Source organism: Passer montanus, unplaced genomic scaffold (genome assembly GCF_014805655.1).
Source record: "Passer montanus isolate IOZ18808 unplaced genomic scaffold, ASM1480565v1 scaffold54, whole genome shotgun sequence".
NCBI lineage: Eukaryota > Metazoa > Chordata > Aves > Passeriformes > Passeridae > Passer > Passer montanus.
The window spans coordinates 2,459,477-2,747,834 of record NW_024370374.1 but is presented as its reverse complement, the minus strand read 5'-3'; the positions used below and the strand labels follow the sequence as shown (position 1 = coordinate 2,747,834).

Below are 288,358 nucleotides of genomic sequence, written 5' to 3'. Positions count from 1 at the left end.
ATATTGTGGACTAAAATTCACCAGGAGAGTGCTGCAGCTGGGTGTCTCATCCACAGCCCTCCATCTAATGCCATTTCCTGTCTCAAAGTGCTGATTTCCATTGCAGGACACTTAAATTCAGGCATGGCAGCATTGGATGGAGCAGTACTGAAGCGCTTTTGAGGATTCTGGCATAAATCTCATCTGAGAAGGAGAATTAGGATTATATTTTCAAGGATCTAGAAGTGTCCAGTGATTAAGATAGGCAGCTAATAGTATTTCCAAAGAAGTATAAGCAGCCTATATTGTTTTTATATAATATGCAGATTTCACTCATTTCTAGGTCCCTCTCCTCATTTTCTGCTTGTCTGTAAAGTCCCACAATTTTGTAAGAGGCAAAATATTTGGGTGATGAGCAAGTGGAAGGGAAACTGATCTAATTATCTACTTATGTACCACAGGGGCTTTGGGCTACTTCATTAGGTGTTCATTAGTTCATGTTACAGTTGATACCCAGTTAATCCTATTAGAATTTAGCATGTTACACAGCTTTGGAAGTGATAATGTGGGAGGCTTCTGAAGGAATAGTTTGTAGCCCTAGATAGCTGTGAAAGATTTCTTATTATCTTCATTTCAAACTGGGAGAAGGAAACCATGTTGTCCTAGGGATCATAAGGAGATCACATTATTACAGAAAATAGCAGTATTTTTGTTAGAAGCACACATACTACCACAAAATAGAAATGTATTGAAGTAAATTTCCCAGATAAGGTAAAGGCAATGTCCTAGATTCTCTTTGGTTTAGTTTTTGCTCTGCTTGAGCAGGGAGATTGGACCAGATGCCCCACAGTGTTTCCTTCCAGCCTTACCCATCCTGTGATTCCTAAGTACATATTTATTTTTCCAAGGACAGCATAATCCAAGAAATTAATTCCCAGATGCAGTAAACCTAACCTTCTCTTCTTCTAATTTTTAAGAGAGAATTGCATTGAACTTCTCTTAAGCAATTTAGTTGAGATTTCTGTTTAATCTGGACAAAATAATCATAGAAATTGATTTTGTTTAATTACTAATATGGCAAAGCAAAATTTGATGCATTTAATTTGCAGGTATATAACTACTATATGTCATTGATTTCTGATAACTTGTAATTGTGAAAAGGCCTAGAGAAAAATTAATTTGAAATTTAAACGTGCAGGTAAGTACTGGATGAAGAGTTAGTATGAAAAGTAGAAATTAAGGAAACCACTGCAATAAAAATGGTGGGATAAAGGCTGTCTATAAACGTTCCCAGGTGTTTAATCACTAACAAATGCAGTCTGTTAATAGTCTGCAAAGATTTAATTGTATTCTGAGAGTATGCAAAACTGCATTAGAAAGTGTTTGGGTATACATTTAGCATATTGAAAGAAACATTCCAGAAAGAATATTTGGGATTCAAAACAGAATTTGTAGACAATGTGATAACAGTAAGAAGGATGCCTTGTGAAATGGACCTTTATTAAGCTTGATCACCAGAAAATAAAGATCCAATTAAGGCATTGAAAAGATGAAGAAAGACCATCTGTGAGGGAATTTGCCACAGATCTAATGATAAGCTAATTTTTCAGATAAGGCGAGTACTGTGCTTTCCAGGGGGTGGAGTAAAGAAGTTAGAAATCATTTTAGATTGCCTTTTTGCCAGGAACATGAGCAAACTGGATAAAAGCAGCAGAAGCAATGCTTGTGGGTCAGTTAAACAGAAGTTATAAACACATTCTTTCTTTCTAGACAGTGACATTGCATTGCTCCTCGTTTCTGCCAGCACCTGAAAGGATGATGTGGGAAATGTCTTATTTTACCTGATTCCTAACAGCCAGAAGGGAGCACATGCACCAAACCACTTTGTCCCAGAGATTATATTAGTGTGCATGGCATCAGGTTTTGTTTCTGCCAGCGCCTGAAAGGATGATGTGGGAAATGTCTTTGTTATTTTACCTGATTTCTAACAGCCAGAAGGGAGCACATGCACCAAACCACTTTGTCCCAGAGATTATATTAGTGTGCATGGCATCAGGTTTTGTGTGGTGGAGCACAGGTACCTCTGGCAGTGCTTCACTGGACACTGAAAAGCCTCTGGGTTAATTTTGCACTAGCAGAGGAAGACACAGTTTATTTCATTAATTTTTTTTTTTTTTTAGAGGGAGGTTTTCAGATTCTTGTTAAAAATTCCTTAACTAAGAAAAGAAGGTTGTGTGTGTGTATGACTTCAGAGAGAACTAATTAGGAACAAGGTTGAGTGGTGATTAGGGGGCTTCAGATGGCCTGGTCGAGGTCAGCATCACAGGATATCCTCGTGGCCCACCCTGTTTCTGACAAATGAGGCTGCTGACAAAACCAAAGGCATTTGCTCAGAACTCAGCCCAGCTTAGGTGAAGATAACAATTTGTTGTTGTAGTGCTTTCTTAACTGCTGAGCTTTGCCTGTGCAGGTTGGTAAGTCATGTAAGGAACTGCTTGATTTTTAGATGAAAAGGTTCCAAAATTGCCCCATTAGTAAAGGTGTGAGATTTTCTCATCACAGAAATCTTTTGCATGAGCAGCTGTGCCCAGCGTGATCAGGACCAGTGACTCTCCTGAATGTTATTTAGTTCTTGTCTGTCTGAAGCTGATGAGGAAAATTAAAGGTATTAGGACTATGTGTGTCACTGAAAAATTTTAAATCCCACCTCTTGCCTTATATCTCCTTCTCTTCAGTGGGCTTTACTGAAGAACTTTAACTGCTTTAACACATTAAAATTGTGTATTTCTGGAGCAAAGACCTTGCTGTGTGGTTCTATATTCTGTAATCAAGACAAAAGGACTTCAAAAGCACAAGTAGAATAACCCTGCTATGGGATAAAGGATGAAAAAACATATTCTACAAAGAACTTATGTTTAATAATAAATTTATATATATATATATAATTTAGATATTTAATATCTGTATATAAAATTAATACCTTTCTGATAAAATTATTGTAATTTTTAATAATGTAAAGCCTGCATATATCCCAATTTTTTTAACTTCTATAGTTAAAGGTGGCTCTAAATATGTCCCAGCCTTTGTAATTGACTTTTTAATTTTATCTAAGTTTTTCAGGTATAGTTAAATATGTTTTCTATGCTGTAGGTGCCACCTGCCATGGCAGGACTCATAACTAATCCAGTATTTGCTCATCAAGTGAAAAAGTTTAGTATTACTGTAAAGTAAGCTGCTTAAACACTTTGTTTCATCCATCTGCTCTTCTTTTTTTTCTTTTCTTTTCGATATGCAGGCACATCCAGATCACAGCTATTTTTGACCCTGTCAGCTGCTGAACCACATTTAACAGAGAGAGAGGTATGTTCATGAATAATTCCTGACCCTTGATTTCCTTGCCCAAAGTGAATCTCTTTGTTTTAGTATGTCTTGTTTTGCCCAAAGTGAATCTCTTTGTTTCAGTATGTTTTGTTTTGCTTTCCTGTTACCTTCTTGATGTCACGGGAGTATCTTTAGGACAACCTATAGCTGAGTGTCCCTGCTCCAGCTGGTGAAACCAAGAGGCAGTGCAGGACCCACTCATTCAGATAAAGCTTGTAGAACCTGTCTCTGAAACTTCCCACCCCCCAAAATGTTTTGCTTGCAGCTGTTTTTAGGTGTAAAGCCTCAGTTCTGACCTTTGTGAGGAAGCAATGAAGGGTAGACAGTTAGAGGCCAAATGCCAACTATATTTGTTACCTTTTGCAATTGTGCTTAAGTAAATTAAGGTCGTGAGTGCCCTAAACCAATACTTAATCCAGAGGTGGCTGTGGACAGAAATTGCACCATCTCTCATAGCAATTTTGGTTTATGGCTGGCCAATCTGTGAGCCACAGTGGTCAAACTGAGCCCAGAAATGTTGCTGTGGGTTGGGTTAATGTCACTAAGGGCAGAGGCTGGACCTGAAGTGTGCCTGTGCATGAGTCTGTTATAGGTCCTTTACATGTTTTCTATATAAAAACTGTGCTAATGTGTTCCCCTAATTTCTGCCTTTTCCAGTCCTCATGATAACAGCCATGCAGCATCTGTTATTGGTCCTTTACGTGTTTTCTATATAAAAATCTGTCCTAATGTGTTCCCCTAATTTCTGCCTTTTCCAGTCCTCATGATAACAGCCATGCAGCCCTAAAATCACACTATGCAATACACACATTGTTTGTTCTGTGCTGAACAAACCTGGTTGATTTTTACCAACATATTGACCTCTAGCTACCAAAGCACTTACAGCACTCTGTAACACAAAAACAGTGGACACCTTGCTGGCCTTTAATTGGTGTCAGTATTGGATCTATGGAAAATCAAACCTGCAGAAAAACCCTCATATTTTGTGCTGTGCCCACATAGTTTTGATAGTCAAATAAATAAGTCATATAAATTGCCTTAGACACAAGAGATCAAATGAGATCTATTTTCCAGTTTGGACACGAGTCCTTAGTCATTGAAGAGAAAATGGAAAGGGTTTTTTTGTTGATAAATGATCCTATCAAAAGACAACTCAAAACAGAGGAAATATGTTTCTGCTCTAGTAGAAGCTGATACGAGGTCTGGTTTGGTTTATTATAGAAGCCACTGAGGCTTTTTGTGCTGCTCTCCAAGATGCCCAACTCAAAATTTGCTGTCAGTAAAGCTACTGGCATTTTACAAGCAAAGATGATCCCTACCAATTTCAGATAATGCGCTTAAACCTATAGACCCAAAGAAAGACTTGCTTTTTAATGGTAGTAATCCTTTAATTGACTGGGTGTGGAAACACCACAGGGCCTCTTCTGAGTTCTCTGGTGAGAGGCTTTCTGTATAATCTGCTTTATTCTTTTTTTAAAAGCCCTGTTATAAAGCTCAGTAAGTTTTTTAATCTATTCTTTGAGTATTTGTAAGGCTACTCTGCTCAACACATGTAATGATACAAATGCACTTTATGCAGTGGATATTAAGAGCAGGTATTGGGCAAAATAAGAGTCAAGCAGAAGCCAGCAGAAAAGTTTGTCCATTGAGAGAAAAAAGTGTTTTAGAACGCTTTTATATATGTTTATAACACTTTTATATGTTTATAATGCTTTTCTATTTTATATAAAGAAAATATAAGGGGGGAAGAGAAGATAAGGGTATAGATGTCTTCATTTCTATCAACATTTGTCAGCTAAGGAGAAGTTTAAGAAAGTGTAAAGAAGTTTAAGAAAGTGTAAAGCTCCAAAGATTTTGTGTCTTCTAACCCCAATAGCTTGTCCCTTTATTGGGCTCCAAGGTAATTCCAAGTGTCTGCAAACAAGTGTGACATATTTGTAATATTAAAATACTTGCTATGATACTGTTTGCTATCCTGCCTTTCTGAGCACCTGAGGGCTGAATTAGACTGGGAATAACCATTTTGTGACACACAAGAGGTTGAACCAACAGAATAATGAAATTATCCTGGCCATCAGGAGCTGGAAACATTGCATTAACTTAGGAAATCTTATGCCATATCTGCCAAATGTGTGATCATATTGAAACACATAAAAGTGCATTGAATTGTACCTTATTTAAAATAAAGTACATTTATACCTTCCTTGACATTTTTTTTTTTTTGCAATGTAAGGTATTTACAGGTAATGAAAGAGTTCTTTCTTCATACTCCTGACATTTTAAAGCTAATTTCACTTAATTGTTTATTTCAACTGGAACTTCTACAACAAGTTTGTAGTAGGAGGGGGAGGATCTAATTTTAAAATGGAAAAGAAATACTTTAAACACAGAAATGATTCTTGGTAAAATAGTAAAAAAAAGGTAAAACATTTAAGAAAAGCTACCAACATTTTAATTTTGGCTACTTTTTTAAAGAAAATTTCTGTGGTTTTAGCTAATTACTGCACTATAGAGAACTTAAGGAAATGTGTTGGTATCTCTCTTTCTGTTGATGTTTTGAAATATATTTTAATTAAATAAAATGTGGTAACTTCTCCCAATGAAAATCAAGATAGACTATATGTATGCAAAAGTACCAAATTTTTGATGCACTTTACCTCTTCTCTCTTTATTGATTTTCACTCAGACATGTTTTTTTCTTGGCCTCATAATTCTGGATATAAATTTATTTTTTATTCTAGTTTTTTCATTTGTCCCATTGGGAAGATTTTTCATTAATATCTGTTAACAACTGTAATCTTTAACAGGAAGAAAAAATTTAAACTTATTTTCCTTTTTTACTGTTATTTTAAGTTCTTTTTGTCAAATGCATATGCAATTTTGTTCTAGCACTTTTTCTGGAATTAGAGATTAATTCGCTGTTTACCATTTTATATCTGTTCAAGTTACCTCTGCCAAGGTGAGGTATTTGAAGAGAAATGAGAATATAATCTGATCCTCTTTTAATCATGTAGGAAGAGACATCCTGGTCTTCTGCACTGTTGTAATCAAAATGACAAATATACAAATAGTAAATGAGCCTGGATTATTTGGTAATTTAGGTAAAAGCCCATGAGAAATACACACAGACATGGAAAAGAAAAGTATTAAGTCCAAGGTTTGTTCTACCATAAGTTGTGGGGGAAAAAATTAGATTTGATGTAGTCACTAGCCATTCCCCTTCTGTGTAATGATATCAGAAGTGTAAGTGAACAGGAACTACTACTTTGGATGTTTTTCATTCCTATTGACTAATTTGGGGGAAATCCCTTAAGAATCATCATTTTAATTACATTTTTAAGGTAAATCTTTCTAATAGAAGCATAGTTGATTTAATGTAGATATATATCTTGCATGTATTCTCAGATTAATCATAAATTTGTGTTCTGAAAGTTGGAATTCTGCATGTTGAAACACAAACTTTTTGCATTCCAGAAAGGTGAATTTTTGAACAGTGCTGTTGTTTGTAGAGAAGCACAGAAACTATGTAGACACGTGCCTGTTTATGAATGTACACATTGCTTGGAGGAAATGCCTCAATTTGTATTCATTTGAAATTGTTTGTGAAACACGCCTGCAACTGGTGCTGTTGTCCTACCCTTAAGTACTAAATTGTGGCCATCTTTTGTGATTCAGTACTGGAACCTGCAATAATTAGCAATGTTTCCTCTGTCTCTGTGTCCGTCTGTCTTCCCATCATCAGGAACATATTCTTGCTGCTGGCTCCTCATCCACTGCCCACCAATCTCCCTCACTTCTTCCCCAAATCCATAATTTCTGGTCACTGTGCCATACCCAGCTGCCTCCTTTCTTTCCTTGTTTCACTGACCACACTGATTTATGCTTCATCTTAAATTACTGAGTTGGAAGTTGAGAAATTTTAAGCCAATATGAAACATGGTATTTGATGACAATAAGTCATCTGCTGTTGTGCACAGGAGCAGCTGCGTGTTGTGTTTTACTCCAAAAACACTTCTCAGCTCTCTCTTAGACACAGGAAAGCAAGAGAGATCTCATTTGCAGTCCCACTTCTTTCAGAAGGACACATCTGCTCTGGTGTTTAATAACTTCCAACTGTCATATAGTTTACAGTCTGTAAATGTTTTCCAAGACATGAATCAATTATCTTTTCAAGGAGATATGAATGGATTACAGGATAGGTGTTGCTGTGCATTCTTGACATTCTGAAAAGCATGTGCCATCAGTAAAGCTGCTGTGTGCACCTCTAAATCTTAAGGCAAAATTTATAATTCTGGTCATAAGTTTACATTCTGTTTGAAATACTCCAGAAGAAATAGCAAATAAAGGAGTTCCATGAACATCTGCAAAAAAAAAACAAACCCTCAATCTGTGCCCTTGGGTGTAATTATTTTTATGTGCCCATGCAGTAGAAGCAGCAGGCAGCTGATATGTTGTGGCTTACTTGTCACATAAACCTTTTCCAGTATTTCTGGGACCCATGGTCTCGTTCCTGGAGAAGTTCCCACTGAACCATTCCTTTCCACTTTGAATATGTGTGGTAGGCTAGATTGCATTTTAGAAAAGTGACAATTTTTTTTTTTAAAGGCCCTCTGTCAATGCAGGGTGTTGCTTTCAGATTACAATTTTCACATAAAAACTCTTTATCTGCCAGCTCTGGAAACTTGTTCTGGTTATTTGGAGTCAAGGCTGGGTGACCTTCAGTGGTAAAGAGACATCAGGCAGGATGTAGGTTCCATTCACAAATATTGCTTCGCACTGCTTGCAGACCTGGGACACTAATTAACAGCTCTGTTAATGATCCATGAGACAAAGCAGCCAGGTAAATAGATGAGACCAAATGCACAGAGAGCAGAAGTTTATGGTAGGAATGTTCTACTTCCATGGAAACACTTCTCTGACTGCATTTCCATTTTAGTCTCATTAGTTTAATTAGGAATGACAATTTTTCCATTTTAAAATCTACCTGAGAGAAAACAAGTCGGGGTGGGAAGGGGCTCCCAGGAGAGGGCAGGACAAAGGCAGAGCAAGGTAGTGGATGGATTTTTGTACACACAGCATCAGTCAAAGCCATCAGGGGCCTTAAGTCCCTAAGGGTGTGGGCAGCAGCAAGCAAGGAGACAATTTGCTGTTGAAGAAGATGGAAAATCTGCTGGGTTTTACTCAGAGCCACATGAAAAGGGGAAGAGCCAGCACCTTCATGTTACTTGTCACTGTCCAAGCACGTTATCCTCTGTTTGTCCTAAACCATTTGTTTTCCATGTGTCATGGCTCTGCAGCATGGGAAACAACATAAAAACTGGCATTACAGTCTTAATGTATGAGGAGACAGCTTTTTCTGTCAGAGGGATCAGTCCATGGGCTGAAAGCAATCGGAAAAACAGGATCACAGTTTATTTTTCTCACAGGTTTGTAATAGGTGCTGGAGCCTATCTGCTGGTACATTCGATCAGGGTGCTTTGGCAGCAGCTTTTGTGTCTTACAAAGGCTGTGCCATATGGGATCCCAGTTACCCTGGCTTTGGAAAATGCCCCCAAGACCAACACAGCAACAGACTGTTGACACATTGCATTTTATACCTGCCAGTGTGCTCGGAAATCAGGTCTGTTTTCCCAAACATTTATGGGCTGTTGAAGAAGTATAATGCCTGTTTGAAGCAACAGTGAAGATGTTTCAAATAGACCTACTGTTTGCATCACAGCTGGTAAGAGAAGGATCCCTCTACATCTGCCATCTGCCAAAGAGGATAATGTGTTTTGTAACTGGCATTTCTCATTAATATTGTAGGCAGCAAACCTTGAAGATAGGGCAGGAAACAGAAATGGGGCTCATGGTCTGATCCTGACTGCTCCTGGTGTTTTGTGCAGCCATGGGAAATTGGCTTAAGCTGTCTGGCCTACTGACTTTTTGCATTGTGTAATCAGAGTAATTTTGTACTGTTTTGTCATCTTCTGTGGAGAAAAAAAAGCTGTATATCTGTGTAAAGCATGCTGTGATGAGAAGCTGCCTATGAACCTATTAATATAAATAATTATTGCCCTTGTAGAAAAATTCAGTTGCACCTTCGAAACTTGAAACTAAAGTGAGCCTCACTTATAAGGGAAAGGGAGTCTTGAGGATATTCCTGCTTGTCCTTTAGCTCCTACCATCATTATCAGCAAAGCTGGCTGATCTCTGCCTGCTTTTGTGGTCAGCCATTATTGCTGAGCTCTGTGCTGGAAGAGAGTGAAATAAAGCTCACTGCCTTCAGTGTGGGCTCTCCAGAAATCATTTTTAACAGGCCCTTCCCTCAAACAGCACTGCTTTCCCACAGGAACCTGCTGGGAGCAGAGAACTGCTTTACAGCAGCTGCTGTTCACACTGCAGTTCTTTGGGGTTCTTCACCTGGCACTGAAGGTGTCTCCTTGTAGCTCGAGCTCCACAACCCAAATGAAAGGTGCCAGAGGAGCTGCCAGTGAAGCAAACACCCACCTTGCTTCTTGCTGTGGTGTTGTGCTGCTCTTGAAGCCATGTGGGTGACCATGTATTTGGCAGTGAGAAAACCCCTCAGTGGGGATAGCAGACAAGGGGCTTTTTGGTGACAACTCATGTCCCCCTTCTTTTTGCAGCTCTCTGTCTGTTGGTGAATTTTAAAGAAGCCCTTGAGGATTTAGCACAGGATAAAAGCAATGTTCTGGCTTCCCTATCCCTTCACCTTCCTGCACACCCAAATCTGGGTTGTGGTGCCTGTTCTTCTCTCAGCTGGACCACAGAAGGAGCTCTCACCTGGCACAGTGAGCTGGAAATTGTTAGCATTCTGTGAGTAGCTTTTTCCTGACATCCTGATAAAGATATTTCTGTAACATTCTCTCCAAGCATTACAGATAATTAAATTTCATCACTGGGCACACAAGCAGCTAAAGTGGTTCTCCAGTATTGTAGTACCTCATGCAGGCTGATGATCAGAAGCCATCAGCTTCTGCTGATAGACTTTGACATACCCGTGAGGAGCAGGATGCAAGCTGCATTTAGCACTGATTTCATTCTAAGCATTGCTGAGACTCTCTTGTCAAACTTACAATGTTCTGCCTCTTTTCCATGTTTTGTGTTTAATAAGTAATCTGTACAAGGGGGTACAGTTATTTGAAAGTAACTGTCATTTGATTTATATTATTTACTCATTTGAAAAATATTTGCAAATTATTTACTCATTTGAAAATATTTGCATCTATTTTTGCCCTAAGTTTTGATATAGCAAAATATGTTTTTTTCAGTATAAAATCCTGCCAGTACCTACAACCTGCCTTATCTACTTTTCAACTACCAATCATTTTACTGCCACTAATTATGAACATTTTTTATTAGAAAACTTGGTGTAAGAGATATTCACTAACCATTTAACAGCCACAGAAGATTTAGAGCAACTTTAGTTTTGGCAGTGCTGCCAATCCATTTTTGTGGTTCTGTCATGCATTAAAGCTTTGACAGCTGCCTTTGATAATTCTGACATAGTCTATTGGTAGAGAAGGACAAGGACACCTGGAGCAGGGAGGATGCACAGGAAGTGGAATTCCTGCCTAGAACAGGCACCTCACCCTGTGCAAGCTTTAACACTGCTCTTACCAAAGGCTCTTCAGTGCAAGCAATAACCAGAGAACTCAACAGCTCCATTTCCACTGTTCTGCCCAGCCCTGGGCCCTTCTGAGTCCCCAGCAGAGGTCAGGTAAAACCCCTTTCTTGTTCTTACAGCTGGGCCCAAGAGTTACAACTGCTGCACCATGGACAGGTGGGAGCCAGAGGGAACTCATCCTTCAGCCAGGTGGGAATTGGGGCTAGCATCTGTCTCTGCAGTGGCCACACAGTGTTAGCTGTGTCAGAAATACAGATTTGTATTGGACCTAGCAAAGACAGCATCAGAGCAGAGCTCTTTAGTTTGTGCTCTTGCCCTTTTGTACAGTTAGTCCTTCAAGAAGAGAGCTAGAAATAATTAAAAGCAGTAGGATTTTTCCTTTTTATGGGTATGAATTGCTAAGCAGATACTTTTGTTGTGTTTAATACATTTATTCAATCCCTGAGGTCTGTTTAATCTTGTCAGTGCTGCCTGCCCTGGAGAAGACCTGAAGGTGTTTGAGATCTCTGGGGGTGCTGGGGTGTTTCAGAGCCAGCCCTTAGTGACTGTGCTGGTGCATTTCCCTTTGCTCCATGGAGATGGCCTTCCCAGAGCTACAGGCTGGGGTAGCTCAGGTGCAAGCACAGACCTGTTCCTGTGTGAAGTGTTAATGGATGGATAGCTACTCTTTGGAATAATTGCTTGCACTACATTAAACAAGGAATGGGCCACAGAGTTAAACAGCTTGTGAGAAACCACCAGTTGATCTGCAGTAGAGCTGTGATTGTTCAGGTACATTCTAGAGTAACTTCTGGGCCATAAACAGTACAAAACAAACTCTAAAATCTGTTGTGCAGGAAATAGTAGTGCTAAAAATTTTAGTGGGGTAATAAGCCCTGACTTTGTGTTGGAGAATTCTCCAGTGTTTGTCCATGAGTCACCGCAGAATAAATTTCTGAGTGCTTTATCTGCCCAGATTGTTATACCCTTTCAACCTCCTCAGCTTTCCATGTGTGTGATAACTCAGCATTTTTGATGTTTCTCTCTGCAGTGGCAGCTCCAGCCTGGGGACATCTCTGTGCTGGAGCCACAGCTTTGCTCTATAACCTGTGACCTCCCTGCCTGGCTTTGTGCTCTCCTGCCTCCTGCAGGGATCCTTCCCTTGTACCCCAAACAGATAAAGCTCTCTGCTTGACTTTATTTGCATCCTTTGGATCCAGAGACCTACTTACAACTGGGAAGGCCTGACTTGCTGGTTTGCTGATCTCACTCTGATGAGCAGGGATGCGCCTGGGGATCAAGGGAAGGCTCTGGGATCTATAATTGGCATCCAGGGGAAAGGTTCAGGCTCCCAGGGCTGTCTGCGTTTGTCTCCATCTGATTGGAACAATGAATGTATTTTGGTTTGCTATTACTCCTCGAGAAATATTGTGTCCCCAAACTTACTTCAAGCACAGAAAGATTCTCCAGTATGACCAGGCTCTGGAAATTTCTTTTCTGGGAATGTTTGGTACCAGTGGTGGATTCATCAGTTACCAATCCTCTACTAATCCTCTTGGAACATGACAATTATCACTTCTAACATCGCACAAATGTTGAGTTATGTTCACAAACGTTTGTCACCTCTCCCTGGTTTGAGCTGGGGAGAACAAAGCAAATTCCACTACTCTTGAGGAGGAAGAAGGTGGAATTCCTGCTTTTGCAGCAGCTGCTGGTAGCAAGAAGTGAAAAAAAAAAATGTTGATGGCTCTGGGGCTGGGCTGCTGCTGCTGCTTAGGGAAGCAAAGCTTTGAGTGTTTCATGGGGACACACAAATACCACTTTACCCACTCCTCCGTGTCAATTGAAACTGGAGAAATCCACAGAGCACCTCAAATCATGACATTAAAAAAACAGAGGGTGCTAAGCCCATTTTCCTTGAAACTCCATTCATGATGGTGTCATGTTTTGTTGTGTGTGGCTTTGTTAGTGGGTTTTTTTAAAGGGGCAGTAAAGCTATAAAATTTTTCTCCTACTTCTCATTTTTGTTGTGATAGGATTTAACACGAAATTCTGGTTTGTTTCACCCTTTGATAGCCCTTCCGAGTGTTTTACAGAAACTTTTACAGAGGCACCACCATCTCTGGTGCTTTGTTAGGAAGCCAAATCCCCCCAGGTGGCTTAGCCAGATGCTCACACCTCGGCTACGCCCTAGTTTGTATACTGCTCTAATAGTTACTAATTACCTATTCAATGTCATTACCACGTTTCTGGTTTTGGCACAGAATTACAGAGCAAGTTACAACAGTCACACAGAAACATCACTGTGCATTCTGCCAGCACCAGAAAATAAGGATTGTTAGGGTGCTTGCAAGGTATGTTGCGCAGTGTGTGTACTTAGCTCTTAGAATGTGTGTTTGTTTTGGGCTTTCTGCATTCTTTGTGATTTGGAATTGAAGAACCTGAGTGCTCACTTCTTTCTGAGAGCTGGAGAGCAGATCTGCTTTGGGGAAACTGCATATTTTTTTACAGTCCAAGATCACTCTGGGAACAAAGTGAAATCTCCTTGATGTCCTTGGGCATTGTTCAGAAATCTGTGAATTTTCAGAAGGTGTATGCTGAATATTATTCCAAGTCAAAGTTACTAGGAAATAAAGCAGAAAAGAAAACCCCACCCCAAAACACAAATAACTCAGTTGCTTATATTGTTAGACAATATTTATTATGAAGGGAAGTAATTTTTAAGAAAATAAGAGTTTTTTCCTTTTCATTTATTCCCCTGATCCTTCTGTGTGTGTCAGACCCATTTAATATCAGGGCTTTAAACCCTCTTGATCTCCTTGCTCCTGCTCCTTTCTGAAAAGGGGTTTGTGGCGAGTGTCCCATAGAGGGAGGTGATTCCAGCAGGGCCAAATATCTGGGACAGAGCTCCCTGTTAGGGCAGATTCTCCTGGGTTTGGTGCTGAACAGCCCCAGGCTGCTCTGCACAGGGTAACCACACATTAAATACTCCTTCTCACAGGCTGGGTAGAGCTCCTGCTCTGATTAATTGTACGTCTGCAGCAGGAAGTTTTCCTGGCATAAGATGATTAGTGGTGTAATTTGTCTCAGGAGCATTGCTATGCTGATAACAAGACTGGTTTATTTTTATAAAAAGCAGCAGTGTTGAACACTTAAGAGAGTTTGGCTGGCTTTGTTAAACAGGAAAAAGATTATAGTAAGAAGTCAACCAGTCCCCCTCTAGTAAGATCTTATCTAGAGTGGAATACTTAATTTTTACATTTAAATTGCTGTTTAGTTTTCACTTCCACATGAAAGATGCAATTAATAATTACCAAAGCTATTGTCTGGACTGTCTTTGAGGCAAAATCCTTGTGTTTGAATTTATCTACTCATAGAAAACTCACATTTTGAAATGTCTCTTGTGTCTGTGCCATCTAGTGACTCTGATTCTTTGTCTTTCTTGGTTTACAAATAATCCCTGGAAGAATAAGAGTTGTGCTCAGTGTGAATAAGAGTAAAGGAATCAAGCCCATCGTCTATGAAAGAAAGTACAAATTGTAGATCACAGGACTTGAACCCAGCCCTTTCCCTTCACTGCTGCCAGTAGGGAGCAATGTGTCTCAGCCAGGGCAGCCCAATCCTATGTCTTAATCATCATATTACAGAGATTTATTTGACTTATTGCATCTTCAGTGGTGATCCTCTGTGTGCCATCAGTGCTTCTGGAAATATAACTCTTTTTTTTTGCACAGAAAAAAAAAATTCAAACCTACCTTATGTTGTTTGGCACACTGACCTCTGGGGAAAGTTTGTCTCCTTGTGAGTTCATTGGGGAAACTTTGTGAGAAGTCAAGTAACAACAATGTTCAGAGTTAGGATTTTAGTACTTTTAAATATGAGACAAGTAAATTTTTTATTTGTGGGTGAGAAAGGACAGCAGCTAAATTGGACCCTGAGGTAACTCTGAAGTGAGCGTCCTCAGGGTCAGCACTGCCAAGAACACTGGACACACTCTTCTCTGTTGTGCTTCTTTTTGGACAATCTCCTCTGATTTATTGACTAATATTCACTCAAGGGCTAAGTCAGAATAGAAAATTAAATTATTATGAAATGGGAATACACGACATTCAACTTGCAGGCTAAAAAGCAATGTGTACCGACTTTGTTTTTAAAACCTAGAAAAATCTTTTTGCTCCCTTTTAGAATAAAGCTGTTAGCTTAAATTTTAATTTTAAAGTATTGCAGTTTTGTAATTCCTGCCCATTTCTTGGCTAGGTTAGGAGCATGCAGATGCAGAATGCCCCATGGCTTTAATGGAAGCAGGAACTTGCAGCATTTGGAGCCAGTGTTTGTAGTTACCCAGTCAAGGAAGCTGGCAGATGATGTTACAAATTTTGGGAGAATTGTGGTTTTGCAGACAATGGAGGCAGCAGTTAGAGCACACAATGTGGAGATAGCACTGCTGAGAACATAATTACCATCGGGTTTCCGCTGCCTAGCTGATAAGTGATATTAAAACCTCAAATAAATCACAGTTGTAGGGCCATAAAACAAACTGCCCTGAAGTCTGACATTTGCAAGATCAAAAAGGCCATGTGAGATCTTGCATTTTTTTTAAATTTAAAGCAACAGTTCCATGACACAGGAGCTGTAGGCACTGAACCATCCAGGCAAACAAACCCTACAAAGACACTCTGGTTTCGAAGCAACAGTTTGCAATACAAGCTCTGACAATCCAACAGAGATGAGAATTTGCTTAAAATGTTGGCATTTGGAAATTGTTCATTTCTATGATAATATTATTGACTTTTATTTTTTAAAGTGTGCTCTTTTTTTTTAAGTTATATTTACATCATCCAGAAGCCTTTCAATAATTCTGTGTGCTGGCTTGGATGTTTTCAATACACATGATATATTTAAATGTTTTTAAAATTATATAGAGCAACAAGCTTTTGTCTTAGAATGTTCCTTTCTAGTATATTTACTCATATAGGGCTAATTGCAATTTTTCTTGTACAAGATTTTCTTTCTATTCTTGTACTTGGAAGTTGGAAGTGTTCTGAGAATTAAAGTAAGATTCTCACTGGAGAATTAGATACCCTCAGAACTTTTGTGTTACTTTGGTTATTGTAGAAAAGAGTGAAAGATGGGAAAATGGTGAAAAGAGCTCTTGTGTGTCTTCATCTCAGCCAGCTTGAGAACTGCACATGTTCTCTTGTGGCACCTGGTATAAAAAATCCTTTACACCTTTTATACCTCTGCTTGAGAGCAGAGGGATGCCCACAATGCCTCCAGAAAATTCAAATTATAGCAAGGATATCTGATTTTCTGAACAGTTACTGCTTTGGTGGGAAAAAGTGATTTGTTCCTACTGCCTTCTCTGTGATTAGAATGGAACAGCCAAGCTCAGCTCTTTTGAAATGTTCTGATTTAATTTGTAGCTCTTCTTCGTTTGCTTTGTGAACATTTGCATTGCTGCCCGCCCTTGAAATTAAATTACAATGCTCTAATACCAAACAGGGATCAGTTTCATAGTGCTGGCCAGGAGCCAGGAGGTGAGACAGTACCTGTGGTAGGAAGGCAGAGAAAACACACCTGACTACAAGGGAAGGAAAGGCTATAAAAACATAATTTCTGAGTTTCTGGTAATTTTAAGGGAGTGATTTTGCAATTGCAACACGGTGAGAGTGCTAATTCTTGGCAGAAGCACCTTGTAATACTCTTTAGTCAAGCACCCTGCTGTCCACCTTCAGCTGGAGTTTACCTGGGATGACTTTTGAGAGAGAGAAAATGTAAGATTAAATACCTAAAAATGCAAAATAACTGCTTGAGACCCAGAGACACAAACTGACAAAAGTTTTCATGAACTGGGCAAATGGGGCATCTTGAGATATTAAGCCTGAGTATTCCCATAAGTATCATAAAACTACTTCAGAAATTGAAATTTTGAGTTCTTCTATGGTGGAATAATATTGATTCAAAGTAAGATGGGTAATGTTAAATATCTTGAGTTCATTCAGTGTTTCAACAAGTTTCAATGTGATTATTTCCTAGATTTTACACGTGTTCTATGTGTTACCAAGGCTTCTTTCCATCTAAAATCCCAAGTTTGCATGCACATAAACCTAATTTCACATTTCCTTTGAAGCAGTGTGCCTCCCAGCACATGTGAAAACCTTTCCTTGTCCCACCAGCAATACCTACATGAGGTGTACAAACAGAATGAAAGCAGCAGGGAAAACTGGCATTTAGTAGGGAAAGGGTTAATTCATGACAGGAATGCCTTTTTCATTTCAAGGGATAAATAAAGGAAACTGTTGGGGTCTAACAGCTGGCCAAGTATGTTCAGAAAGACTTGCAAGCTCCCACAGCAATCAATCCAGCTCAGGAGGGGATGAATTTGAAGTTTAAAACATCCTCTGTGCCCAAGGAGGGACCAGAGAAGTGCTCATGAGCTGCTTTGTAAGAGTGGGGGTTAAGTCATGGATGTGAAATCTGATTTTTGAATTTTCAGGCTGGACTTTTACATCTTCATCTTCTGTAGTAGATCAGTAGCCTGAGTAAATATGGAGTGAAAAATATCCTAGATCATCTTAGGTTAGTATAGACCATAAGAAATGTAAATTACTTGACTTTCTTTTTTATTGGCCAGATGCAGAAGTTTGAGTTCTTCTATCTGTGGTAATCAAGATTTCTTAAGAAGACCAACAGCTTGAAGAATTTTAACTCTTTTGGTATTCTTTTACCATTTCACTCTATTTTAGGTCAGAAAATAGGTTAATTGGTTTTGAAAGGAAATCTTGGGGGTTGGGGAAACATTTATAATGAGCAGAATATATTGTTCACTGTAGAGCAAATCTTGGAAATTTACCTGCAGGTGTGCTGGTAAAATTGTTGCAAATTTACAAAGATTTTTTTTTCAAGAAATACAACTGCAATAAGACTATTAAAACCAAAAATGTTAGTTGAGATAATAATGTGTATTACAATATCAACCATAGTAAATGACCAACCATATGGGAAAGATATCTATTTTTTATTTGACTGATCCAAACCCAAAAAATTATAGTGAGATTTTCACATTCAAGCAGGAAATTTCCTCCAGTCCTCCTGTTGTGGTTTTACATTTTGATGGGAATATTCTCTTCTGAACTTTTGCCACTCTTTGCCTTTCCTATGATGATTTTTTGTCTTACAACAATGAAATGCCTGCTGGCTCTTCATCCTTTTCACATCTTCCCTCCTCCCCTCAAAAGCCCAAAGTGAAGCTCCTTAGCAGAGGGAACTGAATCCTCTGACAGATTCCCCCTGCAGATCAAGAACAGCTCAATTTTTGCCTTCCACACAAAATTCTGGCGTCTTTTTTCACCTGGTGTATCCTCTTGTAAAAGTCTCGTGCACCTTGATGAAATTTTACCTGCTTCTCTGTTAATATTATTCATGCAAAAATATGAAGTTTTGCATACTTGTCTGTGAGGCCAAGAGCCTCTAATGACAACAGAAAATTGAGGAGATGTGGTTGGGAGCAAACACCTGAGTTCAAACACTTGAGTTCATCTTGCACAAAAGGACAGAGAAAAATCCTCTGAAAAATCCTCAGGGATGGAGCCACACAGCTGAGAGACTGGGCTGACCAAGATCCTGGGGGAAAAGAAATTTTACTGGATAGTACAAGCTAGAATTGCTTTTTCTTCTTTCATTTCCCTTTCTGCAGCTTAAGATTTTGCTGTGGTAGACTCAGACTTGCGTTTTCTTGTATGAACATCTCACAAGGTATGATCTTGGGTGAAGTTAGCAGGATTTTTCCTACTGTTGCCTGAATCTAGACTAGCCATTAGCAGAATACATTGTTCACTGTAGAGCAAATATTGGAGATTTACCTGCAGGTGTACTGGTGAAACTGTTGCAAACTTCTGAAGATTAATTTGCTTTTCAAGAAATAAAACTGCAATAAGATTATTAAAACCAAAAAAGTTAATTCAGATAATAATGTGTATTATCATATCAACCACAGTAATTGACCAGCCATATGGGAAAGATTTTTTTTTTTTTAAATTTGGTCTATGCCATAACATGCTCCAGAATCCCCTAAGGCAAGGTCTTCTGAGCAGGATTTTCAGAGTTGTCCTGCTGGCCTGGGGAGCAGGGAGGGGATTTACTCAGGAGGCGGCTGTAAATCAGTTTTGGGCTAGAAAAGAATATTTGGGCTAGAAAAGAATATTTGTGCTCCCCCAGTCTGGGATAAAACTTTCAGGAATAAAACTGCCTTGGAGTTTTTCCCAGTCCAGAGAGCTGCTGGTGCAGACTGGATTTCAGGGCTGATGTTGCTGAGAAAGATCAGAAATCTCCTGTGTGGGAATGCCCTGCAGTAGGAAAAGGAGTAACCTCTTCACGCTTCTGGCAACATCCAAACTCACACAGTTGTTATTGTTTCCCATTTTAAATACATTTTCTTTTCTAATCTGCAAGATGAGTTAAATAGAAGATTTTATGCAACTATAACATTTTCTTTATGTCAACTCTGTGCTGAGTGATTTATCTTTATTACCCACTAAAGCCTGAAAATTTGCACTTACTTTTCATGTTATTTATTTTGGAAAATACACTAAATTGTTCTTCTATCACTAGTTTAAATAAAAGAGAACAATTTGGCATCTGTAATACTCAAACTGACTGACTTAGGGTGGAACAGCAATTCCTTCAGCACAAGCCTAAACCAGAGGATTCCAGAAAAGTCAGCATCACCATGAACTGAGAGAAGCCACACCAGTTCAGGAATGCAAATATTTTAAAAGAAATATTGGCCTGTATTGTGTATTAGCCCCTGGCTGGCTTAATTTATCTGGCACATACTCAACTCTGACACTAGCTGATTATACTAGTCAAAACTAAAAAATAAAAGAAGGAGGAAGTAGATAATGTCTGCACTGTTGTTTTTATATTCATACCCCTTCTGTGTCATGGAAGGAGATGCTGACAGTGGTATTTAGTCACCTGTTATGTCTGTTGATTATATGCTTTGATCTAAAATTTATTTTGCTCTTCTTGGCAGCTGAGCTGCTCCTTAATCCATTGATAAAACCTGCTTAATAAGCACTTGCAAAGACACTGACATCACCACAAACACACTGTGCTGGTGGAATCATGACGTGATGCCCATAAACCCAGAGAAGCCTTGGGTTCAAGGCTTCAAGGCTTGAATCAAGCCTTGGATTCAAGGTTTCTCATAATGCTTTTTTGAGAAGCAAGTAACAAGCAGTTTTATTCTTGCCTGGGGTAGTTTAAGTCTGATGTTTCCTTGTATTTGTCTGAAATGTATCAGTAAGGAAAGGACGGTTCATATAGCTGCTTTCCTGTGAAGAATTTGTATCTTGCCATGCATTTTTGTGTACTGAGACTATCAGAAACCTTGTTTCCTCTTCCTTAATTATGTGTGTAAATACAATTTTCTTGTCATGGAACAGTTTTGAGAAGAGGGCCATTACCTTGTCCTGAGGTGACTCAGTGCCCAAAAAGAGCTGACAGCTTGCCATGAGAACATAGGGACATAAAATGTGCTGTTTGGAGGTTTTTTACCTCTTTTGGGGGGTTTTGTTTGGTTTTGTTGGGGTTTTCTACGAAAGGTAAAGCTTTCTGTGTTTTTAGCTTGAGGATCCTGTCACTCATTAAATTAGTGAGTAATTAGAACCAGTCAAAGTAATCTTAATATATAAACCTTGGCAGGGGGGGAGTTCTAAATTTCCCGTATCTTGAAGACTTTATTGCATTAGCATTTTAGCACAATCAGGCTTTTCCTCCCAAGCTGCTCGGCCATCTCTGGCCAGCTCTTGCTGCCACCAAGCTGCCCTGAGAGGGTCCCAAGGTCCCCTGCCATCAGGTGCCTGGCAGCTCCCCTCATTCCATTACCAGGCCACATTTTGCCAGCATGGACTGCCAGCTCTGGGAGCTTTCCAGTCCTGGAGACTTGCAGGGCTCCAGGGTAGGAAAAGTGGCTTCTTTTTTTAGCATTCTCTTTGTCTGACAGCTTGCTTGGTGTCCTGTGGAGGAGTCTAGGTAATTAATTTGAGCTGGGTGGGTAAAACTAAGGGACACAGCACCATAAGGGACTGGCTCCTCTTCAGTGGTCCATCCTCTGACAAAATAGTGACGTTTCCACATGAAAGATGTTAAACTCCCACAGAGGGAAATAATGGGTTTTTTTTTAAATGCAAGAAATATGAATCAATGGAGATTATAATTGTGGACAGAGTTCTGGGGTATCTAATTCTGAGTCTGGCTATAACAACAGATGGAGTTGCTGCTCAGATTCTATCGAGTTCAGAATAGCTCTTCTGTCTTCTAGGCTGGCCTGACAAGGAAGTTAGAATGTCTTTTTCTTTACTGACCCTGTGACTGTTCACTTGAAAATAGGAACAAAGTATTTTTATAAATTTTGTCCTATACAATTATGTGAGGGACAACTTTATAAGCATCTTTGTTCCTAAAATATTTTCTTTTATTTTGATAAAGCTAAATCTAATAAAATTCCTGAGCAGGTATTAAAAACTAGTTGAAATTTTACAATTTAAAAAAAATTAATTTATAATTTATTTTTTTTTTTGGCAGAGGAAAGGCTGATTTAAGAATATAGGCTACAGGACTGCTGGTTAAACTGTAAATTACAGAAAAGCATGTTAAGGCATGACATTGTTGCACAGCTAACGATCATTCTTTTTTGGCTTGCTGCCTCTAGAGGCATACGAAAAAGGGGAGGAGAGGGGGTGAAGCAAGCAAAGCAAGCAATTTAGAGCTTATATTAAATAAACACTGATGGGTTTGAAAAAGAAAAACAAACAAAAAAAACCCCAAACACAAAAGCCAAGAAACACAGCCCTCCAGAGACTCCCCAGCCCCTGGAAATCCAGGAGAGAAATACTCCCAGAGCACAAAATGCTGCTCCCCATCAGCCAGCTGTGCCTGCCAGGCCTGGGGACACCTGGGGTGCCAGAGACACCGTCTGTCACACAGCCCTGTGGCCAGGGCACTGCCAGGAGTGTCTGCACAGCTCTGAGAGGGGACAGCAGGGGCTGCAGGAGTGCTGGCAGGGAATAATGCTCACCTGAAAGCTGCTGCTTCTGAGGGAAGGAAAAGGAATTTTCATGCATGTGTTAGGGGAGAAGGTAATGTGTTTTATCTCAGGAAGTTCTCAACTGAAGAAAGAGTTTTTGTAAGTTTTTTCTTGTTTTCTTCTTGGGAAGGCTTTGGGCTTCCATGTGAGATGATGTGATAAACATGAGGGAAAAAATCCCCACAATTCAAACATACACTTCATGTATTTTTAACAATCAGTTGCAATAAATGTTCATCCTCATTACTGTAAATGTCCATTACTATGAATTAATCTTAACTTCTGGATGAAGAATATAAACCTGTAAGTGGTATAAGAGAGTTAATTAATTGGGGAAGCACTTAATAGTTTCAGAGTTGTGTTTTATCTCCTTGCTTTAGTTATGATAGTATCCCACGAAAGAGTAAGCTAGAGGAAGAGATATTTTCTCCCCTCCGTCTACCACTTTGGCACCAACCTCCCAGCTCTTCTTTCTGACTCCTTTCTGTGAGGAGCCCTTGCTGCTGCCCCCCAGCTGCCCTCCCCACCCACACAGACTTGGATCTGCAGTCACGTCCGTCCTTGCTCTCGTGCCCATGAAGTGTCCAGCTGCTGCTTCTCTCTTTCCCACAGATCTCCAGAAGCCCCACGAGGTTTCTTTCCCTCTCTGCTTCACAGCACCTCTCCCTTCACCCTGTGACACTGCTCTGCTTGCTGCTGCTGCCAGGGCAGCACTGAATTCTGCCAAGTCTAGTTGAGGTGGAAAAATCTAAATTTATCTATGTTTGCACGAGTCAGCTCCAGGTGGAGCTGAAAGGACCTCAGCTCCCCTTTGGTACCGATGCAATTCAGTGCCCACAAAGTTAACATCTTTATTTTAAAGCTGCAGTGGAAAGACACCCCAGAGAGCCAGTCCCCAGTTTACAGGGAAGGAATTACAGATTTTAAGGGCTTTGGATGAGGCCCACTATGTAGTTTCATATGAAGGATCTTAATGAGAAGATGAAATGGTAAATAAGCAATTGATGCTGTAATTCTGCATCATCTAAATTTGTTTTTTTCCTTGATGATGTTCCCACACGTAGGGAGATTTAAAAGTTTTAACTTTAACATTTTTTTTAAATAAGAAGTTGTCATGATTGATGTTTTAGCATCTAAAAAAAGATGGAAAAAATTGAGATAATGGTAAACGCGAGATTCTTAGCTAAACGTTGTTGTGAGCAATTTTACACTTTGACACTGAAGTTCTCATCTTGGATTGCACCACTGGCAGTCCTCTCAAATGACTGAGCCAATTCAGTTTCCCAGAGTGTCTTAAAAATAGAATATCTTGTCTACCACCATCTTCTGATTAGAAAGTATTGTTTTACAGCTGTAAAGAAAAAAAAAAAGGAAATGTTTCAAACTCAGATTGAAAACACATGTTCAGCTGGAGAGAATGCAAAGATAAATCCAACAGCTGTGGATTTGCCATGTATCTAGGGCTATACCATGAAAACTTGAAGTAATGTTTTTGAGTTTTGTTGATGGTGTTTGTTTCTGTCTTATTCCTTTTACATAAGCAGATCTTAATAAAAACTTCTGAGTTTTTTTCCTCTCCTTACAACATCAATGATGAATGTGATACAGTTACAGGCAAACTGGTTGCAATGCACGTGCTGAAGAAGGAGCCTCAGCCAGGAGTCAAACATTCCACATCAGCCTGCAAGATTAAAATGTTTGTAGTTTAGCATTTTACAGTTTTCATTGGACTCTATCCAGATATTTGCATGCAAAGAATTATTGCTCAATGACAAATTGTGTTGATACAATCTCGTATGTCGGGAAATTTCCACTCTACATGGTCGTGTGCCAAGTATGATACCTCTTGGGAATGATACAATAAATGATACATTTTGGTCTTGAAAGATCACTGGACAGCAAAAGCAATTTTCTATAATTTGGAAGAATCACAGTTTCTGTACCACTAATCAGAGGTGATTGTCATTTTTGCAAGTTTGTGCTAAGATTTTAATACAAAAAGGTGAAACCCTGGATCCTCTTACAGGGTTGGTAGAGTACTCCTATCCTTAGGAAGAAGGGTCTGTGCAAACAGCATTACTTGGGTTATCTGTGCTCCACGGTGTCATTCTGTAAATGTGGTGCTAAATAGCATCTTCTTCCTAGAAAGATCAGATAGATACCACTGAGGAATTTTCTATTTAACAATTCCCTTTAAAACCCGATCTTCTCCCCTTTATCTATGTATCCTACCTGAAACCAGCACAATTTTCTTCTCTGTACATGCTATTGTGGAGTTTGTTAGTGGACACGTGTTTCTCAGCCTCCCTCACCCCCCAGAGCTCTGCTTCTCATCATGACAAAGCTCCTGCAACCTTTGGGTGACAATCACCTACTCTTAAAGTAAGTGCAACACCCCTGGTAGCACAGAGAGGTTATTCCATAAACTTTAGCCTAAACCTTGGGGAAGCTGCAATACTTGTGAGGAAAAATCTGTGCTGAAGTGCCTCCATATGAACACTCTGCTGGAGTTTACTGGGATGAGGTGTATTTGATGAAAATTATTTGAAGGAATGTCGATCTGGCTGTTGAGGATTTTAGCACCAGCTACTGAAAATAAGTGATCAGTCAAGAAACTTTGGTATTAAGTACTTAAGAGCTCCTCAGTGAAGCAGACTTAGAGCTAGTACTGATAGGTTTCCTACAGTTTTCCTTTCTCCTCTTTCCTTTGCAGCAGAATCTCCATGGAGGAAATCAAGCCTTAAAGAGAGATGTGAAAATTAAGTGTATTTGCTGCATATAACAGTAGCATTCTTCTGCCTTTTTGAGAAAGAAAACATGTAAATGACATAAAATGCTAGTTTTTAAGCTGGCTGGCTACAAAAGAAGGAGTCTCACACTTTTCAAATCAAGTTTTGAGGCTGAAAATTAATTTTTCTTAACTGGACAGGTGATATCTGGAATTTCAGCACCAACTACAGTGGGAATCTTTCAGATTATTTAATTCACATGTACTCTTTGCAAAGGTTTTTTATTTGGCAGTAAACCAACTGTAGGAACAAGGATTACACTGTGTGTTTTGTGATGAGATTAAACTTAACATTTATGGCATTTCATGTTTCTGTTGGAATATCACTGACATCATGAAGTATGTTAAAAAGGCTTAACTTTTAAAATGACAGCTGAAGTCTTAACACCAAAATCTCTCTGATGATTAGATGAAATGTTCTGTGTTGAGAAAGAGCGATATGGGAAAGGAGAAAGGTGCTAGGGGGATTTAGGTCTCTGTCAACATTTTAATTGCACAGCTCAGGGGTTTTAGTCACTCTCCCTAATCTTGCTTTGTGCACAGCTTCTCTTTGCTTCCGTTACATCCTCGTGTGGCTGCTGCCTGCTGATCTCTGGGCAAGGCACACTAAGGCAGCAAAAAACAGGGCTAGTACTACTTTAAAAAGAGCTGGGGCTTGTTTTGCTCTTGGTTTGGTGTTTTTTGGGGGATTTATTCTTTTTTAGGCCCAGGGAAAGGAAAAGTTATCAAAGTAACCTAGTAGCTGGCAGGCAGAAGATTATAAATGTTTTGTCAAGTCCTCTGTAAAGTCCCACTTGTTGGACTGTTGCTGTGTGTTGAATTTTATTTTGTGGACCAGTCTGGATGGTGAGAGTTCTTTTCTGGTGTGTCCCATGGCTGCATTTGTTGCTTAAAATACTATTCCTCAGGATGAAAAGAAGTGTCTTTGGTTTCAAGGGCTAGTTTTGTTTGTACAGAGACAGTGATAACACACTTACCCTGTCCAATACCTTCTTCAAAAAAACTTGCCAGCCTACAGGCAGACTCTCTGCCTGTCTTGAAGCACTTTGGCTGTGGTAAGAACACAGAAACAGCTAATAAATCTGTCAGGCTCTCAGGACACTGTTTTTAAGCAGGGATAATAAATATAAGCATAAATATGCACAAACCTGTGTCCCTTGTCTTGCAGCCCTAAAGGCTGGAAATACCCACATTTAAACTCAGTAAATACACCACATGTATAAGTGGAAATACAGTTTTAGCGGCTCTCCAAGAGTTCAATGTAGTTTATTCACACACTGTACTCCACAAAGACTTTCATCTATTCATAAAGAGGATGGAAAGATGCCACTGCAGAAATCTCTCTGAGAGTGATGGAAACTGGTTAAAACAGAAGAAAATTAGAATAGTGGTAGTTTACTGTGTTTCATAGCTTCGAGTCAATCTCATCATTGAGATGATGTGAGCATATACAGCTTGTATTTTCACAGACTAGGCTGAGCTTTCTTGTAACACATGTATTTTTTCATTTGTGTTGTCCTTTGAAATGTGAATTTTTTCTTAATTTGTATTGCTTTTTTACTCTGTTATCTTAATTTTTGATGTCTTCCCCCAAAATCCTTCTGCTCCATTCTTTTCCTCACAACTCTTGACATTCCTCTGTGTCTACTGAGAAGATTTTGCTGTGTGCTGGCTCAGAGGTTCCTGTGAAATGAGTTCCTGACTTTTCTGCTTCCTCCAAGGCAGTGGTCACTTCCCAGCTGGCATCAACTGTGTAAATAAAATAGCTGGGAGCTCTAGGAACAGAGGGAGGAAGCAGGAAAACTCCATGAGCCTGTGGTTCAGCCCAGGGCAATGCAGCCAGTGGGTGGGAACAGGGCTTTTTTTGTCTTTCCCTCTGCTTCAGGAGTTGGGGTGAGCAGCCTCTTGCCTTGCTCTCCAGAGCATGCAGGCAGTGAAAAAATCCAACATTGAACCTCCTTGGTCTGTAGATGGCATCATAAAGTGCTGGCACCACCAGGGATATCTCCACGTGGTATTATTTCATAGACTTTGCTGCAGGATATTTCAATAAGAGGGATAATAACTGGTTTGGGATGACTGGTTTAATATCTGTTTTTGTTATGGACTGAATGACCAGCTACAATTTTCTGTAATTGCCTGTAGTTTTCCTTGGACTCATGCAAGCTCTTTTCAATTAGCCTGTTTTCTGAAGACTTTTCAGGAAACAAATCTCTTTATGTGCAAGAAGAACAAGAAGTCAGATCTATGAGGAACTGAGAAACAAAAACCAGCAATAAGCCAGCAATAATCCAACATTCTGTGTCATGCAAAACACTGCTGCTGCCATTTTGCTGAATATCATGGAAGGATGTGGCAGGAATACAAAAATCAAAGTTGCTTATTTTTCAATAGTAGATCTCACAGTATTTTTCTTGGAGATTGCATTTCTCCTTCTCTTACAGATAATTTTTTTTAGGCAAATGCCTTTGGTGCTTCAGCATACAATTTCTTCTTTAGTGGGCTCTCCTAACATGACCTAGCATTTCTTGCTGCAGAAGTTGGTAACACTATCAAAACTTTCCTCAGTTACTCACCCTTATGAAAAATTGTTGCTCTGTTTTTTTCTTCCTGCTGTGGGGTTTTTCAGTGATTCATTTCTCTTTGGAAGTATTATTGGGCTTGATCTCATCCTTAATTTGCTCTGCATTTCTCATAGGCTCACAGCCTGTTTCTTCCAGAAAGGTGCCAGTGTTCATTTTTCATTTGAATTGGTTGCTGTTTACAAGCCAAATGCTGACAGATGTGGTTATGAGAGCCTTGCTGTTTTCCTTCTGCAAAGAATGTTGATTTTTTTTGGTGGTGATTATGGATATATCGATACCAGGCCTGTTGGTGTGCACTGCAGAACTTTCACAAGGCAGGCAGGACAAGACCTCCAAGGAGTTCCAAGACCTTTTGAGGAAGCTTCCAGCTCCTTGACGAAGGCCTTGACGAAGTTGCTTACTGGTAAAACTTCCACAAGTGGAAACTTGTTGGAAGGAAGGCAGATCCAGGTGGCTATTGTGTAAATGTGGGGAGACCTTGTCTGAAAGGTTGTTAAACAGAGAGAAAATTAGAAGAGGGTAAGAAGATGTTTTAGCTTGTCCTCAGTTCCAGGCTGTTTGTACATAGGGAGAGTTGTCTGTGAGAAATTGGATCTGGAGATAATTTTGCACTTGTGACTTAATAAATTTAATTAAAGTGATTTATTCCTCCTTCACCCACAAACCTTTAGTATCTTTATGTGTCTGTTAGAGGGTCACTAGAGTAGAGGCATATGATTTATTCCCCCTTTCTCTTTTACTAGAATTAATAAAAATGCCAGATTTCAGATGTGCTCCAAAACACTGGGGCCATAGGAGTGACCACTGATGGGGAAATGGCTTCCACTTGTAACTGGCTGTTGGATAGAGCAGTTTTTCAGTCCATTTTGATCAGAGATATTTTAAAGAATTTTTTCTTATTACTGCAATTTTTTAGGATCAGTTGGGGACATCATACTCTTTGTAGATTTTTTTTTATTTTAAGAACTACTCAACTTCATCCCTCAGTGAGATTCTTTTCCACCTGGGTGGTTGTAGTTTCATTTTGTGCAAAATATGGGTTTTTACTTTGGTCTGTTTGAGGAAGTGTCACCTCACATACAAATACCAACATCAGCCTTAAGACAAAATATCACTTTGCTTTCCAGAATCTCAGAGTCAGAAGATGACACTCCTCCAGCCCCAGCCACAAAGCTGTAAGGATTTCAGGATTTTCCTATCATCTGTGTTGTTGACAATTATTTTCCTTCCTACAGCATGGAGAATTTGGATATAAGAAGTCTTCATCCCTAAAAGAAATGTTGGTGAATTTTGTGTTCATTTGATTTTGAGGGAATAAAAATTCAGGAGTAAATGAAAAATGCACCTGAAATATTATAATAGATTTCTGAGTATATTCAAAAGTATTAACAAGTTGACTTAACTTTGGCTTCAGACCATGAACTGATAGTGAGAGAATGTCTGAATGTTGACCTTGTTCATTTTTTAAGCATTCTGATAGCCGAGTTCAGTCCATGACATTTAGCAGCAAAGTAGCTTTGCCTTTTCTACATGTCTTTTTGGATCGTGGAGTAGACTTTCTGTGACATTACCTTCAGAGAGCTGTGGACTGCAAATGCCAGGTTACCACTCTCTGGTCTGAGTTTATCAACACAGCTTCACTTTTTGCTCCTGTTTATCTTGCAGGAGGGTGGGAAGAGGAGGAACAGCTCGAGGTGGGCTCAGTACCTGCAGAATTAAAAGGAGGAACAGCTCGAGGTGGGCTCAGTACCTGCAGAATTAAAAGGAGGAACAGCTCCAGGTGGGCTCAGTACCTGCAGAATTAAAAGGAGGAACAGCTCGAGGTGGGCTCAGTACCTGCACAATTAAAAGGAGGAACAGGTCAAGGTGGGCTCAGTACCTGCAGAATTAACAGAAACCCCCCCATCACTGAGATGAGTACAGCAAAGCACCCAGCCCTGCTCAGGTTTCCCCTGGGCTGGGGTGAGCTGTGCAGTGTGTGGCTGCCTGAGCAGCAGCTGTGCCATGCCCTGAGAGCCCAGTTTCAGGTCAATAACCCTGTTTCTGTGCAGCACACAGGAATTCCAGTGCATGCCATCCCATCAGCCCTGGGTGAGCTGAAATCAATATGGGCTCTGGCACTTTTGAGCAATATACTGAATAAGGAATCATGCAAGGCAATCTCCCGAGGGGGTTGTGTTTGGTTATCACTCAAACTCTTTGTAACAAAAACCACAGGGGAAACCCCAGCTTTTCAAAGAGCATATTCACTGCACTCCTCGGTGGGTTTCAGCATTGCCTTCAAGGACAGGGTGAAAATAATCTTAAAAGCAGATGGGGAAGAGGAGGCACACAGAAGCATGATTGTACCCAGTCACCTGAGACAAATGTCAACAGCTCCACGCTACGTGAGCCTGGTATTTCTGTTGTGATTCTTGTATTAGTGAAAAATAAGTGTTTTCTTTCAGGATGGTGTGTACAAGGTATAGAAAGATTAAATCGCTGGCTGCAATTGCTATTAAAAAATAAATACAAGTGCAGCAAGACAAAGCACTACTGCATTATCTTACTGTTCACATCCCACAGACAAAAGTACTTCTATCTGTTGATGCCAAAGGTTGGGCTCGCTGATCCTGGAGGTCTTTTCCAACCTAAATGTTTCAAAAGTTCTGTGTTAAAAGGGATTGTGTAATTTGATTTATAGCAATAAAGTGAATTTAAACAAAAAACATCTGCTGTTTATCAAATGCTCCCAAAACTTGTGTTTTGTGGAGGTACAGAGCAGTTAACAGCAAGTACAAAAGAGTGGTCTTCCATCTAATAATTCTATTTGAGCCTTGTACTAGCAAATTTGGACACTCTTACTTGATCAGAGATGCAGAATGCAGATTTTTATAGCTCTGAAAGGGTGTTTTACTATGACAGTAACTACTGCAACATAAAATTTGTATTTCTTTTTATGAGGGTGATTTTGAATCCATTTTGTTTGTTGTATTTCCCGCTGTACTTGTGCTCTACCCTTCAGATAGCTATTCCCCAACAAACACATAGCTTGCATATCTGAATAAACTGAATTTTTGGCAACAAAGCTGCTCTCTTGTATCAGGAGAATGAGTTATATTCAAACAAATTCCATTCAGACAAATGGCTTGGCCTTAGACATAGGTGTGTGGCTGTAAATTCCCATTTCTGGCTAACTGGTGACTTCCCCCTGGACATGAGGTGTGGAATTGTGGGACACTGTCTCCATTTGTTACTCTCCTGAGAAAATGCTTTTGCAGAGCTGATGTATTGGATCAAATCTGAAATGGGCAACACATTTTCTTCCAGTTAGTAAAAAGCCACCTGATATTTCAAAACTTGTTCGGGGGATTTGGGGAATAAGAAAAAATTTCATTTGAATGTACAGATTTTCTTTTGTGAAATATGGGAAGGCCATGTGTGGAAGCTGGTATTGCTCTCATTGGAAGAGCCCTGTGACTTTGGCTTGTTTCCCAAAATATTTTTCTATTTCTCATATATGGAAATATTTTAATCTGTTCTTTAATATCTTTTTTTAAATTATGTTGGTTCACCATTGTCTTTTTCCCTGGAGGTCACATATTTTAGCTCTTCTCAGATAGTAAATTTTATCTGTAGAGGCATTCAGATCATGCTTTCTAGTGTTCATCATTTTATGGGAAAATGTGGGGTCCATAATTTGATAACTGAGAAAATTTACCACGGGTTTGATTTTGCAAAGTGGAGAACTAATTACTTCATTTCTCTTGTGAAAGTTCTCAGTTTTGTGGTGTAAATGCCTTCCCTAAGTTTTTCATACTTCTTTGAGAAGAAGGATAAATTAAGGACTGGAAAGATTGGGGCTACAGTGACAGAAGCACCTTCCATCAGCAAAAATAAACTGCTAATAAGATAACCAAAGTGACAACCAAATGCAATTAATTGCAAAAGAAATTATTCATAAAATACAACCTTAAGTAAAATGACTTCTATTCAGGTTGATGAATAGCTTATAAAAATACAGAAGGCTTTTTGATATTAGGTTGTTTCAGTTGTGAAAGTGAGATGAGTGGGTCTTTAGGAGAGAGAAATTTTTTTATGATAATGCAAATATCAGTGGTTTGAAAGGAACCAAGAACGTGTTCCTCACATGATGCTCTTCCTCTGTGTATGTTTTTGGGGTTAGATTTTCTCACTATTTCCTCTGTTTAGTATTTCCAGATATTAAGTGTTCTTCAGAAATTGACTGCTGTAATGCAATTGGAAATATGTATTATATTGTTGGTGTTATTGGAATAATAGAAAACTGGAATAACATAAAATGACATAAATATGCTTTGCAAGTGCCTTGAAATGAAGTTCCCTCTTTCATTCTGCTCAGCAAACACCGGAATGGTTTTTCCCTACAGTCTTGAACACGAATCTATAAAATCATTAATTCTCATAGGCATTTACTGTTAATAATCTTCAATACAGCTATATGAGTGTGGGGGGAAAAAAGCCCTATTAGGTGATAACAGCAGAAAATAACCTAATGGGTTCAAAATCAGCTGAAGTGTATTTAAATATAGGTTAATTTTTAGGAAAAAAAGATACATTTTGGTGAGGATGGAAAATTAAAGGCAATGTGTGTGCATGGTGCATCTTTTGGGGTTTGTTTGGCTTTTTTTCTCTCATTCATCACAGTCTCTGGATCTCAGCATTAGTTATGTTTATCCTTTAATCCTACTGTCTGGGCTTGTTTATGTAAGATTTATTATATAGCCAGGATTGGTAGTTAAATGAAAAACCAAACCTGACTCTCAGTCAGTGCAAGAATACCTACAGATTACTTTGCTTTGCACAGAGAAGTTAAATTTATTCTCAAACCATTATGTAAGAGTTGGGCTCCACATTTCCTGAGCCACCAAGAGACTAAAATGGCATCTGTCTTTTTGCACTTCATCCTCCAAAACAAAGAGAAAAAGAAGCTGGGTGCATTTTCTACAAGTATTTCCTTGAGACAGAGCCTCACTTCATGGTCGTGTTTCATTGTGCAGTTAAGTAAACACTATCATAATTGAACGTGCTTGCTGCTGGCTGTGTACAAATCTTACCCAGCAGGAGTTTTTTGGTCCCTGGTAAACTTTGCAGAAAATAATCACTAGATACCAGTAGCACAGGACTTGGGTGAATGAATTTAAAAGTCACCACATTGTGAGTGCTCCCACATTTTTTGGACAGAAACCCACTTTCAGTAGGTATAAATACATTCAGCCCCTAATATAATTTATGTTAAAATACTTGTTGATGTTACAGCTTGTTCTGCTAGGGCACTGTGGTTGGAGGATGGCTTCCTGGTGCTTTCCATTGTTTTTCCCCTTTATTTGATGAATGTGCTGAAGCAGACTGGAAATAACTAGATTCCCTTGTTGTCTGGACAGTGCCTGAATTAATAGTTGTGGGAATCACAGATGTTTTCACTCCCTGCATGTTGTATTCTGTACTCCTAGGGCAAGTATAGAAAAACTGTAGTGAGCTTGTCCTGATGTGCTGCTGGGAATTGCAGATTAAATTCATCCTGGTTTAAAAGACCTACATGAGGTTTATTAATCTTTAAAATCCCACTTAAATCCTGTTTTACTGTCTTAAGTAGGATTTAAATGATGTCTAGTACAGCCCTTTGAAAGAACAGGAAAGAAGTGACCCTGCAGGTTACTAGACACATAATATTTTGCAATTTCATCAAGTCATATTTAACAGGATTCCAGGGCCATCGATGGACTGACCTTCTGTGAAATCCAAACTGCATATTTTATGAGGAAATACATAATTTCTACCTCAGCAAAAAACCTAAAGGAATTCCAGTGATTAAATGACCAAGCTTAGGCTCTTAAACTGTTCTTATTGCCAGCTCCAGATACTTGGCTACTCCCTGTGGCTCCCTGAATATTTATTTAATTTTAAAATGTTTCAGTTTGGTTTAAAATAATGCTTTGGGAAGTTTCTTGTTCTTGGGAATTTTTTATTGCTGCTTGTGAAACATTTCTGCGAGCAAAAGACAAACTGTGTCTTTGATTGATTCCATCATTTCTCCTGCAGTTTTGGGTTTTTTTTTTTAAAGCTGTGTGAAGTGTAAAAGAACAAACTGAGGAATTCTCCTTTCCCACAGCTCACTTGCTTTCATGCCTCTGTCATTGACTATTCATATAGTTCATGGAAAATCTAGGTGGAAATGCCAGTTTTCAGTCGTGGGATACAAAGAGGTTAAAAATTCCAGAGAACACTAAGTCTGACAGCAAATATTCAGTTATGCAGCTGGGGTTGGCTGCACAGGAGAGATGCAGCAAAAGCTTTGCTGGAAATACATTTTCAGTGCAGTCCTGTGCTGTTTTGTGGGTGATGTGAGTCCTGGTCCTGTGGGCAGCACGGGCACAGCAGGAGCTCTGACTCTGCTCCAGCTCTGCCATTAACTCTGGGCAACCACAAATCCTCTGCTGCTCATCCAAACTGGATCACATTCTGGCTGCAGAAAGGTCCAATGGCCTCACTGAGCAGACATTTGGTATGCTTGAGATGTTCACAGATGAGATGCTATGGAAATTTAAAAAATACACATAATTATCCACCTAGGCTGTAAAATTTTCTGATATGCACAGCAATGCAGTGAGGCACACTGAATTTTCTTGCTGTATCAAGAGTAGGTAGTTTTGGCTTTCAAAAGCCAGAGTAGTGTTTGATTTGCAGTTCTGAGAAATTAAATACTAAATCCCCCATCTTTGCAGGGTATTATTATTATTACAAAAAATATTTAGGTTAATATTGAGTACTTTTTGTCAGCTCATGGTTCATTACAAAGTAGGTCTAATTAATTGCTTTCACACTCTTTAAGGTGTGGATGAGTGCAAGTTTAATTAATTTCCCCCCACAGGCAAAATATTTTTACCTAATTTTGTGTAATTTTCTACGTTTTTTGCTCATCATCTTGTACTAACAAACAAATCAGGACATATGTTTGTCAGAAGGAGCATGAACTGACAGAAGAATGACAAATCAGTGGGGGTGGGGGTGTGGAGAATGAGTTTTTTTGAGGCTTTTTTGGCAGATAGATTTGAATTCCAAGACTTTACTTTCTGTACGTGAAACCATTCCCAAAGTAATGAATCAATTTTGAGGCATAATTTAAGGGAGGAGGGTTTTAACACAATGTAACAGGCCTGCTAGGAAAACTAGGATTTGGGGGGTCTCCAAAATAAAAAGTATATCAGAGCAGGTGGGATTTTTTTTTCTCCATTAATTATTCTGCTGAAGTGGAAAAAATATACCTTTAACCAAATGGTCACTAAAGTGTTACTTTGGTCAAGGCAGAAAATAAGAAGATGAAGTTATTACATCAGCTGAGAGTGATTAAATTTGTTTGTTCATTGCTAAATGCAGATTTTTTTGGGGGGTGGGGGGAATGTTGCTGATAGAGATTATTGAAACAGGTGTGGCAGCAGCTCTCTGGCCACAGAGAGCAGGCACAGAGTTTCCCAGAAAAATCCTGGGAAGCTATGGGAAACTTAGAGGAAAAGAACTCAAACAATTATTGTCTCTCTTTCTGTAACCATTGTTTATAGATATGGTTCTCCAGAGTGTGCTATTGATGGCCACCAACAATGTGAGAGAGGTTTTCACTTTGAGACCAGTCAGGTCTTAGGTCCACCATGGTTTCTATAAGAAATGTAGATCTCTAATAATAAAGTGTATTTTCATGCCTTCTGGGTTATGCAGTCAATGCTAATTATTACCTGCCTGGGGGCCTGCTACCACAAACAGGATGGTAAAATAAGTTTTCTCCACAACTGCCTCGGTTTGCTAATTAGTTAGAAAAATGTGTTGCTGATTGTCTTATGAAATTGGGCTGTAAATCACTAAAGTTTCAGATTGCCAGGAAGTTCTAGATGCGGGCTGTCATTGGCGAAGTCTCTGTTTGTGCCCTGTGCAGCAGCCAAAAGCAGTTTGGATTTAGGAGGCAACAGGAACCTGCAGCTTCAATCAGTGCCCAAGCCACTGCGGGAGGCACAGAGCATTACTGGGAGCAGCCACAGTGTAAAGTGCCCTGCCTCTGCCTCGAGGAGCCTGGCACTGGAAATGGACTGCCAGACCACGGGCAAGACAGCAGAGTGCTGCAGGCAGGGATGCAGATGTGCTTGCAAGAATAAAATTGTTCTGTTTTCTGGGTTTTTATAGTTTCTCAAGGGCAGTCATGCTGTCTACACTCATGAGTTCCTGACCAGGATGAGAAGAGGAAAATGAGAATGGGGATGTCAGGAAACACAGATTTTGAGAAGGGAAAGCATTTAGTGACCTCTGATGGAACTGATGTCCTGACCTGGATGGCAGAGTCCTTTGCATGGCATGGTTAGACCAACATCAGTTCCACAAAAGATCTGAAAGCAGTATCAGGGTAAGAAGGAGATCTTTGATTATCCAGCAGATATTAATAATTTGAAATCCAAACTAATAATTGGAAACCAGCTTGACATTCTCTGGGAAAATGTAGGGGTGGCATGGATAGCAGAGCTCCCCTCAGTACCAGGGAAGGTTTCTTTACTCTGTCTTGCATCCTTATCAGGCACCATCCCATTTGTTCCCTGGACTTGCTGAGGTGATTCTGAAATGCACATCCTGGTTGGCTGGCAAAGCACGTTCAAGAATTTGCTGTCAGTGATCCTTTGCCAAGTGAGAAAGCTGTTTTCATGGCATTTCTGCAGGATTCCCCTTTGGGTTCTTGTACAATTCCATACTTTCCTTGGTGATACGGATGGTAGCATAAAAAGGATGTGTATTAAATTGATAGGTGACACTAGGCTACAAGCAATGGAAAAAATAGGAACAGCTTGGAAAACTATGTAGTAAAACAACAGAAAAGTAAAAGAAAAGAAAATTGTTAAGAAAAATGTCAGATTATGCCCTTAGGCCCAGCTAGATGTTTATTTTGAAGAAAAGTGTTAAGAATTGCTAGGGTTTCTGCATTGAGATGCAAAAAGTGTTTAACATATTTTTTGTAAAAATTACAAATAGGGAATTTTAAGTAGATGTCTCAGTTGCAGCAGATGTAAGGTAATCTTCCCCTCCATTTAGTGCTCTTACAGTTTCACCTGTGCTACTGTTTCCTGATGTTAGCCTCAAGTTGCTGAGACAGGAGAAGGTTAAACAAGAGGAGAGGTTTTTGTTAGTGCTAGGAGCAGTGTGCTGCTGGATGGTTGCCAGGCTGTGGAGCTTCCACTGGAGAACTCCAGAACTTGCTGGATTTTCTCTAGCCAGGTGTGAGTTTTCTGCACCTGAAAAGAAAGGGTGGGAGCAGCCCAACTGCAAATTGAAACCTCCTTCATCCCTGTCTTCTGTGATTCTAGAGATCATTCATACACAGCTATGAAAACCCTGTGTGGAGTGAGTTCTCTTATTATCCATTGTGTGTGCTTAGCCCGTTGATCTGTGATTTTAGCAGGAGGCAAAGTGGGAATCCTGCCTGCATTGCCAGAAGGCACTGCTATTTTGGCACTTCCATTCAGTAACATTGCCTGGGAACATTGTTGAGGAATAAAAGGCCTACACACCTTGGATTGCATATATATATATATATGTATATATTTACTGACTCTGCATTGTACAAGCTGGGTGTATTTAGTTCGTGGCTCAGTTCATCATGGTACACCAAGTTCTTTTAGAGGTTCTGTGAATTCTGTGAACGTCCTAAGGGGATCCTTCATGGCTCCACCAACAATCACATTTTTCCTGGGGTGTGATGTTTGTTTGGGGAAAGTTGGAAGTAAAACAAAATCAGGTCTGATGTTGGGATTTTCTTAACACAGTGAAACATATTCCAGGCAAATAAGATGTACTACACTCTGAGGAGGGTGTGACTCTGTGTCTAATTCCTGTGGGAAGGGAAAGGAAATGTTCTTATATTTTTGCTATCTCAAGTGTAAATTTTTAGGTATTTCAGCAGAGCAGCACTGAAGTTGTGTCACAGGAGGTTTGGATACCAGGAAAAGGTTCTTCCCCCAGAGGGTGGTCGGGCAGTGGAAGAGGCTCCACAGGGCAGTGGTCACAGCACCCAGCCTGACAGAGCTCAGGGGAGGTTTGGACAATGCTCCCAGGCACAGGGTGTGACTCTTGTGGTGACCTGAGAACATTGTTGAGGAATGAAAGGCCTACCTTGGATTGCATATATATATATATATATATATTTACTGACTCTGCATTGTACAAGCTGGGTGTATTTAGTTCGTGGCTCAGTTCATCATGGTACACCAAGTTCTTTTAGAGGTTCTGTGAATTCTGTGAACGTCCTAAGGGGATCCTTCATGGCTCCACCAACAATCACATTTTTCCTGGGGTGTGATGTTTGTTTGGGGAAAGTTGGAAGTAAAACAAAATCAGGTCTGATGTTGGGATTTTCTTAACACAGTGAAACATATTCCAGGCAAATAAGATGTACTACACTCTGAGGAGGGTGTGACTCTGTGTCTAATTCCTGTGGGAAGGGAAAGGAAATGTTCTTATATTTTTGCTATCTCAAGTGTAAATTTTTAGGTATTTCAGCAGAGCAGCACTGAAGTTGTGTCACAGGAGGTTTGGATACCAGGAAAAGGTTCTTCCCCCAGAGGGTGGTCGGGCAGTGGAAGAGGCTCCACAGGGCAGTGGTCACAGCACCCAGCCTGACAGAGCTCAGGGGAGGTTTGGACAATGCTCCCAGGCACAGGGTGTGACTCTTGTGGTGACCTGTGCAGGACCAAGGGTTGGACTTTGATGGTCCTTGGGGATCCCTTCCAGCTCAGGCTATTCTGTGACTGAAGGTCTCTTCCAGCATCGACAATTCTGCGAAACACCATCAAATAAGTTGTAGCTTTAAACTGTCATTTCATGCCTCCTAGATAATGCAGGGAAAAATGGCATTTCAAAGAGCTAATTAAAGTGAGGACCTTCCGAGATGTTTTCACATCATATCTCTATTATCAACCAAGAAACTCAAGCAAAGATCCTTGTAAAGAAAGAATGCAAGGAAGGGCAAGATGTGAAAATCTGGTTGGATGGTAGCTGACATGTCAGAGCTGTCTCTAGAGCTCTGACTTGTGCCAGGGAAGGGTAACTGCTAAGAAATTGTATTTAACAAGGTTTAACACAATTGTGTTTAACAAAGTTTAACAAAAACTCTTCCCCTAGCTGTGTGTCAGGTTTTTAGGTGGAGTTGCACGAACTCTTTTGTGTCTTTGTGTCCCTATTGCATTCTCCCAACCTTCTCCATAATCCAGACCATGAATTATAGATTATTTTATAGACATTGTTTCAAAGAACTCCTTATCCCCTAATAATTACCTGCAGACATGCTGATACATATTGAGTTCTAAAATCCAAAAATAACAACCCATGGATATGACCTGAAGAAAGCAGACCTTTGGACTGCTTTCATTCAGGTTACATGAGGTAATATTTTGCTGCATTATGTCAGTTGTTAGGAAGTTTAGGATGACACAATTTCCTAGGGTTTAAATTATTAATTAGAAGCCTGGGTTGAGATGTAAAATTAAATACTTGTACCAGTACAATCAGCTTTACTTTTTGTGTACTGGAACTGTAATGAACTGCTTTGTAAAGCCAGACATTTCCTCTAGCAAAAGTGGAAATTCAGCTGGTATGCAGTACTTTGGCAAGAGATTAAACAAAACCTAATTGCTTAAGTTATAGTTGAAAAATAATTCTAAACCACAGGACTGTTTCCCTTTTCATTTTTGCTACAAAATTTAAAGGTCTTTTGAATGGGTTTTTTGTTCCTCTCATCCCTGTACTTTTATAATGTCTGATACATATTTAAAATGTCAAATTTCATCATCTTTATCACCATTGAGGTGGCCTTGATTTCCAGTATGGAAAGCCAAAGGAAAGCAAACTGGGGAAAATTAATGAAGAAATTTCTCACAGTTTATTGAGGCTTATGGTTAATTTCTAATGGGAAAAACCCAATGGGAGCTGACAGTCATGGGATTTGAGTTTTTGTTTCTTTCTTTTATGTCATTTATTCAGAAAAAAAACTTCTAGATCAAGAAGTGTAACTTTCAAAGCAAGTATTTTGCTTATCTAATTTTTTAAGTTTTGGGGTTTTTTTAATGTACACAGTGTGATGGTGTTGGTCATGGGTTTTAGAGGTGGCCTATCCAAGCAAAACCTTGGACAAGTGAAGAAGCACACTTTCATGAATATGTCCATGGAGACCAGCAGTGAGGAGCTGGATTAAAAGAGGCAGTTTTGAGAATAAGCAAGTCTGAAGCCACAGAAGTTCTTGCTGCTCTGGTGGAGTAACAGCTTAACCCCTGAGGACACTGAGAGAGGACTGTGTGCTGCTCGTGACTGCTGGAAGAGGAGCATCCTTTGTGAGAGGTGGGGCCTGGCAGAGCTCTGAGGCAGAGCCTGTGCTGTTGGGACCTCTGCTGCACCCCTTGCTCTGCATTTCTGGTGGGGTTTTCTCTGCCAGCTCAGAGCCCTGGCGCTGAGGGTGTGATTCAGATGTCCTGAGAGCCTCATGCTCCTGATGGCTGGAGCACTGGGATGTGGTTGGTCCCTACAAAAGTGGGTGCTGCTGGTGGTGGGAATGTCCCAAACAGTTTTCTAGGACACAAACAGGGCTCCTTTTCCCTGCCCAGTGTTTTAAGTGGAACACAGCACTAGATGGGGGCAGACAGGTATTCTTGTCGTGCTGAGGGAGGGCAGCATGGCAAAACCAAAACCCATCATGGTTTAGTCTCTTCCCAACATCCTCCCAGCAGTAAAGGAACCTAGACAAAGGGGTTTTTTTACAATTACTAGCTTTTTTCAGTGCTAAAAGTTACCTTGAGATTCCAGGCAAGTCTCGTTCAGATGCAATTTTAAACCACACTAGAATGTCTGTTCCAGTCTAAAGAACCACAGAGGTAGCACACCAGAAGGTCTACACTGCAGAAATGGTGATTTTTGTGAACAAGTAGTAGTTAATTTGGATGAATAGTTTTTACCAAATTGCCCCAAAGAAATTAGTACTAACAATTAAATATACTTCATGCTAGTGAATACATTTTCAAATATCAAAATGTTACTTAGTATCAGTTATGCTTAATTTAGTGGTTCTTGATGAATTCATCAGCTAAATTAAGCTTCATTAACTGATTCTTGCAGTATCATTCAGAAATGTTATAATTATTTCTCTTTTAAATTGAGGGAAACCAAGGTGGACAATTCAGGTGGTTTGCTGATGGCCCATGTTCAGAATTTACTCTATAAACAAAGTTGAAGGTTAGGTTCCCATGGCTTCTCCTGTGGTATTAAAATAACCAGCCCTGATTTGATACCTATTTTAAAAAAAATAAAACAAACCAACAACAAAGAAAAACCCCACTGCTAAAACACACCACAAAAAACAGACAAAACCCAAACACACTCCACAGAAAAACCCCAACCAAACCAACCAACCTTCAATGTTGCTTTATAAAATCATCAATTTCTGTACTGGCTACTCTAACAATATCTGAAAATTATTACAATTAAATATATTTTAGAAAAGTCTTTGAAACCAATAGAAATTAAACCAAGAAGCTTTTGGTTTTCAGATCTATTTTTATTAGTTCGTGTTTTCCCATTTGTTGACCCTATAGTGTTAGGCATGTTTTACACCTGGTTTTTAGGCTGGAAATGTAACACCTTTTCTGTCAGGAATATTTCTGTGAAGTATGCATTTTAGCCTTTCCCAAGTCATCATAGTAGTGAATCCAAATTATTTCCAGATTTTAAAACATCCCTGTGGCTGGATAAAAACTCCCACCACAGAACTCACCTCCACCTCAGTGGAATGACCTGCAGAACTGGTAGTACTGAAGAGATGAGAAACAGCCTCCTAAATTTGATTTCCCCTACCAACCCTTTCAGATTTCCAGCTTGCTGTAAAAAGACAACAGGACTGAACTTGTGCAGGCAGGCTGATGTCTCTGAGTGGGGCAGAGAAGCACGGGGGAAAAGAAAGATGAATAGAATTTCTCTGGTTCTTGCGTAAGCGCATCCTGACCTCCTGGGATGTGCTTCCCCCATCCCTGGCAAACCCAGCCAGGGGAGCAAGGCTGGAATGCTCCCCATGCTCAGCCAGCAGTGCCAGGATTGCCTTCTGCTCCTGACTCTCTCTTCCACATGAGGAAATCCACTCCTTGCTGAGGTCATACTGAGAAGCAGAATTTAAACCACAAATCAAGGCTGATTCTGTCCTTATTTAGTGATTAATATTGCTGTTTTCTAGAGCAGGGGGAGGCAGCAGCCTTTCAAAGCTGAGTTATTTGACCCCAAACTCAAATAAAAGTGAATGGGAATCAGACACTCTCATCTAGTTATGTCTTGGAGGACACCACAACTGCAAGTTGTTGGTGGTTTCATTGCTGCTGCTGAGCTGGATTATGTGAAGTTGCTGTGAGTACAGAGAACCAACCAATGTAACAAACTATTATAGGTACAATTCATATTTTATAAGACAGATGTGGAATACTGCATAGAAAATAATAACCCTTTCTTCTCCTGACCAGTGCTGCCAGTTGAATACTCCCCATGTTGCCTGAAGCTGTTCTTGCTCCAGCTGTTTACATGTAAATAATTTATAAGCTTTGTTATTAGTGGAGTTGCAGAGGGGGGAGGGGACAGGCAAGGCAGACACAAAACTTGTTTTCTTCTAAGTGGGAAGGAATTTTACTGTTCTTGGAGCCCTGGGGTTTGATACTTTACAGTGTTGACGTCTCCAGGTTTCGACACTGCCCTTCTTATCAGGATGTTTTGTTTCAACACTGATCAGGGCAAAATATCTGGAAAAGTCTACCACTTTGGAAAGAGCCATCTGAAAGAAAATTAAATATTTAAAGTCTTTGTACGTAGATTGGCAAAGCACACCTGCCATGGTTCTAGTACATGTGCTTCTCACTCCAACATACCATTGTCAGTGCTTGTTTCCAAAGAAGGGAAGGAACACTTAAGTACCTCAGAAAAGCACATAAATAATAATACTAATATCCTTTTGTGTGGAGTTATTCCAGAGGTAATGCTTATATATTAATATGGTCTCCTTAAGCCTTCTAAAACGGCACTTAGTAGACCTCAGATCCTCTGACTTGTACAGCTAAGCATGAAAAATGAGAACACCAAGGAGCTGAAGTGCTTCCTCACACCTGATATCATGACTAGAGACTTTCTAATTGTTACTAGTGACATTGTAATCATTACTGCAGCCAAGATGGATGCAGCATTCCTAATCAAAAGGAGCTGAATGTTTGCAGACACGGGTGGCGAGGTTTACATTTCCTTAAGTGTTCTGGAATAATGTTTTATGTGTTAGGAGTCATGATGTGCACTTAGAAATTCTGCAGACTTCAGCAAAGAGCTATCTGGACCAAGGCAGAAGTATTGAAATCTATAAGGGATGTCAATGTTCTGGGAAAAAAAAAATTAAAAAAGCAAAGTGCTCTTGTTCAGCCCCACTGCTGCTTCAGCTGTCTGATATTCTGAAGCAACCTGAAAAATTGCAGGTTACTAATTGTCTGTGGTTTTGTTCACTGTGTTTCCACAGACACTTGATCTTCAAAGGCTCTGGATGTCAGGTGCTCTGGTGCTGGGTGAAATCACACTGCTTCCCTCTCCTGTTGCTTCCACCATATGCAGGGATCCCTCCTGCATGGCTGTATGGCTGAAATGCTTCAGCTAGAGGCTGTGGAAGATGTTTCCTAAGCTTCAAGAAGAGGGTGCTTTCCCTCCAAGGAACAAAATAGTTTGCTGCCCTTTCCTTGTTATCAGAAATGCTAGAAGGTTAAAATGATGTTTCCTTCACATCCTTACCCCGAGTCACTGAGGTACCTAATAGATGATGTTGAGCTCAATTGCTGTGAATAAATAAGCTGCTGTAGGACTGGGGACAAAACTTGGCAGAGATCCTAGTCTCTTTCTATTCTCTTTCTATTTTAGAAGGAATTAAGCAGCTGGTGTTTTCCATCTGACTGGAACTAGGCTTTTACACATGTTTTTACAGTGCAATTTTGACTTTATGAAAAAAAATAAATTATTGTTGTCATGATTCTAGTTTCTGCTGCTAAAGCCAGGCTTGCAGTACCAAATCAAAACAACTTTTCTTTTAAGTAGCTGCTTGAAAACCCAGATATGAAAGGGTATGTGGTATTAAGTGTCCCAGAAACACCTGGAGATATTGCAAGAACTGGTTCAGGTGTCCTTAAATCTGACAAGTTGAATTTGCTCTGTTGAAGGCCATAAAGAGCTGTCAATCCTTTAAGTCTTACTGAATTGACTTGGAAGGCTGTGAAGATCACTCTTAAAAGGCAAATAAACAAAAGTATATTGTTGTTGAACTCTAGGGATGAATGTCTTCAACAGATCCAGTTAAAAATGCAGGTTCCTTCCACCTGCATCATTTCTGAAGATCAGAGGTCTCAGCAGTTGGAGGCCAAAAGCAAAGCCTGTATTTTAATTCTGAATGGCTGAGGGCATTTCTTTAAATGGCTCATGTATTACAGCCAAGCTGTATTTCTTAACAATTCAAGAATAAGTTTGGAGGATGCCACTTGCAGGGGAACTGTAATTTACCCAGCCATCATAAATGTCTATGGACAGGAATCCTTTCAATGCTTTGATTACTGCAGAGTAGTTAGGATGAGAGAATAAATTACGTTTGCTTAAAGTTTCCTTTTGCTTGAATGTTTATTGAAAGGAGTGAGCTGCAGGGGGATTATCAGGCACTCTATTGATTTTAAAGCCTGTGAGAGCAGGCGTGTGGCAGGCAGAGCGGGAGGGCTTTGCAGCTGCCTCACAGTGGGGTGCTGCTCTGGGTCTCTATTTAAGCTCCTTATGTGGCCACTTACAAAATAATGTCACTGGCCTTCTGCCCCCACCAGCACCCGGGCTTTGTCCCCTCCTTTCTGGGCTTTTAGGGCAACAAAAGGCAAAGGAAGGCGTGGAAGCTCCTGGGTGCAGCCCTAGTGACCTGGTGGAGCTTTTCCCCTTTACCTTTGTGCCTGGGCTCCCTCAGGAAACCCTGGCTGGCCACCCTGGAGGAGTCCCAGCAGCGAGAGGATGGAGAGGCAAAACCAGGAATGTCAGCCTGGAAAAACACTCTCTCTGCTCTCATCTCTGCTGATGGGCGTGTGCACACCGGAGTGTTGGACCCTGCCTGCTGTAAGCCAGCCTTTAGCACCATTGAATCCCTTTAATTGTCCATGAATATCAAAAAAACTCCTCAAGAATAAAATAGGATCTCAAATAAAATGAGTAATGAAAATGCTGCTATGAATCAAAGCTCGTTTGTGGATTTGGGATGGAGTGTGTTAATTTATTATTTGCCCTCATAGTGCTAGTAGTGTTTTTCATAAGATTTTAGTGAAGGCAGAAAAGTTTTGGTGCCTGTAAAATATCTCTCAAAAGCTGTAAAATATCAAAAGCTCAAGGCACTTGGTGTCCTTGGTCTGAGAGGTGGGAACAGGAAAAGGAAAACACTTGTCTTGTTGTCTTAACCGAATAAAGTATGAAAATAATGAATGAGCATGGGAAATGGGGGAGTTTTTTCAGCATTTTAATTTTAATAAGCCCTTGCTAGTAGTATTAGAAAATATTATTATACTACAAAGATTCTGTCACTGAATATTTTGTTCAGAGCAAGAAGACTTGGAACAAAATTTTCATCTCCTTGCTTTCTTCTGTGTCTTGGAAAAAAAAAAAAAGCCATTAATTTTAGGGAAGAATTACCAACTTCAGTTTGTTCTTTCTCACATAAAAATAAATGTAGTGATTGTTCTGTGGAAAATATGTCTCTGGCCAGATGCTGTGTTTCCAGTTCAAGATGTTGTAGGCAGTCTTGCCAGCATAAGGACTGGAGAATGTTGATTGGTGTTTAAAGCATGGCTATATATGTATATATATATATATATATATATATATACACATAAATTGTCCTGCTTGCATGCAAAGCTTATGATTGATTTGCTGCCTGTGCTCCAAGTAATTCATCTGTTTCAATATCTTTCCAGAAATTGAGCTCTCTGATATTTAATATATTGTTCATTACACTTCTCCAAGAGCAAATGTTTCATTTACATAACTCATGTAAAAAGATAGAAAATAAGTGGTGATTCTTCTGATCAAGTGTTTTGAGTTAATTCTAGTGAAGATAAAATCATAACAACATAATTCTGGAGTGTTTTAAATTAAGATAGGAAAACCAGACCCTGGCCTTAATTTTAAAGAGAAATAAACATGAGCACAAACTATGGAGTGTCTATGAGAACTCCATCTCTTTATATCAAGAAATCCTCTCTGTCCACAGCATTCCCATTCTCCCTAATTAAATCAAGTACTCAAATCGTTTTGCTGTGAGTTTTATCTGATTAGAGGTCTGATGTGTGACCTCTGGCACCACTTCAGTTATTTTCCAAATCATAGTAGAGAAAACACAATGCGACCCGAAAAACTGTGTGAATTAGGCAGTCCTTCTCTGTTTCGGTCAGATGAGTTAAATTAATATGTAAATTAATATATGCCCCACATTCTAAGGGATGAGTCAATTTTTAAATAGTTCTTGTTCATTTAGATGTTGGCTATTACTGTAGTTTCAAGAGTGGTCTTTTTAGCAGTGTTGAACTTGGGTTGTTGTTTCCTGCCTGAGTGCAAAGGAGCATCAAGAAGGATCAGCAGGAACTGGAGCAGCTGTGGCACCCCAGGCAGCCCAGCAAACAGATGTGCCTGCAATTCCTGTTTCTCCTTCAGAGAAAGGTGCAGGGCTCGTTGCCTGGGAGGTGTTCACTGCACCAGGAGTGTCAGACACAGGCTCTGCAGATCTCAGAAGCAATCTGGAGTGGGTTGTTGGTTCATCACCACCGTGGCATCCCTGTACTGATAGAGTGATAAAAGCTCAACCCATCCCCACTCCCACGTGCTGCCTGCAGAGGGTTTTGTTTTGCAGATCCTTGGAGGTTATTGTAAGAGGATGCATCTGGGGGAGGGCTCACCAAAGAAAACCCATCTTGGGCATTTTCTGGTTCTCAGCTGGGTCTCAGGCAGCTGCTGTCTCTGCAGGTGGGGTCTGTCCCTTCTGGGGCAGCTGTGGCAATGGCAGCCTGAGGTACTGGGCAAAGAGTGATCCTGGGCACCTCTGTGTGCCACTCTGCCCGTGACAGAGAGGAGAGGAGGAATCTGGCAGAATGTGCTGGGATGTGCTGCGGGGAGCTGAGAACAATTGGTGCTGCTTTTACTGCAGTTCTGCCCCCACAAGCAAGCACAGGCAGTGGTGGTGGGACTGACTTCACAGGTTAGCAATGTTGGACAGAGGCAGGTTTCAAGTAGAAACACTAGAAAACAATACAGATCTGCTCTTCTCCATTAGAAAATTCTGCTCTTAAGTTCATTCTCCTAGCTCTTCCTCAGTGGCAGGGCATTGTACAGCTGCTGTTTGCAGTGCTACCAAGAAAACACTCTAAAACATGAAAGACTGGAAAGAGCTGCATGAAATGTCATCAGTTTATCATCATTCTGTCATTCAAAATGCCTGGGTTTGACACTGGTCTCCTCCACAAAAGAGGAATCCTGTGAGACCTACTGCTTTATCTTAGTATTAGTTCATCATTTTTGCCTGATTTTGAAGTATTTGTGGCAGATATTTTCCTTCCTATCTCTTCCAATCCCTGCTGCTAAGTGATGGAGGCTACTGACAGTGATCTCAGGTTACAATGGGCAGAATTTCTGTGCCAGTTCACTGCTGATCTGCATGCAAAGATGTGACTCCCTTCAGCACTAGATTGCCTAAATTACACAACGTGAAACCCACAGAGTTGAAGAGAATATACTGTTCTGCTAGGGAAGTGTTGACTGGAGTCTGAAGTATGTTTTCAGACTAATCTTTACTTGTGGGTGATCAACTGTGACAAAGCAGTGGCCTTCCTGAGGTAGCCAACAATCAGCTCATACTGCTCTTTATTAAATCCTCATGACAACAAACATGACATTCCTTCCCTTTGGTTAGTCGTGGTTCTCCTGACAGTGGAGGGCTTTCACTCCTCTCTGACTGGCCATCCCTTCTCTACAGCTGCTAAAAAATGGGGCACCAACTGCAAGAAATTATCTATAGACTCAGTCACCACAGCTCCACCAATTTTAGCAAATACTACAATTAAAATGGCATTCAATGTGCTAATGAGCTCTTAACCTGCTAGTGGAGTTGCTGCAAACACCATTCTTATATTGAGCTTCTCTTACAGGCATTAAAGAAGGTTCTGCAGTGTGTAAAAATTATGCATAAATTATACAGTCAATGTTGTGTCTATAATTCAAAATTTCCTGTCTCATGCTGAGCTTTTGTTACGTCTTTGTGTTCATGTGTGCCATTTAATGTTCTGTTGAGCAATATTAAAATGCCAGAACCATCCAACAATACAAGTCATTCAGCAGAGGCAGCCAAAGTCTGTTCACATTTCACTGAAACCAAACATTTCCCAACTTGCTCATTACCAGTTGTTTGTGGTGCTTTCAACTTCTGTACTGCACCTATTGCTATTTCTATTTGAACTATATACAAGAGAACACCAAAATTAGTAAATGTAGATGAAAAATTTCAGACCAAAGTAGAACAGACTCTTTGCATTCTCTTCTGTTCTTGAGGTGTTTACACAAGTTTTTTGGTGCTCTTGCTTATTGCCCCTTTCTGTGTTCCCCCAGATTCACAGGCTTTGTTTCACACAGAATCAACAAGATTAAAATATCAAAATCAGCCACTATTCCTGTTCTGTCATTATTTTTCAGGAGCTGATCAATAAACAGAAGAAAGCTTGTCAATCTTTACAGATGTTGAAACCCAAAGACTATTTTTATTTATAGAAAATATTAATTCCTTCAGGGTTTAAGCAAAATGCTTGGCACCAGTCTGTGAAAACATCTCACGACAACTGAAATTAATGAATTGATTTCCTACTTCACTTCACACTGCCATGAGCCCCACAACATCCCTGACTGTGACATCCCCATTGCTATTTCCATTTAACCCCGGACAAGGCTTTGGCACAATGTGGCAGCAGAAGCAGACTCTCTCTACGTGATGCTTGCCACCATCAAGGCCACCAGTGCCACGTTCCCCTCCTTGGTGTGAAGTGCATCCTTTGTAACAGCCAGGGCAGCAGAAAAACAATGTACATACTGTGGCCTGACAAAGACCTCTTTCATCAGACTGTAATGTGGTGCACTTCACTGTGCTGAAAGGGTTAAAAGGAGCTGTTTTCTGCTGTAAAAAATAAATCAGAAATTTCTTGCTCAAAATTATTCAAAATTTCTTTTAAAAAAATCCCCTCCAAAAAACCCTTCCCACTTTGCCAAGCTGGGATTCTTTTTTTGTTTTGTTTTGTATTTCAAATGGAATATTTTTGTCAGAATTGGCAAAATTAGCAGAATTAATATTTCAGAATTTGCTGTTGTGTTCTGCATATAACAAGACTTTTATTTATTTTGCATGTTATTTGGCATTCTCATTTGTTCATCCCTTTTGTTTTTTTCCCAGTTTCTTTCATTACAGGTACAGCCATTTGTCACCTACTTATTTCCAGAATCTGCAGAAATTCCAGGCCAAAATGTTATCAATTGCTTTTTTCCTAACATCAGTGTACAAGAAGCTATTCCAATATATCAATTCTTTCTTACACTCAAGGTGAAAAGGAGATTTTTGCTGTCTGCTGGATGCTGCAGCATCAAAGACCTGAGCAGCACAGAATGAATTCATCTTGGGAGGTTTTAGGGGTCTTGTCCTGAAATCTGGGCCTGCTCTTGGAGAAGGTTTTCCTGGATTTCCTGGATGCTGACCAGCTTTTCTTTTTTCCTTTTTTGGGGGGCTGGTACATGACACACCTGAAGAGTGTCACTTTCTTTCTCTGAGACTGTACCATGCATCTGATATTTTTATTTCAATTTTGAAACTCCCTACTACAGCATGCTTTAATTTAACATTGGTTTTATTTACCTGCTAGTGCTGCAGATGAAAACACTCACAAGAAAGGTGTTTTGGTTTTTTTTTTAAAAAAAAAGGCTTGGAAATGATTTTGTGGGAAGAAATCCAGTTCCAGGCTGTGAAGGGGTTCATTCAGTGCAAAGAATTAATTTCTGTTGTTGTATTTTTTAATAGCCATACAAAGAGTGGGTAATGAGGGAAAACATAACAATCCAGTAAGGAATCTGGGACACTGCTCTTAAATTATCTCAGCAGCCACTTATCTCTGCTCTTGATTTTGTTTTTCCTGGTATTCTATTTGACAATGCCTTGCTCATTCAAGGAACTCTGTTATGATTGCATTGCTTCAGCTTCTTGTATCTAGTACTTCTCTTTACCAGGTTTGTCTTGTCCACGCAAGCATCTTAAATAGATGAAAAATAAGACTGCATGGTTTGAAATGATCTGATACAAATGGATTTAAAATACTGCACATCAGTGTATTGTGTCAGTGACTTTCGTAGCATAGCAAACAACCATTTTGTGACAATTATATAAATCCAAATAAATTCATCCTCCAGGTTCATCAGAGAGAAGGCTTTAGTTTTAACTTGGACTGATTGGGAAGATTTCTCCTTTATTTTGGAAACCCTCACGTAGAATTTGTTCTGATCTGGAAAAGCAGGTACATGAAATCTGGATGTGTAATAACTAAAATGCTTTGTAATTAATACTCAATGATATAATCAAACAAAGCAGTCTGAAAGCAAGATAAAATCAGGCACAGCGTGGCAAAACAATGATCTCTGGATGAGAGTTATTTCAAGCTCAGTTTTAAAAGGTTTTAAACTGGATTTGGGGGAGGGAATAAATTGTCAACGCTTAGGATCTCTTCTGGAGGTAATTTTTTCAAGCAGGGCTCTACTACTCTGCGAATTCTCAGTGCTGGAAGCTGATCTTCATTACCCTGCTGCTTTATCGTCCAGATTGTTCTGGGATGTGAATGTCAGCTCAGTGTCCTGTGCAGGACCTGTACCTGCCTCATTGTGGCTGCTGAAAGGATGGTTGTCTGTTTAAAATCCTTTCCCTTGCTCCTCTATTCAGAACCATCTTGTCCTTCTGCCATGTCAGATGGTAAGATTTCAGTTCCTGGCCATTACCAAATGAAAGGTATTCAGACAAGTTGTGGACAGTTACCAGCAGAGGAACAATGAAATATCTGTTCTCTGGGTGGGAGTGAAGGGATTCATCCTCTTCCCTTTGTCAGCTGGAGAAACACACTAAGCTCTTGCAATTAGAATTTCATGTTTCTCCTTTGTCACTAATCTTTTAAGTATAGCAAGAAAGAAGCTTGCTAGAGAGTTCATCTACATGACTGTGTCATTCAGACTGAGTAATAAATCTTTTGAGCCTGTTAGCATATTTGTTTATGGGCATTAATAAAAGAGTACTACAAAGGAATAAAACCCTCCTTTTGATTTCCAATATACAAATCCTTGAGAGGAAAAGTACTGAACCTACTGCAAGAGATTGGGTTATATTGAGATTTAAACATATCTTATTCAAAATGTCTTTTTTTTTTTTTTTTGGAGGTTTTTTCTATATTCGTGTGGGCCCAAACCTGTACTCAGTAACAATTTTGCTATTGACTTTGGTGGGAAGAGATTAGTACCAGTAACTAGTAGATTTGGTGGTGTTACTAAACTAGGAGAAGTTCAGTGAGTGAAATATATTCCTGAAGTTTTCAAAAGATTAAAAAAATGGAAAGTAATATCTCATAATACCTATATTTTATTATGGTCTTATTTATTATTATTTTATTATGCTAAGCAGAGCTAAAGGGTAAGCACTTAGTCCATTAGTGGTATTTAACCCTTAACCAGAGTTTTTCAAAATAAGTTGGAGAAAAGAAATGCAATATATCCAAAAGGAAGCTCTTCTATAGTGAGCAGAAAATTTTCTTGTCCCAAACATTTTGTGGGCTTCCTCGTTGCAGTCATATCACTTAAATAGATTATGGCTAATGTAAACTGAACTTATACTAATTAGCTGTCTTAATTTTGCATTCAGCAAAGCATATTGGCTCAGAGAATAACCAGCCTGTGCAATTCAATGCCCTCAGAGGTGCTCCCAGCAACCTGCTGGTAACCTGAGAGCTGCTTTTCTTCCCCCCCACCCATAAGACATGATGCAATTAACTCTGGGCTGGGATCTCTCCAAGGATGGCAGCTCCAAGGTTCTCCTTAGCCTGTGGCAGATCTCTTCTGGCCCCTCTGCTCAGAGCCAGGCTGCTTTGGAGGTGCCATGTCAGGCACTCCTGTTTCTGGCAATCCACCAGCCCTGTGAACATGGTGTGAACATGGTCTGTTTCCAGGCTCTGACAGCCTTTAAGGTATTTTCTCTTCAGAAAACCTTGCTGGTTCAGGGAAGGCCATTTCCTTTTATTGGAAGGGTGAGCTGCAGAATCCAGGGGTCTGGAGAAGGGTGTGAGGGCACCTGGGGGCAGTGATCATCCCCCTGCAATCCCTCGGGAAGAGCCATCAGGAAGCCCTGCATGAGGGGCGTGGGTAAAACCACACCTCAGGGCGTGTGAGTGGGAGAGCAGGAGCAGTCCCAGCTTTGAAGTCTCATCCAGAAAGCAGGTTACCCAGGTTTAGGGCCCTCCTGTGCCTGAGGGGATCCAAACCCACTGCTCCCACCTCCTTTTGGAGCTCCTTAATCTCTGTGCTCTGGGCTGCTCCTGGGTGGCAGTCACCTCCACCCTTCCTGCTGAAGCTGTGCCCACACCAGGTCCTGCACCCTGACCTTTCCCTCTCCCAGACCTCCCAGAAGCTGCCCTGTGCTTGTGCTCCTTGTGGCAGGCTGGCCTTATCCCAGAGTCCTGGAGGAGGTGGTTGGATCTGGCCCAACCAAGCAGGATGCCAGCCTGGGCATGGACAAATTGGGAAAAAAAGAAAATTAATTACTGTCAGCACAGGATGAAATGCTTCAAGCATCCTTTTTTTGCATTGAAAAAAGATGTGAAACAAACAGAACTTCTCCCCTTCCCAAGGTCTCAGAATAATGAACATTTCTTGTAAAGCATCTATGCAAACAAAGCTTTTGACTTTTTGGCCTATTTTATCCACACAGAGATGTGGATTTGAGTGTCTTGTTGTTCAAGTGGAACCCTACAATCCCAGGCTTGTAATGCCAGGATGGGAAAGGAAATGCATCCAGGACTTTGCTCTGAGCATGGAGTTAATGTAGGTGTCAATACTGAATGCTTTGGATGGGGCACAGTGTGAAAACTTATGCCAGTAAAATTGGCTAAAGCATGACATTGAACTCATGGTACAGCTGTTGTATATTCTAGATATTCTGCACCTATTAGGCTTTTCATGTGAAGACCTAAGAGTGCTGTACAAACAGTAATTTGTTTGAACTTTCCTATGGCCTGAAAAATTTCAAATTGAAGCCTTTTAAGAAATAAAAGCAGTAAGGTATATATTTCTCTAACAAGTAGTTAAAATATATAACCTTAATTACACCATAGCAAGGTTCTATTTTTGTTCTTATTGAAAAGAAGTACATAGTGAGGGAAAGAGATTTTTTTTTCCCTTCACACCCATCCTCCTAAAATCAGAAGTTAGGAGTTAACTGTGGAACATTCTGTCTGATTTCTATTGGCAAGAGTCACATATTTATTGTACAAGTAGCATCTAATTCACTACTGGGCCTCTGAACAGGTACCCAGCCTTTTCTCCAGGTGGGAGAGGAGAGTAACACAATAAATTCCTTAATAAAAGGAGTTGTTGTTCCTCCTTGAGCTTTTCTTGCTGTTACTTCTCTCAAGTCCTGGAAACTCCTGTATAATCCTCGGGGATGTTTTGCATAGTCCCGTAAGCACAGCCCTTTTGCATGGCTAGAGCTCATCTGTGCAGGGCAGGGATGCAAATGCTCAAAATGAGAGCGTGTTTTGATCGTAACATCAAAGTGTGTCTGGGGCAGGGCCACCGAAGCAGCTGGCGTGCACAGCCACTGTCACCAAGGTCTCACCCCATGGCCAAGCACTGATTCCCTGCCCATGCTCAGGGAGGGGAAAAGCTTTTACAGCAAGCTAAGGAGAGGCTGCTTCTTCCTTTTTCTCCGTGGAGTCGAGTTTATTGATGGTCTCTAGTGGGAACAAACTTCTTGGCATTAATTGATATAAATATATTTATCTAGACTACTGTGAAAAGCCAACATGACTGGCTTGTCCATCCCTTTTCAACTCTGCTTTTGGGGTGTGCAAAATAGCACACCCCAAAAAAACCAATCCAAGCTGTGTCAGGGGAGGGAGGGAGGGAGGGAAGGGAGGGAAGGGAGAGAAGGGAGGAAGGGAGGAAGGGAGGAAGGGAGGAAGGGAGGAAGGGAGGAAGGGAGGAAGGGAGGAAGGGAGGAAGGGAGGAAGGGAGGAAGGGAGGAAGGGAGGAAGGGAGGAAGGGAGGAAGGGAGGAAGGGAGGAAGGGAGGAAGGGAGGAAGGGAGGAAGGGAGGAAGGGAGGAAGGGAGGAAGGGAGGAAGGGAGGAAGGGAGGAAGGGAGGAAGGGAGGAAGGGAGGAAGGGAGGAAGGGAGGAAGGGAGGAAGGGAGGAAGGGAGGAAGGGAGGAAGGGAGGAAGGGAGGAAGGGAGGAAGGGAGGAAGGGAGGAAGGGAGGAAGGGAGGAAGGGAGGAAGGGAGGAAGGGAGGAAGGGAGGAAGGGAGGAAGGGAGGAAGGGAGGAAGGGAGGAAGGGAGGAAGGGAGGAAGGGAGGAAGGGAGGAAGGGAGGAAGGGAGGAAGGGAGGAAGGGAGGAAGGGAGGAAGGGAGGAAGGGAGGAAGGGAGGGACTACCAGAGTCCAGGATATTTGCAGACACTAGCCACTTTCAATTAAGCTACATAAATATTTAAGCTACAGTGCTGAAATCAAACCAAGTTAGAATTATGGATTGGTTTCATGGACCATAAATTCCACCTCAGCTATATCCTTGAGATTGACTGGGAATAGTGCCAGTAACAGCACTTTGCTACTGAGTTCCTTTATTTAGGTGAATCTTTGTGATTGGTTTAAGAGCTGCCACCTTTGTATTATGTTATAGTTAGCAGCCATAGTTCATCCCATGAAAGAAGGGATCATAACTTTTTGGTGCAGAACAGAAAAAAAAAAAGGAATTTTGGCTAAAACCATAAGCTGAATCATTAGAAGATTCAATAATACTCCTAAGGCTTGCTTTTCCTAAGCTGGTGTATTTGAAAAATGCTCACCAAGACACATTATATCATCTTTCTAGTTTCCTGTGGTTTCTCTCTCAACCCTTGCAGGAATGAAGTCGTGAGACTGAGCTGCAGACAGCACTGCTTCAGGTCTGGAGCTCAATTAAATGCCTGGTAAATTGCTCAGTTATGTGGTTCTGTTCCTGCTTTAACAGCAACAAAGTGGAGCTAAAAAGCATCTGAATGAATAATTAACATGCTCCCATAAAAGTGGAATCTCCTAGGGAGCGAGTATCTATTCAGAAAAAGAAATAGAGCTATGGCACTTGCATGCTGTTCCGAGGCCTTGAATCTCTGAAGAAACCCAGTTGTCACAGTCATATTTTCTCAAAAATCGCTTTCCCAGGATTTTCTCCTGGGAAGCTGAGAAGCCTCTGAGAAAAATGAAAACAAATTCTTATCTCATTGCTTCTCCTCTGTTTTGCTCACCTGTAATGTGTTTGGAGATTGTTTATCCAACAGGTGACTGTTTCATTGGTTTCATGTGAGTTGTTTTCACTCAATGGCCAATTATGGCCAAGCTGTGTCAGGATTCTGGAGAGAGTCACAAGTTTCATTGTTATCTTTTTAGCCTTTTGTAAGTATCCTTTCTGCATTCTTTAGTATAGTATAGTTCAGTATTCTTTAATATAATATAGTATCATAAAATAATAAATTAGCCTTCTGAGAACATGGAGTCTGATTCATCATTCCTGCCTTCATCTGGGCACCCCGCTAATACAATACCCAGTATTCTGGTGGAAGGATTTCCCTCTCCTACTGCTCAGCTCCCCACTGGTTTCCTGCCTCTTTCTCCCTGCTCCCAGTGTCCCCCGAGGTCACTGGCACCCACAGATGTGCTGAGGGAACTGGAGCCTGCAGCTGGAGAAGGCCTGGAAAAGAAGGGGCCAAAGGGAAAAAGGGAATAAATGTAGCAGGGAGAGACCACTCAGAGGAATGCAAGTGCAAGGAGAAGATACAGCCATGTGAAGACAGCAAATGTTGTCCCTGCTGGCAGGGTACTGGATGAACACATTCCATTGCTCAGTGGAGATTATATCTTGTAGGAAACCATCACAACTCCTAAAACCATGTCAAAGTTACCCGCACCACAGCGGATGTTTTACCTAAAAGTTAATATGGGTTTGTTTGCCTAATAAGGGCCTTTGCCAAGATGCTGCAGCTCCTTTATGTCTTGCCTTGGCTTCCCTGCTGAAAGGAGAAGAGGAGGAGGGCAGCTGTCAGTGTACCACACTCATGATGAAACAGTTGGCCTGCTGGCTGCTCCGTGCTGGGAAGGAGGAGGGAAACCTTGGGCATGCTGCGTTGGATGCTGCTTATAGCAGCTCGCTTTTGTCAGGAAAGCCAGGACTTTTCCAGGCACTGGAACAATTAGCTGATGAGATTCCTAATAAGGAAAAAATAGTTTGGAACACATTAGAGCTGCTGCTGCAAATCCTACTCTGTACTGCTCAGTCTCCACATTTCTTTCCTTGGATGCTGTTGTGCTGTTGCACAGGGAGAGAGCAGCAAGGGCTGCTGTTCCTGTTGGCTACTTTTTGCTTTGCTGCTATGAAGACCCATTTCTTCCCTTGTGGCTTTTCTTAGGGCAGTGCATCTTCTGCAGGCTCCCCAAACTTTCTGCACTCAGCCTCAGTTCTCCTGTCAGCCCAAGGGGATGGAGCACAGCCTGGATTTTGGCATGTTTGCAGTGCAGTTTCACCTGGAGTTGTTTGCTGTTTAGAAAGCCAGGCTGGACACTCCCTGAATGTTTGTTTTCAGGCTATAAATGTTTGCTGCTCATGCTGAAGCTGTGGAGTTACGAGTTGTCAGTATAGATAAAATTTACTGTTTTTTTATAGATGAATTAGTGGTGATATGGTCTTGCCTCTTTTAACTTGCTGACATAAACTTTTGTCAAGTTTTTTCTTCTATGACATTTGTTCTGAACTAAGGGATTTTTTTAAATGTTTCTAGCAAGCAGTTTTGGCTAGAAGTCCACCCAGCACTAACGACTAAGATTCTCCTCTTCCTTTTGTCAAATGATAGAGGAAAAAGAAAAAAAATAGGAGATTGATATCAATGCCTTACATCTGAGTGCAAGTCAATTTCTTCTCTCTAGCATAATTTACCAGCATAAGATTAATGTCAAGGCTTACTATAAACATCTGTTTTCATGCAGTTTAACACCATAAGCATCTCAAAACTATTGATGCTCATCTTAGAGATCTCTCTGTGCATTTCTACTCCCAGATTTTATACAGTGTAGTAAAGGACAAAAATGATGACAAAGATAAAAGTGGCACACTACATAGCATGATTTTACAAAGCCAGGTTGCTCTGGCAGTAATGTGTGGCTGCTGTGGGGATCCATTCCTGATCTCACTCCATCAAGGAGGATGGATTTTCCTACACCACAGAAGCAATTCTGTAATCAGCACCAGCACTGAGTGATGCTAATTGCAGCAGGTTCAAACCATAGCAAGCCTGAATGCAAGATTGCAGAGCTGAGGTTTCTTCCTTGATCAAGGGCAGTGATAGGTTTCCAAAGCTGGGGAAGCAGCAACTGAGGGTTCCTGTGCTGTGCTGCTGCCTCCAGCCACCTTTGGGGATGTCTCATGTTCATCCTGGTGGAGTATTAGAGATGTCCTTAGTTAGTCTTGGCAGCTCTTTACTTGGGTTTTATTCTGTGGAAGTAAATTGGATGCAAAAGCACTTCCTAGACAGAGGTCAGGAGCTGTGACAATAGTTGGGGTTTTTTTTCTTCTTGCAAATTTCACATCAGCTGAGCATCAGCTAGATCAGGTAGCTAGGTTTGTGGGAATTTAGGTTTTCACAATGTCTTTAAGACGGTCTTGCTCAGTTACTCAGTGGAGCAGCTCAGATCTGGCATGAGATGTGGATGCTCAGCCAGGAGAATGCTTCAGTGTCATGAATGTGAGCATTGAACAAATAGTTCATGGGACAGTGCTGGGTTAATTCACTTTCTACCCATGTATTACTATGACCTAGAAAAGTTGGGCCTAAGGAAAGAGCCTTTATTTGACTGCAAGAAAGCCACCAGTGGTAACTCTGGGCAGGTTTCAGTGCATGAAATTGCAAAAAGTTTTGTCCTGATCTAAACCCATACGCTTCCCTTCTTACTAGTTTACAGCTTTAAGTAACAAAGGCATAACATTTGAACTCTGTAGCAGGGCTACAATTTTCAAGAAGAGTCTAAGTGATTTTTGGCCTGTGTCCATGTGTGATTTTCAAAAGCAGCAGCCTTTTGGGGGACAGTTCTGACTGGAAGTCACAGACCCTTAGACCTGTGCCTCTTCTGCAAGCGGGACTCGGGCTCCCAAAGGCGAGGCGGCTTTGGGTGCCTTACCCACACCCTCTCTCCCCTCAGCAAATCCTGCAAAGGAAGCCCCTGCGGGCACGTTCTGGGGTGGAGGAGATGTTTGATGTGAAGGCAACGTCTGTCAGTCCTGCCAGACTGGTTGGCTTGCTGTTTCAGAAGCAGGGCCAGGCTGAGGCACGATCCCACCAGTGAGGGTGTTTGCTCAGCGCCACGGACCGCGCTGAACGCGCTCTCCCGGGACTGCTGTGCTGTCATCCCTGGGAATGAGTAACTGCCCCCGACTGGGGGGTACAGAGGATCATGCTGCTTGCTGAAAAGAAAATTGGGCATGGGTGTGCCCAAGTGACAAGTGAGCAACGGGCTCCTCAAACAGCCCCGGAGAATGCCTCGTTGCGGGCTTGTGCTTGTTTATGGATACGCTGTGCCCTAATGCATGACACTCATGAATGTCATCAGCATTTTAAGGTTTGTACCTTGGGCTTGAATTCGACCCTCGTTACACCTAGGGAAACATGCAGTGGGTTGTTCAGCTGTGTTTCATGCCTGTAGGGGTTTTTAAAAATATAAAACAACTCCCCCAAAAATCTCCCCCAGGAAAAAAAATATTTTTGGCCAATGTTATTGTACTAAAAGTTCTTTGCATTTGAATGCTGACTGGAGCTTTTTTTTTTCTTTTAGCTTTTGCACTTGTACGTGTTTAGGCTCGATTTCCCAGTGCACATAATAATAGATTATTTAATTAAGAGTCATTTAAACTGAAGACTGATTACACACTGCTTACAAACATTCCACTCTGAAATTAAGTTAATTTTGCTCCTTAGTAATTTGAATTTTTGTTTGTCCTTCATTGGCATACTTTTTATCTGCTGATGTCTAAATGATATTCATACTTTAATTATGACATCAGGAAGAAAAATCAAATTAACCTTACCTGAGTAGATTATGAACATGTGTTCTGATTTTTTGCAAACATTACACTGTTGAAAGGATTTCTTGAGAATTGTGAGGTGCTTTTGAAGCCTCTTTCTGCAATTTGAAGTGCATGTTCACATGCAAAGAAATTCTTTACTTCTAAAGAAGTCTTTAACTACCTGTCAAATTTAAAGCAAAGGATAAAAATAGGATCTTCTTTTCATTGCATCTCATCTTATGATTGAGCATGATTTTAGTTATTTTGCTTGATAATTGACTATATTATGATTAATATGAATAATTATATTAATGATCATGTGCAGTTAATCAAGATTCAGATACATTTCTCATATTTGAGGCTAATTGGTAATAAAGATTTTGCAAGGCTCTAATCTGTTTTAGGCAGTGCTTCTGACTGACTGCTGTAAGAGGAGACACAGAGCAGTAGGAAAAGGGCATATGCATGTCATGTGCTAAATATTTAAAAAGCCATGTGAAATGTTGAAAGCAAGTTCCAATTGCACCATTTTCCCATGGCTTCCCTTATTTCTGCTTTTCCATCCTCTCAGTAACTATTCAGGGCCTGCTCTTATTAAAGCTCATAATTCAATATCTAAAATACTTTCAGACTTAGACACCAGGTTTGGTATTTTCCATTCTTGTGTCTGATATTATTTTGTTCGTTAGCAACTTGAATGAAATGTAAATTTCTCACGTTAATTACATACTTAGTATCACAGCTAACTTCCCACGTACAAGCTTTTAATGAGGGACCAAACTTTTTGGAACTTGTGGAGCACTAATCACAGCAGGATTCTAGAGAACAGAACCAGGCCTAATGTTCACTTGTGCTCCATAATGGTTAGGGCTTTCATCTAGGCAGATCAAAACGTGCATGATAAAATGTTTTTGGAGCTGCTCCTTTTGAGCCCTAATGAAAGATACATTCTTTCTCAGCATCGAATATTTGTGTAATAAAGGCTTTTGTGGCAATACAGATCTCCACAGCACTGCCCTTCAGTAATCTAAAACACTCTGTTTATATGGATTTTTTTGAAGTAAAGATGAAAACCTCAGGACTGAGCTCAGTTCAAAACGCTCTACTGGCAATAGACTGCCTGAAGGAAATAATCTAAAGAGCCCTAGACCTCCTCACCTGAAATTGCCAGGTATGGCATATGGAAAAGGAGAATCTTTTCATGTTGGCAGTGTCCCAGGCAGACAGCAATGGCTGGAGAGCTCACCTGTGAGGAAGCCAGGCAGGTTTTGGAGCAGTACCTGCCCACCTGGTGAAGCAATTTTGTCAGAGCCACTCTTCACAAAGTGTTTCTCTTTGGTCAAATAGGAAAATTAAAATACACCTAAAAATATTAGGGAAAAAATTGTTGGAAAATTTTGCTTGTGGACAGATCTTTATTGTATGTGTGGCTTTCTTTACTGCAGAAAGAAATGCAAATGTCCAGGAAATGGAGAATTAAACCTGTTTATAGATATAGCAGTGATTGATGCCACTAGCATGTAAAAGAATCAAAAATCTTCCAGAAATCATAAATTCTCAGGCTATAAAATTATGGACTTGAGACTATCAAGAAATGTGGCTGTGAAGTGCAGTAGTCTAGTGCAATGCTTTCCTTATCCTCCTTGACCTCCTGTATTCTTCAAATGCTTGAAGAAAAATCTGCACACCTTACAGGGGTAGAGCTCCTGTGGCAGTCAGGGGTGGAGACAGATTTATGCCTCCCCCTCCATTGCCTGTGCCACACCATAGGCAGCTCTAGCAGGGAGGAAAATGGGCTGGGAACTGGGAAAATTGGCTTCTGTTCACACTTTTGTTGCTAACCCCCTGCAGACACAAGCCAAGCTGCTGCAGCTCCTGTCACCACCCCAACTGATGTCTGCCTTGTCTGCCCCCGCTGTGATCTCATCAGAGCAAGGGCTGCCTTGCCCTGTGTCTCCTGAAAATACTTAGCATAAGTTTCTGCCTTGTGTGTTCGCATTGCTGTACCAATGCTAATTAAAATATTAATTAGCTGTAGCTGAATATGTACAAGTCACTGGGTTAGCTGGGCACAACTTCAGGATTTCCAATTTGCCTCCTTTTACAAATAGGCTCTGATATCCTGGGCAAAAGAGTGGAGCTTGTGCCCTTTTGCATAAGCTGGTTGTCTCACCCAGTTCATCTCTGAACTAGGAAAACACCCATTCTTTCCATTCTTAATTTTAGAAGTAAAAGAAATACCAGAATACTGGTGTGGCATCTTAGATTGAACAACAGTGACTGAGCAGTTGTAAGCCTTGAGTTGAAAGTGTGTGGCAGATGATTTCTGAACAGGCAATGGCTCTCACCCTTGTTAATTGCAAAGATGAAGCCAAATTGCTGATGACTGGAGGAGAAGAGAAAGGCTTGGAAGGTCTGTGGGGAAAGGTATTGGAGGGAGGGGAAATGAAAGAGAAGTTAATACTGAATATATGTTCTATAAAAGTAAACTGTTCCTTTAGGCATCCTAAAGCTACAGGAGTTGCTAATTATGGAGGTGGTTATTTAGGTAAAATACAGAAAGGACTATAAATAGATGTCCAATTAATATTGTCAAAAATGGTAATTGTATTAATTAACTAGATTAAGCGATCTACATGTGAATCACGCTGGTGACACATGATGAGAGACTTTAAACAACTGAAATTTCAGTCTCACTCAGCTGGCTTGTTTTACACAAACTAGTTTACAAAACACACTTGCAAAACCATGTGCAATGGTGTCTAATCTGGTTTGTGTAAACTGGAGTAATGGGTCTGGATTTGCTTTTTCCTTAACCTTGCCTATTAAGTTAAGCTAAAATGACCCATTTTCTTTGTACAAAATCTTTCTGTGTACAGATTTTTGGCAAATCATGTAGGGAAGCAGAGCAACACAACATCCCAGGTTATAAAAGCAGCAGCTCTAGGAAAGCAGTGTATTACAGAGAAACTGATGATATAAACTATGTATTGTCTAGGGAAACATTCCTCCATATTTACCAACTATAACTTGAAAGAAAAAAAAATTGAGAATGACATCCTCAAATTCTCAGCACAATTGTGTGTTGCAAATTCTGTAGCCCCTGGCCTTTACAACTGGGTGAAGAGAACCTGAGGAAAGCACAGGAGTTTCACTGGTGCCTCTTTCCCCCCGTTCCCCCGGCTGCAGTGTTCATTATTTTGTTGGTATGTTATGCTGTGAAGATGCTGTGGCTGGATCTCCTGTCCCTCCCAGGTAGGTGGTGACAGTGGAACAGCTTGACACACCACAAGGCAGGGAGGCTATGACAGACTCTTTGCTGCTGTGTAGGAGCTCATTCCTGCTCCCTGCTGCTTTCCTATTGCCCAGGCTTCTTGTGGGCTTTTTGTCCTTTCTTGTTGGTTCCCTTCAGGAAACTCCTCTCCGGCTGGTGAGACCTGGGCTCAGTTCACTTCTCTTCTGACACAGCTTCACTCTCCACACTCTTGCCCCTGTCCCTCCCCTCTTCACTTCGGCAGTGCAGAGGCAGGAAAGCTTTCATTCCCCACCAGAAGAGAAAGCAGCGAGGCCCATGCTCATTACTGCACTGACTGGTTCACAAATCCCTCTAAGACAGAATGCCATTTTCTTTTCTAACTGTACACCTGACTGCTATGGAGCAGGAGATGCTGTTATTAAAAATCCACACCCTGAAATCAGAGACTCTGTCAAAATTAATTCAAAATATTCAGATTTGGAATGGCCTGCTGAAGAGCCTTAGCCACCCCTGCTGGGGCCAAGAATGAGCAATTTACAATACAGTGACTTCAAACCTGTCTTTTGCTGTATGAGCTGAGGAAAGGCATTTCTGGTCAGCTCATTCCTGTGGATGGTCACAGCTGGAACATTCTGTGTGTGACAGGACACCTGAAGCTCTCTGTGCTCCATCTTCCTGTGAAGGATGGCAAAATTTGAGTGCCTGACTCTATTTCCTGGCCAGGGTAATACTTTTTTGAAATGAAGGACAGAAAGTAGGGGACACAGAAAATGTGCAGGAACAGAGTTATGGAAAAAGAAAAAACCTGGCTTTAAACTTTTAACCTGCTGGTTAAAAGTGATTGCTGTCATCGGTCACTCCAAAAAGGAAATCAGTAATAGAATTACAAAGAAACCCTTCAGTGTGAAAGAAAGGGAAACAGAAATACTAGATGTCTGCAGTTAAAAGCAAATAATTTCCTTCTATGCTTGTGGTAGGGAAAAACAAGCACCAATGTTTTCAGAAGGTAATCCATGTCTCTCTTAATTTCCAAAGTTACTTTTCATCTGTTCTTAAGATACGTCAGTCAAGGGGAGATCCAGTGGAAGGCAGAAAATAACCATATAAGGCTACACTGATAATTAAATGCATAAACTAATAGCCTGATTACATGTAAAAAACTACACTGTAAGAGATTAAAACAAGGGGATTACATTAAATTGAAACAAGGATTAAATATTTTTCCTAGAGGCTTTTAACACATTATCCAAAGACCTGCTCATAAGCACAATTTGACTGATGAAAATAAGTTCTTTTGGAGATAATAGACTAAATAATCACATAATTAAGCCATGTGAAGTGCAGCACTAGTAAGCTGATGATAGTACGTTTCAGACACGTAAGTGCTCCTTGCATGAGTCACAGATAGTTTTTTTTAGGGTTTTTTTTTGTTGTTTTGTTTCTTTTTCCCCAGTCAACTCTATAAAATCCCGAGACTGCCTTAGCAGGATGGTGCTCTGAGATCACTCTGCAGTGCTTCCACTGAGCTAATAAATGGGAAAGGCTGTTTGTAAGCACTGAGAAAAGGGGAGAGCACACACTGCAGTGCTTGGGAGCTGAGGCACAGAAGACTGACTTTGTTCAGTGTTTTCATTGCAGCAGCAGCCAGGAGGCCTTGAGCAGATGAGGCCTCCTTCTGCCAGGTGCTGCACGATCACACAGGAAATACCTGCATCAAGAGCTTGCTCTGCCGGGGAAATCAGACACCACTCCCTGCTCAACTTATTCTTCAATAGAAACTGTATCTTCCCAGCCCAGTGCTCCCCAGCAATGTCACCCCAGAATGTCACCTGAGGAGATGTGCTCCCTTCCTGTGCCGGAAGTGCTCGCCTCCAAGCAGGAGAAGGGGAAAATTCCAAAAGTAGTTTGGAAACATCTTAAAAGGAGATTTTTAAAAAGTGGGGGGAGAGGGGACAAGAAAGTTGAGCAAGACTAGCACCAAAGAGCTGGTGGGAGCGTGTCCTTAGTCCATATGGCAACTACGAAAACACTGCTGAGCTTACCAGGTACTACAGAAATACAGAGTTTTTGCCAAGACACAGAAAACCCACCCTTCCTTCCTTCCTTCCTTCCTTCCTTCCTTCCTTCCTTCCTTCCTTCCTTCCTTCCTTCCTGCTATTCCTGAAATTCAGAGCAGGTGCTGATGAATAGGAGAGGAGCACATTGGCAGGAAGGAGGAAAGAAGTTATTGGGAGTGGAAACTGTTTTTTAATGGAACATCAATCAATGACTTTCTGGAACATTTTTGAAACTGAGGTAAGAGCATTGTAATAAAACTTCCCAAATGAAGCTTGAAGTGTAAACAAGCTGATATGAAGGGAGTGTGTGAAGCCTGCAGAAGTTGTATTTGGGGGTGCACTGTAATGCCCCAGCAGAATTAGTGCTGTTACACTCTTAGGAATCAGTGGCCAGCTCTGTGTGTCATTCAGCATGTGACAGTGTGTGACAATCCACTCTGCACGGAATGATTATGGGGGCAGTGTTTCTCAAAATACCGTTTGACAATTCTGCTTGAAGATAGTTGGCTAATTTGCACACAGAACCAAGATTTGCTTTGAGTTTATTAATTTTTCCTTTTCTGTTAAGCTTCCAAATTGATTTAGCAATGAGAGTTTATAGAAAAGGAGTGACATCCAAGTAGGCTCCCTCCCTGAACTTTGCCATGCTCATTTCTCTAAACTTTGTGTGCCTGCTCTGGAGCAATAATATCAAGTGACTTCAAAGGACAACTGCTCCCAACAATCCACAATGGCTTGTATTTCAACTCGTTAACCAGCACAGCTCACCAGACTTGTTATTTCAAGGCCTCTGCTGCTCTTTTCATGTATTAAGCTACATTCCCAGCTCAGTGAAAATTAAAGAGGGGAGGAAAAAATCCTGAATTTGTGTAGAACTTGAGAGGGAGGTCGATTTTTGCACATGTGTCTCCAGACACAGGAACACAGGTTATTTTTAAAGTAAACCTGGAACATATGTTTCATGCAAGGAGTTAATAATAAAGCTTATTGACATGTTTTCCTTTCCTCCCACCCACCTACCTGCTTCCCTCTTTTGAGTGTATCTTGTCTGAAACCTGGACAATAGGTTCCTTGGAAAAGGATCTGTCACCATAAAACAACCAGATTGTGATTTGGCTGCCTTCATGCTGGTTTGGAATCTATGGCAATAATTAATAGGTCATTCATTTTGCATGTCAGTGGTGTTCATTACAGTAAATGTATTTTCCTCCCGTCTTGAGGGCATCAAATGATATTCCCACAAAGTGCTTATTCAAACTGGCAGATCTCTTACACAGACTAAGAACTAGAAATATATCAATTTTGACACTGAGTTTTCATTCTGATAATATTGCTTGATAGTGGGTTTTTGAAACAAGGTCAAGGCTAAGAGCTGCACTGTTTGGCTTATTTTGGGTTTAATATAGGTGAGTGTAATTGATGTCAAATAAGTTTCAGCTCCAGCCTCAGTTTTCCGCTTTCCAAACCTTCACTTATTCTGTGAGTGGGGCATATTTACAGCCTGAAGGAAGCTTTTGCCAGTGTGCGAGTCAGCATAAAACAGTGCCCATTGCTGAAAGGATCAGTTCCACCTTTCCAAGGGCCTTCAATTTCTCATTTTTACCACCATACCTTGTCGTTGCCAAAAACATTTGTGTGACTGTGCATTGAGCCCCATCAGGACCTCACCTAAATTAAAGTTCATCTTTTTTTTTTGCTACCTGGTCCCATGAACTCCTGTATAGGCACAACAGAAGGTGCCATGTAGGGTCAGAAAAAACGTGGCCAAGGGCAGCAAACACACAGGACCTACCTGTGCAGGAGTGCTTTGTACTGCTTGCTTAATGGATGCCTGAAACTAAGGCCTGATGCTACTGTGATTTCTATTTCCTGGACAAAAGCTTTGATTTCTGGAGCTATTTTCTGAGAAAAGCCTGGTGGCCTCAGTCCATGATGATTCCTTTGAGAAGCAGGCTGCTGAACAGATAGAGCAACCTGATAGCATACACGATTTACATAAATTGTAGTGCTGTTAGGTTTTTATTTAATTCATGGCTGTCTGTCTCTGTCTTAGGAAGAGAGAAAGATTAGGCTGGAATTGACTCTGAAAGATAGAAGAGAATGGTATTAAAATATCCCCAAAGTTTGTTGGATCTTTCATCTCTCTCTTGGTGGTGCCGGAAGGTAGATTTCCACCATGGTGTTGGTCAGCATTTTTTTCTGCTGCTATCTCCCTCTCCCATTCTGTCTGAACTGCAAAGGAGATAAAAATTCTGCCCTTCTACCTGTGATTCTGAATCAGCTCTCCTAACCCTTGGCTATGTGCCCAGCAAAACCCCAGAGCCAAATTCCCTGACAAGCATCCTGTGGCTTGTGTCTATTATCTGAGTGAGGATATACAAGCCCAGAAGAAGGGAAGGGAGAAGTGCCTGGTCCAATGAAAACAGTGATTTCCTCTTCTATACTAATGTTTTAATAATGGTTTGAGAGAGATAAGGATTTGTGAGGATGCTGGAGTTCAGTCTGTGAGCCTCTTGCACTTGTAACTGTTTAAACATCAAATAAATTTACCAGGTTTCACCTGCACGATATAAGAACACACTCCAATAGGTGTTCCTAAGAATTCACCCTAGCTCCCACCAAACCCTTGAGACTGCAGTGCCACCTGCAGCGTTCTCAGCCCTGTCCTCACGGGGCAGGGGCCAGCAGCTCTGCAGGGCCATGGTCTTGTTTGGGCCAAGGAGAAGCCAGGAGCAAGCACCACAAGGTGCCCACAAGCATGGCCCTCAGCAGCCTGGAGCAAAGACTTGATGGATTTCCCTGGGTGAGGATGAGTAGGCAGACTCTGCTTTACAAGTGCGAATTCCCTGGTGCTGCACAGGCTGCCTGATGCCTCTGTCAGTGCTCAGCCTCTTGCAGCTCGTTTCTACCACTGCTCACTTCTTATTTGCTTTGGTGGTGGAGAGCTTGCGCAAAGCCAGCTCAGGTTTATTGCTCACATCAGTGCCTGGGGAAGCTGTGAGCAGGTCCTTGCACCACCCACCCTTCACATCCATCCACCCACCCCTTACAGCAGTGGGGCTCCTCCGCCCCAATTGTTCTTCGGCTCTGCTTCCACAAAAATCCAAATTCCTCACTCTGGACGTGTGCTGATGCTTCTGAATGGCACTGCACTGCCACTGCAGTGGCCAGAGCTGAGGACAGTGCACTGCGGCTTGTACCTGAGGGAGCCTGTCGTGCCATCAGAAAGTGAAGGGACGAGGCCATCATCCCTTGGTGTATCTTTCTACTTGTTTTGCAGACAAGGTAACACCACAGAATCTCAGTCCTGGCACGATTTTTAAATCACACTCAATTGGGAACACTAGTTTAGCTTTATTAAGAGTTTTATTAGCTCTAAAAATAGGTTCTTAAATATTTTCCAAGGTTGACTAAATATGAAAAACAATTATATAGTCAGTGTTTAAAATCAACCACAGTTTGTTACAACTGAGACCCATTCAGTGGAATAACATTTATCAAGAGTCATAGCATATAGAAAATTGTACAGCCTCTCCAAATCCACAGACAGTCTTTCTCTGCTTGCTTTCAAACTGAGCAGCTCCTGAACCTAATTTTCTGATGTCCATCAGAATTCTTACCAACAAGAACACTGCAAGCATGGAATGCACTCACCTTTGGGTGAGAAGGCTGTGAGATTTTTAATGAAAATAAAGAATTGGTCTGTTGGCATACCCCTTTGATTTCTTATTGTTAAATGAAAAGTTTTATAAATAGTCTTACATAAATAATAATCTCAGAAGTTTTAAAAAGTTCACACCACACCATCGGACCTGACTCAACAATCTCTGGTCTCTCACTGCTTTCTGCAATTATTCCGGAATACAAGAATCCTGAATGTCTCTTACTGCAAGAGCAGACCATTTATTTTGGGCAAGAGTTAAGCTGCAGAGGAAGATTTGGCAGTTAAGTGAAATGCATGTTACAGCTGATGGCTGCTTTTCTGTTTTATTGGAATAACTGAAAAGATTAAGCTGTAGTGCAGGTAGGGCTTGAGTCATGCTTTTATCGTTGCATCTCTTGGCCTGATATGAACTATGTTATTAAAAACGGTGCTCAGCCTGATTCTGTACTTTGTTTATCTACAACCAAGCTCAGCCAAAGATCAGCTAGCCTAGTGAAAAAATGTAGTTGAAGGCTGTGTACATACAGGTACTGCTAATTGCCTTCCATGACTGTCAAACGACTACAGATACTAACAGATTTCTTAGTATGCCTTTAAACAAAGCACTCTTATCTATGCATAAGGAAAAGCACTACGCAGAGCAGAGTTAATACATGTTAACCTACATCTTGATTTAGTTTGTTGTTCAGAAAAAGAAAAAAGGGAAGTGATTTATCATCCCTTTTCGTTGCCAAAAGGAACTGCAGTACCGTCCAAAAGCTGGCGCCCTGGGAGATCCCAGTGTCAGTAGGACTGACGCCTCTTCTCCTCCGTAGTGTTTAAATGATCAGCAGCTTTGCTGTAGCTTTTACTTTTTGCCTGTAAAGGAGCCGGGTGTATTTGTGACGGCCAGTAGAGCCCAGTATAACCCACCACAAGCCACCACCTGACTCTGCAATGCCGAGAACCTGTTCGGGAGATGCTGATCCCCGCTCAGGAGCGCGTCCTGGCCCTTTGCTCGTGAAGAGCTTGCCCGGAGCAGCCCCGGACTACAGAGGGGACATCGTGGGCAGCCGGAGCACTGAAAAGCCCGGCAAGAGAAGCTTCGGAGGGAAGCAAGCGGCAGGATTTAAGGAGCGAGCAACCCCAGACGTGAATGAAACACAAACACGCTGTGGGTTTTCTCTTCCTTAGATAAAAGCACCGGCGAGCCAGCCTAAACGCTGCCCGCGGATGACTAGTCAGAACAAGTTCCAACTCCAGAGCTCAAATTAAAATGTTTCCTCTGCGTGACTGCCTCCTGCGCCGGGAGGTTCCTCGCCTGCCCCACAGCTGCCCGCAGTCCTCGGCCGCCCTGTGCCCCGGCACCCCGCTCCGCCCGCCCCGCGCCCGGGCTGCCTGCGGCGGGCCGGCCGGGCGCTACACGAGCGACTCGCAGACGGGCAGCGAGTCCGAGTCCTGGCTGTGCATGGAGCTCAGCCCCGTGTCCGAGTCCTCGTCGTTGTCGGCGCGGTCCTTGCGCAGCGCCCGCGCCTGCTCCAGCCAGCTGCCGCCCGCCGGCCGCCCCCCGCCCGCCGCCCCGCGCGGCTCCGCCGGCGCCTCCGCCACGTCCAGCGTGCCCAGCGTCTCCAGCAGGCGCTGCAGCTCCCGCTCCTTGTCCTCCCACGCCCGCTGCGTGCAGTCCAGGTCGCTCTTGACGGCCTCCAGGTCCGTGCTCAGCTTGAGGCCGATGTAGAGGCTGGTGCTCAGCTGGGTCTTGACCCGCTCGTGCTCCAGGTGCAGCTCGCCCTCGCCGCCGCTCAGCTCCGTGGTGTCGCAGTCCGTGTCGGCCAGCCCGGGCCCCGCCGCCAGCTCCAGCTCCTCCCGCCGCCGCTTCATCCAGCGCTCGTTGAGCTCCTCCTGGATCTCGGCGGCCAGGTGCTCCAGCAGCTCCTCCTGCTGCGCCCGCTGCTCCTGCAGCTGCAGCACCTCCTCGCACTTCCTGGCGTAGTCCTCCTCGGGGCGGCCGGCGGCGGGCTGGCCCGGCTCCCGGCCCGGCTCGGGCTCGCCGCCGCCCGTGCCCACCAGGTAGGTGTCCTGCACGTAGTTGACGCCGTGCCTCTTCATGCGGTCCAGGTGGATCTTCGCCTCGTACCTGTCGATCTCGCGGTCCAGCTCGCGCAGCCGCTGGATCTGCTGCCGGATGGTGTGGTCCTGCGAGAGCACCAGGTGCACCAGCGTCTCCATCCTCTCCGCCGACGAGGCCTCCCGGGCCAGCGGCTGCTGCCGCTTCTTGTTGATCTTGGCCAGTTTGCGGAAGGCTTTCCGCACCACCCGCCGCTGCCGCTCCTGCGTGAGCGCCAGGCTGGCTCGGGCCGCCCCCAGGCCGCGGCCGGGGCGCTCCTTGCTCAGCACCACCCGCGCCTCGGCGCTGCGCGGCCCGGCGTTGGGCAGCGAAGCCTCGCTGCGCACCAGCACGAAGCGCACGTTCTCCTGCTCGTCCCCCCACGCCACCCAGAGCCGCAGGATCTTCGTCTTGTTGGGCAGGATCCTCTCGAAGCCGCGCCACTTCTCCACGATGCAGTAGGAGTGCGGCGGCCCCGACAGCATCCCGCCGGCGGGCTCGGGCGGCGCCGGGCGCTGCCGCCGGTGGTGGCTGTCCTCCAGCAGCACCCGCACCACGTCCGAGCAGGTGGTCCGCCGGGAGAGCCCGGAGATCAGCTTCTCCTCCTGGCAGATCCACACCGAGATCTTCCGCTCCTCGGGCTCCATGGGGGGCGGCGGCGGGCGGGCGGCCGGGGCCGCGGGCTCAGCGCTGGCCGGGCAGCCGCTCCATGGGGAGCGCTCGGCCGTGCGCTCCGCCGGCCGCTCCACCCCTTCCTGCCCGGTGCGGCGGGGCCGGCCCGGTGCCCCCCCGGGACCCGCTGTCCCCGCGTGGGGCTCACGCCCCGCGGCCCGTGCAGAGATCCGCCGGCGCGGACACTTCGGGGCAGGTCGGCGTCGCCTCCGCGTCCTCCGTGTCCGTGCCGTGAAGGAGCGAGCGAGCGAGCGGCGTCGGGGACCTTCCGAAGTGCCGAGGGACAAGAGAGAATCCTGGAGCTTCAAAGGGAAAGCCAGAAGTAGTGAGGAATTTCCAGTTTTAGTAAATCATCCGCCTGTAATTAGGAAATTCATGTTTGTGAAGCACTTCGCAGATGAAATATGCAAAGGACGGGAATGTCTAAGTGTTATTAAAATACTAGCTGAGCCAGATTTTAATGGGAGCTTGCTGTGTACTTTGATGGGAACGGGATCGGTCTCGGAGTGTGGATTAAAATTAGAAGATGGGAAAAATAGTAATAAAACGCAGGGTTATGGCACTGATTTTCACTGATTGCATCACAGGGTTCACGGACCTAGGCTTTTCTAAGTGATTAAAAAAGTACTATAATGGGCAAAGAAAGAATGCTGTCTCGAACCTGAAGGCTGAGCTGTACCTTCCGAGCGAGTTTTAGAGCCAATAAAATCGGTGTGCCGTGTGGAGGGGGCTTTTGCCTGGAAAAGGTTTGTGCTCCAGTCAGTGGAACAGAACGGAGTCATGGCGTTGCAGCCTAGGTCTCTGCTAGAAACAGCGGAGCTGGGGCACACCAAACAGCGAGGGAGCAATTATGTAGCCTAATGTCCTCTTTTCCTCTAGAGTAACAGGCTCGGTGTGGGCAGTGCCTGTGAGAGCTTCTCCTGTATTGCCACGGAAGGACCAGTCCTGGGGAAGAAGTCCTGCCCCTGCTGTGGGTGCGTGATTCAGCTAATTGCGGTGGCGGTGTGTGACGTGCAGCCTCTGTCCCGCGAGGAAGTGGGCTGAGGGACCACCGACTGCCAGCATTCCTGCAGCTCGAGATCACAGGGATCATGCTCCTGCTGCCAGCGTGCCTTTCCTGCATTGCTGCAGGTCAAGGGATTCCAAACCGAGCTGGCCACTGCGTGTTGCAATAAGGGCACGTGAGATAGGGGTGATGGTAAGAGGCTGCATTTGCTTCCTGACCACAGCCACCTCGCCTTAAAGCTGCGTATTCCTGTCCAACGGCAAAGCCTGGCACTGCCCGTTCCGAGGGCAAGGTGTTCTGCTCTCAGGATGTGTCAGAAGTGCTGGATCGCTGTGCTTTGTGTTTGCTGAAGGCAGGGTATTCCCAAGGTGTGCAGGTTTTGTGTTCAGTGGGTTGGTTATGCCTAAAAGCATCATCCCCTCTGGGTCAGAGGAAGGTGGGTCCAGCAGTGGCAGTCCTGTAGGAGAACACAATGACCTTAACAAAGGGGGTGCTCAGGACACCCCTGACAGCTCACACTGCCCCAGAATAATAGGGTGTTGAGCAGGAAGGGGATGTGAAACAGGACACCGTGATTCAGCTTTGACTCTGGGAGGTTCAAAATTTTAAAAAAACCCTTCAAGAGAGTAGGAGAAGAAGCCTTGCTGCTTTCATCAGACTGGTAGAAAGTTGGAAGAACAGACCATTCCTTGTTGGGATTAATGAGGTAGTGAGAAAGTGTCCAACTCCTTTACCGGTGGTTCCTTGCCTTTCCCATTTCGTTTTGATCTTGTTTTAAATGTGTTTCCTACGAGAATGTCTTTGTACCTATTTTCTTTTTGGCAAAGAACAGTACAGGAAGAGCAGGTTGTGATGTGAAGAGGCATCATATGCTCCCCACAGGTCAAGCTGCTCCAACTTGTCTGGCTGCCTGTATCTATCCGGTATCCAAGCCTGGCTTTGTGCAATGAAATTGCAAGATGATCGTTCCATCTTTCCATGACCACATCTCTGTGGATGGAAAGCTGGCTCTGCCTCCCCAGTGAAGCCCCCAAGGCAGCATTGCCAGGGAGAGGATGAAGATGTTGGCAGTTTGGTTGGAAGCAGTACGGTACAATTAAGATTAAGAAGGCAAACACTTGATTTTGGTAGGGTACACCTATTGGATGTGTGTGTGTATATGGTCCATGGTTAAAAAGATGGCATTCAAAATTCATGTTGCTGCATCTGCTGCTGAGTTTAACCCTCAGGAATTTGGGTTTAGTCTGTCTGCAAACTCAGGAAACTGCTGGCAAAGCTTCAAAAGTTTGTAGTGCTGTATCTAAAGCAAAGTTTGTGTCCTGTTGTGCTGAATCCCAAAAGGCAACTGAAGGCAGGCAACCTTTTGCCTTTTCTCCCAGGATCTTAAAGCATCCTGCAGAGGAAGGTGGTGCTCTTATCTAATTTTAAATATGAGAATGCTCTGGCATAAAGGAATCGGATGCCTTGCCTAAGGTTGTGCAGCAAGGCAGTGGCAGTGTCATGAAGCAAATCAGGTTCCTTCACTCCAGCACCATTAGGCACTGAACTCCATCCTCTCCTCCTCTCCTTCTTTTAATTATTCCGTAAGAAAGGGAGGTGAGGAGGAATATATCAGTTCAACAGCTACAGATGGCGACAGAACCAGAGTGCAAGCTCAGCAGACAGTATTTCCCTCTGGTGAAGCAATGGGAGAAGGTGGCACACGGGCTCCTTCAAACGTCTCCTCCCTGGTGGAGGCAAATCTCCTCCAGCTGACTGTGCCTGCAAACCAGCAGCACCCAACAGCACCACTGGAATATCAAATGGGAGAGAAGGACAGCTGCTCCTCTCTCCACTCCCTTCCCCACAGAGCAGTGATGCATGAGGTCTTGTAGAGCTTCTGCAACAAGCACATCACATAACGAAAATTTAAAATGTAGTAACTGTGGTCTCCTGTAATGCAGAGGCTGTTTGTGTACTGCCTTATCACTGCACAGCTGACAGCACGCTCTTTTTCGGAAGCACAGTCTTCCTTGATGTCAGAACCCAGGACATCCTTCTGGGTGCCCTGGATGGCTCAAGATCCTGGCAGGGGCTCGGAGACCCTGCCAGGAAGTCAAAGACACTTGGGAATTCGATCTCAACCCATGGAGCAAATTACCAACTTTATATGAAGAATTAAAGGTCACAAAAGTTTAAGTAGCATAACAGTAGTTGACACAGGGTGAAAGGTGGAATTTTGAAGAATTGTACTATGGGGGTCTAGGGGACAAGATGGAGGAATTTGGGCGTTGTCCTGTCCTTCTTATTTCTTCTTCCTAGCCTCCATCTTCTTGGTGATGGTAGCACTAGGATTGGTGTAAAGTAGAAAGTCACTGTCTAACATAGGTGATAGGTATTGGAACATAACTGTAAATAAAGCACACGTAGTTTTTAGTGTAAAAGATAGCATCACCTCAGGGCAGTGCAGTGTGCCTCGGACTGACCTGCTGAACAGACCTCGGCAGGCCAGACAGAAAATTTTAGGCAAGAAATAATAAACAGCCTTGAGAACAACAGCCAAAGACTCCTGATCAGTTCTTCAACAGCTGGGTTGGGGAAAAGAGACTTTTAATACATCTCAGGGTCAGCTTGACCAGAGGAGATCCCAAGAATCTGGAACTCCCTTCATGGCCTGTATTTTTTGGTTTGTTTTATAAATTGCAAAAATTCAAAGTTGTTGATAATCTTAAGAGCTGCCTGAGCCCCAAAAAAAGGAAATTTTTGAGCTTAATATTTTAGGCTGTATTGAAAAGTTCAAGTCCAGGTATAGACTAGTTTATTTTTATGAACTACAGGAGAATTACAAGGCCAAGTGATGAGAAATCAGATCTATTTTGGCATTTCACATGAAGTTCTTTCTGTGATTTCCTTTTCATTGAGGTGTGCAAATAACTCACCAAGTATTTTATGATAAGAACAGCATTCCTATTAGGGGGTTGGATGCTGAGGTATCCGTTTCTGGGGTTTTGGGGTTTTTTTGTTTTTGTTTTTGTTTTTTGTTTTCAGAGGATTGAGCTGAACTATCAGAACTATTGCAGCCCTGATATTTTTAATAAACAAAATTGTACAAGACCTTATCTTTAATTCTTTGAAACTAAACCGAATAAATACAAATTATTTTCTGCTTAATATAGCAGGAATGAGGAGGTCTTAGAACCCTCTATTTGAGACACAGAATTAATTTATTTTAAATGCATTTAAATGGAGCAAGTGTATGGATTCGCATTCAGGGTATTTTTCTTTTTTTCTACAGTGAAGTTGCTTTTACTTTTTAGATCACTCTCAGGACAATTTACTTATTTTTCCTGAGGTTACAGTTCAAAAGAATACAGCCTAGGTGGATGAGCAGAGGCAGGCTGGAACTGGTAATCTTTTGAGCCATCACTGTCTGGAGAAGCTGCTCTTTGTTGTGATGCTGAGCAGCAACACTGCGTTCCCAGCTCCTCTTCCTCTGTTCCTGTTCATCTCATTTTGTGAGGTTTAGCTCTCAGTCCCTTTTATTTGTTGCTTTCTAACCTTTTGACCCAACAAACATGGATGAAGCCCTGGGACAGAATCTGGGAGTGTTACAAGCTTCTGCAATGGCTGCTGACCTTTACAGATTGATGAACAGGGAAGGGGCTGCTTGAACTTGCAGGTCACTCTCTCATGGGTGCTTTTCTCTTTTGTACCCAGTTTTTCCTGATGTTATAAAGCTGAATAACCAAATCATGCTGTGAATAACCAAATCATCCCTAGTTAGCATGCACAGAATGAAACACTTGAAAAACTACCCCTGTGTTAGCAGCAGTATGCAGACTCCAGTCAAAACAGTTTGTAGTCTTAGATTTTGACTTGGAAGAAAGTTGTTCAGTTTGTATCTGAGCAGCTTCAGACAGGAGAGTGCTTTTCACTTTCAGGTGTTCTGCTGAAGACAATGAAGGAACTGGCACTTCTGTTAAAGATGACTTGTAAGAAGTGTAATGGACTGCTGAAGAGCTTCTGTAAGCAATAAGCTCTGTGGCCTCTTGACCCGTTTCCTTCAGTTCCTGGCAGCTGATGGGCGCTGTCCTGCTTCTGAACGCCACCTGTGCAACCAGCACAGGTGACATATCTGGAAATCTGGAGTCATTCCTTGCCTCACATGGCTGGTGGTACCTCCATCCTTGTGAGATCCTTTTGGGAAGACTGTGGTGTGGCCCATTTGCATAATGGCAGCCCATACTGGGTTATATTGCTTTGACTGCTTCGTCCAGTGTCTTCTTTTTTCATGTGCACACACCCAGAGTACAAACAGGTATGTCAGAAGGAAACTATCTCCAGTGAAATCAGTGGGGGCTGCATAGGTAAATCCCTCTGCAGTGCCTTCAAAGGGCAGGTACATCTATAGACTGCCATTAGAGAAAATTGTCAAGACATATATTTATATTAAAGTGCAGCCCGGCAGTCTTGATGGGCTAGATGTGATGTAAATGCATGGGAGGAGACTATCCCTGCCTTGAAGGCTCAGCCAGTGTCATGCAGCAGGGTGGGGGCACAGCAGAGCTCAGTGCTAAGAATCCAGATTTCCAGCTTCTTATCTTTGAACAGAATCTTTAGCAATCTGGGGTTGTTTCTTTGTTAGATGTACTCTTGGGACAGAAAAGAATCCTTCTCCCTTCACACCTTCTGTTTCGGATTTTGTTTTGATATAAATGAAGAGGGCAGAAATAGTTGAACGGAGCAGAAAACTTTTTCCTTCTCATGTGCATAATAGCTACACAAAGCTTTGATTCTAAGTCAGCAGAGTTAGACCAGTAAGCTTTAGGGGAAAATACAAGAAAGATCAGACTCAAATGACGGCTATAACTTTCCTTTTCCAAAAAGTATTAGGTGCATTTGAAAATATTTTACTATTACTCTAATAGATTGGTCTTGGTTTGGATACTGCAGCCTTGGCTGCAGATGTCATGAAATGGTGGGAGGCAGCAAGGAGGATGTGCAACAAGTTCAAAATCCTGGACTGCAGGAGAGTAAAATTTGGCCTCTTCAGAGTTCTTCTTTGTAAAGTCCCATGGGATAAAGCCCTGAAGGCAAGATGGGCCCAAAAAGGCTGGTTAATATTTAAGGATTGCCTCCTCAAATCTCAGGTGAAATATATCCCAACAAATTAACAGTCAGGCAGAAATACCAGGACACCTGCTTGGATGAACAAGGAGCTCCTGGACAAACTCAAGTGCCAAAAGGGCACTACAGAGGGCAGAAACAAGGATGAGTTGTCTGTGAGGAATGCAGAGAGACTGTCCAAGCATCCAGGGATCAGGTTAGGAAAGCCAAAGCCCTGATAGAATTGAAGATGACCAGGGACATCAAGGATGACAAGAGAACTTCTACAGGTACATTGGTGATAAAAGGAAGACTGGGGATATGTGGGTGGTCTCCATAAGTAAAAGGGCACCTGGTTACCTGGGACATGGGGAAGGCTGAGATATCCAGTGGCACTTCTGCCTTGATTTTCAGCAGCAAGGGCTCCAGCCACACCCCCTGAGTTGCAGGGGGCAAAGGGACTGGGATAATGCAGAACCTCCCACTGCAGGAGACCAGGTCCAAGACCATCTAAGGAGGTTGGAGGTGGACAAGTCACAGGACCTGATGAGTGCAGACACAGGTCCCAAGGGAACTGGCAGATGAAGTTGTGAATCCGCTATCTGTCAGATTTGAGAAGTCATGGCTAGTGCAGTGAAGCTGCCACTGACAGAAAACAGGGAAGTGTAACCCACGTACTTTGCCACTGAGGGCAAATCATGCCAGAAGAGTGACAGACATCATCTACCTGGGCTTGTGCAAAGCATCTGACCTTGTCTCACACGACACCCTTGTGGCCTTCCTCAGGGTCAGGACAGCTGTCATTTCACATCTTCCCTGGCAGCATGGGCAGGGGGACCCAGTGCACTCTCTGCAGGTTTGCCCACAGCACCAAGATGTGTGGTGGAGTCAACATGCTGCAGGGAAGGGATTTCATCCAAAGGGACCTTGGCAGCTTGAGGGGTGGGCTCAGGCAAACCTCATGAAGTTCAGCAAGGCCAAGTACCAGGTCCTGCAGGGCAATCCCAGGGAAAAATAAAGGCTGGGAGGAGAGCAGCCCTGATGTGGGGATGCTGGTGGATGAGAAGCTCACCATGAGCCAGTCATGTGCACTTGCAGCCCAGAAAGCCAAACAATCTGGGTTGCAGCCTGGCCAGCAGGTGGAGGGAGGGGATCCTGCCCCTCTGTTCTGCTGAGATCCCGGCTGGAACACTGCACCCAGCTCGGGGCTCTCCAACATAAGGACATGGACCTGTTGGAGCAAGTCCAGAGGAGGGTGATGAAGATGCTTAGAGGGCTGGAGCACCTCTGCTGTGGGAACAGGCTGGGAGAGCCGAGGCTCCAGCCTGGAGAAGAGAAGACTCCAGGGAGGCCTTATAGCACCTTCCAGAACTACAAGAGAGCTGGAGAGGGACTTTTTGCAAGGTCATGCAGGGCATGGGGTAATGGCTTTAAACAGAAAGAGAGTAGATTTAAATGAACGGAAGAGGTTCTGCACCACGACAATGGTGCAGCACTGGCACAGGTTGCCCAGAGAAGCTGTGGCTGCATCATTCCTGGAAGCGTTCCAGGCCAGGTTGGGTGAAGTTTTGAACAACCTGTTCTAGAGGAAGGTGTCCTACTCATGGCAGAAGTATTGGAATTAGATGGTCTATAAGATCCTTTCCCACCCAAAACAGTCTACAGTTCTGAAATACTCAGTGTAGATATGGTAATTTTAATTATTTAGCACTTGTAACTTCTTTGCTTTTACATTAAATGGCTCTCTAATCCCTTGAGAACACGTTCAAGTGTCTCACTTCTCGAGTGCTTCTTTCTTTAGTTTTGACCATGAAGCTCAAAAGAGATGAACTAGGTCATTCATTACCTTCTCAAGATTTATCATTAACACTTTTAACTACTCCAAATACTCTTGTGGATTCTCCCCAAGCCAATTTGTGAATATTCTTTGGAATCCACCTTGTCTTTTGAATAAGGAAACTCTGTGTTCCCAGCAGCACAGAGGATACAGAGTTTCACATAGAAATACTCAGATGAACACTTTTTCAGGTCACTTTTACATTTGTGGAAGGGACTGGAGCTTTCTGACCTTAATGGGGGTGATGGTTAGTGAAGAGTTCTCCTGCTGGTTTTTCCGTAGGGGCTGGGGAGAGGAGCTGCTCTCTGTCTGCTGGGATCAATGACAAAGCTCTTCACTTTGGGCTTCAGACTCTGCTGGGAGCTGGCCCTGGAGTGCTGAGGCTTGGAACCACCAGTTAGGCATGACCAAACATCTGTTCCCATGCTGGCAGTGTGAGTAATGTGGTTCCTCAGCATCCCTGCCACGGAGGAAGAGATCAGCCTTGGCATTCAGTCTTGGCAGACGTGTCCAGCTCACGTGTGCTCACAGGCAGGCTCTGTGCACTGCATCCTGTGAGGCAATTCCTGCAGGTACAAAGAAAGGGTTTGGGTTTAATTATATATTATTTGAGCTGGAGAACAGTCAGTGACGTGTGTTCCTGTCTGTGGCTATGAAATGGGAATGCTCATCCTACCACCACACAAACACATTCACCTGGAAATCTGTAAGAATCAGAAGCTCTGTGTGCAAGTGGGGCCCTATTTCTATATCAGGTGGGGACCTCTCTTGTGTTGTGGTTAGTGACATCCTTTTCTCCAGAGAAATATCTCACTATAATATATTTTTAGAAATATTTTCTAAAAGCTCAGAACCTCCCTGAAGTGAGTTATGGTACAAGCAGGATGCATTATTGCAGTAGGATGTTTTGGCAGATTGGAATGAGGGCAAATGAATTCTCAGTGCTTGAATGAACAGAACTTCAGTATTGCCAGTATTACCATGAAATTGTTTGAACTCTGTCCTATAAATGTACTGAGCAGGCAATCTGTTTTACCTGTTCTGTTTTTTGATCAGTAGTGGATTTTAGCTTTTACAACACAGAGCTGTATTCAGGTAAGGTTTAAATACACAGCTATGAATCCACAGGTAAGAGGTGGAATTTACCCTTCAGTTATAATGAAATCCTTACTGATAATAATACTGAATATGTTATTATCTTCTCCAGCCTCATTCTCTCCAGTTGTGATCTTCTAATTCTTTGCAGAAAATATTCCCAAAGCCTTTCTTCTGAACTTTTGTATTATTTCTTCAAGACTTTTGTATCTTTGACCCATTTCTAAACACTTTTCTTTTGTATTCTTGGTAGATCATCATACTGCCCTTCAATCAAGCCTTTATGAGGAGTTTGAATGAATAAAAAAAAATTTATAGGTTAATAAATACATATGCTTTTAAAATTATTTCAACGAAACATAATGCAAAAGGATTTTAAAACAGTATGAACTGGATATAGACAGTGTATATTCACTGGCCCCATTCTGACACTGACAGTGGCAACAGAATTAGGTCCAGGGGCCAGAAGTCTCTTTAGAAAGCAAGATTTCTATGATGCCTTTCTTTCCCTTGAGCAAATACGTCCTGAATGACAGAAAATAAAATGAGGGGCAGCTCAAGCTGGTGAAAAAACATGAGTGGTAATATGTAATGTGAGAAAGGAACCTAAGTCAAAGTCATACGGGAAAAGCCCTGGAGTTGGGAGCATGCAGCAGGGAAAATGAGATGTGTTGTTCTTTGGAGCCTGGCTTTCCTGAGAGCCCTAAGAGGATGGTGAGATCTCAGGAAATTATGGGTTTCCCTCAGGATGGCCCAGCACAGGTCTGAACAGGAACATTGTAGGAGACACCTGAATTGATAGAACCTGTTGCATTGCTATTTATACTAAAAATTATTTTGCTTTATCCTTTTCCTTCAGCTTAGTAGGACAGTGTGAACCCCAGCTAAGGTGTATGTATGAAATTACAATGGAAGTGAGGGAGAAATTATATCAAATGCAATGTGAGGAAAATAAGAGAAATTCAGGGGATGTCAAGAAAATCATTTGCTCTGACACTTTCTAGAGCATTGTTTTAAAGAAAGTGACAGCAACATTGACAGGAAAAAGAATTGACACAGCCCTGTAGAATATAGTGAATGATCTTGGCAGAAATGGGGACCAGATCGAGAGGCTGAGTGTCTGCAATGGCAAATCCTCACAAAACCATGTGGGTATTACATGCAACAAGTGAAGAAGAGGCTGATTATCACTGTGCCTGCCTTTCTGTGTAATGCTGGGCTTTTTGCATGAGGGTCTTTTCATCTGAGCCTACGAATTGACTGGTATTAGAAACAAGGTTGTGTCTACCTCATTCACTTGTCACTGGGGAAAGAATGATGCTCCATCCATCAGCAACTCCTTGAGCTGCAGTGGTCCCTGCATTGTCATTCCTGTTATTGTGACGAGCCTCCAGCCTCAGCCTTTGCTTTACAAACAATTCCCAGGGAGTCCCTGGGGCTGCTGAGGTGGGTGTGGGTTCTGCTGGCAGCTGATTGCTCTGGATGCCTTGCATGCATTTCTCCTCAGTGCTTACAAAGTCAGTTGTCAAAAGCTGACTCTTCAGTGGGAAAAATAGCACCAGAAGGCCAAATTCATAGTGTTTCCTAGCCATTAATGACTGAAGAGCAGTATTTTTTTAATGATTTAATATGTGCCATCTGCAAAGGCTGCTGTTGTAATGGCCCATATATATATTTTACATCCAGTGTGGACTTGAGACTTATGTGTCACTAATGAGCACATGAAATACTAAATAAAGTTAATTTGGGTGTGTTTTATATGCAGAAAACAAATGAGTCTGCTACTTCTACTGGGAATATTCATCATAAATCAGTTTTTTAGTAGCTTAAAGTCAATTAACTTCTTCAAGCTCTGATGGCTTACATCAGCCTAAGCTTTGGTTCAGGCATCTTTTTGAAGCTGTACTGTCTACAGTTTTTTGTTGTAATTCATGGCAATTCTTGAATCCCATATACTTTGTTTTAGCAAGAAAAAATAATTTTAACATGAGAAAATGCAATTTTCACTCCAAAACTTGGTCAGCTTGTTGTTTTTAAGTAAGGGTCACTGTCTAAACTGAGACTAAAAAATTCTGGACCTCAAAACGTAAATCCCTCATTGTTATGACAAGTCTTCTATTCTTTTCAGCCTTTCATTCCTGCATTTCATTTCTATCCTCCTAGTGCCAACATCAGTCATTGGATTTGGCAGTGTTTCTTAACCTTTGAGAAGGAAAATTAAATTATTTTTCTCCATCTTAGAGTTTTAGCGCTCTTGACAGCTCAAGGCCTGTTTTTCCTAAGGAACTTGTCAGTGTTCAATGTTCTGCTCAGAGGCACAACCTCAGCCTTGTCAAGTTGTTTATGGCTTCAGAGCTCTGTGCTTTGGGTGTCCAGTCTCAGAACATGCTGTTCAGCCACTGCTGTGCATGATTCAGCTCCACCAAAACTCTCCTCCTGGGGACTGGGGAAGGTGCTATACAAAATCAACAAAGAAAACCAATCAATTTAAAAAAAAAATTAAAAAAAGGGAAACTAAAGCCTTCACTGTGGGGTTTGGGTTTTTTGAAAGGAAAAGGAGGATAAAAGGAGAGAAGCCACACATACTTGGCAGAAACTCTGACATTAGTAGCATAGAAGAAGTGTCAGGAGTGAAAAATAAACCTTATTGAAAATCCTGGGAGAATTACCCTCTGAATAAGTGAAGACTTGATCCTGGGTTGCTGCCACAGGCTTCAAAGAAAGCTGGAGGTGCTCAGAGCTGTAGGGCACAATCCTGCAATCTTCATAGCCCAGGACAGTTCCAGTCTCATCTTTCCCTTGTTAGAATACCTGCTTACTCATCCTGCAGCCCCAGTCAGTGATATGGAGCCTTTTGGCTGGAAGCTGCAAGGAAGCTGAAATCCTAGATCAGCATATTTCACAGGGAGGGCCTCAAAATACATCAGACTAAATCCTGGGAAGTGGAGCAGCTGGTTGGTGTGGTAGAAATATCTGCATCTCCGCAAAGCTCCCACCATCTTTAATTAGAGTGGATTTGGATGAAAACTCTTATCCGAGGATTGAAATGAAACCTGAGTGCAGGATTTGCTTGATTCTTAAACTTTCTGTTAGATTTCGTTTTCTTTATTCACTAATAGGGCTAATTATTGTTTCCAAACGGGGGGTTGGAGGTCTTCAGGTAAGCAGAGCTCTGGGGAGGTCACGGCCAGGGCTGGGGTCCTGTCAGGCTGTGTAGGTAGAAAATTGACTTGAATTCTCTCTAGCATTATTTGGCTCCCACCTCCCTTCTCCTTTTCAATCAGTACAGTAGAAAGTTTGTTTGAAGGGAGATAATTTTACAAAGTACTGAGTTCAGTGTTCCAGAGCCTCTGGCATTCAGCAGGAGACCTGCATGCTTTTAATCTGTCTCCTGTGTTCCTATATTAAAGGAAATGTTTTCAAAGTGATTTGAGCAAGTTACCTGTGTGAAACCTGCTAACAAATAATAGGATATATGCGTGTAACAGTTACTTCACTTTCAAAGTTTGCCCTTAGGAGCAGAAAAGAAGTATTTCTCATGGCTAGAAATACTTCTCTTTTCTTAAAAAAAAAAAAAAAAAAGAAAAAAAAAAAAGAAAAAGAAAGAGAAGAAAAGAAAGGCTCTTGTATGTGATTTTTCATTGCTGTCTCTCTTCTGGCTTTAATCATGCAAGCCTCCCACCAAGGTCAAGGGGAGTTCTGGCTGATTTACGGGCTACAGGAACTGGGAACTGATGCAGATTTAGTGACTGTTTCCATAGGACCAAAGGAAACAGTGGAGGCAAGAAGCAAATCCCAAACCCAGGAACCTCCCCAGTCATTTCCTTTTCACCAATGTGAAAAGGAAATGACTGAGGGGATCTTGAGACAGAAGATCCCCACTGATTTGAAGGTTGAGTTCTTTGGGAGATCCTGCCCATGATTGCAGCATTATCCTCTCAAAGAGCAGATCCTGCAATCCTGTGTTTGGGCTGGTGGATACTCCCATTTCCCAGTGGCTTGGAGATTGCTGAAGAGATTCAGGCAGTTGCAGCTCTGAGCTTAGACTCTGCTGACCCTCAGCACTTAGCAGGATCTCATTTATTCTGTACAGTGCAAACCTGCAGAGCTGTGGCCAGTCTTAGAGCACTGTGATTCTGAGTGCCCTGTAATTTCCTTAAGCTGGTGGAATCCTCTCTAGGGATTCAGCAGCATGGAACAACGGTGGGGCACAGAGCTGTTTGCTGTGCAGCCTCCCTTGTGTTCCCAGGAGCTGCCTCTGCTGCCCCTGCCTGCCTGTGCTCGGCACTGGGCTCTGCTCTGGGCTTGTCTCACGCTCCAGCAGGAAGGCTGAGGTCAGTTCTGGCTCTGTGAAAAGCAACGTGCCAGAGCCTAGGAGAGTTTTGTGCGTGAAAGAAATGGCCATCCAGGGAATGAGCAGTCTGTCCAGCACAGTGTGACCCTGTCTCTGAGATTTTGTAAGAGATAATCCTAAGATTATTTGATGTTTTGTAAGAGATAATCATAAGAGAAAAGTGAGGAGTCCACAGAGAAAATGAAAAAATGGGAGAGAAAGAGATATTGCTGCTTGGGAATTTGGATGAGGATCTTCTCCTGAGTGAGAGATGCACTGTTGGTTAACTATTTTTGCATGAGTTATTTGATCTTTCCAGTTAGTTTGGCTCAAGTGTATTTGTAGTGACAAAACATGGCAATGTAACTCATCAGTCCTTCCTCCTGGAAAGCTGATTTCCTTATTCCAATTCTCCATCAGTACCCCTGCTACCACTGTTTCATGGCAAAGTAATTTTTCAGCAAGTCTCTTCCATCATTAGAGCTCCTTCTAATTTGAACAGCTGCTTGCAGTGGTTGGGCTAAGATTTAGGCCCACAGAAATAGGATGTCCTTCCAAACAGGTACTGGGGGAGGATCTCCCCCATCTTCCCTTCCACTCTGTTTGACCTTGTACCTTCATCCCACCTTGCTCTGCTCTGTAGTGTTTAGCTCTTTCTTCAACCTACCATTGCAGCTGCTGTTGTTTTAAAGATTGTTTTTAAAGTTTTTTTCACATTGGCTTAGTGTGAGTTAAAAACAGGCACAATCTATTCCATTTCAGGTGTCAGAACAAGTGGAGGGAATGGTGTCACTCCATGGCTCCCAGAGGGCAGTGACCTCTCACCAAGCCTACTCCAAAGCCCAGTGTGGTCACTGCAAGTCTGGTGATGCTTGGATCCACAGTCCTCCTGTCACTGTGGAATTAATACATCAGTTGTGATGTTTGTGTTTCAAAGTGTATGAAATGCTTGTAATTGTATGTTACAAACCACACGGGGATGACTGCAGTGTACCTCACTCCCACTAATTTTCCAGTTGTGTCCCAGCCAGGCGTAGGGCACCACACCAGTGCGGGTGGCGCTGGCATGTCTCCCTCCCAGGAGCAGCTCTGGCTGCTGCTGCTCTCCAGCCCCTTCTGACACCACCAGCCAGCAGCTTCCCCTGACCCTCTGCTCAGAGGCATTGTTGCCAATTTGGTGAAATACATTCCATACAGGTTGTGTGGGGGCTGCCTTCCCAGGAGTGGTGCCCCACAAAGCTTTAACTCGGCCAGCGTCCTTTGGATCCTGCTGGATCACTGCGCCGCCGATTTCAGATTCCTGAGGGAGTTTGTGTCCTGCCTGCAGCTCCTGTACAGACACCAACCCTGTGCACGTGTAATTCCTCACAGTCACTGCTGTCCTCAGAGGGTTAGATTCGCTTTTGGGCGGAAATTCTTTGCTCAGAGAGTGGCGAGGCGCCGGCACAGGGCGTCAGTGAGAGGGCGGCTGTGCCTGCCCCTGGCAGCGCCCAAGGCCGGGCTGGCCGGGCTCTGGGCAGCCTGGATAGCAGGGGCTGTCCCTGTCCTTGGCAGAGGGACACGGGTGATGTCCCTTCCAGCCCGGCTGTGCCATGGCCCTGCTGCTGCGGGGCCAGCCCCGATGCAGGCCTCCAGCGCCCGCCTGTCGCGACCCCGCCGCCGCCGGGCCCTGCGGTCTGTGTCGGCCCCTGCCGGGCACTGCGGGCGCCGCTGCCTTCTGCTTTTGCCTCTCCGCTTCCAGGCGAGGGTAGAAGCCGGGTTCACGGCGGCTTTTCCTGCACACCCGAGCCCCCTGCCCGGCCGGCGCTGCTCTGCTTCAGTCTGAGCCTTTACAGCGCTCGCGGCCTGGACAAAAGCAACAGGAAAAGTCCTGTCCTGACGCCACAGGAACAGTTTCTCCTAGCAGAGTCCCCAGAGTTCAGAATGCCGGTTCCTTGATGTCTTTTTCAAGGCTAGAAAGGCAGAGGATCAGCCGATAGCCAAGGGAAGAGGTGACTTGGCAGGAACAGCTCCTGCTTGTGCTCCAAACTCAGCCTCATCGCAGGACTCCAAAAGGGTTCATGTTGGCTTGGGAGGCTCTCTGTCGTGGTAGAGTTTTCCCCAGTAACCCAGCCTGGAGAAAGCTATAGAAGTTGAAAGCTGTGTTTTGTCTTCAGTGTATCTTCACCTTACTGAAAATAAACCTTGAGCGTGAGCCATATCATCCTCTGGCATCAGGTAGCAGCTGTGAGTGCCACAAGGGTTAAATACCAGCCTTGGTATTTAAGATCAATACATTTTGATCCAGATTCTTGCCTCTCCACCAAAGAAGTTTATTCTGAGACCTTGCAAGGATGGGTAACGGGCTGCAGGTGACAAGGGAAGGTCAGGACAGTCATTAGGGCACCGGAGCCCAGCTCTGCCAGATCCCAGAACCTGGATCCAGCCACATGCAGCAAATCAGCTGCAGGCTCCCACAGCTCCATCAGGCACACACTGGCAGCAGGGAGATTTGCATAAATTGCACTGGTAACAAAGTGAAATGAAATAGAATGTATAAACAGGAAAAGAAATTAAGGGTGGCAAATATGATTGCAAGAAATAATTTATTCACAAAAGTAGAGAAGTGAAGCAAATCCATTTCTCATTTAGTTTTCCTTGTGTTTTGCTCTGAGGGTGGTCAGCTCAGTTGTAGATTGCTTTGACAGTAAGCTGATTCTTACTTTACAATGTGTCACCTGTAAATCAAAGCAGGCTTTTGAAATTTGTGAATTGCATATTTAAAGTTAAGGATTTGGTTAAATGTTTTGACAGGAAGCCAGTTTTATGGTTTTCTGTTCAGCATCTGTGAGTGTTTTCTATGTGTTGAAGTGAACTCTGTGCTTCTTGGAGCTCGTGATGGTCAAAGGAAGTGATTTTACTCTCCTAATCACACCTCTTACTCATTCTTCTTAGCCTCTCTGACCTCTACCATAAGGACAATAATTTTTATGTAGCTCCCAGCTTTGTGTCCCTAGGGAGTCCTGTATAATAAGAGTCAAAAGAATTTTGAGTATTTCTCCCTCATACAGTGTCTCTGTGTAAAAGCTGGGTATAGCAAAGTGATGACAGTTTCTTCAAACTGTTAAATGAAGAAGCATCAGAAAAATCTTTATTTTGTTACAGAACATGTGAGGTTTCCTACCATTTCCTATTCCGTCTTCAAATCAAATACAACTTTCTAAGAAATTCTGTTAGGATCTTAACTAGGAAAAGGACAAGAATTGATGCCTGCAAAGATGTATCAAATGACTTTCTGTCTGCAGTTAAAGATTTATACTCTGGTACCTCTCCCAAATAGTGGGATTTTTCTCTCACAGTCATTATCTATGGTGTAGATAATTTCCTTTGTGCACACAGACTTTCATCTGCTTCCAAATCCATCTTATTTTGTGGCAGTGAGTAACACTTGACAGTGGACTCATTGTCACACAGAATTAACCTCTCCTGTTCCATGTGTTGTTGTGGAGAAGCACAGAACTGAGCAACTTTTGTGGTAACTATTTAGATGTAGTACTCCACGTGGCCAGGGAGTGCTCCTTCCTTTAGCTGTCCCTTTCCCTTCTTTGTACCTCTATTAATTTTATTTAGATTTTCTAACTGAGACAGGCGCTAGCAGTCCCTGCTGGGCTGCATTAGACTCTCACCTCCTCTAACACTTCCCTGCTGATCATTATCCTTTGTTTAAAGAGCTTCTGCCAGTTTTCCATCCTCTGACTGCTTGTGTCTGAGGCAGATTGAACCGAGTACAAGGGGCAACTGCTGCAGGAAATGCCTCAGTAAAACCCCAGCTCACGAGCCTCTCGTTTTCTCTGCACCCACTGATTTTGCAGCCCAGTAGAACTGAAGTTTGTGCAACCAGAATTCTCCACAAGTGCACACCGTTCATTGCTCAGAGCAGTCTCTGCTGGAGGATTTGTGAATTTTGGCTCTCGGCATTGCTGATGTTTTGCAGCTGTCTGAAGTAACTCTGGGGGCTGCTGGTGCTGCCCTAACCTTGTCCCTCTGTGGCTCATACTGCAGTGCAGGGAATTTCTGCAGTGAGGTTCCAGTGAGACTTACAGTGATGCACTTCAAGGCTAATGGAGTTTTTAGGAACTGACATTAGTGTGAGGTCAGAATTCAATCCTCTGGTGCACAAGTGTTTATTTCCTGTGAATTTTACAGTGTCTTGGACCTGAAACTGATTTGGACATAGGCAGAGCTGCCACACTTGTGCCTACAGCCTTATCAGCAGCTCTTATTCACTGCTTTTGTTGGTTACTCTGCTCAGTGGTTTTTCATCACAAGTAGTTTAAACATCTCACAAGTTTATCTCACAAGAAGTCAGACACAAGCAAAACAAGCTTAGTAGTCAGACACATAGACAACAAAAATCCTTGCCTTATTGCATGATCTGTCCCACTTCTAGAGTTTCAATTATTTGATACTATTTAGGCTTATGTACTTCTTCTCATCTGAAAGCACTTAATAAACATTATTAATTCCTATTGCTGGTGACCAATCCAATATTTTTCCATTTCCAGCCCCTTCTTCTCTCCACCCACCAAGACATGGGGATCAGTTTCTAGCCACTTCACTAGAATAGGAGCTGCTGTGACTAAGCAGTCAAAATATTTGCATGACAGGTTTACCAATCTGCTCTGCCAAAAAAACACCCACCCTTTTCTTGGTGTTCAAGGCACAAAGGTGACAAAACTGAGTGTAAGTTGCTTTGGTTTGGTGTCACCAGAGAAAAGTCTAATAAACACACACTTTGAGGGCTGGCTCATAATTACCATGGAAGCAAATTACCTTAAGGCAGATACAATTTCCTTGTGGCTGTTACTGCTGCACACTCATATAAAACCCCTTTTCTCTTTTGTTTGCTGGGGGGGTTTGAAGCAGAAATGGGCATTGCTAAATTAAACTTATGTAAAAATACCTCTACTTTCTTTTTTTAAAAAAAAATTGTCATAAAAGACCAAAATATCCTAAAGGAAAGAATACTTCCTATGTGTTTGTTCTGACGCTGTGCCTCTCCAGAGCTGGAGCTGGGGGTTGCTGCTTGCTGCTCTCCCTGTCTGCTGACATCCACAGCAGGATGTCATAGCTAGGGATGCCTGTGAGGCAGCTGTTCCTGTCCTGGACACCTGGACAGGGCAGGTTGGGAAGACAGTGGGACCCCCACTGCTAGGAGACTTAAAAAGATTATCAGAGCCCAGTTTTTTTGGTGTTTTGTTTTTTTTTTTTTTATTTTTCTTTTTACTACAGCGTCTCTGTTAGAAAATGGGACCTATTTTTAATTTATCATTTGTAACAAGGTTAAGTCATAAATGCTGGTATGCTTTTCCAAAGGTTTATATTTCTTAAGAAAGCTGTAATGTATTTCTAGTGTGGAAGAAATATGTAACAGCCTGTATTTAGCTAATTACCCATCACAGCCCAAGTGATTTTCAATTTCACTGCCTCTTGAGATGAAGTCTACTGTGTGTAACACTCGGACTCAACCAGTAAAACTCCTGGGTGGTACAACCATGTGCCAACACCTCATGTTAAGTTAGATTTAACTATGAGCCAAACTCTTCTCTGTAATACCTCAGGCGTGCTGACTGTAAAGTTTTTGGGAGCTCTAGGTACAAGACCTCTGCAGTGTCATGGCTCATGAGCAGAGCTGTGCAGAGGAGCCAAAAGCCCAAGACAGATGCACCTGAGCAGTTTGTGCTGTGTCCCTGCAGCTGTGAGCTTGCAGAGGCCACTCTGCCAGGCGCCTGGCACACCAGGAAAGTGAGCATCAAGATCAGCAAGCAATTGCTGTGAAAAAAGAAGAATAATGCATGCCGTTTGACATTTCAGGTCAGATTTAGGATTTCAGGTCAGAGTCAGAGAAGGCAATGCCATGTGAGATGTCTGACAATCCACACTGTCACTTGGAAGTGAGGGCTCAGAGTGCAGGAGTGTGCATGTCGTGCTCATTGCTTCGTGCTACTGTCACCACCCCCTCAGAGGAAAGCTGCACTGCAGCACAGTCATTAGGCCAGGGCTCCTGACGTGGTTTTCCCATTAATTCCCAGAACGCAGCAATGACTGGCTATAGATTCTTTCAACGCCCACACTCGACAAGCAGGAGTGATTTCCCTCCTGGAAACAAAGGCACTGAGGGAGATAGGCAGGCTCCAGCATGTCAAGAGGATGCTGCCCACTGGAAACCTGCAGCATCTCAGGGCTAGGAACCAGGGATGTCCTTTCAACCCTTCTCTGTGTGCTCACCCAGACAGTTTGCAGGAGGGACAGGGTACTTTAGCAAGAGGCCCGAAGCTGAGGATTGAATTGCTCCTAAGCAGGCACCTGGAATGAAGAGGCTGAATGTGCTGCTGGAAGGTCTGAGGGGGGAGAGGTGGGAGCAGCCTGGGAGTCACACAGGACTGGACTCAGCATTCTGCAGGGCTTCCATGGTATTTTATGTTTGTGTTCCCAGCTTGATTGATTTCTGTGTGCATAAACAGTGGGAGGACAGACAGACCTCAGGCATTTGGAGAGTTCAGTACAGTAAATTCTTCGTTTTGGGGGGTTTTTTTGAATTTTTGAACATTAGGCATATCTGTGTGTGGGTGTTGGGAGCTTTTCATGGCTTCCTGACTCCATTGAAGTCTGCTGTGTTGGTACATTTTGGTCAGCTCAGAGAACTTCCCATCTTTCAGCGCAGAGAAAAAGGTGGAAAACCTTTCTCTGGAAAAACATGAAAACACCATCCTTGATGGTTCCTTCACCAATCAATAAAGCAACCACTTGGGCTTACTCCAGCCCCCCTCACTGTCCTCCTCTGCATGGTTCAGGGCTCTTCGCAGCCTCAGCTGTATCAGAAAAGTTGCTGGGGGTGGGAAGGGAGAACTCCCAGTTCCAGCACTTCGACTGAAGAGCCTCCAAAGGGTTTGGAGAGGATGACAGCTAAGAGGCCAAACTTGGAACCCAAATGCAGACGTTTACCATACGGCTCCTGCTGAGGACAGACTCTGGAATTTGGCACTGCTGCCTCGGGCTCTCCAGGATTTCAACAGATGTAGTGCATTGATTTAATGTTTAAAAGGGAGCCCTGCTGTGGCTTCCACAGCTTGTTTCATCGCTTTAGAAATCAAGCAGTAACATGCAAACAATACAAGCAATTTTCTGTTATAAACAACATCCAATGTTTAGGGAATTAGGATTAAAATAAAACGTCTTCAAGACTTTTGGCATTCCCCTATCCTCCATCTGGAGATCATTTTCTTTTTTCCAGACTCTTCCCACTTTTGTCTCTTTCTGAATTTTCAGTATTTTGCTTGCAGCTTGGAAATACCCCCAGTTTGCACTTTTTTAAGCCACACAACAACCTTGGTAGGGCTTGTTGTTTGCTCCAAGTAATTCAGAGCTAATAAAAGCTCTGACTTCACACGTCTGAGAGAGCAGGGCTTGTGCAATGTGCACTCCACAGTGCTCCTGCATTGTACAGTGTTCATAAGCCACAAGGCAGCCCATAATAAGACCATTTCTGGGTTGACATCCATGCTCTTGTTTGTATATTCTGGGACCTGATGCTTATCCTAGGCTCTCACTTTGTATGTGGGATGGGGAGGAGGTCACTGTGCTTCTGAAAACACTTCCAGAAACATAAAAGTGTGGTGATTTACTAAATCTTCTACTATTTGGTTTCAAGGAATTGCTTTTCAGAAGCATTTGAAGGAATATGAGGAAATAAATTGAGCTTCCATTACTGCTGTGTTATTGACATGATTACACCTCCAAAGAAAGATTGTAGAGCTAGAAAAGATACAAGCAGATAGAGTAGTAAAAGATACACTCCCCTTTCTGTGTTGACCATTACATGAAGTTTTTACCTTAGGAAAAAACGAGCTGAGGGGGCATGAGATAAAATAGTACAAAAATCATGAATGGAGCAGAGAATGTGGTTAGAAAAAACATGATTTACGATTTCTCGTATTTCAAGAAATACGTGGCAAACCTGAATGAAATTCAGACATGCTTTTTCAAAAGGAGCATAGGTACACTTGAGAGCATTCCTGCCAGAGGGTGTTGTCAATGCCAAAAGTTTACATGGATTCAGACTACACCTGTTTACAGAAGCAAACTCCACCAAGAGCTGTGAAATACACTTGTTACCATCTCTGGTTCTGAGGTTATTACCATGTGTATCTTAAACCAGAAAGAGTTTGTCAGGGAAAAGTGTATAAACTTCTGTTTTCTTACTCTTCCATCAGTCATTCAGCCCTGCTGAGACAGGATACTGGGCTGTACCCCCCTGTAAAGTCCAGAAATTCTTATGTTTCTAGTCTAAAACTTCACTTCCTTCAAGTCAGCTTCTTTTCTCTCTGGCTTATGCTTTTTCTCTCACTCTCTTTGGTTTTTCCACCCATCAGGCTGTGTTCTCTGCCATCCTGCCTACCTCTACTATTTGCTACTTCCTTTAGGTCCTCTTCAGAGATTAAATTTTTGGCCTACAGTAAATCCTTCCTGTGAGACCTAGAAAAGACCTAGAAAAGATTTTTTTTCGGCTTTACACCCTTCTACATTTTCTAGTTACCAGTGATTTGGGGGTTAAGAATGAAGCACCTCAAAGAGCAGTTGAAGCATTCTTTCCCTGACAAAGTAGGTTTGTTTAAGGAGTTTCCAACCATTTGCTAAGTGCTGTTACTAATAATGGTAATATGCAAGAATTTTGTTGCTGCCACTATTTCACTTGTTCAAGTGCTTGTTACATTTTATGCCTTTGGCTGAGTGGTGATTTTTTTAAAAAGCGAGGTGTTGTGACTGCAATATTGGGCACAGTGGGGACCATGAAAAATGCCAGATGGAACAAAATTATTCTGATTTTTGATCCACAAAGAGCGTAACTGTCAGTCATGCTGGGCATCCAGCAGCTCCCATTGAAATCAGTGGCCCCAGGCCAGTCCTGCAAGAAGTGCTTGGTTTAGTTCACAGGATTGGCAGTGCTGCAGAACCTGCCTCACACCACAGCTGAGCTTTAAGAACACAGAAGGAGATGATAGTGTCAATAAAATCAGGACATGCAAAGAAGCCCTGGGGAAAGGCAAGAGATTGATGCCCTACCGTTCACTCCTTTCTCTTTTAAAGCTTTTTTTGCATTTTTCATTCAAGTGCTGAATATCTTCTCTGTTAACCACAGTTCCACTCTGTTAGCTCTATTTTGATTTAGTAGGTCCTGGCAGGAAACTAATTTGGAAATATAAATTTATAACTTGGGTCTCAGTCTGAAATCATACTTGCAGAATCTTTTCTCTATTTTGTAGCGCATTCTCATGGGGGAAAAAATCCTTGTGATCATTCTTACTTGTACACTGAAGAGCATGGCTACAACCAATGGAGCAGTTCCTAAAAATACACTTTGGATTCACTTGTGAAGTTTATTCAGAGGATTGTTTAGTCTTCTGGTTTGGCTTAAAGTGTCTTTCAGCCAGCAGTTCATTTTATTCTGAAGCACATCAAAATTCAAATCAAAACACCTGAAATTAAAATTGCAAAACTTAAACTCAAAAGTGAGATTATTTGGATGTTTGTGTCCATGTCTGGATTTAACCGGCTCTTGAGAACAGCAGACCTGTGATTTGCATTTGCCTTAAGCCCAAACCTAATGATTTTATTTGAATCTCTCTGTGTATTAAGACAGTAAACCAGTTACTGATATGTTTAGAAGAATAAGTGTACATTCTCTGTTGAAGGTGGTCTGCTGCTTTCTTTGCATGAAAGTAAATTGTTTGCAGAACAGGAAAATCTCTTCAGAAGATTCACAAGCAACAGACGATAGATAAGCTTCAAAGAATGAGGCTAGAATAATATAGAAGGAAAAAATGAAAATGGCCAGAAATCTGAAAACTTTGGTCACTGCAGCTTCTGGGTGTAATTCTCTTTCACAGATGCACTCCAGAGTATTGATAGGTTCAGATCCTTGTTAACAGAAATGTAATCCTGTGCTCCCCTGCGAGCAGGGAAGGACATAAATCTACAACTCAGTGAACAGAATGCTTTCTTTTAGTACAAGCTGGTTTGAATTCTGCAATCCACAAGATAAGACCCTTCCCTGAGATGATGCCATCATTCCACGGAACTCCTACAAAAGTGTTAAAGTGGTTGATCAATTTTCCACTACATTCGAGTTTTAATTGCTTACAAACTTACACGTTTAAGCTTCTGCCTTTCAGTCTGGACCACAATGCACTCAGGTTTGTGGTGCAAGTGTCTCCTGCTTTTTGTGGCTTGGTGGAGCTGTCTGGAGGGTGACAAGGGTGCTGCCAGCCCAGGAGTGTGCTCTGTGTGTGCTGGAGGTCAGGCCACCATGGCAGGAGGAGGCTGCCACCCAAGCCAGCAGATGGGATTGTCCCCAGAGCAAAGCAAGCCCCAAATCCAGGTGGCTGAGAATTCCCAGCTGGCCAGGGATGGCCTGGCTGGAGGAGCCAAACCTGCTGCTTTATCCCAACGATTTTTGGAGGCTCACATGCAGCTCCACAAAAGGGAAGACAAGTGGGAATTAGCATGATAGCAGGTTTGTATTTTGCCAGGCTGTTTGCTTTATTTTTTGATGTCATAGAGCATTATGAACAATTTCTCTAGGTGGTCAAGCCTCCTTCCAACTGTCCTTTGAAGGTGTGCTGTAGGAAAATGGGATCTTCTGGCAAGTAGTTGGCACATAGGAAGCCTATACTGGAATCTTCTAAATATCTATTTGCAGTTTTCAGCTGCCAAGCTCGGACAGGACACTTTGGGTGTGCTGGTGCCAATTTACAGCTTGATGTCAAAACTCAGCTTGTTCTTCAGCCTTCTTCCAGCCCTGCTCTCACCTGGAAAAGGTGGTCTGTGCAAACTGCTGTTGTCACAGTGTTGCTAATAAGTGGGAGGCACTGAAAGGGCCTGGCTTTTTTCACCTGGCTTTAATAAGTGTGTCTACAGATGAAACACAGATGCGAGGTGTGATGGCTAAAGCCAATTTACAATACTGATAGTTGGCAGCAGATAAAGAGGTGATGTGTTCAGAACTAGGCTTTGTATTATACCAGTTTGGATTTTATTTTTCTACAGCAAATAGGAAATTTATGCTACCAGGCAGGCTTTTTTTTCCTTTTGTGAGGACATGATGCAGCCTTTTCACTTTGTGGGCTGCTGTGTCTGGGGCCCCATGTGTGGAGACACGAGCTCTGACTCCATGTTTCAGAAGGTTGGTTTATTATATTATGATATATATATTATATTAAAATACTATATTAAAACTATACTAAAAGAATAGAGAGAAAGGATCATCAGAAGGCTCGAAAGAACAAGAACAGAATGCATAACAAAATCCTGTGACTGCTCACAGCCTCGGCACAGTTGGCTGTGATTGGTCACTAATTGAAAACAATCCACATGGACCAATGGAAGATGCACCTGTTGCATTCCACAGCAGCAGATAGTTATTGTTTACATTTCTCTCCTGAGGCCCTCAGCTCCTCAGGAGGGAGAAATCCTAGCAAAGGATTTTTCATAAAATATCATAACTACAGTGGGCAGTGTTTTGAACCTTCAGAACTGTTACTCAGGTTTTCTTCTCACTCTTAGCTAGCTAAAAGTGTCTATGATAATAACTATCCATCCACCCAGCTGCCAGGAGTGGCTGTTGAAATATCCAGACACAAATCCTGAAGAGAGCAAACAGAGAAAAACATGCTCTTATTTCAGGAATAGATGAGCCCTGAACTCTTCATGCAGACAAGTAAATGCGGCATCTCCTAAGTGCTGTAGCTTGCACTAACACATTGACTATTGCTCTGGGCTGATGGTTTTTCAGGCTCTCAGCACTGAGTCTAGAGCTTAGAAGAGGCACTCACCAATGAACTGGCTGCTGCCCAGTAAAGAAAGGGGGTTATTTGTGTCTGCCTGCATGGGGTTATTTGTCTCCATAAATGCACACTCTGTTCAGTTTTATGATATGGCTCAATATTTAGCTCTGGCCTAAAAGCCAGGCCTGGGATGCTGTGTGGGATGTGTAGAACTCATATGGGTATAAAAGTTAAATGGGATGGTTTCCATTATGGGGTACAGTGGCTTGGAAGCACCAAAAGGTAACAGCAAAGTTTTCCTTGACATTTTTCTTTTGAAAAATTCTACCGAATGTTTTTTTTTTGGGTGCATGAGATAATTTGTGGCAGGCTGAAGTTGACAAAACTTCACTCATCTGTTTGCAGTGACACTGAGCTGCAGGCAGAGCCTCCTTGGCAGAGCTGCAGCTCTGAGCTCCGCTGTGCTTGGAGCACAGATCCAGCAGCACAGGGCTCCTCCGTGGCGCTCTGGGCTCGCTGGCTTGGTAAGTGGCTTGCACTGGCCCCATCCCACGGCAGCTGCAGCTTCTGCTCAGCACAAACCAGTCACTGCATGTGGCGGCTTTGGGGGCAGAAGGGACACGGGAGAAGTGTCCTGCCTGCTGGCCTGGCGGAGGAAGCGCTGCCACACACCACACACGGGGGGAATTTGCCAACTCCTCTCCTCACCCTGCGGTTCGTGCCAGGTGCATGGACAGAGCAGGGTGGCCAGCGGGCACGCGGTGCTGTGTAACAAAGAGAGTGAGCACCCCAAAACAGGGCTGTGGCTGCGCAGAGAGGGTTTCACTCTCGGAAAGGAAAGGCAGGAGCTGTTAACCTGCCAGCTGGTTCACAGCTCTAAGCCCTGTAGCATCCTCGGCCATAATCTGATTTCCCGTATAATATAAACTGTGGAGTCTCCATGGTTTAACTCCCTTGATGCCAGAGAGAACACGCCTGTGAGTGATGTGTCCGGTGGCAATCTCCACACTTCCAGCCGTGGCGGCTCCCCCGTGGATCTCGTCAGTCGCGGGCAGCGCAGGGGTGCGGGACTGTCCCCGCGCGGTGTCGCTGCGGGGCCGCGGAGCTGCGGGAGATGCGGGACATGGGGGAGCTGCGGGAGATGCAGGACATGAGGGACATGGGGGAGCTGAGGGAGATGCGGGACATGCAGGACATGCAGGGCATAAGGGACATGGGGGACATGGGGGAGCTGCGGGAGATGAGGGAGGTGCAGGAGATGGGGGAGATGCGGGACGTGCGGGAGATGCCGGAGATGCAGGAGATGGGGGAGAGGAGGGACATGCAGGAGATGCGGGAGATGCTGGAGACGCAAGAGATGCGGGAGATGCGGGAGCTGCGGAACACGCGGGACATGCGGGACACGCGGGACATGCGGGACATGCTCTCGGCCGCGCTCCGCTCTGCCCTTCCCGCTCTGGAGAAGCGCCCAGCGGGAAGGTTTTGAAGAACTGGGAAAACAAAACTGTATGGGGTTTGCACGGTCCGTTTGTTAGAGCCATGCTCTGCTCTCCGTCATTCCAGGAAACCCACAAATTGCTGCTTTTTTACCACCTGGTCAGGAGATTTTGGTGTGACATTTTTTCCAGTGACGTGACTTTAACTTGAAAGCCCGTCTGCTTTTTCACTGGGGTGGTTTATCCATCATCCCTGTGATACTGTAAAGCATAAGACGAGCTAATGACCTGATGGGGAGCACGGATTTCCCATGCTTAGCCCATTCGTTCCCAGAAGGTTTCCCGGCTGTGAGTAGCAGTGAAACAAATGTCTGAAAAGACGTGCCACGTTCGGGATGCTGGCGATCCGGCTGCAGAGGGAGCCAGTCTCCAGGTAAAGCTCTTCCTCCGCACACCCCTTCCCTGTCAGGCTGTTCTCGATGTCACAGAGACTACTACAAATCTAGTTTTCCCCAATGTATCTTGTCTTTTCCCCCACACAACTGTCTTGCAGGCCGAGTTTGAGGACTGAGGCTGTTTGTCTGGGACTTTGCTGGGAAGGAGGGGGTGACACAGCAGCTTTGACTGATGAGCCAGTCAGCCAGACGCATTGGCTGAGCTCTGCAAATGTGAGCACCAGCACACAGAGCAGGTCCAGAGGGCCTGGAGCAGCTTTGGCTGAGTTGGACAGTTGCTGCACAGATGGCTGGAGCTTGCCCAGCACCACGGAGTCAGAGCTACTCAGACCTCCCACATGTGCTCGACCTTCCTCAGGCAAAGGCAGCAACTCGGAGACCCACCGAGGGGATCTGATTAGTTTGGGGATCCCAAGTCAGCACAGCTCAGCCTTCTGGGCAGCCTCATGGTTCTTCTTCCTTCTGCAACATGGTGGTACCAATTTGCTTTGTGTCCCCTGACTTAGAGCCTGGCTACAGCACAAGCCCAGTTTGGAGCAATGTGTTTGCTTCACTAGCTCTTAAAAAGCAAAAGGAGCAAAAAACAGAGAAAGCTGCTCTCAGCTGGGCTGCTCTCAAGCTGCTCTCTTAGGGGTGGTGGTGGCTGCCAGCTCCATGTCCCAGTTCTGCATCTTGGGCTCTGCTGAAGCAGAAATCTGTGGAGGGCAAGAGTCTGTATCAGGTCCCAACACACAGCATGAGGCAGCGCTTTGTTTTCCTCTGCCTTTGCTTGCTTGGTCCCTGAGTGTGTGTCTGTGTGCAAAGTGTTTTCAGTCTATGTGGGCTTGGATTCCTCTTCACCATGGAAACACAAAAAGATGACAAGTGAGCAAAGACTGATAGTGCCAGCAATAGGGAATAAAATGCAAAGATTTTGTCCTCGGCTTGGAAGACGCTGCTCCTGTTTGCTGAGGCTCCTGTGGCCCACGTGGAAGGAGTCAGTGCTGTAAGGTCACGGTCTGCCCCACAGCCAGCGGGCCTTTGCAAACTGTGCACTGGGAGGAGTGTCATGTCTTTATTTCTTGTTGGGCTGAAAGGATTTCTGTGGCCACACAGGTGGCCAGTGGCAGAGATAAGAGCAGATCTCTGTATCTCAGCCCCAGCCCGGTGCTGTAATTCCCAGTGTGTGCACAGGTGAGCACAGCTGTGACCCATGCTGGGATTTCAAAACCTTCCCTCATGTTTTTCCTGCACAAGCAAGCTGATAGAGCCTCCTTTCCATTTGGTCTCAGTCCCACAGCCAGAAAACCATCATTCTGTTTTGCTCTTTCTAATGTCAGCTTAAACTTATGCTTAAAAGAGTTGAAAAAATAATATACATGTCACTATTTATCACTTATACATGTCACTATTTATCACTTATACATGTCACTATTTATCACTATCCAGCTTTCTGTTTACATCATTAATAGCAAGAAACTATTGACAACAAAGCCTTGAATGGAAAAGTAAACAGTTTTAGGAGTAGTTTGTTTCAAGCTGTAGTATTTTATATATATGTGAATAGAAAGCCAAATGCAAAGGAACTGAAGCAGGAGTGCACCTCGGGCTCTTTGCTAAATGAAACCCAATTCTCAGCGTGGGCAGAGCTTGGGGAGCCCGAAACCCGCTGAGCACGGCCCGCAGCAGCTCCCGCAGCCGGGCAGGGAGCGCTGCTGGACCGGACAAAGCCCCTGGGCACCTGCTCCGGGAAGCCACCAGTTGCCATCTGTCCCCTGCTCCGCATGTGCCGGGAGCCGGCGCTCCGTGCCCGCTGTCCCGCACAAAGGCTCCGCAATCTGCCGGCCGCACGAGCCCGGCACGGCACGGCACGGCACGGCTCTGCACTAAGTCCCTCGGGGGGCCGGCCCCCCACAAGCCGCTAACCCTGCCGTGGCCCTGGGGACCCTGGCTGGGCTCGCTCCGTGCATCGCCAGCGCGGCTCACTGGGGCTTCCAGCACGGGAAGAAACGGGGAATTTCCTTAAGTCACGCGAAGCGCATCCCAAGCGAACAGCTGGTGTAGGGGAGGTGAAGGGTGGTGGAATATTTTGCCCGAAAATAGGGCTCGCTGCAAGAGTTCCTTCAGAAACCCTCCAGTTCATGCCTTGGAGGCATTAAAATTGTCTGCACTGCCAGCTTCTCTCCAGCAAGCCTTGGAGTGGCACGGCCTTGCTGGGGATTGCAGGCTGAGCTGCTGCTCAGGAGCCCCAGGAGAATAAACACCTGCTCCTGAGGGATCCACATCCCACAGGACGTGGCCTTCTCCAGGATACAGCCAATGGTACCAGGGCCACCTGCTGAGCAGTGGGGATGTGATAAAGCACTGAAGTTCTGTGCCTTCAGGCATACCACCAACCCCACTAGCATTCACTGGGAGACTGCAGAATAGTGTGTGTGTGTGTGTGTACATGGAACTGAAATTAAGTCAGGGTAGAGAGTTTTATTTTAGCATTTATTTTAATCTTTATTTATATTTTTATTCTTTATTTATATTTATATAATTTTTAAAACTGGGTGCTCATTTCACAGGCTGTAATTCCTTATGCTAACTTCTCTCAATGCAAACCACTTGGCCCTCTGGGCTGAAGTGTCTTTTGACATACAACTTGTACAAAGCCATAAAAAACCCTGATGTAGCAGCATAATTTTATAACATTCACACATCTGTTTCCACTGACGGCTTTGAAGCCCAGTAAAATGGCTAAGTTAGAAAAGAACAAGAGGGGGAAAAAAAACCACCACCGTTTGTAGAAATGTGACTAATGCCCAGACCTGCCTGTACTTGTTCAAATGTGCTAGAATGACAATGTTAACAGCTTGGCCAAACATCAGAAAATCACTGCTTCATCTGATGCTATTAGATGAGTTATTCAATAAAGGCAGGGCTGGAAAAATAGTGATGCTTCCCTGAGCCTCAGGGTGGAGTGGCAGAGATCTGCCACTCGTGACTGAGAGATGTGGGAAGAGCCTGACCCCTGTACGGGCTGCCCATGCTGCTGCCACCCTGCTGTGGGTGGCCCGGAAGGCTTTCTGCATCTCTCAGGCAGGAATTTGGAAGGTGTGCACATGAGGGGCCCTTTCTGGATGGCACCCCAAAAAGAGCCAAAATGACACTTTACATTTTGCTTGTGAGGCCGTCTTCAGGCTGCACAAGGTATGCCCAGTGTGAGTCACCAGCCACTGAAAATGAGCTGCATGCCTGAGAGTCCCCCACTTCCCTGGGGGTGGGATTGTTTTCATAAGTCCCCATAAGCTTCTGTGGTTTAACTTGGACAGTTTTCTTTCTGCAGCATTGACACCAACAGTGGGATCTGTCTCTTTGGTGTTTATCTTTGCACATCTCCGGGAGGCGAAGGAATTGATCTTTGGATTTGTGTCTCACAGTGTCCTAAAATGCCGTGCTCTGCCTTCAGGTGACAAGGTCTGGCATGCCTGTCTTCCAGTGAGACACAGCTCCCACTGCCTGGCTGAGAGAGGGGACACCCACCAGGTTGTGTTCGTGCTAAATCCTGTCCACCCAAGTGTCATCTCCTGAACAAAAAGTGTCACAGCAGAGGGGATCTGTGATTAAACCAGAGGTGCTCTGCACTGCAGCTTCACCTTCCCTGGAAATGGCTCCAGGAATAAAGGACAGGGCTCCAAACAGCCCTTGCCGTAGGCATGGAATTCATTATGCTCTTCATGCAAGGACACATTGAAATTCAGTTCAAAGAGAAAGTAAAACCCTTCTGCACAAAGCAGAGATCAGATTATTTGGTAAGCACAAAAACCTTTTGAGTAATAACTTTTCTGTGGAGAGTCAGATGGTTTCTCTATGCTTAGCAGTCCTGGTTTCCCTAGAACTGTGTAATTCAGTTGAGATGCCTCACTCAGGTTTAAACCATCTCATGCACAGCTGTATTCCCAGACTGGCAAAGCCACTGGAGCATCTCTTCCAGGGCCAGTATCTGTGGCATTTGGCCTTGATCTTGGAGGGGTACAAGGGCAGTCTGACTCAAACTGAGGTCAGCCTCCTCCAGTGACCTACCTTCACCAGTAGCTGGGAGTAAAGCTGGAGGTAAACTGGCACTTTAAATTTCTTTTTATTCATAGAGGTCTCCAGGAGAGGCAGAGCCAGGTTTTTATGCGCACAGGGTATCACACAGGCCAGGTGACAGAGGATTCAGAGAGTACATGGCTGACTGTACTGGCAGTGAAGAAATACAGAGAGATAAGCAACTGACCTGCAATAGAATTAGCAGAAGTCAAGATGTTACAGTCACTGGTAGAGTTTTTCCTCTTTTCAGCAGAGCTGAATGCTTAATTGATTTAGCAACTGAAAGTGACAGAGATGATGCTGATGGTGCAGAGAAGAGCTTTGCAAGAGAATGGGAAAGACAATGTATTGCATTTACTTGTATTGGTAGCTTCCTAAAAATATATATAGGCTGAGGTAGCAGATAGAAGATGTTCCCAAGTACCAAACTGTGTTTCTGAGCCAGATGACAGCAAGAAAGAGGAGTACAAACAGGCATTTTTGTATTTTTTGTTCAGGTGAATCAAATAATTCCAATCTTGGAGCCTAATTTATGTTGGATGGATGAATTTCTACTTTATGTATTCAGACTGTGTACCAGAGAAGACTGAGAAGTTCAAAAATCTTATGAAAAATCTTAGCAAATCCTTTTTGTTGAGAGTCCTGCTTGATATTCTCTAAATTAGGGAGGAAGGAGCAAGTCCCTCTCCAAAGGACACTCAGAAGCAGCTGCTGTGCATAGTTATTCATGATGAATGCTGCAGCTCTTCTTTCTGAGCACAGATCCAGAGAGGAGGAGGGAGACAAGCTTCCAGGTTTACAGCAGATCAAAGGAAGGTCAGTGGCTGGCAGGAATATGGGAGGGGGGAAGAAAGGTGAGAACGTAAGAATCTCTTAAAAATCAGTGACCGCCTCTGCCTACAGGTCACGAGCTTCTCTAAATTGGTAGTTCTTTTCTCTTCTGCTAATTAGTAGCGGCTACAGTGGAAGTGCATATTCTGTCAGCCTGAATTTAGTTAGCTGAGAAGGTAGACTGTGCCTTTTAGGTATTCTTTTTAGGGTGAACTCTTCTTATTGGGCATGCTTTATTGTCTTGGGATCCATCCTTCAATGACTTGATATTGTGGCAAGTTTCCTGTATCCCAGCTGGGATCACAAGTATGACCAGAAAAGCCTATTGCTTTCCAGGATATCCTAGCATTGAGGGCACACTGAACAGATGGGTCATGATTTGTTTGTACCATCTATATGTCCTATATATCTCTAGGCTTCCTTATATGTATTTATCTTTATATATATTTATTAATTCAAAGACAATTTACAATGATTCCCTTTATTTAAACCTCCTCTGGATTCTATCTGCTTGTTTGTGCCTCCAGGAAAATCAATCTGTGTGGGGTAGTGAGCACAGCTGCAATAAGGGAGAAGGAGATAAAGCAGACAGTGAAATACGACATGTTCTCTCCAGAAGGGAAAGTAGAAGCCTCAAGCCAAAGTCCAAAGGTTACACATGGTGGTAATGCTCTAAACTAACCTGGTTATACCTGGTGCTTGCAGGTAAATGGATTGAGCCATTCTGCAGTCATGAAATGAGCACAGCAGGGCCTGATGAGCCTCGCTGCCACGCCGTGCCCCACCTGACATTGCAGTGCAGCAGCACACAGCAGAATCCTTAGGGATTAGCTGCTCTCTGGGGCCACATCCTTTCCTTGGCATCCCCAAATATCTGGGCCTCTTCAGTGGAAGGGCTGAGAAGAAAATGTGGAGCCTTCTGGGCTCTTGGTGAGAGGCTGTTGTCAGAAGTTCGGATCACAAGCTGGTACTTCATAAAAGCACAAACCTTGACTTGGCTATCATATGGAGAAATAAGTGCAGTTTTTACAATGATTGATACAGCCTTGAAATAGAAGGATGGATATTTCTTTTAAAGGCATTTTAGCTGGTTTCTTGGTCTGACTTTCAAGCTTTTTCATTCACTTGCTGGCAGAGAAGTTTCTACTCCTTTGGCTCTTGCCAAGGCCTCTCTATGCCTAGTGTTTCCTATACTATATTTTCCTACATATTTCCCATATTTTCCCTTGTGTGGGGCTGTGCACTCTCTCAACACCAGGGCTGTTTCCTAGTTTTCAGCAGAGCTGAGCAGCACATGCTCAGAGTCCAGAGTTCCAGCTTCTCCTTGGGTACTTTTCTAACGGCTGAACAGCATCTTCATATTTCACCTGTGAACAAAAATGCCTAAATATTATACAGAATTCCTCTGTTTCTATTTGTTAAAGAAACTGGGCACATAATCCTCCCCTACTGCCTGGTTGCATGCCTGTCATTTGGGCACTGTGAGGGTGACAAAAACCCAGAGATGCCCTCTGTGATCATGACCATCTCTTGTGCAGAAATACTCATGTGTCTCCTGCCAACGGGCAGCTGAGCACGAGCTCCAGGTGAGGTCTTGTTCCCTCAGCCCTCAGTGTGTGTCTGGAGGGCTGTCAGTGCCCTGCTCCCTGTTCTGCAGGCAGGAGCAGCCACCACACTCTCCCAGTCAGGAGGAGCTGGTGGCTGGAGCTAACAGACACTTCACAGGTCCAAACTGAGCAGAGCTATCTGCAAAGTTTTTATTTACACCCTCCCATCCATCTCCACTCACAGGAAACCTGTGGGCAGCCCTGATCTTGAATTCTCCACCCCCAACCAGATCTTTCTTATCTGTCCATCTGTCTGCTGCTGCATCCACAGCTTTCCCAGGAAAGGCACACCCACGAAAGCCTAATTTGTGCAGAGACTTCTGACGTTGGCAGTGGTCACTTGCAGTGATCCACCTGCTCAAACACAGAGAGCTCTGCACCTGCTCTCTCAGTATTTCAGGTTTTATCTGATGTTCTCCTCCCCTTCCACCACTCAGTGGTTCCCTAACAGCTCATTGGCCATATACATATTAATTCATAATAACGAGCACCCTGTACTCTTTCCTCAGGCAGGTCCTCTGGGTTCATTCCTCGTTCTCAGATACATTTCCAGCTGCCTCCAGCTGACCAGCACTGACTTTGGCTCTGTCTTTTTATGCATCTGACCAGAAGTGGTGGAAAACACTTCTCTCCTCTGCAGCTCTCTGGAACAGCCTTTACCCTATCTCCTGCTTCATCAGCTTCATCTTCAGACCATGGCTAATCCCTATGGCTAATTCTTCCTTCCCATTACTACTCCAGTACCTTCAAGTTAATTTCCTCCATTGTGCTTGTACTTATTCCCTGGGTGCTACAGGTTGCAGGGGTAGAGGGTTCTCCTTCCACCTCCTCCCCAGCTGAGAAACCCCCTGGCCCGGAGCAGGACACATGGAAAGCCTTCTTGGCCACCTGTGAGGGTGCTCTCAGTGGCTCCTGAGCCCTTAGCCTTGCTCTCTTGGAGTTCCTGTTACTTTTGTGTCGCTTCCAGCACCAATGTTTTTAATGGGAAGTTGTTTTGTTTGCATGGGATAAAAAAATGCAAAGCTTATGCCATAGCTCTGTCTGAGTGCTCTGCAAGCACTGCAGTGAAGAGGAATTGTGGAGCCTGGTGATCAAGGAATAGCCTTTCAGAGAAGGGCCCAGTTGCAGAGAAAGAGTCTGCAAAAATGAGGTGGGGCTGTCTAAGGTCTCAAGATGCCCCTTTCATGTAATTCCTCACAGGACACTGTCCTTTGTCATCTGGGAAATGTGTGAAAGCATGCCAGGAAAACAAGAGTTTGGAGGAAGTTTGGTGTTTGTTCCTGCCCCGCATCTTCCCCCGTTCCTTCACTCACCCAGAGCCTGTCCCTGGCGAGTCTCGGGCACCTCCCAGGTATTACTCACCACCTCCTCCCTCCAAACAGGAGATCACTGCAGGAGATAGGCAGTGTGGGCCCTGCTGAGGCTGCTCTTCTGTCTCCCAAGTTACTGCTGGTATCTCTGGAGGTGAGCTGCACCATCGAGTTTCCATCCATCGTGGCGTTCTGGTGATAAAGCTTAGCTTAAACCCTTTTGATATTAATCAAAAATGTCATATCATAGTCAATCATAGTCAAACCAATACAGATATTTCACAAAGAAGCCATCAGGTTCTCTGTGCTGTGGAATGCTGTGATGTGTGTGCAGTGTGGTTGAATCCAGTCCTTCAATGCCTGAGTTTTTAATGTGGATTCATATTAAACCTAATGGAAGGGCCAATCAATAAGAAGATCCCATTCCCCCCTTCACCTCCTCCAACCAACATAAAACTGTGTCAAAAAGGAAGTGGTTATAACCTGGATGCTGTTCTTGTCCATTTTGCCAAGTAGGAACATTTGCATACTAAGAAGTTCAACATCACAGGTGAAAGGATAAGAAAAGACAAGTGTCTTGGAAAAAAAATTAAATATCTGATAACACTGCAGAGAATATATGATTTAAGCTGAAAGGAATTTTTAGAAGTCTGGAAAAAAATGTCTTATTCTTTCGTCTGTGCTAACAGAAAAAAAAAAAATTGGAGAAGTACCTTTAAATATGGCTAATAAATGTACCTGCTTAGGGCAGGAAAAGAAATCAGTTTGCAGTTTGTCAACCCCTGGCAAAGTCAGCTGCTCATGCAGCTCAGTGCTCTGTTCAAACACAGGGTCAGTTTGAAAGCTGCTGCCAGACCCTGCCTGCTGGAGGTGCAGAAGGCAGAGCACTGAGGGGCATTGAAAGGACTAATCCTCTCATTGACCTGTACAAGTAAGAGGAATCAAAAGGGCCTCAGACATATTAGTCACAGATCCTGCACCTTTTTCTTTGATGGCCCCAACCACCATCCATAGTGGGACACTGCCTTTAACAGAGCTAGGAGACAGCTGTGATGCCAAGGGCTCCAAACTGTGTGTGTGGACATCTCTTAAAGCTGATGAAGAGGTTTAAAAGCAGTTTTATGAAAAAAATATTTGTTTTCTGGATTTCTGCTTCCATTTGATAACAACAAAGTTACGCATTTACGCTCCTAGCTCTAGGATAGTGAGGGGCATGGAAATCAGTATTTTTGAAATTCGTCAACCTAAATCTATAATGGGCTCTGTGCATGCACCCAAACCCACACATCTGTGGAAAGAAGGTGGCTTGAGAAATCCCCAGTGATGGGTAAATTGGGAGCAGTCACTTGCACTCAAGTGTCTTTTCTCACCTGGTTGTTTCAGATACTCTTCTGGCCGTTGCACACTTTGCTCTTTCTCTCTCCCCAGAATGGAGCTGACAGCTCTTTACCTGTCAGGGAGGCTACAGGGCGCCTTGCTGAGCTTCTTTGGGCTTTGTTGGGTTTCTCCAGTGAAGCACACAAGAATGGAGTCTCCAACAGCCCCTTCCCTTAAACCTAAAGAGGATATGTCCCAAACGAGAAAGGGCTAATAATAAAAAGTAACACAGGGGGGGGAAAAAACCCACAAAAACCAAACCAAAACCCAGCAAATTATTTTTATCTAGGTGAATGATAGTCTGTTTTGTTGTAGCTTTTATTTTACTCTGATTCTCCTGCCTTCTTCTGATGGACAGTGTTTTGATGGTGGTGGTCTTTAAATGGTCCTTTTAAGGACCTTTAATGGTGGTCCTTTTCCTCCCTTTTTCCTATTTTGTCCTGTCCAGCTTTGCATTTTCTTTGAAAAGCAATGCCCTGCTATTCATTTTCTCACAGTCACTTGCACTCTGGGTTTGTACAACTTTCCTTTTCCTTTTCACTGCCAGTACAATGTCTCTACCCACTCCCTCCTGCCCTTACCACCTTCCAGTGTCCCCAGCAGAGCTCTAGCTCCGAGGGGACATCAGCAATCACAGAACAATAACTCACAGTGAAGTGTCACACCTCCCTCCAAGGCAGGTAATTATTTATGAACATTTTGCCTCTGTTTGGGGTAACAGATTGTTCAGCTGTTCCTGCTCAAGGGGCCCCCCACAACAATAGAGAGGCTGCAAAAGGTCAGGGTTGGGATGAACAGCTAGAGCTGGGTGTGGGGACTGCAGACATCTGCCAACACATTGCTGAGCTCTGAGCCCTCCTTTCACTCGTGGGTTTGTCAGCATGAAATGTCTCCAGGGTCTGTAGGGCCAAATAGGCTGTGTCTTAAAGAAAAATTAAAATCCACAGGAAAGTCCATGGAGGACACGTGGATTCTGTGCTCCATAAAAAGGCACGGGGTAACTGGTCTGGCTTCTTTGTTCCCTGCCCATGCAATCCAGCCCAACCCCACGGTCCACCAGGGAGGGGCCGTGGCTCCCACTGAAACCAGCTCTTCAGTAAACTGATGGTGACATGCATGGGGACACCCAGCCCGAAATGCCACGTGACATCTTCCCAAAGGTGGAAGATTTATGGGTTCAACCTAAATTAATTAAGAAACAGAACCTTAATTAAGAAGCAGGTTGCTTCTGAAAGAGCTAGCACACTTCAAAGGGCTGAAGCCACATACTTAATGGGAACAAAGAAGAGAAAACAGGGTCAAAACAGACCATATCTGTGCCTTGTTCTCTCCCCATTCATCTTGCACATGGGGGGTGCTCTGCTGACAATTTAAAAAGAGCAGTGGAACATCTGCCACCCAAAAGAGAATTGGGGAGTGTGGGATGGGCATGTGGTTTATTCAAAAAATAAATTCTGCTCCCCCACAGAAGCAGAAGATGAGCCAGATGTACTTTTTTTCCCCCTCTACCAAGTCCTGGTCTTTTTCCCATTGATTTTATTTGATCGAGGATATTCCTCTTATTCCTTTTTTTTTTTTTTTTTCCCTAGCTAGGTGGTTTCACTTTGTGAATGCAGGAGGCAAATGGATCCTGTTTCATCCTCTCATCACACCAGGTACAGCTGTCAGCTGAGGGGCAGGTGGCTTAAGAAAAACAAGAAGTGAGTCTCTTGTAAACATGGCACATTTTGAGGACCTCAGTTCCCCCAGAGCTCAGTGTCCTGGAAGAAACAACCTCAGGCAACTCCCATGCTCCTCAGTTCTAGTGGCTCAGTTAGTGATGTATTTGTACCATTTATTCCGTAGCATTTTGCACAGGTCATTCCTGCTTCTGGAATTCAGAGAGATGGGTGGCTTTTCCCATTGTCATGGTGTGGTTTAAAGGGTGTTTCACGAAAATCCACCACTGCTTCTTTAGGAAGACACACAGGCAAGAATTAGGATGATGGACTGTTCATGGAACACAGCTTCCAGATGTGCCAGCCCTCCAGGCTTCTGTGGATCCTGCTGGATCTGCCTTGCACCTTGAGAAGGTACACAGGCATCTCTGCAAGTCTGGCCTTGTGCTATTTTGGAAAAGGGTTTTGAAAGCTACACCCAACACTAAGAAGAGATTGAGGTAAGAGATTACGACAAATGCACAAAACACTTTCATTTTCTTTATTTTCAATTGATACTGTATGAATACAAAGTCTCTAGAAAGCTACAAAAATTCTACCACTTTATCAAGAAGGCATCAAAATGTGTCACTTTGCAAAGACATGAAAACACCTGCAGTAACCGACACAAAAATAGCATTTTTAGAGTGATGAAATAATTGCACTTAACTGTCATGGATATTAAAGTTATCACACATATGTACCGCGAAAGCTAGAATACATTTTTTTGTTTTTTACAAAGCACTTTATAAAAAAATTCTCTGCACACAAAACCTATAATTTTCATATTACTATCATACTAAAGATAAATTCACTTTAAAGCCAACACTTAAAACATTTTAAACAAAAAAAAAAAGGTACCAGTACCTACACACAGACAATAACAAATACAAGAATACTGTACTGCCAAGAGGTTTGACTGAAACTCCTTTTGAAAGCTTCTGCAAATATGTTAAGAAAACATTGGAGAACATTCAGTTTTTTCCAAGAGCCTTCCCTCACTGTCTAACCTAGAGGTACTTTATCATCAAAAGGCAAGTTCTACATCAAAAGTTACCAGCAGCAGTACAATATTAAAGTAACCACTGACCATATATGAATATGCTTAAGTCACAAACCCATTTTATACACATTACACAAATAAACATAAAGTGAGAATTCCATTAAGTCATTTACAAATGTGAACAAATGCACATGGCAAAAAAACCCCAAAACAAAACAAAAACCCAACCTGTTTTACATAAAATGTACTGAAGAATTAAAGGCTATTCAGGTTTTCAATGTTATAAAATTCTTTTGTCTTTTTTTTTTTCAGGCACATATTGTATTTTTTGTCTGCAGTCATGAGCCTGAATCAGAGGCCCATAAAACAAAACAAAACAAAAACAAAAACACATATTCTGTAAGGAGGTAACAGGGATCCATCTCCTTTTAGTCAACTGAGTGCATTTAAGATTTAATTTACACACTAAAACTAATTACATGACCTCAGCAAGAATGACCTGAAAAGTTAAAAGATGAAGATGTCCAGAGTGTTTCTTGTACTTTGACTTATCCAGCCTCAATCTTTCTTGGGGGGCTAAACATCTGGTTATGAAAGATAAGAGGGGGAAAGGAGATCATCCTGAGCAAAGGACAAAGCCGGGCTCTACTCCTCACATCCGTCTGTGCCCGGGCACATGTATCCTCACGGGAAAAGGAAAGGGGGGACAACACCAGGGCTCTCAGTGTGACTGACTGAGGGCTCCAGGAAACTCCCAGGGCCGCTGCTTCAGGCAGCAGGCACGCCCTGGGATTCTCAGTGGAAAAATAAATAGATATGGATTAGCACATCAAATGTCGTATCTGCCTTGGACTGGCCAGTTACTTACATTCAACATTAATGTACACCCTTCATTATTCCCAACAGCCCATCCCGTGGGGGCTCCACGGGACAAGCCACTGCCAGCTGAGCTGTAGCTGTGGTGGAGAGGGAAAGAGAGAAACAGGCATTGGATCTGCGATTCCTTCAAAATAGTGGTGCAGTACCTAAACAAAATCAGTTTGGAATTCAAGTAAGTAAAACTACGTTTGTTAGTAGTAATTTTTAACAGCCCCAAATGGTACCATTATGCTTGTTTGAATGAGACAGAGGTGTAGTTTATCACAAACATTGACTAGTGCAGCCAAAATGCTTGGCAATAACTAGAAAAATATGTTCTGCTTGTGGGCCAAAAGTGTCTTTGCCCTACCTCAGTCTCATTGAGTTCAACAGGATTACTTGATGTATAGAGGTAAGTGAGATTTAGACCTTGAAGGAATAACAAAAATAATATTTTAGAGAAAGGGAATTTGAATTATCACAATATTTACCACACAGTGTCACAATATTTCTCTATATAAAAAGTTAATCTTAGTTTTCATCAAATACTTTAAAAATCAAGTTAAGAATGTATTCACAACTATATAATCCCTCTGACAGCTTTTGGTTTTGCTGATATTTGTTCTTTCTAAAATGTTGCTCCTCTTCCCATTGATTTCAGTTGTGGTGGAGAGTGTGGCCCCCGTTCACAGAAGGTATCAAAAACAGACACATTATTAAGAGGAGCTACATTATTTTTTTTTTCCCCCAATACATCAACTGGGAGGAAAACAAAACAACCCTGTGTTTTGAGTCGTGCTGGGCAGAGTTTCCCCAGCAGCACCTTCATCCACAATGCTCACCCTCAACATTTCAATGCTTAAACCCACACGGTTGCATTTACCCTCACTATGCTCAGTTCTCCAAGCTCCTCTTGTTCTATGCATCTGACCTTCAGCATGCACAACTTTGTAAACAAAATCTTCTGTCTAAGCAAAGAATCTCCACAGATACCAAAATATTATTAGAGATTGATGAAGCCATGCTTGTCCACTGAAATTCTGTAGGATATGGATCTCTTGTTATGCAGATGTGTGACTGGATGAAGAGAATATAAATGGGAATATTTTCATTTTTATATCACAGACGAATCAGTTGCTGGTTTGCAATGCTGTCAGAAATGGCAAACAGTAGGTTTTTCTTCAGCAGGCTGATCATTAGCAAAATCCCTTTGCTACAAATGGTGCTCTTTTGTGAATGGAGGCCTGTAGATTCAACTTATTCCAATAAACCAAAGGCATTACGGTGATAACTAAATATTTTTGGTCTCTCTACAAATTGTCATTATTATGGCAGCACTTTTCTAAGCTGGAATTTCAAACCAAAGGCACTTTCATGCTAGAGTGCAGAAGAGTCACAATTAATTATTTGGTCATGAAATTTAAAAAGGCAGCATTCATTAATACAATTCACTTTTCATGGAGAACTAGGGATCTGTAACCTTTCCTTTTGGTATAGGCATCTCACTGCAATGGGACTGACTTGTACAGACAGCTGGTTCAGACCAAGCAGTCAAAGAGCGTTTCTGCAGGGAAAAATACGGATATTTTAAAAATGGAACCAATTAAGAAAACAATGTATAAAATTTAATGTTAAGAGGCTAAAAGGTACTTCTAATATAATGCTAAGGCACTGCATATTGTAATGCTTTGGCAGCTCTCAATTAAAAGGTTCCTACAAAAAAGTAACAGTAACAAGATAAGTACTTCCAGCTTACAAAAGAGCTCACAGTTTACAGGCAGCCTGTTGGACTACACACCCCACACTCAACAGTTGAAGGATTAAGGCTTTTAAGAATGAACATATACAGGGTATGGATCATTTACAGAATTGTAAAGAAAAGACGATGGAAGTAGTTTCCCTAACGTTACATATGTGAACACCAATAAACATTGTGACTGTTTATACCCTATAGTTATGGCATATGTAGTGTGCCAGATCCTACTTAAAAAACCCCAAAACTGTACCTGGTTTTGCAAATTGACTTACATACTTTATATGCCTTAAAGAGTTTGCTTGTTATTAAAAAAAATAAAAAATCACCAAACCCACAATTCAAACCCTAAATAAAAGACAACTTTAGAACAAAAACCAAAAAGTAGTTTTTGACTTGTAACACCAAGTGCTTAGAATAAAGGGCTACCGTTAGGCTGTTACAATGCAGTGCTTTTCCTGATGTGATTGTTAGTGTTAAAAATGAGCGTTAAAAGAGACCTTGCCATGGACACGTTTCTCTGTTCACTTCGCAGAGTATCAACTGAAAGATCATCAGCCCTAATATCCACAAGCAGGTAACAGCTAGACATCACAGCAACCATCCAAACCATCCTCCTGGTGCAGTCAGATCAGGCTGAGGGATTGGAGCAGTCTCCCTTCCCCTGGTGATGTTTGCATCCTCCTCGAACCCCAGACCTCACCAGCATTAGGGATGGTCCTGGTCTGACCCACTGCCCTGCCTAGGCTCTAGCCTACTCCAGACATTTCAGCAGTGGGCAATTCTAACAGAAAGGACTATGCAGGAATACAATTTAAAGAAAAGGATTAGAGCTGCTTGTTTGAAGACTACAGCACTGGGTCTGGGAGTAAATTCAACGCTTACACTGTGCATGGGAACTGTGCTGTTTGCAGGAACAAATCACAGGGGTAGGGAGGGGCCTGCTAAGCGTGACCTTTGAGTCAGGACTGCAGAAGACTCTCCTAAGAACCCTCTTTGCTGACAACTCATCACTGATCCCTAAGGTGGCTTGTGCTTGGTCAGGCAGCCCTCAGCCTTTCAGATGAAAGTTTCGCTGGAAAAACCTCTGCTGGCCCAGCACCTGCCCCAACAACTTCTGCTTGGGCAACGAGGGGCAGCAGGAGGAGAGGGGCTGAGCAACACCCCCTCTCCTGAGCAGGAGGGGTGAGGCTGCTGCTCTCACGTGTGCAGACCCCAGACAACTGCTCACAGCCATGGCCGTGGCGTGAAGCCTTACAGTATTAAAATATCTCCAGCTGTGCTTCGCTTTCTGGAGTCTTCCCTGAATTGATCAGAAGGATGAACACTACCACTTGGATGAACACTTCCCAAGAGGACAGCAGACCCCACGTGGTAGGTGTGTGTTTGTTTCAGATAAGGTCTTTGCCAGACCTGGAGAGACAACTGGGAGAGGTGTAAGAGCACCATGATTAAGAGGAAAAGGAGAAAAAAAAATAAAATTCTCCACTTTCCAATCTTCTTTGCCTGATGCTGGTTGTGATTTTCTAGCGTCTCACAGATATTAAAGCTGCTGATCCTTTCAGAGGTGTACACACTCTTCTTTCAAACACATCAGTGTTTTGCTCTCTGTTTTGAATGACTCGATGCTGTTGCAATGTCAGTTGTTTCCGTTCATCTCTTGATTTCAGAGTTGCAAGTTGTTTGCTCAACTTATTAGAAAACATAGTTGTCCATATAAAATATAACCGCACACACAAGACTACACATAATGCAAGTCTAAATCTTCAGTATTTACCTACTTATTGCAAAATGAGCCATCTTTTTCATTAAATAATCAAATTTTCATATTAGTACAATACAACTTTATACTCTTTTAAAATACACTAGATATGTTAGGGGTAAGGGGTGATGTTTTCTTTCTCTGCAATACCTGTTTGAAAATTTAATGGATTAGAAGATTAGTTTTAGCGTTGAGAAAAAAATACAAAATTTGCCTAATTTTAGGACCTGTCTGTTTCTATCAGGCATTTCTTAAGGCTATATTTTTCATTTGGTTTCAAACAGAAAAATGTTTCATTTTAAAAAATAATTTAGTGAATTACATTCGTCCATATCTTCCACCCTAATTAGTTACAAAGATAATTCTATAAAGATTATTAACTTTGTGTACTCATTTACAGTTATAGCTAAAGATTCATTTCAATTTCACTTGCATTGTAAAACAAGTATTTCATGTTGGAAAAAAACCCAAAATAAATTCTTATAAATGCTGTCAGTTTTTCCCCATGGCAAATGCTCTGTCATACATTTTTCTATCAGAATTAAAAATAGGCCTCCACAGACAGAGGCGTTAGGTTCTTAAATACAGTCTTCCCAAAGAACTGTGGTTTACAAATTTGAAGAACACTTAGTTTTAGAAATAATTTTTACAACTGTACCAGAATTTCACAGCTACAATTATATATGAACACATTAAAAATGACTTCACTAAAACAGGATTTAGAAAAATGTGGGTGAAAGTTGGGCCAGAGGCACTGCCACTTAGTGTTGAGGTTTACAGTCTGTGTTTTGATAAAGAAGTGAAATGAAGTGTATATATAAATAACTGCTCAGTCCTTTACAAGCCTGTAGATGTGATGCTGTGCTCCATGTTCGCTGTTCGACACTTCGAATACACAAGCCATGCAGAGCAGGGTTTCTTGTGTATCCCTGTTTGTTACCACCTGCGTGGGGAAAGGAAGAGGCAGACAGAACATCACACACCTGGAACAGCAGAGCTGAAGCAAGAAGTGGCCTGTGTCACCTCGGTCCTGCCCAAATCCCCTGGCAGCAGCAGCACGTGGCTCTGAGAGCTTGGCTGGGGTGACACCACAGAGCAACAGGGAAAGCAAGCTGGGTCACTGGATGAAACTGGCTCAAAGGCCACCACATGGCCCATCCTCTGTGCTTTAGGTCACCTGCTGGGCGTTTGCTGCCTGTTTTCCCTGCCCCAGAACTAATTAATGCCACTAACACCCACAGCACTGTAACCAAGCCCAGGTAAGGACACATCAGGTGAACACAATGGTTCAAAGTTACTGCCTCGGGCTCTCTACAAACCCCAGACTCGAATGGAAAAAATGGAGAAGTAAGCTGAAATTTGTGGACAGTAACAAAGATGTTTGTTCACACCAACAGCCAGCTGAGCCTTTTCATCCTGAGCGTCTACAGCGCCCAGTTCCAGGAGAATTATTCTGGAGACAGTGGGATGGTTTGTTTGGCAAGCAACAATGACTAAGGGATTTGGAAACTGGTTCCCAACACTGCAAGCTGAGCAAGCCATACAAAGCCTGAAAGTATCTTAGAAGTGGAAAGATAAAAAAGCCAGTCCATACCAATAAAATTGTGAAGTTTTCCAAGACGCTGTTCATCATGTATTTCTCTGGTAAATGCTTCAGCTTGTGTATGAAGTTGATCATGTATTCACACATCGGGGAGCGGTTTATCCTGTACACAAACCGGCCGTTCTCAAACCTTGCATACTCAGTCTAAAAAAATAAAAACCATTTAGAATGTGATCATTCGGAGACAGAAAGAAAGTGACTGGTAAATCAGTTTTTCTCTTTTTTTTGTGTAGACAGGAAAAAGAGAAAGTGGCTCAGACACACTCACAAGCCTGCTTGCTGACACCCTGCCTTACCTCTTCTACGCCTTGCTAGAAATGCAAGGGATTTTAATTATCAATAATTATAATATCATTACTTGTTCTCTAACCTGCAAATTAACAAACAGAATAGATGAGGATTATAAAGTCCCAAACTGAGTAGAAACTAATTAAGCCAAAAACTGTGATAAGATAATTCTACAGGAATTTTGAGGCACCTGTCTGCAAAGGGAGCAGCAAAAATAAGCTTATATATTTACACTTAAGTGTGCACATACAAACACAGATATATTATTGCATGACTTAATAGGCAATTTATGAACTACAGAAAGATGTAGGACTACAGCTGGAAGAAAAGCAGACTGACTTGGATTTCTGAGGGAGGGTAAGGCTGTGACTCTTGCACTTCTGCTGTCCAGCTACCAATTGCTCAGATGGTGGTTTCTGAGGATTTTTGGCTTAGTTCCCAGCTGCAATATCACTGTGCAGCAAACCAACCAGAGACCTGACCCCACCCCACAGGTCTGTGTGCAGGAAAGGTAAGAAATGACTAGAGGCACATATCCCATCACAACACCCACCTCTACTTTTTCTACTACTTGCTTTCCAAAGGAGCAGACTTTGGTGGAACAGGTGATTGTCATGTTTTCCGAGCTCTCGTACTGACTGGTGACTCCGTAAAATGCTCCTGTATCATCCTGGATGTTGCAGTTTAAGTCAGCCTGTGGGGAAAAAGGTGAAAATTAGATTTTTTTATTTGACACTGAACAGCACAAGCTGTCACTAGCTCACCATTCTTTTCAGAAATAACGGGGGGAGTTTAATGGTGACGACAGTGACAGTGAAAAAAGTCCGTCAGGGAAGTAGCTACCTAACTGTTGCAGTAAAAACCTTAGGAAATCAGCAATTTATTCAAATTTTAGAAACTAAAAGATGTCCCAGCATTTCTGGGGGCTACAGGTGACATTCTTGTCTGGCAGATAGCTGATGAAATCCTTGGAGGAAAGGAATGATCACCTGCAAGGAGCCTGGCTCCAGAGCCAGCCTCTCGGAAGTGAACCTGCCTTCAGACTCAAATTCAGCCAAGCCACCCCACTCTGGAGAGGCCACAGCTCACTTTCTCCTTTTCTTGTTTTAAAGCAATGAAATCCTCATGGCAGAGGGAGACAGCTGGGAAGCACAGGATTGCTCTCTGATAAGGCTCTGCCGGGCCATATGGCACTGATTGAGCAGAACACTGCACTCCACGGAGCAGTGTGACACAAGCCCCAGGCTTCCCGTGTGCACAGAGCCGTGCCCAGCACCAGCAAACACTGCTGCAAGGAGCTGCTGGCTCCCAGCATTTCCCTGCAGCCTCAGTAACCATCCAGCTGCCTTTGATAGGTAGCATCAGACACCAAGACTCGCAGGATCAAGTGAGGAGCAGCTCTACCTTCAATTATTCATTATCCAAGCCCTGTGCACAGCAGGATTAATTTGGCTACAAAGCAACCACACAGGTCACCTGCTGAATCCAGCCTCCCTGGGACCACAGCAGTGCTGGAGCCGTTCTGCCACTCTGCTCTTTGACATCACGGACCCATTTCTGTTCATTTCAAAAGCCCTCCATTTAAAAGCACGCTGATATGGATACAGGCAGACTCCAGGGATGTACACAGCTGGATTTGTTGATTCAGGCATTAGCTCTACTGACATCTTTGGTGCCCAGGGAGAGAGTGGGCAGGGTTTTCCTTTCATGTGGAAATAGCTGATCAGCTACTGCAGCATGACAGCAAAGAATCACCTAACTCGAAAGTTAGGCCGAGGTGAGCATTTTAGCAGGGAAATGCACTTCTGCAGCTGCTTCACTTGCAAGTCCCACTTTGCTTGGTTCTGTTCCTAATGTAGAAATGGAATACATAACACTTGACAGGTACCTTCATGTTTACCCTCAGACTTTTAAAAAACCTTATTTACAGGTATGCTTACCTATGCCCCATCCCTGGGAGTGTTCAAGGCCAGAGTGCACGGGGCTTTGAGTAACCAGGTCAAATGGAAGGTGCTGGATTTGGGTGATCTCTAAGGTTCCTTAGGAACAAACCATTCTACAATTCTGGTGTGGAGCACCCACCACAGGTCATTTGTAACTGCTACTTAATTTTTAATTTGGCAACAACTCATTAATCCTCCTTACTGTCTGCAATCCTTATTTGTGGTATGGCCTTGTGAGGCAATATTCTGATAACTGCACACACTGAGCTAGTCTGTGGTACGGAGAAGACATGGGTCTAAGATTACTTGGAGCTGGCTTTGCAAATTAATCAGTGGAGCAGCCTCCTGAGGTTTGCACACAGTGACACAAACAGCCCCACAGTCCTGTATTTTGCATAAGAGGAAGAAATCCTATCGCTGTCCCACCTTGCTCCTTGCACCAGGTCAGCAGTTAATGTTTAATGTGCATCTGAAGCAGGGCTGTCACAGGGAGCTGTGAGGAATTGGTCAGAGCTGATAGCAAATAAGCAATTTGCCATCACAGCTGGCCTGCAATCAAAGCATGGCAAACATCTACAGGTGGAGAACTGCAGCAGCCACTGGCCATGCCACCGCTGCTCCGCCGGAATTTCTGAAGGACAGGGATTTCTCCTAAAACCACTGCACTGCTGCAATTAATGATAATAATAACAGAAGTAATCTCTTAGAATGCAATTATTCCTGCTGCTAACACAATTGCAGTTTTACTGGCAAAGCATTTTCTTTCCTTTCAAATATGAGCAAAATACTTAAGAAATCATAACTAAACCACCCCTCACAATTTCACGTTGTCAGAAATCAACTGCATAGACCTTGCATTTCAAGCTGCAGTCGCAAAAGTTTAAGAGTTAAAAAACGATAACTTTTTATCTGCTGCCTTCTGATTTGAAGCCTGCTGAAAAAAATACCTAATTGTTCTATTTACATGCTGACATTTAACCTGGAAAAGCAACACATGTGGCCATCTGTCACCCTGTTGTTCACTGCCACAGACCTTCCAGTTCTTGCTGAAATCGCCAGGAGTTCTGTGTACACAACACATCCAGGCTGGGGCCTGATGTTGCAGTGAGGAACACTTGAAACTATCACTCAATTGTCATGATTTACCCTTATGCAATCACAACATAGTTGCAAAAGTCCCATGATGATCATATGGATGAGAATTATCTTTATTTACTTGTTTACTCTTCATTTTTTTGTTTTGAGTCTAGCACACAGTAAAGATGTTTTCAAAGAAGGACAGAATTCTCTTTGTAAACATTTTTCATATTAATCTAATTGCTGAGATTGCTGAGAGCTGAATACTCTTCAAAACAGTCTAACACCAGCATTAAAAAATCATAGGAGTTGGCAAGCAAATGCTCTTAAATGAAGGCTTCACCAAAGCCTTTTTTAGTACGATAACAATTTTGTCTTAAGGACTTAAGAACATTATTATGGCTTAAATAACAAGGGATTTGTCTAAACATATACATCTGAAAGCTAAATTGTTTTTTTTCAAACTGATGAAATTAAAATAAATTTTCTGCTGGTTTTTTTTCCTTCTCCAAAAGGTTGTGAGTACCCATGTAGCTGTGAGAGTTGTAGATGTGGGAATAAGGTGATGTGTTATAAATGAATGCCCTGGTATTCAGCTTTAGCTCCTTACTACAGCATTGATTCCAGGGCTTGTGTCTACATTTCAGAAGGGATGTTGGAAAATTGGAAAGTGTTCAGCAAAGAGCTACAGGAGTGATTTCAGGTCTGGAAAACATCCTTTGTAGTGAATGACTAATGAAACTCCATCTACTTACTTTTTCCAAGGGAAGTTTTTCCACAACCTTGTCATAGCCTACAAGTTGCTACATGGGGAAGAGCTTTCTCCTAGATTAAATCTTGCAGAAAAAGGCATTAAAAGGCAGAAAGCTAAAGCTAAGCAAAAGCAAAATGAGAAACAAGGCAGGGGCTGGTAACCCTGATGGCCATGGAATGCTGGCATAATTCTCAGATGAGGGAAAATCACCTTGGGGTCTTTTTTAACCAAATGAGCATCTGACAGGGATGCTCTGGTTCAAGTAGGCTTGGTAGTGTCCAAAGGCAAACATTACTTAGTGAGGTTCACTCCCTGAGCTAACTATGGCAGGTAGGGCTACATAAATGTAATAACAAAAAAATTGAAATCCAGAAATTTATCTTATTAGTCTTCTCCTTATAATTTCCTGTTTCAATGATCCTTGTGAAACAGGTGACAACAGCCAAGCCTCTGGAGTGCTGTCACCAGCTCTGGTGCATTATTTCCATGGTGCTCTGTCTCCAGCAGTTCTCTTGCATTTCAGACACAGGTTGCAAGCCTTCCTGGGCTGTAAAACAGCCTTCCCTCCTCTACAGCTTCTCAGGCAGCTGTGCTCTGGGCTCCAGGCACTGGGCTTGGGGAGCACTCTTGCTGCCTATACAGATAAATACCTGCTTGAATGGTGACTTCAAATATATTGGTGTGAGTTCAAATAGTATGGCATTTCAAACATTATGGGATGATCACATGTAATGAGCAGGAGTCCATTTATTCATTGAGTTTTAGAGATCAATACAATTTAGAGGGGAAAAAACCCCAAACCACAAATAGAATTTTTTTTTTTTTTTTAATTTTTAAGAGTAAAACTCTAATTTAGATTTATTTCTGGGCACTGAGTTTTATATTAATGCACTTGGAGGCGGAAGAGGCACTTGGATTTCTGGCACCCTATCTCCAGTGCAAGAGCATGATTAATTCATCAATAAAGCACAGTTTGTCAATGGGTTGCACTGGAAATATTGCATATTAAGAGCACCAAGTGTTCCACACACTGAGTGGAGAAGTCTCTGCCAGTGTGCTGGAGCTTGCACCTAAAGAGATGGCTGCAACCAAAGTAAAAATAAATTAAAAAACTATCTTCCCATTCCTTTCCCCAGAGCTCTCGGGCTCTGTGCTACGGGCAAGGCAGAGGGTAGAGTGCTTGTGTAATAATAACAGCTTTGGCTAACAAAAAAGCAACTCCAGCAAAAATTGCTGAGAAGAGCCTAAATGCATCCTGCTGAGTAGAAGGAAAACAGCACCCACTGGAAACAGCGGGATGTGGGGAGGGCCAGAGCAGTTTGCACTGGCACTCAGCAGCTGACATGAAGCACATAAGGTCACTTGCTAACAACATCCAGGGCTGAGCAGCTGCTCAGAGCGGCTGTGGGGAGGTGGGTTACTCACTGTGCCTGCCCTCCTCCTCTCCAGAGCTCCACCACAGAGCAGGGATTCCAAACTGTGAAGCAATTTTTTCCAAAGGGAGCATCTGGGCCGTTGGCACGCTGCTGCGCAGCTCAGGAATTGTGTGCAGGGCTGCCACATGGTTGGGCTGGTGATGGACGGGCCGAGCTGCTCCAGCCACTCTGCCCCTTCTGCTGGGCACCAGCGTGCTCAGGGTCCTGCTCTCTGGGCCAGGGATGCCATGGGGAAAAGCAAATGCATGGCTGCTTTCTTGCATATCTCATTTGTTTTGCATACATTTGCATGCTGGCCTTGGAGGCATTCATGTTGCAGGCCCCAGTTGTGAGCTGCAGATCATTTGGCAGTGACGCTGTGTGTGTGTGTGTGGAGGGAACTCCAAGATTCTGGATTATACAATGAAGAAGAAAGAGAAAGAAAGAGAGAAAGAGAGAGAGAAAGAGAGGAGAGAGAGAAAGAGAGAGAGAGAAAGAGAGAAAGAAAGAGAGAAAGAGAGAAAGAGAGAAAGAAAGAAAGAAAGAAAGAAAGAAAGAAAGAAAGAAAGAAAGAAAGAAAGAAAGAAAGAAAGAAAGAAAGAAAGAAAGAAAGAAAGAAAGAAAGAAAGAAAGAAAGAAAGAAAGAAAGAAAGAAAGAAAGAAAGAAAGAAAGAAAGAAAGAAAGAAAGAAAGAAAGAAAGAAAGAAAGAAAGAAAGAAAGAAAGAAAGAAAGGCAGTAGCCACAATTGTGTGTGTGTGAATGAAAGGCACAAAGAATCTCTGCACCTTTTAAGACGGCTGGAGGCACATGGGGATAAATTCAGGAGGGGGTGGGAGGAGACCACAGGCACAAGCCATTTCTGAACACTGATTACATGGGTAAATTGTTTGTTCCAGTGTATCACAAAGAGAAGGAGCATTATTTTTCATGCCACAGCTGTTTTGAATAAGAATAGGAATAAACTTAACTATCCTCCTCATGTTACTTACCACTAATTATGGCATATATTTACATCTATAAAACAGTGAAATTTTGGGAGACATAATTTAATGCCCCTTTATTGTGTAGATTCCTTTATTTCCATCCCACATTTGAATTTCAAAAATGTTTAGGACTTCAAAGCATCTTTAAAAGCTTGCCCTAATTATAATATGCATTACTTTCTAAAACTCCTAGTTTGCATTGCAGATTCCTGCAAATAGAGGCATTCATTTTAAACATCAATTAATATCATCCACGCATCTTCAGATAAGTTTGGATCTTGGTTTCAGAGTTGCAGTGAGCTCTGGCTAAGCTTTCCTCAGTTGGAAGAATAGTTCAAGCTACTGCAAACACAAAATTAAGTCAGTGGATCAGATCCATAGAAAGCCTGACAGGCCAACATTAATTTATATCAGTTGTTTTTTCCTATGTGACCAATGAGAGAACATCCATCCTCCTTTCAGACATATTTGGTCCCCAAACCTGTCCCTGTAGCTGCAGAAATCAGAGTTCAGGCTGGCACAGAGCATTTGGCACTGTGAGAGACACAAAATCCCAGCATGTTATTGCAAGGTGTGCTTACACCAGCATTAAGGATCCCAGTGGAGGCAGAACCCACTGCACACTGCTGTAGGTTACATGGAAAAGTCATGCAAAATTTCACTCAAAATTTGCACTTGGGGTTGAGGCAAAACCTGAGAGAGAAATAACAAAGTTACAGCAGCAGGATTTAGTCTAGGAGGCCTAAGTGTATAATTTAGGATTAGAGAATTTAGGAATAGTAGTGAGCAATCAGTGGGGCTAGCACTAGATATGAACATGGATAGAATCAATAAAAGAAACCAGCACAGGCAGACTGTGTTGACTTGGCTTTTAGACAGGCTAACTGGAACTTCAAAGAGCAGAAAACTTTGGGGCTATTCCCAAGTCACAAAAGCAGTTTAAATACAAACTAACCAACAGGAACATTGACCATACTCAGATTAAGGTTAGATGGCACAAATTATTCCTGGTTGTTTTGCATAGATTGGGTTTAGTCCCATAAGGTGAGAGAAGCAGGATTGTGCAATTAACCTGCACTCAGGGTAAGGTTTCCTCTGCAGATGCTCTTCAGCCTTCCCTGAATTCTGCATCAGTGTTCTAGGATAGCTTTTACATTTGTTTAGCAACCTTTATTTTTGTTTTAATTCTGTAACTCAGTAATCTCCAGTCTCATATCCCTGTCACACAAACCTCCTGTGCCACACCATCAGTACGTTGTTCCTTATTTACAACACACCAAGTAAAACTCCCTCTATTAGTGTAAAAGTCTGTCTCTATGGCAATTTCCCTGGACTCTGTGGTTCCCAGTGACTACCTGGGATAAAGCAGAGGAACAGAGTCATTGCATTCCAGGTGCAAAACAAGGGCCAGGGCATTGCATTGCAGGGCGTGGGGCTGGTTGTTTGAGGTGGTGCAGGAGGAGGAGTCTCTTCCTTTTGTACCTCCTGCACTTCTAGGTAGGAAGAGACCCAAAAGTGTGAAGTCCAGGTGTGTCACCAGGACCAGGGCCAGAAGCTCATCCATTCCCAGCATCAGGTTGTGTTTCCCATGAGATACAATCTGCATAAACCAATAAAGCTCTGCAAAGCAAAGCAAACTTTGCTTTGTACTCCATCCCGGTGCTGCCTTGCTAAGTCAACTCCACAACTGGCAAATGTCTTCTTGCAAGATCTCAGACCTTTCCCTCCCACTTTTTTTGTAGTCAAACCTTATTAATGAAACCAGGACACCAGGGCAAACTGTGCTGGTGAGCAGCCTGAAGCAGAACTAAATGGGAAAGAGCCAGAGGAATATTCTTTCCAGCTCCCAGAGCTCAGCTGCTTTCTGCCTTAGTCATTGTCAGCACAAGTACTCATCTGTGGTCTTCCTGTTTCCCATATACCCATTCCACAGCTCGATTAGTGTCTTAACAAAACACCCTTTGTGCTGCCTCCAGTGACATGCTGACTTCCCTTAAATCCATTTGCAGGGTCATCATCCCAAATCCTCACCTTCACTTTCAAGCTTCTCACATCATGACACTCTCCAGCTTCCCTTCTCTAGTTTGCCTTGACTTCTTTCACTCAGACCCTGCCTTTTCTTCACTGATTCACCTCAGAGTGCTTTCACACCTGTAATTATCTGCCCAACCAAAATTCACTTTCCTCTTTTGCCCACCAAAACAAGGACCCCCACGATCACTTGGGATGCAGTAGCTTACAGTGCTGAGCAAATGACTGATGGCTACATGTAAGGAAGGAGGAAGACAACACAAAGGATGGGAAGGGGGAAATAAATGGTGAGACAGAGTATTGGGACTAAGCAATGCACAGAAGCAGGGAGGAGGTGAACTTACAGAGGAGGAGGAGGAGGTAGCAGATGATGAGAGAGTAGGTACTTATTCAGAACCAGATACTTCATTCGGCCAAAATGAATCTCTTTTCATATTAATAAATTTGAGGTTACTTATATGGTCAAAAGCACTGTCAGCAACCTGTGCCAGCTTTTTTCTGGTGATATTATGACTGTTTAAAACAGTGTTTTAACACTCCCCATAAAAAAAGGGAATGGCATCCTTTTTTTTTCTGAAGAAATGCCCAATTGGGGTGACAGAAATAAAGGACAGTGAGCTGACGGTTTAGGATCTAATTCTTATGACTAGCTATCTTCTGGTTTTCCTGTACATATTCCTACATCCATTTAGGACTGGGGCCACTGGTGTGAAGGTTTTCCTAGAAGAACATTCATCGTGACTCTTGCAACACTCAAACACCACCCCAGGCACCTTCTCTCTGCCTCTCCCACTTGATGAGAGAGAAAATCCACTGGTTTATTTTAAGATCACAGCTCAGGAAAGTCTTCTCACCACATTTTTAATGTATAACTCAGAAGGATGTTAGCACTGTATGTTTTTTAATCTCTAAGTTAATACAGCACGAAATTGTATTAAAAGGCCATTATGTTGGAAGGCACAGTGAGGTTAGGAAATGTTGGATTGAAGTTGCCTGCACATCCTGACTGCTGAACTGTATCATGTCACACGCTTTAGCTACACAGCTGCACACTCACCCTCTGAACATCTACACAAGGTTTCTTTGTCTCTGCTGTTCACTGTGCTGTTTCCTGAACGCTGCTCAGAACCTGTGCTGAACACAGAAGTTTACATTTCACACAGGCTTTTTTCACGGCATCACCCTGAGCCCTTAGAGCAGCCATGAGTCTGATTTGTCAGTGAGCACTTGAGGAGAAGGGGTGGTGTCACCCCCACGCCACAGATGTGGGACTGGGACAAGAGTGCTAAAGGTGAGCACTGCTGGTAGCAGACAAAGCAGAGGAGGCTGGCACTCGGATTTTCAAAGGCAGGAGCACACCACAGACCTCAATGATCCAAAGAAGGTCTCTAATGGCTTTAGGTATACCTTTGAGCATTCAGTATGCCTGAAAATCAATTTCCACATGGAGAAAAAGCAGAACATACAATACATCAATTACCATATCATAAATCTCTGCTGCATCCACGTCTAGTATAGAGTCTGAGGCTTATCATCCTCTGTGGGAAATGAGAACAGGCATGTGAAGTGACATTCATTTTTGCCAGTGTGCTTTGCAAATATTTATTACACAGAGTGGATTGGTGAGATGATGGCCTCAGCTCAAGCCAAATTTCACAAGGAAATGTATTTAGTGGTCACAGACCCTTAACTCCAAGCTCTGCCCCACTTCAGCCAGATTTCTCCTGCTGTTATGTCTGTCCTGTTCTCACCTCCCAGAAACCTTCTTTGCTGTACTTCATTCCTGTGTTTCCCTGCAGGCTCCTTATCCCAAATGCTCCCTCTTCCCACTGCCTCCCTCTTTTGGACCCCACATTCTCACATGCCTGTTCCAGGCCACTGGTGCCCACTGTGTTTCAGCTCCCACTGCTCTGCTGTCTGCTCTTTCTGGCCTCTTTGCTTAGCCAGCCCTCAAACACTTGGTCTACAGCTCACAGGCCCAGTTTTAAGCCCTGTGAATTTCTCAGTGGGTTTCTTCTGCAGTCTAGCAAAGCTTCTGCTCAGTGGCTTAGTCCTTCCACATCCAGATTTGAGAAAAAAAGAGTTTCCCTCATTCCAGTTTCCATTCCTAAATCTGGTGTCACAGAAGATCTTGAAAAGATATGAAGTCTGGGGCATTTATAAGGTGTAGAGTTTTTTCAAATCCAATAGATAAACTCAAGGAAATCTGATCATAAGCAGTGGTTCCAGATCAACCTCTTCTGGTCTCAGCCTTAACCTGTCCACCCTGTAACTAAACCCTGAATATGGCCCTTTTAGTGAAGTTTTAAAAGAAAAAATTTAAATGCTTAGATGATAACTGCTGTTATGAAAGGGAGTATACCACAAAAAAGTACCACAAAAATGTTAGTGAGTATAAAAAGCTTTAGTATAAGCATGAGGCTTAGCCTGCAGATTTTCTGATCCTTTTGGGTGAAGCTTTTAGTAGTTTAGTGGATGGACTTGGATGATGGTTGGACTCAATGATCTTAGAGACCTTTTCCAACCTAAATGATTTTATTACTTTATGATTATGTCACTGACATGAGGTTTTGCAAATACAGTAAGATAAACCTGGTTTATCAATGAAATTCATAATGACTAGATCAATAAGCAGCATCCCAGCTCTCCATTCAAATTATTTTTTTCACCCTTGCTCTGAACATGATAAGTTATGGAGCTGAGTCCTACAGCTGACTAACAAAAAGCCAAGGAGAAAGCAGATGTGCTTCAAGAAACAAAGCCCTGTGAGCCTCCCAGGCTCACAGCTGGCTCAGCTCCCCTCCTGCTTGGTCCTCTCTGCACAAGCACGGGCTGATGGCAGCACTGATCCTCGCCCCACTTGCACTGGGCAGCAGCTGCACCTCGGAAATACCCAAAAGCAGGCTCAATTCCCTGCCTTCCCTGCTTTTCCCTGGACCACTAGATGGCAGTTCCCCATCTCCAAACGGGGCTCCCGGTACCTGTTGGCTGCTGCCCAGCAGCTGCAGAGCCAGGCAGAGCTGAGGCACATCTGCCCTGGCTCCTGGGGGGCTGCAGCTCTGTCCCAGCTGCAGGGCAAACAGCTCTGCACCCCAGCATGATGACAGAGGCAATTTCCATGGGCACCCCCAGGCTGCTGAACACCTCCCCCAGCCCTGTGGGCAGGCGAGCCCTCCCCAGCATGCCTTACTCACCCAGAATTTGACGAGGAAGAAAGCGTTCTGAGGCCCCTTCCCAAAGAGCTCCTTCAGGCCGCCCTTCTTCTCGGGAAATTTGTCATAAATCTGACGAATGTCCACCGACTCGAGCAAGGGGTCGCTGTAAGAATGGTTGGCGTGTCCAATGTGCACGAAGAGGTGTTTATTGTACTGCGAGGGAGAAAGAGGAAAATCAGCGCTGTGGGAGAGGAGCAGAGAGTTGGTACAGCAGGGGGCTGTGCTCTGATGGACTGAATGGCTCACACGCCGTTCCTGGGATTTTCTGCAGTATGGTTTCCAGGAAAAACTTCACTGATTGTGTCACAGACCCTTGCGAACAAGGGTCAACATAAAAAAACCCCTGTGTCCCCACTGCAAACCCCAAAGCATGGGCCTCTGCAAGGGGGTAATTTACACTGCAAGACCCAGTGGCAGCACGGTGATAAAGAGCCTGTCAGTGAGCATAAAAAGATGAGTGTGCTCTGGAGGAAAGCCTATTTTTGCTCCTTTAAACAGTGAGTTTCCATGTTCTGTGTCCTCAGAGCCTGAATTTCTGCTCGTGCCGCAGAGCCCACTCATGCACGCTGCAAAATCTATCTGCAGCACATCTCAGCTAAAAGAGATAAAGGGCATTTCCTTTTAAATGCAGGATGACAAGAAGGCCAGTTACTCTGCACTGCTGCTCCTACAGACATTGTCCTCCTGTATTTTGACCCATGTGATATTCAAGAGCCCAACTTTTCCTCCTTCCCTCGGGAGCCAGCTCTGTAGATGAACATCTCTGCCAAAACTCATTCAGCTTCAATTTCCTATTTCTTAACTTCATCCCATCACACCTCATTATAATCACAGCAATCCCCTCAGCAGTGCCTCTCCTGCCTGGGGGAAATCCTTGGCCCAGTGAAGTCCACTCCAAAGGAGTCCAACATGATCTTTTAGGGGCTGCCATTGCTCCAGGAGAACCTTTCAGCACCCGAAACAAAACTGGAAGGATGAACACAAAAGACCCTCCACCAGACAATCAGCACATCCCAGGGTCACGAGAGCAGAGTGGAGGAGCTCCAGAGTGGCAGGATTAAACACTGGGGGTTTTCACCACGCAGATCACAAAACATTTTGCTAGCTCAGTTAAGGGAAAGCTGCTATGCAGTCAATGAACACCAGAGAACCCTGTCATATTGAACAGATGCTGTACATAAGGGGCAATTCCCAAAAGCTAGGCACAAATAAAATATTTAAAACCCCAAAGCAAACCTCATTTAAGCTATTTTGTTTACAATGTACCTGCTGAATGAACAAATTGAAGTGACAAATCTAAATGAATTGGGCAAGCACTCAGAGCCTTCCTTCAGTGTGAGCAGAGTCTTCCCTAGCAGATGTCCAAAACTCTAGGGAAAAGGAAATGGACTGGCTGGATTTCTGCACTTAGGAAATGAAATTGAAATCTATTAAAAAATCATCTAGCACAGCGAAATCTGAATTTAGAACCAGAGAACACTCATCTGGGTATGGGGCCAAAAATGAGATAGAGCCTGTGTTTTTTTGCAGGGCTGTATTTCTTTCTAAATTTTGTGGAAGGAAAAAGGAAAACATAACATCCCATTAAGGCATTTCCACAAGCAAAAAAATTTGGGGATTGTTTCCTCTCAGTCTTCTCTGCTGGAGTTGTTCCAGGTTTTGTATAAATAACCACATTTTTATGGAAACAGAACTGAGGGCTCAGATTCTCCTGTAAATTGTCCTCCTCCCCAAAAGGGTGTCTCTCTCTCAGCCCAAAGATGGCTGGGGAGGGAAGGGGGAAGGGAGAGCTCCCTGTATTTTACAGTTTGGCCACTGCGAACTCCCAAGACAATTCACACACTGTACCTTATTCTGCAAGCCAGGCAAATATACAAATTGCTCAAGATCCAAATTTCAGTAAAAGCAAACACATTTAAAGGGGCATGGAGCATGAAGTCTTAATACTCTTTAAATATAAAAGCAGAGTTGGAGGCAGCTGCAAAGCTGCCACAGTTGTCTGCAGAGCTCGCCAAAGCACCAGATGCTGCTGCAGCAAAATTTCTGAGCGGGTACAGTAGGACAGATGGTATGACATCACCTGACAACATTCTTAGGACAAAAATGTTTATTTTGATATTGCAATGTGTGATTATTTTCTCCTTATGTTGCTGCAATTCCTATGCTAAGTACAATCATTACTAAGCTAATTAGACATGGCATATTTCTACAAACTAACAAATGATAATGCAGTACTGGAGCAGGGTAAATGGATACTGAAATGATCCTTATCGTTTTTAGACAAACACGCTCCACGACAGCAACTGATGCACAGATAAAGGCAAAGGAGCAAAGTTTTTCTGCCTATATTTTTGAGCCCATTAGTGTCTGAAAAGCTTAGAAACTTCCTCATTATATTGAGAATTCACTGTTGATTTAGACAGAGTATTCCAGAGTCATTGAAGTACATTAGTTGCTGAGGAATTTACTCACGCTGAAGCATTTAAAGGATTTGCATCTGCCATGGGGGCAATAATGTGCTTTAGATGCCATAAACCATCACAAGTCAAATCCTGTATTTTCTAAGTACACAAGTACACAAGAATAGGAAGAACATTTTCAGCCCTGTCTCCTGTGTCTGCATTACACGACATGCCCTGGAGATGGCCACCTCTTAAAGCTGAGCTCCTTCCCTTACAAAAATTCTAACTATCCAAAGAATGCAGTAAAGCCATGAAATATGACTGTTGTCAAATAATACCACGAGAAAAATTATAATCCACTTAGGAATTTAAGAGAACCAAGACAAATTGCCAGTGGCAGGGGATGCAAGCATTTAAGCTGGTGCAGAACAAAGACAAACCACCTACATCTGCTTTATCAGCCAGCAGACATATTTGTAAAAGCTCCTCACCAGTTTTGCACTTATGTTCTGACACAACCATACAGATCAGCATATGGGTGAATGGTTCCCCATCCACAGGGTGATGTGGATGCTAAACAAGGTGGAAGGCAGGTGGCAGCTGTTTCTGTGGGAATGACCTTGCTCATGGGCACAGCACCCCGAGTGCAAGAATGCTGCACCCAGGGGCACAGCTGTGATTTAACCCTCCCAAATCCCACTGGCACTGGTGCATCAGCAGTCTGAGTGCAGCTCTAACCCAAACCCTGCCCAGCCTCAGCTCTGCTGCCTCGCCGTATCTCATAAATCTGAAACTCTTTAATTTCCTGCTGATGTAAGAAAACCACTTGGTCTGCCAACAAGTTTTCTTATTTCTACCAAAACACTAGTAACTGAATATTTAATTCCTGCTGCTGTTGTCCTCCACTGAAGCAGATTGGGAGTTATAAACATGACATTTTAATGCTATAACTGGAGTCTGTACCAAGTCCTGTTGTTAAGGTTTTTAACACATTCCTGTGAAACGCTAACTGAACTTTCTGTGATGTATGCTACCATACAGCTGCATGGGCAATCTGGTTTTTCATGGACCTCCCTGCATTCAGTCTCCTGCCTGGATCTGCTCAGGGACTGAATCAGAAATGTGAAGTAAAAGGGGGTTTTGGGTGACTTTACGGCTGCAGAAGTGGAGAGGTAGGTGATGAGGGAAGCAGTTCCCTGACACCGCAATGTTGCCCAGCACTTCCCAGCTACTGCCACAGCAGTCCCAGCGTGAAACTGGGACTCGCTGGTTGGGCAAGGTGCTTACACAATGTTTCCATCAGCTTTTCTGCAACAGTGAAAATGCATCTTTCAGTTCTGGCCTGTCTCATTTAAGACCCTGCAGTCCCAGTTCCAGAAGCGCTGAGTGCTCAGATGGGAAAATTGTGCCTGACTATAGGAAGCTCTCAATAATGTTAAGTATGCTGCAAAATCAAGCTCATGACAAATCAAAGGGGACCCTCAAAATCAGTGGCCATTCATTCTTTTGCACCTGAACTTCTTGGTTTTTCAATTGTGAGTAATAATGCTCCTTCATCCAAAAAGACTGCACTAGCACATCTGTGAAATGCAAATGGAGGGAATTATTAATTCCATTTGGAAGGGAGGTTAGACAGTGCACAGCGAGCAGGGCACGGGGCCACGCATTTCAACAGCAGAAGAAAACAAACTACTGAATAGTTGCTTATCAAAGAAGGGCCATCTACATCTCCACTGAATGCAGCAGAGGAACAAATGAACACGTGAGCATGTCATTATCTGCTCTCTGCAGAGCAGAGCAGGGGATATTTCCCAACTTCTGAGAGCCTGGCTCTGCAGCCGGGTTTTGGGGCGGGTGTAGGGGTGGGGGAAGCTGTAGGACGAGCTGGGGAGATGCAGGGCAGGGGCACAGCCAGCTGCAAAGCCCTTGGGGCGAGCCAGGACAGGTGCTGGGGGCAGGCAGAGAGGGGAATCCACAGCCACAGCCCACCCCACCCCAGTGCCAACCCAACACACGTGTCCCCTGCACTTCCAGTTTCGCTGGGAGATTTCCCTGGCAGCGGATTTGAGGGAAGGAAGAGAGGTCCATGAAGGCAGCAGTGAGAGCACAGCCAGGTCCCAGCAGGCTTTCCAGCTGTGGGCTGACTTTGGGGGATAAATGGTGCTGGGCTCCCAACACACCTGACCCTGCTCTGGCCCCAGGACCCTCCCTGTCCCTCTGCAGCTGGGCTGGGGAAGCTGGCCTGGCATCCCCATCATGCAGCCATGGGGTGCCCCAGGAATCCTGCAGGATGGGAAATCTGCTGCCATGCCACAGTTTCACAGCTGGAGCCTGTGTCAATACTGGACCTCTTTAAAATGCTTTCTTGGGACTTCTAACTATGGACACTCGAAAATTAACATTTCACAGAGATGAGCATTTCCATCCCAGGGCAAACAAGCAGCTCTCCAGCATGGCAAAACAAATGAGCCTTGTATTTAGCGAAACTTTTTCTGATTCCAGATTAAAATGACCTCAGATCCTGAGTCTGCAGCTCTGAGACATTCATCCTAATGTGAGTTTGCTTTCTTGTCCTTGCACATCACAAAGACACTAAACCAAGGACTTCCTTGTGAGTGAAATGCTGGACTGCTTTTTATACTGTTTACAGGGAGTACAGAAAGGATAAACAATCCTTGCAACAATGGATATTGTTCAAGGATGGAGGGCTTCTTTTGAAAAGATCTCATTTATTTTTCATCACTTAGGTGGTTTGATTAACTTTGGTGAATTTTACTGCATTTGGCTAATGATGGCAGGCTGTTTTTATGGCCCTTGAGCAATTGCTTTCCCTTTCTGGTTCTCAGGCACAATTCTCCCCGGGCTCACAAAGTCTTTTTACAACAACAATAAAACCTGAATTAAAACATAAAGAATGTTTTATTTCTTCACCACTTTTTAAAATACATTTTGAAATTTGGACCTAACACAATCTGACAGTTTGGATGGATGGACTAATACTGAAAATGTCCATCAGCCATGTTCTTTATAGCCCTATATAGATATTTTAAATGTAAAGCTGTCTGAAGTGCTCACAATTTAAATAAATGTGACAGCAAGAACCTCAAAAAATAAAAGAAATGGCTTTTTTTAATGGGTGGTGATAGGGCTTTTTTCTGCTTGAAAATCAAGCTTGAGTGTATGTGTATATACACATATAAAGATTTTGAATTATTTTAATTTCAGTTATAGTCTTTGACTTTTATATCTACTTGTGTAGCAGTCAGTTGCTTAGATCCTTTCTAACCTGCCTGCATGCTCAGTTTATATTTGTTAGGGAACATGGGATTGCTTGGTTTAAGCATTTCTTCTGAACTTTCACAGAACCACAATAAAAATGGAAAGCCCCCATTAAGGAAAACCTGTCTTGGAAGCAACAGATGGGCACAAAAACTGCTCCATCTGCTGAGAACAGAGTTATACAGGGCAGGGAATAATCAAAGGTAACTGAAATGCTGCTGCTTGGGCCTGCAAGGGAAACTTCTATGCACCATTTAGGAATTGTACTCAAGCACAAAATGCCACAAAAAGAAAATACAGCTTGACATTTGTAAACTGAATTGATTTTTATCTAAAAGGTGGAGCAATTTTACCCATCCTCAGCTGCAGAGTCAGTGTTCCAATATTTTGCAACTGTGCCATCCTGTGTTCCCCAGACTATCTTCTGCCATGCAGAGTTACAGTGAGAGCTGCTTATTGTTTCCTTTCTATATTTTTCTCTTTTGTAAATGGAACAAATTTGTGTCTAAACAAGGAAAAAGATCAACAGCTGTCCACAAGTGAGAGGACTCTATGGAGCTGATTTCCAACCCTCCAGAATGCCCACTCTAAACTAAGCTATTAAACTGCCTGGCATTGAGCTTTTTGCTTCTTTTTTTTTTTTTTTTTTAACTTTTAAACACCATTTGTCATTGGAAGAGCCACAGAAATGCTGAAGGCCCCACTCTTACCAAGAGTTCCCTGTGGGTGGACCTTTGTGCCCATGCACAGCCCCACTGTGGGAGTCTCCACTGCTGACAAACCTAAATTTCTAATTTCTGCACAGGAATAGGGACTGCAAGGGGTCTGCCAGGATCAAGTCCTTGCCCCAGATTCCATGCCAAATACACAGTTTTCAATAAACTTCCAGGTTACATTTTAAGGTGGAATTGGTCTGCTTGCCTCTACTGCTATGAGGCTTTCTGGCCTGATTTTGTGTTGGGAGACAGAGGGAGGAAGGGTCACCTTTTTTTAATGAAATGTTGGAAGCACATTTGATGAAGATACCAATTTACGTAATTTTCTGTGAAAAGTCAGCAATGTAATGAGTCTATAGCTGTCCTTTTTCAGAAGAAAGAGGAGAACTCCTACACGGCTCCTGTAGCAGCACATAAATACATTCATTTCTGAGGTCAGCAGAGGCACAAAGGAGGTGCTGCAATCACAGCACGTGCCTCCACGACCTCAGGTGCACATTGTAGAAACACACTCAGGTCACCTGCCTCGCTGATTTCATGTGAAAAGCAATAAAACCCCATTCTTCCTCTGCAGTGCAAACCACACCTGCAACACAACAGCCACACAAAGAAAGGTGTGCAAAGCTGCAGGCAGAATTCCCATTTCTCCTGGCACTACAGGAGGCTGGGGGTTTGCTCTCACCTCCAAGGAGAGCTTGTGGTGCTTGTTGGAGAGGTCTGAGCATTGGAGACAGGGCAGGCTGGCAGGAGGCACAGAGCTGCCCCTGCACACCAGTGCCTCCAGCAAACACCCTTCTCCCTTTGCCTTGGGAACTGGCCACACTGCCCTGGGGGCTTTTTCCAATGCCCTCTCAATGCCAAATAATCAAATTTACTTAATTCAATGTAAGCAACCTTCTCCTGCTCCTGACTCCCCTTTCCCAGGCAGTGATGCTCACTCAGTACCACAGGGGCAGTCCTTTGGGTCCCTGGCACCTGTCTGGAGGCTGTCCCCATGCAGAGCACTGCCCCACCTGCATGCAAGAATGAACTAAATTGGGAATTGAGTATTCCCAGGGTCTCATTTTTGCGGTGTTACAGTGCACAACTGCTTTTTTTAAAACAAGTCTGGGTAGTTTGATTCTCTTGCTTGTCCTGTAAACCCTCCTGCATAAATGCATTTGAAAGGTGGGTTTCTCAGCAGTCTTCTTGCAAGCTGGGACAAGACCCAGTGGGCCTCTGAACCCTCAGGAATTTCAAATAATCTTAGTTTACTCCAAGGAGAGCTTTACAGTACTTGTGGGGCCATCCTGGGTACCCATGCTTCGATGCACACCTCCACTCTCTCTCTGCAATGCCAAAGCTGCTCAGCTGCTCCCTTCTACATAAGAACCCAGATACAGAGGCACTCCACCATATTAGCCCAGGGGTTTTGTATATGGATTTATGTTATAAAAACCTCTGGAAAAGGGACAATTAGGTGGCAAAAGAGCCAATGAGACTGCACAGAAGTAAGATTGCCTTCACACACAGACAGCAAGGCTGAGCATCACACGGCCACATCCTGGTTTACCAATAACCTGGAGCACACACACACAACCTGGTGTGGGGCAGGCTGGGGATGGCAGAGCCCATAAATCAGCAGGACTTCTTCCATGGGGTCAGCAAGGGCTGGGAAATCTGTGCCTGGATAAGGGTGACTGACGGGGAAACCTGGATGTTGTACCCCAGCAGCAGAAATCCAAACTGGTGCCTGGAGGGACACAGGGCTGGGGGTGCAGATGTTCCAGAGTGGTCTGGAGGACTCTAAGGTGAAGCCCACCAGAGGGAGGATTGCCATGGGAAGGCAGAGGGATTCCAGGGGAACCAGGAATGCCCAGCAGTCAGGTAAGCACTGAGAGAACTGTACCTGCTGCCAAACATTTGCTGCACCTCAAAGCTCACTGAGCCTGCAAAGCTGACATTTAGCAAAGCAGCACGCTGCCACGTGCTTGGTGTATGAACAGCTGAGATGTGGTGTATTTTCACGGGGATGTGTCCCTGCCAGGAGCATTCCTCTGTTGGAAGGTTTCTGGGCTATGTCTCCAATCCCCACTGTGCAGGGTAAATACTCCTTGGATAACACCCTGGCCAGAGCCCATAAATGCTATGGTTTCCAGTGCTGGATTATAAAAAGAAAATGATAGCTTCTCTCTTCTCCAGGCTACTGTATTTTGCCAGGAATCTGAACAAGAATGGCCTGTCCATATCACCCATTCAGGAGAGTATTTGCTTTTCAAAAATTATAAAAAAAAATTTCTCAGGTTTGAGCTGAAAGAAGTTCTTTCAATTTATTTGCGATGCAGCAGAATCAGTGCTAGGCTACCTAGCACTTGGTAAATATATGGTGATTAATGTCAAGGTTCAAGGCTTACTGGAGTAATAAAACATTACAGCCAACTTCAGAAACTACCCTTGCAGGTATAGTATACAGACTAAAAATTAAAAGAAAATAAAAAACTTCATGGAAAAAAAATCCAATACGGAATATGCACGCTTTCTGGGCAAGTCCTTAATTTTGCTTTGGTTAGGAAACAGATTAGGCTTTAACTTAAGAGTTCAAGCACTGAATTCTTGCCAAGAACACAATGCAATTTGGTACACCTGCTAAACTAGGTCAGCAGCGAGACAGGCGCCAGAGCAAACCCTGCCTGCTTTCACAGAGGCCTCTGGCTGCTGCAAATGGGGAAAAAGAGGGCAAGAAAGGAAAATACAGTCCTAGGGTGAAAGGAATACTGCACAGAGCAGCAGTGAACACAGAGACACCAGTTGTATTCCATCACACATGAAAGAAGGCATGCCCAGAGGGTGGGGAGCAAAGGAGAAAAGAGGAAGATCAGAAGTAACGGAGCAAAGCTGAGGATCAGTGGACACAAGGACAATAAATACTTACTGATTCAGGATCCCTCTGCTGCTCAAGGAAGGCTGAAAACTCCACCAGCCTGAGCTTGGTCGTACCAATCGATCGGCCCTGCCACGCAGGGACGGAGGGAGCTGGAGCTGATGTGGGCTCAAAGCCTGAAACAGAGGAAACGTCTTCATGAGGAAGCTGACACTTCCTCAGTTTATATTTTCTCAATTAAAAATAATTGGGAATTATGCATGTAGCCCTTGGATATTTATATTAATTCTAGTAAGTAATTAATTCAGGATGAGTTAAAATTGGAAAAACTCAGGACAATATGTAGAAAAAGAGGTGGCAGCCCAGCAATCTAATAATGGCAGAAAGAAAAGATCTACTACTTTGTTTCCTTGAGGCTGTAACTCACTGTAGAATTTTTGTTTAAATTATATACTAGATTACAGAGATTTACAGAGACTTCACCTAGACCTACAGCTGCACCCTTCCTTGGAAACTGGCATCAAGGCTCACAGGAGACATTACTGCCTTGGGAGCCAAGAGAACTGACTCATTTCTGGCTCCTAATGTGCCATACTTTACAGGTAAATCACCCCTCTTTTTGCCTGTTTCTGCTGCCACTCTCAATTCCCCTCTCCTATTTAGAGTACCAGCTTTCCAAGGCAGGAACTGTCTCTTACTACGTATTTGCACATTGGGTCTTGACTTCTTTTGGAGCTTTTAGGCATCATTATGATACAGCTAATAATAAATAATTACTATAGAGAGCTGAATCATACCCTAAAAAGAAAAAAAAAAAGGTTTCAAATTGATAATAAAGAGAGAATGACATGATCTAGATAGAGAAGGGATGTTAACCACCCTCTCTAATTCACCTCAAGAGAAGGAATAAATGCTCTCTCTTGGTTCTCATTGTAGAAAATTGGACAAGAAGGAAAGAAAACTGTAAAGGAAAAGGAAAAGGCAGCAGCTCACAGGAAAAACTCTTGGGAGAGACACGGGCACAAGAAAGGCAGGGCAGAGTTACCAAAAGTACGAGAATAAAGATTATTCTGAACTAGGCCGAGAAGCAGGGAGAGGTCAGAGGCAATGTGTGAACATATCCCATAATGGGAATGTGGTACCTGACCCCAACCCTCAAATTTAGGCAATGAAGGTGTGAGGCTTGTGCAAAACAGGGAATTACAAATGTCACTAGCTAGATATGAACAGGAGTTCTAATGAAGCAAAAACTCATGCATGAGTTTTGTCAGATTTAGAAATACTGATGTTCCTATTCTGAGAGAGAAAACACTGAAGGATAAAAGAATACAGGAGAAAATACCTATCTCAGAAAATAATGTTATAAATTAGGGATGTCAAGAAAAAGGCATTTTCATGAATGCAGAAAATAGCTTTAGTTCAAAGCATTAAATAGCAGCAAGTTAGAAAATCATAAAGAATTGGGTAAGAGTCAAAAACTTGCTGCACAAACAGAGTCAGAAGCATTGGGGTCATTTGGCAAGGGAGAAATAACATGAGAAATCATCTGCAAAGAAATTATGAGCTTTCAGAAATCAGGCATGGAAGGAACCTGGGAAAAGTAGCAGGGAAGCAGCCATGGGAAGGGCTTGATCAATTTGAGCAATGGAATTCAGAATAAAATTAGGTACTTATCAAAGTGGTACCAGGCAAAGCAGGACCTCCAGGAGAGGATGAGTTATAAACAACCTGATACACAGAGAAGTTTTATACTTAAGGCTAAACATATATGATGTTGGAAGGGGTCTGAGGTTCAGTTTAAAATAAATTAAGGTGTATTCTTGTTACGTAGATATTCTAAAGGAAACACCCTATTACTCATTTTTTACAGTAATTCCTACAATATGGAGTGCTGACTGGAAATCACACATCACAACTCCTTGCATATGCATTACTGCTTCCTATCTAAAAAAAACCTCAAACACAATGATTTTCCCTAAGATACAATATAGGACACTATATATATATATATGTAATAATAGGACACTGGGATTGATGTTTCCTTTGGCTGGAGGACACATGAGAGCCTGAGCAGTGGCTCTGCCAAAGGCAGAAGTGAATAAATCACATTCAGTACAAAATTCAAGTATTTCTAAGGCAGAGGATAAATGGGAGGATTACCTGAAATGGGAGCTGTGACTGATGGCTGTATAGGATAGGCCTGCTGAACGAATGGCTTGACGCTGCAATAAAGAGGTACACACAAAAATCACACACTGTGCCATCCACAGGAAATTCCAGCAGAGTCACACAGCATAGGAAAATAGGTGGCTGATGACCTTTACCCACAAACACATCTCTTCATTGCAGGGCACATTTAACAGACAGGCAGCACAGGGAATAGAGAGGATGAGAATTACACCCAGGGGTGGGCACTGCTGGGACTCCCAGAGGACACTGAACTATGGGGACACAAAGGAGGGTGCCCATCTGGTATTCAACCTCAGTTTTGAGGTTTGGGATGCCTTAAAACTTTTTGAATGTGAATTCACATCACTATAAAGGCTCTTTCTTTCCCTAAAACTATCTTTACCGCCTTTTTGGAAAAATCTGCAAGTTCTTGCTTCCCTGATCTCACAGAGTGCACAAGCCACCCTTCACACTGCATAGAGAAACATATTTGAATTTTCAAACTTACTCTTGTGAGGATCCAGGCTGCCCCGTTTGAATCATGCCCGGCCAAAACTGAAAGAGGAAAAACAAACAAACAGGCCCACAGTTGTTCTCTTTGTTGGAAGAACTTTGGGTATTTTTGAACAAGCACGATTCCTTTGGCAAACTCAAGTCAAAGCATTAATCCACTCATTCCATCTTAGTTTTCTACTGAACATTGTTAGGGAATACAGGGATTTTTTTGGGACTTGGCTAATGACTTACCCCAGGTGCCCCAGGAAATGTAGGACGGGGAATTCCTGGCAGGCCCAGCTTGTTGTGAATAGCAGTAGCTGAGACTATCTGAGCTGATGACATTGCTGCCATGTGCTGGAGTGCTTTGTCCTTTGCTGTCTGATCCTTTAATATGACAATTACACGGAGTCTTAAAACATTTGGCACAACAAACGACATTAAATAACTGCAGCTACAAGCACATAACTAAAAACTTAAAAAGCCACACAGAAAATGCAAAAATAGCAAACCATGCAGGGGAAAAAAATACAGCACAGAGGCTAACACTCAAACTACCTCAAGGCAAAACCTCCTCTCAGACATGCATGGTAGACCTGAATTCTCACAGTCTGCTCTGCCAACACACAGGAAGCTCTGGGAGAGCAAACTACTGCCCAGTTGTTTATCTGGGCAAATTCTGATTTTAAATCAGGCTGGGCTAAACAGGGCGTGCTCCTGAGGCTCAGCTCTGCCTGCAGGATAGGGAGCACTGAGATTTGAGCTCTATCATTTCCATCTAAGAGAAGTCTGCCTTTCGTATTGCACTGTAAAATGAGAACACAGAACTGCGGTTGACTCGCAAACAGGGACAGTTTTCTTCATGCTTAGAGACACTTTGGATTCAGCTTTACGACAAGCATTCCGAAAGTTAGGTCACAAATGTGTAAATGACATCTTAAATTTTCAATTGTGGCATTTTACTGATTTACAGTGTTCCCACAGAAAGCTACCAGCCATAAAATTCCTGCTTTTCTCAGGCACACAGGAAGGAGTTTAGGAAAAGGTGGGTTGTTATCAGTTACTTGTGTTAGAGCAGCACGTGGAGTCCCAGCCACTGCCAGTCAGGTATGGCCACAGGACAGAAAGGGAAGGCCTCTTAATGCAACAGAGTTAACCAGGGGGATGTCTTAGGTCAGGGAAAATGAGTAAACAACAGACTGTTACATGCTGGTACAGCAGGGCTCCTTATTCAGAAGTACTGGATTAATAACTGCCAATATTTACATGTGTCACTTAGAATGAAGGAACACAAGCAGTATTAGGCAAGGATGTTTTGGGGTTTTTTTTTCCCTGCTTTTATTTTACAAGCAAAGTAGCAAGCATGCTGGCAAGAGGTGCATGCTCTTATGTATGATATATGACTTTGCACATATGCTCCCTCCAAAGCTTGTATGTAGTAGTACTATAGGTGAGCAGTTTCTTCTTTTGAATAGCTCCTTTAGAAACAGCACAGGCTGAAAGTACAGGAAAAGCTAGCCAAAAAATTCTGCCAAGCACAGCTAAGGTACATAATACTTGGTTTAGTCAAAATACTTACCATGCTTGTTACCTGGATACAACAACAAACAGTTTATTAAAATGCTTGTGTAGAATAGCAGACTCTTAGCAAAATATGAACAAAATAGTAAGAGACAAAGGAAGAGCAGTTTGCTCAACATTAAATATCAGCTTTAAACAAATGCATTATTTTCACCAGGGTCTGATTCATTAAAAGCGGGAGGGAAAAAAAGGTTAAAAAGAAAAAAACAAACAACAAAGCCCAGGGGAGAAACAACCCCCAGCTCCCTGTGTGAAAGCTGTAGATACTGAAAAGAGAGGGATTGTTGCTGAGTGTGTTTCCCTGAGCTGTGCAAGGAGCCCCTGTGGGACACAGCCTGGAGAGCAGCAGGTGGAGCAGGGCAGGAGCTGCTCAGCACCATTCCCTGAGCAGCCTGCAGGGTGTGAGGCTGGAGGACAGCCCTGTGCTCAGCACCATTCCCTGTGAGGCTGGAGGACAGCCCTGTGCTCAGCACCATTCCCTGCAGGGTGTGAGGCTGGAGAACAGCCTTGTGCCCAGCTGCCTGAGCAGCTCTAACACCCTGGGCTCACCTGTGTTTAGGTGACACATCCTTAAGTGCAGGGACCAGCTCAGTCCCTTCTCAAAACTTGCAGCTTTCCAACATCACCACAACCAGCTCTCCGGTTAAGAGCTGGAGGTCAGCCCTGGCTCTCAGCCCTGCCTGCCCAGGGTGGGAGGGTGTGCCCAGGAGGTTTGTGCATGGCATGTTTTACTGGCTGCCTTTGGAAGTCTGCAGGCTAAAAAGATGTTTTGCTGGGTGCTAAGAAGTGGCAGAATCCTGAGTTCATGCAGCTCCCCAGCCCCCTCTACACTCTTGCACAGCAAGAAGGACCCTCCACCATGAAAAGATGAAAATGAGGTGTCCTGAAGCAATATGGAGATCTAGCCCTACCAGATTTCTCTGTTCCACCTTTTTTTTTGTAAGCAGAACTGGCCTGCTGAATTCTACCAAAACCCAGCATTCAGGGGATCTGTGTCCTGTGTGTAAAATAAATGATACAGGACACATGTGCCTTTGGGTCCCAGTAATATCCAAAACCGTGTGAGTGCTGCTTTTTGAGTACCTTGCTGTTCTCCAGACGTGCTGGGTACTACAGGCTCCTCTCCTGCACTGCCTCCTGCCTGCCCCCAGCCATGTCTGTGCCACCACATCAAGATGCAGCCTGTGCCTGTGCCTCTGCCAAGGGGCCAGACTCTTCTGGATCCACTATTAGATGGATCTAAACTAAAGGAGAATTTAAGAGTAAAAGTTTTGTCACTTTGTCAGGGCTCCATTCCTGGGAGTTGAGGTAGGTTATGTCTATGAAATTGTTCATCTTGCTGTGCTTTAACCTTCTAAAGTCTCTGCAAATTCCCTGCTGGTGTTAGTGCAGCTCCAGGAGAAGCTGTTCTTATTTCTGCCTTGTAAGGCACTGAAACCAACTGAAGTGCATTACTTTCTGCAATGTTATTGGCATCCAAGGACTAGAATAGGAGCCTGGACACCCAGCAACAGTTACAGCAGGTAATCCCACCCTAACTGATGAACTAAGAAAATTTTTTGAAGATTTACACTTCCTTCAAAATCTTCTGGGGACCTCTTAGTCACCATTACAATGAATGTGATGACCTTGAATTTTAGAGACAGTGACAGGAATTTTTGGAGGGGGAAAATGTTTTTTTCTTTTGTGACACTAAATGGTATGTGCCTACCTTCTTACCAATTGCTGCTTTTCACCCTAGAATGATCTGTGTTTTGTGGGGCCATTCCTCTCATCCTCTGTGACTGATTACATTTTCAGAAGGGTGGAGAGAAAGGGAAAAACCTTTAGAATGACAGCTCAGAAAGGCAATCCTTGCAACAGAGCTAGTTTTGAGGTGTTTCAACAACCCCCAGAGAGCTTCCCACTGGGGACAAATCTGATCTGGTACATCAGGCCAGTACACTCCAATGGGAAGTTTCACCTTTTGTAGGCTTAGGAATCTTTGCACAATGGAAAGATCAGCTTTTCTCAAAGCAACTTTACTTTCAAAATGACAGAAATCAAATTCAAAGTCAAATACAGACACTTCTGAGGTCCTGAGTTGCATTGGCAAAAAAGCACCTTCAGCTCCAGGTTCTCTTGGAGAGCTGCAAGCTGCCTGATCTTGTACAATCAAGCAGACTTTGTGGTCTTCAAAAATAAATGGGATAGCCACATTTTAAAGCTGATTATTTAGATTGCAATATCAGCTTGTCTGCCACTTAAAAACAAGTGTATGTTGGGGTTTTTCATGCTGTAATAGAGAGCACTCATAACCAGGAGGGAATGAGGCTCTCTACCTATCACTGTGAGGCAGCCGCCTCTGGGATGAAACCTGGTAACTGGTTAATAACACACAATGGTATTACATCACAGTTTAGGCAGCAAGAGAAGTAATATATCCAATTAAAACGGCAGGGGTAATTTACACAGGCAGATTACAGTAATTACCCAGGTTGGAATTTGGCCAGGACAAATGGGTTAACACCCCTACTCTAAAACAGGAACGTTGTGGGATTTTTAATGACTGCAAATAGTTAAGATTTTGATTTCCTATCTTGTCCAAGACAGAAGGGTTTGGTTTTGCTCTCACTTGTGTTGGTTTGTAAAGCTGGAATAATTTCTTTCAGCTCCATGTGGTTTACACTGATGTAGTAAAATAAAAGTTTGGCCCAGCAAGCTGCAGTCCCGTGCTGAGATTCAGCAGAGGCTTGGGGGGGACAGCATCTCCTACTGGATCATTAAATCCTGCTGGAGCTTAAGGTATTCCTTGGATAGGTCCCATCTGGCCCTGACCTGCTTTGACCCTACTTAATTGATGAGCTCAGATGGGATTGCTGCTGCCCAGGAATGACACTGGAGTGAGCAACAGGCTGCACCCACACCCCTGCCTTGCCCTCCACTTACAAAAGTCTTTTGCACTGGGGTACGTGATTAGCAATGAATGTTACCAGGGTGGATTTAGAGTACAGTCGGTGGAAAACTGGTCTAGTTCCACTAAATCCCTAAAATGTCATCTCTGTAGGGGGGATCAAGATGTGCCTCGTGTTTTAGCTGACCGCTTCTGGCTGCAGTTGCACACACTTTGTTTTTGGAAGATGTAAGCTCTAAGCATCTCATGCAAGAAGACTACAACTTTTAATGAATCAGGCCCTTGAGGTTTGCTTTTCACAATTCATTTTGGAATGCAAAATACATAGTTAAATTAGATAATAATAAGTCCCCAGTACCATTCAATTATAAATCTTAATATCTATAAAAGCCCTGCATGAAATAAGAGTTTTACATGACAAGCACAAAAGGATTTGTACTTGACTTTCTTTTAATCCAACATAAACAGAAGAATAATTAAATCAATCAGTTCAAACAAGTTCTAAAGCAAAAAATAAAAACTGTTATCTTAGAATGATAAATGGAGCTTTGAATACCATATTATCTATGACTTTGGGAGTAAAAAAAAAATTTAAGACAGTATGAGGAAAGGTAAGCACAACAGAGCAGTATTAATTCAAGAAGCCCTAAAACCTGTACCAGTATTTAAAATGCAAAACTTTTCATGTAAGAAAAAAAAAAAGACATAAGAATCACCAATTTGTTCACAAAATGGATGTTACAGTAACACTAGCATAAAATAGCTTCCTAATAAGCAATTTTGCAGATGTTATTTCTGCTCAGATCTCATATTGATTCAAATAACCTTTACAATAATTAGCTGTAGCTCAAAAAAGATAAACAAATCATGACAATATACAATTGTTCTTGACAAAAGATAGAGAGCACTTCAGTGTTTCTAGCCCTGATCTCCAATTTGCTTATTATTAGAGAAGACAGGAGTAAATACAAAAGCTGGCTATTTCAGCCAGGCAGTAGCTAATGCCAAGAAGAGAATGCGCATTCAAAGCTGTCCCAACTTGCTGCCTAATGAGTAGCAATTAATCCATCTTATTGTATTTCAAAATGCTGAAGACTCCATTCACATCAAAGGGAATTTTTCAAGGCTTTTATCATTGTTCATTTAAAAAAGTATAGAGCTATCTTTAGCATTTTATAATTGACAACAATATTTTCTTTCTATCCCTAAATGCGGAATGTAGAATAATAGATTTGAAAACATGCAATAGATGTGAACTGTAGGCATTTTAATGTGTAATTTTAATTTTTTTGTCTCCGTCTAATTAATTTTGCACTATGAAGAAAATCTGATATGAAAGCCTAAGACAGATGTACATCCTGCTGTGAACACCTTTACTCTCTGTTTATGTACAACTTCCAATCCATCTTTTGTCCTCAATGGACAGAGGTGACTTTGGCTCCCTGTCAGTGCAAAGGTGGGAATGCTGTGACCTGACACTGTGGACTAGTGTATTTGACACAGAAACACAGCACTGGAGTGTAAAACCTCTGCTTTGCCTCCTCCAGCCTCTGTGTGAGAGGAAATGCCATGAAGAGGAGCCGCCTTCCAGTCAGATCTCCAAGGACAACTTTATCTCAGCCTCTCTTCCCGTTTTCATGAGATTAAGTTTCTCTAACTTCAGGAAGATTCTAATGACCTCAGTATATTAAGATTAAAATATCTAAAATAGGTGTTTTTTCCTGCTGCAAAGGGAATTAAAATGTATGACATCCCTGGAAGGGCTGGAGGGACATTCTTTACTGGTGGTCTTGAAAGGCAGCAATAGCATTTGTGGGTGAAACTTCACTTCCTTGGAGGCTAAGGATCCATCCTTCCATCCATCCTCAGTGACTGCAGGCACTTCTCATTGAAGAAAAGGGATTTTGCTGGACCAAGCAGACTTTATGGCATGCAGCAAGACTGCTGCCTCCTAAGAAAGCTTCCAGTGCTGTGTGTGCAGATAGCTCTGAGATCCTTCCATCCTTGTGGACTTTTGCAGAAGATTAACACAAGAAGATTTGCCCGAGTCCTCTCCTCTCCAAAAGCAGGTTTCAGACCAAAGCAGGACAGTAAGTTCTTTTGGTACCAAATAAACTCACCAGCTACTTGGGGGAAAAGGGTTATTTGTATAACCACTGTGAAACTAAGAGCACAGGAGTGGGGGCCAATGGCACAGATTGGATCAGACACATCTCAAAAGAAAGTTGACACCAGATGCATATGGGATTTTTTTTTAAGTAGTACCTGCTTCCCTGGATGCCACCGATTATAGGTTTTACAAGTGGCAGCTCACTGTTAAAAGGGTGAGTTGGCCTGGGTGGGAAGCACAGAATCATAGAATGGTTTGGGTTGGAAGGAACCTGAAAAATCATCTAGTTCCAAGCCCAGTGCCAGTGGGACTTTATAAAAAGGTCACTGCCAGGGCTGAGGCACCCACAGCTTCTCTGGGCAACCTCTTCCAGAGCCTCACCACTCTCACAGTAATTTTTTTTCTCCTAATATCTAATCTAAACCTGTTCTCTTTCAGTTTGGAGCTGTTCCTCCTTGTCCTGTCAGTACATGCTTGTGTAAAAAAATCACGGGTGTAAAAAACTGTGCATTTAATCTTCTCCTTGGTCGCCCCTTCACCAGGGAATGCAGACAGCACCCACTCCAGGACAGCAAGAGCCCATTATCTTTCCAAGGATATTGTTGTGGCTGTTCAGGCTGCTGCCAAAACTGGTCCCTGTTGAAACAAGGAGCACTCAAAGATGCTGGAATGTATCCCTTTGTCTTCCTTTTGCACCAGTGATGTCCTTCTCAGGCAGCTTTTGAAGTCCTCTGCAAACTGCTTTGGACTAAATTATCTCCAGAGGTGCCTTTCAATCCTAGTTATTCCATGATTCCAGGTGATTCTGGGTGACAGTGGGCCATACAGATGGCTCAATAAAGGAATAATAAGAAAAAAGGGGCAGTAGCACTAACAAAATGTCTGGAGAAGCAAAGTTCCATGTCAAGTTCCAAACCAGCAGCTTCTGCCACCTCCAGGGAGCAACTGCAGCAGGCAAGAGGAATGGGAGCTCTCTCCTTCCCAAGGCAGCTCCCTTACGGCACCTTCCTGCATCAAACCTTCAGCAGTTCCGTGTGGGAGGACAAGGCCTGTGGGAGGCTGTCCCTTCTCCAGGAGGGACCGTGCAAGGGGGCAGGTTCCATGCCATGGCTCCTGGTTCACTGAGACCAACACTCCCAAGGTGGAGAAGCGGGATGTGGGGAGGGCCTGGCTCCTTCCCGAGCACTCCTGAGGCTGGGGCAGTGCAGGAGTAACGGGATGGCGTCCGGGCTCCTGAGGGAGCTCATCCCACGGGCAGCATGGCGCTCCGCAGCAGGGCAGGACAGGCAGCTCAGGATCCATGGGGGAGGCCTGGAGTAGCGTTTGTCAGCAAGGATAGGGGCCAGCAAAGCTCTGTCACCTGCGTGTGTTCTGTCCCCACCATGGTGTGGCAGGGAGGTGAAGCAAATGGCCCTGCAGAGTGTCAGGGCCTGCAGCTTGGCATCTTCCTGAGGCCATCAGTTCCTAGCCGTAAAATGGCAGCAAAGTATGAAGCCCTTTCGAAATATTTTGTTGTCCAAACAGACCTTCCCTTCTTCAGGCGACTCCTTCAAATGAAAATTCCTTCAAATGTCACCTAGACTAGATGAAATATTCTTAAGAGTTGGCTACCTCTCTATCCTTTGGAAAGCTTCAATAAAAGTACAGCAGGTGCACTACTTTAAAATGTTTTTTAATGCTATGTAAGTGTCTTCACATTTTAAGGTATTTTGGGCATTCAGAAAAGGAAATATTTTAGTAAATCCAATATTTGTGTTCAACTCCTAGGCCTGTATTTGGTACCTCTGTGAGCTTCCTAATTTTTGCAGCCCCGGGCTCTCACCAGTCCTCTAAAACTCCAGGAGCTGCTGGTGCTGAGCACCTCTGAAAGTAAGGCCACCTACTTACATACTTAATTTTAGGCATCAAGGCTTGACAATTTGAGCTTAAAATGCTACATATCTCTGTATTATTGCACCCTGGGTTAAAAAGCAGTACGTTTAAGTTGTCTTAGTTGTTCTTTACGAACCCCAACTGCTCAGCCAGTGCAGCTAAAAAGCCAGCCACCAACAGCCAGACAAGCTTGCCAGCATGCTGCCCATGAAAAACCCAGTGCTTCTGTCAGGGAGGCCTGTTACAAAGGCAGGCTGTTATTCCTACACTGCAGTTCCAGGATGGGGGGGAGCATCCGCAGTGCTCACCGCTCAGGACCGGGAAAGCACTGCCCGAAAGGTTTTGCTTTCCAGCCAGAACAAAAATGTAATTTGTTCTCATATCTGGGTGAAGAAAAAGAAAAAAAAAATCCACTCACATTAAAAGAAAAAAAAAAAAAAAAAAAAGGAGGGAAGTAGATTTACAAGTTCCTTTGCTTTTTATTAAAAAAAAATTCAACAGCAAAAACTGCAAAACTCCCTCTTCCACTTTTAAACGGTGTGGGGAAAAAAACCCCAAAAATTTCAGGATCTCTGCTGGGAAACTTGAAAAAACAAGCAATCCAAGAAACCCCTATTAAGCATTTCCAAGAGGTTCTTTTCAGCCTTAGAATATATTTTATGGAAGGCAGAGAAAACGGGGACATGTACAATTCATCATGTCAGATTAAGCAAACATACTTAATATTCCCTGAACAGGACTCTGACTGAGGCTTTCCAAAGATTAAATGTCAAGAATTTACTTTTTAAAAAAAATTAAATTTCAGGGAATCTTGTAAATAGTGCGTAACTTGAGGTGATGTTAGTTTGGAGTCTAGAAACACCATAGAGCAATCTGGATAAGCTGTGCTCTCTGGCACTTGGAATAAATTATCTGGTTTAAGTATTCTTGATATCAGTTCAGAAGCATGGACAAAAAACATTTGGGAATGGAAAACAATTACCCCAATTACTCCTCTGGAAAAAGAAAAAAAAAAAAGATAAAAAGCATCTACACCACTATGCAAAACCCCTGTGTACTTAAATACACTGCTAGGACTCGACTATTAAAAAGTAAAACAAAAAAATGGACTAAGGGGTTAAATATGAGGTTTAGGTGCTGAGCTGTTACAAAGAGGAGTTCACTTGGCATTCGGACAGTGTTAAAAAAACGTTTTTAATGTGGATGCTAGTGCAGAACCCGGGGATTAAACACAAAGAGATGCAGACAGCTCCCACATGCAGGAAAAGGAGGTTACAGGCACAGCAGCCCCGAGCAGCGCTCGCCCATCACCGCGGGGAGGAGGAAGGGACAGGCATAGCAACCACAAGCCCAAAAGCAGAAAAGCGCATACCTTCAGCTTGGAATGAAAATCACGAGATTTCCTTCTGGCAAGAACCTGAATGTGACTAGACACCTGCAGGGTAGGGGAAGGGAGGAAACAAAGGAAAAGCCTGTAACCATGGAGATGAAAAGCCCCCTACAACTGGGCAAGCCAAACGTACCTTAATGGCGGCTTGAATTTCTCGAACTTTCTTTCTTGCTAAGACCTGTATGTGACTAGACACCTACATTGTTCAGGTTTATAGGGGGGGAAAAAAAACAACAAACAAAAGAAAAACAAAAAGCAAATCAAATTTTAAATGTCTATTTTTTTTCCTTAAAAAAAAAAAAAAAAGAAAAAAAAAGGAAACTTTTCTGAGGGGAGGAAGTTATTTGCATCTTCAATAAGCTCTGCTGTTAAAGATACCACATTCCCAGCCAGATACCAAGCTCTTAGCACCAAGGCTTAACAATACAGGTCAAGTCACTGCAGTGACTTGATGAAGGAAATAAAAAAAAAGAGAAAGGAAAAAAAAAGTGTAACCCACCAGGTTGTGCATTCAGCTACAAGATAGAAGACACAGTTCACAGCTGGACACAGCCCACGTGCTTTGGTACTGAATCCCATCCATGCCCAGGCCCTGAGCTCTCATGTGGGGAGCCCAAAGGATTTCACTCCATCTGCTGGGGATGCAGATGCCCACTCTGAGCATTTGCCAGTAGGCTTGAGATGTAACTTGGCACCAAGAAATTTTATCCATTATTTATTGTGCTCTGCAGCTCTATTGAGGAGATTCAAGCTGCATTTTGAGTCCACTGAAATGCTTTAAATTCTGGCACAAATGATAAAATACTGGCATAACACAGGTCCCTGAACCCCTTCTGGTTTCCTTGGTAATCTCAGCATCAGGTCTGCCCACAAAACATTTGTGTAACTGGTGACCAGCAACTTGACATCAGCTTGAGTGATGCCCAGGTCAGGCCCACGGCTGTGTTGCTCAGAAATTTGTGCAAACCCAGTCCTACACTACACCAGTTACTGGTCAGATGTTGCTGCCTGTGCTGTGAAGGGTCTGGGCCCAAATTCACATTCCTGTTTGCACAGGGACATACTCGAATCCATACTGTTGCTGATGAGGGTTTAATAATGCTGCCCAGCATCACTTGGTAGCACTCAGCATCATTCAGCCTTCTGTGTGAAGGTGTAAAACCTGAAGTGATGGCAAAAATCACTAAAGGGAAATCTCTGATTCTCGTTTGACCCCGGACATACCATATCAGGTGGTGCACATTTTTCCTACATTAGTTACAATTCCTGTCTGGGAAAGAACAAAGCAAAAGAAAAGGAGAAACAGTGATTTCCTCCTCTGTAAGACTATTCTTTGACAATAGTACCAAAAAGCCTGTTTTTTAGTAGGGAAGCAAACCATGATGCACAGTTCCTGAAGGCCACCTTCAAGAAGCAGCTCAGGAACCAGTTTACAGCAATTCAGAGTTATACTGCTGCTTACTGAGTGATTTTGCAGTCAAACACCTAGACAGAGTTTTCACACATGTTCATTTGTTTTGCTTTCAGTGGAATATTAGTGGTGTTAAAGGTTATACAAGAAGAACAATCCTAACATTTAATCGCTCGGTTAGAACTCCAGAGCAGCCACGAACCAACTTTTGTAAGCACTCAGTTTAAAGTGATTTATGCATCACTACAGAGGGATGTACAAGTATGGAGGCAGACACTGCCACACATCACAGCCCTCCTGCTTTCTTGGAACATGCTGGCCAAGGATCTAAACCCAAGCTCTGCATTTTGACTCCTGAGGCAACTTCATGATCCCAGCATAACTTCCAACTCCTGGAGCTCTCACAGGGAAGGCAGGGCAGAACTGGGGACACTGCCTTTAGTTTGTGATTTCTTTGCCAGTCTTTGGTTTGCTCCTTTTCCACGTGCTGCAGTTCTCCTCCTTTCTGATGCTTTTTTCATCCCTTGCACACATGCTTTCTTCCTGACTGACAAGAGACACCACGCAGGACAAAACAGCACCCAAAGTGCTTCAAATCCAAGTGCTGGCAGCTTTGTGTGACCCAGTGGCACCTTTCTCTGCAGTGCAGGAGATGCACAGCGTGCCCATGGGCAAGCCTCTGCATGCCCTTTGGCACACACGTGCAGGGCCAGAAGGGGAATCTCACACCTGACGTTAAAGCAAGGGACCTCTGCCATTGGCGGGGTGTTTTAAACAGTTTTAAACAGTTTTAAACTGTTTTAAACAGTGCAGCAACCACTGCATAAACTACACACAAACTGTGCTTTCTGCAAGGCTGGTGATTGCTGTGAATATTATGAATTAAAGGATTTAGTAATATGAGATAAATTAATGGTTATGTGGTAATCATCTAAAAAAAACTTAAGGTGGTTTAAAAGGTTTATTCAGACTCTTACATGAATGAAATCTTAACATGGTCAAAGACCAGGAGCCTGAAGGCTCTTAGGGAAATTTTAAAATTATTTTTATGTCCTGTAGCAACTACAGGCCATAAGCTGAGAGCATGATTATGATTACTTCATTTTTATATATTTACCTCTCATATCCAAGAATCATAATCTCTATTATACAGCCAAATTCTCTTAACTTTTAAGAAGTTCCATTATTTACCATCTCAAAACAATAATTATATTATAATATTACATAGAGAAATAAGGCACAATGCTTTATGGTTTTGCTTCAACTTCTGAATTTTTTTATGAAATGTGGGGAGATAATAGCTTCATTTACAGACAGATTAATAAAAAATGAATCCTCACACCACCACAACATAAACCCCAGAGTTTTAAATATTCTGTAACCGCATGTATTTAATCTGAATAGTGAAGTCAATACATCATCCCATCAGAGATAAAGCACAGCCACTGCAGCCAAAATGCCAGGTTTTGTCATTCATTGACATGCATACTTCCCCACTGGGTTATTTTACCTGCTTCCTGGTCCGTGTCTTCCCTGTCCTAAGTTTGATGTATCTGGCTATCAATTCATTCCTACCTGAAACAAAGAGAAATTCATGGTAAGGGACAAGCAGCATCACAGCCAGAAACACCATCAACATACCACATTTGAACACACGAGCTCCACGCATATCAGGTTTGTTTTCTCACACGTACTCCACTTTGCTTTGCAAACAATTTGCCAGTATTTCTCATGATTCACCAGTATTTCTCTTCCATCTCCTTCTCCTTCCATCTCCTTTCTCTGCCTTACATTTGCCAGTATTTCTCATTGTTCACCAGTATTTCTCTTCCATCTCCTCTTCCCTCTTTCCATGTCCCACAGGAATGTGCAGAGCAGCACGAGTTCAGTGTCTGCCCACCCAAGTCCTGCAGCCCTTCACGGGCAGAGAGGCAACTCCTTGGCCAGCAGCCGTGCCCAGTATGATCTCTCAGTGGAGAACCTCCCATCCTGGGGCTGACACAAGGTCTGGGCTCCTCTGGTTTTGCTTCCAACTGCTCTGGGTGTTTTTTGTCTTCATGGACCCCTGTGGGGAGGAGTGGCTGCTCTTGAGAAGGTGGTGTGCTACCTGAGCCTAAGTGCCAATCACCCAGATGTGCCAGCTTCTCTCCGAGTGTTAATTCTGCAAGGAGGACAGCAAAACCTGTCCTTCCTGCCAGAAAGCCTCCTCCAGAGATGGGAATCACTGTCCCAGTCCAGCAGGTTATCAGTCAATCACACCCTTACCTCTAACTCGCAAGAGCGGCCGCCCTGCAGTGCTGATGTTCCTGTAGGAGCAGGGCCCATGAACACGGTGGTTTGTTATTCAGAGCTCTCTCTTGGAAATATCAAATACTTCCAAGTCTCCAAAATGGTTATTTGACTCCTCTTCAGTCACACATTATGCTACCTAATGCAAACTAACATTTTCTATCCAAATAATTTCCTTCCCAAGTATTACTGACATGGAAGATAACACAAGTTTTATGTGGTGTCCTGTTTATTTTCGCTGTATATTATGTTTCTTCTCTATGGGTTGTAATAACTTAAATATACTTGTTCAACAAGTTCTAAGTTACAGAGCTATTTGCATTCAGCACAGGGGAAAAGCAGCCCGTGTGTAGAAAATGAGAAAACTGATTTAGCAGTGAGCTGAAAATGGGGAGGTTAAGAAAATAACTTGTCACCCACCAAGCTATTTCGAAGTGGATGAGTACATAGCTGGGGAATGCAGAAAATTATTTTATCAGCCAGGGCTTCAAACCCTTACAGCTTTAACATTGTGGGGGAGAGACAGGGAAGTTTTGAAGTAGCCTGCATATGTTTGAAGTGTATATTGTTGACTGAAAGATTGAACACATTTAGTCAAACTAGACTTTTTCTTCTGTCTCCCCCTGTGAGCCTTATTTTGTGCCTTTTGTATCAAATGCCTCACGGTTCCTTTCATGTTTGCTAAATGGGTACCAGAACATGAAACATCAACGTACTTCAGAGCAGAGCTGCGTTTTTGTTTTGGTCTGGACTGTGTACCACGTTTCCTACAACATGCCACTGGTTTGTGGCTCTCCAGCAGGTCTCTTCAGGACAAACTTCAAGAGGTAAATTTTGCGTGAGCAAACAGTTACACAAACCAGCCACATTTCTGCACACAAATGAGGGATTTCCGTATGCAAGCAGAGGAGCAGGTAGTTACCCAATTTCATGCAAAGGCCTTGTCTTCTAGGCTGAACACAAGTTCTGCAGCCTGTTGTGCTCACAAAATACTTGCCATTTGAAGTGAACATGTGCCTTTGTGTTCGTGGGGTGAAACCAGGGCATGCTCCACCTCTGTACCTCCCTGGTCTCGTGCTCTTTCTCATAACCCAAACAGAAGCCAGCAAGGGCAGCCCTCTGCAGCCTGATGAGATGCAGAGATCACCACACTGCTGCAATCACCAGTGTGATAGGTGATATGGACATTTTCCTATTTCTAAATGCACATTTTGGTTTAACTGGGAGATGTCCCCCTCCAGAAAGTACCTGCTTTGCATATGTTTAAGCATGTGCACACATTAATACCCAGAATGGGTTTTTTGCTGCAACAATGTTGTCGGGTTGCTCTGATCAGCAGCTGGTGACTGTGCAAGGCCAGTGATGCTATAAAGTGATGGAAAGGATGTGATGCCATCTCTTGTCCCTCCGTCTGTGCTGCAGATGTTTCAAATACCCGGGCACAGCACAGGTCACTCCAGCCACCCCTTGCCCATTAAGGCAGCCCTATGCAATCCCTGGCCAAAGCTGAGGTTTCACAGCTCTCCTCCCAGACAAGAGAGCTAAAAAGCTATTTTTAAAGGAAAGCTCAGGTTCCCAGGCAGCCATTTGACAGGAAAAGCATCTTTATTAAAAACACCAAGCAGCAAAAGTCTAGACTGTATTATTTGAGTGCTGTCTCTGGTTGAGCACCAGTCCACCCATTAAATACTCTGGCTTTCCTCAGAGGGGGTTTCTGTAGCCCTTATCTAGCTGGCCAGGGTATAACTAACATGATTGCAGTTTTGGCAAGTGACTGCTTCCCTTAAGCTGAAAGTTACCCAGAGCTTAACTCCAGAAGAGTCAACAGGGTGGAATAATTTGCCTTAATAATTTGCAGGGAGGAGGAACTCCACAAGGAGCCATAAAAAGTGGCAGAGGTAAAAACCCTAACACATGTTTTCCTTACCATCATGTTTTCAACACAGCAAAGACACATGCATCAGGTTTAACCAGAGCAGGAGATACTGAAGGCTCACTAAATACCTTCTCCCTGGCCACAGCAATCTGAAAAGACATAAATTCTTTCTTGGGCTACCAAAAGCCATAAACACAAACAGAAGCACTGCCTGACATAAACAAGATAGATGCCCCCAACTAAAAGTTTACAGCCTTAATGTTATCTACCAAACACTGGTGCTCTTCTTTACCAGCTCTGGCAGATAGGGACAGAAATGATCTTATCTCCAGATCAACTGAAGTCCAAAGAGAATTTTAAAGAAAGGAAAGCTTATTAATCCTAAAAAACACCCTTTCCTGTTCTGGGGAATGAGAAGAGTCTGAAACAAAAGGAGGCTCATGGAACTTTAACTGGCCATTAGAAACTTTAGGGTGAAAAATGCTCATTAATAAATAGATTTGTTTTCTCTAGAAGAGCTCAGCTGTGGAAATACTTTCCATACACACCCTCCCTCTGTCTCCTTGTCATATATATCTGGGAAATTGCCTGGCAGAAGAGAAGAGGTCAGATTTATGAACTGCAAATTTTCAGCTCTTTTTTCCTGTCATTTGCTGTGACAGTTCCTACTTTGAATGTTTTGGTTCAGGTATCAAAGAGAGGCATGGGGAGGTGCCTGGTTAGATAAAACATCTTCACAGCAAAGGAATCTTTTCCAAGGATCTTGAAAAGATCAAGACAGGACCACAACAAATATTTTACATAGGCTGCTTCTTGGAGTTTGCTTTTTTCCCTGTTAATTCAAGCTTTATCTGTCATGTCCCTCTGTGTTGTCAGTGCAATTGCAAACTATAATTCTCCCTGGACTGATGCTGAGGAAGAGGCATTTTGTGCAAAGGAACACACCTTTTTTAATCATGGCACGGAGCAAAAAGAGAGTTCAGCTAAAAAACAGTGCAGATGCTAAAAACCTGTGAGGCTTTGTGGGCAGCCAAAGCTCTCAAAGCTCTGCTGTAGCACCTCCAAGGGCACAGCCGAGTCCCCAGGGCAGCCCTGCTCCAGCCAAGCCTTGGCACACAGGCTCCCTCCACCTTCCCAATGCACTGCCCCATCCCTGAGCACCATCACCCTCAGCAGGGGAGTGTGGTGATCCTAGACCCCTCAGGGAGCAGAGAGCTGACACTTCTGCTCCTCTTGCTCTCAACGAGCAGGAGCAGCTGCAAAGCAGGGCAGCTCCCACCGCCCCTGCCCGGGGAGGCAGTTGTTGCTCTGACAGAGGGCCCTTGTGCAGGGAGCCTCCCCCACCAACGCTGCTTCCAAGAACAGCCCACAGCAGCCAGGCATCAGCCCCACAAAGGTCTGGGTGAGGCTCCTGGCCTAGCCCTTGGTGCTAAGGGTGTGTTTGTCCCCACTCACCCAGCGCCAGCAAGGCCCTAAAGGTGAAACTCCACCCCTGACTGAGGAAGGTGAAACTGGCAACCCCTTCATGGGCCAGAAATGGCACCAGCACCACTGCAGGGGAGCCACCAGAGCACCACAGGCAGCTCTACCAGCACCTGCACCGCTGTGGACATGCTCTTGGCCACACTGTGTCCCTCTCCTGTGTCCTGGACACGAGCATCAAACCCAGGCAACAGGGCAAGGAGCGGATGCATCACATCCCTGAGCAACCATGAGGCTGGCGGGTGTCTTTATTTAGAACATTAATGACACAAATTAAACCTCTGCCCTCCCAGCTCCCAGTAATAGGCACTGTCCAAACGGGATAAAAATAGGCAAGTGTGGGAAATAAAGCCAGCTAGCAACCTGAAAATGAACAGCTAATTTTAAAAAGTTTTCATACTCAGCCACATAATTCAAGTTACAACCAAGTAGAAAAACCTATTTTTTTCAGATAATGAAACAGTATAAATCTCTTCAAATTCTACAAGACTGTGGCTCTGAACAGGTATTTCCCATTCTGACTGAGACGTATGGGGACAGACCTGCACAATTTCATCTCACAAATCATTCTCACAGCCATGTTTACACCGTAGCAAAGGTTTGTTCAGCCAGTTTTGGTAAACTCCACTTCTGCTTGGCTTGTTGAATGCACAGTGCTGTCCATGTGCCTGGGGGACAAATGTGGAGAGCTGGAGGGACTTTTGCTCCATGAGGAAGCAGCTGTGAGTGCTCTCCTGGGACAGACCCCGTGAGCAGCACCCAGCTCTTTGTCTGGATACCGAGCGCGAGCTGGATGCAGATCCCAGGCGAGGCATGGACATTGTCAGTGGGGATGTGCTGTTTTAAACCCTTTCTCCATCAGAAAGTGGCCATGGGGCCCTTGGGCAGCAGAGCTCACAGTCTGTAGGGGAAAAGCTGCTCTTCACGGTGCTCAGCCCCAGCACTTTCCCGCTCTGTTTTGCCAGCGGAATATCCGGCTTTGGGAGACCTCGCCTCAAATTCGGCAGTGCCGCTTTCCAAAGGCTCCTCATAGCTAAACTGGCTAACAAAAAGCCTCTTGTAGATAAAAGAGTTCTGCGAGTCAACAACTGGCTAAGCAGTTTAAACCTCTAAGTAAGGCATCCTCTATTTAAACGTTATAGGCAAATCTAATTTAAGCTTTTAAAATATTATGGGCAGGTGTTTAAGTGGCGGGCACGCTGGGCTGGGCTGGGAGGGGGCTGGGCGCCGCTTCCCAGGCGGGCAGCATTTTGTTCAGGCAGGCTTTCTGCAGAAGGGCCACGTGACAGAGGCCAAATAAACAGCATCTGGGGATTTTCAATTACAGACCTTCACCCAGCATGCCTGCACTGTAATCTCTACCAGATGAGGCTCAGGCCTCACTATTTTCAATAATTCACACACTGTGTACACATAACATGACAATAAGGGCATTCATGCAACCGCCTGATTCGCACATCAAAGCTCCCAAATGGCCAGCTGTAAGCATGCTTACTGCTGAATAATTCATTCTTTTCACAGGCTTGAAAAAACGCTCAGCGGGAGTTGGCAAGCTTGTGTTCTTTCCTGTGTGGTATGCTAAACTCAAATTTTGAAAGAGGTACAGCCCCACTAAAAAGAGTCAGAGATACAACTATTTAAATGTGCATATGCGAGCTTTTGGATGGCTGCTCACAGAAAAAAAAAAAAGGGAAGAAAAAGCAGCTCCACATTTCCAAGTGGACAGTGAAGATAAGAGGAAATAACCTACACGTCCTCTGAGGCAGGTGGTTAATAGAAATAAAATTATAAAGATGTTTTCTGGCTGGTAAAATATTTTTACATATATTATTCCTGGCTAAAATCTTGGATATACCAGGCACATAATAGTCAACAAGTTCAACAGACTTGAAATTTTCTCATACTTAGCATAAATTTTCTAGTAGATGGCAAAGAGCAGTTTTGTTAAGACTAACACATGTGGAAAAGGCAAATACAAGAACACCAGAGCTAATTCTGTAACTTCTATTTACTGTTCTCACCAATATGGGTTGAATACTAATTCCTACAAGATATTTTAACAACTTCAAACTTGCAGCTGTGTCTGAACATTTAGCTTGCAACAAGTGAGAGTGTTCCAGATTTTGTAATACTTTGACTTAACACAACAGAACCATCAATTCTTTAGGAGATTAAAAAAAAAAAAGGGAGAAAACAGAAGGGTCTGCTTCATAATATCAAGTTTTCTTGACTGTCAATCAGTGCCTGAACCAGCAGGATCAACTAGTCATGACCTCTCCTTATAGCAAACACATGCTGCTTACCAGCTGTGGGCTGTGTTTTTTACATCCTTTTCTCTATCATTCAGAATGGCTTCCTCCTAATCACAATAATCCCAAAAGTGCTAAAACATATCAATCGTCCTCTAAGCCCTGCCTACAAAAGGCCAGCCGTCCGACCTTTATGGGCTTGTCCAACAGCAGCTGATACTTCATTCAACTACAAATCCAATTTAGCAGTTACAAGAGGTTTAGCATCACTGGAAAAATATTGGTGTTGATCCTGCACTCTTAAGTCAGCAAATATTCCTTCGCCATATTGTTTAGCTTTTTCTGCCATATTTACACTTCTGCTGGATTTCCCTGAGTGACTTTAACAACAGCGTTTAACCTCTGAACTGGTAATATTTATAGTTGATCAAACAGCGATTTTTAAAATATGTTTACCATAATTACAGAAGCATAAGCCTATTTGAATTCCAACTGTTATAATTCTGAAAAAATCCCCAGCCAACAACTCTAAAACCAAACACAGTCATTTTACTCAAAACCATTGAGCACTCTTTATGTACCGGTTATGCAGGATGTTATTTATTACAACCCTTTGGGCAAGTTCATGGCAATTCTCTCACTTCTGTATTTTTAATTGCCAAGTGAGCCAAGGCAAACACTCCCTTGATCCCACCCTACACCTTTGCTTTTTCTTTTATTTCCCCCCCTATTTTTCTGGGGGTTTTTTGGTTGTCTTTTTCCTCTTTCCCCTCTTTAAGCAGCAGTATGTGTCAGAGAGCTGGGGCCCAGGACACAGGCAGGTCTCACAGTCCCCAGGGAATGGGATGGGAGCAAAAAAAATTAACTGTGTCTTCGACTTGTTGGTGCTCTGAATCCTTTGGGAACCAAGGGCCTGGCTCAGAATTTGGGTAAGGACCATGTACAGAAGTGGTCACACAAGGACAGGCCCAGGAGGGGACAAAGACCTCAGGGTTCCTAAAATGGGTTTTAGGGGCTGCCCCAGCAGGCTGTGTGTATGCACACACACACAAAAATATAATAACCCACTTAAATATTATTAATATTTAATTAACTAATTAACTGCTTGCAAGGCACACCCTAACTGGGCTGTCCAGGATGAGAGGGGAAAGAAAAGATCCCAGAAACAAAATAACTGAAATAATCCCTTCAGATGCTAATGAGCGAACAATTACAATGACTCACTTAAGTTATATCATAATGATACTTCCAAAGAAAAGAACTTTTTGTGTATTGTATTAAAACCAACAACAATAAAATGATCCCAGATTGAATCAAGACCACAATTTAATTTACACAGCAAAAGGGAAATGACCTAATAGTAGCACAGAAAGATATTCTCCTCATGTCAAGTCTTAATCTTTGGGTTTTATCCCAGCTTCAGAGAAAACAATGAAAAAGACCCATAGACACATCTGGTTCAAAAGTGTTCATTGACATTAATGCAATGCATTAGATTCTGTTTGGCAGGTCTTCATACTGGGAAATATTCCACATAAGCAATGTTTGTTAATTTTCTTCTGATTTTTTAAAAACAGAGGCAGAACATATTTCAAAAAGAGAGGAGTGATCCAAAGAGCTCTCTGAATATTCATTAATTAATATTTTGTCAGTGTCAGTTGTCTCAACAAAAGAAGGTTTTACAATTTACTCTAAGACTCATTTAATTAAAATTTAAATGCTACAAAAATACATGGCTTTTTTTTTGACCCTAATAATAATTTTCTACTTACAGTACACCATATTTTACTGCAACCAAAAATGCATTTCAAAACAAATAGCAATTTTTAGGCTTCAGAATATACAAAGAAATCCCCACAGGAGGGAAAAAAAAAATCCCCAAATTTGACCTTTGCCATATCTCTGGATCAGCTACAGATGTTTAGCAGATTATACAAAAACCTAGATGTCCTTAATCTGACATTGTGGGTTTTTTTCTCCTGCTCTGATAGGAATTGGCAGTAACCTCTCTGCAAAATTGTGAATTCCATGTGCAATTCTCAGGCTGTTTTCCGAGGTGGCTGCAGTTTCTCAGGGACAGGAGCAGCTCAAGAAAGGAGCAGACTCTTGCCCAGTGCTGCTGACAGAAAGTCTGATTTGGACAGGAATCCTTCAAACACACAGACAATGGGCTGGCTGACCTGTCATGCATGATGGATGACTTAAGGGGATTAAAACCACTATTTGCATTCGAATAGATAAAAATTAGCAAAATAGAATTTCTCAGTAGGTGGCTTCAGTTCTGTTTGTTCTCATAGGCAAAATGAAGTTCATTTTTAAAGGAATTACGACTGTTTAAGTAACGCTTATTTGCAGAGAAGAAATTCTGGGTGCTGGTTTGCTTCCTATTGTTTATTCTTTAAGAAAGACAGTTTTAACTATCACAAAAGTATCCTTTTCTCTCCACATTTATTATTAGAGCATTACATAACCACAGTGCTCTAACCACTTTAAATTCTATGTATTCCTTAATGCTTACATGTTTCTAAGCTGCATATACCCCCAAAAAATGGTTTGAGTTCAGGGAGAGATAATCAAAAAGACCAAAAAATTACATGAAATTGTGTATCGATGCTCCAGTGAGGTCCTGAGTACAAGGCTGTGACTCAGGAACTGCAAAAGGCAGATGCTTGAATCACTGCATCACAAAAATTCCTTTTGACCCGATTCATATTGCACACAGTGATGGTACTTAAAAGACTCAGAGATGGCTGCACAAAGTGGCCGAATGAAAGGCTGGCCTGACAGAACAGCACTGAATTGTTTATACAACATATCCACGAGAGAAATCCATATGGACAAACGGGCGCACACAGGCAGGCAAGCGGATGTAGGAACTGCAGAAACATCCACGGACCATCTGAGAGCAACCAAGATCTGTCTGTCTGTCTGTCAGACCAGAGCTGTGGAGGTCCTGCTCCTTGCAAGGCTCCCGGAGCCAGGAGCCCCCAGAAAATCCAGCACTTTCTAAAACACACATCTGTGTACCGCCAAATACGTTGCTGAACTCTGCCTGTCGTACCAGTGAGCTGCAGCCAGAGCAGTGACATATTCCACAGTGCCTGCAGCAGCACCAACAGACAGCAAAGCTGAGGCACCAAGGAGGCACATTTCTTCCAGAGGTGGCAGTAACCAACAGGAAAAGCTGTGACACGATTTCTCAGCTCAGCATTTGCTATAAGGAGATTTTAAGAGAGCAGGTCACTTCTCTCACTCAGTGGTGGGGTTCTGGCCACATCCAGAGATTGTCTAACACAGGGCAGTGCCAGAGCCTGCAGCCACATAGCTCCATGCATCCACAGGCAAGAGAACACCTGGTGAGCTGCCTTCACTTTCTGCTCTGTGCTGGGATTTCATGCAACTCTTTGCAAAAACTGTTTGTTTAGCTTACGACTTACTTGGTGTCTGTGTCTCACGCAGTTAAGATGCTTTATTTTCACAGCAGGTGCAAAGAGGTATTTAAATTTTCATTATGTCCAGGGTATTTGGCCTTGGTTTGTGTTAGATGACAGCTTCTGACACCAGATGGGCCAAGTGGAGAAACGGCATATGAAAGAGCTTGGGATACATCCAACACCAACCTTGGTTTCCAAGTTATTTCACAGGCACAAAGTAGCATTTTGTGGAGATTTTATAGCTAACAGTGTCATTCTAGCTACAGTACAATAAACATTTTGCACCGATTATGAACCCACAAGAGAAACCTACAACATACTTGAGTTACAGGGTAAGTAATTTCTTTCAAACTCAGTCTCAAAACATGTTTAAAATTGAGACTCCTTTAACTCTCTTTTTCAGCCTAAAGAAAGAACTGTCCATAGTTCCTTTCCATTGGATCAGCTGCCCATTCCTGCCTTCCTGCAGAAACCAACTGGGTCACTGATGTTCAAGCCAAAGTGGAGGAGAAGAACACTGCTGCATTCTGAAAGATTCCCAAGACACCAGTCCGAGGGGAGAAAAAGAAACCTTAATGTCATCATAAACCCAGGTATCAGAACACCACAAGCTGTTAAAGAACAGAAGACATCACTGCTTATTTTGACTTTCAGCTAAGAGATACAATAATGAAAAGCTGACTAATCAAACAATACTGCACCATAATGCATTTTGTTGAAATTTGGAAGTGTTCCTCATAACCTGCCCATTTGTCAGAGATAAAAATGCCTGCCTGGCTCTCCCTGCCCCTCTGCTCCAGGCTCCAGGATCCCAGTGTACATCCCAAGCAGGGTAAATACCATGCTGCTGATTTCATTATCACTGAAAATCCCCACTGATGCCTTTCAAAATCTGCAGGGTTATCTTGGAGAATCATAAGAAAATTTTGCTTTGTGTAGCCACCAAATGTTTTAGAACCCTAATGTTTGTAATCTTTGTTACATTTATTTTCAGTTAAAGTGGTTGCTTTCATTAATGGGAGGACTCTTTAAAGAAAAATAATTTAAGGGGTAGGACATGCCTGAGAACAGAAAGAAAATCACAGTTATTTATAATCTTTTTACCATTTATTTGTTTCTATGGTAAATCATTGCTTTCTTTTGCTTCTCAGCTCATGGCTTTACTTTACATAACATTTATTCAAAACATGTACATTTGGAAACCTTTTCTTTGTTTGTTTTGGATAAATGAGTAATGAAGCCCAAACACAGTTCCACACGAAATTCTTAATCCCACTTTCTTTAGGCCTGATGCAGTAGGAGAGAAACTTTACAGGTTGTTTTGTGCCTGAGTACCATGGACACAGGGCTGGAAGAGGGGACTGGGCTTCCAGCTGCAGCTCTGCTGAGTCCCTGTGCTCCCCTCACAGTTTTGCCTGTTACAGATGTTGCAGATGTTAGTTCTCTACACATCATGGTGGAAAAGATCCATGAGAGATGCCTGCCCTCCACCCACACCGTGGTTATCCTATGGAGCCACCCCCGACACCAGTGGTTTCTAATCCTGACAGCAACCACGGACATTTCACAAAGAGCAGAAGGGCTCTGCTTCCCAGTTCCATCACAGACTCACAGATTCATAAAGGCTGGAAAAGACCTCTGAGACCCCTGAGTCCATGAACCCAGTGCTGCCAGGCTCACCACCAAACTTTGTCCCCAAGTGCCACATCCACGTGCCTTCTGAACACTTCCAGGAGCTCAGGGCTGAGGGCTGGCATTAGGACCAGATGTCCCAGCACAGCCCCACTGCTGGCATCACCAGACACACTGGCAGGAGCCACGAGCAGGGCAGCTTCACGCAGCAGAGGAGCAATGTTTAAATACACACACACACATCTGGAACTGCAGTCAACATTTATTAATATAGCTTAGAGATTTCTGCCCCTACCAAGCTCCCAGTTTGCTCATCAGACTTTATCATCTGTTTAGTCTAACCTGCTGATGTGGTAATCAGTGATCTCTGGTGCATAAAATTATTTCATTTTTCTTCTAATTGTTGGCACTTTATGCACTCTTCTCCCCCTTTTTAAATGTACTGTCTCCCCTACTATCTCCCTCCCTCCTTCTCCTCCCCTGGCCCTTCTTCAACAGTAAGGACAAGTAACAGCAGTCCTTCCCCTTTCCTGGCTCTTTCCAGGATAACCTCCATTCCATATGGATTCATCTTGGAAGAGCACTTCCCTTCTGCGTGGCCCATGGTGTGCAGTCTCCCCACCACAGCAAGTGCTAGGGGCTGGCTGGATGCATCTTGACACATGGAGAAGAGTTTCATGTGAGGAAAAAGGCCTGAGCTTCATTTCAGCTGAGACCAACAAGCGAAAAAGGGTTTTAAAGTGTTAAATACTCTATCTTTGGGTTCAGCCAAATATTGCCAAAACACCAGCAGTGTACAGACTGCTACACTGTACCCAAACTTCTGCCAACTCCACAGGGCACTAAATTTCTTAGTTTTACAAACTTTGAAGCTCTGCACTGTATTTTAAACTTTATATGTTTTGGTTGTAAAGGCATTTTCCCTGAGGCAGCTGGCAAATCCATTCCAAACCTGGCTGTGACACCAGTATCAACATTTTAGTGCACATGAGGTTCTTGCTACTAAAAGACAAAGAAATGGGCATTGGGTCAGCCAAAGGAACTGCATCTGACATCAGGCTTAGCTACAACATGTGCACAAAGAGAATAAATTAATGCTGCAGAGACTTATCAAGAGTGCTGGCAAGAGTGACATCCCTGTCATCTTTGTGAGATGCATATGAATATGTCAGGACTCACCACTCCAGACATTAAATTGAGCTATAGTCTGATTTTCCATAAGGATTGGTGGACATGGCAGTGTTAGGTTAACAGCTGGACTCAATGACCTTAGGGATCTTTTCTAACCTAATTGATTTGGTGAGTCTATGACATAAGAACAAGAAGTAAAAATATACTTACTTACCTCAGAGGCTCACAAATGTTTATATGAAGCTATTAAAAAGCTGAGATTTAAAACAACACATCCATTTAAAAGAAAATGAAAGGTTGTTTCTGGTACAGCTGATGCAGTTATATGTTTTCTGCTGGGGGAAATTTACAGCCACATTATTGCTGTCAAGGAGGGTAGTGAGCCACAAGGATTTCCAGATGCCATGTGTGAAGTTTCTCATTTCCCCTACCATACTAAAGTACATTATCACCCAAACGCAAACAAGCTTTAAAAAGTGTCTGTCACTAAAACATGTGTGGCCCCCTTTCCTGGACTTCAGAGATTTGGGTTTTTTCTTCTCCTTTGCTTTCTTTTTCAGCCAGATGGGAGAGGGCAGTGCAGCACTGCTGGGGCCCAGCGCTGATCACACTGATGCTGACAGCAACACTTTGGGCTGCACCCAGAGCGAGAGGCACTCTGTCAGAGAGAAACCTGGCTCTGCCAAGCAGCAACATTTCACTTGCTGAAAGTCAGGCAAAGGAGGGGAAGAAATGCTGCCACAACATGGCTCAGAGCAGCTCTGAACATGGAAACATCTAGGAGGAGCACAGAAGTGCACTGGGCTCGTGTGGCCAGGCTTTGGCAGCGTGGGGGCTACAGGGGTGGCTGCTGTGAGGAGCTGCCAGCAGGTTCCTCGTGTCCAGCAGTGCCAGAGCCAGCCAGCTGTGAGATGGACACTCCTCTGGCCAAGGATGGGCCAAGCAAAAATGGTGGCAACGCCTCTGTGGTAACAGATTTAAGAAGGAAAGAAAGAAAGTTGTTGCACTGATGTAAGTGCATTCAGACAAGACAGAGTGAGGATGTGTGAGGGGAGCAGCCCTGCAGACAGCCAGGCCAGGGCAGGAGGGGCAGGAGGTGCCCAGGCGCTGGGGCTGAGACTCCCCTGCAGGCCTGGGGCAGCCCTGGGGAGACAGGTGAGCCCCTGCAGCCCACATTGGATCATTTTGGGGAGAACTGTTGGCTGTGAGATGCACTTACCCTGGAGAAGTTCCTGGAGAACTGTCTCCTGTGAGAAGGATCCCGTGCTGGAGCAGGGGAAGAACTCTTCTCCCTGAGCAGCTGCAGAAACACCATATGATGAGATGACCACAACTCCATTCCCTGTCTCCCTGCCCCTCTGGGGGAGAAGGTAGAGCTGGGAAGGAGGCAGGGGTGTGGGGTGTTTAGATCATATTTTACTTCTCAGTATTCTGCTCTGGTTTTGTTACCAATAAATTCAAGTAGTACCTCTAATCAGAGCCTGTTTTGTCCATGACAGAAATTGGTGAGCAATCCCTCCCAGCCCATATGTCAACTCATTAACCCTTTATTATATTTTCTCTCCCCTGTCTAGCTGCAGAGGTGGGTGATACACTTTGGTGGGTGGCTGGAATCCAGCCAGGCTCAACCCACTACAAGAAGATAAAAGGAAAAACATGTTCAAGTTTCTCCTGTACCTAACCAACTTTCTCCTGTACCTATAAACCAAACTTGTCACACCAGCAGGCAGCTGAGGGACCTGTCCCATTGTAAGGACACCAGTGAGCAGCTGGGACAGCTGCCTGCACAGGAGACCACCCTCACACCTACAGAGAAGGGAATCCCATGCCAAAAGGACTTTCAAAGGCTTCTGCAAGCCTGGACAGAATGATCTCTCTCAGGGCTGTGTGGGACTGCTGCACACAAGCGTGAGGCTTTCAAGGGGGAATAGGTGCAAACACATGCCTTGCAATCAATCACCTTTCCAGCTCTTACTAGCAGAATGGTAGGAGAATTAAAGCTAGAAAATCTTGTCAGTGACGTTTTGCTGCCAACTGGAATTGTTTTTAAAAAAGGAATCACAGGATTTATGCAAAGGTCCAGCACGATGGTGCTGAAAAGAGGACAGAGGGGGAAATATCAGAAGGCTGATGCCATATAGTCCCCACTGAATTTTTCCTCAAAGCAAGTGTTTTGTTACCTGATGTTAACTTGAATCTTTTGCTGAAAATGAAAACTAAACAGGAGATATTGAATTCAAAGCAGAGCTGACCCTTCTGGGACACAGCAGCAACAAGAGGGGAGCACAGTTTTGAACGGTTTTTCTCAAAACAATGAACGAAAAAAGTTAGAAAGAATCCTGTGTGCTACAGAATGAAACAAAGGAAAGAGGACATGCTGGAATCCCTGACTCCAGCTGGAGAACTTCCCCTCTTCCACAGGGCCACGGGCACCAAGTGGCATGTGTTTCTGACATTGGCATGCCAATGCCAACTAACAGACTGGAAGTCTGTCTTATGACACAGCCTTTTGTCCATCACTACTAGGAACATCTCCCGTGCCTTCCCAGCCCTTTCTTATGGTGCCCCCAAAGAGGGTATTCACAACATAAGTCTCAGCTATCAAAAGGACACTCTTAGAAACAGTAAACAAGTCCCTGAAGCCACACTGATCACATCAGATGCTTGGCTTGAAGTTATAACATAGCATTTTCTGAAAGAAGTATAGATCTGAGTAACAAAAACAGAGTTCCCTCAGGAGCTCTCACACTCCACATTAATACTGCAGAAAAACTGAATTTCTGCAACAGCAACTGCTGCAAATAGCTGAAAGCTCCAGTGCAGAATGTGCATGTTTGATGGAACAGAAACAGCCAACACAATTATTTCCAGAAACTTAGGACAATCCAATATGGACAAATGCCTTTTCAAACCTACACAGGGTGAATTATTGCCTTGCTGATCTGCCTGAGACTTCATAGCACTCACTCACAGAAAAAGAAACTCAACCAGAGTGTCTTCTGCACCTGTCAGTGCTTGATACTACGACCTTGTTAAAAAAACGAGTTCACAGATTGAAAACAAAAGTGTATTACAGTGCTTTTGAAACAATCACCCTGGCTTCTGCTTCATCTTTTCATTTCCACTAGATTAATAAAAGACTTCAATTAAAATGTAAACCAATTTATAAAAGATTTTAAAATTCAGTAACTCAGATCTAGCATTTATTTTCTATTGTAACATCTGCCATTCCAGCAGGCTTTTGTTTGCATCTTGTCCCATTCTTACCTGGACAAAAGGCTCTTTTTTATTCTCCAGATTAAAAAAAAATAAGTGAAGATGACAGACATTTCCATGTGCATAAGTAAGCTCATTCAAGAGTGAACATGAGCTAAATAAACTGAGCAGCTATAAAATTAGACCACAAACTTTTATGCCTGAATCATTTGCTGATTCTCTGAGCACTGGAAGTACTTTGACTTGTGCACCTGAGAAAGTGAGTCTCCACAGAAATCAGATCTCAGTCAGTTTTCTTTCTGTATATCCTGAAGCAAGACCCCCAAAAGAAGACCTCTGGGTCAACAACTTGTTGGGTTTCTCCCCCATCTGCCTGCCTGTTTTCAAGAAGTCTCTAAAGGTCTTTCCTAAAGAACATCACCTCTCCAGTTAATGTTTAATAAGGGATTTGCAGAAGTGACTGGGGGGAACAGGCAGGCAGGCACTTGTGGACCACTTTGGAGCTGTAGGGAAAAGAAAAACCTAAGCAAGGGAGTCTTGTTTCACTGTTGCATTCAAATTTGAATCTGAAGCCCAGCTGCTCACGGCATTTGAACGTGAATGCAAACAGTGGGCTCAGAAAATTAATCTCAGCCCTCTAGATCCTCTATCCCTGTGGTAAGCAGTAAGATCACAGGAAAAGAACGACAGGCACCAAAGTGGATCAAGAAGTTTCCCTCTTCTAAGCTTGTAGTTTCATGGCTGTGCTTGAACAGAGGAGATAACAGAAACCTGCAATAAAGCTCTTTATGCTGAAGGCATTAGTGGGCAAAAATAAAAAATGCAGTCCCACTTCCCACCCCTGTTATTTTATATAGTTGATGGTTCGTACTCAATCTATACATTTTACTAAATTTGGGGTTAAAATAGTTCAGGATTAAGAAGAAATTATTAATATTTTACCATGTCAAAATCTTTATGGGGTAAAAGATTTGAATTGGTAAAATTGTTGACTTTTGAGGTTAAATAAATATTTAACCAGCTTTAAGAATTAGTAAATTGCATTAAGTTACATTAACTATTATAATTTATTCTAATTTGAGAAGCTTGAAACCAGTGCAAATTATATAAATTAGGGAAACTTAATCTCTGTTCTTAAGCCTCCTTAAAGTCAATTGCATTCCTTAATATTTGAAAAGCTAAATTGAAATTGTCATCAGTGACATCTCAAGGTGTACGTAAAATAAAAACCTTGATTTTAGATGTAGGTTAATTTTCACTGCTGTCATAAAATAAAGTACACTTTTTTAAAAGATATTTTTTAAAAGACAAGACATAAATGTCTTGTCTTTTTCCTAAAATGTGAGAAATAAAACCAGCTAGCATTCAATACTGGGCTCAGTAGAAATCATTGGCCTGAAAGTTCAGCATTGCTTTCTACAACATAAAATCCAATACCTCCAATAGCAGATCACATTAAATTTGACCTAACCTGTGGGCAGGGTTCTTTACCCAGAAATAACATCCCTTTGCACAAAATCAGCGTTTTGAAGGATCAAAATCTTATTGTGACCTGTGGGAAATACAACACCTCCTGTCTGCCAGAGAAGATTTCACTTCCAGAGGATGATCCAACAAGGCAGATACACCCACTGAGCCATGCAGGACTGCTCTCATGTATAAACACCCAAGGGTTTTTTCAGGAACAAAGAAACTACGCCACTTCATCTAGGAACAGCCTCATCTGAATGTAACTCAGTCTGTAAAAATGGAGAAATGGACCCATTTCACAAGAAAAAGGATGGATTCCCAGAAGACTTTCTTCAGTCAAGATTTTCTCATTTTTCCTGTATCAACCCACTCAACCTGCAACACAAATGCAGGTATCAATTCCAAAAAAAGAAAAAAAAAACGAAACACCATACCAGCATGCTGAAGGCATCTGGGAGAGCAGTAAATTACTAGCAGATTGGAAAGATTGATTTGTGAAGAAGTTACAAGGAAGTGGAGACATTGCAATCAGCATGTACATGGTGTAAAGGCTGAGTTTCCCAGCAATCCCTGAATGCCCTCAATTCCCACTAGAAGGCTGAAATCAGTGGGAGCTCAGGACATTCAACAATTCATAAAAATTAAAGCAGGGCAACGACTGGTTTTATTGTTTGCTCTTGGCAGTACCCACCAAGAGCGCGACGCCGAAGGAATGCGTGATCGATGTTGTGACAACTTTGCAATTTGGAAAGATTTAAGCAAAAGGGATAGGGCAGTGAAAAGGGGTGTAGCAGTGAATGAAGTGATCCAAGCTGATGGTAGCTGGCATTCTTTACTAACACAGCAATCTCTGCATCTCAGGGAGAGACTATTCCCGGAGCAGCTCAGCCTACCTGTTTTGGACATCCTCATTCCCTACACATCCCCAGAGAAGTGCCTCTCCCGTGCTTCAGCGAGCTGTAATCCAGAGGGGGATGTGGGGAGGTTTGTGGGGCAGCTCTGGCATGGCACTGCACTCACGTACCCACTGCAGGTGGTAGGAAAGGGGCTGGTAAATGGGGTGGGAGAGCAGCACAGGGGGCCAGGGGCTGCCTCGTGGGCACAGGGAAAAGTGCTGCAGTCTGCAGGGGCAGGGAAGACATCTGAGTTGCATAAAGACAGGAGAGGAACCGATTTTTAATTTTTTTTTGTGCGATTATACACAGAGGAATGATCTTAACAAAACAAAGTTTAAACTTTAAGCAAGAAAATACCTTCCAGATTCTAAAAAAGCTCCAAAGAATGTCCCATGTTAAGGCACTAAAAACTAAATTGGCAATATACTCATAGAAATAGAAAATATACTGATAGGAGGAACTTTGACCAATTCTTTTTTTCCCCCCTACTAGATGTATGTTTGATATTTTCTTTCTGTATTACCTACAAACCTGTAAACAGAGCCCCAGGTGATAGGTACACCATGAACTGTGTGACAGGCCTGCAAGACAAATATCCCTGAACCAGTCCAAACAGAACCCCCCACAACACCAGGACTGTTCTTTGCTTCAGCTCATGTGGCTCAGTTTTGGGTCATCCTGTGATGAGCAGGGAGTTTGACTCCATGATCCCTACGGGTTCCTTTAGACTCAAAACATTCCCTGACTCTGTGTCCCTTTCCAGTTACATTCCTCTAAACCTGAGCCACGCCCAGCAGACCCTCCTTGCTTATATTCATGGTTTTCTTACACAAAACAGAGACTTAGTAAAGTAGGTGATAAATCACTGTATGATTACTCTTCAAGAAGAGCTGTGGCTACCTAGTATTGTTTTGATGTCACTTTTCTTGTTTATCTCACTTTTTCTAACAAATTACACTTTTTATTTGAGCACAGGCTTTGCATTTCTTGGACAGCTGGAATATGTAAAAATAATCCCACAAATTACCTCCTTTTCTGGGAGAGAAAAATAAAATAAAATAAGAGCTCTCTGTAAATGCAACCTTTAACTTCCTTCGAACACTTAACACCAGGCTTAAAATTTTACCATATCAGCACAGAGAAGCTGAAATACCACAAGCAGCCCTTCCACCTCCTTTGCTTTACACATTAAACCACGACTCAAGCAGAGTCCATTAAGGCATCTAAATGTGACTTACCACATGTGTTAATTGGGTGGGGAGGAAAAAAAAAGAAAACACAAGCCTCGAATGTGGACATTTATGTATTCTCATTATTCAGACCCTCCTGATGCCACAATCTCCCACTTCTATAGTTTATAAATGTTTGATTTAAAATATAGCCTTTTTATCATTTGTACCACATTTACCTCATCTTACCACTGTTCTGACTGGATGAGAAGCTAATGTAGCCTACACTGTCTGGTCAATTATTGCATGGACACCAGGGACCAATTAATGCCATCCATAAAAGCCTGAATCATTCTGTCAATTAACTAGAACTAACTATGTCATCAGATATATTACTGGTGAGCAAGTCTATTTGGTTGCAATATGTCTTGAAGGAGAGCAGTATCAAATGAATCACAATTGACTTGGACAACTGCTAGCATAATTTCAGAAGATGAAAAGACAAATGTGGTAGTTATTAGTGGTCCCCTGAGGAATTACGGCCAAGCAATTGTAATGTGCTAAGACTGTACTAGCAGGTGCCCACAGCACAAACCAGGCAGAGGGTTAAATCAATATTTTCAATTTCTTGGGATCAATTCAGTGTTTGAACAAGATGGAAACTTGTTAGCAATTGGCAGAATGTGTAAATGAAAAGCCAAACTTCTTATTATTTGTTAAAAAGGAATCAGTGCTCTGCATCATGCCCTTGGCACAAGGTAATGCTTTCATGATCCAGTTGCTTGGGCATTCACTAAAAATCTAGCAGTTCTTAAATTTTAATAGAGTGCAAAAGGTTACTTTAATACATGCTGAACATTCAGGATCTTTAAAAATGATTGAAGTGTCAATAGGAAAGTTTTTGAGCTGTGACAACAGCATAGCTATTAACGATTAGTGCAAGAAGCAGAAGAAACCTTGATTGCTTTAGAAAAGTCTCACCAGGAATGCAGCTTGACACCCTTGGTACAACTCCACATTTATTCTGTTTCACGCAGGAGAGCATTTGGATCATCAAGTGATCCTTTACCAATTAAAGAAAAAGAAAAAGCCACCTTACACAAATTGATTTCATTTATCACTGCTGGGTTTAAGGATGCCTGTAGCAGGACCTAAAGCACTGGCATCATATTCTTTACTTTTAACACAAAGGTGTAAAAATGAACTGTTTCATCTTAGTACTGGTTTACAAAAAGGCACCTCCAGCCACACTGACAATCAGGGTTTGAAAAATACACTTTCTTTTGAGTGAGGGAGGCACACCCTCAAAACGACACCTTAGACAGGGCAGAGTAAAATCTCTGGGATCTGGAAGCAGAAAACTGGCAAGTAATGATATTGTATCTGGGGAAAAACCACATGATCTCAGGGAAAGATATTTCCAAGGTGCTCACCCAGTGCTTTACGTTAATTATTCCAAGCAGATCAAAAACATGAACCATTTTTCATGCTACAAAACTACAGCAATATTTATCAGGGAAAAAAAAAAAAAAAAGAAAGAAAAGAAAGCCCTGATGGTTAATTAGAAAAAGGAAACTTAACAAAACACTTCTGAAAAATGCCTGAAGAAGGCACCTATGCTTCAAACATGAATACATTTCTCTCTGTGTTGGACTGGCATAGGAATACTTTGAATTGTCTTCAGTGTTTAGACTTCCCCTCATAGACACAGACAAGTGAAGAGGTAGGTGAAGCTCCTCTTTCACAATTGCTTGGCACAGAGACATTCCTTTTAATATACTTTGTTCTTTAATTGTGAAGATAACAATATTTACAACATTGGAAAAATGGTTCATCTGTCTGAAGCATCTTCATCCAAAAGACCTCAAGGCACTCCAAACACAAAGCAGGGAAATGACCCCTTGCCCAGCATATGGTCAGCCTGGGAATTCACTGTGACAGAAAGTTATTAACCAGCAACTCTCTAGCTGCTGTTTTTAAGTAAAGTAGCAGCCTTGACTGATACAAGCCAAAATAAAGAGCACTTGAACTTCAAGAAACTGCAAACCCTCTTAAATCTTTACATTAGGTGCTGCAGATGAAGCAGGAGATGTTTCTCATTTCTCAGCTTTTTCACAGGAAAAGAATGGTGCCAAGTCAAATGAAATAATGAAAAAAAAAAAAATCAAAATGGCATTCCCTGTTTCAGGGTTGGCCCAGATAATCTATTGTCAGTGTCTAACTCACTGCAGCTTTGTGTGATTTGTGCAATACATTTGCCAAGAAGACCTTTCTCTTGAAATACATTTAGCACAACATGGGGGATGTGCTCCACACCACAGGAGAGCAGGTCCAGAGCAGGCAGACACATCATCAGTGTCAGAGCAGAAAACAGAGGGAACACAAAACATCCTACTGAATTGGCCCACATTAATTGCAAAAATAAATAAGAGAAAGAACTCATTAGAGTAATGTTACAGTGAATTTTCTGAAGAACAACCCAGGGAAAATAAACCTTTCAATCCAAGACACACAGCCAATAGATCTTCCCTTGCCCAGCCCCTCTACCTATGCTGTGTGTCAGTAACAAGATGTTTCTGGTTCCCTGTACACTCCCTTGGGTGAAGCCATTCCCAGGCTTTGTGGAGGACACAGAGAACAGGTATTTCCTCGGGCAGGCTGGGGAGCAGAACCTGTGCCTTTAAGAAGCACAGAGAACCGGTGCAATCATTTGAAACCCAGCTTCAGCAAATAGGAGACAATGAAATATGGAGTAACTTGAAACCAGCCCACGAGCTGCCCAAGAGAAACCTCCAGCTTGTCTGGCTCTCAGACACACCCTTGCAGCTCTTCTGGAAAGCTGGGCCCTGTTTGGAACACAAGGAACTAATTGATAGCATCATCCTCTGTGTGTGCATGTGCAAACTGAAGTGCAGAGGACAGAGGGACACACAGCCCCGCTGACTGTGCTGACAGACTCTGCTGTCTGACAGCAAGGACAAACTGAAGTGCAGGGAGGACAGAGGGACACACAGCCCCGCTGACTGTGCTGACAGACTCTGCTGTCTGACAGCAAGGACAAACTGAAGTGCAGGGAGGACAGAGGGACACACAGCCCCGCTGACTGTGCTGACAGACTCTGCTGTCTGACAGCAAGGACAAACTGAAGTGCAGAGGACAGAGGGACACACAGCCCCGCAGACTCTGCTGTCTGACAGCGTGCAGGGCGCGGAACAAGCGCTGCGATTGTTCCCGCCAGACACCACGGGACCCACGATGCATAATTCCAGTGCCTGCATGTCCAACTGCAGCATACACTGGCAGCAGGACAGCAAACTGGATTTCAGTCTTGTTAACATTTCTGTCTGCCATCCGTGGAGCTGCTGAGACATTGCAGAAGCAGGGCTGGTTCATCCTCTGCCACCAGCTCGTACACCTGCTGGAACATCTCCCCTCCCTGCACACTGAAACAGATTTTCCTCTTCATAAAGTGTTTTGGTTTTTTTTTTTTTTTATTCCCCATCTAGGAATTATCTTCATTACCTTCCTGAGTTGTGGTTTCCACAGAGCTGGAGTAAACAAAGTCAATCTTTGCAGACTGAAACTGATACGCCGCTCAGTACGTCCATTTGATTTCTTTTACAGCGTGATTTATCCCAGAGTCTTTCTGGTTCTGACTCAGTAAATCTCACCAGGCTGCAGGGAATTCTGACACTGGGTCTGTATGAAAGCTCGTGGCGAGTCATGTGCCAGAGGAACACAAGGAGAACACCTCTGCAGTGCTCATCCCAAGGTGATGGATGCTTTCCCATTTCATCTCTTCTGAACCATGTGCTTAAAAGCAAAATGGCATGACATGCACTTCAAGCAGAGCAAGAAACGTGCTGTCTTTGTATCCATGTGGCAATCTTTCTGCTAAGCAAAGACATCCATCAATTCCACTAATGATAAAAGGGAGAAATTTTATCTCAAAGCCCACTCTGCAAACACAGAATTCAAACACTGCTCTTGGATCTCAAACATAACAGAACTCACTGTTAATTAAGAATAAGCTATATAAAGCTATGTACTAAATAAGCCTAAAAATACAAGGCTCATTATATCTTTGAAATGTTTTTTTTCTCCAGAAATAATAATACAAAAAAATGTAGTGTGTATTTATTTTGTGTATGAAAAACCATATTTAAAATTCTGAAAATCTAAGGAAAAAAAATACAGCAGGAAAATAATTCCAAGCCATTTCACACACACTCATTGAGCTTCTCATACAAGTTTGTCTGGTTTAAATATGGAGCAATTTCACCAAACACTGTAACAAAGTCATATTGATGTAAAACTGCAGTCTTTCTGTATTTATCAGACCTCACAGTATTTACAGATTTCACAGATTTTAGATACATAATTTATAAACCCCATGAATACAATTCAGTGGGGAACCAGCAGTTCTCTAGCAGATAAATAGGAGCTATGGTATCGGTCAAGCTAGAATTGAATTTTCAGGTCTTGGTTGGATAAACTGAGCAAATCCTAAAGACAATAGTAGCCTATGAATGTCACACCCAGCAAGAAGCAATATCTGGCCAGAAGTCCCCATGGGCTTTGTGAGAACATTTTATCTCTGGCTCTCACTTATCCCTGCCCCAGAAATTAGTGACTTCTCAAGTCACCAGCAATGTAACAATCTGATTCACTGATGTTCTTGCGTACAGTTAAAATCAGACAAATTCTGCAATAAAGGCAGGGTTTGAGGATCACATCACAGGTAGAAATATTTACATGTTGCACCTGATTTCATATTGGTTTGAGTTTGATGAATTCAAAGGATATAGTGACATTTTGATCACAAAATAGGGAACCTGTGTTTTTCCTTCCCTTGAAGGAAAAACTTGCTCAAGCCCCAGGCCCTACAGTAACAAACAGCTCCCCTCATAACAACAGCTAGCAAGTAGGTCTTCACATTCACACCCAAAAGAACATCTGCAAAGAAAATAAAGGCAAGATCCTCAAGCTTGCTGCTACACATAATCTATTATTTCTCATACTTACTATTATTATTACTATGGTTTTCATTGTGTTACCAATATATTTCTGCCATGTAAAGAAATACAGTCAAGTAAAAGGATTTCAGTATTTTGTTTCTAACATATCTTGTTTGAAAAGCAGAATCCCAACTCTGTACACTCATCTTCAACTAGAATTTCCCTCTCATAAAGCTTTAAAGCAGAAACTGACATTTTACCATGATCTCTTAATTCTTCTTGGATGTGGTGGTGCTGCTGTTAGCTAAAATGAAGCACCTCAGTAATCCTGATCATCACTCACAAAAGACACCAGAACCAGGAAAAGCATTGCAGCTACATAACAATAAAAAAAACTAAACACAACCATCTTGTGATCAATTTTATCTCTAACATTTAATTAGAGTAGTCACAAAAAGGTATCTGATTATTTACACTTAGAAGCTAGCATGCAAGGTAAAAGTGGAACCTACTGTGTCCAAAATGCTGTAGGTTTGAAATCAGTTGGGAAGTTACTCATGCTCCTACATAACTGATCCTGAACCCTCTATACTTTAGATCATGCACTCAGGATACAAATGCTGGTTAATTCTTATTTTATTCACAAGGCAGTGCCAGATTTAAACAAATGAGTTGCAAATGATGTTGATGAGGATGTTGAATTGCTGCATGGTGTTTATGATGTACTGCAAGACAGTTGTGTATAGTCTGAGTGATTTAGGCTAAGCATAATAAATATTATATTCTTATGTTAGATAGGAGTACATCAATGAAATCTATGCTAATTCTGTCTAAGGCAATGAACTCATCTGCCTGGGTTATTCATGGAAATATGAGTGCAGCCACTTTTGGACTCATGCAGATTTTATGCTTATGCAGAAGAGGTGACTTCCATAATCCATAATTATAGGAGCAATACCATTCCATGAGCAATACGGCTTCTCAAATTTAATTATAAACCCCAAACATACTTAGCTAATCGGATCAATTGCAAGTCACAGCAAAGCACATTCTCATTTTCAAGACAGATGAAATTTTGCCACCTCTCAGCTGCTGTGAGAGCCAATGTCAGGTGAAAAGTAAGAGAAAACAGACAAGCATGTTTTCCAAGAACCATTACAGCAAATTTTATGACTGTGTTTGCAGACATGTTCCCTGCAGATCTTTGATTTGCTAAGGCAGCTTTTATCTTGCTGAGCCTCTGCTGAGCAGCAACCACCATTTCGAGGAGGCAACAATGCCTTTTTTGACAGGTCCCATTATCCTTTCTTGCCACACAAATGTAACAGGCCAGCCCTCAAAAGCTTCTTTATGAATTTATGGGGACGAAATGAAACTTCTACAGAGAGAAACATAGGTTCAATCCCAAAATAGCCCCTGAAAGGCCCTGCTCCAGCTACAATTGCTGCTGTTACTCTCACAGACCTGCAGCAGAGACTGGAGTCAGGGACTTGCTCTGGCACCCTGACTTTGCCCCTGTTCTGCCCATGGTGCTGAGCTGAGGCTGTGCTGCCAGCCCAGCTCCGTGGGATCTCTGCTGGCTTCACATGTTGTGACTCTGGATCATCCAACCCTTCTGGCTTCCCTTTTTTTTCTGTCATACAAACCCTCTCTCTTTTCTGCAGCAGTGAGTTCTTTCAATGAGCACCATCTCCCTGTGATGTGCAGCGATCAGTATGATCAGTATAATTGAAAATAGAGCTTAGACTACTACAAGACACATTTTCAGTGCTTCAGCTACCTAAGGAGCCACCAGAACATGGGATACACCACCACTCTTCAGAGGCCTGAGGTAATTCTGCTTTGATTGCACATACTATCATTCATGTGAATGGTCTTGAGGGTATTCCGAGCAAAAAAGGCAAAACTCAGCCCAAAGCAACAGGTTTGGAAAGTGTACTGCAGTCAGTACACTGTAAACAGAAGGCATAAATTAGTATATACAATAATCACCAGCTTGTTCCAGGGTTGTGTTTCCTTTTGCTGTAAACATAATCACAAAAGCTCCTGATGACACAGCAGCTGCAAAATGAACTGCTCGGATCACAGCCACTGCACATTCTCAGGCTGACCCTTATAAGGAATTAAGCATCATATTATAATTGCGTGGCTATAATATTATTTATTATTTGCAACATTTGCAGTTACTTTGAAGTGTCAGTTCCATGGTACAGGCTGTTTAAAAACAGTTTCTCAAACAGCTTGCTTAGCACAGAAAATCAGAGACTACAGGTAGGTGTAATGGGCTGGTGAAAGGCACAGCAGAGAGGTAAGAGCAGCCCAGCAGCTGTGCCACATAAAGTAACTAGTATTTCCCTCTCTTCAAATACATTTTGGCACACGTAGGGGCAGGCAAATCAAAGCAATTCAAACACTGCCAGAGCCCTATTGACATCTATAGAGTGTGCTGCTTCTCTGTGAAAAAACCGAATTTCCTCTAAAACACTCCACAGCCTCCAAGGACAGGGAACGTGCCCTGCCACCACCGTCCCTCATCTCTAACAAAAAGAGGATGTATGGGCTGGGAGAAAGGAACTAAGAAAGAGAGGATCCTGAGGGAAGACAAACAGGTGGATGATCAGGAGCAGAACAGCAAGGAGACCCCTGATGTACAAGAGCACTGAAGAGCAAAATGGTCCCAGAGGGAGATGAGGGGCCAGGCCTGAGCAAAACCCAGTGAGGGCAGCATCTCACCCTGCACCAAAGAGGGTAAATGCAGGGACAGCTCAAGAAAGGTCTCCTGAATTCAAATAAGTTGCAGCTCAACTGTGTCCTGAGTCAGAAGCCTCTGGATATAACAGGGAATTTTTGTTTTCTGACCCTACATAAATATACAACTTCCACTGTATCTTTCAAAGGGATTCACAGCTGCACCAGAGCTTGCCCCCAGAGCTCGTGACTTTTGTTTGCTTTGAGCCTCTCACCTAAACCTTAAACTTGCTGCAGAAGAAGCAGTGAGCAGCTGCTCCTCATTCACCTTCTGTCTGCAACTCAGTTCCACAGATTTCAGCCCTGTCTGCCCTGAGTCACCACTGCTGGACAAAGAGCTGCAGTCCACTGAGTCACTGCTTGTGCTGAAGCTGTTCTCAGGAAAGTTCTTTGATCCTCCTTGTTACACTCTTTGAATCTTATCCAGGTCTGCTGCTCTCCTTTTTGAGTGAAGGAATTGAAGGGCTGCTCTGGCTCCCACACACCGCCAACCCTCACTCCTGCAGCACCAAGGAAAAGCCAGGCTTCTGACAAAAAATTCTGCAGTGCTGCCACAAAGATTCTAATTCCTATCACCTAATAAAACTTAGGCTAAAAATCAAATAATCGCTTGCCACTTTTATTTCTTCACTTTTTTTTTTTTTTGTTTCTTCATTTACTTGCAAGTATGGGAACATTAGCATGGACTGGAGTGTTTCAGGTTTTGAAATGTGAAGTCCTCTCACAACATCTTTTGAAGTTTTATGGACTGCCAGACATGCACAGACCACATGCTGAGTAACACTGCTGTTCAGTGCTTCAGCAAACAGCCAAATGGGAGTGGAGGGGACAAAACAAGTTTGACTCAAAGTGCCCTCCTCAGTACGAGTAAGTGCTCAGGAATTCCCTGCCTATATCCAAAACCACTTGCACACAATGCTCATTTCCCATGCTAGAGCTCACACGTGTGTGCCCAAGAGGGGTTCAGTGTTTTAGACCTTGCAGAGGATGGGAGGCAAACCCCAGAGCCACAGGGTTTGTGGCTGAACTGGCCCTGACCCCCCAGACACAGCGTGAAGGACGTGGCCAAGCCCCTGAGAGACACTGTGCCTGGGCTTTCAGGGCAAATACCAACAAACATCTACTATTTTCTCACAGTAGCTGACCTATGTGCAATATTTTATGACTCATGGAAAACTTGGAACAGCTGTAAGGAACAGTCAGTAAATTTAAGCAAGACCAGAGTGGGTCAGCAATTGTACTGAAACAAAAAGCTACAAACCTGGGTGATAAATTGCATGACATGCCCATAATGGAAGGCTTGAGGCTGCTGCTGCAAAGGATCACCCATGAAGACAGAACCACTGGACAAGAGATAAAGCCAATATATTCCTATGGATTTAACCATTTTACTGCTTCTAACTAGTCCTGCCTAACTTTCTGTTTCATAAACTGCATCAGTTGCATTTTCTTTATGATTGAAAGAGTGAAGATTGAACATTTGCTTGAATTTATTACTAACTGACATCACAATCTCAACAATTCATAAATTTCCACCCTGGTCACCAAACTGTGACCCACAGAGAAAATGTTATGCTGACCTCACTGCAACAGCAATGCTAAAACTAAGAACACACAGAGTTATCAGTATTTTAGCAAAGGCTTTCAGGTGGATTCTACTAGTTGAAAAGCTAGTATTATACTCATAAGTAAATGCTGGGGTTATGGAAAATAAAAAAATTAAGATTGAGTGTCTACATTGTGGACAAATACATAGGATACCAGCTCCTTGGGACAAAGGCTGCAGAGAATAAATAAGACACAATCTACATATCTAGAGTTTATAAATATTCATTTTACATTATTTAGACTGTTTATAGATCTAAGGAAGCAGCAGAAAATAAATTTATACTGAGAGAAAGTTGGGTGAAAGAAAACAATCCAAACAAAATCCCTAAACTCTACGATGGAGGAACATGGTAAGACTTTTAGCATTTGAAGTACCTTGAAATTTTAAGAACTGCTATTCTGCCTCAGTTGACAGCTCCCCATGTTTAATGCCCTGTTTTTGTTAGTTATGAGTCAGTTTTACTGCAGGGAGAGGGAAGGAGATCTCAAGGCTTCCCAACCACTGCAGGCACTTTATTCCGAGTGCACCAACACTCACCCAGGTCTAACTAGGGGTGAGAACACAGATGCACCCCGTAACAAAGCAGCCATCCCAAATGGCAAATAATTAAGTTGTCTCTGGGGACTGGGGGACGGAGCCATCCTCATGAGCTCCTGGATGTGTGCAGAGGGGGGTGGGAAGGGAGCTGTCCCACCGGCCAAACCCTGGCAATGCAGGGACAGGGAGCACCCAGCTGCAGCCCAGCACTGCTGGGAGGCTCCAGTGGCACCCCTGTCCCCAGGGCTGAGCACCCCACTCCCTCTCAGAAAGGTTTGTACCCATTTAATTACAGGCACGTGCCAGGGGGAGAGCTCAGCACTGTTTTCCCCTTTCTTGCCTTGTTTTATTTTGCAATACTTAACGTTCCATAACTGATTAGATGCAATTTGTCCCAGCTGTAGCTGCAAGGTTCTGCAGGTCCACTTTGGGCGAAGAGGCAGTGAAATCAGAAGTGCTCAGACCACCAGAGCAATTCAGTGAACACGTCTGCCAAGAAGGAACCAAAGAATTAATGCACTGGAGACTAACCTTTCAGGAACAGGGCAGGTTTACTCTGAGCATTAATTCTGAAAGTAATGAGGTTGTGGTTTTTGGTTCAGTCTTTAATAGTCTTCACCATAAAAGCACTACAGTTAATATCCCATAATCAGTGCTTTCTGATCAGGAGAGTCCAATAAGCAATTTTCCATCACATACTGGAACTCAGCTACTGCTGCAATCTGAACAAAACAAACAAAACAATGCTCCAGTCCACATCTAGCAACAGGAAACACAATCAAAGCAATTTTAATATTTCGGCTGAGGAGCCATTTGAGGGTCTAGCCACATCTTCCATTAAATTCAGCAGCCAAAAACTCCAGTTCTGCTTGGGAGTCTTCCTCATTTGGAGTTTTCTTAGTGTGTACAAACATTATCTTTTATTGTTGCTTAGCAGTGGTGACTCCCTCGCTACCACTTTTGGTTCAGAAAAGTAAAAGTATTCCAATTTAACGCAAATTAGTTTTTTATCTGTTTTCCTGGAAAAACCATTGGAAAAAACCCAGTTTGAATTAAAATCAGTTCAGCAGGAAAGTTCAATTTTATATCCCCTGCTTAAAATTAGTGTATATGGTTATTATTAATTTCTGAATCACACCATGTGCTCCTTCCTACAGTAATTGCTAACTGAAGTCAACATCAGTACTGTCATCCATTTTAATGGGCTGGGATCACGCCACAAGACACAAAATAAAGACACTTCTTGTTTCAAAATGCTCAGGATCAAAACAAGAAAAACACAAGAGACACGCTGGGAAACCCAAAGGGATGAATTACTAGGAATTTAATTTCTCATTTATTGCTAATATTATTGTTGACTCGCTTGTTAATGTAATGTAGCACTTACATTAAGGGATCTGTGTCAGAGTGACCCACTAATGATGATTTGTATCTGCTGCCAGGGTAGGCAGACATAGAATTCGGTGGTGTTCAGGGGCTATTTGCCTGTCATTTAGGGGATTTAAGGCTCTTAAGCAGTTACAGGCTTGTTTATTTTTTAATAATTAGAGCTGGTTGAATTGTAAGTCAAAGAAGACAGGCAGGATAAGGGGCCTCTGCTCTCTATAGTGCAATTGCTGCACAAAAGAGGAGGCAGGAGGTACAGGGCTGGTTCTCCTCCCCTCCTCACCAGCTGGGGAGGCTGGAAGAACTTCCCAAGTCCTTTGCACAATGCCCCAGCCGGCACTGCTCCATCCCTCTGCAGGTACAGCACCCCTCACCACCAAAGCACAATGAAACCCGGGATTTCCTGAGCCTCAGCTCTCTCAGAGTGTGTGGGACTGGTATTTAGTCCTCACCCAGGAGCCACCAGACCTCCCTGCTGCACGTTTCCTGCGCTGCTGTGTCAGGCTCTGTCACCAGCGGTGCTCTTGGCCTCGTGCTCACAGAGCTGCTGGAACTGGGCTGCCACAGGAGCACACCCCGGAGCAAGGAGCTCCCTGCTTGCAGATTTTGTACTTTTTGTGCCATGCTGACACATCCTCCAGCTTCCAGGTTAGCTTGGCCAGCCACTGGGAAGCCCTGGCAGTGGATCAAGGGCAATGGAGGAAAGGACCATGGGGGCAGAGGGAGAAACCTCAACTTTACATAACTGAACTAAAATGGGATCTAATGAAGCCACAAACACTGGCAAAAAGGGAATTTATAAAAAAAATCCCTACAGCAGGTGTATCTTTCCTGAAGTACAAGCATCAGGTACAAGCAAATGCCCTCTTCTGCCAGAACAACCTGCATTCCCTGTGGAGGGCTTACCAGCACAGCTGTCCCTGCAGACCTCTCCTGGGGAGCATGGACTGGGAGAGTCACGGGGATACACCTCCAGCCAGGCTGTTCAACACCTCTTCTACCACATTTATTCTGTGTTAGGGGTCAGTGGTCCTGACTGCACAACAAAGAGCACACATTTAGAAACATCAGTTTGTAAGAGAGGCAAACCAGATGCTTGTGATGGCAGGCATGGCTGGATGCACGGCAAAGACAGTCCTAATTCCAGTTTGGATTGGTTTTGTCGGGTTGCTTTTCCAAACAGTGTCCACCTAGGAAACTGGTATGGCTTCCTGATGGCATCTGTACCCTTTACTACACCCAGCATCCATGGACACCAGCCTCCAAGCAGAGCAGGCTGATCAAAATAGGCACAACCAAAAATATCTGAGTTGCAAATAAACAACTGCTGCTTTTAATCATGGGTGATGTTTCTATCTGTGCAAGTGGGAGTAAAATTCTTCTCTTATTAAGGCAAAGCAGTGAGGAACCAAGGCTGTGGCTCACTCACGTTATCCTGTCTCCCATCCCTGGCCTCCGCTGTGTCTGTGAGAGCCAAGACCAACACATCAATAACTCTCTACCCCTCACATCTGGGTGTTTGTTTGTTTGTTTCCCAGTCAGGATCATACAGAAGCCCTCACATATCTACAGCAAACACTGGAAGGAGAACTGGGCAAGAGATATTATCCAGGCCCTTGCAGGGCAGATGCAAACCCACAGCATTTCTTGCTGTTCTCTCCTCAGCTGGGCTGGGGCTTTATCCTCTCCATCTCTGACTATTTAGACTGCAGGGCCAGGGACCACCTACTGTGTGCATGTTTCTGCAGTCTCCGGAACAAGACTTCCATTTTTGCTGGTTCTCCCTAGGCTAGACCATAATAAATATGATTACTTTAACAATAACACACATTAATAATCGTTAATGCACTGCTTGAATTTTCCTTTGAAATGCAATCTGTGCTCTCCTCCCTCTCAGCAGTCTAATCGCTGGCTGAACTTTCTGAGCTAACTGAAAATGCCATAGGTAAGATTTTTTTCCCCACTATCAGCACTTTCAATCTTTGTGTAATTTAAAGCAAATACATCTTTCTTTGTGAATGCAAATGAGCCCAACTGTTGGGGGTTTTCTTCGTGGCTTTTCTGTTTTTGTTTTGGGGTTTGTTCTTTTTTTTTTACTTTTCTGAACTTTTAAGTTGTTCTCTAACATCAACCTGGCCTGGCAGCAGTAAGGCAGACATGACATAATGCTGGCTGCTAATGGCTTCCTAACCCTGGCTGTCAGCTCTCCCAGTCAGTGAGTGTTCTCAGAGCCTCTCGTGCCTCCCAAACTCACTGTGCTGTGCCTCAGTCCCAGCTCTGTATAGGAATCAGAACAGTTTAGACTGGAGAGGATCTTTAAGGCCCATCTAGTCAAACCCCTCTGCAATAAGGGATGCCTTAAACTAGATTAGACTGCTCAGAGCCCTGCCCAACCCGGCCTTAAATGTTTGCAGGGATGGGGCATCTACAGCCTCTCTAGGCAATCTGTTCCAGAGTTTTGCCGCCTCATTTTAATAACTTTACAGTGTTAACCCAAATCAACCCTTCTTCAGTTTAAAGCCATCACCCTTTTCCAGCCAGCTCCTTCTAAAGCCTGTGTGCTCCTGGGCTCAGGGAGGGGGCTCTGCCTTGTTTCAGAGCTCCAGGCTGGCTGCTCTTTCCTCGGCATCTTGCAGTTCCTGGGGCTGTGGGAGGCCACAGCACCCTCAGCTTCCAGCTCCATGCCGGGGTGTCGGGGGCACGGGGGAGCAGCTGCCTGCCCAGAGTGACCACCTTTTGGGGCAGCCACAAAATCTGCCTTGTTCCCAGCCTGGCTGCCGTGCTGGGAGGAGGAGGAGAGTCATCCAAAGCCTCCCTGGCCCTGGAAATGGCTCTGCTCCTGGTGCTGCTGCCCGTGCCCTCCGGGCTGCCGGCCCGCTGGACACCAGCAGGGAAAACAGCCCCTCCAGCAGGAAAAAACCCAGCCTTTGAGCTGCCTGTCTGGGCTTCAGAAATTATCTACCTCACACAAAGAATTCCCCTCACCTTACTTCACATCACCATGATTATGTCTCAGATGGGATGGAGAGGAGGGAGCAGAGCCCCGCTGTGCCAAGCACAAAGCACAGAGATGATCCTCTCCCCAAAGAGCTTACAACTAAGCATAACACCAAAAAAATCTCATTATTGACAGATTAATGGCAATCTGTGGGGGATTCCGCTCTTATTAGGAGTTTCTTGAGCACAAAAGTATTACAGGGCCCTTATAATTAGCTAAGGACACCTAAACTGATCCAAAAATTGAACAGTAAAAATTAAGGACTCACCTCCACAGAAATACTACATTAAAATTGTGAGTGTGGGATGAGTACACGGAGGGAACATTTTAAACAGAACATACAGATGGGTAACCCCCAGGGAAGAGGTCAATGCATAGATTTTTTTTGCGGACTTCATAAAAAAATGTAGCATCTATTATCTTAGAATGTGTGTTTTTAAATAACATCTGGGGATTTTCCTCTTTCAACCCAGTTCACAGAGTTAGTTTTAATACTAATGCTAGAAAAACAATTAAATCACTGACAGGCTGTGAGTTGGGTTTGGGGTTTTTTTTTAATATATTAGTACCACCTTACATACATTTGTGAGAAGAAGATTTTCCTCAAATTAATTCCACTTTTGCTTGACCATCTATAATTCATTCATAATTATTAAATATTGGCCAAACACACTGCTTAACTTCCTGAGTCAGAGAGCTTTCCTAATTGCAAGAAGTTAGCACAGGAAAGGTCATAAGTATTTGTTCTGCACGTACAAATCACATCCACACATGGGTCTCACAGCAGCCTAACCACCCTTGTTCACTCTCCCAGCTGCCACCCGAGATGGAGGGGCCTTTTGACATGCAATACAATATTTGACAGGGCCAGCACTTAGATGATATCTAAGTATATGTCAAGAAACACAACCAGAGGGAGCTTCAGATAAAAAAAACCCAACAACTTCCATCCTCCTGTGGTGTAAATGGGCATGCACTCATGCACGCCAGTGGAAATTACACTGATTTACATGATGTGAGCATCTGGCTCTTTTCCAAGGGTAAGGACTTCGTGCCCAAGGGCAAGAAACAGCCCATGACGTTATTTCACATGGGCAGATGATTTCCCCTGCACTATTGCTGTGCAGCTCCCACGTGCCTTCTCCCACCCTCAGGAAGGAATGATTCTGACCTCAGCTTCAAATGGAATTATTCAGATCAAAATGAGCTTGCCCATGAAATGTTCAGGCCCCCAGTTAGGACCCAGAGAACTGCAGCTGTACCATCAATGCCTGCCCTTGAGCATTAAGAGTTCTGAATTCTCACACATTTATTGTGACCAGATTTGCTTCTTATCCTCTTACACAAACACCAGGATACACAGGGTGTTTAGGTCTAATGCTGCAGTCCTGACATGAAAAAACCTACCCCAAGCACTCAAAATTCTATTCCAATACTGCATTTAGCCATCCATTACAGACTTGGAAAAAGAGGCCAAAACCAAACACAGAATCAAGAAAATTCTTTTGGAGAGAAATGCAAAATAAATGCATTTTCAGTAGTTTAATAAAACCAAGTCAATCATTACAAACTACTTCCTGACCAATAGGGTGAAATTAGTTTGTTAATATGAGAAGAAGCTTGGAATGAACTGAAAGCATACGATGGAACACAAATGGAGCAAATTCTACTTCTGTAAAAGTTAAGATCTGTAAATTTTGGAAATGACAGCCATTGGTACTTAGAGAAATCTACTTATGGCTTATGCACTGCTTGAAGAAACTTCCAAAGCTGGATAAACTGTTCCAGATTTCATGGAGTTAATGTATTCTACCAGAAAATGTCTATTTCTGGTGTTTTTCATTGACACACACTGATATACATTATGCCATTTGAAAAAATGGCAGCTTTGTCTGTACTTAATAACTACAAGGCGTGGGTACAAAACAGCTAAAGCATAAAACCCTAAGGACAAGGCTTCATTGTAAGCATTAAATAATTATTACAATGCAAAATTAGTCAGAGTAATATCTCTGTTTTACTTCAAGCCATATGAGGTCCAATCCAGAGCTGAATTTACTGTCAACTCCAGTTACAATAGCATTTCACTCTGTAATTTTTTGCTTATCATTAAAGGGACAAAATCCATTTTAATTTTTAACCATCCCTTTTTGTTTATGAAATCCAGTTTCTGATGTATTTTTAGACTTCAGACTTACCATGGCCTTATTTGTAAATGTATTCAAATTTGTTTCTTCTTATGTGAAAAGCTCTTTACCATAAGAAATTGACTGCACAGGGGAGAAACTGTGGGGTTTCTGTCTGACTTCCCCCAAAAGTGACAAATAAATACTATTAGGAGTTTAAAATTAATAATTTTAAAAGGAAAATAATGTTCTTTTAACTACCCATTATAATTCTTACACAATAGGGTCTTGCAGCTGGCACCACACTTAAAAATAATGCCTATATTTAAATTCAGTCAGCCTCTATATTTGCCAAAAGAAACCTGCTACATAAATTCTCCTTGGCAGAGGAGCAGCGGAAATGATTCATGAAAAATGCTGCATTAAGCTGAATGTTAGCATTGAGAAACCTGTTACATACCTATCTGATTATTATTTATATTTAATAGCACCCCAACTTCAAAACCAAGAGCAGAACCTCGCTGTGCTAGATTTTAAAAAAATGAATAAATAAATGAATAAATACACCAATTGTGAGGGCCTCCTACTCCTGCCACAGAATAGAAAAGCCCACAGTGAAAAGAAGGCAGAAAAATCCTGTCAGGATCTGCTGGGTTTGGGCCCAGCACCCAAACCCTACAGTGGAGGGTCTTGTCATCCTGCAGCCTTTTCCTGGAGGAGAGGAAAAGCTCCTTTTTCCTGGAGTGTACAGATCCAAAGGGGCGACAGCTGAAATGTGTGTCATTCTAATGGGTTCTGTCATAGCTGGGCAAAACACAGCAATGTTAGAAAGCATTTATCAAAGATATGACAGGGCTTCCCAATTATGCTGCCTTTCAACCCACTGCTTAATAAAAATGTGCAAAGTGATAGAACACTTTACCTCATCACCATCACTGGCAGCCACAGACTTTCTTCAGGGAGCAACTATTCAAAAGCAACTTGACTGAACTTCAGAGTCACAGTTACAGAAAGTGGAGGGATTCAAAGAAAAACCCAACTGTGCAACAATATAATTATGTAAACTAATTTGTCTTTAAAGCAAACATTTCAGCTCTAATAAAGTTGCTTGCTTTCCTTTCCCAAGATGGGCACACTTGCTTTGTGTCAGACCTTCTGCAGCTCCCAGCAAGGAAGGGGAGCCTGGCCTGAGCAGGGGCTGGAGCAAGGCAATTCAGCTGGATTTACCACCCAGACTTGGATGGCCGACTCTGTCCAGCTTCCAGCTCTGCTCAGTGTTTGTTACACGAGGCCTTAGCCCAAATAAGAGTAAAGAATAGATTACTGTAAGGTTTCAAAAGCTTGCTATGAAGAGCACCCTTCAGACCCTCTGCAGTGCAGAGTTTTTGCACTGATTTGAGCGGGGTCAGGAGGAGCTGCAGAACTCAGGTGCCACCAAAGACTCTGCCAAGTTTCCACTAAACTCAGCTACAGAAACAAGCCCCCATCTTGAGCCACCCTCCTAGCACACACCAAACATCACCCAGTTTTCTCACACACACAAGAAATCTCCTCCAAAGTTTGCAGATTTCAGTGAAACCAGGAGCTCATCAACAGTGGTTTGTTTTGACGGACTGCAGGTCAGCAAAGTATGCAAGAACATGCTCAGCATGAGTTGCTTGGAGGTTTTCTGGCTGGCTTTTGGGATGTGAAATGACCTCAGCTACAACCTTCTATGCAGCAGTTGTTTGTAAAGCTCAGGTTACTGAGGTGGCACAGCAACGTGCTGTGAGCATCTTTGTCTGGCAGGTCCTTTTTACTTCTCGCCTGTTAATGGATTTAGAGGTCTAGATTTAAGTAATTTTGTATATATATATATATGTTGCCTTCTGGGTCTGGATCGTCTGAATCTAGCTGTTACTGCAAATATTCAATGTGATTTAAAGCGTTAAGGAATACAGCTCATGAAAAATCTGATTATTACCTTAGTTTTAATACATAAAGAACTCCATTGTTTACAAATAGTCATATGTTCCCTTACCTAGCAACTCTGTGTGTTACGGATATCTTCCCTCTGTCTGTTTAGTATCAACCTGGATAACCAAACACCAAATTTCCTTTGCTTAAGCTCCAAATGCTTTACATTTCTCTCGTGACCACTTCACACCGTCTCTTCTACTTACAGCACAAAAATAAAATCAAAATCCATGAAATTTCCTCTTCCAGTCCCCTACTTCTTAATTTCTCTGTTTCTAAACACAGAGTTGCATTTGCCTCTAAGCGAGACATCAGTACAGGAAACTCAGACCAAAAATATACATCTCTCTCTGGGCTTTCATGTTGTTCCCTGGGTACCAACTCCTCTTGTGCCAAGCTCAGCAGATCCAAGGGTCCACATTTGTCCCACCACACCACAGCGCTTCAGCCTCCACCACAGCCTTGGTATCTGAAGTTTCTGAACCAGGAGGGCGATGCTGTAAAATAAACTCAGCAGCCACGTGTCTCTTCCTGGCTGATTCCTCCCAGAGCTCCTACTAAACCCCATTATGTGCAAACACACACAGAGTGCTCAGGCGCACACAGGCACACACCCCTCTTCATTAGGCACAGTGGCTTTGTTTTTAAGGCAGCGTGTCAGAGCCCTGCACAGAATTTTGAACTCCTGAATCAAACAGTTACTTCTTTGGCAAGAAAAATTGATTTGAGCCTCCCTTTTCAAAAGGTTGTTGATTTTGTGTGGGTTTTCCAGGGGTATTTCAGCTAAACCACATGTGGCAGAGGTGTTCAGTCCCAGCTGCCCGAAGGGACCTCCAGCAGAGCAGCAGCTACCCAGACACAGGAGCACTGTGTCAGAAATCAAATTCAAATTCTGATTTGAATTGCACAGAGCGGGCTCATGCATACAGCACCCTCATACCCACAAACCTAATTTGGATGGAATGCCATTGCAAATAACTCATCACCTCTGTTCAGCCTTCCATGGCCACACAGTCTTGCCTGAGAGTGGTCTTTTTCTAATATTCTATACATGAAATAAAATAAACCACCCTCCCAGTTTTCAGGACAAGGTGAAATCCTGGCTTGTAACTTGCCAAAACAGAACAGGAAGAATATATGCAAAAAATCCTTGTCAGCACTCTCCTGACTGCAGTGGCTGCAGGCCAGATTTTTCATGATGCAATTCCCCAGAGGAGCTGCTTTTCTGGCCAGAGCCTCACCTCGTCTGTGCTGAAGAAACTCCTGCGAGCTGCACAGGTGAATCTGGCTTTTCATGTGTAACCTGCCATTACGTTTTTGTCCAGAGAATTTTGTTCTGTATTTCAGCACCATTCTTCTTAACAACCTGTAAGGACGATTTTCTACAAGGAAAGCTCTTATTAGGCTTTATATCCATGACCTTAGGTTATCTTTTATAGTTTAATCTACACAACCTTAGAAATCAAGCTTTGCCTGTGGTAGCCAGCCCATCAAGTCATTCGATTGTCCAGTACAACTTTCAATTCTCACAAGCAATTTGACAATTGCAAGTATTTTGCACTGCATATTATGAAGTCTAGTGCTGCAAAAATAATAAGATCTGAAATTACACACAGCGCTGAAAGTCTACTCATTTAACCATGAATTCTCAGGTCATTTAGATGTTTCAATAACAGGCATGCTATAGGCCAAGCTGTCATATTACTCTTATCACAAAAATGTCATGTGCTTGCACACATGCCAGCTCTCAGACTCCCATCAAACCTTCCCCAACTCCAAGGATACACAAGCAAAATACATTATTTTAATGGATGGTTTCATAAACAGCAGAGCCCTAGAGCCACTAAATAGCGCTCTCAAGTCATTTACTATGGTTTGTAATTTATTAATAGGGATATACGAATCTTCCTTGAGGGGAAAAACAGAGGAAGCCAACTTAGCCTGCTGGAGGCACAGAGCTGGATTCTGCTCCTGCTGGCCTCTGCCTCCAGCAGGTGAGAAGAGGGGTACCCTACCTTTCCCTCCCAAGGCCCCTTGCGTGGCTGCCTTGGGGTCAAACGCCAGCACAGGCTGGAAAGTTACCACCCGTGGTCATCCACGCCAGCCCCTTACCCAAGGTTTGGACACTTGTCACAGTGACAGACTGGCCACAGCACACCTGGTGCACGTCCACTGCTGAGAAAATAACTTAAAGGTGGTCCAGGAGGTGACAGGAATGGCTGGGGCCTCAGTCACCCCTGCAGGGCAGCAAGGCCACGTTGCTGCAGGGACCAGGGCAGGATGGGGTGCCCAGGTGAGACCCAGGCTCCCAGCAGCTGCAGGTGGCAGCATCACAAGGAACAGAAAGCGTAACTGACCCTAAATCACATGATTGATGGAATGTGGAGAATCTGTGAAATGTCACGTGGTTATGTGAGATCATAAAACAAATCCTAACTACACAGAAAACAATGAAGGCGGCCACCCGGCTGCCTGGCCTGGCCGCACCCACGCAGGGGTGCCCGCTGTGCCCCACCAGCAGCCACAATTCCTCTCCCACTTTCTCCTCCTTCACCCTCTGCCTGAATCACCGCGTGCCCCGGTGGGTGGGAGCAGGGACAGGCTGGCTCAGCACGGCTCCACAAACGTGACTTCACAACAGTTTGCGTGGCCCAAGTTTAGCAACCTGTAACAATATCTCAAATCCCTCTCACTGCTGTATTTAAAGTTAGCTTTCCTTCTTGCTGCTTTTATTTCTGCACCTGATCTGCAGCTTGGAGCCAGTGTGCTCTGAAGCCTCACAATATTCTATAGTATGGGGTTAACCTGCAGTAGCTCCTTAAATTACACAGATGGTTTAATACAAAGAAAAATGAGCAGGTACAGAAAAGCCAGTCTGAAAGCAGATTGTGAACACTGCATTGCTTTCAGCAAGTTCAGTTCATTTCCAATTCTGACCTGATTCTTTTATAGATTTAATGAATCTGTCAGGTTGATACCATGAAACCCATTTCAAGTGAGCAGTCAGCTTTGTTGTAAGGCTTTGTTTTCATGTTTCCAATTAAAAACAAAACAAAACAAAAGGAATCCAAGCAATTAATGGGAAACATTAGCATGTAAGAATGCAACAGCTTTTAAACATATGGGAGGTTTCATCTGAGCAAGAATTTTCGCTGGAAAAGATTGAGGTGAGCTCACAACTTTCAATCAAAGTTCTGTGCATCGAAAAAACTTAGTTAAAGTTGGTTGTCACATAATAGATGAATTTACATAACTCTAGAGACTGGATTTACTAGAATGAATTTTTGATGTCTCACTTTCATAAGTGAATGACTTGCAGAAACCAGCACAGAGCACGTCACACTGCTGCAAGATGTGCAGACTTAATGCAGCTTTGGCAAAGCGAGCCAAATTCTTTCTCTGAATTGCACATCAACAAAAACAAGACTATAAAAGATACAGTTGCTTTGGAAGTGGATCAGTCTTTAAAGCATTAAGAACAACTCTGTACCTGAACCCCACTGATACTGCTGTGGTCTTATAGCTGTTTTTCCTGTTTTCAGAAGTTTTTCTCTTCCCTGCTAATTGACAGAAGCTGAACATCTATTTCAGTGGAGCTCTGCCAGTGTATACAAGCTGAGGATGTGGCCCATATTTTTATAAAGGGAGGTCCTTTCCACTGTTTTGCCATCTGCCAAGCTCTACTTTCAGCTAATTAAATAACGTCAAGTTCTAACAGGCTTTTTCAGGCCATTAGAGTTTTCCATTTCTGCACCCCTAAGGGTACCTAGCAAGTCTGGCTTCAGGAGAACTGAGATGTGCATTCAAAGGTGCTGACAATGCTGAGAGCATTTCTAAAAGCTGGAAAATACCCTGACAGTTTGGACACTCGTTGTGGTTTCCACACAAAGAGAGTTTGTGGAGGATCTGTGGATGTGAGCAAACAATCTTACACTCGAGGAAGTGGGGGATTGACTCCAAGCATCTGTTCTTTCAACCACGTCAGTGTTCAAGAGGGTTAAGCAAGGGAGAGCCTGTGTGGCAGCCTGAAGGTGCAGGCAGCTTGCTCTGGGCAAACACTGAGGCCATTTATCACATGGAATTTTTATCCCCACTTCAGCAGCCCTTTTGTCGCCAGCCTCACCCACCCTTTGGTCTGGCCCCTCCTCAGGTTCTCTGCCCACCTCCCCTTCCCATCCCAAGTCCTCCTGCTCCCCCACAGTGCCCTGTGGCCACCGTGCTGGGGATGAGCTGCAAAAAATAAAACTATTTAATTTGCCTTCAACTCTACAGCTACAAGTGGAACAAACATCCTCCAAAGTCCCTGAGATACAAAAATGAGCAGTTACAAAAACGTAACCAAGGGTGTCCTGTCATTTGTAGCATTTTCTCTCCCTCTCTGCTACCCCTATGACAAACCCACTTACATGCCTGATCTCAAAACAGACTGTCACCAGCCAGAGCAGAGATTGGCTCATCTTGTGAGCACAAGACCTACTACAATGGAGCCTTTATCCTGCCTGCAGACTCCCAGCACTGCTATAATTCAACGCTGCTAATAACGATGGTGAATGTGCAAGAGTATGAGCAGGACATGAACAGGAGCAGGGGATAACCCTCTACCAACCAGAAGCTCCACAGGATTACTGGACTACTATTATTATTATTATTATTATTATTATTATTATTATTATTATTATTATTATTGATATTGATATTATTATTGATGTTTATATTATTATCATTACACTATATATACTATATAAAATATATAGTGTATATTTTATATCGTACATATATTTTATATACTATGTATAATATATAAATATTTGGAGGTGCCTGGTCTGGCCCAAGCACAGAGTGTGTGATCCCTCACCCACCCAACAGAGTGAGCAGCTCTGGGGGAGCCCTGGCCTTTCCTGGGGGCTGCAGGGGCTGCTGTGAGCATGGGCAGCTTCCCTATGAACATCTCTGTGAGCTGGAGATAACAAATAATACAGAAAATATTTTTTATTTATTTATATATATATATATATATATATATATTTATATGACCAGCAGTACTGGCAGCCTTTGCAATCTTCCTGCTTTTTGCCCTGAGAGAGCCCAAAACACCTTCTCATGTGTGTGGAGAGACTGTTTCAAAGACAGCACATTGAATGAAGCCTTTTTATCAAGATGCAGCAGCCCCAGCTGCCACCCGGGGCTGAAAGGGAAACTGACCTCAGCCAGCTGAAAATGCCACTGGGGAAGGGAAGGGAAGGGAAGGGAAGGGAAGTCATGCATGGTGGTGTAGCTGAAGGACAAGTTCTGCTTTCTGGTCTGCCTAGGATAAAATGAGAATTACCCCAGTCTAGATCAGCCTCCCATCCACTCCACTGCCAACTAAGAAAAAAAGAAAAAAGACAACAAACAAACCACAACAAATCAAGCATTAATGAGCAAGAAAACAGTTCTTCTCACATGGCCTCTCATGCTGTACCATCCTGGTGTGAGGCCAGACACAAATATTGGATTGAGACACAGTTAAATTTCACTGTCATTTCAATGACACATCACACCTTCCAGTCAGCCTCTACAGAGGTGTGTGCATATGTGGGCACACCTCTGTCTAAAGTTCAAACATGATTTAAATACGTCATCCTACACCAACAAAGTCGTATTAGTACAAATCTGAGCCCATTGTAACTGCCTGAGTCATAGGAGTACACAGCAGGTATTTTAACACCACTGTGATGGCTGACAGGAATAAATCTAAATCTCCAGCATGTTATATGACCACAAGAGATTTCCCTCTTCCCTTCCTAACTAATTTATCATGTGGAACCAACACAGACAGATTTCCCTTGAAATGTTACTAATATAAAGGAAAATGGATAGGACTACAATGATGGACACAGCTGAGCAGGGTACAGCAGCATCCCCTTAAAGAACAAGCTGGAGCTGCCTGAAAGAGCCTAGCTTTGGAGGGAGGCAAGTTTCCTGATGGCCCTGGATGAAGGTCTGTGCCTGTAAGGGTTTGAGAGGATGTTACAGGCAAGGGAACACCACGTAGGGCTGTCTGTAAAACAGGCCCAGAAGTACAGCAGTATTTTAAAATGCACTATATTCCTGGTAAGTCACATTTTGTATTTTAGGGGTCTTTGACGAAGGAAGGAATGATGAATTTGATTCTATGTTTTCAGAAGGCTAATTTATTATTTTATGATACTATATTATATTAAAGAATACTAAACTATACCATCCTACAGAATACAGAAAGGATACTTACAGAAGGCTAAAAAGATAATAATGAAAACTTGTGACTCTCTCCAGAGTCTGACACAGCTTGGCCCCAGTTGGCCAAAGAGTGAAAACAACTCACAGCAGAACCCAATGAAACAATCACCTGTGGGTGAACAATCTCCAAACACATTCTACATGTGAGCACAACACAGGGGAAGCAAATGAGATAAGAATTGTTGGGGGTTTTTTGAGGCTTCTCAGCTTCTTAGGAGAAAAATCCTGGGCAAAGGGATTTTTCAGAAAATATGAATGCAACAGTCACGTGCCTTAAAATTGGACATAAATCACTGCAAACTTCAACTTTTGTTTCCACAGAACTTTTTTAATGTTTTCAGTTCCATACACAGGGCCCTGTTCAGCATCTTGCTGCCATGGTGTTTTTCTATCTTGACAATTCACTTCCATGAGCAGGCGTGTAGCCAACTCAAATGAGACTCAACGCAGTGAAAAGCCCTTCAGGTAAACAGTGTGATAAGCTAAACTGCAAAAACGAGACAATGTTTTTGTACTATGAGGCAGTTGCTATGGAGACGGTTGCTAATTAACTGCATTCAGCCAAGAGAACAAAGGGTTTAAGGGCAGACAGGACTCTGTATCTTAGAGCCAGCAATGCATAATGTCTTATGCAATCTGCACATCTATCATATCTGGAATACCTGAGCCTTTGCTTAGGCTGCAAAATACCTCAGTGACAACAGGGGGGGTTTTATTCCTTTAAATTTCAACTAAATTTTAGGTAGTTAATGACTTGCCAGTGTTTAAACAAACAAACAAAACCCATACTTAAAAGTAACAGGTACCATGAATCAATGCAACAAGCCAGGACTGTACTAAACACTGTTTTATGTTCATTCAGAGCTACTGTTTTTACAGAGTACTGAGTCTGTGCATTGGTGTGTGATAAACTGATCACAACCCTCATGCCCCATCCCCCTGCACCACTGAGGAAGAGGAAGTAGAGAAACTTGGGGCAAAGTCAGAATAATTAACTCTTCAATCCATTCCTAAAAAAAGCTCCTAAAAATGTACCTTGCACCTAAATACTGTATTTAAATTAAAATTGGCAATTCTGAACAGATACTGAACAGATAATATCATTTTCAGGGATCATATTTTGGTTTAGTTTTCTATTAAAGCTCCTTTCAATGTCTACAATGCACTGCAGGCCTACAGCCCTCTCGAAAAAATCATAAACTTGTCAGAAGTGCTGTAAATCCCAGAGCAGCACATCTCCAGCTCACAGAGATGTTCCTGGGGAAGCTGCCCATGCTCACAGCATCCCCTGCAGCCCCCAGGACGGGCCAGGGCTCCCCCAGAGCTGCTCAGTGTGTTGGGTGGGCAAGGGCTCACCCTAATCCTCACCCTAACTCTAAACCTAACTCTAACCCCAACCCTAACCCTGGCTCAGGCCAGACCAGGCACATCCTAACTCGCCTCTGAAAACCTCCACTTCAGCTCTTTTCCTAAGTGGAAGCTGAGGAAAACAATCAAGAGCCCATTAGAAAGACCCTTCCTTTATCCACTGACAAGCCAGCGGATAAAATAGATCTGCAGTAACACAAGATGATTTCTTTAGGTCTGGATAAATAAGGCAGTATTTTTCCTTTTTAAGTCATTATACACATGATTTAAATAAAAACAAAACTGGGATTTATTTTTTAACAGGATTTAGATGCTGTCAGGATGTAAAGAGTCACAATCAATTTTGAATTTAAGTCCTTACTAAGGGGAATGGGATGAGTTCACACCTCATATGAGGGTATTACTTCAGCAAAGCCTGCTGCACACTGAACACACAGTATATTAATTTACTACATGAAGGCCTAAGGTTTGGGGTTTTTTTGACATTTTGAATTATGAGGCATCTGCAAACAGATCCTAAATCTGAACTGCACATGGATTTTCCACACCAGCCAATTCCGATTGCCCCTAGACATCCCCTCCAGCATTAATCACTCACCCACACTACTGTAGTTCATATTTCTTTTACAGAAACAGAGGTCTGCAAAATTCTTAAACTCTTGCCTAGAAAACAGGAATTATTACTTCTGTGGCAAACTAAGTTTTAAACATAAGGGACCCAATTCTGCCTTCAGTTATACTGCCATAAATTTTTAACAATTCCATTAGATTTATAGCAGTGTAACTGAGGAGGAAATTGAGCCCAAGATATTTTCTAAATCGGTAATTAAATAGCAGAATTTTAGTTTGGCAGAGAGTAAAGACCTCTTAGATTACTTCTTTGGATAAGGCTACATACTTTTCTGTTGCTTGACTAATAACATTATCAACAAATTAAATCATCCTATTTTCAGCAGCCTCTCTCTTATTCTGTGCAAGGACCACATCATCTCATGGAGCATCAATCAATATTGCCTCAGTTTCCCATCCACTTTCTCTTCTCTCTTCTCCATATTTAGACTCCATGTGGCTCTCCATTATTTGTACATGGTATGCAGCACCTCGAGAACCTTTTCTTGTTTGGTTTCAAGGAACTACTGTATTAAGCAAATGTCTAATACTAATAAAATGGCATTTAGTCAGCTCCCTTATTACAGGAGCAAGGCAGGCTGTGGTCACATTATGCAGAGATTGTACTCTCAGGAAGATGCAGCCTGCTCTCCCCCACAGGATGTGGTGCAGGAACATGGATTTGCCACAGTTGCCCTAAACTCCCCAAGGGTCACTGGATAAGCTGTGAAAGGACCCCCTTCAGCATTAAAGCTTAGATGGCACTGAGGGGAAGAGGGCTCAATTCCCAGCTCTGCTATAAACCCCCTGATGACATCAGACAAGTTATTTAGTCCCTCTAGGCTTCTTTTCTTCATTGGGCAAGGGCAGCTTGTAAAATTTCCTGTCTCGTAATTTTAATAGAAGTGGCTTTTTAATGGCTATTTTACCTCATTTTAATTTTTGCTCAGTATTTCCAGCCCTAATGCATCTTCCCTGTTACCCACCACTTTGCTAACCTGCCAGGCCATCCCCACCAGCTCTGTGTGTGTCACACTCACGGGGTCAGTGGGAGGCTGGAACCTGGGACAACTGCTCCCACATGGGGGCTGAGGGAGATCAAGAGCCTTCGGGGCAGCCAGGCCAAAGGGCTTTCTGAGCTGTCCCACCTGTTAATGGCACTCCTCTGGCCACCCAGCTATGCAGCTCCAGTGGCCTTTTCTTGCTGCCTGGCAGGATGGAAAATTCTGCAGGCGGCTCCTCCATGCGCTATCCCTTACAGCAATTCTCCTCAGCACGCTGGTGATTGGGCCTGCTTCAGCTAAAAATACCCTGTGCAGCCTAAATATGCAGCACACAATGTATGCCTGCATACCTCACCTATCTAAATATATGCCTACATGCCTACCTAATAACAGCTACAAATATGAATCACACTATTTCCTCGCAGAGCACTCTCATGGGAGGCTGCCTTCAGTTGCCAAAGCAAAGGAAGGTCCCAGCAGAGAGGTAGCCAATTCCTTGTGTCCTCCTGGCTGAGGACTCTTAAATACATTTTAATTGGCTGGAGCACACTTTATTCACACACACAAACCTATTTGCACATATAGGTGTGTGCATGTATTTATATACAGCTATTAGTAAACACTTCTTGCACCATTAATTGTACTGAAAGGTTTATTGTTGACAGTCCATCCAAGGAAGAACTAAAGAAATGAAAATGCAATTCTTGTTCAAAGAATTAAATGCCAAAGTTACCAGGCCACATGAAGGCACCTGCTAAAATGATCCAAAGACTACTTTCACTATGGAAAATTATTAGTTGACAACCATACCCAGCCTGCTGTCCCCAAGTCCCTGACATTGGGACCCAGCTGGGCTAATATTTCCCTTTTCTCAATGTCTAACACAGGAGTGTTACCTACTAGTTCAGGGGCAAAACTGCTGCTGAATCCAAACAGCTGAAGATGCATTTCTCATCTGTGTTTCCTACTCACTTGCATTGCTAGCATGACAAAAAACATAATTTAAATTGTGATTTTTATTTTATTAATTCTTTTCCATGTTAACCAAATACCAATTGATGTTAAGGCAGAAGTAAGAAAAAGCAAAGCAGCTTCGGGCAAATAAGCTTCAGATGTTTTAGCTCTGCTGCAATGATTAGGCAAACTGAAAAAGCATTTTCTTTGTTATATGCAAACTTGGCATACTCTACCTCAGCTACTTCCACTCAGATTACTGGAATATGCTCCCTAACACCTCCAGGCATGTTTTTTGTGCTGCTGTCCCTAAAGTGCCAGGCATCAAGGGTGATATGGCTGTCTACAGAGAAACCAAGACTCAGCCCAAGCCAAATCCATCCCTGCCTGTTGGGTCCCCTCCTCCAAGGAGGGCAACTAAATAAGGAACTGGGTTGATGACCTGATCTTTTCTGAAGGCCTAAACACCTGGAAACCTCTGGCAAGCTGAGTGGCCCCTTCAAGGCAGAAAGGAGATCTCAATGCAAGCATGAGATCCTCAGGAGGCCTGAGCAGCTGGAGATGGCTGCCCTGGGAAGGCTGTAATTAAGCAGTTGCAACAGTGACACTGACTTCTCACACCAGACAAGGTGTGTTGATCGCAGCTCCTATTAGCAGTGCCCGAGTACCCTGCAGGTAAAATTGTGATGGTGTTTGACTGGCATCCCAGCAACTCCCACAGCGTGCAGTGCCTTCTCTGGGTTCCAATTCCCTCGTGAATTTGGGATGTATTGCTGTCCCTTCTACATTAACTTTAACAAGCCATGCCACTTCTGTGTGTTTAAAAGAGCATTCATGAGAGGCAATTATCATATTCATATCCCAAATTTGGATTATTTTTGCTTTCAAAAACATGTTCCTTAGTCAAACAGTGTAAACACTTTGTATGCCTAGAACAAACCCAGAAAAACTGCAGAGGAACCTTTTTCTACTAACTAAACCATTACTTCTACTGAAAGTCTGTAAACTGTTAATCCATTAGTGTCTAATTTCCCAAACTGAAATTCCAGACTTGAATCATCTGGAAGCCCAGAGCCTGAAGTGTTTCTGTCTGATGTTCCAGACCAAGTGCCCCACATGAAATTGTTTGTAGGATAGGAAAATATTCATACAATGGTATTAATGCAACTTCTCAAGGGCACCACAAAAAAAAAAAAGAAAAAAAGAAAAAAAATCCTTCATGCATCTGTTAGGAAATCCCCAAAAGACTCAGATAAGATACATATTAATTTTGAATAGCAGGCCCTCGGGGAATTGTGTAAGACTCATGTCACAACCACCACAGCATTTACTCTCCAACAGGGTCACCCCTGTGAGGCGTGGGGTGGGACACAAACCCACTTCTCAGGAGAGTGCACGTCCCCAGAAAACCAAAGATGCTGTAAAATCTCTTTGTGTTCCCACTGTTCCTTGCTCCCCACAGTGTTACTTGTTATCACACCTACCCGGAGCAAACCCCCTGAGGGAACAGTGGGAACATTAGGATGAAATTTCCCTTCCAGCATGGCTCAGATATCTGGTTTTCACCACTCATCTCACTGGCCCCCAGTGCATCTTGAACATCCATCTAGGACCCAAATCCAACACTCTTAGTGCAGGTGCAAACCATGGTGATGGTGCTGGCAGCTAAGGGGTCAAATTTTGATCACTATTTTTTTCTGTTGCTGATCGTGGAAGATGCTCCCTGCAGTGTCCAGGTCTCTCTCTTCACAGAAGAACAATTTCTAAGTTTTCTCACCTCTTCTGCTTCCATAAGGGTGCCCAGAACAAGAGTGTCAGCACAGATGTAACTCACCCTCCCCATGCCCACATCAGGCCTTTCCTGGGGATGTGGGTCACTGCTCTGCTGCCAGGGCTGTGTGACAAAACTCAGCTGGTGTTTGAAGTGCAGACACCTCCACCACAGTCTCATACTGGCCCCATGAAGAGGAATTCAAACCTTACAGCCCATCACAATGCCCAAGTGGGCCTTGCTTGTCCAACTCAAGCTGTCCCCGTTGCCTGAATGAGAAGGTGTTTGCCCTAGGAGCGAACCCAGCTCTACAAGGAATGAGATCAAATCAACAAGTCAATTTTCTTTCATGCTATCTACATGCAGGCTTTTCGATTATCTTGATCTCTCAGTACTGTGCAACCAACTAACACACTACATCAGCCTGATCAAGACTGTTTTAACTACCTCCTAGCACGACAGCTATTTCTTAAAGCTGCAAAACTCTGTCTTCTGCAACCACAGGATCACAAGTTCATCTTGAGAAACCAGTGCTGGGAGAAAAATGAGCTAACACAAATGACACCAGACAGCCACCCAAATGTATCCTGGATGTTCCAGTGAGGTTGCATCACTTCAGTGCTCTCATGTTAACGTGTGTCAGCTCTAAACAAGGGTATTACCAAAGGAACAATGTCATAAAGGAAAGACACAGCCTTAGTATGGCTGCTTAAATAGGATTAGCCACTAAATGACTCCGAAGTGGACAAATGCCTGATCTGAACCTGCCCTGGTAGCTTTCACTGAGTTTCAGGCAAGAACTGATGTTGCCAGTACGTCCTCCATGCAGTGCCTACTGAGCACTGGGAGGCTGGGGCGCAGCCACACTTTTGTCTTTCCCATGAACAGGCTATACACAACTTTCTGCCAGTTCCCCTTAACATGGGTGACTGAAGAGAACATATCTACTAGAGAGAGCACAAAGCCCAACTGCTAAAAATCACTTTCAAAGGATGCCCTGCTCTTTCTGATGCATAATTTTTCAGCAAAACTTTCTAGCATGCATTCCCATTTCCTTTGGAATATATCATCCTCCCAAGCCAACAGAACCAATGGAGCACTCAATCCATGGCTGTGCCGTGTAACTTCCACAACATTACTGACACTTTCAGCTGTGGTGCTTGCCACAGACTGCTCTCCTCTACCTGCTCCCTAAGTAGGAGTTGAGACCCTTATCGCACACAGCTCTCACTGTCCCACCTAGATTTTCTCATTAGGTTAGCAGGTTATGGCAGAGAGGTAAAAAAAAAAAAGAGAGAAAAAATTCTCTGTCTTATGAAGACTCTGCCTCTTTATCTCAGTACTGACAATTTACTCTTGAAAGCCCAAGGAGAAAGATTAAACCCTGTTCCCCCACATTTCAGAAATCCTCGAGAACGAGCAACCCCTCCTTTCCACGGGCTGGGCTCACAAAACCAGATCTTGCCCTCTTGCAAGCACGGCCTGCTGATGTTGCAAGAACATCAGCACATTGCAGAAACAATCTCAGGCTGATTTGCTCATAACCCAGGCAATTTCAGTAGCAACTTCTCCAGCAGACACCGTCTCCCTGGCCCCTCCTGCCCTTCCCTGCACGGGCGTCACACGTGCGCCGTGGCGCGGCACCGAGCAAGCCCAGCACTGCCAGAGTGCTTCTGGACACATTTGTTTGCAACCTAAAAATCCCAAACAGTGGCTTTCAGAATAGGAGTCCCATCTCCACTGCGTTCGTTTGGTGCGTGTTGCTGAGAGAACAAAAAAGGGGGGGGGAAAATAAATACAAGAGCGTATCTTTGTACAATGATTGCAGGAACAGATGAATAAACATGAAACCTGATACATCACATCTGGTATTTCATCACTCCAAATACCTTATTCACATTCAAATATATTTAACACTGTGGAAACTTTATAAGGTAACAATGTCTTTATGGAGGCGGCAACTTGCATGGAACTTTTAAAATTAAAAGCAACAGTAAAAATAATTTGTAACATGTTACTATACTCTTCATTAAGCTATTTACCTCACAGCTTCCTAATAGAAACCCAGAAAAACACCAAATAATGGCAGTTAGATACAGAATCGGGAAAGCCCACAGAATAAGATTTCTTTTGTCAATGTTCCAGTTCAAAGTTCAGTTTTAATACCCAATTTACACAAGGTGCTTTGGAAATGAAGACTATTCTTACTCATCATACAAAAATTCTATTATCTGAGCATAAATTTTTATGAAAGCATCTTTTTCCTTTAACAGTGCATGCCAAGAGATTTTATGTATAACCTAATAAACATACACAGCTCTGAAAGGCTGCTGTGCAATTTCTCACATCAATTAGTACTCATTCTTCTCTGTAAAACTACTACACATACTAAAAAACTTCTTTTTAATAATGGCTACATACTCATAAGCACTTTTGTTGCAGAGATGAATACCTTCAATGAAAACTTGCAACTGAAGGGCTGTTTTACAGGTCTCAAAAATTTTTATGAAATTGTTTTCTTGTCTTAAAGGCAAAAGCCACCTTTACTACATTGAGGCTAACTTAGCAGTGCTGATAACAAAATCTCTGAGGGCATATTCCACTTGCAAACTTGCTAGCACTTATGGCCCTTTGGCATTGTCCCTAGAGCTGCACTAAAGCCACATCTTGCTCTACCTAAATTAAAAAAATAAATAAGTAAATAAACAAATAATAATAATTTTTTTTTTTTTTAGAGTGCAGACAGAGCCCAATCCAATCCCATGGTAACTCCAGTGACTTCAGTGTTATGCCAGGGATAAAAGTAGGGCTGCATTTCACAGCAGTTTTCATTCTTGTAATCTTTTCCAAAACACTCTCTCAGGAGCAAAGACAAGCACAGGCAAATATCTTGCCAATAAGTGAGTTCACAGTGATTGCTACAAGTTACTAAACTGTCAGCAGTAAAAGACCAACAATGGGAACAAAGTACAAACTCAGGACAGCCAATGCCCTCTAATGGGCTGGAGTTTTACTATGAGCTGCATAAACAAGGACACGGAAATTCATTGGAATGGATCTCTGAGGCACAAGGCATAGGGTGCCCTACTTGTACCAGAGGATGATATTTGTCTTTCATTAATACTTCTTTTGAAACAGTACAGAGGAAAAAAGCCTTACCAATGCCTTGGCAAGACAGGTGAAAATGTGTCTAAGAACTCAGTCTTTCCTCCGTGGCCTACACTGGACTGCTTCCATGAAGAGTGTGAGCATCAATTTATAGATGTGTTCCTCTATCCTCCTTCAAGCCTCCACATTTATACCCTCCTCACCTTTTTTTAATTGTATTTATTTTTAGTCAATACTGTGCTAGGAGCAAAACCAACCCTGCAAGACCTTCACAACCTCACTCACAAAGGAAAGGGAAAAGGAGTGATGGATAGAGCTTTCCTGCAGGAAACTTATCACATGTCCCTTGGCTTTACCATGTATTCCCTTTCTCTCTCAAGAATTTCAAAACTAGTTTCTGGAATTTGTCCATCCAAACCAAAACAAGCATCTTTGCTTCTTACCCAATAATTTCCTATAAATTTAAAAACAAGAGCTTCATTAAACTTTCATTTTGTTTTCTGAGGGTTTCTTCCAGGAGCCGTAACCCTGGGCCAGCCTGAAATGCTCCTGGTCTTGCACAGGTCACAGTTTTGTCTTTGCAGCCTGAGATACCCCAAGGCAAGAATAAAGATGTTAGGACATCCTCTTTTCTCTCCCCGGCCAGGGGCCCCTGCAACCCTTTTCTGTGGGGATAGGATCAAAAGTCTTTTGTTCTTGTCATCCTCTTGTGTCTTAAGTTACATTTTTGGGAAGGCAAGGAGAGAGGGAAACATCCTTCCCTCTCCTTCCCTCCTTCCCCCGAGATCTCAGCTGTAGAGGAGCAGCTGAAGAGATTCAGGCTGTCTGGAGAAGGCACAGATGTCCCCCAGTGCCACTGGGGCAGCTCTCCCATCAGAAGCCACCCTGCTCTCACCCAGGTGCCAGCGCAGGCAGGAGCCCCTCACCCACATTTCCCAGTGCCCTCAGTCCTCCTTGAGCAATCCCCCAGGTCTCCTGGAGCCAGCTCTACACAAATCTCTTAGAAACACCAATTTAAGGATGGTTTTTAGACCACCACAAAGAACAGTGAAGAAACTCTGGCTGCTTGCTTACATGAATGTCGCAAAGCTCTCATTAAATCAAAGGCAGAGACTTGAAATATTTCTTCAAGGAAAATCTCTGCCTTTCTCAAAGTCTCCCTCCAAAGATCAAAAACTACAATTGCTTAACTTAATCCACACAGAGTGATCATTATATTTGCCTCCATAAAGATCAGATTTGTTCTGGTGCCCATATCTAAAGGTAATTTCAGTTAGAAAATGAAATGGTGCTCTCTTGACCTTTTTGTCTTACATGGCCCAGGAATTACTGACACATTACAATACCCCCAACACTATGGAAGCTTGGCCATATTGCAATGTCTCTCTTGTAAGTGAAATAAACTTGGTATGCCACTAAAAGGCATTAAATTATTTTCATTATGCCACACAGAATGTAAAACACTTACACTGTTTTGATTTCAAAATCCTTGGAGAACAATTATGCTCTCAGGGCCATAAGACTCTATTAGGAAGTCCTCAGAAACCTAGCATGGTTTCAATAAATCCTCAAACACTACAAAGCCGTCACTCAGTTTGAAGAATGAAAACATGAGTTCATCCACTGCAAAGTCAGGATGTAAATTCTGCTCACACAGTACCCCTGCACTTCCTAACACATTTCTTCCTACTCAATCAGGGCAACACTTTAAGTGAAGTTTTCAGCATCAAGCACACATAACTCCTTTCTTGATTGAAAATTAACTATATTTGATTTACGATTAGCATAAATATGAGACATGCCTATGCTTATGGTGTTACTAGCTACCAGTATTAATCAGCAATTAGATATGCACAAATAGTTTTATACATATATAATTCAACAAATGTTAACATTCAGGATTAGGAACCATTAAGCAAAATCAGTGATTGTCGCAATGAATGGATAAATATGTTAATTTCTTTAATTTATACAATGGCACCAAATAATGCTTCAAAACACAAAAAGAAAGTAGATTTCAGGGGTGACTAGTGTGGTTAGGAATCCTGATTAAAAAAAAAGCAACCACCCTTATTTTGGCTGATGGGTTGTTTGAGGCTAAGTAAGGCTCTACAGCATAAATACACAATAAGCCTGTTTGTATATACATGCTTATGTACTCCTAGAAGGAGCACAACCTCCTAATTAGGCAAATCATCTGCCCTTTCCACAGGAAAACACCAGCACCGAAAAGCAATCAGAAGGGAAAGGGGGAGCAGGGGAGGGCAGGGGGAATTACATCCCTTGGGCAGGGGGCGAAGGGGCAGGTGGGATAAGGAAGGGGGGAAAGCAAACACCCACGCAGGAAACCCGGCCCGGGAACTTTCTGCCCAGGGCAGCAGAGACACTTCATCCCGACTCTTTTTTTCCCGGGCAGGATGGACACGGCAGCTGCGGAGGGACCACCCGGGTGACCCGGCAGTGCCCGTGAGCCCGGGGGGCACAGCTGGTGGCAGCTGCGGCACCATCTGCCCGGGGCCGGGCCCCTCTGCCCCGCCAGGCAGCGGTGAGGGACGGGGGGATATCCTCAGGGCACTGCCAGCCACCCCTGGGGCACTGCCACCCATCCCTGTGCACTGCCACCCACCACCAAAGCATTGCCACCCATCCTCGGGGCACTGCCAGCCACCCCTGAGGCACTGCCACCCATCCCTGTGCACTGCCACCCACCACCAAAGCATTGCCACCCATCCTCGGGGCACTGCCAGCCACCCCTGGGGCACTGCCACCCACCCCTGTGCACTGCCACCCACCACCAAAGCATTGCCACCCATCCTCGGGGCACTGCCAGCCACCCCTGAGGCACTGCCACCGACCTTCGGGCACTGCCACCCATCCCCAGGCACTGCCACCCATCCCGGGGCATGGGCACACGGGCAATGGCTCTGCCAGCCCCAAGGAGGAGTTTGGAAAATGGAAACAAGAAGGGATGGAGCGAGAGCGAGCTCGGAGCAGCGGCCGAGAGCTCCGCAGCCCCGCGCAGCACAGAGATGTCGGCATCCCTCCCTGTATTCATGGAATGCTGGCATCTCATTGAGAGCAGTTTGGGGGGGAAAAAACAGTGAGGAAAAAAGACACAAAAGCACCCCTAACTTGTGCCTTTGATGGAGAGGCTCCTGAAAGCAACACAAACTTTACCACTTTGCAGTTCAGGACTGCATAATCTGCCACACCACCACACAGACTGCACTTCCCATTTCCCTGTCTTCACTGTTTAGTGAAAAATAGAGAAAAATGCCTAATTTTTTCTTGTGCACCCAAGGAGCAACACAATTAAATGCTTCTTTTAAATATCCACATTAGGCCGCACCACTATATGAGATAAGTAATGAGACAATTCTGTATCAATATTGTTTTCCTAGTGCCAGTGGAGAAGGAAATGGCTTGGACAGTCCTGAACACAGCATCAGCTCAGCTGAGTTCTCTCAGCTTCACAGATTTCTTCACGATTCACTCCAAAAGCACCAAAATCAGAACCAGGAACATTGTGTAGAAACAAACTGGGCTTTACAGCTCTCATATTGGAACAATTATTTCCAAAGGCTAAATGTGTACCACTTACCATACATTTTGCCTTCATCTGATAAGATGATTTTCCTCCTCCCACACGGTGGATAGATAGCTAGAGCCTCCTGAAAGCTCTGCTCAATGTCAGGGCTCCAGACACCTTCTGCATCGTTGTCAATAGGTTTATCTGCAGAATCACTCATTCTTTCAATGTCTTCGGCAGGACTCTCGCTGCCGCTCCAGCTGCTGGGCTCAATGGTGATGGCTGGGGTCTCCAAGCCTAAGCCTGGAGTCTTCAAGGGAATAAACCTGCAACACAAACAACCAACCCAAAAAGGCATTAAAGGCATGGAACTCCGGGCAAACATTTCTGCCTGCTTCTGATGCTAAGCGGACAGCAGCTGAGCAATAGCGGCAGTAAGGCGAGCATGGGATGCACCCAGGAAAAGTGAAAAATTAATAACCATTCTGCCTCAAACGAGCAGAGGTGGAGCAATAAGGCTGTCAGAAGGGGAACTCTACTGCATTTTCTGTGTGCAATTACACAAGGGCATAGAGGATCAGATTATTTTTCACAAGTAGCCAAAGTGGGGGAAAGCTCTCCAGCCACATTGCATCTGGCTGAAGACTGGCACCCTTCAAATAAAAAGCCAGATCCTCAGGCAGGGGGAAATCAGAATACTGCCACTGGCTGGAAGGGAAGCACACCAATTTATGCCAGAGTGACCACCAGAGCTTAAAACCATTTGAACCTAAAAACAAAAGCAAAAACTATTGTTCACAGTCATCCGGATGTCAGTGGATTAAATGGAATTATAGCAGCGATGACACAGCTCAATGTAATTAACTGGAAAAAGCTTTAATTTTCAGACCTTACCCAAATAAATAATACAATCAGAATCCAAGCTACATACAAAAAGAAATCTTTAAAATGATAATATCAGAGCAAGGAATTATAAGAGAAGATATATGCTTTGCCTGATTTAAAAGGTCTCTGTCACAGAACCATAGCAGAACAAAAATTACAAGCTTCAAGTTGCTGAATCAATTTAATAAGAAATAATTTAATATAGCTGCACCTGCTCACACCAGCAGAGCTGCAGATCTGTCAGTGTTCCTTTTATATTTTTGAGAGAAATACAACTCTGCTGTAAAGATTTGCTCCAGGCAAAAAAGCTGCTACACCAGACCACGTTCACCTCTGGTGTAATTCTCTGGGAAGTCAGTGAAATAACACCAGGAACAGATTTGGCTCAACATGTCTAGGCATAATGCAGTTTTATTGTGAAAAAAAGAAGTTTGGTGACTCTAACTGATCTAAATGGATGGGAGTGTTCAAACATGCATGCACGAGCTGCAAACACAGTCGAAAATCCAGTTTCCTGGCTAAACACTCAAACCCCCTAAACGATAAGATTTTTATTCTGCTAGGGCAGAAGAGAGGGGCTTCCCCTTGCACAGACCTCTGTCCTCCTGCTGATAAGCCTCTCACTGGGGTCTCAGGACGTCGTAAAACAACAGGTAAAAAGCAGCAGAACAGCATTCACCCCACGGAGGAAGAAGGGGAGGGTGTACGTGGAAGGCCATGACACCCCTGGCTAAACACCTTTGGGCTGGAGAACTGCCTGAAAGGGGAAATATTTACAGCAGCCCTCACCAGCCAGCCAATCGCTAGAGATAACCAAAACCTGACGGTCCGGTCCCTCGGAGGCCACGGTGTCTTGCAAAAAAACAGAGCTGCAGCTGGGGAAACTGGGAGCAGGCTCAGTCTCACAAACCAACATTACCAGTTTGACATCCAAAGCACAGGGTATTTCCACTTCTCCAGGCTCCAACAGGAGCTCAGAGGGATCAGTACGTGTGAAATGGGCTCCCAGGAACTCGATCTTCCCTGCTTGCCTGTCTCTGTGCAGTGCCTCTCAGAGAGACATTTCTTGACTTTGCATTGGTTTGAACATTTCAGCACAGCTTATGAAAATGTTAGTGCCTCCCCACCCGTAAGAGCCAGGCTAATCACTGTCCCAAATGCCTTTTAATAACTGATAATGAGGAAACAGATGGATTCACAGGGAACCACACACGTGTAAGTGGGTGAGAACTTCGGCCAAATGCACCACTTATTGTCCTGGAAATCCAAAGTTCACAAAATTTTTAAGTTGTCATCACACAAAGGGAGATGCAAACCTTGGTAAAATAGTGAAACCCCATCCTTCATAATCCTCAGAAGGGTTGATTCAACCCCAGGAAGAGAAGAATCTTGTATGCAAGATTCAGCCCAAGCATGAGCACAGTGATACTGGGAAACTACTGACAAAAACAGTCATGTCCACTTAAACCTTCACAGAGAAGGGGAATCTTTGGTAAATGAGAGGTAATTGAATGTTGATGGGGATAATTAGGGGGAGGGGTCAGTTTTATTGCAATAGTGCAGGGGAAAATGGCTGCTGGAGGATTTATTGGCCTCACATGACCGAGCCACAACGAGCACTTCACCAGAAGACAGCAATCCCCTGCTGGGGATGGGACACATCACTGGCTCTGTTTTCCAAAGGTGACTACAGCAGGAAATCCTTCCCCTCCCTGAGCCCATGGCTTGCATTGCACATCACAGCCACGGGCAGCTTCTGCTCAGCTCAACCACCCTCTGCTTACAAAACCTGCCACAGTCATAGCCTCAAGTCCCATTATCATCTTATAAACCAGCCCTTGTTATTACATTATGCTGAAATAATAATTAAAATGCACAAGGAACACAGTGAGGCTCTAAAGCAATTAATGTTACTTGATAGTCATGTCATATCTTGCGTTGTGTTTACTGGTGAATTTTCACTTATGTGCTATCTCCCTTCCCATTCTTCTTTACCTACTTGGATATCATCTTGAGGCACTCATAGCTACTATTCCAGCCTCTAAAATATAAGATAACCAAGTGTTCCTTGCAGAATATCTGTACAATAGGGGCGAGGAGCAGCCTGCTGGAAGAAAACCTCTCATATTAAAGGTTATTTGGAGCGATTTCCATTTTGGTGAATGCTGACACTGCAGATCAAGCCAGAGGGCCAAGGAGGAAAAAACCTTGTATTACAACTGCTAAATGGCTCCCTCTTACTTCAGGAAAAAATTGAGCTAACTCAGTTAATCATTTCCAGCTCAGCTCTGTGTATCAAAAGGCAATCCCACCTCCTCCTCAGCTTGAATTCTAAGGACTCAGCTGCGATGAAAAACTTCAGACCTGTTATGCTGGAGTTCAACACGATTATCAAAAATAATACAAGCTGTCAACATATGAGCTTTTGTGCACATTTCTAATGAGCTATAAATCTCATACGAAAAATGTGGATTTATAATCCAATTTAAATTTATAAAGAACTTTAAAAAGTGAGCCTACTTTATATTAGCAAACTCCAAATCTTGCAATGTCAGCTTTCAGCAGAGGGAGAGCTGCGCTCCTGGGGCCAATTAGCTCCACCTCCCCTGGCCAAAATCAGAGACTGTACACATGACAGATCAAGTTGAAGAGTTCTGTATTTGTTTTTTATCATGTTAACTTTCAGAGAACCAATTCCCTGTTTCCACTTTCTGTTAACAAAATTAAAACACATCAACACTACCTAGAAAACTAACCAACCAACCAACAAAAAAAAAACCCAAACCCACAAAAAATAGAGAAGAAAAAAACCCACCAACAACAACACAACCCAAACCCCAAAGATTTTGGCTCACCTTTTTGTACATTCTAAGGTTAAAGCACACTGCTGCAGTTTAGGTGGTCTCTCTTCAGAGTTTTCCTTTTAACACCAGCCTGACACTTTTCAAGACAGATTCCCCTGTGCATAAAACTCTTTTAGCTGCAAACCAAATGCATGTGTCTTGCAGTTGCTTTCTACTCTGTGCAGTTAAGTCAGTTCTAAATATATCTGTTTTCCTCATGCAGTCATTAAGACACTTTTTCTCTGCGTGATGGAGGTATGTCCCCCCCATCACAAAGCACAATGTCACTCTTAGGAACAGAGAAACCATTAGGGGCAATAGAGAATTTTATAAACATGTTTTATAGCCAGGCCATCCAAGACAGGTTGAGCTACAAGATATGACTTACTGTCATTATGTTCACTCACTGCAGCAACTTGAAAAATTACTTTAAAATCTCAGAGAAACGAGGCTAGCTGTTTCAATCCATCAAACCAAAGTGTTTAACTCAAACCAAATGATAGCCTGCAACTGTTTCTCAGTGAATGGCTTCTTTACCTACACAAAACATTCTCTTATGCCTTTCATTTATGAGCAATGCAAACCTGAACTTGCCCAGAAAGCTGCTGCTCACAGACCAACACCTGAGATCAGTGGCTCCTCACAGGAGCGTACGACAAGTGCAGATCTACGACCTTGATACTTTCATAACCTTCAATATTTGCACAGTGAACTAACATGGAAATGCTGTCACCATTTTCTCTGTTTGTTTGATTAATTTACTTTGAATTTCAGTATGCAGGTGCCGAATGGTGCCTCTTCTGTACCATCAAACAACCCCTGGAAAAGGACGAATGCTCTGCAGATATTGCAGCAGGAACACAAGAACGACTGAAAACATGCCTTGATTCTGAGAGCTGTCTGAGGAAAAAGCCCATTATGTCTCCCAAGTCTTCTAAACTGTGTCTGCTGAAAGGGGATCAAGTGCAGGTATTTCTGAGACTGAACACCAGTGCTGTTATCCACGCTGATCTTCTCACTATAAATAGATGCAGATTGCTACCAAATCATTTTTACAGCAAGATCTATCCTTCTAAAACATGTCTTTCAGAAAATAATCTTAATTCTTGAGGTAGAAATTTTGAGTGTTGAAGGGGTAAATTACACTTTTAAGAATACATTTTATTTTTAGTTCATGAACAGCCTCATCTCAGCCTCAGTTATGTAAAAACAATGGAACAAGGAATCAACAAGCTTTTTATAAACATCAAGATGGCAATGAGTAGATGATTGCAAACCAACTAATTCTAAATTTGCAGATGGCAGATTTTCTCTGAAGGCTTGAAAAGTTGCAGGCCCATGGGATTTTCCTTCTGCTTTGTTCAGCAGTGCAAATCCAAGCTAGAGTGCCAAAGCTCTGGAGAGGATCCAGAGGAAGAAAGTTATCAGATCTAGAAAATATGACCTACCAGGAAAGGAATTGGGTTTGTTTAAATTTAGAGAAGACTGATGTGAGAAGATAACCACTTTCAAATAAGGAAAAGGTAAGAGCAAAGCAGAGAAGCAGCTCTTAGCCATTCCCACCAAGCAAAGAACTTGAGCTTCAGCAAGGAACTTGAGCTGCAGCAAGGAAACCACAGGTTGGGCATTTGGGGGATTGTTCTGGCCCCACCAACAGTCACACACCAGAAGTGATCAGCTCCTGGGGAACTGCTGGGGCACAGAGGTTGTTCCCAGCAGGTGACACAAGCATTCCCCAGGAAGCAGATGAGGGGCAGAGGCATGAACTAGAAGATGCCATGAGACTGAGCAGTAAAAGGCCCCAGTAGAAGGAAGGCTGCAGTGGGAGCACATCCTTGGCTAGGCACAAGGGGGGGAATGCAGCTGCCTGAGAGACTTCCCAGATGTCCCAGTGACCAGACAGCTTTGTCAGCTGCAGGGCACAAATCCAAGCACAGCCAGGCTTCCTCCTGTGGATGCCTGAGGAGCTCCTCTGCCCTGCACAGCTGCTGGACACTGCTGCAGGAGCACCAGGGCCACAGCCACCTGTGAGGCAGCTGCTCAAGGCAGCCAGCACGGGAAGGAAGACCAGGCTGGGGAGGAGAAGGCTCCATCTTCTGCTGGTGCTGTCCATGGGAGCTTTGGGAAATGAGGCTGCCTCATCCCCAGACACCCCATTCTATCATACATCTGCTGATCTGCCTGACCCTCCCTACCACATCCACATTTCCCAAGCTCTTTCTGCACTGATTAAAGGTGGGAAGCCTGAATTTCTCTAGGATTTTATCTTTCTCCTTTGCCAGTGAAAGTATATTTGCAGTGTTTATGCAAGCAAAGAAATCACTTTTTTATTTACAAACAAATTCACAGTGGATTTTGTAGCTGTGTGATGTGTAACTGTGTATGGATTTTTATGATTCTCTAAGGCATTCAAATGCCATTACTTTCAGGAAAACACTATATTTAAAACACTTTATATATAATTTCTTCTTATGAGGAACACAGTACGAAGAATAAAAATGTAAAAAATTTACAGAGCATCCAATGGTGAAATCATTAGATTAAAATTACTTTATATTGTATTTTTGTTACAAGTTCCACTTATCAGCAATTATTCCCTCTAAGAAGAAAGAGCACAGGAGAGAGAAGCAACCCATTTCTAGGATAAAGTATTCCTTTAAAACTCAGTCAGGCTAATTCAGCTATTCACATTTGCCACTGAAATGGGAAAAAAAAAAAAAAAGAGGTTTTCTCTGACTGTGAGAACATTTCAGGAAGAAATTCTGATGCTTTGCTTTTCTGGTGATCAAATACTTGCATGCAGTGGTGCTTTCATGTCCCTTCTAACATTCATATAAATTAACTTTGTTATCCGAAGACTGAATTTACCATTTCTTGCTGGCATTCAAGCTATTTATTAACTGCCAGCTACCTATTTCAGATTTGGTTTTGGGATCTGTGCAGGAATAACATGATCAGTCCAACTACAGCCACAGAGCACCTGTGAAAGGCACATGATGGTTTTTTTCCTGAGATGAGTGCATTATGCAGCGAATTTGGATGCACTTCCTTCTCCTCAACTACCACACTCAGGGTACAAACAAAAGTAGTAGGAGGACAGTGCCATGCTAGTGTGCAAAATAACAAAACCATGTAATTTAACATTAGTAAAGTGATGGTTTTCTTTCAACAGTCAGCAGCCTGCTCATCTGAGAAGATTTACACGTTCACTTTCACAAACCATGAGGAAACTTACTGAACAAAGGGTGAGTTAGATCAGCAAGAGTAGGCAGCATATAGACCTAAATGTGAAATTAGGATTATAGGAACTATTTATAAAGAGAAACAATGCATTCTCCTTGAATTGCCCTTTTTTTTTTTTTGCTTATGGAAACGGATTACTCAGCAAAGAGTGGGTTGATGCTAATACATGGGAATTTTTCCCTTTGGAAACAGCTTTCATCTCTGCACTCTTTATGCAAGTGAAAAGTCTATTTGGTACCACTCTGAGAGCTTAATTTATTTATTTTTCCAAAGGCTGCTTTTGTTGATAGACATAATTATTGTCATAAGGATGTTGAGTCATTAGCTCCAACCCAGTTTTCTTGTCCATTAGTTTTAATTTCATACCATTAATAAAATGGTTCATCCTCTCAGTGGGGAAATGACTGGACTCTGACTGTGCCTACACCACACTCCCGGGCTCGGGAGGCTTTGTGCTGCATCACCAGGATGCCTTCTGCAGGCAGCTCCAGCTTCACACCATGTGTCACTGGGCTAGTGACCACCAATCCAGCATGCCAAAGTGCTTTCTAAGTGGCTGCACATCACTCGTGGTCCACGGTGTGTGCTGATTACCACGAGATCACTGGGGAGGTGAGTCTCAGCATAGCGCTGGTGAATCCCTCTCTCATTACAGTCACAGCTGCTCCAGACACAACTCCTTCCCCATGCTACTGCAGCAGCCACACTCATCCTAGGTGCTAGTGCTCATTTACACCCAGCTGGTTTCAATTATAAGGGTGTTCCCAGGATTTAACCAGCTCCAACACCGCACTGTGGTGGCAACCAACAAAGATTATTCTGAGCATGACCTGGTGCTCAGCGGAATGAAGAACAGTGAGCAGCACCACGTCTGGCTTGATTCTGCTAATTGCCAGCATGAAGCAAAGGAAAGGATAAACCATTTACCAGCTCTCAGAAGGAGAAGCCATTCTTCCTGCACTAACCCAGCTGCTGTGCTCTGCAGCTCCTCCTGTCACCCAGCGGGACCGGCTCGAGAGCAGCAACATTCACGGCCAGTGCAACACTGAGGGCTGCTCAGCCCAGCTGTGCTCCAGCTGGGACTTCTTCATGGCAAAAGCTGCTAGACTGTGCAGTGGGGATTACCAATATTTCACTCATTCACCAGTGATCCAGCTCTAAGAAGAATGGTCCATGACTGAGGTGGGTCTGTCCATTTGGGGCAGGGGGCTCTGCTCCCAGAGCAAGTGAAATAGCTTGGGCTGGCCAAGGGCTGTCCTTTGGCACTGAAAAATGGTCTGTAAGAAACATTCCCAGCCCCAAGAGCCGTGGTAGAGGTGACAGAAGGTCCCTCAGGGCAAGGTCTGCAGCCACTGCTTTGCTTGGGGCATGCACATGGAGCGTGTGTTTGGCAGGGCACTGTCATCCATCCTGTTGTCAACACATGTGAACAGAAAACAAAAACTAGTATGTGTGACTGTCAGGACAATAAGTTTTTTTGGTGTACGAGAACTGGGAAATGGGACAGAAAAATAGGTGCAGTTCTTGCTTATGTGCAATAACTCTGTTTCTTGAATGCCTTAAGTTCACTCACCCCGTGGAGGCTGAGGCAGGGGTTCAGTGTGCACAGAGGCTCTGTGCCTTCCCAGTGGCTCCACAAATTGCCAGTCACAGCATAAAAGCCCAAAGAAATGAGACACTGGCCCTTCTTCAGCTCCAGTGCTGTCTCCATACACACAGCTTTGGGATCCAGACCTGGATCCAGGCACAAACACACTCAATACTATTGGAATTATCCATCTTCTGCATCTACTGGCGCTTTTCCCATCTGTCCTATCTACCTGGAACGATGCAAATGCAGTCCATGGCTTTCACGTGGGCAAAGAAAGGATCTCTTCTTTGTAGTTTGCTGTAACTGCCTTCCCACAGGCATCATGGAGCAGTTATTTTCATTTTGTACCCCAAAAGCCAAACTGGAACTATTAATACCACCTACCAAGTGTTATAGATACCAGAATGAGGTACAGCCTTGATCTCTGGTGTGTTACTAGCTTCCTGTTGGGACCACATATGAACCATTGCTCACACAAATGATGGGCTTGGCAGTAGGTCATTCTGTCTAGATGTAACTCTGAAATTCAAATTTTCCCCTCAACTCTCTGAGCCTCACTAGTTTTGTTGGAGTTCCCATGTCACACAGACATTTGCAAAACCAGGTGGAATCCTTCACATTCATAGCTCTCTTACTCTATTTCTGGCATATGACTAACTGGGTTGTACTCCAGCTTTAGATTTTTCTCTCTTTTTTTCTTTTTTTTTCTTTTTTTTTTATTACTTGTTTTCAGGATGAAAGGTTTTTTTCCACAATGGCTGCAAAAACACAAGAGTTCACTCTAACAGCTCTGGGTGAGGTGGGGAAAGGGACAGAAAACCACCTGCTTGAACAACTTTATCTAGGTTCAGTCAGGAAAAGGAAAACCAATGCTATTTGAAGGGTGGTCCAACATCTGACTGGTTCATATGTAACATAAAACTGTCACCTATATAAAATATATTTTATATAATGATTTAAGTATTCTGTTAAACAGGTACAAAAAGGCACAGTAAAGTAAAAGGTTCATTCATTTACTCAGGTGCATTTGTTTAAACAAGAAACAGCCACAAAATTAACCCTTTCCCTATTCCAACTGAAGAAGGCCCCTTCTTTTATTAAGCAGGAGAAAAGCAATTTTTGAACAAACTGCAACTCCAATTGGCCAAAGCCACCCCTGGAATCCAGTGCTGGCACCTTTTATCCCTCAAGCCCACTTGTTCTCTGCTTTGCAGATGTTATACAAACACTCCTTTGTGTAAGTGCAAACACACGCACACACAGACTTTCTCAAACACTTGTTGGAAGAGCTAAACTGCCACTGAAATTCATTCTACAAGTTTAGAAACTCTACCAAGCACTCTCTGTGAGCTCTATCCCTCTAAAGCTGCTGCAGAGCTTGTGAATGTCTCATGCTTACCTGAATGTGCTGGTTTTGTACCAGGCAACACCAGGAGAAAACCATTTTATTCTGCTGTGGTGTTACTACTTGAGCTACAGCCCCGGGCTCTGATTCTGACAACACAGAGCCATTTTATACATATGAATAATCACTCCAAGTTTAATGAAGCTCCTCACATCTCCATTAGCAATTGTTTTGGCTGCAAAAAGGCCCTGCCTATCAGCCCTGGAGGAAACAGAAGAGTGATAATACTGGGAGGCTCACTTTGGGAAAGGCTGTGGTTTTCTGGTGATGGGACACAGTACGGCAAGACAAAAAAACCCCAAAACCTGAAGGGGTGAAATCACAGTGCCACAGCCCTCCACAAGGCTGAGATTTAATCCCAGTTTTCTGGCCTTGTTCTCACCAGTTCTAAACAGAAAGAGATTTCAGAAACCAGCGTGTGAGATCAGACAGGATTGGGGTCCATGTCAGCCAGTCACAACATGCCCACAGTCTTCATCACACGCCAGCACTGGAAAACCCACCTCGGGTTTTTGTGTATACAGAAAAATCAAAGCAACAATTTTGTTTGCAAGTGCAGTAGCTGTCAAATAAAAGTATTTTAACTCATTTTGTTTTCCCAACTGCTAGCAGTGGTGTTCTGGGCAAATTACCCACCAAATTAAATTTTAAGTCTGCGTTCTTCGTCTGTCTATTGCAAAGGAAGCCATCTCTGCAAGGAAATGAGCATTACTAATAGAGCACTTCTACACTGCAGCTTCTTTCTTCCATCTCACTCTTGCCTCCAACACCTGTCCTCCCACAGGTGGGGAATGCATTGGCTCACTAATGCCCATATGACTCTGCCATAGAGATAATGACAGATCTATGGATTGCACTTTGCCCAAAATGGAAAATTTATTTCTTGCATCTAAGATGAGAATTAAGGATGCTTTTATGCAGCAGGACTTGAATCTTCTGCAAGGAAGTAGTAGAAAACACTTTCCTGCTGAGATCCTGAAACAATCCCTGTGGCAATCTTTAATTGCTGGACATAAGTAAAACCTGCAATAACTGGCTATAGCCTTTTCAAAACTCAATATAATAGTTATGCAGTTATTCTGTATTTCTCTTGTAGTTATTGCCTGTTGAGGAAGCAATTTCTGTCTTAAGCTCTGACTTAATATTTCCAGTCTATTTCAACTCCTTGTTCACTGTAGTTTAATCCTGCTTCAGGGGGTGTCAATCTTCCACAAAAATAACTTTGCTGGCAACCATTAGAATCGTGAATTCAGTGGACGCCAGTGGAGCTAAAGAAAGATGGCTGGGTTCAGGCAGCAGAAAACAGAACATCGAAAAACCCAAACAAAAAGCACAAGCCTAGGAACTAATCCTGAAGAGAATTACCTCCTGGACTTTAAAAATCTCAAATTTAACAGAAGTAGTGATTTCACAGCACACTCATTTCAGCCACAGCACCCCTTCCTCCCCTGCGCTCACCATTCCCATTTCATGGGCAATCATCACCTGCCTAAAGAACAGCTTCCCTGCCCAAGACCCTGCTCCTGGTTCCCAGCTCTGACTCCAGCCCTGGCTTTCCCTCTCAGGAGTGCCCCATAAAGTTGTGATGCCTCCTGAAGAGGCAGAGAGCATCACCTGCCCTGGATCTGCCTGAGCTCAGCAGACCCTGGCCCATCTTCCCCTGCTGAGCCACCCAGCTGGAGCTGTCCTGGGAAGGGAATGCTGGACTCTCCCAGCTCCACATGGAGGTCTGTGCTGGGGATTTTCACCAGCACAGATCCTTGCAGAGAGGAGCCTCTCCAAGGAGGTAGCTTTGTGGCAATATGAAAATACATTAAATTCTACAGATTCCCAGGGAAAGGAGAATATATAACCAAATGCTAATAACGTTTTCAAATGACAAAAGGAAAGTGTCTCTGCCCACAGTGGTCAAAAAAACCTTGCTAAAACCAGCCAATAGTTGAAATTTCTGGTATAAATAGAATGCCTCTAACACATTCTATTCTCTCTAACACACAGTAATACTTAGTATCTGAAGGTTACTATCAAAATCTGTTTAGGAAGAACAGTTAATGCACATGCATACACACAGTTCTATTCAAAATGTTTAGTCAAGCTCAGAAAAAGACTAACTCAATTATTTATACATTTAAATTATGTTCAATCACACTAGGTCTTCAAAATACCTCTGTTTTTCCTAAAATCTATACACAAGTGTTCCTTTAAGACCATTTACTGTAGTGAAAACTGAGCACCTGTAGCATGGCTTCTCCAGTATGTTTTGAATTATAGGTTCAGGGTGGCTTCATGTTGACAGCTGAGACTTCAAATTTCACAATTTAATTCACCACCACCACCAAACACCATTAAAACCCTGCAGTTTTTTTTTTTTCTTTTTAAATTTCAGGCTACAGGCTTTTCAGTCCTTGCAGGGCAGGCCTCTCTTTAAGCCAGAACAATTTCTGGACTTGCAGGGTAAGAAAATGTCAGAATGGGAGATCTGACCATCAATCCTGAGCTACCTAGAGTGTTGCTAGTGAATCCAACACTCCAAGGCAAGCATTAGAGTGCTCTTGTTCTTCTCCTGCTCAGCCATTGATTTGCTGTATGGGTCTTTAAACCTTTCTGTGCTTTACCATTTGTCACATCCTCTTCACTGAGAAGCCCAGTCAGGTTGTGATCCAGTAGCCTCAAACCTTACTGCTAGTTATTTACCTAGGCAGATATATTTCATTTGACTATTTTTGCTATTATTAATATTAAATGAATACAAATAAGAAGGGGAAAGTGACCCAGGCAAAAAAAAGGATGACCCAGGAAGGGAATGAGCCAGCAAATGACCCAGAGAAAAGAAATTATTTTGGCTTTCTTCCTGAGAATAGCTGTTGGTTCCCTCAAATGACATTTTTTAAATTTTATTTGAAAGCATTAAAAAACGCTGATGAACATTACAGTAGAAGCAAGCTCAGCTCTTAGTACAGAAACACTATGACTTAGAGCCAAGGACTTATTTTTTACATGTGAATTATTTTTTGAACAGCATTTCCTGGCTCAATGTCACTGCAGCACAGATAGATATGACAGCAGATAAGTGTATGAGATTTTAGATCAACAAGAGTGTTACTTTTACAATGAATACATTTGTAGTCAGAGCTCAAAAATGGGTTTATTTCTGCTGTGCATGAAAGATGCATTGCACACTGTTTTATTAATACACTTTTCTTCTTAAAATGGAATGTAATTCAAATTTTCTGACACTGCAGCTGCAATTTGGTGGTTGGGTTTCCTAACCATGTGGATTTACAGCAACGAACTCTTCAATTTTCTTTCCCCCTCTAGCTCACCTTTCTGCCACCTTGATTTATTTCTGTTTCACAACTGTGCCTACCAAATGATTCTTGCTCTCACTCCACGCTTTTCCTCTCTTCCTGCAGCTGATCCAAACTAAAACACAAATTTTCTGGGGATTTTAAATTAAAGAGCACTCAATAAGAATACAATGTCCAGAACTGAAGGGAACAATTTACCAGAGGGTGGGGGGAACAGCCTGAACGCTAGAGGTTCAAACTAAGAAAAATTTAAAAACTCTCAGCTCTGATTCCACTATCAGTAGTCACTACAGCACACCAGGAACTCTTCTCTTCTATGAAATTTACCCACCTCTGGGATTTACAGCACGAAGCACCATAAGCAGCAATTGCTTGAGTTACATAAATAAAGAGCCAAATACTCTCAAAATTAGTGTTGCTTCTTTTAAAACTGGCACCAGAAAACCTTAGTAGCACAAACATTATCCAAAAGGCAAACCAATCCAAACAACAGTGAAAACGAGACCAAAACAGAGAACAAGGGCACACATCAAGGACTATCAAAATGAAATAAATGGATAAAATAATGAAGAAAACTGAGGGAGCCTGCCCTCAGCTCCTTTCCCTCTCCAGAGCATTACAGATGTGAAGGAGAGCTGGGTGCTGTGCCCCATCCAGCAGAGAGCTTCCCATTCCTGGAGTTCCACAGGGATTCAAAGGACGAAGCCCTGTGTTTATGGATTAATTACTGAAAAGTTACTTAACCTTGAGCCATACCCTCATGTAATGAGCTTGGGCTTAATTCCCTCAGAAAGGGGGCTGAAGCAAACCCTCTGGCTGGTCTTTGCTCAGGAGTACCCATGCCCTGGCTGCTTGGTGGGGATGTTTGGGCACTGCCCTCCAGGGACAGGCTCTGGGGGAGCAGCAGGGTGTGCAGACTCCAATTACAGGGACGCTGCACTTCCAGGGCAGCCCAGCTGCCAACCCCACAGAGATCTGCAGCGATAACAATTATACTTAAAAGCCTCACTACACGTCTGAATGCATTTACACATTCTCCTTTTACTCTCTATTTATTATTAATGGCAGCTCAGCTAATATCAAGACCCCAGTGTGTTTGGCACTGTAGGTGCACAGAAGGGCAGCAAGTTCTTGCTCTGAGGAGTTTACAGCCTAATTATAAATGACAGCAGATGGAGGGTAAACATTGTGAGCCCTTCTGCTTTTCATTAGGAAACTTAACTCAGGTAACAATTTATAACCAGACAGAAACAACTGCACCTTCAGCCATGTGCCACAGCCCAGGCTGCAGGCATATCCCAGCCAGTCTCACACACTGGGTGACAGAGGCCACTCCCAGGACAGACAATCGGGACCCAGGAGATTGGGACCACCACCTGTATGGAGATTTTGCAGGAAGCAAACAGGAAAGCATGCATTTACATCCACATCTGTTCACCAAAGGACTTCATGTGTAAGCCCAGAACATGCATCTGATGGCATTTTACCTTTCCTCACATTTTGGGTGTCATTCCTGAGTCCACCTTACATTAGCTACCGAGGTATATTCATATTAATCACCTGTGAAGTCATTGAAGTCACAGGTTACCCTTATAGATCTCCACAAAAAGAGGAGGCTGTAACTGATAAATTTTCTCCACCTGAGGACTATACTGATAATTCACCAGGAAGCTGCAGCCTCATGTGTTTTACACAACTTGAAACCCTTGCTGTGGTAGCAGACCCATACCAGAGGCACCAGGCTCTGTGGGGCCAAGCTGCACATGGACATTTGAGGACCCCTGAGCTGCAGGAAAGCACTGGGAACTGAGCTGAGCATGTGGGGGACAGCTCCCACGGACAGCCCAAAGGTGAGGAGGTACAGTAATACTGCACAGAGGCCCCGTCAGGAGTGAGTTCAAGTGAGCAAGGAGCCCTGTATCTTCCTGAGCACAGCTGAGCCTCGTGCCCTGGGTGGCAAACACAGCTCTCCCCTTGCTGAGATGGCCTAAGCAGGATGTTTGTGCATTCAGCCCTCTCAGAGGCCATACCTCAGTGCTGAAGGGCTCCAGAGACCCACCAGCTGTGCCTTAGATCTCAGAGATTAACGTCATGCTGAGACTTCATCCGCTGCATTTCCTACTGCTTTACAAGAAGATTTGGACTCTGGCTCTGCAGCCTGTCTTGTAGGATTGGCAGCTTGCTGATCCCTTCCTGGGGCCCTGGGAGGACACCCTGGGAGCTCCTCTTGAGCAGAACCTCTTCAGCAGAAGCTCCTGAGCAGAAGTTCATGCTCGCCCTTGCTCACAAACCACCGACCCTCAGGAGCAGGAAGGGCCATGCTCCACATGCTCCCCTGGAGCCACCCAGCGCCACAGGGGACTCACCACCCCAAATTCAGAACAAGAAGTGGATTTGCTAACACGAGGTACAGAATCACAGCACAGCTTCCCAGACCTGACAGAAAATGGGCGTGGAAAGTTCATATTCCCACAAGGGCACACAGCTGTTTTAGGAAGCCAGAAGTACCTAGCAAGCTACTGATTACCAGCCCCGTCCATGTGGAAGAAAGGTTATTTATTGCACCACAGTGTGGGGATGACTGCATCAGCAAAGAGTCCTGGGCTTCAAAATAATTTTGTTCCCATTAGTAAATTCACAAACAACACACAGAACAGGAGCAAAGGTCTGATACCACCAGAACCAAACTCTTTCTGGTTATTCTCTATTCTCAAACACACGAGACACTTGCCTATCTTCTGCATCTTCTGGGCAGGTGGAAGATGGGCAGGTCCCTCCAGGAGTCCCAGCCCCCACGGTGCAGATGCAGGCAGAGGGTGTGTGTGCAGGAGGGCTGGCTCTCACACACACAGGCTTCTTCTTGGGGAGCCTAACACGGAGTCCAGCTATTGTTCTGGAGTAATAGTACAAATTTGGGATACATTTTGTAGCACAAAAGGGTGAGAAAACCATTTTGCTACTGCAAAAAAATAAAACGTTTACTTAGAATTGCAATAATTCTTCTCAGATTTGCTTTTGTCAAACATAGACTCTGTGTCTTACGGAGATTCTGCAACCTTCTTTATGCCACAGCTACTTGAAACATGAGGAAAAAAAGGAAGACAACTCAGGGAAAAATACTTTTTATTTCAGACCTGTCCTTCCTAAAGAGCAAAATCCTTGATAGAAGATTTTTGTCCCAGTCAGACTACAAGAATGATGTACGGGGGCTCCAGAAACTCTGAATGCCTCTTGAGGATCCTGATAATTCTCCCTCAGAGAAACCACCATGGATCAGCTAAACAAATCTGAGGAGGAGATTGCTTCATGCCCAGATTACACTCCTTCCTAGATATTATGCAGAAGGGGAAAAAAAGTTTTATACCCTTGGAAGACAGAATAATAATCTGACTTACAGGTCTCTCCTCCCAGGCAGCATCAGGATTAGACAATGATGTAGAAAGCAAAAGATCTGAGGATGGCTTGTGACTTTACCACAGCAAATTTTTATGTCAAATTTCGAAAAAAGTCCTCAAGTCATCCTTGAATCTTCTGTTCCTTTCTTCAAATGATTTCAGATATTCCAGCAGGCCAGGGGAGAAGACAATGAGCACGTGGGCACTGGTGACTTCAAGCTTGCCTACACAGCAAATCAGCACCAGAAAAAGAGGGTGAAATCTCAAAGACAAGGAGGGTGCTTTCTATTTCCCACATTTAATGTAATTTAAACTAGATTTTCAGGGGTTCCTGTCTCTGCTGTAACACCCACAGCAGAGAACCTCCACTCCAGCAGCTGTGGGCTGAGGGATTTCTCACCAGAGCCTTAGAGCTCTCAGCACTGGGGGATGCAGATTAAGGAAGCCACAAGTGGTTTCTTGTTGCCCTGCACCCTCCACTACATCAGTCAGGAGCTGGCAAAAAACCTTCCCCTCTGGCTTTCTCAGGCTTTCAGCATATTCCAAGCAGGGGAAGGGCACCTTGGCTTGCAGCCTGGCCTCCTCTCCCCCCTCTCTCAGGTAATGGAGCTCCTGAAGGACTGTTGGGCTCACAGCATCAGCCACTCAGCACAGGACAGCTGCACAGGAGATGGCTGTCCCTGGGCCTGGTGGGGCAGGGAGAGCTGACCCTCAGTGGTTCCTTCCCATTTCAGTGTGAATCCTGCACTTTTGGGAAGCAGCCCCCCAGAGACACAACCCTCCATAGGAATGGTCTCAGTAGTGGGGACTCCACACCCTCACCTAACCTGGGAAATCACTACTGAGGAACACGGCCCTGGCTGCACGCGAAAGTTCTCTTTAACATGTGCTGTGATTTCATGGGAAACAAAGGAGAAAACAAATACATGTACACATTCATGCACAGCTGGAAAAGATGAGTTTAATCTTGCAAAGTGAAGAAAGTGTCAGATCTTGTCAGCGACTTCATACTCGTTGTGAAGCACAGAAGGTTTAATTTCTACATCGTATTCCAACAAAGTTGCTCTGATTTTCAGGGAGCTTGGCTTTTGCAATGGGATGAACATGATTATGAATGATTTGCATGAGGGACTTTCCCAGGCATGCTTTATAAGCTCAGTCAGACTGCTGAAATTGTGTCAGTCTTTTCTGTCTCACAGTAAAACTTTAAGATTTCTTTCCCAGGCACTTGAAACTGTGTGCACAGTTATTTTGCTATTTAGTGAAAACCTTTCCTAAAAAAAATCAGAGTATCTGGATTACTGTATCTTCTTCCACATCTTCCTAGGGTATTCCTCCCACCATGTCAATGTTGTATGTTCTGCAAACAACAGTTCTTTGGGCAAAAATTAGGAAATGTTCTTTCCAGGCATTTAGCACTGAATTGTTATCTGTGTCTATGAGCCCTCTGAGAGTTTCACATAAATTCCAATTGCTTTTCCACTTCATTCTTTTTTCCATTCTTGAAGATGGGTGTTGCATAAAGGTCTTCGGGATTCTATTTTTTTATTATTATTTTTGATTTTTTTTTCCATTCTATAAATTATCTATCTGGTAGTCTTTTCTTTTCAATTATTTACTTTCCTGTGAAGAGGAGGAAGGAAAAAGCAAGTTTCAAATATGCAAGTAAATGCCTAGATAACTGCAGAAATAGTCCAGTAACTACATGCTGTGAGATGGAAATCAGAAATCAAAATAAGAAGAATTATGTAGATAATAAAAACTGTCACTTGTTAGACACATCAGGAGACTGCTGTGACCTCAGGCCTGTGGTCACAGAAGCCAAAATCAGTTAAAACCTGCAGAGAGCATTGCAGATTGTATTCAAGATTTCCACAGAGAACTCCACATTAGAAACTCTGCTATTATTTTAATTCTCGATTGATGATTGAATGTTTAACTTCATTTTGGCTTTTGCTGTTTTGAAAATGAAACTTAACTAATGGTTGCATTGCAGTCTTAAGGAAGGCTTTGTTTCATGTGCAAAGCAAACACTTAGCGAAGGGTACGATTAAAACCAGACAAGTAAATGTTTTACAGAGATAGTTTAGAAGCTACAGCACAGCAAAACATGTATTTAGTTAAATGCTGAAAATCTGACCTGTGTGCATAGATGTTCCTTTTGTCTGCTCCATCTTCTTTTTTTTTGTTTTTCTCTTTTTTTTGGTTTGGTTTGGGTTTTTTTTATTCTCTTATTTTGCTTTGGATTTTATTCAAAACCACAAAGACATTTTCGGCAGCCCCAAAACAAGTTCTGGTGCCCAGTTTTTCAGGAGGATGTTGCCAGTAGTGAGCAGGCTGAACACAGTTTACTGAAACTGCCTTCAGCAAGTATGGCAAAGTGCTAAAGGGGGCTAAGGGGAAAAATCTGTGTCTTGAGACTCTTAGCAACTGCTGGAACAGCAGAGCATGATTTTACCTTAAGTGCTCACCCAATAAGTCACCGGGAAGCAAATAGATGGACATTCATGCCCAGACACCAGACTAGCAGAGGGCATTCCCTCTGGGTGAGGAGCTCCCAGCCACTGCTCCAGGTGCAAACACACAGAGCCGAGACACGAGGGACGCAGCACACCCGCACCTTTCCCCGTGGGTTTCGCCCTTCCCGCAGCAGGGGACGCGTGGCAGCAGCAATCCCTCAGCCCGGCGCCCAGGGGCCGAGCTGCGGCCTGGCCCAGCCCGGCTGAGCCATGTGCGCCCGCAGAGCCGCCATTGCGCGGGAGCGGCGACCCAGGCGTGATCCCTCTGCGCAGGAAAAGCGCCCTGGATGAGAAGGGTGCGTTCCTGCTCAGCGGGGGAGGCAGTCCTTGGGAGCAGAGCTGGGCAAAGCCATCTGCTGCACTTTGACATCAAAAAGGTTTTCCTCTTGTCGGGGCACAGTTGTCGATTTCTCGATCTCTGGGCCCTCCCAGGGGGCTCCTGCCGGGGAAGACCCTCCTGTGTGGGGGTCACATTCTCTGGAAAAATCCCTTTGCCCAGTATTTTTCTCCTGGGAAGCTGAGAAGTCTCCGAGAAAAAGGAAAACAATTTTATCTCATTTGCTTCTCCCGTGTTTTGCTGCTTTGGAATGTGTTTGGAGATTGTTTACCCACAGGTGATTGTTTCATTGGTTTTGCTGTGGGTTGTTTTGACTCAATGGCCAATTATGGCCGAGCTGTGCTGGGACTCTGGAGAGAGTCACGAGTTTCATTATCACCTTTTTAGCATTTTGTAAGTATCCTTTCTGCATTCTTTAGTATAGTATAGTTTAGTATGCTTTAATATAATATAGTATAATAAAATAATAAATTAGCCTTCTGAGAACATGGAGCCAGGTTCATCATTCCTTCCTTCATCTGAAAGCCCGGCAAATACAATACTCCTGGAGCAGTTTTGTGTCAGGAAAGAAAGATGCACTGGACTTTTTGGTCTTCAGGTTCTTGTTCATTACCTTATCTAAAATTTTGCACACTGTCCACACCAGGCTCAGCACACTGGAAAAGCACCGCAAAAATGGCTAACTATCTCTTCTTACAAGGTCTTTTAAGACCAAACTATCCAATTAAGAACTGGCATCTAGATTATTTTCCCTTTTAACCCAATAACTGATCCCACAGAGCCTGCAATGCAGACTTTTCTGCCCAATTACAAAATGCCACCCAACCCCTGAAGAAGAAGGAAGAAGAAGCATGAAGAAGAAACCCAGGACAACACCCTGTGCCCTCCATTTTGCTTCCACCCACAACATACTAAAAGTCCCAAAACCTAAATTTCTCACCAAGTGATACACCTACAGTTCTCTCCATAATCTATTTCACAATTCTGGGGATTCTAGAATTTCTTGAAGTCTAGGAAACTTTCTCCATGAATGAGGGTCAAAGCCAGTGCTCCCCTGGGGGTCAGGGCACCCCAGAGCAGACAGAGAAATATTCCTGCTGCCCTGGGTTTCCACACCTCTCTCCTCAGAAAAAAGTTTCCAAGAAATCCTTGCTGCTGCTGCTATCTGTAAATGGTAGTTTATGGAGAGGAGGGAAAACACAGGACGGGCAGTAAATCAGCCACTAAGTGATCCAGAGTCCATTACCAAATGTTTTTCATTACATGTATGGCTTCACTAATTTCTGCAATGCATTGTAGGCTATTTCTGGAAGCTTTAAAAATGTATGATGCTTCTGCATTTTAATACTTAACAGTATGGTTATTTCGGCTTAATAAGAAAAAAAAAAAAAGGGGGGGGGGGAAATCTGCTTAACTGCAATTGGCTTTCATGCCTAAAAAGGAGTAAGCCAGCGCAAAAGCGTCCAAGCAGGAACCCTATTTAAGTCCAGCATGAAGAAAACCTTTCCAACCTCTTACACCAATTAGGATAATCTGGGTCTTTTGATGTTAAAATCCCCAAGAATCATATGGAAATCATAAAAAGCACAGTATTTAAAACAGACTCAGAATACAGATAAAATCATTTTTTCCTTCTTAACATTTGGGTTTGCTCTCGGACAGGGTTGGTGAGGGAGGCTGTCCCTAAAAGCAGCCAATCGGGAAACAACAGAGCACCTGGGAGGCAGGGCTGGGATGCAGCTGGAGCAGGGCCAGGCAGGCTCAGCCCCAGGCCCTGGATGGGGACTGCTCCCAGCCAAGGGAAAGGAGACTGAGCAAGGACACAACGTGATCCAGAGGACAGCCTCTGGAATCCCAGCCCCTGGATGCCTTGGTGGGCTTGTGCAGCCTTCCCTGGGGGAATGGTGCCCTTCATGACCATAAACCAGGCTAAGGGAATTGAAATAACATGCTTGAATCTGTACAATCAATTATCTTCAGGTGAAAAGTACTTCAGCCTAGCATTGCTGCTTTATATTGGATTATTTCTGAGGCATCCAAATTTTGCCAAGTGTCTTGCTTCCAAGGAATCTCAGGGCAAGAATTCTGTTTGCCTTGACGATTTAAAAAAAGACCACGGACAGGAAAACAAGGGATGTTTTGCTGGATGCAATTTTGCAATACTGGAGGGGTGTTTTATTCTCTTCAAATCAAATCCTGATCAACATATTTTGCTGTGAAATCTGACACACAACGACGAAGCCACGTACATATTGAGAGAGACAGAGAAGGTGATTTTACAATATTCTCCCAGACCGTAACATTGTATTGTCTGGAGCTGGTTACATACTACTGCTACATTTGTGTATGATGTACAAAGCAAAGAGGCCAAGGGACAAGGAGGTGACAAGAGCAGGGCAGAGATGGGGACACCCAGCTCAAGAACCTTAAATTGGCATTTGAATAAACTGAAAAGTAAGCAAAACTGTCCATGTTTATACAAGCAACTTGACTGTACTCTAAGAGAGGACAAGGGTATGAAACTATGTCCTTATAAAGTAACGCTCATCTTTTACTTATCTAACAAAAAGAAACACAGGAGAGAGGTCAGAGGCTGCTGAGGGAAAAAAACCCTCAAGTGTTAAGGCCAGAGAAATGGAAAACAAAGTTTCACAAAGATAGGAATATTTGTGGATGGAGCACACAGAAACTTAAACACAGCTTATTTTTCTATAAAAATAACCATGGCATATTGTTGTCAGTGGTACATGCACCTCTGTGAAAACCTGATATTTAAATTGTCAGTTTGACAACAAATATAAATAACAGCAAAAAAAGAGTAGCATTACAGTTGTAATCCATCTATAAAAAGGAAACTGGTATTAGTGTTAAATATGAATGTGAAATCAGCCTTCTAGCTAATCATCAGAAATTTCAGTTGCGTTACAAAATTCTCATACAGATTTTGAATTTATTTTTATGTCTTAGAGTAATACCAGAACCGTAATTAATATTCATTACAACTTCCATAATATCACCGTGTCTGAATTGCTTGCTATTCCTAGTATTTGTAGGAAACAAGCCACGCAGTTCCTGGCACAAATATTATTCCTTATTAGTTTTGCAGCTGAATAATATTCAGCCTGTAAGAGAATCCTCCTAGGACTGAAAAGTACTCTTGTGCACACGGATACACGCACAAAAACAACAACTGAAAGCTAAAAGCAAACTTGCCGAGAACTTCTGGGTCAGCTTTTGACATCACCCATAGGAATGAAATCAGACACCGACCAATCCGGCACCATGAGGCTGGCAGCACAAAATAAACAAAAGCCGGGCCCAGGGCTCCACAATGAGGAAGGGAAGTGGAAGAGACTATTGTTCCGACAGCTTTTAAATGATGCTGCTTTGTTTATTTCTTTTGACAACGCCTGAGCTGAATCTTTAAAAAGGGAAAGGAGCCTGGCCCGCGGGGTGTGCTGAAGCAGAGCGTGGGGGGTTTTTTCCCTGTGGTGGGTTTTTCCCTGGCGCTGTGGCTCTCCCGGACCGTGCTGGGCCAGCCCCGCAAAGCGCTCAGCGCTGTCCCGGCGCGGGAGCGCAGCGCGCTTCCAGCATCCCCACTGAGCCGCAGCTCTGACGCTCCTGCCAGGCTTTCTGAAAAGCTGGCCAGGCTGGGTGCTAAGCTCTTTTCAAAATCTGACCCTTATTTAGGTGCCTTCCAGGAAGCCGAGGTCTTTAGAAATCTGGCAGCGAGCGCGGATTGAGAGCGTTTCGGGAAGCTGGGGCGAGAAGCGCTCGGTCTGGGTGTCCCTCCCGGGAGAAAAGTGACACAGAAAAGGCTCTGCTGGCCACTCGGCTCCGTGCAGCGCTGAACCTGCCCGGGCTGAGCCCCCTGCATGAGCCCGTGGGTAATTATTCACACGAGCGGGCCGAGGAGGACAATGCCCCGTCACACAGCCCATGGATGATTCACTCCTTGGACGCTCCAACCTGCCACTGAACTCCAAGGATTTAGCATTCGGCCCAGAGTTCACTAAAAGCACACATGGCGTGGGGTTTTTTTTACAAAGTTCAGCTCAGCTGAACAAAGCTGGCTGAATGACTTCAATCCTCTCAGTGGTTCTCCAAGGAAAAAAGGGAAAAAAAAAACCCAACGTGTCTGCAGTTGGGACTGAGCCTGCTGCCCCTTTCCCATTCCTCACCACGCTGCACAGACAAGTGTACAGGGACAAGTACGCGCATTCCAGAGGGAATAGGTAAACCTGGACCCTGGAGTTGCACAGCTAAAGGATATCAGTCATTCTTACATCTTTAATAAAGTAGACCTTTTTCTACTCTTGCCAAGAAAATTAGTCCTAAGGTGCACACAAATAATTACATATTGTGGAACAGTAAATTATTACAAATGCCACAGAATTCAAGCAGCCCCAAGTCTGGGCCAGATTTTCAAATGTTTTGCAGATGTTTATGGTTTGCTGCAAAACTTTTGTCAAGTTACCCACACAACACAGCATTTACTGAAGGATTTTGGCACACGGTAATTCATTTTCTTTGCACAGGTGTTGCATTCCAGAAATATTTTGTCTTCTTGTAGAAGACTGCTGGAATTCTACTTTAGAAAAAAATCATCATGAAAGAAACCAGATCCTCTCATCTGGGAGAGGAAAAAAAAAACACCCCCCCAAAATCAGTTAATTTACCTTTTCTTTCTTTTCAGGTTAAAAAAACCCTCTGTAACAGGTAAAAATACATTCAAAATATGTTGCGGACGCTTGGTGTTTCTGCAAAACTCACAAAGTGGGAGAGCACAGGGTGATTAAGAGATATTGGAGTACCAGGTCCTAGCAGAGTGCCAGGGGTTAATTCCACTTCCCGGGAGCTCCCAGCTGGGACTGCTGGGGTTTGAGCTCAGCAGAAGGAGGTTCTGCCCAGCAAGCCCAGGGCACAGGGGCAGGGCAGTGTGGGCAGCAGAGCAGCATCCCCACGTGTCCCCATCACCTCTCCCCTTCTGTCCCATCACAAAGGCACCACCCGCACCCTTTTGTCCCCAGCTTTTATTCCACACCGCGTGGGGCAGGAAGCAAAACACAAAAACCGGGGCTCTGCAGCACTTTTGGACCTTTTCTTGACTGAAAGGTTGCCTGGAGGCGAAGTGAAATGAAACCCTTGGGATTGAACAACTCTCCCTTTTAAGCATATGGAAATTAAACATTAAGCTTAAAAAATTTTCCAGGAGGAGATATGAATCCAGATATAATATTGCTTTGTAGATATGGAAAAATACAACCAGCCATCTTCAACTTCCTAGACGTGCAAGCCACTAAGTTTTCCTTCAGGGTAGGAAAGCAAAGATGAAAATGCCAAAGGACTGTTAACCTTTAGAGACACATTTTAAGAGATAACTTGACTGAACTCAGATAAATCGGAATTAAATTTAATCAACCTCCCACTCCTTAGCTACACTATCAAAAGAGAAAAATCTACAATTAGGGAAGAAACAGAAGGAAATTCAGACATCTTAAACTGAGCAAGCTTCCATCTCTGCTGTGCAACTTCCTGATGATACTAAATACTGCAATTCCCATGTGCAGTATTACAGACTTGCTGTCTTAACAGTACTCTTATGAGTAATCAGTGGAAGGGAACATTTAAATAATGTTTTGGAGTGCATATTATCTAGATTTGGCTGTTGTTCTCTCATTTAGAGCAAAATTAGTCTAAATTTACAATTTAAATACTTTGCGTCAAATCCTTAAACCACCCTTCTGTCGTTCTGTGAATGGAGCTGTTAACATTTTTGTGCTCCACTACAGCACCTAGGAATAGATAATCCTTTAATCTTTTGCTCTCTGACTCCACCCACAAGTCCCTGGCACTAATTTCAGAGTACAGACTGGGATGCTTCTAATGAGCTAAGCATTAGAGTAAGATGGACTTTCAGAGCCAGGAATGTGTGGCCAAGAGTGCTGCCATGAAATCAGGTGTGAAGATACCTACAACAGGAGTCTTGGTCTCTAAGGGATGGATGAGGAGTGTTCCAGCATGAACATTAAAGCCTGTACTCAAAAGAAGTGTAAAAGAAGTTTAAATATATATTATTAAAATACTGACCCTCCTATCCACTGCATTTTTTTTTGTTTTTCCAAATTAAACTACTAAGTTATGATAACCTATACCACTTCTATCTTATCCTAAACTTGCTTTAAAAAAAAAAAATCACATAATTTTATGCACGTGTCACTGGTCACTCTAAATTCTTCTGGAGAAAGCCAGGCCACTGAGTGGACACCTTTCATGCCTAGGCATCTAAAACAGCTCATTGAAGCTTTGCCTTGGGGGGTTTTTTTCAACAGTATTTTTTTCTGCAAGTTACAGCAACAGCTCTCATGATTTTCAGGTAGTTCAGTTTACAATTAGTTCACTGTAAGTAAGGAAAACAATTAGAAAAGCAAAGAAGTTTGTTTTCCTCTTTGCATTCATGAATAAAATTGAGATGTGCAATTATAGACTACATAAGTGGCTCACAAATTTTGAGGCACTTGCTGTTGAGAACCAATGGGCTCAATGCCATTGCTGTAGATACTAGTTTGGTGTAACAGATCAGCTTTAAAAGCACAACATATTTCAGGAAAATTTTTTGCCTTGCATTCTGAAACATCAAACATAGACCACTAAAGCAGTCTTGAAACATCACTGTTGAGTATTTTAATTGAATTCAAATTACTATGAATGAATCACACGAGACTAAAAGATCTATTATTTCTGCTAAGAAATGTGAATCACTGTTTTCTAGCAAAAGGAGAGTGTAAAAAAAGTAGAACATGAGTAAATGTCCATAAGCAGTGCATGTGTGCTTAGAGAAACCCAACTGTGTATAACAAACAGCTCTGGCTAGCAAGTTATATTGACCAATAAAACTGAGCCTTTGTTTAGGAAAGTAACTGGAAAGCAAAAATGCAAAACAAGATTACACTTAATTATTTAAATCAAAGTGCTCTGCTTGTTGATTTAAATTGTGATTAAAATCAGGGATTTAAATTAATCCACTCTGGATTGCATAAGCACCACCTTAATAAGAGAGAGCAGTAGCTTCGTCACCCAAGTCATTCAGGAAGAGAACTGTGGTGGAGCTCAAAGGATTCTGAGTTAGTTCATTCATGGACACCCCCCTGCTGCCCAAACTCTCCCATTTTTCCCAAAATGAGAGAAAGGAAATGTGTGAGTGGGAGAAGTGTGGACAGGAGTGTGCATGTGTAAAAACATGCACAGGTACTATAGTGGTGAGATAAAATAATGGTGGTAATTTTTCATTAAAAGCAGGATTTCTCTCTCACACAAAATGAAGCAATTACCCACACATTCCAATTACTCTTTCTTGTTTTAGCACTGAGGTCCCTCAGACAGTCCATGCTCACACTTGTCCATCAGCAGGAACAGGAAGCACACTCCCTGTTTGCCCGATATTGACATTTAGTCAGTGTGCCTCTCAAACAGCAATCAGTACTAAATGCTACACTGAAAAGGATTTAGCTCTGCACTCAGACACCCACACCCAACCCCTCTTCCAGCTTCTACCAAACCCTGGACTCTACATTTCTTCCGAGACAGCAGGGAGGTGAATAGCACAAATCAACAGTGCAACTTACTGTTAAGGGAGACCTGCTGCAACGTCACTGACTGTCCAGTGCATTGCCAAGGTGATCAAAAACAGCAATATAACAACAAAGGAGCATAAACTCAGGTACTTGACAATGCAACCTAGAGCACATTTACTCCAAGGATGCTTTAATATGTTATATGAGAACATCCTCTATTAAATAATATGATTTAATTTTCAGCAGAGGTCCAATTACAACTAAATGAAAGCAGCTAAGCCTTTCTTCTTTCTGCTTCGCAGCTCAATTTTGAAGGACAAACTACTCTGGCTGAGTCTACTTCTAAGGAACTACTTTTCTTCTTTGATTTTACAAGAAAGTGTTTTACAATCCGGAGAGGATGAGTCATCAGAAAATCCTTGTCTCGTTGCCAAAAACCTGCCCCTCTTCATTATGAACATAAAGATAAAAGCTCTTACAGTACATTAGCTGGCATACGCCTACACAGACAGTACAAATAAATTAATTGTGCCTAGCCTCAAACATCCAGAGAGGTGTAGTAGGAGCTCAGTCCATCTTGTTTCATTAACAAATTAAACTGTAATAGAGCATCAACAAGTTCTCTTATGTACATAAGCTTGGCTGTTGTATAGAAAGGTTTTGCAGTTATCATGAACCCTTACAAACGTACATGGCAACTCTTCAGCTATTCCCACTAGCTTGCATAGACTACATAAACACCAACAAAAATTGTATATGCTGGAAAAAACTTATTAAAGTTGGAGTAAGGATATGGGATGTTGGTCTATTCAGAAACTGCACAGGATTTTGGAACCCAAGACTGAGATAGTGGTGTTTATTAAAAAGGGAATTTTGAGTATGACATTATTGCACACAGGCAAATTGTCTTGCATCTGACAAGAACAGCAAGTGTATTTGGAAGTGTGAGCTGGACTGTGTCCACTCTGCTACATTCAGGATTATAATTCAGAATATGAAAATCTGCACTACCTGCAAACATCAGGATTATTCCATAAAAGTATACACACAGGTGTATTGAACAACTCAGACAATGAGAAACTAGATCAAAAGGGAAGCCACTGGGTAAAGTACTGTACATGGACCAGGGGCCAGAATTACTGGAGATAATCAACATTTACCATCAAACTCCTGCTACAGATGAACTGTTTTCCTTCTGGAATGCTCACAATCTTTAGCATGAGAAAGTTATACACAACCAACTTGAAAAACAAGTTTAACTCTACTTAGCCACAAGCTAAGATTACACCCTCAAACACACCTTTCTAAGATTTCTTATGAGAGGTTTGTTTGTGCAATACAGTTAAGGGCAATTTGTTAAAATTGCTCTGTGATTTTCTTTATCCTTTAACTGCATAATTTAAGCAACCTGCATGTTATAAGTTCAAAGAAATTTTTTTTGTAATTATGTATTCCTGCTTTTACCTCCTGAAAATAGAAAAGCTGTAGAGAGAAAATACAGAAAAAAGAACGGATGAGAAAGTTGAGCTCAATCTAGAACAGAAAGCAACTTTTTAATTAATGAGAGCAGAAAGTGAGTTAACATAAAGCACAAGGGTTCAAAAATACCTGCAGTGTGTGCTCCTGCTGCTCTACCTCTTTGGCCTCTGTTCCCAGGGCTGGGAAAAGCCAGAGAGAAAGGCAAGGCACAGCAGTGCTGGTAGCCAAAGGCCAGCACTTCCCGCCTGCCTGAAGCCCCAGTGATCCCTCCACAGAGAATGTCACCCCCTGTGCTTTGGACAGGCAGTTGTTAAGGTCCCAGCCAGGGTCCAGCAGGGCATGGCCATGGCTGTGACATTCTGGACAGCTCTCAGCCAGGCTGCTTCCGGCTTCATCCCTCCTTGAGTTCCATTTCAACCAGGGACATTGAAACCAGGGACAGTTTCCCTCCTCCTCCTGGCTGAGGGAATCACACTGCTACTACCTGATGTTAGAAGCTCTAACGTGGTATTGCACAGGTGGACACAGCCCAGCAGCTCCCAAACAAGCTCCAGACCCCATCTGCAGAGGCCAGTGTTTTCCCTGAGGTGTCACCAGAGGCACAGATGCACACCTAGGAGCAGGCTGCAGCTCCCACTGCACATGCACTTTGGTTTTTTCCAGAGATCAGTTTTGAAAGGCACCAAGGCCAGTGCAGACACACTGGCCCAGACTCGTGACATCACCTGATTAATAAATCCAAGGAAGGTTTGGCAGCTCTGGCTACGGGCAGCCAGCCCGTGGGAGAGCAGCAGCCACACATCAGATAATGCAGTGCTAGCTCACTGCCCTGTGCACTGCCTCCATCAATAAACAGCTTTCTCACCAGCCCCCTGCACCCACTATCTCTTTCCAGGGCCTCTTCTGCAAGCCCCAAGCCCCCCTCAGAGCAGACACCAAACCTTGCTGTCAGAGCTCCGCTCCTGGCCCCAGCCAGTGGGACACACGGGTGCCGAGGATGTCATCCTGACCTAGCGATGGCAGTGCCACAACAGGGAGGTGACAAAGAGTCTGTGACTCTGCCTCACTGAACAGAGCCCAGACCCTGCCCCAGCACCACAGCCAAACACAGGGGAGCCTCACTGAGCACCCTGCACCCCACCAGAGCACAGCCAGGCTCGTGGCCCTCAAAAATGAGGCCACTGTAAGTCCTTTTCCTTCCCTGCTCCTTTATGAACAACACCTCATTACTGCAGAATGATACGAGCACTTAATTAGTGCTATGGGTTAATCACCCTGCCCAAGGAGTTTCCCTCTGCCCCACGAATAAAGGAAGCCAAGCCAGGTTCCCGTTACCCAGCTACCAGCATGGGCTCTAATAAAGCTCCATCCTCAGCCAAAGCCAACCACAACCATCACAGATACATAAAGGCTGATGTATAACTGGTGATATCCTCTCTTCTGTGGGGTTAATACTTGCCCTTGGGGATAATTGTGCAGGACTTCAGATGAGAGATTCCCATAAAAGGCAGTAAGAGTCACCCAGCTCAAACCACACATAATTCAAGCTAGTTTACCCCTTTGCATTATTTAAATGTCTCCCTTTAATGTGAATGCATCAATTTAAAGGCACGGTGCTGCCAGCGCTCCGGGCAGGCAGTTCTTCTCTGGCGACCAAATGTGTCTGTTCTGAATGTAAATTTGCATGCATTTCAGAAATGTGCCTATTCTTAGGCCTCCTGGCTGTCAGGGAACACAGGCAGGATCCTGCCATTCCCACTGCTCTCGGGGAAGGCCAGGAGTCAGGTTTGCTGCAGCTGGGCCAGGCAGGTGGGCGCTGAGCCCCTCTGACCTGCTGCAGACACTGAAATCCAGCACGCTGGCATCTCAGTCCACTGGGGCTGGCAGCTCTCCTGACGCCAGGAGAGCACCTGGACACTCCCTGAGTGGACCCAGAAAAGGAAGAGAAGCCCCTGGCCCTTCTGGCCCTCCCACTCTGTTTTCCTGTTCCTGGCTAATCCTTGAGAGAGCTTCTGCTAAATCAAAATTTACACCAGTCCATGCAGGTAACCAGAGACTTTTCCCAATCACTTACAGCTTGGCCTTCATTTTAGGATTACAATTCTTTTTTCCCCCAGGTTTATATTTGTACAAAGACTACCACAAGGTTCAAGTTACAGCAATTAATGAAATTTAACTACATTAATAGGGAGAGAGCCTTTTTAAGAACAATTTTGGTTTTAATGTTAAAAAAATGCAGTAATAAGAGTGAGGTAGAATATTTTAATTTGATTGCCTGTTTCTTTCTCTAGCTACACGTATGAACTTGTTTCCTGGTCAAGGGGAATTTTTGCACGTAGAAAAAAAATAATTCTGTCATCCACTCAGTCCTTGAGTGTCTTGTTTTTACAAGACAGAAAGGTTTTGTCAGTCAGGTTACCTAGGAGTGAAAGTTATGTCTCATAATCCATAATTCTATTGCCCATTACACACCATCTGGTGACACAGTCAAAGATAATCTGATTCTTGTCTTTTAAAAACATCACATAGCTCTATTGTATGCTGCATGCAATATGATAAATTACTTATTTAAATATGCTATTTCTGTACGGTTTACAATTTCATGGTCACTCTCAGCTAACATGAAAGCAGCTTTGAACAGGCTTTTTATTGATTGTTATTTCAAATATCTGAATCCTTAACTGAGGTTTTTTACTTATTTACAGTTACACCTAAAATTGTATGATTAAACAGCTAACATCTAGCCAACCTGTAAGAAGCTTTGATTGGAATTGAAAGTTTTGCATCTATGATGGAACAAACATCACGACATAGCTGTTCCATGTCTCAAAAGCAGCAATATCTTTTCATAGTGTCTTTACCAGGAAGAGCCTGATTATCATTTAATTCCAGACTACTCAGTCTGATGCAGGGGTTCTCAAGTATTTCCACAGATTCTGGGAATCTACCTAGAAAAAGCTCCTTGCAAGGTAATTGTCCATCAATACATCTGCAGGTTTGCTTTTGGCACTTTATTTTCATCTCCAAAATAGTTAAGTGAGCTGCCAAAAGTTGAATCTTCACAAAATAAATCAGAAAAAGAGAATCAATCATGCTGGGCAGAAGAAAGCTCTTACACAACTAACCTGGTGAAAGGAAATAGGCCATTTGCTGTTGCTCAACTCCTCTGCCAAACTATTTCAGTGGCTCTTGCATTCTCCAAGGCCAAACCTTCAAACAACAATCCATCCCCTTCTGATGCACAAGACACACCCAAGACATTTTCAGGAGGGGTGGAAAGTAGTAAAAGAAGATTTCTGTGATTTGCAGTCAGGTTCTTCTGGGAAGATGACATATTTCTAGGAGACTATGATGTACACAACCATCTGTGCCTCCGATACAATCACATAATCACCATTCAGATCTAAAGAGCTATTTTTCCATGCAGATTTTTATTACTTTCTCTTCCTGGAATAATTAACCACTTTCAGATTTTTTTAACATAGGAGAAGATTTCATTTTGAACTGACTCTTCAATTGCAACTCTGAATAATTCCCATTTTCCTTGCAGACTGCCAGGCTGCTGTGCCTTTTGCACCGGTAGGTTGTGTTCACAGCAGAGCCTCTGGGCAGAGCACAAGCCTACAATAATCTCATTTATTGATCCACCTGCAGCACTCACCAGGATTTTCCACAGTCTCAGGCTTCACTTGGGGAAGAGGAAGGCAGCAGTGCTCCACTGAAAGTCAATTCCTCACAGAGTTTTGCGTGGGGCCCAGCTGCTGGGATGCTCCATGGGGAGGCAGGAGCATTCCCCAAACCCGGCAGGAATGGGGTGGCACGGGAGCCCCAGGTGCGAGGTCCCAGCTGCTCCATTTCACTGCTCCTCTCCCCCACGCACCTGCAGAGCCCTAAAAGCACCAGAGCTCACCCACAGAGCACGGGAAGCTCGTCCCATTTCCTCTGCCCTCCAAATCCCACCCTGCCCCCTCTGAGCAGGCTGTCCAGCTGCCCTTGCCTGTCAGGTATGTTCTGCTACTAGGAGGGATTTGGATAAAGCATTTAAGTATCTGGCAAGCATTTTCTTCAATGAAGACATGCTAGGAGCTAGGCAATCATATTTTTAACAGTGCTGCCTGCCAGAAAAGTGCACAAACTTCCAATAGCAAAGAAATGAGGTCATTTTGGTGATCTGCCAAAATCAGCACATTTCCTCTTTTGGTTCTGGATGCTGCACTTCCATACTCCACAGTGTGTGACAAGTCGTGAGCGGGAGGTGTAGTCTCTCAGGAGCAAAAATAAAACTAAATTGGTGGATGTTAGGTTCTTTCCCTAAAAAAAATAGGAAAGGGGGAAGGAAAAGAGAGGGAAAAAAAAAATCTTGAAGTGTCCTGATGTCACACGACTTCCTCCTGAAGATCTATTTAATTGGAATCTGGTATAACCTTCCTAAGAAGACGTCAATACCTTGTCCTGATGTTGCAGGAGTGTAAAGCCTCATCCTGTTAAGGAATTCAAAAGGCTTACGGCAGGGATTCAGCTTTTGGTTAGAAGGCTGGGCTGGCATTGAGCAGATCAGGATTAAACCCTGATTTTGCCACAAGTTCCTGTAGGGCTTTGAGCAAGATTCCTAAATTGCTTTGCCTTGAGACCCTATCTTGATCCTAGTCTTTGTCTTTAAAAACTAAGTTTTCCTGAGCTGGGAATATCTCTCTTTGCAGCAGAGCAGATTCTGGAACAGTGGATTTTGGATGCTCATTCGGGCCTCTTAATGCTAATGCAGCACAAACTGAAATGACAGTAGTAGTAATAATAATAATAATTATCTCTCGGTCTTTATTTTCAAGTTAATGTCTGCCAAAAATGTTAGAGAAGTTTCTCATTGTGGCAACTACTGTATTTATGGGCATAATTTACAAGCAGCTCATCTGAATAATTTGAATTTTTTATTAAGATTATTTTCTCATTTTCCATTGAGAAGCCTTCTTAGATACTGACTCACTTTCAGCCTTGTAGGGAAAAGTGCCAAGCATTTGTTTTTCTTCTGTCTGCAGTAGTTATTTGACTCCTGCATTAAACTCAGCAAAGCCAAAACTGAATAGGAACAATCTTAATTTAATTATTAAATATATTTCAAGCTTCACTGTGATTTTAAAAAGCACTTTCATGTGGGGTAGTGGAAATGTGCCAGGGAAATCTCAAAGAACTATGTAATGCTCTGTCCCTACCCCTCCTTTCTTCCAGCCTGAATCAAAAGGAGGTTAGGTGAACCCAAACCTAGCGGAGTCAGGGTGAGACAGTTTCACTTTAGGTTTGCTTGGCAAAAAGTTACCAGGGCATCCTGCCAAGCCTGCCACTTTTGAGATAAATATGACTTTCTTTCAGGGCAGTTTTATGAGGGGCACAGCAAGAGGCTCATATACTCTGGCAATTCACTTGCAGATTGAGCTATGCAGCAGCTGCCGCTGCTCCATTATAAACAACAGCCCGCTCTGAAGTTCTCTTAAGAAGTTTACAAAAGGGACAGTGTATTTATCTGACGTCTGTTACAGTGCTGGGCAGATACACAGATGGCCTTTGACTCTCACCTTCTGCATCACACCCAGCCAAACCCCGGCCCACAGAAAGGGCTAGGCTGTAAATTTCCCTGCTCTTTTCCTCATGACGCTCCCTTCATCTGCCTGACAATCAGAGCCAGCTAACTTTCCTTGGGAGGGTCAGATTGGCAGATGAACTACAGTGAAGAGAGGAAACATGTTAAGTATGAAAACATTCTCCTAAGCTCTCACAGGAAAAGGATGTAGCTAACAATAAAAGAGAACCACGCATTTCTCTGCCAAACTTTATCGTACAAGATTATGCATCTCCAAAACTTACATACATACAATTTATACCACTTAAATTTCAGTCGTGCTGCATCCACAGGAGGCACATTCCAAAGTACCCTTCATCCTATGCTGCCCACAGTCAGTATTCTGGAGGTTCCTTTTGAGGTCAGCAACAGGCACATGGATCACCACAGGATGCTCCCACGGAGGGTAACTGGAGCGTAACTCCCACCAGAGTGCTGGCAGCTGCAAAGGGCAGAGCAAGATTCCTAAATTCACCCTAACCACTGACCAGTGCCATGAGGGATCCCTCAGGGAACACCTCCAGGAGCCACAGGGCTCTCAGGGACTGCTTGAAGCAAGCTCCCTTCCCCAGGTGCTCACCCCTGTGCTGATGGCTTGGCCTCGTGCTGGGCACAAACCCCCTTGGCTGTGCAATTGGAAGGATAATTACAGTTTGTCCTTCCTGCTCTGGAGTCCCCTGCACTTCCTCAGTTTTGCACAGCTGGAATAGTAAAGCCAAGGAGCTGATAAAAGTATGGTCTGGGCACGGCTTTCAACAGCTTGCATTTTCCTGGCTCAGTGACCATATCATCTGCAGTTTCACTGAAAATCTCCAGCTCTGACTGTCCTGGCCAAGTTTCATGGCTTTTTGTACCTTTTCAGGGAGCAATCAGAATGAGCTTTTTAATGGTCCATCCCTAGCCCAAGCATCAGCCCCAGAAACACACCAGTCAGCACAGACCCACTGACCTTTGTTTGGCTTCCCCAGTCCCACCTGGGCAGCTGATTTTGCTTGCTCCTCACTTTGTTCACCTGTGGACAAATCTGTCAAACAGGCAGCACCAGTGGGTTTTTCTGCACACAGGCTGCTGGACAGACTTTTGCAAGCAGCCCTTGGTTCACATTCAGTGTCTGACCAGTGGAGTGAATTCCCAGGCCAACACCTGCACTCAATTCTACCAGCACAAAACAAAAAAGAAAAGTTGCTGGTGTGGGTTGTTCTCAGAAGAGATCCAGGGCTCTATAAGTTGCCTTCTTCTCATGGATCTGGAATCACTGCATATGATGAAAGCAGTCTATTAACAGTTCATCATAAAACAGTCTCTGAGATTTTATGTCCTGAATTATGTGTATGATTGTTTGGCCTGTTTGGTGACTTAGAGTAGTGGGAAATCTAAATCACTGTTGTTACACCACTAACTAAGGATTTTTAAACAATTATTTTAATTAAAGAGGGGGGAAAATTTAAAATGCAAGTTCTCAGAAAAAAAATTACTTCAAAACAGCTGTGGTCATTCTTTGAGCAACCTTAAATATGAACATGATATGTTTTCTGGTCCTGGGACACACCAGTGTCAGTATGCTATTTCAGAGGAGAATCAGCTTGTCTGCAAGGACTGAGACCTATGCAGTCATTTCTGACTTAAAAATGGTTCTTCACATGCATTTTCATAATAAAGCACTTTATAACTGTTACCCAATTATTGCTTAGAGCATTAAGTAACAAGGTATTATTACTCCAATTTCACAGAAGGGAACAAATCATGGAATCTGAAAAACTTAATTCTGCTTTTGCGTAGGCTTTCTCATATTAATTAATTATGAGACTTAATTACATTCAATCTCACCACTCCAAGCCAATTAGGGAAAATTGGGTAAAGTAAAGAAGCAGGGAAATCTGTCTTGGAGACAATCACTTACACTGACAGCACTTTCCACACAAGCATGTCAGACAACATTGCAAATATTGACTTGTCCCCTGGAAGCATCAGGATGGATTTTTCTCTGATTTTTCCCAACTGTCCCTACACCAGTAATCTGAGCTGTGATCACTTCTCCCAGCTTCCTCTCTCAACTCTGCCCCAGAAACCAAATGCAAATCTCTGCTCCCTGACTTGTGCCTTAATCACATGATCACTTTCCTTCCCAGAAGCAATGAAAAAAAATCTCCAGGCATGTTAAAATCACCAGATTAGAAGAGCTCTAATCCAATGATTTCAAGGGTTGGTCAAAATTGGTATATGAGATAGACAGACAGACAGACAGAGATATACACACACCTGCTACAAATTATTTGTAGCTTTCTATTTATTTTGAAACTACAGCAATTTTATTGACTGAAGCTTTTCCCACAAGGAGAATGGTAAATCCTCTAAAGCATCACTTGAAAAGTTTTTCTTACATTGAAGTGTCTATGAACACCCTCTGCTGAAACACTAATTCACTATTTCCCACAGCACTCAGCCACAGGGACTCACAACACATTTCAATGCCTTCAACAGCAGCAGCATTCCACAGGGAACCATTCTCCAATTTCCAAGTCAAGGCTCTTACAAAGATGGACTAAGCCAAGGCAAACTGGTCTTTTTATATTCCTACCAACTGATCCTCCCATAAAATGTGCACATTTAAAATCAGAGGAGAAACAAGAGCAGCTATCTTTCACAGTTTGCCTAAAGACGGCTACGAGTTCAAGTGAGTCTACTTTATTAAACTTGGGGAGAGATATTGAACAGACTGGATTTTTTTCCTTAATTTTTTTTACTCTGTTTGCCAGTGAGTAAAGTTTTCTACAAAAGACTTTGTGAATAAAGGTGTAACTGCAAGCAGAGGAGACTCCATGCATTTATGACTTTGACTCCTCTGGAGCCAAGATCTCACCCAGTATTCACAGCTGTGACATTTTGTGCTCAGTCTGGCCTATTCCAGCAGAACATTCAGTCTGTGCTCGTGGCAATTATGCCTTGTTTGCATCACACCATGACACGCGTGCCACGAGAGTTTCACACGCCGTAATGTACCACAGTTTATTTTAAATGCTCTCCAGTTCCCCAAGTGAGCCTCATGGCATGGCAGCAGAATTAAATACAATGGGATCTGGCAGGCTGCGTTCACAGGACTGCATTGTAAAATAAATTAATTAATTAAAGGCAAAATAAACATTAGCATTTTGACTGTTTCTTGCAGATTTTCTAAATATTCTAAAGTACAACAGAAAATACTTTGCTGAGCCTGAAAAACCAAAGGATTTGCAGATGCAGTCAAATTAGGCAGTTTCCAAATATACACTCTTCCTTACCCAGCAAAGCTTTCCCCCCTCTTTGCCCAGTGATATTTCCACTAGGCTGCAAGAGGGCAGCTACATGTATGCAGTGTAAAACATTCAGAGATAACCTGGCCACTGAAAAGACTGAGATGTTCAAACCCTCACCCGAAGGAATCCCCACACCTAATGACAGCTGTACCCTCTCCCAAATAACCTATTGCACCTCCTAAGGCCCACCCACCTTCATTCAGGCACAGAGGGTGGGGGTCAGGATCTCCCTCTGGCAGCCTTCAAAGGCACACAGCTCTCTCCTCTGAATGTACTGATAATTAGAAACTTTCACGGCTAAGACTGGCTTACCATGCACCAAAAAATTCTGCAATAATTTCAGTACACTGTCCTCTTAATTTGGTTCCCATCTTCCAAGCTTCAGAACAGATACTTCCCTCCAATATGGAAGTTACAAATTGAATTGTTAAAACAAATATCAGCACAAATTCCATGTTAATGAGAATCATGTCTCTTCCATGCTTTTAATACTAACCCCTGACAATAATTATTATATTTAGTGTCTAGGACAGCAACACTTCCTACTCAGCACCTGTCATGAGTCCAGCAATTAATTGCATACCACTGACCTTCGCAGAACACCATGGAAATTTTATTACTGTACAACTCAATTGCAGTCATACAACACTGCCACAGAACTATGTCTTATTACCAAAAAATCATGTGCTTACAAAAGGGATAGTTGAGCCAACTGAACTATTTATAATTTGCAGAATAAAAAACATTTCACAAGGTTTACACCACACATACACAAAATAAAATATTTGCAGCCTTAATACAAGACAAATGTTACCAAGATTCATGTTATAGACAAAGGCAGAATGGAAAATATTCCCTGAAGCCATAATGGCAGGGTTATGTAGTATGCCATTTAAAAGCTATTCACCAATGTCTTCTTCCTGTTAGCCAGAACTCTATGGTCAAGATTCAATTGAAGAAAGTGAATTAATTGAAATTGTGGTTCTACGAGGGAGAGATTGGATGTGTAAGACGAAGCAGCAGAAGGAAAGGACTACACTGGCACACCTGACTCAGTACCAGGCCCAGGTGTGCCTCCTTGAGTGACCTCTCTGCCAGCTTGCTGCTTTGAGGGGGCTTCATCCTGCTCATGTCACCTTGCTGTGGCTTAACCCCAGCTGACAAATCCAAAACACAGCCCCACACCAATATGATAAAGAAAATTAACTCCATCCCAGCCGAGAGCAGCACATCTGCCTTACTCTAAGAAAATGCTGCAACTCAGCACATTTCTTCAAAGTTCAAGAGTCTCCTTGCTCCTTTCCAAACCAAAGGCTTCACAAAATAAATAATTGTTGCATGACTACTCTAATTTCAAACTGGCATGCTAATGTAAGACCTAAGGGAAGTCAGGGCAAGAAGACTTTCTCCCCGGTTTCAAGGGCTGCGTCCAGGATGAAATAACTCGTCACGCCCAGAATTCCAGCGCCGGCTTCCAAGTTCCCAGGCTCGAGTGACCCAGCAGGACACAGCCACAAACCTCCACGCTCACACATCTGCACCTGCCCCAGACTCAGGGAGGGAAAAGGATGGTGCAGGCAGTGTCTCAGGCTTTGTCAAAGGTGTACATGTGCAAGAGCTGCTGTTTTTGTAGCTGGCACCATCCTTGTGCACTTCCAAGGCGTTATCCGAATTTCCTACTGGAGTGATTGATAGGCAGCAGTGCCTAGTGAGGCAAAACACCCATCCCCTAAAGCCAACACCCAGAGAGTACCAAGAGGTAACCATGGAGCAAACTGGAGGCCACTGCCAAGAGCCCATGCAGTATTTTAACGGAAGTGTGATATCTTACTGAATTTGCATCTCCCAAACACCTTGTTTGATTTTCCACAAGCAATGAAAAATGCTTCCTGCCAGGACAAATTCCTCACATCTCAGGCAATGCATTTCATTTCACCAAAATGCAGTTACAGCTGGATTTACCACATCAATCCAGTTTCACATCTTTTTTGGTTAAAGATTTGTAATCTCTACGGCCAATGACAGTAAAATTACCTAGCAAACAAAGCTCACCAACAATGCTTTGCTTTGAAGGATCACCTACACATGGAATGGATGATATCTGCAAGGTAATTCAGGGTTCTGTGATAGCTGAGATTTTGTTGTGGGTTTTTTTTTTTTTCCCTAAGAAGTTCATTAAAATTTTTCAGTTGATATAATAGATTCTTCCATCTCTTCAATGCAGCAGAGGAAATGAAGTGAAACTAGCTTCATTGTAATGGAAAAGTGATCTCATAATTTAATTCACTTTGCTCCCTAATCACAAATGCTCAGAGAGCACAAGCTAAGGAAGGAAGGTGTAAAGTGATGCTGCAACTTAGCTCTCACAATTAAAAGTATCTTTTCCAGAACGAGTCTGGGTTGCAAACCAGAATGAAACACACCTGGTATTGAGATTACTGAAAAGTTGTGGGCAAGGCTATGATTCAGACACAACAACCCCACTTTGTTTGAAACTAAATCCAAAATTCCCCTTGATTTTGCTGACACCTTTGCTTAGATATTCTTCAGCCCTGACCACAGAGCATATTAACACACACAGAGGTGCCTGCGATGACTTGCTACACAGCCTGATGTAAAAAAGAAGTCACAAAATGAACGCAAAGATGACAGACAAGCCTCCTCTCTCCCAGCCAGGAAAGCTTTTATTGCCACCTCTTCAACACTTTCACTTCTGCCAGAAGTCCCCTCTGCCCGCCTGGCCCCTCCAGCTGTCCAAAGTGTCTCCTCCAGACAGCACTGCTGAGCAGGCAGAGCGTGGATTAAACGGTATTACGTGTTCTTTCTGTCATTTTGTTTCCAGTAATTTAGAAAATAATTTTTCTCCTTGTGGATATTTTTCAGTAAGGTAAGGGAGACATTACAGAAAAAAAATAAAAATTTCCAAGATCAGAATATATCAGAAACTTGAGAATACATAACATGTCATTGTGAGCATGAATATGTACAGAAGCACACACACACAATTAAAGTCAAGTATTTTGGAGGAGGTTTAAAAAAAATAAAATATGTTCAACAGGAAGAGTCTGTTTAATGTATGATTTAAGCAATGCTCTTCCATTTGCATAGATCACTTACAGCAACAGCAATTCATTAAATTCTCCCATAAAATCATGTTATATTTTGTCTAAAGCGACAGATTCCTTGCAGATCACAGTGCCTTTCTCATGCTGCTAATAAGATAATCTGTTACATGAGGCTTACAAATCCATTTAAATTGATTTTAATTAATGAATCAATCACTAGCCACTGATGACTTGGTCTACAGACAGCAAGCAATTCAAAGCCCCAGGCTTCTAATCCAAAACCAAAATCCACATTAGAGCAACAGGACATCTCTCTGATCAATGGCAGCACAAAGATGTTCAGTTCATACACATTTAAAGCATATGAACTTGATCAAAATGTATCTCCAGATCTTATGCATTACAATTCCCAAATTCAGGACTGTTCAGCTAGAAAAGCAATATTAAATCATTTACATTTCTTTGCAAGGAGAAAAAATTAAATCAAGCGCAACTATAACCTGATTCTAAACTTTAGATGCTTATTCCACTTGAAGGCTTCTCCCTTTGTTCTTCTTCCCTGTGTTAAACAATCTGTTGTTTAACATTAATTAATAGAAAATTGCACTTCTTATGATCACAAACACTAACAATTCTTTTTACATTTGCTTTGATGCTGTGAAAAGCCATTGCTGTTCTCCACTGCTCAAGTGCTTACAGTTTCCCTCAAACAGGAAAGAAGTGAGATTTCTGTCCCAAAATCAGCAAGCAGAAGCAGCGGGAAGAACATCCTTGTTATTGTAGTAAGTTAATTATTATAATTATTGTTATTACAAGGAGTTAATTACAATGCAGCAAGTTAAACCCACAATGGGCTGTGTGATGCCCGGCACTGCAATCCCTGGAGCAACAGCATCTGGCTCCACGGCACAGGGGACACACCTGAGGAGGCTTCTCCTCCTGTCAGCTGGGGTTCCAGCACAGCCTCTGGGACTCAAGCACCCCTTGAACCAGCCCAGAGAAAGGCAGAAACGGTGCATGCCTCCCCAGGACCCTCCTGCAGGGATGCAAGCATCTTCCAGAGGAGCGTGGCAGAGAGGGAAGGTGAGACAGGCCAGCTTGCCCCCAGAAGTCTCATGTTCCTGCAGCTCCACGGTGCAAGCCCTGCTGTGCTCTGCACCCCTGCACACATCTCTGCATGGCTGGGGTGTGACTGCACTCACTCCTCAGCCTCACAGCAAACCTTGTCCTCAGAGGCACCCGAAACTACCTGCACCAGAGAAGCTGCTGCTGCTGAGAATTGCACTCATGGAGCAGTGACACTGGTTTTGATGTCTTCAAACGCTCTCTGCACCACTAGCATCCCATTCAATATTCTGAGAAAAATCCTGATCCCTCAAATTCAACAAAGCAGCTTGCTTGGATGGTCACTGTCAAAAAATCCCAGTTCTGCCTGTTTAAAAGAAGAGCTCTGCATTTGTTTTTAACCAATATTGCATATACAGTTTAACTAACCTTGCAAAAGTAGATTTTTTTTTTTATGTAGTACCTACTAATCTGTTGCTCTCAATACTCTTATTCTTCCTGGTTTGTTAAAAACAAATGATGTTTTGGAGGGAAGAATAAAAAGAATAATTAAAGAAGGTGGGTTTGGCCTTTATGTGCTGCTAATTAATTAGAGTTAAATTAACCAAACAAAAAGCACAAGATACCAAACTATCTTTCATAATATTTAAGAAAAGCATAAAGGGTTGAACACTTTCCAGGTGTAAACACATTAAGATCAATTTTGTACCAAGCCCGAATCTGGCCCCATTAGCTCCAAAAGGTAAATAGCTCATCCCCTTGCACAGATGTCAGAGCATACAGGCACTCCAAGTTTAAAGGACAGATTCTGCAGCCAACAATGCTCCACTAACACACAGACAATCAATGTGTCCTTGATTATGAGGAGGCAAACAGTTTTCACTGAAGAAAAAAAAAAAGAAAAAAAAAGGAGGCTGAAAACAAATCATGTGTTTTTATTTTATAAGTTCCAAGTTGGGGTTGGGTTTTTTTCAAGCCCTTTTGGAGCGCTGAAACAGAATAAAAATAGCTTGTTGCACAAGCATAAAACAAAGTAACTGCTAAATAAACATTTTAAATTTACCCCTATGTGCTCAGTTCTCACTCCCATTAGTCTTCAGGAATTGGATGATTTCACAAAAATATCTTCCTGTTTTCTGGAAAACTGATTAGATGGGTTTTGTCCAAGAATTGTCCCATAATGTGTTCCCTTTATTTCACATGCTGAATATGACTGCTGGAAAATGTACTGCAGCACAGAGTGCAGTATATGCCAGTGCATCCTGACATTCAAATCAAGACCACAAATTATAAACAGTTTCAGCAAATTGACTCGAGTGCCTTTGTTCCTCAGACATACATCTTCCTATTGCTTACAAAAGCAGCATATACTAACCACGAACGCTGCTATAGCCAGTACTGGGAAAGGAAGTTATTGAAGCCTGGATTTCCTGCTTTCAGCCCAAGCCAAGAACTGTGAGGCTTGTAGTGGTTTCAGGAACTGACTCATCTAATGATTCATGGATAAGATACTGGTTTTAATATATTTCTGATCATAAGACTCAAACTTCAAAAACAGTGATGCTTAGTTTTTATTTTAAAGTTTTAAAAAAACTATATCAATCAAGCAAACAAATATTGTCATGGGACAAATGAGCTAATAATTATTAATGAGTTTTACAGTGAACTCTGTTTTTTAAAAATGGTGTGTTAAACATCCTGAAAATTCATTTCAAGAGAATGTTGACACTGAATTAAAAATCCACTGTCAAAAATTTGAGTACTTTCATTGCAGTCCTGATAGAGCTGAACTCCAAGTGGAGAGCAAGCTGGGATATCAGTGCATTTTAGGGATGCCCTTAGGTACAGGTATGACTGCTAACCCCAAGCAATGAATCCTACAGCTGCCGTTGTTCATGCACCTGGTGTCTTTAGCTGTGGAGAGAAAGTCTCACCAGAGACTGGCTGGTAACAAACAGTCAGGGAAGTTTTGTTTCAGGAGTGACTGAAACTGCCGAGGTCAATCCTAAAGCAGTGACTAACACTGGATTTTAAGTGTTCTCACACACACCCCCCTGCATTTTGTGCTAATTCAGAATTCAAGCCCAGCCGTTTTTATGCAGCGAGTTCTCCCAGAGGAAAGCACGCCTTCCAGAGCATCAAAACCCTTTTTGCCCACAACACAAATCTCATCAGTATGCTGTAACTTGAACTGCCAGGCTCTTGCACCTAAAAAATAGCTGGTGATGGAAGCTGAATTCTGCCAGGCTCATGTATGGAAAAGTACTGGTTTACTTTTTAATTTCTGAACTGCAAGCCGCAGCCACTCGCGCCCTCGGTGCAGCGTGGTGGGGATGGAGGGGGACGTTGGCACTTCTGTATTTCACCCCTGTGCACAACTAGCAAAGGAGGGGGGGAAAAATAAAAAAGAAAACAAAATGCATCTTGCTCAGAGGAAAATAAAAAAGAAAAGCAAAGAAAAAAGCAGCAGTTAAAACACTTGACAAGAAAAGGCCAAAGTGCGCTCCGTGGCTGGCAGTCATTTTATGGCTATAGTCCTACAGCAGATTTACTTAGATGACGTCAGTGGCTCCAATCCAGCTTTTCTTTGGTAGCATTTACCACTTGCCTCTTGAAGCCTCCACTATGCTACAGAGCAGTAGACCATAATCAAAATTCCCTTTGTGAAATAGAGTTTACCTCAGGGCACAGAGGCATTGCAAGCTGAATTGCAGGCTCTTCACCCTGTGCTGCATGCCCAGAAATAAATAACCTACAATACTGTACTCTCCTTAATACAGAAGCACCATTAAAAGCAGCCTGCTACCTAAAAAAAGGGTTCTTTAATTTCTTTCTAAAATCTCAGAAGCCAGAGTATTAGTTAATTTTCCAAGCAACCAAGAACTATAATAATTCTACTACCCTTTGGAATTCTTCATATTGTTTTTAGAGATTTTGGATGATAAAGTTTTTTATGGGTCACTGTTTCACCAGTAAAAAATTATTACTAATGCTAGAGGCTAAAGTGAATCTGTATAGGAAGCTGCATATTTAAAACTGTCTTCCAAATGTGCCCCTTCAACTGCTTATCTACAGCTGCTCAGTAAGCATACAGTAAATATGCCAAGAAGCAGAGCAAGAAATTACTGTGCATAAGTAATAGTCAATTTAATGAGCAAAATGCACATTATTTGGAGCTGTGCATTTCCTATCACAAAGCAGTGGCTGAAACCAATGGAACGCCAGTAAAGCCAAGTTGAGGAGATACCAAATAAACTAAAACTTCACAGGCTCTGAAGTTTCATCAAAATAACCCCCAGAAAGACGTGTCCCATGGCACTAAATAAACATAGATTTGTTATGTTTTAAAGGAGCCAGCAATGCAAAGACAGCCATACCCATTATGGGTGGTAACTAGATACATTAGTGAACTGAAAATTGCCTCTCACAGTTAAGCACTTCGAAATAACTCACAGGGAAGATGTACACATGCCTCAGGGAGATGAAAGGCTCAACAGCCCTCCTTTGCCAGGGCCTTTGCTTACCTTGCCCCTAATCACACCAGGATGAGAGATCACAGCTCTAACCTGCAATGGGCCAGAAGCCAAAAAACGCTGCTGTCACCAAATTTCCTGAGTCACACCCTGGACCTGAACTCTAAATCTGAATCTAAAACGGATTTAAAACTTGGGAGCAGCCCACATTCCAGCTTGAAGGGGACAGACACATTTCAGGTCCCTGCAGAGAAACCAGAAGCCCTCTAGCAGCCTCAGATGCCAAGCCAAGGGCAGGGAGCCTTTCCCATTTCCTGCAGGTGCCCGCATCAGCTGAGGCAGAGCAAGGTGGGAGCACCACCTCTCATTTCACTGCCCACCCAGTTGGCCCCTGGGTGTTTTGTCAGCTCCTGCCTTTTTCCAGGCAGATCATCTGGGTGGAATTCAGTGAAATGGTAAAGAGTGGCCACTGCTCAAATTGTTCACATTTCGCTGTTTCAAATGGAGAAAAATTTACTTCTCTTTGACATCTTCTCATTGCTAAAAAAAAGTGGTGTCAGCAAACAGATTCAGAAGACGATTGTAAATTTCTTTTGAGAGAGAATCTAAGTCCTTTTCTTGGTTATTAAGGACCTGGACATGAAAGGCATGGCAAGCACAAGTGGCCCTTTCTTTTCAATATCCAGGGCAAGGAAGGGCTGGGAGCAGCAGGAAAGGGACCCCACAGTGACACCACATCCATGAGCAGCAGCAGACAGCACAGAGAAGGAGCACCTGGCAATCTGGATTGCAAAAGGAGAGAAACAAAAAAGTCACAGAGATCCAAGGGCAGGAGAGCTTAACCAAGAGAAAGAATGTATTCCCAAGGAAAGAGGAGGGTCCAGGCAGCCAGGGACAGCTGTGGTGCCCTGCAAGGAACAGCCAGACCGAGCCTGTGGGGCAGGAGACAGAGGAATGTGCTGCAAGGTCAGAGAGCAGCACAGGCACATCCAGCCCTAAGGACACCACAGAGGCACTGAATGGAAGACTCTATTGATGGCTGGAAACTTCTCCTGCAACAGAATAATTACTCCCGAAGAAAGGCAGGGCGAGGGGGAAGATGAAGGAACTTCCAGCGACTCTTCCAGTCTTCTCCAAAGCTTTCAGTTGATCGTGGAAAAAGCAGGGGAAAAAAAAACTTCAAAGATCAGCTGACAGCAGATCTAGGGACGTGACTGGTTTTAAAGGTTAAATTTTTTTGAAAGAAGGAAGGCAAAACTAGGGATGTGGAACAGAGTTTTGCCTTTTTATTTTAAGCTGTAAACCACCTTTAGAACAAAAAAAAAAGTATGCTCTGATACTGGTGATAGATTAGGTGTGAATAAAATTTCCTTTTCCCCATTAACTATTGTCCCAGATCACCATATTTTTTTAACTGATATACACATAACAGAAGCTTTAATCCCCTAAACCTCTACGAATTTACCTTTTCTTCCAAAGTCTGTTCTGACATTTTCTCCCCTCAAAACCAAAATGTCATTCCTGAATTATAATCTCCCAACAGAAAGACAACCATGTAGAAACAAAAAACAAACCAAACAAACCATGCCAACTAATTCCAAAAATAAGCACCGCTGTTCACAGCACCATGAGGTGAATGAATGGTGAGAGATTCCACCAAGGGAATAATTGTGATGTCTATAACGTTAAGGAATAATTTGGCACCAAAAGTACCCAGGGCCATACTGGTTGGTGATTCAAACACGAAGCATATCAAAACACTACTGATAAGCTAAATTAACAGATAGCTTATCTGAAGCATATACTGGCCATATGGTGCCACAACTTCTGTTGCCTGTTGCTGGCATAACAATAGGCTACTGCAGTCTTAGACTGGAAGCACTATTTGACAAACTGTCAACAGCATTTTTATTTTTTTTTTGCAGAGCTCTAGGGCAATGGCACACTCGCCTATTTGCATTTTTTTTTTTAAACAGGTGAACAAAGAGTAAACCAGATGTCGACTTTAGAAATCGAGCTGTCTGGATCAGGAGATTTAACAGAGGCAGGCATACTGCTACAGCTCAAATCTAGACAATGAGCTTTTCTAAAAACACTCTGGCCTAGGGGAGTGGCTATTTAAAACACTTGGCTTCTTTTATTTCAGCACTATGGAAGTGAATTCTACTCTTAAGTGCCAGCTCAAATGAAGTCATTTTGTTTCACTGGGGCTTTCTTTGCATTTCAGAAATGTAGCATGTACTGTAGTAACGGAAAAGACCAAAAAATAGTGGGGAATGTGTGATGTGGAAACCAGCAATTTGATCACATACAAAAAAAAAATCTTTGAAAGGACAATTAAAGCGCAAGTTACATGAAATTTACTTCTTCTCAAAAAAAAAAAAAACAAGCAAACCAACACAACCAAAACAAAACTAACAACAAAAATAAAACCCAAACCACTTCTGAGTGCTTTAGGAAAACCTGATATTTACAACCTCCTCAAGCTCCACAAAGACAAGCAAAACTGACCAGTAACGACCATTTGCAAGGGGACTTGAATATGTTACAGAAACACATTAATACCAAAAGTATCATGAAAGCTGTCTTCCTGCTTTATTTAAAAAATAAATCTTACTATTTGAGGAGAAATAATTTTTTCATAACACAGTCATCTACTCAATCATTTCAAAAACTGGCAAAATAAAAACTACTGTCAATCAATATATAGTAGGTCTGTCTATGATATTCAATTATGAAAATGTGCTTTTAGCTGTGTTCTGTAGGAGTGTGAAAGACATAATGAGAAAAATAGATAACTTTCTGTTCTAATAATCTGTTCTGCTTTCATAGGCAGTTATGGGAACATATTTATTTTCTGACTTATACCCAACTAAGTATGTAGCATTTTTAGATTATCTTTTCAAATTGTTCTTGAACATTCTCAGTTAAAAAAAAAAAAACTCCTTTCATGTTAAGTTGAGATTGCACTTGAACTCTTTCCAAAAGCCAGAGCTGTACCGAATTATGATAATTAGAAAGCTGTGCGCATAAAAGGCAGCCCAGTTGATGCATTTAAAAAAGTTCATGCCAGAGAATATAAGTTCAATATGTTCTCACATAATTAACATTTCCCATCATTAGCAGCAGTTTTCAGTTCATGTATCTGTAAAAACAACAGCACTCGTCATTGTTTTAGATTCCCAGTCAATAGCATTTTAATAGTTTTACACATAATCCCAAACTTTCGTCCCTTCCCCCTCCCCACACATGGAGATTTCACATTCTACCTCCTGACCTGCTAGAAAATAAACTTGGATTCTGTGCTCGTGTGCTCCTGCAGCCACCCAGACCGGCTCTGACCCAAAAGTTCAGGGAAAGCCTAAAGAGCTGGAAAGCCAAGAAGGCCGTAAAGGTCCGGCAGGATGCAGGGGGAATAATCACGCTGTTCCAGTAAACAACGAGCAGAAGACAAAGAACAAAAAGTTGTAGGTGATACCCTGGACTGGACAGGAGCCAAACTAAAACAGGCTGCCTCTGACAAGCCAGGCACAGGCTGGAGAGACCAGGAAATGGGGTCACAGCCCTGAGCCAACCGGGCAAGCAACCGCGAACCCTTCCCACACTCGCGGATTTCCATCGTGTCCCAGACCTATGTTCAAAATTCACCCCACCAACGAGGGCGTGTAGCCCGTGATGGGTTACTCTTGGAGAACTTCCTGGGTAAAATAACTCCAGTTAGTTGTTGGGAGCCAGGTTTTAACTTTCAATCCCTGTATTTTGAAATTAATGTAATTCTGGTGGAATATTAATAACCTGATCCAGTATAAAAGTTGGTGAATGTGCATCAACACAGACAGAAATTTTGGCTTTACCAACAACAAGATAAAACTCAGTGTCTGCAGTGAGATCACAAAAATAAGAGGTTTGTTGTATTAAATCAGAAAACACTAAGCTGAATTTTATGTGACAGATCTGAGGAGCAAATTTGAAGTTGCTGCCTCAAAGGACTTAAGTCTGCAACTTTTCACTCTCTTCTGTTTTGGAAATGAGCAATCATTAAAACCAAACACAAAATTATTCCAGGAAATATTATTCCATCCTTGTTCCACTTGCAAAAGTCAAAAAGAGTTTTGTCCAAGAACAGAAAGCAAGATATGATCATAAAGTGGGAATTTACTGCAAAGATTGCTTTCCTAAAAGTGTGTCTTCAGCACAGCTTAGTGTCAGTTGGCTTTACAATTAATAATGCCATTCATCTGTTCATATATCACAGGATGCAATTTAAATTATACAGCACTTGCACAAACTGCCACAAAACCTGTAGCAGCCCCTGCTTGCAGCAAGATTATTTCCCTCCCAAAAGTCCTAAAATTATGCTGAGATTCAAATAATTCTTTAACAGTAAAGGAGTGCAGTTCAGGAATATGAAACGTCCCTGCTCGCGGCAAGCGCTAACGGCAAAGCGCAACACGGCAACGCAACAGAAATTAAACCTCAGGTCCCAGAAAAAAGGATTATTTCTCTCATGAAAAGGTAGGTCCCTCTGATGAGCCGGGGACTTCAAAATCATTTTTAAAGGGCCAATTTGCACCCTCATTACAGCCAATGTAATCCAGCAACGGGCCATATGAAGTTGATGGAATTAACCTGAATTTAGACCAGATTTCTAAGAAGTCAGCCCTCACCTCATATTTGCACATGCCATGAATAAAAGCCCAAATGGAATGAATGATCAGCTGTTAACAGAAATTTGCCTTCAAGTCTTAGGCAGATTACAAGTTAAGCAGAACATAAGCCCCGAGCAGAAATTTTTAAAAGTGTGTCAAATCAATATTCTTTTAAATCAAAGATGTCCTTCTTTAGACATCAAATATCACACTAACCATGGACATAAAGCACATGCTGTAAATATCTTAGTGTTTGATCCAGCAAATGTTTATTCCTATTAGTCATCCTGGTCACTTTAACCTGAGGATTGGCAAGGATTGGATCCAGCCAATAGTTTCTTCTTAAATAAATGGAATCACTACAGAAAGACAGCTTTTAAACACCTTCAGAGGGGTACAGGGTTAATATTAATGACGTGAAGAAATACCAGCTAGAATGAGTGATGTGATCTACCAGCTAGAATGATGAGTGATTATATATATATATATATATATATATATATATATATGTGGCATGTATCCAGTAAGAAACCAAGTGCTCATAACAGGTTTGAAGGTAACTTTCTTCCAAGCACACACATCCAGAACTGTACAGTAAATCTGCATGTTTTGGGAACAGTCTTAGGCACCTTCTAATACAATGAGATTACTTCTGGTGAAATTCTTCCAGCAGTGTAACCATCCTTCTTTACAGACTGAAAACTGACAGCTGTATCATAATGCACAACTGCATGTTTTTACCTTTGACTTTTCTTCAAATGAAAGATGCCAGTATTTCTCTATAGCTCCCAAAGTTTTTATTCCTTTATTGCCTCTACTGTACCTTGAAAGTTTGCTTACAATATTATCACAAAGGCAGCTTAAACAGAAAGAAGGAAGACATGGTTTTTTTCCTCAGCATGTGACTCAACTGAACTTAACTTTTTCAGGCACAGACAAACAAAGCCCAGAAACCACTTTAACGATATCCAAAACCACTACAGCGTCCAGAGCAGCAACAACAACAAAAACCCCCCGGTTCCAAGTGACACCAAACACACTACACACATGCTCACACATCCCAACACGCTATCACTGCTCAGCTGGACACTCACGCCGGGGCTACTTCGTAATTAAGTTTCTGCTGTTCTTTTCTAGCTGTTTAATTAAAACTCCTTTAAGCGCACTCTGTCTTTACCAAGACTCCTGTCAAATCAACATTTTTCCTTGGCTTCAGTGCTCCTGTACACCTCACTCAGCACCGACTAGGAAACTGTGGAGAATATAAAACCACAATCTGAACCTCAAGAGCTGTTGTTCTACTCCCTTGGCTGAAAAGGCCAACAATATTTACTTCACCAAAGCGGCGTAAGCAGGATGGATGCTCAAAATACATTGAATGTGTTTAGCAATAAAGTACTTTCCAAAGGTATTTCTAGATTGCTAAGAAGAAAAATTGGAAGAAATCCTTTGCATCCAAAATTTCTGCTTGGTCAGCTGATAAAAACCCGGAGCAAACAAAATGCAGAATTATCCCTACTGGTATAGGAAGCGCTTTATGACCTAATTAAACACCAGTGCAGTGTGAAAAGATGTGTTTTCACACAAAGGTGAAAAAATAAATGCACCTCTAAATGTTTACCCTTCGTGAAAATAATTTCAAAAAGTGGATTTTAAAAACTGGCAACTTCAGAACATGATCTAAATATAAAATCTTAAGTTTTGTGTTTCAAGAACATCCAGTGTATTAATTCCTGTATTTCTATTCCCAAATAAAGTGCGTGTGTGTATGTGTGTATATAAAAATACATATGTTCACATACAAACAAATATGCAAGCTTCCCTCCCACCCCACAAGTAATTTAATATCCAGGTCTGTGTCATTTTTAACAGCACCATCTTACCATCAGTACAATCTAATATTCTGTAATGGTATTCCCCAACTATTTATAGAGACAGAATACATCATACATTACAGACACACATTTCCAATCTAGGGTTGTAAGAAGAACCCCACATAATTTTAAATTAAGTCCTAATGTAATTACAATCATTTTTGTTTTCATATTCAATTGCAGGTAGCACGTAGTTATTTACATGAATTTTCCTGTTAGAGGCATTCCCACAGAGATTTCCATATTAGATGTGCTGCAGAATAACTGAGCATGCAGCCAGGCAGAGCAGCATGCTATCCACACAGCTCCCAGCTTCGCCCTCACCCAGCTCTGTAAAACCGCTAACCTGCAAGACTGCGCTTCCAAACTTTATCAGCACAAAGAGAAAGCAAATACGCTCCTGCTAACGCAGGAATACAGCTGCACATGTACTTCTTCTCCCTGAGGCTCTGCCATTTCGGCTTATATTTCTTGTATACGCTATTTTAAGTCAGAAAACACCGGTACAATCTGATGTTTCTTGCCCTTTCTTGCCTAGAGAGGAGCAGTTAAAAAATACCGGGAGCCATTTACATTCAGAGAGCGCAGGGCAGAGCTGCTCCCTAACTTTCCAGCACTTCTGGAGGTCACTTTTCATTTCTTTGTATCAAAGGCAGGCACTTGTTTCTAATAAGTTAACAACTCTCCTGAGAAACGTGGGTGGCTGGTATTTCATTGTTTCATAAATATTTTTATACTGGTAACACCGTTCAACTTAAAACAGATTTCAAGAGGAGAAAAATCACGACTAGCACCGTGCTCGACAGAGGCAGGAGCGCAAACTTTTTTTCCTTGGTGAAAACAGAGATATTTCCCCCCCCCGCTCCTCTCGCTTTATTTCGCCTCGCTGTTTTTGTTTGGTTGTGCGGAGGGGGCCGCTTTGTTTTAATTTGGGTACAAAAGGCGCACTGTATAAGTTTTCCCTCCCCCTTGGAAGTGTACTTCCTTTGAAAGCGCTCCTCTGCGAACAAAGGCTGCCACCGGCCCTCCGCACCAGCGCCGGGGACAGCTGTGCGATGGAGCTCCTCAAAACCTCGCCGAGAAACCAAAAAAAAACTTTAAAAAAAAATTTTAAAATTTAGAAAAAAAAAAAAACCAACCAAAAAACCTTGCGGTTCCTACCGAAAGGAAGTTTTCCAGGGACAATCTCCTCGGTGTTGCTGTAACTGCGACTTTGTCTTTTTTGGATACAATGTTTCTGCTGACTCCCGAAAATTTTCCACTTGAATGTGCAATTAACCAGCAGCGGCGGCGGCAGCAGCTCTGGAGAAGGAGAAGCAGCAGCGAAAAAGGACATTCCTTCTTTCATCTTTTAGAGGAAAACAAGCGAGGGGAGGGAGGCAGGACGGGGGGCAGCGCGGCGAGCGGAGCTCCGCGCCAGGCCGGGCGGCCCGGGGATGGCTGCGAGCGGGGCTGCTCCCGGCTCGCGTGCTTCCCGCGGGGGGGAAAAACCAACAAAAAATGTGAAAAATGCCGAGGATCGGTGCGCGCGTGTGCGAGGGGGAGAGCCTGTGTGAGTGAGCGAGTGAGAGAGGGAGTGAGCGAGCGGCGTGCGAGCGCGGCCGGTGCCGGGCGGTGACTCAGGCCGGGCAGTGCGAGCGGCGCGGAGCGGGGCGGGCGGCAGCGCCTGTTGCAGCTCCGGCCGCGGCCCCGCAGCGCCACAACTCCGCGCCGAGCAACTTCTCCCCCCGCCGCGGCCCCGCTTACCTCCGCGCCGCGGCCCCTGCGCGCTCCGCCAGCGCGCCGCGCTCCGACGGCAAAACTTCGCCCGCCGCCCCCGGGCCGCCCCGGCTATTTATGGCCCCCGCGCCTATTTTTAATCCGCCGCTCGGCTATTTATACCGCGGCCGTAGGTTGCCGCGGGCCGGCGGACGGAGCCCTCGGAGGATGAGTTGCTGCCCGGCCGGCGGCGGGGCGGGCCGGGCTCCCGGCCGGGCTGCGCGGCGCCAGCGATGCGAGGAATGCGCGGAATGAGGGGAGGAATGAAATGAACGCGGGAGCGGGGCGGCCGCGGGGCGGAGCGCGGCCCGCCGCCCCCTCGGGGCCGCGGGCGGGGCCTCCGCGCCGCGCTGACCTCATAGGGGAGCCCGCGGAGGGGCCCGGCCGGGGCTGCGCGGCCGCTCCGCGCTCGGCGGCTCCGCCGGGCCGTGCCTCTGCTGCCCCGCGGTGCGGCGGAACGGAGCCGCGGGGGATGCGCGGGATGGGGCTCTGCCCCGCGGAACGGACGCGGAGGCTCCCCGGGGAGGCTCGGTGCGCACACGCTCGCATCCGACCCCTGGGTGCGCGGCAAAGCCCCGTGCAAACCCCAAGGAACGCGGGTCTGTGTCCCAAAGGCCCGACAGAGCCCGGTAGCACGGGATGAGGAGACATCGCACCCCAAACTGACATGGACACAGCGTGTCAATTCACCCTCAGTCCAGATCCTGACCTTTCTCACAAAGCTGTCCCCAGCTCCAGATTTCACAATGCCAGTTCTGCACCGCTCCAAATGCGTGAGCCTGAGTGCCACTGGACTATCTGTACCCTTCTTGTCTTGTGCAACCCATCCCCCAGAAACACTCCCCAGGCAGCATCACAGGCACGTCTCCTTCGGTTAACAATCCGCTACCTTATGGAAATAATTGCAGGGAAGGCACAGCTGTTGTGCTTGTGACAATTCATATTTGCATAAGCAAAATGGATAGCTGGACACCTTGGTGTTTGTGAAATAAATTGCCTACTTTGATGTGCAAACACACATTTCTACCCACCTTTGAAAGTTTGCCCAGCAGGGCTACCACGTTTGGAGCGATCACAAAAATCACGTTACAGCCTCAGAGGAGCAATGTGTTGGCATCACCAGGCAGCATTTTCGTGTTCACACCGCACCTAAGTTCACGACACGCTGGTGGAATCCTCAATAAATGCCCTGTATGTTAATTTTTTGCAAGTTTTTAGAAGGGATGCCCTGGCGTTCTGGGAATGCCAGGAACGTGCCTGTCCCGCTGCTTTCCCAGTACCAATCCTGTGAGACAGCCATGCTGTTAACACACATCCTTGCAGCCTGTGGCTGACCCCAGAGCCTTTTGAAAAGGAGCCACTTGAAGCTCACATTGCAGTTTACAGGGAGGCTGCAGCTGTTTTTTACCTTTGTAGAGCAGGCATGGAGTGTGTATGACGGGCAGAAGGTGCAGGGCTCCCACTGGTCACACACAGGACACTGACTGAAACCTGCTAAAACAGCCCTGCAGAAAAGTCTGCAACGAGTAACAGTATCAAACAAAGCCAAAGTCTGAGCAGGTCTTGGTCAAAGAACTGTGAGAATGCAAAAACAAATGTATTTTAGGATATTTTTTCCCCTACACCATTCCACACTGGCTGAAAAATTTCCTCCCCAAAACAGGCTACAAGAAACCCCTTCACACATGCAGAATGTCTTTTCTCTCCAACTCCTTTCCAAATAGCTCTGGCAATATTGTCTAATAAGCGTCTGAGTGCCTGCACAATTGGTAAAATTCAATCACTTTGCAGATGTCTGCACAAAAGCCATAGTCTCCTGAGTGCACTTAAAGATTACCAACTCTTTTCCAATGTTGGAAAAGAAAAATGGGACAAAACATTGCCCCCCAACCCCTATAACACAGATTTTTTTTTTAGTCACTAGGCTTTAAACTCCCTCTGCTATGCTCACTGCAAAAACAGAAATGTGAAATGTCTTTAAATAAATGTGATTTTTTTTCCCATAAAGTTTGCAGAGGAAGTATCAAGAATCCTGACTCTTAAATTCCATGCATGTGCAGGGCCCAAAAGGTATCACAGCTCTGTACATGTGGAGGGAGAGCAGCAAATCTTTGGACAATGGATAAGCAGAGTTTGGAAACTTCTTACCTATAGCAGTTCTCACAAATGAAAGTGGTGCAAATTTTGCAAGATCATTTTCTCCTTGTGGAAAAGAAAAAAAAAAAAGAAGAGGATTGCTTCTGCAGCCACCACTGTGGACGGACACACATCAAACTCAAACAAGGCTGTAGCTGTTTGCTGTATCTGCAGACAAACAGTTCACTTTTGCAATTCAGAATTCAAAAGAATTGTGGGAGAATAATTAAATTTGCCTCATACCTCCATATTTTCCCGTTAACTGCAAGCAGCAGGGAAGGCTCAGGCATTTCTAATTCCCAGGTTCTGAAGTTTTCTGTTAGTGTCCTTCAGAGGAAGAAATTCTCCCGTGGAAGGAAGGCAAAACCAAATGCTGAGGGAAGACCAGAAGCCTTTCACTGGCACAATGTAAAGGTTCATCCCCAGTCCACAGTTTTCAACTCAGTGCTGGGTCCTGACAACATCTCTCTTGCTCCCAGGCTCTGCATGTAGCAGTGAAACCACCAAACTGAGGCCAGGATGAAGAGCAGACCAGCATGGTGACTAAACCTCGGCCCTTGAGAAGCACAGCCAGCAAGCTCCAGACAAAACCCACGTCCTCTGAGCACGGAGGGAGGAAATTCTGCCAAGCATGGATCTCTCTGGTCTCCTGGCTGGTATACCCTGGAGATTATCCTGTCATGCCACACCACATTGGCAGTCACTTCAAAAAACACATACCTGGAATGCCCATGACATTCTGACAGGAAGAAAAAAAGGTGTACTGGGGAGAGAGAGATCTGTGCGTTTTGACAGATGGTAAAGCCAAGGTAAAAGAGCACCAGGATCAGCCAGCCCGTTAGTCCAGCCACTGTCTCCGTGCCAGGGGAGGCTTTGGAGGCCCGGTGGATAAAGAGGGAAAGTACATTGGCAGCACATTCATGGACAGAACTTTGATGAATTGCCTGGCCTCTGTTTATTGATGAATGGCTTCTTCAGGCACACAGGTGCGCTGAGAATTACAAAAGCTGCAGAAAACAAAGTGACATTGGGACAAGCCCAGGCAGGGGCATTTCCTGGGGACAAATGCTTATCTCAGCTAGAAATGAGACATACAAGTGGGGAATATGCAAAAATGTGGTAAGAAAAGGAAAGAATGGGATTCAAGAGACAGTCCAATAAAAGGACTTCAGGGAGAGAGACTGGGGAAAGAGGAAAGACAGAGGAGTGAGGAGAGAAAGTGAGAACAATTTATGAAACCACAGACAGAAGACAGGAAAATTGAAAGGAAGTTTTAAAAGGGTGATAAAAATGGAGAAAGGAAAATCTGAAAAAGAAAAGGAATTGATGGGGCAGAAAGAACAGCTGAAAGGAAACCAGCTGGGTGAGCAAGGGAGACTGTAGTTCAGGAGAAGAAAAAATAGGAAGTAGCAGAAACAGGAGACAACAGTGAGGAAAGAGAATTAGCTTCACCATGGAAGGAGTGAGGTATGGGAGGACAGAAAAAGCAAGCAACAGAATTAGAGAATAAAGGTCTGCAGCACTATCAAGTCTTGCATTTGTCAGTGAAAGTCTGTTTAGAGTGCAGGTCCTATTGAGTCTGGGGCAGAGGCAAGTGTGAACATGCTTGGAGATAAGGAGGAGGCTGGACTGTGCTTTACATATAGGAACCACTTCTGTCTTTGTTAATGAGACCGCTGATAGCAGGGGGCACTGGGTGCAGGGAACATGACTCACACATTTCAGCCACCCAAAACCAGAGGGTGCTTTTTAGTCTCCAGGAGATGAAACAGCACCCAAAGACATGGGGTTAACAGAATTCCTTGCTTACTCTAGGAATGAGTAAACTCTCATCTGCCTAGAGAGCACTGGCTGATGAAAACAAGATGGACTTTGCAAATTCTAGATCCAGAGCCCATTTTGGACTTTGAATGAACCTGAGAGCTCAACAACACTGGGATTCAGTGTTACAAACACTGCAAGAATTTTAAAACTTTGTTTTTGGACTGCAGTTCAGATTAGGAAAATGCTAATCCCAGGAAGTGCTTAAAGTACTGCATAGATTAGGATTAATCTATAGTGTGCAAAGAATTAAATATCCAAATCAATGTGCTGCTGAACATGCCAACAAAAAAATGCTGTGGGGAGGCTGCAATGTAATGGAACAGAGCTCTCCATATTACAAATCCAGCTGCTGAGCTTTGTAAAGCAGCAGACAGCGTAAAGAATGAAAACAAATAACAATTTAATAATGAATTACAATAATTGAGTCGAGAGGAAGCCAGGACATGAACCACGGCCTCAGAGCCCAGCTGAGTTAAAATAGTACAGAGAGCGGAAATATATAATTTCAGACAATCCTGGGTGCTTATTTCTAAAGGTGAACTGAGAGCTTTTTAAAATGACATGACCAGAGTGCAAGGCTGTGTATTTCTGCCATTGATGAAATCACTAACACCAAAATGGGGTGGCTCTCATCCTGCTTTAGAGAAAACAATGTGGTCACAGCAGTCCCTTCCTTCTCCTGATAGCAATAATTCCCAGTGCCACTGATTGAAACAAATTGCTGTTGAAGCCACTTGTGTTGTTGGGCTTTTAAAAATATATTTTGCACTACAAATTTCATGGTGTCACTGTCCTTTTTTGCTGGGAGAGAAAAAAAAAAAAAAGGGAAAAAATGCCATTCAAATTCTCAAAGTATCTCTTTGATTATAAAAATGTCAGGTTTATGAGCATTTCTCAGCCTGCTTAATATGCAAATGGCATATTTTGCTCTCTCCCTTCACTTCGGCCTAGATTTCTAATGGTGTTCAGATGTTTGATGTTAGGTGCAGGTATTTTTAATCCTCTTCAGTATCTAAGTACATAATTTATTTTGGTTTCACTGGAGTTTAGGTGGGAATTCTATTCTGGGTATTCTTCATGCTTATCTAGACACATGAACAATAATAATAATAGTACAAATAGCAATAAAAATAACAGTAACAATAATAATGAAGGATAACTTAATGCTTATCTTAACCACTGAGGTACCCTTAGAGGCTTCCTTTGGCTCATGGTTGAAATCTACATCCAAGGAATATTTCAGAGCACTTAAAAGCACCACCTGCTGCGAGATCTGCTGCACAAGATCACTCCCAAGCATCCCCTTAGCTCACCAAAATGACTCCACAGGTGACTTCTGCAGGCAGGGGCATTCTGCCATCTCAATGCAAGAAATGGAAGATGTTTCACTAGAGAAAGTGCCAGGCAGCCTCACCAGGGACACGATGTGATCCTGTCGCACCAAAAGCAGCAGACACAGACTCCCCTGGCTGCTGCTTCACCTAATCCCTGGAAATGGGAAGGGAGAAGTTGCCATATGTTAGGAAAGGCTAACAACACCAGTGGACCACAAGTGACAGTGTCTAAAGTGGAAACAAACTGTCCCAGACATGAAAGAATTGTTTAACAGTCCTTATCCATACGAAACCCAAAGTGCCACTGGAAGTTCTGATGAATACAAACCCAAACTTCATGTGAGTGGCAGGGGTACCCAATACATGATCAAGGCAGGTAGGACAGATTGCACACTGGAGGCACAACTAGAATACTGTCCTCCTTATTTTACACTGATTTTTCAATTTCTCCACTCATGCTGCAGGTAGAACCACACATGGTAAATAAAATTTAGAGAAAACAGAAGTGAGGAGGTCTGAGCTCTGCAGAGGTGTTAAGGGTGATGTTGCTAAGAAGGAAGAAGCCAGAAAATATCTGTCCTCTTGTCACACAGTCTTCTATGCCATCTGCATAATGAGACTCACAAAAAGTACCCGAGTTTCTCACACTTCATTTTTTTTCTCAGTGTGTTTTCTTCTGCCCTAATAAAATACAAACCTGTTCCAGACACCTGCAAAGCTCAGGGTTTGTTCAGAACAGAGCAGGGGAGCTAAGAGAGCATGGCACCAGTTCTCAGGCAGTACAAAACTAGCAGGACTCTGCCTTTCCACTTTCCAAGGGGGAAAGAGGGAGAGGAGAGGCAAAGAAAAGGGGCTCCTACAAGAATGTGTTCCCATTTCCTGTTAGACTCGACTTTTTAGATGTTCAAGTGAGTATAAAAGGAAATCTAAAGAGATGTAAGTCATTCCCTACTGCAACTAATCCTTGAAGGCCAGGTTTACATGGCTTTTTTTGGTAGGAAAATTACAAAGAGTAATTTGCAGTTGATTGGTAATGAAAGAAGAAAAAAATTACCTAAAGCTGCTGGAAAATCCTAACGGTGTGTGGGTATGCAGTTAGATGGGCTCACCTCAGAGGATGAGAAGCACTGAGCCCAGTTTCTGGAGTGGCTATTACAGAATCTGTAGCAGTAAATATCACCATGTAAATCCCGACCTTTCCTCATCCCTCCCGGGGGGAACCACAACTGCTTTTCATCTTGCCGGTGTTTAGGAAGACAGTTTAGAAGCAGGGGTGAAAAAAGAGTCAGCCGAAGATGTAGGAGCCACTGGGGCTAGCTGAATAGGATCATCAAAAGGGGATCCCCTCTTTTTTATTTCAGCATCAGACTATCTCTTCTCTGACAGCTTCTTCTGTTGTGTTCCAGAAATGACAAACAGTAACTGGACTGACAGTGTTACTTGAAATTAAAACAGTTTAATGCATTTAAGAGTCAGAGTTTTGCAGCTTTGTGGGCTCCAGTGGATAGAGTGGCTGCTATGAAGCTTAATCCTGAGTGCAAATGCTCTCTTTGTTCTGGCCTTTCTGCTCCCGTGCTCAAGACGTGTTACATCTCCTCGAGAGCCAGCCAGGACACCCTGCCAGGGCTTGGAGTGGCCCGTGGAAGTGCAGGAGTGCCCCAAAGCAGTGTCCTGCAGGAAGAGCAATGCCCCCAGCCTGGGGAAGAGCTGTGCAGCCCGGGTGGCCAGGCTTTGCCAGCAGGAGCACAGGGATGGGTCCCACTGCTCAGCGAGCGCTCCCAGCCCAGGGCACAGTGGTGGCACAGGTAAGTGGGGCACACTCACACCTGGCAGTCACAGGCCCTCCAGGTGGTCATTAGAGAGCTGGCAGAGGAGTGCCAAACAGTGAGGTATGTAATGGACAAATGTTTATCATAAACAGAGAGAATCCTGACCTCGTTTCACATGTGATTTCATCTTAGGTGACCTCACAAGCCCTGTTACTCCACCACCTGCACAGCCTTGTCTGTTTGATGCTTCTTTTACCCTCCAGATCCTGAGGAAATTAATTAATTTGTTATTTTTCATAATCAGTCCCAGATGGATGATAACTGTCAGCATTTTCCAGTTGCATTAACATTTATCATTTTCAAAGCACTCTATTCACACAGAGCAGTTCATCCTCGCACCACCCCTGTGCCCTAAGCATTAGTATTTCCATTTTACCAACTGGAAATTGTAATGGGGAGTCAGAGCAATCCTCACAGTAGCTAAGGTAACAGCAAATTCAGTACCATCCAAATACACCTGTAGCACATCAAACTTTCCTAATGCAAGCACACACACCACACTGTAATTTTTCTTTCTTATTTACATACAAAAATCCTCTCAGCTCTGGTAGTTCTTCCAACTTTCTGGTCTCTGGTAGAGTTGAAGAGCCAAGCTCCCAGCCATTCCACAAATCAGGTTCCAAAACACTCTAAATGAGTACAACTTTTTTTGTGCCTTAAGATATTCTATCCCAAATGTATTCCAGGTACAACCAATAGTTTTAAAAAGTAATATTTCTAATTTATTCACTTACTACAAGGTCACAGAGTCATCTGAATTCCTTGTGGGTACAGAACTGAGGTTCACTGAAAATCAGGCCCCAGCTGAGCTTTGGTGAATTTTTAAAGTAAGCAATTAAATGGCTTGTAAAAGAGAGGTATTTCCAAGCTGACATCAGTAACTCCTGGAAAGAACTGAAACTCAGAGGAGCTGTGCTCTCAGTTGCAGTAGAGCATTCAGCAATGTGAAACTCTTTCCAAGCACATGCAGTGGGGAGTAGTTTGATTTATTAATAATAATGGCCTTACATACACAGCTGTAGGCAGCTGAAGGCTTTGGAGTCACTTTCAGCAGCCAAAGGCAAGTAGAGAAGAAACCCTGGCTAGTAGTTAGACAAGATTTGAAGCCTGTGGAGCTGTAACCCCTTCCTTGGGCAGTGTTTCCTCCTCTCATCTTGTCCAAAGGGCAGTGGTGCCTGGCTGAGCTCTGCCAGAGCACCCCCTGCCACCCCTCAGCACAAAAAGGTCCTGTGACGCCTCTGCTCATGCGAGTCCTTCACACAAACAATTCCCTGAATAAAACCTCAACACAAGCACCTTTTTTTTTTCATGATAATAACGTTTCCTTCATTGCTTTCAAAACTGTTTTCCCTGCTTGGCCTGTGTGAGCCCGGAGCTGGTGCTCTTTAGGATAAACCTCCCCGGCTCCGGGCGTCGCAGCCCGGCCCGACGCTTTCCAGTGGGACAATGCCTGGGAAGAGGCAGGAGCCCCACAGTGAGACCCAGCACAGGTAAAGGAGAGCTGCACAGTACCAGCTGAAAGGGAAATCCTGAGCAAAGCAGTTGGAGGCCTGCCTTCTGCCAGCATAAAGACACTAGCGTGGCACAAAGGGAGGTGTTGTGCTGCTGGGACTGGGCCCCGCGGCCTCTGCCCAGGGTGGGGGTCTCTGATCTGCCTTTCAAACTGACAGATGGCTCTGTGCTTCACAGAGAGGAAGAAGGGGACACTGCCATCCACTTCCTTGCAGCAAGGTAGTTAAGCTTCAGTCCACTCAGCACAGAAGGAAAATCAGGTTTAATGTCCTCCTCTGCCTAAGTCTGCTCCTCCAAGCCCCACGGAGCGAGCACTGCCTAGCAGGAGGCAGAATAGCAGCTCTCCTTCAGAGATATTAATCGCATTTCACTGTGCTCCTGCACAAGAAAGCAGTGGGTTTCTCCCAGAATTTCTGTGCAGGATTAGTATTATATCCAATAGTGGATATTGCCCCTTAAACTGGGACTGAAATGGGATGTAACCTCCCCTTTCCATGGGACCGGGAGCGTGGCCACCAGTGCACCTTTCAGAGAGGTAAGGGGGCTCCATCCATTGTGTGGCCTCAGCACAGCCTGGGTAAAATGTACTTGTTGGCTTCATCTGGACTGGAATTAGGCATTAATGTGCCTCTGCATTGTAACCCCTGCTCATTCTGCTCCTTTTTGCAATAAAAGAATTAAAGGTTGAAAAAGGGCCAGAGGCAATGGGAAATCTAAAGCCATTTGGAAGGAGCCACTGCTCAGAAGGAGCACTCATTGACTTTACCTTCTCAGTCCCTGTGCTGGGCTCCTTCTAACCAGGCATCATGGCAAAACAATGGGGAAAATAAATAAACTTCATGGGATCGAGTCGTTTTAGTAACACATCAACATAAACATCCTACACGTGAAACACTGCCCATACCTCCTTGCTCTGTTTTCTTTTCTCTGGGTGACTGTTGTCTAACCTGCCTCATTAATTCAGGCCAGCAGAAAACAGTAGGTAAAAACAGTTTGTTTGAGACCTGGGCTTGTTCTGCTGCTCAGGTTTGAAGGGTTTGTGACTATTTCCCAACATCTCATGAGCACTGGCTCAGAAATGTGAGCCAGTAGCAGTGGCTTAGCAGGGCAATGCACATCAGCTGAGCTATGGCTGCTCATTATGTCAGAGCTTTCCATGGCATCCACGTGAATCCTGCAAACAGGGAATGAATCTGGCATCCAGGCTGCACCACTGGGGAGGGACTTCTATTTCCGCCTAATTTTTAATCTCCAAAAGCATGAAAAGATCCATTAAAGTGTGGCAAAGGGACGACACGTGCTGTGCTCTTCTATGGCACCACACTAACAACTGATGGCTTATGTTATTGGGGAGGAGGAGAGCTGAGCTATTAAAAACCTAATTTACGTCTCTGTCTTCAGCATGTGACTCAAACCAGTTTTGCAATCAGTTACAGGTTAACTAGCCAGGGTTAGGCAGGGTGGGGCCTGCAGTAGATTGCAAAACTGGTTTAATTCAATTCACAGGACGAGAAAACATCCTTTAAAATAGGCATTCTAGAGGAAGAGCAGATACCTTGCTGTCAGTTACGGCACATGCTGCAGCAAAGCAGATTTTCAGGCGCTGCTGGAGGCACTGCCTGCACCCCTGGGTGCCCCTGCACTGCTGCAGCTGCAGAGCTGCCCTGCCTGCAGCGCGGGGCTGTGCTCAGGGTACACCCTCAGCTGTGCCAGGGCAGCTGGCTAGAGCAGCACACATCACACAGCAGCCTGGCCAGTGCCCTGCCCACGGGCACGGCAGCACGGGGAGCAGCTCTGGAGCTGCCAGGAGATCCACAGGGAGGGATGCAGAGACATGGGAAGGAGCTGTCCTGTTTTCAGCAGAAGCAGTCTGTTGTCTCCTGCAGGGTTCTGCTGTTTCTGAGAGGCAGAAAGGCAGAAGGTGAGAGCTGCAGGCTGTTTTTACCTGTACAGCCTCACGTGGATGTGGGATGTACCACAGAGCTGGCGTGTCTGAAAGCTTTCCTTAAGTGTTAAACTGAGGAAGATGCAATACAGAAAGCATGGGAAAAAATAATTAAATTGCATCAAAAGTCTCTTGTATATGTGCTAAAATATGTGACAGTTTCAGAATCTTGCACCCTCTCTTGCTATCAAGGCAGTTCTTTTTATTGTTTCTAGACAATACAAATGTAGGCATTGTCCAACACTCTCAGAGGAAAGATGAAGTACATGGTCTACTTTTCTTTATGCAGCCAATAACATCATTGTATCTGGGAGTTTTTCCAGTCTATAGCCTTAGAAAAGTCCTCAGAAAATGAGAACCCTGCTTTCATTTGCATTAGTGGGCCTTTCATGTTGCTCCAGCAATGTGAAAAGGTCCTAGGTTTTCACAGGTATCACAGAGTATTCTGAGGTGGAGAGGACTCACAAGGATCACTGAGTCCAACCTCTAAGTGTAACATTGTCACAGCAGTGAGCATTTGGTGTAGTGGGACACCAGGACAGACTGATGGCTCAGAGGAGCTTCCTTCTCAGGAAGTGTTTGGGAAGTTAGGATGTGCATGTGCCAGGGTGGTCTGGGAGCATTTGATCACATTGCAGTGCAGGGCTAGACTGAGTGATTTTCTGAAATCCCTCTCAGTTGTGCAGTTCTAAACATTTCTGGTTTCCTAAGAGACAATTTCTTTGTGTGTCAGTCAGTGTGGTCTGGTTCTATCCCCAGAACATTGCTCTATATTTTTGTAAAGGCTATCAGCTTACCCACTGTAGCAGTGAAAATTAAAAACTGCATTCCTGAAATTGGCCTATATCCTAACAACATACCAAAGAAAATACACAGAAAAGGTATCACACATCACTTAATTAAGATTGTTTCTTCTGTGTTTACTACAGTGTAAACATATTTTCACTTCTTGCTCCCCAAACTGTCCAGCCCAGCTGAGTTGTGAGCTGTGATCCTAAGGACATCCCACTATTGTGCTTTTAAAAAATGCAATTAAAGATTCTTCCTTTCATCTATAGATCCCCCAAAATTGTTTGAAGTCCTGCTCTGTCTACATGGCAGACTGATTTTTTTACTCAGAAGATGTCAGTTTTAAAATGAGGCTGCCACCTTTGGTTCTGAGCACAGAAGCCTCTATTTGTTCCACAGTAACCTCTGTGGGAAGGCACCTTCACAATGCTCCATAGTGAAACTCCAGATACACCTCCTTCAACATCTAGAACCAAAATCAGGTTAAGTGTTAATCCACAGCTCTCCTGTGCCTTGCCCATGGAAGTGGCCAGTTTTAAACCAAAGTTTTTCAAGTGTCCTCATGCTGCCCCACAGAAGAGGCATGAGAATATCCTCACTGGAACCTGCAGAGCAGCAGAGAGCCAGGAGAGCAATCTGGCTTGGGAGTTCCCTCACTGACCCCACAGAGCTCTTTTGCAGGGTAGCTAGCCCATGTTGTGGTCTGGGTTGCAGTATCTCTTCAGTGCCAGTGCAGCCCAGCTCCCAAATTTCCACGAGGAAAAAGAAACTTCAGCTTGTGTAGACGTGACTGTCAGCATTTTGTAGTGCCTTATTCATGCTAGAGGCATCAGTCCCAAGGGAATCAGACTAGAGCTGGCATTTCCCTGCCTGGAAGGGAAGCAGAGCAGCCCCTGGTCAGAGCTGCACTCGGGGTGACTGGAGTAATGAGGTTCTGCAGTCCATAACTTTTCACTGTGCATTTCCTCCCTAAGGAGTCACAGGCTGGTTTATTGAAATCACACACAAATAGGTCTCAGTGCACTTCTTAGCTGTAGACCTTGGGAAAAAAACCTCAGATAATTGTGAAATGCTCTTGTGGAACCTGCAGAAGTGTGGGCTTTATTCCTGGCTGTGGGAGCAGCTGGAAGATTGACTTCAAAGGAATCTTTTAACCTGTTTGTGTTCCAGTTCCAGAAGAGGGACAGTCACCTGCTCTGTGCTCCTGTCATGCCAGCATGGGCTGAGCTCCTTCTGGGAGCAAGGCTGGCCAAGCCCAGTGTGACCTCCCACCCTGCTCCCTGCTTCAGCTCCAGGGGCAGCCAGGAGCAGACCTTTACCAGCACCCTTATGCACAAAACAAGCAGGTATTTTTATTGTTGTTATGACTGCAGCTGGTTGACAGAAATCCCATAAAGCCTGAGGTTGTAAAAAATAATAAAAACATTTAAGGTTACAGAAAAGTTACTTTGATGCCGAGTGCCAAGTTGGCATGGCCAAAAGTGACTCGTCACAAACGCCAGCACTGCTCCTGCTCCCTGCATTCATGGAGAGGCTTGGGTCACTCTGCACAGACGCCCTGCTCCTGACACTACCTCAGCTCACCCTTCCCAGAGAAATCCTCAGCCAAGCCTTCCTCCACTCAAATCAGGCTGCTTCAGTAGCTGTACTAGTGGCTCTGGGCTGTGCTGCCCAACACCAATTCAGAAACTGCACTTGATGAGGCAAAAGATACTTTGCCAGCATCTCATCCTCTGCACCCTCTGCCCATGTAATGGCTGTATTTGATCATTTCATGGAAGCCAAGCTCCTAATTTTTAAACTGCTGCTCTGCAAGTCATCATTAACTTGCAGGTCTGCAGTTATGGCTCATCTTGGAATGTTCTGTCATAGCATGTGATGTATTATGAAAGTCAGCATTTCTCTAGGGCAATAAAATCTGCCTTTCAGAAAATCTATGATGAAGAGATTTATTTAAAAATTAGGTAAAGTTTAGTTTATTTTAATTTTTATGACTCCTCTGGATGGCAGGACAGCTGTATTGGCTGCATGACATATTTTTGAGTAATAAATATATAGCCATCTGTTCAGCTCATAACATTGTGTTAATAGGAATCTCAAATTTCAACTCAAGAAATAAACATTTTAATAAATAACATAACAGCAAGAAACTTGGGTTAACTGATGGAGACCTAGCTGTAGTAGTAGTGCATCTGTTTGAGTTACTCATTACAGAAATATTCAGGTACAAAGTACTTGTCTAAATGGGACCTTTAGCTGAAAAGCATTAAAAGTCTGCATTTCCTGGAAGCTTGTGACTGAGACTAAAAAAAAAGACCTGGCAAAAAGATTTCCAGGTTTGTGTTGACACTTGGATACATTTTAGACCTGCATTTCCTGGAAGCTTGTGACTGACACTAAAAAAAGACCTGGCAAAAAGATTTCCAGGTTTGTGTTGACACTTGGATACATTTTAGAGAGATGAGAGACCTGTAGTAACCATTTACTCACCCAAGCTTCATAAACTTCTCCTACGGTCTTGGTGGGCCAGAGGTGACGCTTTAGAGAACTTCAGACCCAGCTGGATTTGGAGTTCAGGCCCCTAACTCTAGAGAAAGAAAAAAAGCCTTTGCAAAATACAAAAATTTAATGGTTAAGAGCACCATTAAATTAATCCCAAAGTTGTGCAGCCCTTGTAGGACAATATCCTGCTGAAGCGGTCTCAGTGCAGACAACGCTGAGTCAGCTCTGAGTCTGTTCTGAAAGGTGAGTTAGCACTGGGTGAGTGCACTGGGGAACCTTGCACAGGTAAGCATGAAACAACAAAGTAAAAGTGTGGTTTGGGGTTTTTTCTGCTTCGAAAAGCTCTTTTCGGTGCATGGTAAAAAGAAGTGCAAAGAGGTGCAACTGCAGGTCTTTGGTTGCCAAGATGAACAAAATGTCACTCTCAAGCAGATGGTGCTGCTGATGCAGAAGGTCAGAGACTTGGAAATTCATTTAAACAACCCAAAACAAAAGCAAGGGAATGGTAGAGACAGTCAGTTATTAAGTTTGAATATTAAAAAGAGGGTTGAGGAAGCACAGCAGAAAATGAAAGCCAGTTTTTCCTTAGATTAGCTGCAGAAAATATATTTGACTTCCTAATAAGAACTCGAGGGAATCATAAGCCACCAAAATAAATCCTGGTCAGATCCTTGGACTGACAGGTGCAGATCTCACCTGAGTATGGGGAACCACAGAGGACACAGCATCACCATAATGAATGGTCTTCACACCAGGTTTCATTGCAGGGATGCATTCCACTTCCCCACCAACCACCTGGGTGCTGGTGCTGCTCCTGGCCCAAGATTTAATTTTAGCACTGGGAAGAACACAGAGCAGCTGGCATCTTCCTCTGCCATCCCCAGACAGCTTCCAACTCCAGCTCAGCAGACTGGTGAATTCCAGTGCTTTGTGGCTAGCACAGGTCAGATGTGACACTGGAGAAGTCACAGGAATATGGCTTTATGATTTCATAAAGTACCTTCACAGGAACTAATTAGGGGGTAAGTTATTAACGGAGAAACCACCAAGTTATGAATGAACTGTCAGTTGCTGTGCCAAGTGGCTTGCATCAGCAATTACAGCCCTAAATGTTCTGGGTAAAAGCACACTTAATAGGACCCTTTCACGGGCTGTGCAGTCTCTGTCACAGGAACAATTTAGTGGTTCCTTTGTCTGTGCCAGCCACAGAAGGGCCTGGAAGATCTGTGATCTCTATTCAACTCCTGTGACATAAATTTGCACCCATCTTTGCTACTCATTAACCACTTCCCTCCCCTCCCCCAACTTTTTAGCTCTTATGCCTGGGGAGAAAATGTGATTCAAACATATTTTGGAACAGCAAGACCTCCCTGAGTTTGCAGAGAGCCTAATAAGATGCTTGTGAATGTAAACTGCCCTGTTCACATTGATCAGTGCCTTCACTGGTCTCACAACCACAGAACTGCTCATTTTTCAGCAATATACCAAAGCTGATTGAATTTTTCATGTGGGCTTTCCCAGAGACACAGGACTTTACACTTGGTTTCTGTACTCTGCTGCAATCTCCCAGCAGCAGTTCCTATTTCAGTGGTTTTCCTGGAAGCAGGAATCTGTGGGATTGTGGTCCATCACTCCCACTCCCTCCATTCAGTCAGGCAGCTGCAGAACTCTCCTCTGGCTCAGCCCCTGGTGGTGTGGCCACACAGAGGTGACACCAGGAGCCCACAGCAAAGTGACAGCTCCTGGCACCCACACCCTGCCTCCGGATCTCCAGATTTCCTCAGAAATGGGTATTCCCACGTGACAACCTGCCAGCCCATCGATCTGCAGGAGGAAAACCAAGCAGCGAGCTGTGTTTTTTCATGCTCTCCTTATCCCTAGGACAGCTTGTCAAAATCCAAGCGGCTTTTAACAGTTGCACAGTAAAACAGAAGCATCAACAAGCTTTTGCAAACACACAGCTCCAAACAGAAATAATTCCCACACAAATAGCCTGCCATAGCTCAGCAGCACACACAGAGTTTGAAAACTCTTGCAGACAGAAAGAGACGTGGCATCTGACTGGAAAGAACAACTTTCTATCTTGGTTTTAAAATGGAGTTGAAAAAAAAAATCTTCCATTTTAATCTGTTCCTTATTAAGAATCACGTAAAAAAAAATAAATAATCATCTTAAAGTTTTCTAAGTAAGAAACTGGCTGTTGGTGCAGTACTTCCTATGTGTTAGTATTCAAGTACTTCCAGATTATGATTAAAATATTATGAGCTGCTTTTATGAGAGCTGAAGTCATGTAAGGAGATTTATATAGGCTATTGCAACCTTCCTATCAACTGCAACTTTGCTTAAGGCTACTGTTTATGCTTTCAGAAAATGCTGGAGATATCCAAGGTCTGAGGCACCAGAAAAAAGGAAAAGGAGACAAGCATCTGTCATGCTACATGGAAAATGAATCCTTCTGGCAACTCCTGCCCAGCCCTAGATTAATATGGATTTACAATTAACATCATCAGTGAATCAAGCAGCGTTGTAATTGTTTTTGCAGCTATTCCAAAACTTTCTTCTGCACAGACATAACCTAATTCTAACTTAGTGAGACAGAACAGCTTGACACATTTGTTATCTAAAGACCACTTCAGCCAAAGAACATAATGAAAAAGCATGGGAACTTGACTCAGAAGCAAAGGCTCTTCTTTAATATTGGTTCTAAAAATAAAAAAGCCTCTCCCCCTTAGAACTCTCATTATTTCTGATTCTTGAAGGTCTAATTTTGCCCCAAGGACTGCTTCAAAAATACATTCTCTTTGATAGGATTGCTTAATACTGCTCAGTCAAGAGGGATTAGAGCCTTCTGAGGAAAAGAACATATTTCTTATTCATTTTCTTGACTAATTAGTAAAGATTACTTTGGGAAACCTTAGCTGTGGATGTATCGCTCACCTCTTCTTCACAGTGGGGATTAAGAGGCAGTGGGCTCTTGCCCAGGAGCAGTGGCAGGCAGGGCTGTGGCACCAGAGCCAGGCTGGGGCTGCAGTCCTCCTGCAGCAGCCACCCAGGGGTCCAGCCAAGCTGAACCCCTCTGGAGTCCTGCCTCCAGCCAGTCTCCAGGGAGAGCTGAGGGAACTCTCCTCTTATGCACCAGCTGAGGGTGGGGAAGACCCCTGGGCCCACAGTTCTGGAGGTAAAGTGACAGGAATATGAGCTGGGAAGAGCAGACACAATGGCAGAATCAGTTTCATGTCCTTTCTCCTCTGTGCTGTGGCTGGACACAGCTCGTTTGTGAGAATTAATCACAATAATCATATTCCTCCAAACTTCTTTCCTTAAACTCAGTGAATTTGTACAGACACACAGAGTAAATAAAAATAATGTGCCTGACTTGGTTCAGCTATGAAGTCTAAGAAGCAAACAAGGACTCTCACTTTGTGTGGTGCTGGGTTTTCACTGTGTAGTGCCCCATCAATACATTCAGGTACTGACACTTGAAATAAATTCTGATAAGGCTGAGACAAGACTAAATCAGACCCAGGGATCTGAGTCTGAAGTTCTCATTAAACCAAAAGCAGGACTGTTGTCTATATTTATGCTAAATAATGACTCAGCCCTTAAAAATCCTTGATGTTGACTTACATTTGTGATTTTTTATTTTATATACCTGGCTGTGCTTAGAATTCTATACATAAGACTAGAATAATATTATAACATTATACATTATACAAGATATAACAATAATATAATATAATATAATATAATATAATATAATATAATATAATATAATATAATATAAATAATATTTTAAATATATTTAAATATCTATTATATATATTGATATATATACATATAACATTATAATAACATTATACTAGAATAAGACCTGGCCATTATAATATATATCATATCTAAAATATATTTAAATATATTTAAATATCTATTATATATATTGATATATATACATATAACATTATAATAACATTATACTAGAATAAGACCTGGCCATTGCATTTCCTCAAGTTGATTTGCTGGAGTGTTTTTGTAATCCAGTAGGTAAAACTGTCAGGGCATGAGGCAGAAAAACAGGCTTTAGGAAAAAAGCATGAGACTAAGCTGAATGAACTTGCCAGCATGAGGAGAAAGGGGTTTTTCCTGTTCCTCAGCACCACTGCCCACCAGCTGAGCTGGGACAGCCACCCTGCAAAGAGCCACCTCAGAAGTTTGGTGGAGCCACAGGGCTACAGAAGGTCTCCTGATTACTTTGGAAGGCTGTAGCTCTCAAATTTATTCTCTGGCTTTCTGGTCTAACTGTGGAAACTGTGGGTTTCAGAGAGATGCCCAGAATTAAGAATACAACACAGATCCTGCAGGAGGCATTAATATTTCTTTTTATTTTTTCCTTGAAAGAGAAAACTGTTCTAGAACAAAATCCCTACATTTAGTGGCACACTTTCCCTCTGAATTTCTGAAGAAAGAAGGATTCCTTCCTTTGCCTAAGTGTGTGGTCATTAGAAACACACTGACAAGTGGTCTTTCCTGTGTAGAGCCATATGCAACAATGTGGGTAACAACAGGATAACATGCTGGGAATTGTCACTTCCTCATGCCCAAAGAGCATTTTTCACTTGCTGGCAGAGGTCAATATATGCCAAAAAGAAAGAAAAAGAAAGAAAAAAAAGGGGAAAAAAAAAAGAAGAACCAAAAGAATCCAGGAACGTCATTCTTAAAGCACTGCCAGAGCTTCCACTTAGACAAGAGCAGTTGGGGTTGGGTCTAACACAGCAGGTGATGAAATCCATTTCTCTTCACTTGACAAAATGGAACCTGATCACAGGATTTAACTGCTTGTTTCTCTTTCTTGAAGTTTATCCTAAAAATAATGGTCTCTGAGCTTGACAGCATTAGCGATATTAATTCTGCCTGACAGTATTTTGGGACTTTTGCAAAGACCCCTCAACCAGAGCTGAGCTGTAAAAAAATCCTCTTTTTCTCTAAATGTAGCAGAATGTGATGTGTTGCCATGTCCACCAACTGCAGACATGATTTTTCAACAGCTCCAGGGATTGATGTAACACAGCTGTAACCATGAAGCTTCTGGGAAGCACAAAAGGACCTCAGGGACTCTGCAAGCCTCCCCGACACTTCCAGAGAAGGGTTCTATGTCCAGATTTCTCTCTCAGGGCTAAAACCACCACATCAGGCAGCACGGAATCTGTGAAGAGCTTCCAAGCCTGAAAGATTGCAATGCAGCACTTTACCTTCCCCCAGAACATGAGAGGGAGCCTGAAGAGGCTGCTGAGCAAGCCCTTCACCAACACACCTGCACAAAGCAAAAGAGCATCCCCCAGGGAGGAAATGCCACAGCTCAGGGTGTGTGATGTCCCTGCAGGAGCCAGCAGCAGTGGGAACAGGCACCTTTGGCTCTGCTTGTTTGCACACTCACCATGGATGATGTGAATGACTCCAGGTTTGCTGCTGTGGAAGCACAACTGGCATCTCTGGAGCTTCTGTGCCAAGGAAGAGGCAGCCCCTTCTCCTTGCCACAGGCTGCTGGGGAGTTTTGCAGGCTGCTGGTCCCTGGGTGTGGATGAACCAGGCTGGGGCAGGAGGAAAGGGCAAGGTTTTTGCTGAACATCCTATGAAACTCACAAGGAGTTAAACGTTAGAAGACGTGGATGTTCATAGGAGGCCTTGGCATCCAAAGATGCTGAAGTAACAATCTAGAGGGCTGTGAACAAACAAAAGCCTAGTTCTTCAATTGCATTTGGGCAGCCAATTCCTGCCTGTACTGGCAGGCACTAGGCCTCTAAGGATGTAGGACAGCAGTTCAGATTTCATCAGACCAGTGACCACCCCAGTCCTACTGCTTCAAGCTCCTGCTGGACTCTGCCTTGAAGGCAGACATTAGGGAATGCCTGACACTGGCAGTGAAGTGGGCATATCTGGAAAGCCCAAGAAAATTAGCCATGGTCTGGATGGAAACATGGTGGCAGAATAATGAAAGGAAATAATTTTATTGCTAGAGACATGGTCCAATGCCTAAACTTCAGTATGTACTTCATTTCAGAAGTCATAAGCAGTCATAACAGAATAACTAAACCAATCAAAACCTTTTCAAAATGTTTCACTGATAATAATGTAACTGTCTGGTTCCTTGCTACAACCAGAAACAGATGTAAATAAGAATAGTAATATGATGAATTGTTAATACAAAATGAAGTTAAAACAGTAATTAAACCCAAATCTCTATATAGCAATGTACATTTGGTTATTAATCTTGCTGGGAAATGTTCTGGTTAGGAGGCAGTTAAACTTTTGTATTTTGAATTTGATCTTGTCATGAAACGAATTTGAAAATTCTGTAGGTGGCATCTATTAAAAAACTTCCAGTCTGAAGCACATGCTTAGCACAGGACAAATGTTCTACATTGATATGCGTGAAAGATTTTGCCTCAAAAATTTTCCTTCAATCAGAACACTTTAGTAAGCCCATGTTCTCTATGCGCCCGTTGGGAAGCAGGTCCTGTGGTCAGGTAGAGCACTCTGGCAGTTTCACAGGAAAATGGTTAATGTGCATCACAACAAACTGTCACGCTTTCGGAAAAAGCAGCTCTGCCATGGTGTGCTCTGAATCACAGGCAGGCCTCAAATGGCCTCCAGATGCCAAGACACCAGTTCAGATGTCCCATCTGTCCCAATGTCTATTGCATTTCTTCAGAAATTTGGGCACATTAAAAAAAGGGGGTTTTTTGGCGCCTCTCTTTTCCCTCTCACCCTTCTCTGCCAACATCATGGTCTTTAGGATGTTAGGCCTCCAAATGGCTTTGGGGCAGCTTTTGCAGAGGAGTCCCATTTTGGATGCTGTTCAGAGTCACCACAGTAAAAGAAATAGTCTTTTCTTCTCCTCACACAGTAGTGGGCTCTCCTAATTTTGCAGTACAGAACCCCTGATCCACACATATCCCTAATACAACTCTTCTGAAGTGAATTAAATTACTTCAAGAACTGTTTTGGCTGTTGATTTTAACACTAAAAAAAAGTGCTTCATCCAGTGAGAAAGTAGAAACTTAACACAAACCTCAGTGTGTTAGACAGCCTCGTCACCACAGCTCTCTGTTTGCTTTTGAATAGGTTTATTATCCACATCCGTTACTTCTAAATCTGGATATTGCATTTGTTACACAAAAAAAGAGAATTAGCTTAACTGCTCGAGACAGGGAGTGCTGAGACAGCTGAGTTCCAGCATATGTTAACAGCCCAACTGCCCTCATTTAAAGAGATATTCAGACCTCTAATAAAATGTTGGTTTTTAAAGGTTTCCTTTCCTAAAGTACATGTAACTACCATGTACCATTGCCATCTAGTGGAAAGGTAAGTAAGGACACAGGTTTTCTTCACTTCCTAGCTACCCGTGATGATGTCAAGATTATTTCAGTTATTTTGGAAAACCTCTAGGAAGTGTATTGTTGGAGTCCACACGTCTCAGCGCCTGTCCTGTTCCCAGGGAAATCAATACCTTTCCATTTTTCTTATCTTTTGGTACGATAAAGAGAAGTGTTTGGTTGCTGTTAGCAATCTACTGAAAAGATGGGGTTTTTTCCCTGAAACACGGGAAACGTAGCTTGTTTCCTTATCTTGGATTAAAAGTAACATTAAATACCTTAACAGAAATACAGCATGTTAGTGGATACCCAGGGTCGATGAGGATGTATTTCAGAGACAACTGCTATGACAGGGGAGGTGGTGGAACAGCAGAAACAGAAATAACACTGCAGTAATGCAGCTTCTCCTTGGCTTGTCTAAAGGAACGAAATTAACGCTGCTTTTGCCATTGAAAGAGTATGGAAGTTTTGGGAAGGCTGGCAGATTAAGCAGTAAATTGAGGAGTTTCTATACAAAAACTCGAGTCAGGCTGGAAGACTTATTTCTTGTAGCCATTTGTTTAATGCCTTTACATCTGCTGTAACATTCAAAGAAGTCAGCAGAGCTCAAGTGTTTGACAGCTGCTCTTAAAAAACCCAAGGAGGGTGCACTTTGCTCATCTTCCTCACAGCCTTTAGATAAGGATGAGAAACGTTACATAGACACACTGGAAAGCCTCAAAGGCAAAATACACGATATCTAGTTTTACTAGATTCTTATCATTTACAGTCCACCCTAAAACTCCCACACATTTGTTTCTTAATGTCCCTCATGCTCTGTTAAACCTCACTACAGCAATGTTCCCATAGGAATGTGGCCACTTGCCAGACTCTCTCATGAACATTTCATTAATCTTCTTGGCTCTCATACAAACTACAAAACATTATTTGTTAGTAATTTAACTGTTTTGCTCCCAAATGTGCCAGAAATGTGATCTTTGCTATGCTTGCATTCAAGAATACACAAGGATAATTACAGAGTAAATGAAAAGAGGGTTTTTTTACATTTAGCAAGACACTGTGCCAAGAAAGGTGAACTGATTACATCTTGTTTCTGGAATTAATTCTCATGCTATCCTAGATGCCAAATCACTCTCAAATGTTAAGATCTAACTGAAACTTAGCAAAGTACGTGTTTAGATACAGTTTTATTTCATTGCATTACACAAATATCTCTGACTTCTTTGAATAATTCAGATCATACCATATAATCTACTAATTTCAGAGGATAATTTAACAGAAAATATAATTTCTGTTTTCCAGAAGTCTGGCCTGACCCATGCCCAGTGGTGTTGAGAAAAGACAATTGCTGGCTTTGCAGCAAGGAGGAAGAGTCTTGGAAAGCCTGCAGAGCTTTCAAAGCACACATGACTTGCTAATGAGAAGGAAAACGATTTAAAGGAGCTTCATCTTCTGCAGAGCAGGGTAATTAATTCTAGACATGCAAATACACAACTTTTATTTCATAAAATGGGAAATTTCAGAGTGGGATCTGTGGATAAAGCTGTCCTCAGGTGCATATGACACTGTTAGGAAAGAAGTAAGTTTTATCAGTTTTATGTGGGCTTAAAACCCACAGACAGAAATGCAACTCAACTTCAAGTGAGAAGTCTAACTTCTTAATTTCCTAAGTTCCATTACCATCATATGTGTAAACTCCATGGGGTTTGATTTTTTTTTGTGTTTGTTTTTTTTTTTTTAAACTAACTTATAAAAAATACAATTAATGTCTCAAATCCCATGTTCACCTTTTAAAAATGGGGCTGTTTTCAATAATGTGCATCCATGGCACCGAATGCAAAGAAATGTGCATCAGCAATGGAGGGGTGAAGAGTAAAGAGAGAATAAGACTGCAGCCATTTAAATGGACAGGAACAGAGAATTAAAGGGATGGGGATGAACAACAGCACTTTTATGGGTCTGTTTTCTCTTCTGCCTTCTGGAATTGCACACAAGACACCAAAACACTTGGGAGGTATCCAAGCTCAGGCTCCTCTGAGGTTTTCCCAGCACATTTTGGATTTAATATTGTTCTGCAGTGTAATGGGCAGAGACATGGAGCCACACTCTTCATGGTGTGCAGGCACTAAACTTCAGTCTGTGAGAGCAGACACGTATTTGACCAGCCATGAATGAAGCAATGCCCACAGCCTGTTTGCTGGCTCAGAACTTGGATATTCTCCTTAAAACAATCCTTAGGAGAAAAGAAGAAGGTATTGCAAATTATGTTGCAGGATGTGCTGGGTTGTGGCAAGAAGGGATTGATACAGGCCTTTCAATTCTATCCTTAAAATTATAGCAGGAGGATGAGTGAGAGATTGTCCTGAGTGTGTCCACAGAATGTGAGAGGCTGATGACAGAAATAAGAAGCTCTATCAGTTGTTACATGCAGTCAGAGGAAGAAACCTTTCAGAGCCTTTCATGTGGCCTGGAGAAAAGAAAGAGGAATGGCATGGTGTTCAAGAACAGTTTGGAAAGAACGGGAGTTTGCTGGAATAAGGGCATGATCAGCTGCATGGTTTTGATTGTTTGGATGGTGGGTTCAGCAGCTGCCTTAACCAGGGAGAAGGGACAGCTAGAAAATGAGGAAGGTGGTAAGGAACCAACAGATGAAGGGGGGTTGGGGAGCTGGGAATTTTTGAAGGGTTACAGTAGTGAGGAGAAATTAGGTACAAAGGCTCATACAAGATCTCAGGAGAGTCAGTCAGTCAGGAAATAACCAGTGGCACCCAGAGAAGTAGCTGTGGCTCTCAGATGGTGATGGGAGAGCTGCTGCAGCTCTTCTAGCAGGGGGCTGAGAGCACTCACCTCCAGCGCTGTGAGGGTTAAAAGCAGAGACAAGTCCATGTGGCTTCTGTCCATGTGCACCAGCCCAGGGACAAACACATTTGAAACTTGCCACTTGGAATGAGCACTCCCAGTTTAGATTTCAACCAGTAGCAAAGCCCAGCCAGAGCAGTGAGATGCCCAACGCAAATTTCAGCAAAGCTGTGCTGCTGTACACTCCTGAAAGCTGCAGGACTAGGAGTCAATAGAGAATAACTGACCTCATTTCTTATTTTGATTTCATAACTAAAAACAACTCCAGGGAACCCTAAGCACAGAGTCTTGCTCAACCCACACCATAATTGGACTGGCTGATTGAACTAGCTGTTTTGCAAAAATTGTGTTCTGATTAAATTGTAAGACCTTTTCTCCAAATGGCAAAGCTCTCCTCCCTGTAATTCCTGAGAGATCTATCTGAGAATTACAATCTAAAGAAGAGAGTGCACAGTGTCAGGCAGCCTCTGTTGTTCCCCTCAGCAAGTTATAAATAAATACAGAATACTTACAGTGCTCTGTACTAGAGAAAGCCAAGATCAAGGCCAAGTGTCACAGTCCTCCCTGAAAATAATTGCAGCATGCAATATAATCCCACATGCTCTAGCAATATGCAGTCTAAATAGAAGTGAACAGCATAGAACTGGATTGTGGGTGGTGGAGTTGTACCAGACCTTGGGAATTTTATGTTAATTAAGAAATGCTGATTAATACAGAATGGTGAGTTTTAATAAGCCAGTAATAAAAGAGAAATTGTGTTTAAATAACAGGTGTGTCTTGATTCCTTGAAACAAATCTTCTGATTTTTAATTGGGGGAATTCACCTAGTGGAAAATTTTGTCTGGCTTAAGAGAGCAGTTTTCTGTTGGTGTTTCATTCCCCATCCCAGAGGTCTGCCTGGGTAACTGAGCCATTGGGAAAGAAATCTTAGAAGCAGTAGAAGTTAACAATCTTGACACCAAAACTAAGGGGTGAAGTTGTGTAACATTAGAGGAGAGAACAGAGACTCACACAACTTCTGGGGTTAAAGTGTTGAAGACCCAGCAGCACAAGATAGTTCAGCTTAAATTCCTGTAAGTGCTCAGAAGGCAAATCACAGGTCTGCTGAGAAATATTCTAATGAAGGTGCTGGGACTGTTGTGCCCAGCAAGATCCATCCTCTTTCTCACACCAGGGTACAAATGATTCTTCCCCCTTCTAGTGGCACAAGTAAACATTCCTTGAGTACAAAGTGAAGGAGAGCCCTGGACCTTTTCCACTTCTGAGCACGCATAGTAACAGGAACATCCTGAGGTGTGATGCAGATTTCCTTGTACAAGTATCCCCAGAGGAGGGAGAGGTGACTGAGAAATTTATCCATTACTGTCAAATCATCACATCATTCTCTGCACCCTGGTGCAAACCTATAATGCTTTATAGATTATATGAAGGAGCTCTGTCCAATAGAGGAACATCATTATAAGCATAAAAAGGGAATCTAGACAGGTTTGGTATATCCAACCTCAACCAATGATGGCATAAGAAATCCACTGTAGCAAAGGAAAAATGAAAAGCAAGGTGTAGTGATAAGCAATGGAATTTCAGAAGTTAATGCTCAAAACTTCCAGCTGAGGAATACACACATCCCTGAAATGCAGCATAACTGTTTACACTATCAACAGATAAATCTGTGCCCTAACTCTGCCTCCTACCACCTGGGTAACTTTCTACAGTGATTGGGAAGTGCAGAATGCAACAATTCACTGCCACACTACCTTGTCTGGCACAGGAGGACAATGTTCCCTCCAAGGCAGAAAAATCTCTGGGTCTGGACATGGAGCTCTGGCTGAATGAAGCTGAGCCTGCTACACGCCTTTAATTTCCTTGCCTTGATGAAAGCCTTAATGTCACCACTTAGGCAAGGAGAAGGTGAGTTAGGCTTTATCAGGACTAACTGGCAGCAGGCAGAGCTGAGGGCAGATCTCCATTAAGTGCTCTAAACCACTGGAATTAAACTGTGGCACTGCAGACTCTGGGAAGTAGTGGTCCACATGCAAGTTTTCATTTCAGAGCACCCCAAACTCAGCCTCTTTCAAAACCTGACCTTTTCCCTCCAGCTCTCCTCTTCATGCTCCAGGTAACCTGGGCCCTGCCAAAGCACAAACCCAACTTACCATTCAGCAGACAGCTGGTGGCACACAGAGCCCACTCCTGATCCATTGATCACTCCGGGTTAGCTTGTGTCCAGCTGGCCCAGTGTTACATGAGCGTGCTGCAAACTATGGAGTGGTCACAGGAGGATACATTCCTCTCTCTTTCCCATTCAGCCTCTCTGCTTTTATTCTGTGCTTGTTTCTTCAGACACTTGGTGCAGCCATCCCACCCCACCACAATCTCTGAGTGCCTGCTTCCCATCCGCATTCAGAATCCCTAAAGTGCCACGAGGAAAGTTTAGTGAAAAGTAAGATTCAAGCTTTGATTTCTGTCACGATTAGAGAGAAGTGGTTTTGTTTCCTTGGTTTTATTTTGATTCTTTTGAACTTGTGTAAACATAATTAGTATCACTTCTGTTTTTACAGTACTCTAAGTAGTAGCTCAGATTACCCACTCTGCAATTTAAATTTGAGGAGTTTATTTGATTTTAATATTGATTTATAAAGAGAAGGCACCATGACCAAATTAGAAATACTGATAAGTATACTGACC

The 288,358-nt window shown here is 43.2% G+C and overlaps 2 protein-coding genes across 11 annotated transcripts; both read right to left on the bottom strand.

Moving 5' to 3' along the window:
* Positions 1–67,582: 67,582 nt before the first annotated feature.
* RASSF10 (Ras association domain family member 10) lies at positions 67,583–70,697 on the bottom strand. Its single transcript, XM_039725050.1, has one exon. The coding sequence runs from the start codon at positions 70,605–70,607 to the stop codon at positions 69,276–69,278; it is 1,332 nt and encodes a 443-aa protein (XP_039580984.1). The 5' UTR covers positions 70,608–70,697; the 3' UTR covers positions 67,583–69,275.
* Positions 70,698–109,058: 38,361 nt separating this feature from the next.
* On the bottom strand, positions 109,059–261,838 carry TEAD1 (TEA domain transcription factor 1). 10 transcript variants are annotated; one of them, XM_039724943.1, is made up of 15 exons: positions 261,562–261,837; positions 260,977–261,117; positions 208,279–208,532; positions 151,954–152,018; positions 149,166–149,228; positions 149,015–149,077; positions 140,766–140,777; positions 139,439–139,573; positions 139,200–139,246; positions 138,683–138,744; positions 136,574–136,698; positions 127,245–127,418; positions 116,400–116,540; positions 115,550–115,702; positions 109,059–114,898 (listed from the first exon to the last, which is right to left on the bottom strand). In XM_039724943.1, the coding sequence occupies exons 3-15, from the start codon at positions 208,424–208,426 to the stop codon at positions 114,785–114,787; spliced, it is 1,302 nt and encodes a 433-aa protein (XP_039580877.1). In that variant the 5' UTR covers positions 208,427–208,532; positions 260,977–261,117; positions 261,562–261,837; the 3' UTR covers positions 109,059–114,784. The 10 variants fall into 10 exon arrangements, with proteins under 10 accessions (XP_039580877.1, XP_039580878.1, XP_039580879.1 ...); XM_039724944.1 differs by having other exon boundaries at positions 114,209–114,898; positions 260,955–261,117; positions 261,562–261,838; XM_039724945.1 differs by lacking the exon at positions 140,766–140,777 and having other exon boundaries at positions 114,209–114,898.
* Between the last annotated feature and the right edge of the window lie 26,520 nt (positions 261,839–288,358).

Excerpts from the sequence above, each read along its gene's own strand:
- RASSF10 (XM_039725050.1), bottom strand. The coding sequence starts at position 70,607 with ATGGAGCCCGAGGAGCGGAAGATCTCGGTGTGGATCTGCCAGGAGGAG.
- TEAD1 (XM_039724944.1), bottom strand. The coding sequence starts at position 208,426 with ATGAGTGATTCTGCAGATAAACCTATTGACAACGATGCAGAAGGTGTC. Across the intron at positions 136,699-138,682 it reads AGTCACAGCTCCCATTTCAG|GCTTTGAGCCCACATCAGCT; the intron begins GTAATCCTCCCA and ends CCTCTGTTTCAG. Across the intron at positions 116,541-127,244 it reads TCTTCCTCGTCAAATTCTGG|GCTGACTTAAACTGCAACAT; the intron begins GTGAGTAAGGCA and ends TTTTCCCCACAG.